The sequence below is a fragment of the Larimichthys crocea genome, chromosome XX, assembly GCF_000972845.2.
Source record: "Larimichthys crocea isolate SSNF chromosome XX, L_crocea_2.0, whole genome shotgun sequence".
In the NCBI taxonomy this organism is placed as follows: Eukaryota; Metazoa; Chordata; class Actinopteri; family Sciaenidae; genus Larimichthys; species Larimichthys crocea.
The window spans coordinates 11,963,520-12,251,877 of record NC_040030.1 but is presented as its reverse complement, the minus strand read 5'-3'; the positions used below and the strand labels follow the sequence as shown (position 1 = coordinate 12,251,877).

Below are 288,358 nucleotides of genomic sequence, written 5' to 3'. Positions count from 1 at the left end.
TACCCCGTTATAGTCCAAGTCCTTGTTCCATGTTTAAAGGAAAAGGGTATAAAGTAGGAAAGTATATGTTTCCCTACAAGTGGATGTTACGCATTCTGTGTATATAGTATGTAGTTGTCAAGTGGATGTTACGCATTCTGTGTATATAGTATGTAGTTGTCTGTTCTGAACAGTCAGTATCTATTGATTTTGGACTTCTTCAAGCTCGGAGAATGGTTGCTGTCTCCTGTAAAAATATATAAGTACCATCTGTAAAGTAATGTTCGAGGAGATTGCAACATACGTTGCGTTCTATACTGTTTTCTACACGTTTGTGGGCAGGAAGTAGAGCAGGTTGTCCACTAATCAGATCGATCTGTGGTTCAATCCCCGGCTCCTCCAGTCTGCACGTTGGAGTGTCCTTGAGCAAGATGCTGAACCCCAAATTGCTCTTGAAGGCCATCGGTGTTTGAACGTGTATGAATGGTTAGCTCTGATGAGCAGTTGGTACCCTGAGAGGCAGCCAACAAGTTAGCAGTACTAATTTGGTCATTGATATAACGCAGTATTGATTGAACCCACTAAAAGTTCATTAAAGCTTTGACATTTGCTGCTGTGAACATGCAGAGTGTGAAAGGTGTGCCTCTGGCCCAGAATAAACAATGTAAAAATACATTTTATTAGATTTTCATGAGACATAATGAACTTCAGGCATTCTTAGAAAATAATAAACCTTGATTTTATTCCAAATAAGTTTTCACAGAGCAGACATGCCCTTCAGAATTATGTACTATTTGATTCCCTCCACAATGTAACGCGATTATGCATTCACAAAGTGGGTAGTGAAGAAGAACCAAAGTGTCGGCTGTTTTTCACTCTGAAGTCAGAGAAAAGAACATGCCAGAGCTGTGAGACTGGAGGATATGAGCTCGGCATCAAATCCGCCATCTGACAGAAGACGCATGCCCGAGTCTGTTGTAGAGCCTCCACAACAGATGGACAGATGAATGGTGGTCAGGTGTCACACACACAAACGCAGACTTTCTCACATACAGACACACACTGCAGATCAGAAGTTTTAGGAAGTATTTAGACCGTTTGCTTAATTAAAGCAGTGTTAAAATATCACAAGTGAAAGTTCTGCATTCGCAAATTCACTGAACTTTCAGTGAACCTTAACAGTAATAAGTATGAAAATATGAAAAAACAAAAGTGCTTATTGTACAGAAATAATAATTATTACTGCTGTTAATGTTGTACTTGTTCCAGGTGGAGATAAAACTAGATTTTTCACACTGTTGGGTAATTTATTCTATAAAAAAGTATTGTATTTCATAAGACTGGCTTTGTGTGTAACATATTATTCAGCAAGAGAACTAGTTACTATTGCTACACATGAATATAGTGAATCAAAACTATAATATTTGACCTCAAAATTGTACAAAATTGAAATACTTTACTGTTGTATCACGCTGTACCGTATCAATCAATAATGTGTTCAATTGGATGCACACATTCACACAAACCCCATCTATGGAAACATAGGATTTTTTAGGAAAAAGCTGCCTAGCAACAAAAATGTTCAAACTGATTGTGTTGCAAAAGTTTAAGCCAATGTCATATTTCATCTGTGTTCTCTATATTGCGAGCACCTGGATAAGGTAAAGGATAGATAATGGTCAAAATATTAAAATCATAACCTTACCCTAACCTTAATCGAGTGTCTAAGCAGCCAAACCTTATCCACCCCTGGGACACTGGACAAACTCCAGTCCCCAGTGTATTAAGTATATGGTAACACTCCTGCCATTGCCCTTGACCGAGGCACTGGCCTCCCGAAAAGAGCTGATCCCTAAGCACTGCCACTGCTCCTATATATTTAGGATGGGTCAAATAAGCGGAGGACAGATTTCCTCATGAGAATTTATAAAGAATAACTTGACAAAAGACCTGAATTGCAATCATGCATGTAAACATAGTATACAAAAAAAGTTGTGCCCTATTAATAGGCACAAACACACAGATTCAAACAGAGACTGATGCTGCTTTGACTGATGGTGATGATGATGACATGGCATTTGGCAGGTCACGCACACAGATGGTGGACACCTAGCGATTTCACTGGCTCGCTGCAGCGTGTTAGATTTGGAGCCGAAGCTTGACATTCGTGCTGCGTCCTCAGGAATCGCAAGTTCAGAGGGAAAAGGAGAGAGAGGAAAATAACAACAACTCTGGCCTACAGATTAACGGAACAGATGTTCTCACCTCCTCCATCACTCACAGTCAAACACATGATCACCAAAAACTGGCCGCAGAGAAAAGTTGGTTTAAAGTTTGGACTTGACAGCCGGTCTACAGTGACTACAACTTGTCTAGGATTGCATGAATCAGATGAAGCCTTGATCTAGATGGAGCTCCTTTGAATTGTGGGTAAGTAGAGATCTTCCAGACTGGCAGAAACCAAGCTAATAAACGGCAAATCATTATGTAGCTCTCATACTTGCTCTATCATTTAATACATAAAATAAGATAAACAAATATGTGCATGGCATTAGCCACAACAGAACGGTGCCCTCATTTCATTGATATAATGCCACAGAGGGAGTGTTTATCATTTGTGCGTTTTCTCCAGACACAGTACAGTAAACAGAGAGAATAGGCCTGGCTATGATTGGAATAGCAATGACCTTTGCTGTATTGATTTTGGCTGGGGTTGCTCTAGGACAGGCTCAGGCACAGGCTTGGTGTGTATTCTTGTATGTGTCTCCGTGTGGCACCGAAATTTGTGGCTTGGCCTTTTCTCGAAATACAAACATTCCTTCAACAGAAATAGCCATAATGCCCCAATTAGGGTGTGCACTAGCAGACAATAACAGATGTTCAGGAGAAAGCCTTCTCCCATATTCCCTCCAACTGTACAGAACACTGATGGGAGGAGACAAATTGTGACAGTATATACAGTGTACAGTATATGTTGTTCAACACATTACAGCACAAGAAATACCCAGTCCTCTTGAAGCACTTTATACATACGTGTTACTACATACTTGTAGCTTTCTCTCTTTTTCCTTCATCTATCCATCCATCTGAGTATCCAGCCAGCCAGCCCTTCAATAATCTATCCATCCTTCCTTACTTCAATCATCCATCCATCAATCATCTAGCCACCTATCCAATCCGTACATACACCCAACTATCTATCAACCCTTCAAATATCGATCCAACCACCCATGCAACCCATCCAAAGTCTGTTTATCAAAGAATCCACCCATTCTTCCAACAGTCCTCCTAGGATCCTCCATCCATCCATCCATCCATCCATCAACTCTCCAAATTTCCATCCAAATATCTATCTAACCACCCATGCAACCCATCCAATGTCTGTTTATTCAAAAATCATTTCATTATATTTAATCTTCTAAGTATCCGTCCATCCATCCATCCATCCATTCATCTGGTATGTACCAAGTATCCTCCAAATACCCATCTAACCACTCATGCAACCCATACAATGTCTATCAAGGAATCCATTCTTTCTTCCAACAATCATCCATCCGTCCATCTATGCATCCAATATCAATTTATCCAAGAATCCATTTATTCATCCAACAGTCCTCCAAGTATCCTTCCTTTAATCCATCTATCCAAATGTCCATCGATGATCTATCCATCCAACCACCCATGCAACCCATCCATTAGAAAATCCATCCAAGAATCCAATCTGTACATACACCAAAGTATCTATCCATCCATCCATCCATCCATCCACCCATCCAAATATCTAGCAACACTCCAAATATCCATCAAACTATACAACCCATCCATTATAAATGTATTCAAGAATCCATTCAAGTATGAATCCATCTATCCATCCATCCATCTGTCCATCCATCCATTAATTATCAATCCAAATGGAAATCCTTCCATTCATCAATTTATCCCTCCATCTGTCTGCCCATCTACTCATCTCCCCATCAACTGGTCTATCTATCCATCTTACACACCAAAGACGGCTAAATGCAATGAGATACACAAGCCATTATGAGAATTTGAAGGAAAATGAAAGAGCCCCATGAGACAACCAAGAAACATTTCAGTGCAAATTAAGAGTCAATACAGCCCATTACACTGCTACTTCACTGTTCTGTGATTATGCTGTTAGTTTTCACGGTCAACGATGGTACTAAAGAGGACATTATCATTAAATGCTGAGACATACTGTACGACTGTGATTCAACATCCCAACAACCAAAATAGAGGATCTGTAAAAAATGGGGAGGCCAGAAAACCAGCTAAATGTGTAAAGACTGGAGAATATAACGTTTAAAGTGGTGTCTTTTGAAATACTGTGGGAGCAAGAAAGTAAGGAGGGCTTTAATGGGCTTCTCAGATGACTAACTAAAGCTCCCAGGCACTCTGCTGCTAATTAGTTTGATTCACCAGCCATGCTTAAAGCATTGTGGTTTGTTGTTTTGCTATTATTATTTCCTATCTTGTGTTGGCGTCCACTCTTTGAGGCTCTGCTTAGTGTGCCATCTGAGGCCCTATAGAGAGGAAAATCAGGGAGGGGCCCACCCTGAAGTCACAAGAAAACGTTGTTTTCTTTTCTCCGTGGTGTAAAAAGAGATTTCAGAAACCAGAGCAGCTTGAAATTAACTTTACTGTAAGATAGAAGAAAAAGTTAACAGCGATAAAGGGAGCAAACAGTGCAGGAATCACCAGTGGAAACTTTCCGAGTAGCAGGATGTTGCAGTACAATCTCCTCATAAAGGACATTTTCAAAGCAGAGACAGATTGTCCTCGAGGCTCGGTATGATGGCAGTGGTCAAACAGAAACAAAAAAACATAGGGGATGTGGGGAGGGGGCTGGAGAGAAGCAAAAGATTAAAACTATCAATTACTTTAAATGCTGGAAATTTTAAAGTTCCGTCGTGTGAACAAGTTCAATAGAATTCACCACCTTTGTCTAAAAGCGGCCTGGAAAATCAATGTAGTTTGGGCTCCATAAGACTGGCAGTGGTTAAACACTCGGGTGATCAATAATGTAATAACTTTCACAGTGGTATGTAACTACAATGAATCCTGAACACTCAAAGCTCTGCCTTTACATTTGTTTGGCATGCAATATTAAGGCTTTTGTACTAGGTGTCAGAAATAGATTTACCTTAAATATGAGAATATTTTCCGTAAGCGCTTTAGCTTTTTACATGCATGAAGATGAAAAGATTTGTGTGTTTTCTATTTATTGTGCCACTATGCACATATAATATATACAGCAAAAATAAACATGTTTACAGCCTGGTACAAAGAAATGTTTTGGTCTCTATAGCTAATTTTCCCATTCTGTACTGAGTCTACATTTTTTTTAACTCACCCATTCAAATTATATTAAGGCTTAAAATTATGCAGAATTAATAGCGTGATTGCTTTGATTGACAGGTAGGTGCCGTTACAGATGGTTTGTTTGAGCATTCAGCCTGCCTCAGGTCTACCCGTAATCCATGTTTTTGCAGATTCTTAGATTAGCCATTCGCCATGATGGCAATGGCAAGAGCCTCCACATCCTGACTTTTAAAAACAGTTCTTCATCAGACTTGTGGGTGATGTCACAGATAGAATGTTCATATCTTATACTGTCTACAGTGAATTCACATTCCTGGGTAGTGCCCCAAAGTGAGCCACGCAACCCAAGAGGAGGCATTCATGCTCCCAGGTTGTCAAATACCAGCACTTTGTGTGGGTGGCTCGTAGATAGCTCGTAGTAGGTGTGCTGAAACTCAATAATCTTGAGTCTCAGCACACCTACTGTATTGTGTGGCTCGCCCTAAGTCATTTTGTTTATTTCTCAAATTAAGCTGGTATTTAACAACCTGGAAATATGACTGTACAATCAATTATCTCTCTCTAGTTCGACTGACTCCACCTTTAAGTCAAATATTCACTCTCTCCTTAGCTCTGCTGTGGTCCTGTTGGAAATGTCTGGCCCTTTAGCTGCTAAATTCTCAGCTCAGTGCTGGTATAGATGCCCTTTTGGAACAGCCAAAGCACAAGTGGTTATATTGGAGTTGGAGTCTTACATGGACCGAGGACAGAACTTTCAGAAATGTACTTGTTTGGTTTGCATTTATTGATTTGATGATGTAGCACTTGATTGTCGACCTGCAGTTTGTATGTGTATGCATTTACCAAAGTTGACCTTTTACATTCACATTGCAGTTTCTTTTTGAACAGGTCTAAAAGCTGTACAGTAAACAGACTATATTCCACACATTTTTTTTACTGTTCTGCTGACTTTGGGATTTAACTTCTATTAGCAACTTACTTGCAGAGAGAAAAAAAAAAGCTTGCTTAGCTTCCCAGCACAATGACAACATCCTAACTGATGTCAGCCCCCGTGTTAGCTCAGAGCCCGTCTTTACCAACAAGAAAATATTAGAAATGAAATTCTGATGATTTGACAATCAGATAAAGAAAGCGCTGCACATGTCTCCGGCAATGATGAGTGCTTGCAAAATATACAGTGTATAGAGCCTCGCAGGTGGATGCACTGACTGCTGTGGTGCATTAAGGAACACATTCAGGAAATACCTGCTGCCTCTGCATATGTTTTCAGTATTCTGCAGGAGTGGATTTGGGTTAAAAACAGATGTGCCACCTGCCTGTGAAAAAGAAGTTTCAGTCAGTCAAAGTTGTGAGGGAGAGAGAGAGAGAGAGTGTGTGTGTTCTGGGTGCACAATCGTTTCACTGAACGGTGAACTCGGAGAGTCTGGAGGAAAAAAAAGCAGAATAATTCAAAGCCCCGCAGTTTGGCAGTCTTCGCAGAACAGCTTGTATGCATCCATTATATACTAAATTAAAGATTGGCGCCTTTTTTCTCCCTTCATCAGTTTTGACGAGAACACTATTACTGAGTGACAAGATGGCGAGTCATGGATGAAGTGAGTTTTATTGGGCGCCGTTTTGTTTCCCTGTGCGTTATTGACACAAAACCAGCGTAATGAAACATGCAGCGCAGTCACGGCAGATATTGCAGGTGACAGCACCGGGTTGGACAGGTTTTGATGGTGTAAATTGATGATAATTCGGAATAACTGTAATTAGTCTCGCAAATGTTCCTCATTCGTAGGAGCAGAGACGCTCAAGTTAATAAGCAAATCAGCTGTAAGCTAAAAAAAACAACCTGTTTTCTGCTATGAATTTACTTTCAAGGTTCCCCTACCTGCTCTCCTACCTTTTCCAGGCAGCCATTAACGAATGATATTTCACCACAGCCTCGTTTTTTTCCTTGCTCCCTTCCTTTTACCCTCTCCCCTCCCCGAGACCCCCGCTCATCAGTCGGCTGGTAGTGGGGAAGCTTGTCTGTCTCTCGCTTATCTTCCCTAACCACTCTGCAGTCATATCACCCTGACCCGACCATCCATCTTCCGCCATCTCCCCCCATCACCGCGCGTGCATTTGTTTGTGTGTGTGTGTGTGTGTGTGTGTGTTGGACCTTGAGCAGCCTGACCGCGCCGTATTTTCCAGCCCGAAACCTTTCCACGCTTTTCCCCGGCCCCCCTCCCTCCAACGGGCCCTGAAAACTCCTCTGCTACAGTAGCTGTCTGCGGCGGCTGAGATCTCTTGCTCCAAAATGTCTGTTTGGTCTTGTGTAAAAGAGAAACGGAGCAAGCGAAAGCGTCAAGAGGTCTGGCTCGCTTTCGGCTCACAGTTTACTGCGGGGTGATGTATCTGAAGACAACCGCTGACAGCTCTGCAGCCCTTTGAACCGCACATCAAAGGATGACAAAATGGTGGGTTCTGTGTGTGGCAATTTGATCGGTTGAAATGAGCTGCTGCCATCAGACATGGACATTCCAAAAAGTTAGCTGAAAGCCTGTTTACTCATCAGTCTCAGACAAAAATGAAATATTCCCATCCAGTGGACAGTGACCTGTCCTGATTTGAAATTTTAACTGGCACAAACTCTATCAGCCGCTCCACAAACTGCTGGATCTTAACTTGAATGGGTTTAAACCTGATGCACATACTCTATAAAATCTTTTTGGTTCCCACAATAAAATTGTGTGCCTAAACACTGCAGGGTAAATAAACAGGTGCCAGATATATGTCTTTCTGGCATTTGTCAGTTGCACAGCAATCTATTGCAAACATTTACAGAGCATAGTAGAGGTGACATCACCTACAGGTTTCCGAAGATGTGTTTTGAAGCTCAAAGCGCCGCCGCCATGTTGGCAGTTCTGCCTCTAATCTAAAAATCAGCAAAGACGTGCCTGTCAATCAAAGCGGCCACGCTGTTGATTATGCATAACTTTAAGCTGAAATATAAGTTGAACAGGTGAGTCGTATATAAATTCTCACTCAGTACAGTTGTCATGAACGGGGGAATTAGCTATAGAGACAAAAACATTTTTTTGTACCAGGCTGTTAACATGTTTATTTCTGTTGTGAAGTTGGACATTTTAACATGGGGACTTATGGAGATTGACTCACTTCTGTAGCCGGCCTCAAGTGGCCGTTTGAGGAAGTGCAGTTTTTGACACTTCTGCTTACAGTCACAGACAGATTGTCACTTTGAGTTTATCAGGGTTTCTTTCACTATCAGTATAAATATATATATATATTTGTATTGCATATAACATAATATAACCTTATGTTCTTATTAACTGAAATAATAAAACAAAACAACAGATTAAATAAATGGTGAAAATAATCATTGCCTTACACGTAACTGTCATGTTGAAAAGAGCCCAATGCTGTTTTTAGAGTTTTATTTTAGTACATCAGTAAAATTTCCATACTATTTTTAAATGTATACGGAGACCTTTCATATGTGTGAAAGCCAACCAGCCATCACTTTAACAAGACTTGTGTTTCTTTTTGTCTCTCTGTCCGTGAACTACATCACATTAATCGCATATGCTACCGTGAAGACAGCCTCCAAAGTGGTTTGAGATTCAATTTATGCAAATTGTGACAGAAAATTCTGCCCCACGCGGCGTCTGCTGAGCACGTTCGCATACTTAAAACGCAACATCACATATTGTTTCTTTGACGACAAATTTGAGATAAGCATGCCAACCAGTAAAGTAAGTGGTAATGCCTGCAGTGGGATGGCCGCCAGCTAAATCAATTCGTATTTTCCAACAGTACATACGATGCATCTGAAGAAGAGGTAATTAAGAGGATACACTGTCTGCATGTTCATAGACTCCTCTCTTTGTTATTTTTGTTTGTGTGCTGTATGTGTCTGTCCCAGGGGATATGTGCTGTCTCTTTCTTGTGGGTAATTATGGGTAATGTAGGATGACAGAGGAGCCCCGTCACATAGACAGTAAAGAGACTACACTGACTTACAGCACGGTGATAAATACAGATGTGCAAATGTGCTCTAGAAGAAGGCACACACTCTCACAAAAGCGACACACTGTATAAATACGAGGACACACACACACGCACGACTTACATGAATGCCAACACTCATGTAATAGAGGTGTGTGTAGCAGCAGCGGCAGCTTATTATGGTCCCTCAGTAAACACGCATTCTGCAAGTCAAGCATGTATGATAGCATAACATAGATCAGCTGTGATCTGTATGAGACCATTAGATTGTAAGAAGAAATTAGCGGGGAAGTGTTTAATTACATACTGCACAGCGTGTATGTTTACTCCTGTATGTCTGTATGTACGTTTGCATACATGTGTGTGTTGCCTCTCTGCATGGAGTACAAGTGCCATCTCAGTGTGACCATGTGTTTGTATTTCTATCCAGCTAAGCGAGGCAGTTCAGTCAGCTTGATGCATAACATTTATGCAACGGCAAATACACAGAGAAAAAACAACTAAAGGAACCACAACGGATGTCCTCTTTACTTTGCCGAAAATGGATCACCGGAGCTATTTTTTATTCTAACAAGGAAAGCAAGACCTCTATCCATCCATAACATGAGATATTACAACAACAACAAAAAATGTATTCGCCTGTTGTAGCGGTTCAGAGAGCTCTATGTCTAACTAATAGTATCTATTAAAAGAATACTTTGACACGAGAAGATCAATACCACTCTCGTATCTGTCAGTTAGATATGTACTGATATGTGCTGAGGTGCTAGTTTGGGAACAGAGCAAACAAATAAGCTATGACATGTTAATTAGTGATTTTTAGAGGCGCTAAGAGGTTGTTTAAACTCTGACAGGAGCCAGACCAGCTGTTATCCCCTCTTTTCCTGTCTTTATGCTAATCTCAGCTAACCAATAATGGCTGCCGCTCCATATTTACTGTGCAAAAAATGTGTTATCACTTCTCATTAGATCCCTGGAAAGAAAGCAAATAAGCATATTTTCCCCAAATGTGAAACCATTGCTTTAAGTCATTTTTTTAAATATTTAATGAAAGAGAAAATCTAATTATAGTTAACTGTCTTTGAGCTATACAATAAAATCCACAAAGAGGTAAAGATGGTTCAATAAAATAACTTTGCAGTGATAAATAATGGGGAATTAAGAAGAGACCATGTTATTTCCCTGGTGTGCAACATTCAGCCTTCATGATATTTCACTTCACAGGAACGTCAGGCTCAAAACATGACACGCAGTTTATCTGGTTATATTATGGTTAAAAGCAGTACTGTGGTGAGGATTTGTGGGAGCCATAAAATGCCAAAAAACAAACACAAAAAAACAGCCTTCTAATGTATTTTTCCACTGTGATTTCATCCTATAATTGTTTCTGTGCAAGTGATTTCGGGTTGTTTTCCATCGTCTTTTATTGACAAAACAGCAACAAAAATGTGGATTTGAGATGGAAAAAACAGGAAGTCTTTCACTCCTTTGGCACATTTTCACTTATTTTATCTGGATTTCAGCACTTTTTTTTTCCGGTCTCTAAGCCCTATATAGCTACCATACACAGGGTGATGATAATCCCCCCCCCCCCCCCCCCGGGGGGTGACAACCCCCCCCCCCCCCGCCTCTCAGGTTAGGGAATCAGTAGGCAGCCTCACCGGGAGACACAGCGCTCCCCAGGCATAAATCACACACCCACACTATTTTCCATCCTGTCTCCCCCCTCCTTTATCCTTTTTTCTACTTTCCCCCTGTTTTCCTCTCACCGTCCACCCCTTCCCCCCTTCTTCATCTTTGCACTTCTGGCTTCTTTATTCCTGTTTTCATCGCTGTTGCCACAAATCCCTCACTATTGCTCAATATGCCTCTTTCTCCTACTTAACATTTTCTCTATTTCCTTGTACTATTTTGTTTCAGCTGCCATCTCCTCCTCACTCTTTCCTTTCTTTGTCTCGGTCTCCCGCCTCCTCCTCCAAATTTACATCACACCATCCTTTGTCTCAAACTGCGAGAGGATGAGTAGCCACCTGCCGCGTACAGCATGGGTGTTAAAATTATACTCAAATTATTATTCACTGTTAATAAGACTTTGAGGCAGACAGGTCAAGAGGTGAGACAGAAGCAAAGAGACGACTTGGGAAAGGATGAATAACTAGGATGTGCTTTTTTATTGCAGCTTTTCATCATAGTCAGAGAAACTGGAATTATTTAGGAGAAATGACCACAAACTGTGTGTGCCTTCTTACTTTATCTATCAATGTGTATTTGCGCACAATCTAGTGCCGGGGGTGTATTTTTGTGTGCACATGTGGGGCCTTAATTCCAGCCTCACTATCTAATTGCTTAAATTGTGCTTACAGGTCTTATTGTACTGCACACTTTCCCTTAGAGAGCTATACCCTGTCTTCCTGCTTGCCTGCTGCATTAGCAGTAGAAATAAGCACATTAGGCAATTTTGTGCTCCATAATAAGTACTGCACCTGAGGGATGTTTTTGAGTAAAAAAAGTCTGGACAGAAAGAATAACAGCTTTCTAGCCCAACCGCACTCTTACCTTCTTTTCCTCTCCATCTATTTGTTTGCCTCTTCTCCCAGACTCCTCTTCCATCCCTCATCGCTCACACCGGGAGAGATGAGTTTCTCGACAGAGAGGGGTCTTGTTTTTTTTTTTTTGTGCCAGGCCACCCTTCAACCTGCTGATTGCTCTGTGATTTTACAATTATTAGTAGATGGGACAGTTCACCCCTCCGGGAAATCGTTTCTCGCAGCTTTTCTCGCCAATCACCAGGTCAGATTGCTTCATGTCACCTAAAACAACAGCACTTAAAAGAATACTATGGAATTTGGCAAGCACTTACACAGTTGTGTAAAGACGGGCTTTATTTTAATATATCTTTTTTTTTTTTTTTACATTGGACCCACAGCTCCAGCCTTCCATCCAGAACCAGTTAAAGGAAGTCTAACACCCCCGACAAACATTTCACGGTTCACCTAAAGCTACCATGCTACAGCAGTCCCTTATAGCAAACTAAATCAGATCTTTGCTGTTGTCACCTTCTAGGAAAGACTTGAGTTTGCTTCATAATATCATAAAATATTAAAAATAACCACTGAAATCTCTATATCATGTCCTCCACCCTGTATGGCACAGCAGACTGCTGTAGAAAATGATAAAGATGGACTGGGGTTGGGGTTCAAATGCTTCTTACTGAAACAAAATCCAGTGTAGAATCTGCTTATTGGATCTAAATCTGGTTAGGTGGTTAGTTGTCATGAACGAGAAAATAAACTATAGAGACCAAAACCGGCTGAAAACAGGTTTATTTCTGCTGTTAACTATGGCTGCTAGAGGGATTTGTTACGTGAACATAAACATGTCATTTTGGGGCATTTGCTTGAGGACAGTCTTGCTGATAATACTGATATGAAAGATTCTCCTCAAGTTTGACCCACCCAGCTGGGAGATTTCTCTGGGGAAGAGTTACCAATCTGTTTGTCTTGTTGAGCTTTCAAATCATACGGCCCATTCACAGTCATCACGCAGCGTTACAAAGTGTTTCATGACATTTAAATCTTTAGCTCGCAGAGAGCACACTAACCAGACAACAGTCAAAAGTCTCATTAAAGCTGTCGGAGTATTGATGTTAATTAGCCACAGCTGAGATAATTTAGATTTGAACCACTGAAAGCAAAGGCTAACTCCTGCAAACAATGAGTGGCCTCAAGGTTTTCTGCATGATTCTATTTCAAAAGGAAAAAACAGCAAGGAGAGATTAAATGTTAGGAAATGTGAGTAATTTGACAACAGGAAGCCATATCCAAAAAAGCTAAAAGAAAAATAGACATGAAAATACTAATATCACGCTCATATTTGTCAGTTACATAATGTAGCTGGCTAGCGTAGCTTAGCTGCTAGCCTGGCTCTTGTGTTTGGAGGTGCTAGTTTTGGTAAACAATAAGATATAACATGTTAATTAGTGAGCCTTGTTTTGTTTGTTTGTTTTTATCTTTGGACAGAAGCTATTAGTTTAACTTAGCATACAGACAAGAGCAAGGTAAAACAGCTAGCCTGGCTATCGTTTGTGAAGCAGATATAACATGTTTTTGAGGTGTTAGCCATATTCTTTAAATCTAACAGCAGCTGGACCAGCTGTTTTCCCCTCTTACCAGTCTTTATGCTAATCTAAGCTAACCAGCTAATGGCTGCAGCTCTGTATTTACTGTGCAAACATTACAGCGATATTTATCAAATCAATAGACCACTGGAAAGTAAAGAAATTAGCATATTTTCAAAGTATTTTTTCAATATAAATCTGAACATTTTCTATATGATTTTTATTTATTTATTTAAAAAACAAAACAAAACAAGGAGAGTTAAAATGTTTGGCAATGGTTTGTTACCAAATGTGAATATTTTGACCTAAAAAAATCGGACCTATTCTTTCCATTGGGTAGAAAGAATGCAATGGACACACAAAAACAACGCACGCATACACATTCCTCATTTTCTCAGGCTACATTTCCCTGCAAAATCGTTGCCAATGAGCTGAGTTACATGTGCAAAAAGGAAGGAAACAGCTGATGAAAGCAGCACACAGGGACTGTAGCTGTATTGCTGACCGGCAGTATCCTAAGTCATTTAGAAGAGAAATTCCTTCACTGATTACTTATAAATTAGCAGTTGTTGGCACTTTTTCTTTTATTTATTTATTTGACATAAAGCAGTATATTGCATTGCGTTGTCATTAAGTAGAATGAATATTGTCCTGGTGGTCACGCCTGAATAATAAGAGCATTTTGATGATTTTGAAATGCCACATTCACACCTCTTGTAAAAAAAGAGCACAGCAAACAATATAAAACAGCGGGACACCCTCAACCCCAGCTCAAGATACATGCAATATGTCAATATGTAGAGGCATGTTCAAGGGCCACACACTACCAGGGGACTTCCACTTCATTAGCTTTAGTAAGGGCCTCTGTTTGGGTTGGTTGTAGGAGGACGACGAGGCGTTCGAACATGTGCGCGCATCTAATGGGGCGAGTCGACAGGATAGAGAAAGTGTGAAGAGTGTGTGTGTTTGTTTGCAACATAATCACCGGTCCCCGGGTAATGACAAAAACACGAGGAAGAGAGAGAGAGAGAAAGAGAGAGAGAGCGACTGATGCCGATAAAGCAGTATGTGTGTTTAGTGTGCTACACGTCCTTACTGATATTTCTCTCAACATAAGTGTGAGTGTAGCTTCAGTGAATTGCCGGAGCAGGTAAGCGTGATTCTGTCAAGTGTTTTATCTATCTTCAAAGCTACTTAAGGGGAATTTAAGGGGAACAATGGGAAAATTAGGGCTCAAGTGGTTAAACTAACCTTCAGCTTTCATTTTCAGTTACAATCTTTTAGAATAATATCATCCTACTGAATATTAAACTGCGTTCAGCAGCTACAAGACTGAAATATAGGACAAAGATGCCTCGTTCATAAATCTGCAGTTTGTATGTGCACGCCTGTGTGTGTGTGGAGTACAAAATTTGGCGTCGCCTGAATAAAATATTTCCCAGGGGCCTCTCTGCTTGCCGCTTTTGCTGGGGGGAAAGACTGGAGCATCTTTTTAATATCACCTCGAGATAGAAGAGGAGCATCCACGAAAGGATTAAATGAATTGTCACCCTTCTTCTTAGCCACCAATAAGAAAGGAACTCGCGGGGGCTCTCTGGGTCTAATACAGAGTAGCGGCGGGGGCGAAGGTCTGGACGGGATCGTGTGAACAGATGTGTGCGAGTGTGTGAGTTATTGGCCAACGCCGGTTTGACTGAGTCTGGATTGTTGCCACAGGGCAAGATTTTACCAAACATGCTACAGTATACTGCTTTGATCACATCAGCCGGGATTCTGTACTAATCCTTCACCTCTGTCAGAAATATTTCCAAGCTGCCAGCATTTGACTAGTGTAACCGGCTTTATTGGCTCAGCAATCAAGGTGATGGATAAACCAAAATAGGTTTCCCTTATGCTCGTTTCTTCCAATGGAAAATCTGCACATAGTAACATAAAAACATTTTCTAATTTGTGGTTGAAAGGATTTCTTTCCCACTTCCTTTCCTCATCATCTCCCAGCTGTGTACATTAAAAACATCAAAAGGTATCATAGAAGAATGCCAAAAATCAAAAGGAAGAAATGTTACGGGCATGTTAAGTTGGTTTCCCCTTGATCTTCCAACTTTATCTGTGCTAAAATACCAAGAAATCAACATCAAGAAAAGGAGATAAAGGTGCTGCACTTCTCCTAGCGGGTTCACCCTATCGTGCACGACATGAAATACATTTTCTGTCCGCTAGTAAATCAATAAAACAAAAGCCACAGTCACTCTGTGAGGTTCAGTGTTGGGCACATTACTTTGAAAAAGTAATTAGTTACAGTTACCAGTTACTTACCCAAAAAAGTAACTGAGTTAGTAACTGAGTTACTACACTATAAAAGTAACTAGTTACCCAGGAAAGTAACTAATACGTTAAAAAATGCCAAATAATTTGGAGTAATTTGGAGTAAAGCAAACAACAGATACCCATACAGAGGTTTTAATTTATTGCACCTCAACGCAATTACAAGTTTTGACATAGACAAAGTCTTTGGTCTTAGACACAGTGTGCATGTAACATGTACATTTTTACCTTTTACCTCGACGAGGTTAAAATACTGCCTATACTTCCACACTGTCTTAGACTCAGCCTCGGGACTCGCCATCTCATCTGACATGCTGTGTGTGTGTGTGCGCGCGCTACGACTGTGTGTTGGTTTGTGTGTATACCCGCCCACCGGGTGTCTCTGGTTGGCTCAACATGAAATCTCTGCTTTAGCCAATCGTCATTACGTATCCCGCCCTTACCAAATTGAGAAAAAAATGCATGCCTGTATGCGAGTTGAGTGAGGTGCCATTTTCAAAACGAGTAGGTTGGTTCAGTAACGCGCAGTAACGGCGTGTTGGTACCGGTAACGGCGTTACAACGATAGATGAAGCAACTCGTTAGATTACCCGTTACTGAAAAAACTAACGCCGTGAGTAACGGCGTTTATTTCAACGCCGTTATTCCCATCACTGGTGAGGTTGTAGCTAAACGCTAACGCTAACATGAGCGCCAGCTCACAGTGTCAGCGTTAACATGATGGTTTTTAGCAGTTATGATGTTCACCATCTGAGGTTAGCATGTTAGAATGGTAATTGCTAATTACCACAAATTGTAATATTAATATTTTGACAAATCAAATCAATAATTTTGACCTGATTATGGCACCAGAGGAAAGGTTATGTGAGTTACAGTTAAGTCACTGAAGCCATTAAAACGTATCCTCTGGGGATCATGAATGTCTGTACCATAGAGCCATGTCACTAGCATTGCTAAAATCTGTTTGGTACATGTTTTACTGGAGTTATATGTGTTGTTATTAAGCCTCCATCTCAGGGAGTTCTTGTTTTGTCCCATGATCAATAAATTACAAAAAAAAACAAGTAATTTGCAGCGTTAGAAAGCATCAGTACAATCTGAAGAGCATCTGGAGCTGTTACAACAAAGTTAGAGTTAACATTATGTTTCAAATTACATGTAGTTTCTCCTTAAAAAACAAAAAAAATGGAGCAGATGGTTTTGGCTTGACGCTGGAGAGCCACTCTTTCGTATCAGAGCTGAAAGTTGGATGCTGAGCAACTCCCTGTTGCGTGGTTAATTACTCCATGATACAAAAGACTGAGACCTGCTGATGACATGAGGAGGAGAAGGAAGAGCAGGAGGAGGAGGAAGGGAGGCAGTAATAACATAGGCCGTAAAGCCATCAAAGCTCCAGTAAATGTTGACTGAGTGTCCTTGAGATCACGGTGGAAGGGAGAGGAGGGTGCCTTTTGTGTGCATCCATAAGTCAACATGTGCCTCTGCGGATTGGAAGAGCGTGTGAGGATCATTGGGTGGATGGATGTGTGAATGCATGTTGATTCAAATGTGAAAATGACGAGTCAAAATGGCCGAAGACAGAAAATGACATGTGCGATTTTCAGTAATGAGGCTCTGCTTTACAGACGACACATTTTTGTCTTGCGCTGTCATCATAAAAGGAACACGTCCATATGAGTGGACCAGTTATTGACGTTAGACCTTTTCTCGCGCTGTCTTCAAACATCTCAGCGATTTAATTAATCAAGCATCAACATGTCAGTCTACAGATAAAATAAAAGCATCTTTGTGCATCGAATGTCACTTCTCTCTCGGCTCAACATCACACGTTCAATTAACTTCCTCGCTGCGAGCTGAAGTAAATGATTGGCGTACAATACAGTTCAAATGTGAATAAAATGGCACACTCCTCGTGCTTTCCATCAGACACACACACACACACACACACTCCACCACAACAACGAGCCTGCGGGTTGTGAATACTGTAAGCAACTAACTAATCAGGCAGTCAGCACATGTGCAAATGCAGATAAATGAGCATCAGTGTAGGTGCGCAAATTCCACTGCTCACTCCCAGCAGATCATCACCTTGCATCTGTCCTGCAGGAGTACCTACAATATGTATGTATGTATGTGTGTGTGTGTGTGTGTGTGTGTGTGTGTGTGTGCGAGTTAATGTGTGGTGACAGGAGCCTGCCACTCTGTTTATCCCATAATCCGTCCTCTAAGGGGCAAGTGTGCTAAACACAGATTGCGCTCCCCATGTAATCTACAAGGGCATCGTCGCCAGCATACATGCAGGCACATATGCAAACACACACACACATACACACAGACGTTGGGTGGCCTTCAGCGACAGCTGACAGCACAAAAAACGACTGTATGTTCGTTTACACAAACATAGTCGTGAATTTTTGTGTAAAAAAAAAAACAGAAAAATTAAAAGAGGAAGAATAAACAGAAACACCTGTTTCTTTGTAAAGATGGAGAGCACTCGGTGGCCTTCAGCAGCATCTGATAAATTCATTCAGCCAATCAATGCTCATCAGCCCACCTGCTGAGGGTACATAGTAGAGGTTCTTTGAGAACATGTGCTCCTGACAAGCAGCACAGACACACACACACACACACACACACACCGAAAACTCTTGTGCGCTCACTAATTGCATTTCTCAGTCGCACTCATACATGCACACACACTCAGCTCACCTCAAAGAAGAGGAGTAATGATGGATTTATATGCAGCTTCCCGTCTGAACGATGCAGAGACACACAAAAACACAAGGACACGCAGCGAGCTCGGCTATAATGCTCCTTTTGCCACAATTTCAGCAGCTTTTTTTTCTCTTTTTTTTTTGGTTACTTGCATTTAGGGTCGCAAAATTTCAAGAATTTTCCAAGTTGGAAACTTTCCATGGGAATTAACGGGAATTCGTGGGAATAAATGTGAATTTTCAAAACTGGAGGTTTAAGGTCCCTTAAATATAGTTAAATATAGTTCTTATTTAGCATAATCTTGACTAAAATAACCAGAGTTCATGCAAGTTCACTTGAATAACTGCTATTCTTCAATCACATGCACATAGTGCTCTTCTTACTGCAGGGCTATTGAGGCCACACCGTCTACATCCACTGTGCATTCTTCCATCACATGCACAGATGATTTCTACAACCCTGGACCAGAGCACAAGACTATTGAAGCACACTGAGGCCGTGTCCATTCTTTATACTGTTATTGATTCATGCAGTGGATAGCTAGTTGATGAGTTAGAGGCTAAATTAGCTAAAGCTAGTATCACTTCATTGACCATTTATGAGGCTATCTTATCATGAAATTACCAGTTTCCAGTTAATTCCTCAGAAATTTCCACAATCCCCATGGAAGGTTTTCCAATTTGGAATGTTTCCCATTCCCATCTCCAAATCCCCAGCTTAAATTCCCGAGGGAAAGTTCCTGGAAATTTACTGGAAATCCCCTTTAGCAACCCTACTCACGTTTATTTGTCACGTGTTAGAACTTAAAAAGACAATTCCTCTGGGCGCAGCAGGCTGCACTGATAGTAATATCAGTGTAAATGGTGAAAGAAAATAACTGCCACACAATAAAAGTGTGTTCTCGCTGAAGCAAAACCGCATGGCGGGAGCGCTGCTATGCAGTACATGCATGTGGCACGTGACATCCTGAGAGATTAATGAAAGAACTTAACATCCCCGCTGCTCGCGGTATGAGCTGTATTCACTGAGAACAGCTCTATCCTCAGATTCTGCGACCACAGGAAAAAACGCGAGTGAAAGGAAATCATCTTTTTGACTCCTGTCTTAAAAGCTCTGCCCATCCATGTCTCCCTCCTTCTCCTTTGTTTGTTTTATCATCCTTCCTTCTGCCTCCATACATTAACTCTACCACACCAGTAGAGCTGCTTTTTCTTTGTCGGAAGCCTTTCATCTCCATCCTCACCTGCGGGCCTCCGCAATCGTACGATGACTCAAACATTTACAGACCCCAGCAGTACTAATTACGTTAAATAGAATATTGAGAGAACACAAAGGGGAATGCTTCTGCATCCACTGTCCATAAGGATGTTTTATGAGACACTTGGAATGTCACAGGCAATTTACCCGGGGGCTGGTGTCTTCAACAAAAAGCCCTTTTCAGCAGAGCAGGTCTACAGTGCTCAGAGTGAGCCATGCATCATCCCGCGACGTGGAGGGACTGCCGCAGAGCAGAGAGTGTTTCAGTTGCCAGGAGGCTAATGTTGTCTATCACATCACGTCTTTTTGTGTTTGTATTATTTAGGTGGGTGCTTCATATTCAGACCTTGAATGCCCTCCTGCGATAATGAACATGGTTTGCCAGTGAAAGCAAATATCAGCGCTGTCCTTTTCACCTGTGGACTGAAACTGAACTGTTGTAGCTGTTTGCTGTGCTAGCTTGTTGCACTACACAATGAGCTTCATGCAGCAACTTTTTTTTTTTCATTTCTCTCAATTCATGAAAAAATTAAATAAAAGTAGTCGACTCCAGATGCACCAGAGATTCTGAACAGTGAATCATAAATCTGGACGTGTGTGGTCACTTATTTGTGATTACCATAGGTATTGCCTCCTAAAGGCTAACTCACACCGGACGCGGAACGGAAGCGGAACGGCACCGTCGCGGTCACCGTAGCAAATAGAAGCCAGTCTAGTCAATGAGAGCACTCACACAGGGCGCGGCTCAGAAGCGTCCCAGAAGCGGCTCTCCGCGCCACGGCGCGAGCTTTCCGCGGGATTTCTATTTTTTCCGCGAGCCGCGGCTAAACCTCGTAAATTTCGACAGAGCACTGCGCACCAGACAGGAAATCCAACACAGAATCAACTTAATAAACTTCTGCCCCCTTTCAAAATAAAACACAATACGCAGTTCATGTAGCTTTTTACAACTTCACATCAACGTTACGTCATGACCGGTGGCACCAGGTGATCAAAGATCGATCAAAGGGTCTCAACGAGAGACTAATTGTTGAAGTGGAACAACACACAATCATTTATGACACAACAGATGCTTTTTATAATCTCCTCAACGTCGGAGAAGCAAAGTCAGCTGTTTGTTGTTGTTGTTTTCTTTATACACAGTTTATCGCGGGGTCTCGGGTCCAGGATTCTCGCGTGATCTCGCGTGAATACGGTCGGCTCGCTCCGCTGCCGTTCCGCGGCTGATACGCGTCCGGTGTGAGTTGACGCCGGGCAAAGGACCGTTCTGCCTCCTGTGTGAGTCCCGTGTAAGGGCATATGTGTACCTCACTTAAGCATTACAACACACACAACTACATATCTTCTCTGTATGTCACAGGATATAAAGAAAGGTAATCGTACTCTGAATGTGTCGGCTGAATGAGCTTCCTTACTGCCCATATTGTACTTTCCTCTGATTCTATTATCCGGCCCTCATTCTCAGCGGGGGAAGAGAGTGCCTTGCGTATTCGTTCACAGGGCAAGCTTTGAAGAATCCCCCTCTCTCTCTCTTCAGTAGCTGTCTCAAGGATAAGAATATTTATTGTGAGAAAGTGAAATGGCCCGATGAACCAACCCCAACCCGGCCCTGTTACGTCCTGTTCCACAGAACATAAAAGTCAACGTGGCCATGAAATGTGCATAAAAGCTGAGGCCTTCAGCAATGTACTGTACGGTACTTGACGATGCAGAAGAAGGTTAGTAAATTACCAGACTTTGTCGTTCTTCTAAAGTGGACGTGTTTCTATGATTTCACGGAAATCCAAGGTCAGAGATTTGGCTTGGAGATGATTCTTATAGAGCTTTAACATAATACATTATTTTTTTGAGCGCCTGCCTCTGCATGTTACAGATGTTTAATTGGTAGTAAGTCTAACTGAGTCAATGACAAAGTCCGTTTATTTGGAATGTTTAATTATCTCATGACAACAAGCTCTACTTCAGTGGTCAAATTAGGCTGATAGCTACACCTGCATGGCTGCAACTGCACCTGCTTCTTCCCTCAAAGTGTGTCAACGGCTTATAGCACGCTGCTTTTTTTGGGGGTATACTTTTATATATGAATAAATACATGAATAAAAATCTGAATAAAAAGACAAGGACACAAGAGATTTTGAATGCGTGTGGCACAATCGCTGTATGTCTCTAGATCATATAGCACTGACCGACACCAAAGCCAGAATCTAAATCCAGGTAAGGTAAAGTGAACTCAGTTACACCTCTGCGTGGGAGGTTATACAAGAACCTTATCGTACTTCCATTTCTATTATCCGGTAGAGAATGCAAGCAAGCTGGCAGCAGCTCCCACTCTTGTTTATTTGCCTTTATAGATTTTTTTCCCCCCTCTCTCTCTCTCTCTGCTTTTTTATTTATTTTTCTATTGGAAGCCGGCACTGTGCCACCTGCCAAATTGTGGCGGTAGAGCGAGCGAGAGAGAGAAGAGCAAAATAAATACATACGCCTCTATATATATGTGTGTGTGCAGGTGTGTTAAGGCTTGTGGGGAAACCAAAAGACAAGTGTGTGTGTGTGTGTGAATGTGGGGGAATGTTGTGGACTTTCACAACCTGTTATTTGTGTGAGTTCACTGTAAAAAAAAAAGAAAAAAAAAAAGCAATCAGCAGGCTGTGGCATTGAAGGCTGTCTGGCAAATCAAAACACAAACTAGAGTCTTATTGAATTGTCTTGTCATGTTGTGTCCAGTGTTTTTTTTTTTCTTTTTTTTAAGCGGCCCAGTGTGGCTGAAACGAGGCCAAATGGGCCATCACAATCAATTAAGTGCTTTCGGGTTTGTTTGCTTGTTTGCTAAGCCAAACGGCTACGACTGTGGTAATACAAAGAGAGGAAGGGGGGGGAATATATATTTGCAGAGAAAAAAAAGGAATACAAATGGAGAGAGATGTGCAGATTACTGTTTGAGAGACGACCGACGTGCAGAAAATCACAAGCCTGCTAAACAAATCTCTTCAGTTTGCTGCTTGAACTCGCTCTGATGGTGTGCTATTATAATGAGTGCTTCTAGGGCCATCACCTTTCAAAAGTGACTCACGTCCTGATGACCAACGCAGGCTGGATTGCCACTTTACTGAAGCAGGATAAATAGATGAGACAAGTTGTTTTATTTATTTATTTGTTTTGCGACAGAATAAAGCCCGTCATTGTGATAGTCTGACTCGCACTTTGAATAAATCATCTATTCATCAGTTGACAAAATATTGTCACTAGCAGGTCTGTGTTCGTGCCATATTTTTATTTCAGGGGCTTTGAGAGGAATTTGTTCGGATCCGGTTAACCATATAAGCATTGTTAAGCCCTAAATTACTTTAGTGAAGGTGTTTTTTGTGTCTAGCCCGTCAAGAAATCTCAAAATTTGCATTGTAAAATCAAATTACTGCACAGTTCCTCAGAGTTGAAAGTGAGCAGCCTACTTAGGGACATTTACAGGAGTAAACAGTGATTGTGCGGCACACCTAGGGCGAAGACGATGTGAGTACATAGTCATTTGCTGCGTCTATATGTGTGTTTTATTACAAGTGTGTGTGTGTGTTTGTGTAAATAGGAGGATGTGCATGGGATGATAAATTAGCGGCATCTGCCTTTTTCTTCCTGTAAATCTGTGTGGATTGAAATACATTTTGAAATATAAGTCAGGCCCATGCACACAAGAACCAACTTATCAATGCATTCAACATAAATCTACTCTTTGGTAACTGACATAATTCAATACCTTTTGTGATTTTCTGCACTATTTTTGTGTCCTGGTTTGTTTATTTAATGTCTTATAGACTTTTGTCTGTTAGATTTTCCCATTGGGTACAATTTACAGCAAGTATCTGCTTTGGGTATATCTAATTGCTTTATTTTATGATGATGTATGAACAAGAAAACATCTGAAAACAAGTATAGATTTCATCATACTAACAGAGCAAGTGTGAAGTAACTGCAGCCAGCCAGCCAAGAACAGAATCGAAGGAATAATCTGGCACATAAACTCCTTTAAAACCACGCTGGTCTCAGTTTTATGTTCTTGCATGACACATATACGGTTTAGAGAATAATGGCGGCAGGTTTAACGCTCAAAATTCATTGTCATTTTCGGAACAAAGAGCCCTTGATTTGCCTTGAACAGGCAAATTTCAGTTTTAGCCACCAACTATTCATTTCTCCAGTGCTGGTTTTTATCAGGTGTAGCTACCTTATTAAGCTCCATGCTTCAAGTTTCCGGATGACTTAAAAGTCTGTGTAAAGGCAATTCTGAGATTTCTTTCAAAACACATTAAATGTGTTGGAAAATAGTTGCTGAAAACATGTGAAAAGACCAGACAGAAAGTCAGCATCCTCACCAGCTGATAATCCATGTATGAGTCCGATCATTCATTTCTCCTTTGTTTCATTCTAACATGTAAGTCACAAACTGTACGTTTCACTTGTAACGTTACAGGAGGTGAACCTCTTTGTGCTTGCCGAACATAATGCCATTTCAGATGAGTTCAGCTGTGGCTGCTGGAGTGTAAACTTCTCCAAATCCAATAAATAGCAGGACAAAGCCTTGAGTATTTTCCTATGCTGTGATGTAGTAGGGCCTAGCTCCCATGTAGCGGGGAAATAATCCACAGTGAAAGTGCAATTGTGAAGGAGGAAGGTTTTTTTTTTTTCTTATCTAGCCTGTGTCCCACAAAAATCAATCTTTTCATCAAGCGTAAACCTACCATGGCGTTACCCACTGGTTTGTGGAAACCATTTTTAAGCCTGGATTTATGGCATTATGGCCATACTCAGACAACACTGTGCAAGCTGGCCGGTGACCTACTGAGGTTTGGGCTGTGCTTGATTTTGTCTTCATGTACAAACCGGCCCTCAAGGTGTGAGGAATAAATATGACTAATTAAAATGATACGATCTGCATAAAAACAAATAAAAGTGCATAAATATACAACTCACCATTATGTTGAATTAGTGGGAGCCCACTAGACAATGAGCCGGTCCCATCCAGGGGTAATTTGAGACCATGACACCCAGACAAGTGTCTTCCTTATGTCCAGTCTACTCTATGATTTGTTTAGTTTTTTCCAAAGAAGTTCTCCAAAGACGTTTTTTACTTGTTTTTTGCTAACTTGTGGGCTTAATTTTTGGGGTAACACATCACATGACCGACACAAGCATCTTGACATGTGTATCCTGTCATTTTTCAAAATAAAACATCTTTCAGTAATCATTAAATAATTTTTTATTCACTCTTTCTGTGAGGCCTGGTAGGAAATGACCTGCGGACAAGTACCGGTCTCGTTGGGTTGGGGACCACTGCCCTAACACATACCCTGCTTCAGCGTCTTTTTTACTCTAAATGGGAGCATAATTTACTAAATCAAGATCATGTTGTGTGGAAGAAGACTTGAAACTAACAGCTGAGACCATAAATGCATTAGGAGGTCATAAATCGATGGGGGAAGTAGAGTTGTTTCCCCATAAGGCTTAATACAAATCAGTCCTTACCATTGCAGCCAAGCGTGCTGTGTCCTGCTCGTCATTAGAAAGAATGCAGATTTAAGACATTTTGGCCACTAATTCTACTGTCAGTGCTTCTCAGTCAACTCTCTGCAAGAAAGACAATCAACTTTCCCAATCTATGTAACTTTAACTGCGTGATCTCTTTTGCACGTCATGCACACAAACACACATATCCACACATTCAAAATCCATAATGTTAACTAGCAGAAAGTAAAACACAGATAAAAAGAAGCAGATGGAGCGCTAAGTTTCCCTCAAGCCATCACAGGTGTTGACGGAGAGGAGGGAAAAAAAGCCAAGGTGGGTGGTTGGGGGTGGGGGTGGGAAGGAGGGGGGCAGAGTGGCATCTCCTTTACCAGGCAGACAGATCGTATCGGAGTGTTTGCTTGCTTCGGGCCCCGCAGTGCCATCAGATAGCATTTGATAAGAGCGTGACAAGCTAAGGCAGCGAAGGTCAGGACATGATGGCAACGAGGGCAACAACAGCCTCAGTCAGTGTGCCGAGAAGGGAGACTGTTGGGGGTCGGGGTCAAAGATGCAGTGATCGAAACAAAAGATGTAGCTGCTTTCTGGGATTTACCGCTTCTGAGGCAAACTGTACACATGTGCAGGGAATGGCAAAGTAAATGTGCACTTGAGAGACAAGTTTCGTAATGCAAATGGACTGCCTTGATTACCATTTAAGAGTTATGGATCCATTAAAATACTGGCACAGGATTTATGTAGGTTTGGGGCTCCAACAGTGACACTTGAGGGCACGTCTTTACAATTAAAGGTTGCGTATAATTTGTCTTCAATTGCTATTTTCATGTAATCTTAATGTTACACATTGCTGCAAGGTCATGGGAGTTGCACTTTTAAGCCAATCCAAACAGAGCCCGTGTCTTTGCCAAGCCGTTTCTAGCAATCCCCATTACGCACACATTGTCATGCGTCGCCGCTCAGCTCAAATGAGTTACAAAGGAAGCCGAGTGAGGAAACATTAGCAGCAGTTGGATGGACTGGATGCATAAAAATATTAGAGAGTGATTTATGGCCCATGTCGATTGCCAGTTCCAGGGAAACTGCACTGTGTAAGCAAAGGCCCTTCCGGCATCTCTATCTACCATTCTGGTACAATGGGTGACAGGCAAAGACTAGGAAGCCGTAATCTTTCAGCATCAATCAAAGAGAGACGTGTGAGATACTGCCACTCACGCTACCTCTAAACTTTAAACTGCAATCTAGTCCTTTCTGCATCCTAACCCCAAAAAGTTGGCCAATCAGCTAGAACACATAAACTATAAAACAGAATATCAGAACGTCCCTAAATGATGCACTGTTTTCAGCCTTTAATGACCCAACTATTAGGCAATATTTGCTGAAAACTGTTGCAAGAAAATCACTAACAGACATGTGAGTATAAGCAGGTGTTAAGCATTTTTTCTTATGTTAAAGGTCCAGTGCGTAAAATGTAAGTTTATGGACAGAAATGGAATATAATATAAGTAACTATGTTTTTATTAGTGTATAATCACCTGAAAATAAGGATTGTTATGTTTATGTTACCTTAGAAGCCTTTATATGAACCTTTATATCTACAGGGTATAGGGAGGGAGCGGGTCGTCTTTCATATGTTGAACCAATATATTTCTACAGCAGCCCAGAAAGGACAAACCAAATACTGACTCTACATAAGACCTTTCACGTTTTTCACAAACTTCACAGCCTCTCCTTCATGCTTGAACCAAGAAGGAGTTTTCAGTTGGTTGGAATCTAAAACTTCACCACTAGATGCCCCTAAATCCTACACACTGGACCGTTAATTGGTTAAATTTTTTGGCGCATTGATGACAAATAACCACCAAAGTAAAAGGTTTTACATTGAACCTAGCAGCTGCTGTAGCCGACTACTTAAAGTAAGGTAGATTATTGAACATAGCGGTGATTACATGTCCATTACTCATGTTGTTCAGGGTTTCAGCAAATTACTGTCAGCATGGCAGTCTATTACTGCGCCCCTATCAAAGAAGGTTTATTATTATGATGTCATGATTATGATGTTTGACCTATAGAGCAGTATATAGATTGATGTCAAGCAAATAAGTGTTATTAGGAGCTTGGGAAGTGTGGTGTGAGAGTGTTGGGTCACATGCACTTGCAATATACACTCCTTTTTAGGAATCAGAGAAAACTTGACGTTTGTGTACCCTACATCCACATTTAAAGGTGAAGCTGACTGATTTTCTGGAGTGGCTAAGTCAGTGCATAAATTATATATCTTGATGAGTGACATTCCCTATGCTACAACAGTACTTCGGTGGCGACAGGTGGACTAAGAACTGAGAAAACATTACACACATAACATAGAAACATTACTTCAAAGTAGTGATCTTCTCTTTTCTTGAGGTTCTACCAGACGGGAATGTTGCAGTTTCTCAAATTAAACGTTTAGGATTTGTATGAGGAGGAAAAATAAATTCATCTCCATATTTTTCATTTTCATTTTCATTGCTTGTTTTCATTGTCAACCTTTTCATGTTTGCAAATCCAGTCACAGCAGCCCGGCGTAGGTCAGAAATTAAGTGTCACCACTTCTGCGTCAAGGGACGTTATTGAACATTTACTAATTAGTATAAACAAACAAAAAATCCCCAACGTGAATCAATTTATTTTCATTGTGAATTATAAAATGGTTGGCGAGACACCCAGCACCTTTGAGTATCACTGTAATATTGCTGCGAGTGAGGCTATTCACACAGCAGGTATTGTACAGTTTGATGGCTGCTGGCACAACAGAGCGCCTAAAGCACTTCGTGCTGCACCTTGGGGGTAAAGCCAGAGGCTGCAGGTGCTCATTCAGTGACATCGACTCACCAGAGAAGGGGGGGTGGATGGTTTTGTGTAGGACGCATTTCGGTTTGGTCTGCGCTCTCCGCCCTGCTAGTGCCTTCAGGCTGTCGCAGCCAGCCTTTTGTTTATTCCAGCCCACCTCCTACTTCTCTGCACACCGCAGCTGATTTAATAGTGGCGTATGATTTTTTTTTTGGATGGTTTGTTGTTGTTGGCATGTACTTGTGAGACTGCACCATGTCTCCCTCTTCACCTCAATGCTGAGAGGTGTCTGTAGCTTCTTTGTGAAGTCATCTGCTAGTACACTCACCTCACTGACACTGAGCATCAAAAGATGAAGTGCACCGAGTACGATGTGAGAACACAAACTCAAAGATCCCTATCATACTCAAACACAACATTGTCTTCTCCTCACTTGACTGAATTTTGCAACTTTTGCTTCACAAACGTCGAATAAAAATGTTTTAAACGTGTGTCCGATGCACTTGTGACTCTCTGTACGTTAGCTCTGAAGCTACTTGAAATCCATGGAGAACACAAACTGCATGTTGCTTATCACCTCTTGTCATCGCCTTTGCGTTACTATGGCAACATTCTGTACTCATCATCCCTTACATACAGCACTGTATGTTCTTGCTCCTATCTCCTGGCAGATCCAGCGATGTAATTGTCCGTCCCCAGAAGCTGAGGATGTATCTCTGAGAGGATTTGCTGCAGGATCACCAGCCGCTCAGAACAATTGTCAGTCATTTCAATCCTCAGGCTTGAGCCTCAGATATCTGCGTACGCGCTTGCATGTTCCCACATCATACGATACATAGACGCACTTACCAATTGGAGGATATGTAGTCGAGATTAGAACTTGCATGTTCCAGGAAAGCAGCTGAGTTTAAAAGAGACACTCAAAGCTCAGTCTCACCACAAGGTCACAGCCTGCAGGCAGCAGCAGTAGCAGCAATAACGGCTCTCCATCTCCCAGCCCCATTTAACTGACTGATGCTTTTTGACATGTCAGAGCAATCAAGCCAGTTAGCCTCTGGGAGGCTTCAATTAGGACCAGGGCTTAATGCAGCAGAGAACTTTGCAAAGCCCTGATACGAGGTTACAGCCAGACTCAAATCAATAAGGAGAACATGGTTAAAGGCAACTGTACTGAACCCCCCCCTTCCCCTTTAGTGTGTGTTCAAAGAACTGCTGGAGGAACTCAGAGACAGGCGAACATAGATGTGAAGTAAGGGGTAATGCAGCAGAGTTTTCAGTTTGTAGCAGCAGATGTATATTTTAGTTAAGCTGAATAGTCCCCGGGTCGTCTTCTGAGAAAGAACCCTCACAGGCAATTAGATCATTCTCAGTGAAGTGGTTGCAAGAGGCGTGCAGGTGCGTGTTTTAAAGAAACTCACAAATTGGATATTGTTTCAGCTGCACCTGTTGCGTGTCTGGTAATTACGCACACACACTCACACACGTACACTTATTTGTTCCAGTATGATAATGAAACGAAGGGCGCAGAGCTGTGAGTGACGCCGTCGCCGCCGCACTATTTCACCGCCCTCCGGACAGATCCATTTACTTGCAGCGGAGCATGTGATTCAGCCCAGGCTCCTATATAACTGCCACCGCCACCTTTGCTTCAGCCTTACGTACCTGATTTATTGATAAGATGCATGCAGTTACACACTCCCTCGGGGACCGAGCGTATTTGATTTTGTCAGGGGTAATTAAACAGTCCACTATGGGGTTTGCAAACTGTGATATGATGAACTATGAAGAGATAGCAATGATGGTTTTTATTTTGTTTCGTGGAAAAAGTATTGCACTTATTCTACACATTTGCATCAGCTTCAGTGAACGCTTACATTTCCCCCTTAACGCTTGAGTACTTAGCACTTCATCTAAACTTTTTTGGTTTGTTTTGATCACAGCAGTGAGTGCTATTCTCTGCCAGCAAAAGGGCCGGTTTGATGGAGCAGTGGGAAAAACAACTTTGAGTCAGGCAGACCTTGAGGTTGGCTGTATATCATTTTCCTACCCACAGTGCGAGTGAATCATTGTCTGGGCTGTACCAGTCAGAAATGACAACAGAGGGTGACACTGAAAGGTCCCAGAGTTCAGCTGCCTGAAAATGTCACTGGGCTGGCTTAGACAGAACACCGCACAGGGAGATGGGAGGAGAATATTGTTATAAGAATTTTCAAATGACCCTTCAATAAGAAAGACTGGATTCGAAGTATCAAAGTTAAGTTGAATTTATTATTCTTGTACAATAAGGAGCGTTTAACAGTGCAACTAAAAGGGGTTGCAGAGAAAAAAGCTCCCTGTGGAGCTCTAACAGTTAGTTCTTATAGACTGTCTAATGGGCTGTCTCGGACCCCTCCCCATAGATACAGATAGCATCATAAGCTTTTTTAATTTGTCTGATAGTTAGCATTTCTGCAATTTAAATGTCACCTCTCTGACCTGTCCCTGACCCTTGTTCTGTTCTGGACTTCTTCTATTTATACATTAACCTGAACTTTACCTTACCCTGCCAGCTTTAGCAACAAAGTCATATAAGAGAAGTGAAAACAGAACATGTGAGGAGTAGGAACTCACGTACACATCGTATGATTTAAAACATCTGAAACACATAACAAATATGACCTATGCATATTCTCTCTTCCCTCCATCCATCACACACACTGTCTCCCCTTTTTGGTGTCATTTCATCTAAAGCTTCCAACAGAGAGTGCCTCATTGATTATGTTTTGTCATTATAATCACTGAGAGAATATCTGGGGCGTTCAGACTGTTTGGAAAAAACAATAATAAACAATAACAATTTTAAGATGTCCTCTGTTTTGGGGATTTTATATAATAAATAATTACCTGATTGATCAGAAAAATAGCCCCAGTTCTAAAAAGATCAGGATATATAAATATAGTGCAGATATAAATATGAACATGAACAATATATATAGGATTCTCAAACTGGAATATTTTACAGACGTTATAAAACTCAAAGATCTGGTTTCTTCGAATGTTTTTAAATCCACTCTGAAAGACCCGGAGAATCGTGGGGGTGTCATTGCATAAACTGATTTATTAAATATGATATTGCATTCACAGCTTGTACTACACTTTTTATTATTTAATTCTTTATATCTACTCTGTTTGTTTTGTATCTGCTTTAATTAACTTTTTCTTAGTTTGTGCTGCTTTTAATATCAGTGGGACGTTGGGTAAAGAAATAAAATAAATGTTATGTTTTATAGTTTCTAGTTGAAGTTATAGAACCTGAAAGTTTTTGTACTAGTTATGTTCAGCATTTTTAAGAAATTGCTATTCAATGTATTTATATTCCATAAATAGCTCGCTATGTAGCAGTTTCCATCTGTTAGTGGCACGGTCCGCCATTGGTTTCATAATTCCTACAGTATACACAGGGTATTCACAGGAAATGATACCCGTACATTTCCTTCTGTTGCTGCTTTACATTAAAAATATTCAACCAGTGGAACATGGGGTGGCTTTTATTTTGAAGCAGTAACAGGAAATGCAATGTACTTGTTGCACTTGACAGCAGCTGTCAAAAAGACAACGCCAGTTTGGGCAATTTTATTCGTCAGCTGTTGCACTTGCTGTTACCATGGTGTCACCAAAACAACCAGGGCTGAAATGGTAAGCATCAGAGCTTTAATCGAGTTGATTTACAGTCACCTATTCACACATCCAACATACTCTACTGCCGAATATATGTACTCTGAAAGCAAACAGCTTGTTGAGTGTGTGTCTTCTTGAGTGTGTGAGCTCAACTACACTTGCAGAAGTGTGTGTGTGTGTACTGTAAGGTGTGGATTCATCACAGCTTTCAGTCCTTTGATATGTGACTGAGGGGAGGAGAGGGTAAAACAGAAACGTCTCTCCTCATTAGACCCGACTCCCCCTGCTCTCCTCTGCCACTAACAGAAAGAAACTCAGATCTTACCTCCACCAGTCAGCTCTCTCTGTATGGCATCCGTCCATCCGCATGAGTAACTGTAGCTCTTCCCTCAAGTCAAAATCAGTGCCTCCGCTTGATCCGATTGGCCACGCACATCAGCATCACCTTGTGTGAACAGAGAAGATAAAGAAAAAGGGTTCACCGTCTGAAGTCTAGCCAAGTGCTGCAGCTTCGCCGTCATGAAATGAATGTAAAGTACATTTCCTCTGGGTGTCAGCGTATTGTTTCAGCTCCTGATCTTTCTACGCTGTTAACCTTGTTTGTCTTCTACTGAATTTGCTGTACCAGTCACTGTGAAGGACATAATGGATGGGAAATACCTGTTGAAAACATGGAAAATAATCTCCCTTTGTCAAACTGTTGGCTATTTAAAGAGCCAGTGTGTAGGATTCCGTGGCACCTAGCAGTTTAATTGCTGATTGCAATCCCCTCACCTCATTCTCTCCTTAGCATAAAGGATAAACTACCTAGAGCCAGTGTTTAGTATCCGTTCTGGGCTACTGTAGAAACATGGCAGTAAAGATATTAAAGGATTCAATTCTTATTTTTAGGTGATTATACATTAATGAAAACACAAACAGTACTTCTTGTTATAGGCCTATTTCCTAAACTGCCTCATTTATTCACTATTTGATCTGTTTGTGTCAATTAATTCTGGTCACTGGTTACCAGCTACACTGTTATTAATTAGTACTATTAAATAGTTATGTATCCACTAATTAGTTATATATTACTCTCACAAAGATTTCTCATTATCTAATGACAAATGTGTAACTCCTAATCTCATCTTAAATATTGCATCAATACTGGTATTAACAAATGGTTTATGACACCCTGTAAGCGTGGATACTTCTTCACAATCACAACTGAGAAACATCCATTTGCTGATGAAGTCCAGCTTTGAATTTATATAAAAAGTGAATAAATACTAACACACTGAAAGGATTTGTTCACGTGTGTAATCACATATCGTTAAATATAATCACAGCGATGTTGCTATACTCTTTCATTAGTTTTATTATCCATCACTGAATCTGATGAAGTGCTATTAAATGAGCTGTCTTATTTTTGAGGACATGGACTAAAATGAGTCAAATCTGCACTGAGGTCAGTGATCTGAATACGTTGTAAAATGTTTTAATATGTTAGGAGCTCCTTTTTAAATTATGTTATTATTATCATTTTATTATCATCGTTCAAAACTTCTACAGTAGAACAATATAATAGAGTACCAAACGTCTTACACACTGGATCTTTAAAATCAGAAACTATTATCAGAAATTATCCTTGACCCAAATAACTAATATTCGGACATGATTTATGCCAATAATCATGTCCTTGCAAGGTAAGGTAACGGAGGAGCTGCTAGATGTAACACACTGAATAAACTCCTTATATTGAGGAGTAGTGCATCACAGCAGGACAGAAAAAGAAAGCACAAGATGCGACCAGCCAAAGATGACTCAACCGTGCTGTCAGTGGAAGGACGGGGAGCGTTTCATCGTAATTGACGGCAGAAAAGAGAAACCGGCGTTGTACCTTTTTTCTCATTTCGAAAACATTTCATTTAAATGTTTGAACGCTGAATAAATAAATCCTGTCCCCTTCCTCTAATAGGCCCTTTTCACAGCAGACATTTTGAACTGTCATCGCAGGAAAAACAGAAGCGTAATAACATTAATGATGGCTCTGTTCTATTCAAATCCTGCACAATACCAAGCAGCTAAATGGATTTCAGTCAACATTCACTTGGTTATTTCTATCTGTTCTTTTCCCGTTGTGCCATGTCAAAATATCATCTCAGTCCTGATCTATTTACTTACATATTTAGTCCTCCTATGAGCATTTTTCTATTTTTCTACAGACAGAGGATAGCAGATTGTTTCCGTCCACTCCACATCGCCCCTGACCCTCACTCTGCTTTAACAAAAATTGGGTAGCAGGTGCATGAATACAGCAGTCACAGCCATACATCCGAGGCTGCATTAAAAATAACCCTCTCACACAGATGCTGCCAGCTGCATGTGTGTAATTACACAAGTTCAAATAGACATTCAAACACACACACACACACACACACACACACACACACACACACACACACACACACAGGCTGAGAGGTTTCCCTGGTAACCAGAGGCCAGGAAAGGACTTGCATCGAGCGACAGTGTTTTACTGCATATGACCATTTGACCACATATTGAATCATCCTGCTCTTGCTGGAATCAATCCAAAAATATTGTCATTTAACTAAAAGATGTAAAGACTAGAGGCAATAAAACAAAATACACAATCTGAAAAAAAACATAGAGATAGCGCATATCTCTTAAAACACTGATTTAATACCTAACAGCTTGGGTGGTTTCTATTATGGATGACTGAGTGTATGATAACAGCGCTTCCACAGATGTTGTCTTTGCGCTTCACGACTATGTAGATGACTTTTACAGCATGACTTTTCAGCTAACCATTTCCATAAAGACACATCATGGCGAAGTGATGAACAATCATTTGCACCCAAAAGCAGCGAAAATGTGCCAATACCATTAGCTTTCAGAAACCCGTGTATGATCATGTGATAAATTATTAGCTACGAGGCAAGAACGTGTGTCAAAGTGTGTGATTGCGAGAAAGAAAGAGAGAGAGAGGGTGAGGGTTATGGGGAATGAAAATAAGCATGAATCTAGCACAGGTTAATTTAAGACTATCAAGCCTGCTAATTGGTTTTAAATGAAGCCCTCTCTCTCATGCATGCATGTCCAATTATCGGAGCGCTAACTTAGAGAATGTCTTCCTCTCAGCGTTTGCAAAATACAGCAGCCGAGCACTAGTCATGAACTGTCAATTCGATCAGAAACTCTCTGTCAGTCTGTCTCGTTCTTGCAGTGAGGCAGCAGAAATATCCTCCCGGGGGGGATCTTATACCTTATGGTGATTTGTAGTTTTAGACTGCGTGGCAAGAAAGAAGGCTTAGAAAATGTAGAATGGAGGTATATAACTTCAGATAAAGTCAGCGTGAACATGTAAAGACAGCTTCACCCCAGAGGGCTGCAGAAAAGAAAGAAAAATCTGCAACAAGTTCAAAATCAGAATAATATGGCGGACGTCTCGTGTAAATGCTGCTCGTGCGTCATGCATTTCAGTATTTTCCGGGGTGCCTCCTCGTACTGTAGCTCATCACGGATGCTCTTTCATGCGCCTACTCTTCACAAACAAATGGAACATTCTATCACTTATGCATCTCAGCATCAAACACCCGGGCTTGCATGTTAGCTTTAACATGTTTCCATCAAAGGACGTGCACAAACAAAGGAAAAGTGCTTTTTTTATTTTCATAAAAATGCGATTGCGTCATCTCTTTTGAAGTAATAAAAAAAAAAAAAAAAAAAAGATCTGGTCGTAATTCTTTCGAGGGCCCGGGCTGGCATATTCCTTTTTTTTTTTTTTTTTTTTTTTCATAACCTCGGGACTGGTGAGCATAAAAATCAAAGCATACAGTCCCGATAAAGCTTATCACGTCTGTGGACATGAGGCACGCTTAGGGGTTGGACTGATAGTGTCATCATGTGAGGATGTTGCAAAAGCTCACATACTGTATCTGAAGATTAGGACTCCATGTGAGCAGGGAAAACAGCCACTTCTTCATCGGGTGCAGGGGGGGGGGAAAAAACAGCGTGGTTTTGACAGTGCATGAGTGCAGTGCTGGGGGTTGCAGTTTGCTCCAATAAGTGGGCTTCTCTTTGGGATGAATGTCTTGATCAGTGAGTGGGGAGGAACAGGAGGCTGGGAAAACAGCTTGTACAGCTGGTATAATCAGCCCCAGCTTTGGCAGAGAGTGGCAGTGCTTTATTACTTGTCTAAGTAAATGTATAATTGAGCGAGTCACTTCATCCACTGGTGCGCTAGACTGTACTGAGAACACTGGCAGGAAAAAGATGAATTTATTTAAACTGAAATCTCAAAAACAGTCGAGGAGCTTGATGTGCATCAGGAAGGACTTCTTATAATCTTAAGATGTGCGGGGTTTTTTTTGGGGGGGGTGAAATCGTCCAAAGCAGACCGTGTTAGATTTAAATAATTTTCACAAAAACCCTGGGAATGGTGGAGAACATCACGCTTGGCCTCCCCGGGGATGGTATTAAATAAAAACACAGAGATCAAAAACATCCCCTGCACTTTCAATTAGATGCCATCCCACTTGAGCCCACTTGATCTCTTATGTAAAAAGCCATGTGTTGCAATCAGCTCTGATTTAGTTTGTTTTATTAAAACATAGCCCGGAGGTTGTGAGGAACGTTAGCACGTTGATGTTCACTCTGTCTGGAAGTTAAATGTTAAACTCATTAATCTGAACCCTTAAGCTACAATTTGACGGAAAAGGGAGAGACCTCCAGTTCATTACGACTCAAAAGTATGAAAGTGGCGGCTAACTGGTGGCTACAGAAGTGACACCAGTGTGCACGGTTTCCTACTGAATTTACATCTAGTCATTGAGCTGACACATTTATCCAAAGTGGCTTACAAAAAGAGCCACAATCAAGGTAAAGTGCAACAAGGACATGTTAGTGCAGCAATAAGTACTACTCACATCGAATCAAGTGAAAGTTCTAGAGGAGGATAGATTTAGCATGTCCAGTTGTTGGTAGTGTTGGAGATGAGGTACTCTTTGAAGAGCTGGGTTTTCACAGAGGGACGCCCCTGCCCTAGTAGGAACTGGTAGGATGTTCCACCAACGGGGAACAACAGGCAAGAAAAGTTTGGATTGCCCTGAATGTACAGATGTCAGAGCCAGATGTTGTTCATTGGAGAAAGGCAACAGTCAGGAGGTAACATATGCCTGTATAAGGGCGTCCAAGTACTGTAGGTGGGTGCAATACTGGGGAATACTTCGTAGGCATCAGTAGCATCAGCTACAGGTAGCCAATGGAGTTCGATTAGAGCGGGGTAACGTGCCATTTTGGGTTGATTGAAGACCAGGTACACTGCCACGCTTTGGATCATCTGAAAGGGTTTCACTGTGTAGTCAGATGGGAGTTACAGTAATCGAGTCACGAGATGACCACAGCCTGTGTCAGGAGTTGAGTAGCATGTCGAGTCAGGTAAGGCCTGATCTTTCTTATGTTGTGAAATGTCAAGCGGACAACCGAGGCAACAAGATCAGAGAAGGTTTGTTGGCTATTGATCATGACTCATAGGTTTCTCACTGCCCTGGTAAGGGCAAGAGATAGGGAGTCAATTTTGATACAAATAAATGAAGAAAAAGAAGCAGAACGACAAGATATCTTACTCTACAGAGCCGCAGTCTTCATCATACCAGCTCAAACCACAGAGCACCTCAGCCTTATGGAAAGGGGAACAGAAGGGGTTTAATTTCCACAACGCTTTCTGCATCATTAACAATGGCTTTGATTAATGGTTTACATCCACCCAAAGCCCCCACCTGTGAGAATAAAGATGATCATTTGTCGGGGCTGCAGCAGTATTTGATTCGCACACAAAGACACGATGAAAAAAACGTAACAGGAATGTAAAAAAAAAAGTATAGGCACAGGGGGTTAATTTTCACTCACACCTGCACTAAAGTCACCACTGTTGTAAATATTGTGACTTTCTAATCAGCAATTCTGGCGCCAATGCAGAAGGGGCGCACAGTAGGCGTGTTCGATAGGGAAAATAGCCATGCATCAATTCTCCCGTTTTCTGCCGACCTCTTCGCTGTTTGCAACCCACCCATGTAATCCATCATGGAGACATTAATTATGTACTAGGCTCTTCCAGGACAAAGACTCTAATGAAGGGCCTGTCAACACAGGCCTTTCCTCAAAGCAGTGCAGTCATGGAGGTGGGAGGGATGCTTGTGCCGAGCCCCCCTACTTGGATCTGATTTTGAAGAGGAAAGTGAAAACAGTTCAAGTGCGTTTTCAGCACCTGTGCTGTGATAATGCTTGCTCAGTGCACACCTGGAAATGAAAACTCTAATAGATACACATGGGCCACTGGGGGTAGAGCTAACTTGCTAGCAATGATACCAGATTTGATTCATGGTCATTACTAGGAGGCTATTTTTCTATTTTTGTAACAAATCTATCACAATTTGTGACAATTAGTTATTTCTTCTCCCATAAAAAGGTTTAACAAAATCCTTTCATCATTTTTAGTTGGCACGCAAGCTGCAGAAGCAGTTGCTAGCAGCAATTAACATTTTTCACAACGACAAAGAAAACATTTGATTTAAGAGTTGTTATTTCTGTAAGTTCACTTACAGCTTATTGCCATTTTACTCTACTGTACCGAAGCAGCTAGCCGGTGTTGCGTTCAAGACCACCTAAACCAAAACTTTGAGAGGTTGAGATCAAGTCAAGACACATCCGAAGGCAGGGCGAGATCGAGTAAAGACCAGAACCAGAACAGTGAGTCCCACACTGTGTGACACACTTAAAAAAAATGTGGAACAAGAAAAGCAGAGGCACTCCTGAAACTGTTCTGAAAGATCCACACAAAAAAAGAGTCCCTGTTCAGAAGGTCGCCAACTTACGTAGATCATGCACCATTCAGTGTGCTGCCCATGACCGCCTGGACCAATGACAGTCCGGCAATTAAGTGCCTTAATTGAAGTGACCTTTTTCAGGCTCTTTTTTTTCCCCTTTCTTTTCAGTTGCGGTTACGGGAGACACTCTTTTTCATTCGAGTTTAGGATTTATCACTCATTTTCATATTTTTGATGGTGTTTTTTTCTTTTCATATTCTGTGTGCGTCCATAAGAAGTGAGTACTGTAATTTGTTTGTTCAATTTATCACGTGTGGTGTTTCTGTGTGTTTTATCACCTGTCTCACTTCATCATCATATACGTCATTATTCACACTGTTTATTCATATCATACTGTTTTATTCATTACTATTTCAGATGTTTCAAATTTCATATTTGTTCATATACTTTTCTTATTGTTTTTGCAGTTACCACACACACACATATAAAACTACTGTTCCATTTCTTGAATAAACAATTTAGAAGAACAGAGAGTGGTCACCATCATATTCATTGTTCTCACCGGACAAACTGTGGAGGTGTACAGCCAGATAATCCTTCATTTTAACAGAGGTCTCAAAGTTTGGGGATTATAAACCAGCACCTATTTTATAGTCCCTTTCATAAAAACACAGAAAACAGGTGAAGATTATTATCATATACTGTATACATCTGGATAAGTGTACCGTGAGAAATGTCACAAGCAATAACACAACTCAGGAACAACAATTTATCATCACATGCCCTGTCACCTCAGTCTTTCACAAAATGAACACTGCATTAGCAACGTCTCTCATTTTATGTTAACTATTTCAGGGAGTTTGGTGTTAAATAGCTTGCAAGAAATTCAAACTATAGTGCCCTGAAACATACAGTTTATACAGTGGAAGCTAATAGTATTGCTAATATTTGCTAAATATTTTTGGGTGAAGAGATTTACGAAGTGCCAAAAAAAGTGCAGATAAAAGTTCTCTCTCAAGATTTGTCTCCGAGACAGACACAATCCACAGCTTCTTCTCAGTCTCCTGCATTCAGTTTCTTGGAGTGTGTGGAGTAAAGTTATTGGAATTGGCAGGAGGTTTTATATCCAATCACAGCAATCATTTTAGCAAATAAATTAGACGATGCACAGGCAATTTGGTCTTGACCAGTCTTGAAATAAAATCCAGTGTCCTTTTGTTTGAAACGGACACTGGGGTGAGTAAAAATGCAATCCCTAGATGAGCTGGAGACCTTCAAAAGGTCCATGACAACACTGGAGCTAGGAAGCTATGTAGGAAGATGATTTCCCCATCCTTAATTGGCTATATGAAGAATAAAATTATTAAAACGTAAAAAAAATAAAAGTTACACAGCAAATATAAATATTATTTTCCACTGAGAGGTGGTTTAAATTTATTTATTGTTAAATCAAAGCCAGCGAAGCGGTTAAAGTACCGGCTTTCTACCTTAAGAGTACTTAACATCTTCAACTGAAGAAGCAACCTCAACATTAAAGCTGCAAGCAGCGATGGTCGGGCCCTCGCATATGCGCACGTCGAAATGTGCGCATGTGGAAATGGCCACACCGTTTCCCCAAAATTAATCATTTTGATAAAAGTTTTGGATTATAGCGCCCCCTAGAGACGAAATGACACCATATTTGTTTCCTGGACTGGGGACAGCGCTCGAAGCATGACATCAAATTTGGTTCCGTTTCGCTGAAGCGTTCCTGAGATATGAGCTCACATGCAATTTTGTTCATTACGCGCCTCCTCGTGGACAAATGAGTTGAAATTATTCTCAGATGTCAGTCCAGCCTTGACAACATCCATGCTTAGTTTTAGGTGGATATTGTCAATATTGTCCGAGCTGGACGTCATCTCGTAAAAAGTGGTCTTTTTTGTCTCCACTAGGAGGCGCTATGAAACATCACCGAATATTTTTGTGGAAATGTATTCTAGGCCAGATACCGTTGTATATGAGAAGTTTGTGAAGATTGGAGTATTTTTCACCAAGTTACAGCCCTTGCGAATGGGGAATTTCGTGGCCCCGCCCCGCTGACATGTAAATCAAAAAGTTTATGATTTTGATAACTTTTCATTGTCAAAGCCTCATAAACCATGCAGCAAGTTTCAAGAAGATCGGACGAAAGCCCTAGATGAGTTCATTCAAATACTACCCCTTCTCAACAGTTCGAAACACAGAAAATGGTGATTTTCATGCTTAATATGTCACTTCCTGGTTAATTTACAAATTGCTCCAAGAGACTTTTTTGTAGGTCTTGTGATGCCCCATAACTCAGACTGAGTTTCATAACTCTGTGTTCAAAACTGTGGCGGGGGGGGCTGCTTCAAAGAAAAAATTCAAGGGGCGCTATAGAGCAATTTGTGCCCCTCCCCCTCCTTAATTATGCAGCCGAATGTGCATAATACTGCTGTTAAAACATCACAACAAGTTTCAGACAGCTCTGACAAAGTATATGATAGCCGCACACTTTTGCCCGAAAATCAGCCCAAAAGTCAATGGAGTCTTGTTTTTCGGTGGAAAAATCGGCAGCGTCCACTTTGACGCACCGTCACGGCCACGCCCTTTTATGAAAAGTTGAAATTATTTCTCAGATGTCAAGTCCAAGGCCTTGACAACATCCACACCTAGTTTGAGGTGGATATGATCAATATTGTCCGAGCTGCACGCCATCTCGTAAAAGTGGTCTTTTTTGTCGTCACTAGGAGGCGCTCTAAGAAAATCACCGAATATTTTTGTGGAAATGTATTTTAGGCAGAATGCCATTATATTCAAAGTTTGGTGAAGATTGGAGAATTTTCACAAAGTTATAGCACTTGAAATTTTATGGCAAAATGGAGAATTTCGTGGCCCCGCCCTCCTGACATAGTACATCAAAAAGTTATGATTTTGATAACTTTTCATCGTCAAAGCCTCACTGAACCCTGTGCCAGTTTCAAAAGGATCGAACGAAGCCCTAGGGAGTTCGTTCAAATCGACCCCTGGAAATGACCAATATCACAAAAACGTGAACTTTGACCCAAAATGGCCGCCGTACCCTTTACCGAAACCCGGGTCACCAAGAGACTTTTTGGTGCGTCTGGGCATGTTACATACTCCCACCAAGTCCCGTACACGTGGGCGAAACCGTGGCGTGGGGCTCCTCCGACAACCGAAACCTAGGTGGCGCCGTAGAGCCATTTCTGTACGCGCGTGCGCGAGACCCCCAAATACGAAATTTTACGCCCGACTTGGGGGGGTACGCAAATTTTCATGAGTTTTTGGCGGATATTAAAGCCTTGAAAAAGGCAATTCATTTGGGGAATAATAAAAAAAAAAAAAAGTAAAAAAATTAAAGCTGCAAGCAGCGATGGTCGGGCCCTCGCATATGCGCGCACGTCGAAATGTGCGCACGTCGAAATGTGCATAACATAACCTTGATAACCGCAAGAAGTTTCAGACAGCTCTGAGAAGGTGCTTCCTGCCGTGCCTTCTTTGAATTTTTTTTATGATTGCCACGCCCACACGATTCCTTAAAATTCATAATTTTGATAACTTTTACTCAGAGTGTATTCGAAAAACCTACCAAGTTTGAAGTGAATTGGATACAATCCCTACGAGGGTTCGTTCAAACATGACCCCTTGTCAAACAGGCCGAAACACCGGAAATGGCGATTTTCATTATTAAATATCTCGCTTCCTGTTCATTGTGGCTTATTGCTCCAAGAGAGTTTTGTGTAGGTCCTGGCTGTTCTACAATTCGGCTGAGTTTAATTTTCTGTGACCAAAACTGTGGCGGGGCTGTTCAAAGAAAAATTCAAGGGGCGCTATAGAGCGCTTTTGCCCCGCCCCCTCATTAATTATGCAGCCGAATTGTGCATCATATTGCTCTTAACCACCCCCAACATTTCAGACAGCTCTGACAAAGTATATGATAGCCGCACATTTTGCCCGAAAATCAGCCAAAAGTCAATGGAGTCTGTTTTTCGGTGAAAAAAAGGCAGCGTCCACGTTGACGCTCCGTCACGGCCACGCGTCTGATAAAAAGTTGAAATTATTTCTCAGATATCAAGTCCAAGGCCTTGACAAACATCCACACCTAGTTTGAGGTGGATATGATGAATATTGTCCGAGCTGCACGCCATCTCGTAAAAGTGGTTTTTTGTCGTCACTAGGAGGCGCTATGAAAATCACCGAATATTTTTGTGGAAATGTTATTTTAGGCCAGACTGCCATTATATATTCAAAGTTTGGTGAAGATTGGAGAATTTTCACAAAGTTATACACTTTGAAATTTTATGGCAAAATGAGAATTTCGTGGCCCCGCCCCTCTGACATAGTACATCAAAAAGTTATGATTTTGATAACTTTTCATCGTCAAAGCCTCATGAACCCATGTGCCAAGTTTCAAAAGGATCGGACGAAAGCCCTAGGAGGAGTTCGTTCAAATGCGACCCCTGGAAATGAGCCAAAAAACCTGAAAAGTCCAAATGTGACCCAATGGACGCCTCTACGGTTCACTGTAGCCCGGTGCACCAAGAGACTTTTTTGGGCGTCTGGGCATGTTTACATACTCCCACCAAGTCCCGTACACGTGGGCGAAACCGTGGCGAGGGGCACCTCCAAAAACGCAGACGTAGGTGGCGCTGTGGAGGCATATGCGTACGTCCATGTGTGAGACCCCCAAAATACGTAATTTTACACCTGACATTGGGGGGGTAGGCAAATTTTCGTGAGTTTTCGGGGGGATATGGGCTGTCGAAAAGGCGATTCATTTAGGAAACTGAAGAATAAAAAAAAGAAAAAAAAAAATATTAAAGCTGCAAGCAGCGATGGTCGGGCCCTCGCATATGCGCGCACGTCGAAATGTGCGCACGTCGAAATGTGCATAACATAACCTTGATAACCGCAAGAAGTTTCAGACAGCTCTGAGAAGGTGCTTCCTGCGATGCCTTCTTTGAATTTTTTTTATATGATTGCCACGCCCACAGCGATTCCTTAAAATTCATAATTTGATAACTTTTACTCAGAAGTGTATTTGAACAGACCTACCAAGTTTGAAGTGAATTGGATACAATCCCTAGGAGGAGTTCGTTCAAACATGACCCCTTGTCAACCAGCCCAGAACAGCAAAAATGACGATTTTCATAGAGCGCCACGCCCACAGCGATTCCCCAAAATTCATCTTTTGATAACTTTTACTCAGGAAGTCTTGTGAACACAACTTACCAAGTTTGAAGTGAATTGGACACAATCCCTAGGAGGAGTTCGTTCAACATGACCCCTTGTCAACCAGCCCAGAACAGCAAAAATGACGATTTTCATAGAGCGCCACGCCCACACCATTTTCCCAAAATTCATCATTTTGATAACTTTTACTCAGGGAGTCTATGTGAATACTCCTACCAAGTTTGAAGTGAATTGGATACAATCCCTAGGAGGAGTTCGTTCAACATGACCCCTTGTCAAACAGGCCGAACACCGGAAATGGCGATTTTCATTATTAATATCTCGCTTCCTGTTCATTGTGGCTTATTGCTCCAAGAGAGTTTTGTGTAGGTCCTGGCATGTTCTACAATTCGGCTGAGTTTCTAATTCTGTGACCAAAACTTGGCGGGGCTGTTCGAAAGAAAAATTCAGGGGGCGTATAGAGCGCTTTTGCCCCGCCCCTCATTATTATGCAGCCGAATTGTGCATAATATTACCTTAACAATCACAACAAGGTTCAGACAGCTCTGACAAAGTATATGATAGCGCACAGTTTTGCCCGAAAATCAGCCAAAAAGTCAATGGGTCTGGTTTTTCGGTGAAAAAAAAGGCCGTCCATTTGACGCTCACGTCACGGCCACGCCCTGATAAAAAGTTGAAATTATTCTCAGATGTCAGTCCAAGGCCTTGACAACATACCAACCTAGTTTGAGGTGGATATGATGAAATTGTTTGAGCTGCCCGCCATCTCGTAAAAAGTGGTCTTTTTTGTCGTCACTAGGAGGCGCTATGAAAATCACCGAATATTTTTGTGGACATGATTTTGGCCAGACTGCCATTATATATTCAAAGTTGGTGAAGATTGGAGAATTTTTCACAAATTTATAGCACTTTGAAATTTTATGGAAAAATGGGAATTTCGTGGCCCCGCCCCTCTGACATGTACATCAAAAAGTTATGATTTTGATACTTTTCATCGTCAAGCCTCATGACCCATGTGCCACAGTTTCAAAAGGATCGGACGAAATCCCTAGGAGAGTTCGTTCAAATGCGACCCCTGAATGAGCCAAAAAACCTGCAAAGTCCAAATTGGGAAAAATTGGACGCCGTACGGTTCACTGTAGCCTGGAACACCAGAGACTTTTTTTGTGCGTCTGGGCATGTTACATACTCCCACCAAGTCCCGTACACGTGGGCGAAACGTGGCGAGGGGCACCTCCAAAAAGCGCACGTAGGGGGCGCTGTGGAGGCATGTGCGTACGTCCAGTGTGAGACCCCCAAAATACGTAATTTACACCTGACTTGGGGGGTGGCAAATTTCGTGAGTTTTCGGGGGGATATGGGCTGTCGAAAATGCGATTCATTTAGGAAACTGAAGAATAAAAAGAATAAAAAAAAAAAAAAAAAATATAACATTTGAAATACAATAGGGCTTCGCACGGTTTCGTGCTCGGGCCCTAATAAACATTTGAAATACAATAGGGCTTCGCACGGTTTCCGTGCTCGGGCCCTAATTAAAGCTGCAAGCAGCGATGGTCGGGCCCTCGCATATGCGCGCACGTCGAAATGTGCGCACGTCGAAATGTCCAAGGCCTTGACAACATCCATGCTTAGTTTGAGGTGGATATGGTCAATATTGTCCGAGCTGGACGTCATCTCGTAAAAGTGGTCTTTTTTGTCTCCACTAGGAGGCGCTATGAAAATCACAGAAATTTTTGTGGAAATGTATTCTAGGCCAGACTACCGTTGTATTGAGAAGTTTTGTGAACGACTGGAGCATTTTTCACAAAGTTACAGCACTTGCGAAATGGGGATTTCGTGGCCCCGCCCCTCTGACATTAGTAAATCAAAAAGTTATGATTTTGATAACTTTTCATTGTCAAGCCCTATAAGACCCAGCAGCAAGTTTCAAGAAGATCGGACGAAAAGCCCTAGGAGGAGTTCATTCAATACGACCCCTTCTCAACAGTTCGAAACACAGAAAATGGTGATTTTCATGCTTAAATATGTCACTTCCTGTTAATTTTACAAATTGCTCCAAGAGACTTTTTGTAGGTCTTGTGATGCCCCATAACTCAGCTGAGTTTCATAACTCTGTGTTCAAAACTGTGGCGGGGCTGCTTCAAAGAAAAATTCAAGGGGGCGCTATAGAGCGCCTTTTGCCCCGCCCCCTCATTAATTATGCAGCCGAATTGTGCATAATACTGCTGTTAATAAACACAACAAGTTTCAGACAGCTCTGACAAAGTATATGATAGCCGCACACTTTTGCCCGGAAATCAGCTAAAAAGTCAATGGAGTCTTGTTTTTTTGTGAAAAAAACGGCAGCGTCCACTTTGGACCACATCACGGCCACGCCCTTTTATGAAAAGTTGAAATTATTTCTCAGATGTCAGTCCAAGGCCTTGACAAACATCCACACCTAGTTTGAGGTGGATATGATCAATATTTCGAGCTGCACGCCATCTCGTAAAAGTGGTCTTTTTGTCGTCACTAGGAGGCGCTATGAAAATCACCCATATTTTTTGGAAATGTATTTTAGGCCAGACTGCCATTATATATTCAAAGTTTGGTGAAGATTGGAGATTCTTTCACAAAGTTATAGCACTTTGAAATTTTATGGCAAAATGGAGAATTTCGTGGCCCCGCCCCTCTGACATAGTAAATCAAAAAGTTATGATTTTGATAACTTTCCTCGTCAAAGCCTCATGAACCCATGTGCCAAGTTTCAAAAGGATCGGACGAAAGCCCTAGGAGGAGTTCGTTCAAATACGACCCCTGGAAATGACCAAAAAATCACAAAAACGTGAACTTTGACCCAAAATGGCCGCCGTACCCTTTACCAAAACCCGGGTCGCCAAGAGACTTTTTGGTGCGTCTCGGTATGTTTCATACACCCTCCAAATCCCATCCGCGTGGATGAAACCGTGTCCGGGGGCTCCTCCGACAACCGAAACCTAGTGGCGCCGTAGAGCCATTTCTTGTACGCGGTGCGTGAGACCCCCAGAATACGAAATTTTACGCCCGACTTTGGGGGGGTACGCAAATTTTCATGAGTTTTTGGGGATATTAAAGCCTTGAAAAAGGCAATTTATTTGGGGGAATAATAATAAAAAAAAAAATAATAAACATTTGAAATACAATAGGGCTTCGCACGGTTTCCGTGCTCGGGCCCTAACTAGACAATGCTTGTTTACCATAATGCCCCTCATTTAAACGTTATTACCTCTCAACAGCTTGCTGTCTGATGCCTGCAGTCAAAGCACAAAAATCACAAAAGCACAAACTGAGTCAATCTCCAACAGACTAAACAAAACAAAAACTATATCTTTTATTTCATTTTTTTCCCACTCTCCGCATGCTGGCATGCAATAATTACACAAAGAATGTTAATAATTTGCATAAAAAAATGTGTCACTATTCTCAAAATGCTATATTTACACCCCAATACTGTACAAATTATAGACAACTGTATTGCTACAGACAACTATAGAAACAAGACACATTAGCTACAGACATGTGAGTGGTGTCAAACTTCTCATCTCATTCTCAGTATGGAAGGGGAACTAATTAGAACTGATCATTTCACACAACTAATGAGCAAAATGAACAGAGCATGTCATGTTAGTGAAGTTATTTCACTTCTGAATTTGCCTCAACACACGTCTCTAGTGGGATCTGTAATAATGTGCCCCAGACAGACATGAGCCAGACAAAGCACCTCCCTGCCAGCCGGACAGAATGAGACAGAGGTGTGCAGACGGCTGTGATGGATTGAAGATGGAGCCAGGACAAGGCTGCTGCTGCTGCTGCTGCAGGTCTGCACTCTGCTTCAGCTCACAGTCAATCGCAGCCCTCGCTGTGCTCTAAACCTCGGAGGCACGGAAGATGGCCCAGGGTGTGAAACTCAAGCCATAACTGAGTCGACTGGGCTTTTGTTTCATGGCTAATTACCGCTGACTCCTGGCTCTCCTCCCCCCCCCTTTGCTTTGTCTTCCCTCCATCACCCCTCTGCCTGCTCCGTCTTGCTGTTCACCAGTGGAAAAGGTATTACTAATGACAGAAGAAGGTTACCCAATTTATCTTCGGGCAAAACCTTTCAGAGCCAGCTCTCGTTGTGTCCCTGCAGAGCGCAGATTGCCAGTGGAAAAAAGAAAACGCACATACATAACAAACAGCAACAGCTGCAACCGGAGACCTTCCAGTCTGACTATGATTTAAATTGAGAAAATCATATAGTTTTCAGTTTAAACCACTTTTTTCTCCACATTTTTTATTCTGTCTGCAAACAGCTGCACCCTGAAGACCATCAGGTATCACCTGAAACTTATTTTTAAATTCTATACTACAATTTTACATGCTATGGGCAAAGAAATTTCCATTTTCTGGAAAACCTTAACTTCTTTAAGGTGGCTCCCGCATCCAGGTGGTGTGCTTTTCAATCCAGATGGTGTGATTTATCACAGAGGATGAGAAGAAAGACCGGAGGGGAAACAGCAGCTTGAAGAGAGCTTTGTGGTTTTGACCCTCTGATGCAGTTTGATTTGTGAAAGTCTTTTTTGGCATTGTGAGTAATCGGCCCGTCGGATTACATCGAAAAGTCTCTGCGCTTGCAGCATTGGATGACACCAGACTCTCTTGCAGTCATAGCACGTCACCAAAGTGAAACCCGTTAAAGTGGCTCTTCCCTTTTTTCTCAGGGGGTACTTTTGTACCTTAAGTACTCTTGAGTACGTTGCTTAACGCCACCTAAGCTGTTTAATGGCCATTAGTAAAGTACTGACTGTAAAGTCACAGATGTGACTGCATATAAGCTTAGAAAGATTAGTCCTATGTTTACACACTACAGAGGAGGTGAATCAAGGTAAAAGCTATCACAAAGAAGATGTAGACAAAACAGAAGGGCCTTTAAGATTTTAGACAGGTGAAATAATTGTTGCCACTTTGCACATTATAGCAAGGAAGCAGCATGCAAGCCTTCCTTTAACATGCAGTATTTGATAGCTTTTTTCTTTTTTAAGATTATTTTTTTGGCCTTTTATGCCTTTAATGATAGGAAAGCTGAAGATAGACAGGAAGCAGGGGGCAGAGAGAGGGGGAGTGGCACGCAGTACTTGGCCATCCGATGCGGGATTCGAGCTGGAACCGGGGCCAGCTGCAGCGAGGACTGTGGCCTCCACACACGGGGCGGCCGCTTAACCCACTACTCCACCGACCGCCCCTATTTTATAGCTTTTGATAGAGCCAGAGTAGCTGTCCCCCCTGCTTCTAGTCTTGCTAAGGTAAGCAAAGCATGCTTTAGCTCCAGAATTAATGTACAAATATGAGAATGGTATCAATCTTCTCGTCTAATTCTCAACAAAAAAGAAGGGAGAAAGACAGAATCTGGCACTGCTGCAAATCGCAGCTTCCATTGATCTGTTTTGGCGGTGCAGCCCAACGTCACACTGTGGCCACCAATCAGACGATCAGATCGGTCCACATCAGCCTGCTGAAACTAAGACTATCCAGGTGGATTCATGGACTAAACTCGAAAAAAACTACCTGTGTGTTTGTTTATTTCATGAACCAGCTTCTAAATCTGAGCCGGGCTCACAATTTACTCTACAAAATAGTGACACGAAGAAGTTTAATTTAGTCTGCGGCCAGCAGGAGAGCGAGAAAGCGAGTGTCGGCCAAGAGACATAGACAGTGAATGAGAGTGAGTGAGTGCCGGAATCGATAAAGCCGGTTAATCTGCAAAATAAAAAGTTATTTCCTGATTGTTTCACAGCGGGTTATGTTCTGCACAAACAGACATGCCCCCCGGCAGCTCACCTCACATCCTCCACCCACACTGGAGCACAACCTTGCATTAATTCGCCGCAGCGCCTGATCCTGTCTGAATGTACCCTTGTAGCAGAGAGCATGCGTGGGGAAAAAAAGAGACTGTAAGACATAGAGGCTATAAAACAAGCGGTGAAATGCAAGGAGGAAGTGACTGACGTGTCTGTGCTAAATAAATGAGGAGCAGGATGTCCACAGCTGTTACCGACTAAACCCTGATTAAACAGTTATTAATCAGCTGAGGCTGAAGGAGTCACTCCAACATTCATCAGGTTTTATCTGCTCTGCAAAGGCCAAAGAACCACTAAGACAACCGGATTAGAAAAGATGGACCAAGAGGTAACGGTATTAGAGATTATTTTCAACAAGTATGTCCTGACGGTGATCAGGATTAAGTGAAGAAGAAACATTTCTGCTCCATGAGGATGTTACACAAAGAAGGGATATCAGATTTGTCAGCTGAGGGAGATTTTTACCGATCCCCCGCCGTCATCACCTCCTCCATCATCGCTGGGCTCCTGCCTCATAGCTGCCAGAAATGCCAAACTATTCAGTAACACAATTTATCATGATACTCTCCATGTTCTCCGTGGCGACTGCGCCTCTTCTGTCACCGCACCGGGGGCGAGCTGTCAGTTTGAAACCCACCCCCTGTTTTGACCTTTGTGATATTCATCTTATTAATTTCTCCACCCATTCCTTGTGAAGGTACACAAACAGCTGCCAGTTACCTCTGCGGCGTCCGCAAAAGACATAAAGAAAAATACAGAAGAAGATTTATGGCTGCGCGGACGTTTTAGCTGAAAACACTGACTGCTTGTAGCAGTTTGTCGTGATGCCACAGTAAAAATCATGAAAACCCTGTGACATATGGAAATAAACATCCGCCGCTTAGTGTTGCTGGTTTTACAAGGGTTTGAGGCTTGTGTGAAAGATCTATGAAATGTGACCGGGCCAATATGGATCTGTCCATAAAAAATATACTGAGTGAAATTAATTTATGTAAATGGTGGGTGAAGCTAAGGTTTAGGGTCCCTTGAGATGTGGCATTTCATTAATTTTTTCCCCAGTGCTTTGACATAATTGCGAGCTCTAAATCTAGGATCGGCTCGCGCCAGCCCAAAACCAACGTTGGCGTTTGACATTTATGGAGGGCCACCTTCTGAAGTGTGGAAAAAAAATGAAATCTAATTTTGACCTGCTCAAGAAAGCAGGTGAGGATTAGCCAGAGCGCGTGAAATGTACAGAAAATTACAGGTTGAAGTGTACGGTCATATGAAACTGAAGGAGCGTTTAATTAGAGGCTTTGCTATTGATTAAGCAGAGGTGGATTTTTCATGAGCTGCTTGAGCTTTTGTGGAGCAATTTATTTTCCAGCCGGCAGCAGGTAGAGTGGATCCATCCTGCAGAGAAATGAAGCTGTTGGATGAAGGAACTTTAGATAAGAGAGGGAGGAAGTGGAGGAGATGGGATTGAGACAGACATATACACATAGATTTTACACAAGCGGAGGGGTTAAAGGTCCAGTTCATCGGTTGGAAATGAACCCAGGCTGCTGTGGTAAGGAATCAACCTTTAGTACATGGAGTACGCATTGCACTAAGTGAACTCCTGGACCACCCCGTGGAGCTTTAATTTAAATTGACAGCCTGCAGAAGGGTTAAAGACATGCAATGGGAAACAGGAGAATCAATAGAACTCAACAGAGACGAGCAGAGAGCAGAATAATACGCTGAAATACGAGGGATGGTGCAAGAGATCAGCAAGGCAGACTATAAGGCAATGTATGTGTGTGTGTTTGCAAAGAGCGGAGGGTATGATCATCTTGGCAGAGCAGTCTTAACAGCTGCACTGTCTGTGAGCAGAAGCAGCAGCATCAGCAGCAGCAGCAGCGGCTGCAACATCTGTCTCTGCTGCTGTGCCCTTTAGTCGGCTGCAGATTTGCTCACCTCTCCACCACAAGTGTCCCTCTGACGAGCTCCAATCTGAGCTGTGTACAAAAACAAACACTGTGATTTAAAAAGAAAGAAGTGATGCTTGAATGACATGAATTTATTCTGATGTACTGTAGGGTTTTTCAGTAGTAAATTATATTTATTTTTCATAACAACATGTCTGATTTTTTAATTTGTGTGGACTTCCCTTCGTTGTGATCCCCTTTATAGAATTTGAGGTTATTCTATCTTTTGGGTGAAAGTCCCAAGGTGGCATTGTCAATTTTTCATTTAACATCTTAGCCGAGGCCTCTTTTGGAGCGGTTATACATATTTACATATTTAGAAGCCTACTTAGAAGCACATAAACCAAGGAAAAATGACCAAATCTAAGCAAGAAAAAAAAGTGTGGTGGGCAAAACATGAAGCTGCCATGTGGAGAATGATCCAATACAGCATTGCAGCTGCAACGTGACAAAGATGTGCCCAGTGGGGTTTTGGTGATTTGTGCCAGAGGGTTTGAATATTTTATTGTAATTGCGGTAGATTAAGATTCTGAATGGACGTTAATCAAGAAGGTACATGGTAATTAAGTTCTTAAGTTCTTATGAGTGAAAAGCAGAGCAGAGCATGTAGAAATAGCTAGTTTATTTGTTGCTTATTAAGATGTCAGTAGGAAAAAAAGCAGATGAAGAAAGAGAAACGATAGATATACAAAGACTGTGATAATCTTGTCATTTTTTTATATATGTGACATCATTGCGCAACCAAACTTTTCGAGAAAGTAGGAATAAAATGCAAAGAAAAAGTATAAACCTCGGTTATTCTTTGTTTCATTTTATCGATGTGGAAAATGTGTGTGTATTGTAAATATTGAGAAATCTGAGAAAGTATAGAAACCCTGTGCACAGACAGCACCCACGCGAAAAGAGAAACTCGGCGCGAGGAGAGAGAAACTTTGCACACAACTTGCACTTGCACATGCAGAACCTATAGAAGAGAGAAAAGTTTGGTGTTAGGCGTGCTGAATTCGGAGAACTCGCTGTAGTTTTGTCACCTTTTTGACAGCACGTTCGTATGAGTGGGAAAGAACAGGCAGCATCAGACTGTATAACACATTACTGTCGCCTTATAATGTGACTCTTCACAAGGTCACAGGTACTTGTCAACCTCCTAGACTATTAGCCAAGTTTCAAATGCTATTCTAATAATAGAAATATACTGATTTTTTAGAGTGTTAATGATGAGTGTTTTTTTTTTTTTTAGCAAAGCCAGCACATATAAGGAACGAGTGATTCTGTTAGATGGTGTCTCACTGGCACTACTTGGCCTTGGCCCTTGCTTGCTTTCTCAATTTGCATAAATATGAGGAGTGTGAAATGAAGCCACCTGATGAACTCATCCCGGTTTAGCTCAGAGTCCATTAAGTTTATTAGGCTGGCAGCGAGCACAGGCCACCGCTCGAGGTTAAGCACGTGAGAGCATGCCGTCTTGCATATGGCGGATAGCCGAACAAACAGGATCCACACAGTCATGTGGACACATACAAATGTGTAAATGTGCTTATTTGCAGACATAAATAGACCTGGTTGCATGTGTTAGTGTAAATACACAAAGGGTTTTGTCAGATTAGTGAATAAAAGTGGATTTTTTTTTAATGCTCTCATCCCATCGTATTAAAACCGGATATTCGTAATTAGCGCATCTGGCGAAATGGTTAATCTGCACATTCATGGATGTTCAGTGCAGAAACAGGAACTTGTACATTCCATTAGATGAAATTATTTATTATTTGGAGCATCTGGAACTTGCAAAGCGTCATTAAACTGCTTAACTTCCTTTGACTATTATATAATTATGTCATTTAAAACCCCCATGTGTTCATTCCTTTCTAAATAACTGCATGTAGACTGCAAGTTGAGCCAATGGCAAAATATTAGATTTTCTTTTTTCTCTACTGTCCTTTCTTCCGTTCTCCGTGCTTCCATTGTTTAAGTCCCTGTCTCCACGAGCAGGGGTGGAAATGGGTCGGGACTCACCCCAAAGGAGTTCCGGCAGTAAAATTCGAGCAGGAACAGTGCCCTGTTAAGGGACTAGCTCAGTAAAGGGGATTTGAGCCTCTCAGGCGGCGCTTACTCACAGGTTAGGATTATAGCCATTGTTGGGGCTTTTGGGTCTGCCAATCCTGGCAGGAGGCTGGGAGGAAGTGCTGCCTGGGAGGCTCAGCTCATGTCAGCAAGTTCCTTTAATACCAGCAAAGCTGAGTTAGCTTGCTTGGCACAATGAATGTGACTTGATTGAGGCACCTAACAAAAAAAATCTTTGTTTAGTGTATGATTTAAATGTTGAAAATCAAACTTGTCATTTAACTCAGATGTTAATTAGAAATGGGTAATGTCAGCTAAATGGTTTCTGACCAGGAGTAAACCTGTGGGTGACATCACAGATACAGTCGTCCCTCGCTATATCGCGCTATATTCACTTTTCGCGGACTCGCTGTTTCGCAGATTTTTTTAGTTTAATTTTGCATGCTTTATTTTTACAGCGTACTGTAACAGTATGAACGCGCATTGTGTTCTGCGTCCTGATTGGCTAAGTGAGAACCGCACGTGTGTTCTGCGTCCTGACTAATTAAGGGAGTACTGTACAAAATGCGTGTAAAAAGGTGTATAAAAGTGTGTGGTTAGGGGTTTTACGGCCTTAAAACATGTATAATAATTGTAAAACTTACTTTGCGGATTTCGTTTATTGCGGGTTATTTTTAGAACGTATCCCCCGCGATAAACGAGGGACCACTGTACTTCGTCTATGTTTTATACTGTCTATGTTTCTGATAAACTGCGCACTGACCTGTGTAAAACATTGGCAACTAGCACATTTTCTACAGAATAATACGGTGAAACTATATATCACTTCACTAATCTCTTCAAGTTTCAAGATCTTTCAAAAGTTTTGCTGCTCTGTGAGGTTGTACTGACTATTTGTTTTACAAGCATTTAATAATAATCCAAAGTATTTGAATTGAAATTTTGACCACAAAGTCGAGAAGGCCATCTGCAGAGCCGTGCAGCTAGTAATCTCTTAGGAATCTCTGTGTATTGAGACTTCATTTTGATCCAGAAAAGGAACGATCAAGTAGCAGAGCAAAGTACACACCAGAAATCAACTTCTGTTCCAGAAAAACATACAAAACACACTTGAACCAATTCCATTGGACTATATGAAAAATCATTGATCTACTACTAATCTACAGGGGGCTGTGCAGGGTGCACATTTTGCTTTTTGAAATGGTTAGTGAATGTTGAAATTTTTCCAGCCACTCAAAAGATTACCGTGGTTTTCTTTTGGCTGTTCCGTAAAGCAAATCTACCAGCCACTTGCATATTTTACCAGTATTTGGCTGATGGATAATGCTAACGACTGATCAAGATCTTTTATCTAGTGTACCAAACATGATTAATATTGCTTATACTATACATAAGCCTGGTTGAATCATTTTCTAGACAGTCTTAAATGTACACACATGCAAACATTGCATCCATAAAAAGAGGTTACTGCTTTAAAATAACTTAAGCCAGTAAAATATCTGCAAGGGTGCAGAGTTATCTTAGCAGAGTCTTGCCTTACTTGAAAAATTCTGATGGGATTAAGGAAAAACATGCACCCATGACATAATTGCTCTCATAACAGTCTCCAGCTAGACCTTTCTCCTGTGCTGGCACTGTGTGCAGACTTTTCTGCCAAAACATCCTGTTATATCTCCAAATATTTTGAATTATAGAAGCAAGACACTTTCAGACTATGATTTTCTTGCAACTTTAACCAACTCCAGAAATTGTCTGGAGCTGGACCTAGATCACAGCATCACTATTACAGGTGTGATGCAGACAGTCTATCTATAAGTTCCTCTCTGGAGTCTTGTTTTTTTTTTTTTACTGTTTCTCGCTGCCATGACAGACAGCTGTGCTGCAGACAAAATCAATTTGAAATTGTTGTGCTGACATGGATGAAGGGTAGAATTTCTTCTCATGTAACATTTTTTCAAAAGTTGCTCTATAGTTTCACACAGAAGACATCCAGCCACCCACTGATCGACAGGCACACACACACACAGACAATCTCTAGTTTGATGTGTGCGATGCAGTGTTGGAGGTAGTGTTGGAGTGAGTAAACATCACTACGCGTGAAGCCTGAAAAATACATCAAGACTGAGATACAATCCGGTCAACAAGGAGATAGAGAACACTCCTGTGACTCCCGAGTGAGAGTACAGTGCAACATCCACGAGATGTAGTCTACAAACAGCGGGAGAGGAGGTGTGGAACGTAGGAAAATGCTTGGTTGGTTTATGATGCCTGCTCGCCTGCTCTGAGGGACGGGGCGTTACGTTTGATCTCACGAGGAACTTCACACGGGAAAGATAACTCTACAACGCATCGCACTAGGGCTCTTCACTGTTCCACAACCGCCGTGCATCCCCCTCTCCTCTCAGCCGAGAGAGCTGATACAAACAAAGAGGGAGGGTGAAGATGGAAAGAGGGGATGAACAAACGGTGAAGTATGATTTATGAACGCTCTCTCGTGCTCCTGTTTTTCCCTGCTTCCCTGTTGCGGGGTAAACAATGCTGATTCCTCTGAGGGAATGTGTGTATAGTCCTTTCTGCCTATCTCACTCATGCACACAAACACAGTGGGAGACGAGAGCCCTCCTCTGTCTATACCTTACCCCTCCTTCCTCCTCCTCCTCCAGAGATCTATTTGTGCTGACTTCTTAAAAGGCCTTCAGGGGTGTCACTTGGACACACTGGATGGACCTAATTGCATTTAGCAAAGTGGAAGCAGATCTGTACGAGCGTAAATGGATTGAATGTTTTTTTTTGTTTTTTTTTACCCCCCCCTCTCTCTTCATTCATTCCCTTCGTTCCCTGTAATGCACCTCTGTCACTTTGTGTGCTTTCAACAGTTCGTTCCATTTAAGCCAGTAAAAACATGTATCACATCCACCAGCAAACGCTGACAGTCAAAACAATCCTCGCAGGCCATTTAGGGAGCGCCGCGAACTCCCCGAACTCGAGCATTTAGCAGTTAGCTAACAGCATTTTCACATTTTCTATTTAATGAGTAAGACCGTCATTCATTTCACAGCGAGTGGTAAATCATTATGCCTCATTATGACTTTACTTCCACAACCAGCAGTATGGGATTGTATGCAGAGCAGCACGTGAGTCTTGTTTAGTGCTTTTCATAAAGGAAATCGATGTGCTTGATGGTCATAAACTGTATTTGATGATCATATAATTTCATCTCGATAGCTGCTCAAATCTAATCAGCTCTCAAACTGGGGCTCTTTGTTCTAATAGTTCGATATCAAATGTATGGCTTGTGTGGCAGCTGTCCCGGGTGGTGCAGCTTATCCATCAGCTGGTTACACAGTATTGAGAGGTCGTGTGTCGAATATGGGCTTTGTGCCTCCTTGCCTACAGTCAATCTGAAATGGCAAGAGCTGCTAAATCTGTGGTGTGAGGGTGTAACACAAAGCTATTATCAATATCTGAATCCATATTAGGGACCGTATGGGGCCTACTGCTAATACAGTGTGTATATGTTTAAGTTCAGGTGCTAATAGATGATACAAAATAACAATATTTTAATCAATATGAGTCATATTGCATGGTTTTATTTCAAAAAGAAGTTGGTCTGAGCTCTGTATTATACAAAATTACTAAACTAATGAGAAAGACTATAACAGCTTATTTAGTGTAGTTGTTTTTGTTTTTTTTGTTTTACCGTAATAAAAGTACAAAATGATGTACTCGTGAGAAAAAAACAACAACAAATTAGTTTACGAAAAAATCTCACCAAAATAAATAATCCAAACACACATCTCACGTTAAAGTTTTTTGGGGGGTAATATTGCATTTTCTTTAATAAACAGAAGGTTGTGCATGCAATGAGAAGGTGAGGACGTGTCCTCTTTGAAGAAGAAAAAAATCAAACCTCCTTATAAGGTGCAGTGTGCAAATTTTAGGATGATGCATTAGCAGCAATGGAAAATAACAGCAGTCAAAGGGCTCTACAGAGTGCATGTCACTAATCTGAGCTTTTATTAGTATGCAGAACAGCTAGAGTCAACAAATACACCACACAATGTAGATAGATAGATAGATAGATAGATAGATAGATAGATAGATAATCATCAAGGGTTGAAAGAGCAGCTGGAACGGATGTGGAAGGTCAAGGGTAGCGTGGTCCCCGTGGTAGTGGGGTCACTTGGGACAGTAACACCCAAACTGGGAGAGTGGCTCCAGCAAATCCCAGGAACAACATCTGAAGCCTCAGTCCAGAAGAGTGCAGTCCTAGAAACATCAAAGATACTGCGCAGAACCCTCAAACTCCCAGGACCCGAGCTTGAAGATAACACGGATACCACCCCCTACCAGGGTGAGAAGGAGAGTTTTTTTTTTTTTTTATATACTATAGTTGAGTATCTAGCTAAATACATGCGTGACAATGACCTCTTTTTGCACTTGAAGGCCACCATAGCTTCTTCTAAGCAATTGGAATTGGAGAGGTAAGCGGGGGGACGGTTGAATCTGCAATCTTACCATTAGATGCCAAATTAGATACTAAATCTAAAACACACTGTACCTTTAAGTATTGTGCATGCACTTTTTAGACAGTTCCCAGCTTCAGCTCGTCTTTTCCCCCGCAACATGCCAGGGTTCAAATATCTCCACCTCTGTGTTGTAGCCCATTTGTTTACAGTTTTACAAATGTGCCTTTGCAGATGTGTTTGTTCCCATCCATTACTTCCCCACAGTAATGCTGCCATTCCTCACCTGTCCACCAGCCATCACTACTGAGTTTTCTATATCAGCCCCATCGCCTGCCTAACCACCTGCTCCTCATGTGCAGTCGCCCTCACTTTATCGAGGACAGATGTTTTGAGGACCATCTGCCACCCTTGGCCCTCTGGATTCATTCCCTGCTCCGGCTACTTTCTCATTTGCAACTGCAATCATGCCTCTCGACCTATAAAGACTGTTTTCACCTCACCTGCTTTGCCTCTCGAGTCTGAATCACAGAGCCGGTGCCCCAAAAAAGAAAGAGAGAGACAGTGTTACACTTCCTTGTCCTGTCTACCTCTCTCTATCTCCCCTCCTGTGTGACCTTTCAATAGCTTGCCTTGGCAGTTTCCTTCTTGGGGGGTGCCATACCCCCTTGTGAGGGTGATAATGACTGTTATCGTGAATGTGCGGAGGCAGAGGCAGACGGTGGGCATATATTACAGAGAGCGGTGCGAAAAGAGGAACAGCATACCTTCACAGCACACATACATAGAAAGGGAATGCTGGTTAAATATAACTGTCAGCATGTGGCATTTTAAAGGCTTCCTACCGCCTTGTCCAGCTTTACCAGTTATCGACAGAGTCCTTATACAATGGCTAACAGTGTGTGACAGGAAAGGTTTTACCCGATGTCTTGGATTTCATAGAACTGTCCTTTGAAAGCAGCAAAAATCTGATGTGTGCTTTAAAAAAAAGTTTCCTTTCATGCAAGTATCACGTATCAGCAGCAACAAAAACCGCCGAAGGAAGTTAAATGACGACTGTGTGAACAAAGTCTTAAATGAGGCTGTAATAGTGGTACAGAAACTCTTTGCAAATAGTCCATTATCCTGTTCGGTTCACTCCATGTGAACCGTCTGGATCCGCCCCGTCTCTCCTGCGACGTTTTCAATGTCAAACCCATTCATTGCTCTTAGATCATCAGAGCGCACCTGCGTGCTCATGTGACTGACAGTCTTGTGAGTATAATTATAACACAGAATTACTGCTCGCTCATCCTTGAATCAATACCCTTCCCCTCTTGAAACACATTCATCTCTGTAAAAAGCAATTAAACACTGACAGATCAAAGAGTACATTCCATGATACACCCTGCCTGAGAATCCTGCAGCGAGAGGTCAAACACCGAGCGACATGAAAGATTAAATGTATCAATAATACATTCAGGCAGAATGATTCAGTGGGGGGACATAAATGAGGCGTCACTGCCTTGTCACATTGGGGAACAGGTGTGCCGCTGCAGAAGCTCCTGTACCGCCGCATAAGGCGCGTATATTTGGCATGTCAAATGAGCAGGTGTTGTGTATAATTCATCTTTGTTCCATATTTCATGTAGATGAGCAGCAGAGTGGGTTTTGGAGTCTGCTGGGGGGCCTTTCTGGAAAAAAAAAAAAAAAAAAGGCTGCCAGCCTTCTGGCTCAGTGTGATGCACCTCCTCAGGAGGTCTCTCCAGTCTCTGGGAAATGTGTGTGTTTTCTGTGTATGTGAATATGTGCATGTATGTGTTATGTATTTCTGACTAATGTTTGGACCCAAGTTGTCTTGTCCAAGGACTTTTTTTTTTTTTTGTCAGAGCGATCCGCAAAGCCCCCCCAAACTGGAATCTGCTCGTAAATAAAAGACACGCTTCTCTATTAATCAACTGTCAAATGTATTTTTCATCCAATCTCAAAAGGAACCGCAAAAGCCAAAAAAGATGAACATGAAGTAGAATACTGGATTAATCCACAGAGGCGAGGGGAATGTCCGTGAATTCACTGCCAAACCCAGTTTTCAATTAGCTCTTTTCATCAAAATATTTCACTGTCAAATCACGACAAACCTGCACTTTCAAAAATGAGATGCTGTGTTAAAACATAAATTTGCTCGAGTGAGACAAAAAACATCCCTTTATTTGAATCAGATTAAGTACATAATCTTTTTGTTTTCATGTAATGGGCAATGTCTCCTTTAATGGCAATAAAGACTCATTGATCTGTCAGTCAGACGGCTGGAAGGAATTCTGAGCCATAATTGTTCCAACTTGGTTGTAATTTTTTTTCTGTAAAGCTAATGTCGGGTTTTTTCCATGGCTGTCAGTTGGTTTTCAGTCAAGGTCTGGCTTTGTGACAGACAGAATTCAGCAGCGTAAAAATGGTCAAATGTATTTTTCATTTGTGTGTCGGAGCAGCGCTAAAGCAGAAATCTTTGATGTTTAGTTCAGTGTGTTGGAATGTAGATTTTAAAATTTATGATTTTAAGCAGTCAAAACATCGACTATTGAACATATATGCTTCTAACAGCGTTTCAAAAATATCTATGGCTAGAATTACAACCACTAGATGGTATAAAAAATGGACAGCGTATGCCTGATGTCAGCCACAGGTTTCTGAATTGCCATTTTGAAGCTCCAGATCTGTGGCTCTGGCCACGGCCATGTTGGCTGTCCTGCCTCTTCCGCCTCCCGGCTAGTCTAAAAATCAACACGTGGCTCACTGGCAGAAATTATCTATAGGGACCAAAACTGTGTCACTTCACAGACACAAAGGTTGTTGCTTGATTACAACGCTGGAAATAGTTGAAGTGTCAGACATATCGATATAGATCTAACATATATGGAGAGAATCTGCTGAAGCTCTCTCTTCATCCGTTCATGACATATTCAAGTGGCTAAAAAAATGACTCCAATGAATGATGATGTTGTACTGTGTCTACCGGATGTGAAATAAACTGTTTGCCAACCTGTCCACCCGCCCATCCATTTTCCATAACCGCGTATCCTTATCACGGTCGTGGAACCATTGAAGCAGATGAAGTCGCCAGTTCATCACAGGGCTGACACATAGAGACTAACAACCATTCATCAGTCACCAATTAACCTGTTAACCTGCATGTCCTTTGACTGAGCAAGGATACAGGAAGATCAAACCAGAAAGTGCTAACCACTTTATAACGTGACATTGTGTGTCAGTGTTTACAGCACGATGGACTGCCTCGAATGGCCAAAAACACATCTCACGACAGATTTCAGTCAAATTCGGATTAGATGGAGAGTGAGTAAGTTGCTCGGTGAAGGGCTGATGGTACACATAATGACCAGCAGCTGTGGTAATTGGCTGAAATGCTAAAAATCCACATTTCAGGCATGTGTGTTTATTTCCTGGTGTCAAAGTAATTGATTGAAAAGCCTAACAAATGGAACTGGCATTTCTTAACACTGGCTGAGTTAGCGAGTGTCATCATTACCCACATTGCTTTGTCCAAAATTTGCACTCTCTATAAACCACTACACTCAGAAACACTTGGAGCAGCTTATTGTGAATTGTGGTTGGTTTTGTGGAAAAAGAAAAACAAATTTGTGCTGTAAATTTGCTCTGCAAAATGTCTTGCTCGCTCAACAAACCCAAATTTACAGAGAGTTTATAATCATTATGTCTTTATGTTAACTCTATTCGTACAGAAACCTGCAATTCCATTTCGAGAGGATATACTTTGAAAATCCCTTATTATGCCACTTAAACGCCTTTATGTTGTGCAGATCGCACAGTGTGATTTAAATGGGATCCGACAGTTACACAAACAACAATTAAAAGCTTGGTTAAGTTTGTTCTTCTTGATTACCAGTGACGTTGTATCCTGCATACAAAGCAGCGTCTCCGCAACAAAGGTCTGTTGATATGAATTTGTGATGATCAAGGTTTCACTTAAAAGCTGCCTCCGTCCCTCCCACAACACAAGACACTCTTAACCAAGGCATTTATGAATAAGGCATGTCTGTCTTTACAAAGACAGATGACAATAGTCTAGTCTGTCAGGGAGAGGCAGAACCATGTCTTTTTAGCTCTCTGTTGCTCAGTCAACAATATACAGTCAAATGAGGTGATGCATTTTGATTGGTAGACATAAGGAACATCAAAGGCCTGCCAGGGATGTAACACATCATCTGTACAGGAAGACAAACATGAGGCCTTCGACAGTCACCGTCATCTTTCATGGTTCTGGGTGAGCTGGGGCATTGTGATTGCCTTGCGAGGTGGTGGTGATGAAGACAAATGGAAAACCACAATATGTTGTGGTTAGCGCAGAGCAACACCCTGACTGTAACAGGCAGAAGTCAGTATAAATGTCAAGCAAGATGGAAGGTCTTCTGAACGACATATTTCCCCACGGCTGCTGGTAAAACTGTCAACACAACTTACAAATAGTTTGTTTCTCATGGGATTCTACTGTTAAATGAATGATTTAAAATGGAAGGTATATTTAAAAGGTATTTTGGAACCATTGACAGTATAAAGAATGGACGTTATATCCATGATGTCAACCAAAAGTTTCTAATGAGCTTTTTTGAAGCTCAAAATCTGTGGTGATGGCCACTGTCATGTTGCCAGTCCTGGCTCTTATGCTTCCCGGCTAATCTAAAAATTGGCAAAGACGTGGATCATCAGTAGACCTGAGCTCAACAAGCCACCTGTAATGGCACCCACCTGTGAATCAAAGCAGCCACGCTGTTAATTATGCATAACTTTAAGCCATATTATCATTTGAAAATGTGAGTTTAAAAAAAATCTGACTAAGTACAGTTGTCATAAACAGGGAAATTAGCTATAGAGACCAAAACTGTTTTTTTGTACCAGGCTGTAAACATGTTTATTTCTGCTGTGAAGTTAGACATTTTCCCATGGAGACTGACTCGTTCTGTAGCCAGTCTCAAGTGGTCGTTTGAGGAACTACTCGTTCTGTAGCCAGTCTCAAGTGGTCGTTTGAGGAACTGCATTGAATGAACTTGATTAAAAGCCTGGGAATAGTTAAAATGTCAGACAGGATACATTTTTAAGAGCGGATGTGTTGTCGCTCTCTGTTGATCTGGAAAATGTTGATTTCTTTTTCTTGTGTCCGTACTTCCTGCTGTTATCTAATGTCATTAATATTTCATCATATATCTCATCATTCATGACTTAAAGTCACATGACATGATATCAGAACATTGATCGATCAATTTATTGATCCTCAGTATTTCACTATATATCTATACCACTAACTGAGAAGTTATACAATTAGTTTTCTTTATAGCTGTGTGTGTCCACAATTGTATATTCCGTGTTGAATTGTCCCGGAGACACTGAGCCCCTTCTTGCTTACTCATTATAACCAATGCTGGGTAAAAATGTCAGCTTACTATCTAAAATGTAAATATGCAGTGGGAGATAAAAAATGCCGCAATAATCCAATAAAGGTAATATCAATGGTTGTCATAACAACCTACACACTACCTTTAATGCAATGCCAAAACACAGAAGCATTTATAAGATCCTGTTTCAGCTAATATCAAGTATGCAGTGTTTTGTTACGTTCGAGTGTGGGATGTTTTGCACTGATTTGTTTTAAACAATGAGATGTAGTCCGCTCTGTTGCCTGTAAACTGTTCATTAGCTCAGGCAGTGACCCTGGGCCCGGTTTTGCCTGTGACTCATCTATCTGAAATCATAAACAGTGCACAACACCATTCCCACAGGGAAGAGAATAAAAAAAAAACAACAACTTGTGAATCCTAATAAATGCCTCTTCGCCAAGCTTTTCAATCTCCCTCAGATATTGTCCTGAATGTGCATTGTTCGGCTGTTATGTGGAAATATTGCTGACATATCACTGGAAGGCTTGGGATACTATATTAAACAAACAATGCTATCCAATTTCTCGAAATGGTACACTGATCACTCTGTGCGTGGTCAGAATTGAATTTTTCTGAAATGTGATATTTGAACTGACTACATCTCAGTGAAGAGAGAGTGAAGGAAAGAGCCGTTCATAAATCATTCCTTGACATTGCTGCTTCATTACCCCAAACTCACTTTCTCCCAGCCTCTCTCTGTCTCTCATCAAAACTCCATAATCCCTGTCAAAGCTGTTTGGATTGTAGGTTAAAAGTGATCCACAAACAGGGGGAGAGAGAATGAGAGAGGATGGAGGGGAGACGGAGGGATGGAGAGGACTATAATCTCCTCTACATGAAGCTCTGTTCCACACAGTCTTATGATAATTACCTCTTGCTAGCTTTCATTGGCTCCATACATTTTTTTTTATAGGTGCTGAGAGCGTGCAAATGGATCTAGCTTGTAATTATAATGCTCCGAGTGCAGAGAATCGTGCCCTCTGTGAGCACACGGGAGAGCTGATCATTGGGTTTTTGAAGCTGCCACCGGGCCTCTGTTTTTGCCAGAAATGTCCGCTTGATGGATTTAAGTCAAGGTTAAATTTGAAAGCTCTGATTAAAAACTGAGCGGCGTTATGGATCAAATGTTCGGAGAGCAAAAGCAAAACAGAGTGCAGCAGAGGAGAGTACAGCACCACTTCCAAGCACGGCAGCCTAAGACCATGTAAAATGGTTTTTGGTCAGCAGTAAACTATGTCAAGCACAGGGGTTTTGGATCCAGTGGGTGGTGGACATGAACAGATATTACCTGAAGCTGATCAACCCTCATTGCATCAGATGAATAAAATACCAAGCTAAGCAACAAGGAAGTATTAGTTATTACAAATATGCAAAAACTGAGACACAGATGACAGAATTTAGAAGTCGGAACGTAAAAAATACTGGGGCTGCAGATAGTTCACTAATATTCATTTGCCTACATCAGTATTGTTCAGGACTGGATTAACCCACTAGAGAGTACTGTAGCAAATATGAGCTGTGGGCTAGAGACACTTGTTTGCTGCAAGTTTATGATAACTTGATATATAATATATAATTTGGGTATGTGGTATCTTTCTTCTCATTTAACTCTTGATAAGAAAGCTAATAGGCCTGTTTACAGATTTTGCTTGCTATGCTGGTCACAGTGACATAATAGTAGAAGGGTGCTAATTCAATACAAACAGAGTTCCAGTTTTCAAGCCTCATCTCTAATCAAGTGTTGTGCACCTCCTATATGTAGGAGTCAAAAAGCATTAATCTACTTATATCCTACACTAATCTTGACTTGATATAGGGGAATTTGCATCAACTCACATCTGGCTGGTTCACCAAAACTAAGCAGTATCTGCTTTACGTCCAATCAGCTGTAGGGATTTGTTAGTAGTAGTAATGGGGTAAAAGAAATGAGTCGAGTGAGTTTTTAAGGTCATGGTAAGCTCCAAGGGGCAAACATGTATCACCGCCCATACTATTAAAAGCTACTTTGTCACAGCGTAGAGTGAGTTTGTAACACTTAATTAAGATTGCAGTGCTTCCATTGCAATGTAGTGGATGCTATAAATAGGCGGTAGGATGCATGTTGCTGTCAGACTCAGGATGACAAGCTGTATCTAATAAAAACAACACCACTGCAGATCTGGTAAGGCACATAAAGAGGTCAAGAATGAATCAATACAAATGAGTTATTCACTCATTTTGCAGGGTACTACTGATAAATGGAGAAAAGTTTGAGAAAAGTAGTTAAAAAAGAAACACAGAATGGAGAACTTGTGAAAGAATTTCCTATTATAGTGACATCTCAAACCAGTGTGCTTATCCAGTACTGGCTTTGCCGGATATAAGTGATTCATCTCCTGGAGATAAAAGCAAACAAATGTTGCCTGGAGAGATGTCTGATGGTAGCTGTCCATGATGCTGAATTTACCCTTGGCTGCTTTCTCCCTCTCTCTTTTCCCCTCACCCTCTGTCGCTCTTTCAGCCTGTCTGTGTCCATCTGCCCTGGGCTTGTGTGTAAGCACGCATTGCCAATGTCACACGAGACCGTCAAAGCAAGGCTGCGGCAGCCACCTCCGCCACACAGCGGCTATAATGTCTCAGACAGGTGAAATATAGGCAATCACTGTGTGCATAGTGTCAGCGGTTGCAGTCAATATGTCCTTTTTACTGTTTCAATATAAGCCCTAAATGTCTCCTGGCAGAAGACCTACAACAACATAGCCATGACCCATTCAGAGAGGTGTCAACTCCATTCACACTAACACTGGCCTTTCCTATCAAAGACACAAATCAAGCCTTTGAACATCTTCATAGGAGCGGAGGAGCTGATGTGATTGTGTGTGTGTGAAAGCTGCAGATTCTGCTGTTGTGCAGTTAAAGACACAAGCTGATTGACAGCCTGGCACTGTAGCAATCTGGGAGATATACTGTTTCCAGAAAAGACTTCCATCTCTTTCAACAAGGGAAACATTCCCTTCTCTTCCTCCAGTCAAACCGAAGACTGAGCAAAAGACTCACGTGTACCGACACAGAAACATTTCTCATCATGTACGCACACTCGCAGACATGTACATTTCATAAACAGAAATAATGTGCTTGCGCAGACATTTATAACGAGACTAAGAGTCTACAACCATGCTCTCAGCTCTGGAAGGGTACATTCAGACAGAATCAGGCGCTACAATGAATCACAGCAGGGTTGTGCGGAGGGTGAAGGATGAAGGAGGGTCTATATGTGGTGAATGTAACCGCTGTGAAACAATCAGGAAATAACTTTTTATTTTGCTGATTAACTGGCTTTATCGATGCCGGTGCTCACTCACTCTCATTCACTGTCTATGTCGCTCAACCAATCCTCGATTTCTCCCTCTCTCTCTCGCTCTCAAATCATCGAACAAAAACCAATCCCTCTCTCTCTCGCTCTCAAATCATCGAACAAAAACCAAATTAAACTTTTTCGTGTCACTATTTTGCAGTGTAAATTGTGAGCCAGACACAGATTTAGAAGCAGGATACATGAAATAAACATAAGTCGGAACACAACAGGTAGAGTTCAGTCCATGAATCCACCTGGATAGTCTCAGTTTAAGAGACATTTCAGGCTGACTGTCGAGGGGATCTGATTGGCAGTCGCAGCGTAACTTTTCCAGAAGTTGGATTCGGCCTTTTGTCTGCCTTGCACTACCCCCAACAAAAAAAGAAATAGAGGCTGCTTGCAAACAAATTAACGGATCGAGGCAACAATAGATCAACAACTGCCATGTTCTGAGGTAAAATTATTGTTTTTGTCAATGGAGTTTGGTGGCTTTAAACACAGTGTTAAAGCAGCTGTTTTTGGAAAGATGATCTTCCTCTTCTAACGCAGTCTAACACAGTGAGGTTCTTTCCATCATGGTGTCAGACACTCATAATAACAATCTGGCAAAAACAAGAACTTTTAGTGGATTTATTTTTACGGTGCACAGTTGCCCTTAAGGTATATTGTGTTCCCTTCTGTCAGCGCTTTCATTCAATACACGACCAATTTCGAAAAAATTGTTGTCCCCATTAGTTACTTAGACACAAAAACGTGAAAATAGCATCCAGGTTAAAATACTTCATTCCTTTTCTTTTCTTCATAACACTGTAAAATTGATGGAATCTTTTTAAAATATCTACCACACTATAATGCATTTTTCCATGATTGCATATTGTCTTTTTTTCCCTCCCCTTTTCATAATTGAATTTTACGTACTCGGTGAGTACACATCCAGTGTTGATTTTATCCATACTAGTTCATTAATTCGTCAAAAGCTCTACTCTTTCATCTTCCGCGGTTCTGAAGCAAAAGTGGTCCTTTGTTATTTCTCAGAAAATAATCCTTTGTATTCATGGCATGGATGAACAATCATAACTAATGAAGTATTACTTCACAAGAAAGAAAAGAGGGGGATGATTTTAATTTAGGACATGTCAACAGTTTTTGAGAAGCATGTCAAAATGCTGTAGCGGTTTAGAAATTAACTCTTTTGGAGAGCTTTGCCGTTTTCTTATGAAAGAAGAAGCTGTCACCTTATTATTAAATACTTCTGATCCATGTTCAGCGTCATAGAAAACATTGATCTCTCCTTGAATATGATGATTTTTAAATCCATTACTGTTTCTACTAGTAATTCAATTTCATATTGCTCTAATAAGGACATTTTCTGCCTTTATATAATATTCATTTCACACATTTAAGAGAGGCCCAAGGCTCACGTCTGTTTCGCTGATTCCTAACGTGAGTTTCACAGTTTAGAATTCTAATTCTAGTTTTCAGTCGGGTAATTTAATCCTAAAATGTCCCTCTGGTATATCAACCAACATCAATTAAAGATGGCTGAAAGTTCTGCACTCTCTGTGTTGGGTTATATGAGCCAGGATTGTCCGGGAGGGGGTTAAATGGGCCCAGTAGTGCTTTTCTATAGGGGGCTCACAGATTTCTTGATAACACAAGCAATTAAAATTATGAAGCTGTAAAAATGTCAAGGATAAAAACAGGATGAGAGAGTTCTCTTCTGTTATATTAAATTTACCCATAACCTTTATTACTTATAGAAAACAAGACCAATGCTAATACTTACTTGATTGGCATACCCAATATTACTTTTTATTATTAGATTTCAGTGGCATTATACTTTCTTGTGGTAATGTTGTCATTAATAAAATAAAGTCACGTCAGACAGATAAAGCTGAACATATCAGCTGCCATCTTCCTTTTTGCTGCTGAGTTAAAGTTAGCTAACGTTATCTAAAATTTTCCCGTTTACGGTGCCCAATCTTTCTTTTTTTCGCTGCTAAGCTAACGTTAACTGATGTCATTTCACAGACAAACAGAACAAACTGCTCTTTATCTCTGCATGTCCAGAAAACCGATAATGATCATTTAAATATCAATGTGATCTACTAAAAGTAGAACGGAGTAGAACCAGCTAGCTGGTTAACAAGTGCTATCTAGCTAACGGGACTGGAAAATTACATTACACAAATTAATTATTGCTAGTTATGCTAACTCTGGACGGTTTCTTGACGGTTTCTTGACCAACAATCATTGGTATATAGCCAAATGACACATAGTTCATTTTACTCCATCTTTGGCTAAGCTTATAGGACATTGCCCTACAATATGCTCAATTTTATGGTATAGCTAGCTTAAAAGACAAAACAAATATTGATACAACTAATAACGCAAGAAGGTTGTAGTGATGGAAATTTTTATTGCGCTGTGGTTCAAACACACGCCCAACAGGATAACTGACAGTATTATCTACTTATTCTATTATTAAATTATTCACTAATCTTACTTTTTGCTATCATATTCTTTTAAGGTAACATTTCCTCATTGAATAATTTAATAAACTTTAATGCTTGTACTGTGAGGAAACATTTTTTCAGAGAAGCAGCATGAAATTCATCAACAGCCTCATAGTACAAGTCTCTCACAAACAATAAGCTTGGAGTGCCGTCTCTTTCTCTCGCTTTCCTTTTTCATTCTTCCCTCTCTCTCATACGACTTTCATATTCCCTTTCATGAATAGCCTTTGCAATAAATTGGAAAAAAAGGGCTTTTTTTCTGAGAATGCTTTTCTTCCCTAAGTCCCTTTAGGTAATATGAGAAATCAGCAAGAAGAATGAGCTCAATTCAATTATCTTCCTCTGTACTCTGGGGTGCCAAAGAGCCTTTAACAAATTGAAGATGGCTAGAGTTGATTCAGGTAAATGGACTGAATCTCACTCAAGTATTTAGAGGGCAGGGAATAGTAGGAGGAAGACCATGTATTGGTGTTGAAAAGATGAAGATATAATTTACCACTGAAGAGAATAAAGCTTGAAAGGCCACAACAGCTTTGAAGCACCCTTCCACCTAACGTTGGGAGCAAGAACGAGTCCAGCGTTCGAATTTGTTCCACTCACCTGGCTTTGCCTTCTTTGTTCACAATGCAAGACGACAGCTTTGATGTTGGGCTTGTCTTCTTCCGATATACTACCTCTGCCTTTAATGTAGAACCAATGCTTTTGTCACGGTGAATCACAAACATTTTGTAATGGTTGGCTTTCCTGTTGCCTCTGAACCTTAAGCAAAGGAGCCTATGATTTTTCATGCAACCCCCCCATCCCCCCTCACTAGTTGGGCTAGATCATTTAGCATGTGGCTGGGACCCTATTCATTCTAGTCAGTGTTGTGACCTCAATAAAATGAGTGGGCGCTGAGCTACAATATATTTTGTAGGTGACAATATATCTTTTTGTGTTGTACTCCAGTTGCACATCTATGTTTTATTTTAAGGACGCATTTGTTTGTGTGTTTGTTTGTGCGGATGGACATGTAAGGGAAGACTAGAATAAATAGATAATAAGATTAAATTAACATTTCATATGTGCAAAGATGAATTAAAACAACAGAAAGGCACTAAAGCAGGTAACACTATATCATGTCAGATCCAGTTTGGTGTCCCGGTGCCCTGGTCCTGTGGGGAGCAATTTGCTTGTTTTCCTCCAGGTTCCAGCAGCAGTGGCAATACCGACACCTCCTCCACCCCCAAAATGAAGAGGCCTCTACTAGGGAAATCACCTCTCAGTTTGGCCTCTCCACTCCTAGATCCCTCATCTCCTGTGCCGCAACCTCTGAAAGCACCTGCCGTGCGGCCATTACCCAGGCACTGGGGCTTTAAGCAGGGGAAGATGGATCTAGAGGGTGTCCCCAGCCAAAGCTCCACACATCCCTCCTCTGTATTCCACACCATTACTTGTCTAGGCGCCTGCCGAGTTTTCCTGTCTCCCCTTTCTCCCTCACTGCTTTATTTTTTTTTTTCCTGCTTCTTTTTTTTGCTTTTGTTTTGTTAGCCACTACAGTACATGGCTGTAAAAAGATATAAATATCTGCAGGCATGAGCCACATCCAATAAAACAAACTGATGTGAAGGGCTGTGACAGGCGATCACACCATTTGAGAAGTGTGACGGCGATTTATTTGCTCAGTGAATGCTGGTAAGGCCTTAAAGCAGTCCACTGGAACCAGAAGACAAATGGACATACATCTTGGTGAACCATTGTACTGGGGGTAAAAGATTGCCCTGTGACCGATATTCAAGGACGACAATCAGTCGAATGTATAGACCAAGGTTGTGCCAGAAGAGATGGTTTACTTACCCAGGTGTGACATACAGAATAACTTCTGTCACTGGCTCAAGTCAGTCAGCATCTAATTCCATGAAATCTGTCGCCTGCACATAAATTAACTGCTAATTATATGAAACCTCAGCAACACAAAGCGTTGATGCCGTGCTTTGATCTGCCATGTAGGGCTCTGTTTGGAGGACCCAGCAGGTGGCCCGAAACAAACCTGAAAGGAAATCGCTGCACTAGCTGCTCCCCATCGTGCATTCAAAACCCTCTCTGCCTCCTCTTATCTCCTGGACCTCACAAAACAGCCACTTTTTTTTCTATGTGTGCGACACATCAAAACGGCATGTTTAAAAAGGCGGTGTCGTTTAAAGAGCTCAAACGACTGAGAATTTCATGCTGCGAAGTTGTGCTTCTCATGTATTTTTTGAGTCAGAACACAGTGTAAGATGCTGCAACTTGGGGATAACAAGAGTTGTACTCCTTGAATGTCAACACATCAATTATTATGGCTTAACAGGATTATTCATTTGTTTGGGGATGGATGTTTGAGTGTAATCGCTTATACCGCGCCCATAATTGACGCTGACTGGCAACTATTTCAAATGCACATATCTCAGCTCATATTGGCTTCTTTCCCATCACAACGACAGGACACGTCATTGTCGGACGTTGCTAGAATTTGAATCAAGCATAAGTGGACCATTGGGAATGATCATAATTGCTGCAATCCAGGATCATTCAGCAACTCACACAAAGGATCAATAGAAATACAGACTATAAACGAGCAGGCACAGAGTCCTGCTGTTGATTGTATAGATTTATATTGAGTTTACTCAGTGATGCAGCATTTCTGTAATTTAAACTTTTTCCCCTCATGCACTGCTATTTATCGGTGATTACAAAGATGTCCTGTTCTTTTTCTTAAATGGTGTTGCCGATATTCCAGAACGTAAACGTTAATGTGCTGTCGAGACTCAGGGTGCTCACAGCACAGTGGCACAAAGAAGCTTAAGACAAAGAGATGGAGCTGACTAAATAGTTAAGTGGTTCTCACAAGGCTCAAACAAAGTGAAGGAATCGATTAAAAATTATACTTTGTTCGCAAAAAAATTATAGGCATCATTCTGGATGAGTGTGCTACAGTAACACACAGGCAATGTGAACAATCAGACAGGATCGGTCGCTAACATAACATACGTTTTTATTACAAATATTTACTGATTAACCAACTAAATTGATGCCGGCGCTCGCTCACTATCATTCACTGTCTATGTCGCTCAACGCCCGGTTTCTACCTCGCTCTCTCTGAAACCATCTTTGTGTCACTATTTTGCAGTGTAAATTGTGAGCGAGTATCAGAGTTTAGTCCATGAATGCACCTGGATAATCTCAGTTTCAGAGACATTTCAGGTTTGACCAATCTGGTGGCTGCAACTTGACATCGGGGTGCGTTTTTTTTCCAAAAGTTGGAGTTGGCTCAACTTCTCCTCTACAGGAAGCTGCGTTTTTTTGGCGGACACCCCTGCAGCCTTCACCCACCACTGCAGCCAAAACACACTACTCTCACTGATGCACCATTTGCCTGTATTATCATTAATTTTGGGTTTAGTAAAAGGTATTTGTAGCACTGTATGTGTGTAGCTATGTTTAACAGCTCAACATAATATGACCTTTCAAAGGGTTTTGTATTCTCAGCAATGTTTTTTTCCCCAAAGTCAAATGTTCAGTGTATGACTTTAGACCTTCTCCACAGGAGCTAAATGAATTTTTACCATTCCATCTACATTTGAGATGTCCATCTCACTTAGTTCTTTTCTTATTTGAACTGCAAAAATAGCCCATACCAGCCTCTTAAAATGTTTATTGGTCATATGTAGGTTAACTCAGGTACACAGTCCACGGTACAATGAAATGTGTTGGACGAGAAAAACAGGTCAGCTCTGCATTAGGAGCGCTAGTATGCAATAGCAGTGCTAGACACAGAAGATGAGATAAAGAAAAGAAAATTTCAGCAAGAGACACACATGCCTGGAAACTTAGGATCCTGGGAACATAGGGCTGAGCCTGTCATCTCCCACTCTGTCTCTTTTATTCTCTTCTCTACTGGAAGATGGATGAAATAAAGAACCTATCATTAATCAAAACTAACTAAAGAGCCACAGTATTTAGTCTTTGGAGAAATCTAAATGACTTCAATAAAAAGACAAAGAGTCTATGGCCATGCCTGCAGCTCTGTGAGGCTGCACAACAGTGCTTTGAGTTACATGCTATCATCGGCATGCTAACTTGCAGATACTGTTTTCCATGGTGAGGCAGCACAGCAGTGCACAGTGGGTTCGGCTTCTTCCCACAGTCCAAGGACATGCAGGTCAATTAGTGAAGCTAAACTGCCCGTAGGTGTGAATATGAATATGGTTGTTTGTCAGCTTTATGATTAACTGGCAACTTGTCCTGAGAGTACCCGCCTCTTACTCATGCCCAGAAGTCAGCAGATGCATCGGATGCATCGTCTTGGCAACATTCCGGTAATCCATTGAGTAGTTGTTGGGGTTGCAAAAGAGTGGAAAAGTTCCGGTAACTTTCCAGAATTCAGATGGGGAATTTTGGAAATATTCCAAATCAGAAACTGCCTATGGGGGTTTATGGGAGTTTGGGGGTAATTTAGTAATTGGGTTAAGCTAGTATCATGGTAAGATAGCATCTTCATTTCAGCCATCAATCTACAGTATGAATACATTTTCATGAGCTATTTGCAAGTTAAACATTAAACCCATGCATCAAATATTTTTACCCCATATCATCATCATATCATATCATCAAAACTTACTTCACTTTACGTACTATTTTGTAAATTCCCGGTTTATTCCCGTTAATTTCAAATTGGCAGGCCGACATCCCTAGAAATAAGAAGCCAGCATGGCTAAGAGCCCACAATATTAGATCTGTGACTTCCTCTAGGTCAGGTGCTTGGCAACCTTACGGTCCTTTCATGAGCTGAGGTTCACACCAAGAGTGTATGGGAAAGACGCAGACGCGTTGAGGAGCCTCAAAGCTGCAGACAAAAACACTAATGAAAGAAGTCAGGTGGAAAATGTAAGCACAGTACTACTAATTGACCTGACAGACACCTCCAGTGTGAGAGAAGTGGTGGCAGGCCCCCACATGGCAGTGTGTGGCACTCCTTTTGTCTCTTGCCTGTTTCATAGTCTAAAGCCCACATGTATATATTTTCCCATTCCCTCTGTTTCGCACCCTTGCACTCTCTAAATATTGCCTCACCCCCTTTGTGTCCTTTGCCTGTCCATTCATCTGTCATTCAGTGCAGCCCCACTTTCTTTTTTAAACATACTCTGCCGCCGCTGCTACTCACACACATACATACACTCGTACATCGTTCCATTTCAGAGGTTACCACTCAGACCCAATCCCAGTAGTGCTGTCCCCAAAAAGCCTCCTCCATCAGCGTAACACAGTGCATCTAAGTGCTGGAGCGGATATCACAGCGTGTTGGTTGACCCTCTAAAGTGACAAAAAGCACAGTGGCAGCACATAAAAACAACATCAGCAGTCTGGGCAACACTAAAGCAATTCGTTCACGAACCTGAAAGCAAAAAGCACTGAGAGGCTGTGACACAGCAGCGCCTGTTGAAGATATCTTAATTGAACAAGATTAAAGTTTGTGTCACGTCCATGCATTTTGAAATACGCAATCTGTCCCCTCCATTTTTACTTTGCATATTAGAAGATTTCTCCTCTCAACACAGAAACACTGAGGGATTACATACTTATGCGTTTGCGTCAGACACATCTTGGGGCACGAGGGCAAGAAGCTGGCAGTAATTGGGTTTGATTTAATGCAGCAATGTATCCAACGCAGCTGTCATGCTAAACAAGCTTGCGCATACCATCTATTTACCTCTGGCGTGAATGCATTACCTCAAACACACTGCCTCGTGCTCTCAATTAAAAGCTCCAGAGTGCAGGAGTCATTTGTTTTATTTAATTCTATATCATTAACATCCAACCTATTCATAAATTAAGTTTTTGCAAGTGTAGCCTCTTAGTCAGGACATGCTATGTAATGTAAAAGATGCTGCACGGGAGCGAATGTAGGTTTCTGTTTGGTTAAGCTGAAGTGTCCTTGATGTATCTAACAAGACACTAAAAGAGTCTTAATACCTTGTGGATCACAGGGGAGTATATGGTAAATAAAACACATCTCATATTTTATTAAAGTTTTCAAAGTGTACTCATCTGCTGTTTTGTTCCAGACTGTTGTAAGTTTCACGAGGAAACACACAAACTCATTTGGGAATCCCACCAACTTCTCGCTTTTTCTAAAAATGTAGGCCACCGCTGAAATAATTGTTTAATTAATCATTGACTAGAAAATTCAAATTTTTATGAAAAAGAGCATGCAGGTGGTATGTGATTATAGCAGATATGGAGCAGCTTGTCAACTAGAATAACATCATCCATGGCCATCCAGAACCATTAGGAAGTCAAAACCCATCTGTGCCTCTCCCCTGTGAGCTGCCATGTTAAAGAATACATGTCTCCGACACAGCGCACTGTCATGTCAGAGCAGATTTTGGCATCAGAGGGCGAAATGGAGTAAAGTGGGAGTACACAGCCACACAAATAGATACAAAATAAATACATGCAGTTTTCTTGTGTAGTAGTGACCACAAAATGCTATATATGCAAATGTTACTAATCTTACCTTACTTAAAGTTTGTGTAAAGTAAGAATAAACATGTGTTCTGAGTTTCTCAGACCGAAGAAGAAAGTGTTATTAACCATGCAGCCAAATTTGAATGATTAAAAATATCAAGTTTATGAAATTAGGTTTCAAAATTGGGTAAAAATGAAGCCACGCCCACTCGTGGGAGCAGTCAAGCAGCAATTTTGAAGCAACTGAAAATGACATGAATAACTTTGAAACACTCTGAGCAAGATTAATTAATCTCTATCTCTCTGTTAGGGGTGCAGGTGTATGCTCAGGGTGGCCTCAGCGTGTCATCAAACCACCCTTTAGGACCGCCCACAAAATCCTGGAGTAATATATCGTTCAAAGTCATTTCACATGTTTTCAGCAACTATTTTCCAACATATTTTAAGTATTTTCAAAGAAATCTCAGAATTACCTTTACAAAGACTTTAACATGATGCAGGATCAAACATGCTACAAGCAGCCGAGATGCATGTTACTACACACAAACTCAAAGTATGTACTTATCCAGCAACTCCCCGACCGGGCAGCTCAATACCTGCTCAACCTTGTAAATCAATTCATGAACAGAATTTCATTTTCATATTTCACGTTTCGATCGGCTAGGTGCCCCAAAGCACAAACAGTTCTCATCTAACTCACAAAACAGGTGCATAAATCAAGCAGTGACCTTTTTTTTTTTTTTGTTTGTAGTGGAACAAGCAGAGGACAGGCAGTAGCTTTGGTTTTCCCCAGGCGAACGTGTGGTTGATGTGTGTTAATCTGACCACACACTATGGGGGGGCTCTATGAAGTTTGATCAATGTAGATGACTGTGTTTTTATATCAACATTTTATTGCACATATATAAATATATATATATTATATTCTCTTATATTTATATTATCTTATTTATATTATATTCTATATATATATATAAAAGAAAGAAAAAAGAAAAATAAATACAGTTCTGACCTTGCCCGTATTAATGGTATCCATCTGTGGGTTATGACTTCAACCAGGGAGCTGTAATTGTTTTGTTTGTTTGTTTTTTGCTATTAAAAGTAGTAAGGTAAGCAGTTCTCAGTAAGGAAATCGAGTTCTTGTCTACTATAATGTCAGGAGCTAAACTCAATATGTACAGTGCTGGATCTAAAGTAAAGTCAACACCCAAAACATGTTTAATTTCCTTTTGAATATTCATCCAGAAATCGAAAATCTTTGGGCAATCCCAAAATATGTCCCCCACCAACCCACTACCCCTCCACCACATCTCAGAAGTATTACTATAGTTTGAGGTGATAGATGGAATATTAAAATACCTTGTTTTGATCTGCCAATCAAATCCCCTCCATGTTGGAATGCTAATTAACTTATGTATTCTGCTCTTCCCATTGTTCATCTGTTATTATGATTATATAACTCCCATTTTTCTTTGAGATTCAAATTGTTATTGTTAGATTCGTGTTGTACCGCTTTATACAATTTAAATATAACTCCTTTCTTTGTCTCTCCCTCTGTAAATGCCATTAATAATTCTTGTAGTTGAGATGAACACTATATGCAAAATGTGACATTACTTTACTTACTAACACATTTTTGTTTGAGTTCTCTGCGTAAACATCCAGACTTCACTCTAGAGTTATAATAAATGCCTTTATTGACTAAAAGAATCCAGAAATGCCGCTGGCCAAGCAAAATCTATGCTGCAATGACACTATACAAACAGTAAGCCATAGCTACAATTTGCCCTTTAAATCCAGGCTGACATTTTAAAAAAGAAGAAAATTGAACACTTTCCCTCTTTCACACGGACAGTTGAATTCATTAGCAGTAAAGCTTTTGGGGCTTTTGTTGCTGAAGCCTTACTTGGCCTGAGCAGCTCATGGTGGCTAATGTTAGCAGAATTTAAATAAGATAAATTGAGATAAATTGACTGACATAGACTGACATTGCTAAGTCAGAGCTGAATTCATGAATATTCTCTAGCTGATGTAATGTTACTGTCGGTTTTAGCTCACCATTAACCCATTATTACCAGTCATTGCTGGTTTAAGTGACAGAGCCCTAATTATAATTCCTGTTTGACGAGAGCAAAGGATGAAGTAGATGATGTTATCATAGTGTGACAAAGTCATGGACATTATCACAAGGGAGGAGGTTAGGTTGGATGGATGGATCAACGAATAGTTGGACCCTGAGACTGGTCGTTTCCTGTTTGTCTGTTTCGCTCTGATATTATTTTTCCTTTCCTGCACACTTTAATCTGTTTAATCTATCATTTTGTATTTAGCATGTTAAAAAACATGCAATAACCTCTCTGAAATCAACAACACACTGAAATCACCATCCAACATACACAGGACAAATCATTTCATCCAGGCCTCTCACACTACACTACAGTAGAAAATTAGAAACACCATAAATTTGACTCTTTACACAAGTCGCACCCAAATATCAATAACCTTGAGACAGTATTAAAACGTCCTCTGGGTATGATTTAGAGGATCTAGTGGCAAGGCTGCAGATTGCAATCCCCTCGTCTCACCTTGCTCTTTCAAATCGCTCAGGAGACAGTAAAAAAAAAAAGACCCTATCTACTGCAGAAACCTGGTGGATTTCGTAGAAGAGGAGCCTCTTACTATAAACACAAAATGATCTGGCATAGAGCGAGTAGAGTTTTGGTTATATAAAATGGGATTCTTTTATTTGTCTTCATCTGTACTGAATCAGATGAGAAGAAGGTGAGGTGAAGGTTACATATTTCTGCGTACCAATCAGAATTCAGCAATGTTGTAGCTGGGTCACTGAGTGTTTAACTGAATAAACAAACAAGCTTCAACTTTAAATGTCGTTTATTTTTTTAGTTTAAAACTACATTTTCAGGGATTATATGAACTCTGATTTTTTTATGAATGTCTTGAGAGTGTTATCTAATGTTATTCTCTCTCTTCTTATCTCCACGTCATGGCATTAGTTCAAAGATGCATATTTGCTTGTGTTCAAAGAGAGAAACTACAAAACTTCCCCTTTGTGTTCACAGAAAGTATAAAGTTAAGATTGCATCTATACATATTAATTATGGTTATTCATGTTTTCCTCCGAGTCATTTTCGCTTTGATGCACATTCACTGCAGATTCATTATCTGTCCCGATCATCAATCATCATCATCAAAGCCTTTGATAAATCAAGAGTTTAAGACAATGCAGCACAATCAGGCTGACGTAAGCGCCGGGCTGCTGTTCACTCACAACACGGCAATGGAAATAGCTAATTCTCCCCTGCTGATTATGTAAATACCACTAGATCCTAATCCCAAAACACCATTAATCATGTCCGTATGGTTTGACTGTGTGTTACTTCAATTGCCTTGTGAAGGGCTCATTGGAGAAGCAAAGCTAATCAATTGTGTCTCATTATCACTGCATAGATCTATGTCTGTGACACTGCACTCAACGCTGATATTGACAAAAGACTGATACTTAAATAGTTCGGTGCTAAGGGAAAACATCAGCGGTTTGGAATACTGCTGCGCTTATGTGACTTTGATGACAATGAATATTAAGGTTTTCTCCAGCTAAAGCTAATTATTAATGGAAAACCAAGCAGCAACCTCCGTGGCTGTGAAGTAAAGTCTATGCAGAAGTGCCAAAAACTGCATTCCATTCTTTATACTGCCATTGTGGCCATCTAGCCTCAACAGGTTATATTAACATGCTCACAAAGACAGTGCCACCATGCTGTTGTTAACAGGTGTTGTTTATCTTGTTCACAGTATTGGTAAGTGTGCCAATAATACTGTTTTGCTAAGAGTCAGATTTTAAATTCAAAATATTGGAGCCTCGGAAAACAGCTATACAGTGCCACATTAACGTACTATAATAAACATGCACATTTTATTGACCATGATGTAATTGCAGTTATTTGTAATTAAAGAAATACATTTTTGAGAGTACTGTCACTGTCTCTAAACACTCAACCTTGAGCACACGCACACAATATGCAGGCCTACATAAATACACAAGTACATAAATCATAAAGTGGCTGTTCAAATTAGTGGAGGAAATAAACAGCACGCGACACCAATACTAATGAGACTTTCACCTCTCACTCGCGCTGGTGTTTTAATTATAAATTGTTGTGCAGCATGCTTTTAATGACTCGGTTTTAATAGAAAGCACAAATTAATTGTGTACATCTTGATGCCGCGCCACATTGAAATGGTCCCGGGAATTGAAATAATGAAGAATCAATGGAGCAACATATTGGATGTAGATGTTCATCAATATGGTTGTAACCAAGGAATGACCTTGCTGCTTGTGGATTCATGTCATGGCTAAGGAGTTAAGGGCCAATGTGTGTGTGTGTGAGTGTACAGTATATATGTGTATCCTCCTTAGAAGTGTGTGTATGTGAGCCCTTTCCAAATTCATTATATCAGAAGTTTTTTACTTTTTCGGATGCATAATAAACAAGACCCCTTCTGAAGTTAGTGACCTATGGACATATTCAAAACAAACCAGAGGCTCAGCACAGATATACTGTTATTAAAAAGTGTACTGCAGCTTAAAAGTCAAGAACAGCGAAGCGTCTATACTCTCACTAAGTGAAACTCTGAGATTATTTGCATTTTTCTGTCACCGGGCCCCGGCAGCAGACACATTTGGGGCTTCTCTGCCAGACGTGTCTACCCCGTTCCTTGGCTCCAATTGCTTTCCATCCACTATCTCTCATGAGGGACAGTGATTCCACATTTGAATTAACATGCATTCCACTTCCTTCTATGAAAATAACACGAGAGGCGAAGATGGGGGAGACAGACTAATTTAAAAGCAGAAGAAAAAAAAAGCAATTGGTGACACTGATGGAGGAAGCGGGAGTTTGAGTGGAGGGCGGGGAAGAAAAGAAAGGGAGAAGGGGGCCCTTTGAAAAACATGTAGCGGGTGGGAGTGGATCCGGTCTTTGTAGTGTGCATCCATATGAGTCATGTAAAAACAGGAAAGGCTCCTCTGCTTATCAAGGTGTGCCATCCTCCTGGTCCCTATTTCTCCCTTCCAACAGACTGTGAAAGATCATATTAGTGGACGTCTGCTGCCTCTCATTTCACACCACAACCTGTGCAGCGATTGGATTTTGTGGTACTTAAGAGTGAGGAAGTGGTCAGATGGTGAGACAGTAGGGGAGTCTGCAACAGTGTAGTTGGTGCTATTTGGATATGTGATCTGACAGGCGTAAAAGGTTATAAAAATAAATAAATAAATAAAAAAGCGTGCTTGTGTTTCTACGTGTGTTCAGGATGCGACAGCCTGTGCGCTTAACTCGTGGGCATATGATCATGCTCCCGCTGTTGACAAGGTGTGTGTTGCCAACAGCTACACAGCTGCAGAGGCGTGTGGCGTGATGGGAGCTGGCTTACAAGCCGTGGGTGACCAAGCATCAAGAGAGAAACCTTGCAGCAGGCAGACATTATCAGCGTGCAGGCAAAAAGCAAAGATCCAATTGGATTCCTGAAGTTTGTGGTTGAGCATGTGCTGAAAGTGGAAAGCTGTCAATTATGTCAGTGTGGCACTGATCCTGGCTTTGACAGGAAGTTTATTTTTTATTTTTTTAGGAGAAAGCACTATATCAAGCAAAATAAATCACATAAAAAGTCAGCATGACTATAAGTAGTTGTCCTGAAATAAAGGTTGTGGTTTGCATGTTTGCTGATGTGCTCTTAATCCTGTTTCATGCTCTCCTGGAGAGGAGTCGCACCATCATCCCCAGGCATGACAATCCCACCTACAGGAGTGTATCAGCAACCACCGCGAAACACCAGTATGACTGATGTGCTTACGCATTCTCTTATCATATTTACCCCTCGGTATCCTCACTATAGACTAGTCGACATGATTCGAAAAACCATCAAGAACAGTGGTGCATTATTTGAAAACGTGGGGGCAGCTGCTGCTGCAACATTATTCTTCATATAGCAGCATATTGACTCTAAAGCTCCATCCAGGCTGTGAGGAAATGACAATAATCTAATTTGAGGAATGCATGGTGCAATTTTGAAGAGTCAACTTACTTCTCCCACAGAGGGCCTAAATACCCCAATAAGGAGACGGTGAAATCGAGAAATAAATGGCAGTGTGGTAGTCATCCCTTACCCCCGTGATAAGTGTGACTTTCAGTCCTACTCGATAGCCCAAAAAAATGTACAGCGGAGAGGTCAGCCTTCAGAAAGAGACAAAATGATTCAGGAGATATCAGTGACAGTCGAGGTGATGCTCTCGCTCTCTTTCTCGGTGCTGATGTATGCCGTTGCCGTGGAAGAAAGATAGAAAGAAGACGAGATGGAAGGAGGGTGAGATAAAAAAAAAAAGAAAAAAGAAAAAGCTGTCTATTGATACTGCTGCAAATTTTTCCCCCAGCCAGCTCTGACAAAAATGGATGATTTTTATTAAGAGCCTTGGCTTTGTATCTTCCATCTCATATATCTCTCCTAACAGAGGAAGGCCATCTTTGTACCGGTCATGCAGAGAGAGTGTTGCATTGCTCTTATTTTCAGGAGGTTATCTGCGGTTTGAAATTTGGGGAACTGAACTAAAATTTGAATCTTTTATCTTTTTATAGGAAATATAATGACACTGAAACTATAGGATAAAAGCATATTTGGATATATTAGGAAACATCTTAGCTTTTTACCATCTGTAATAGTATTAAGGACTGTTTTTTTCTAGGAGACATGCCTTCAACTTTTACAGTGTGGTACTGAATATAGTACGTTATAACCATTTAGCACTCATTCCTGCTACTTTTAGTTCCTGTTATTTCATCAACCGCTGAGTTGCTGTCACTCTCCTAAACATTTAGTTTTGCGTTTGTCCCATATTACACAAAATGTAGCAAGATGCACAAAATGCTCAAATCACAAATGGGAATAATAACAGCTATCCGTCCTTGTGGCTACTAGAACTGAAGTGATATTATTAGAAATTATTTCACCCTGATCAAAATAATATACAGAAATTCTCGGCCAGTACCACAAATCTATGCCCACAGCTGAAAATATCTAAAATACATAATGATAAGCATATTTTTATTTATATAGCATCTCTACAAATAAAGTGCTTTTACAGACTAGCACAAACGGGATACAAAATAACAGAGAGCCAGACACTGAGGCCAAACAAAAGCAAGACTAAATTAAAATCTAAAAACGGTAAGGGGATACAATGAAAGAAGGACGATGAGAGCAATAGCTAATTACGAAACACACGACAATATAAGAAACATGTGACAGTGGAGGGCATAAATAAAGCAAAATAAAGGAATGAATAAATGAGACAAAAATAAAAGAATATAAAAAGTGCTATGTATGTTTGTTTCAAAGCCCAAGGTAACCTGATGGCAAAAGCACATAAAAAGAGCATCTAGATATACTTATTATTAATACACAAATCAAAACACAAAACATTTCTAAGAATTAATATTCCCAGTAATTATATTTTGAGTTGATAAGTACGTCAAAACAAACGCACAAAAAATACATATTGATGGAAAAAAACAATCGATTTTATTTGAACTTATTATAAAACAATTTCAGCAGAACACTATATAACATGATATGGACCTGAGCTAATACTGCATGTGCATGTGCTGTTTTGTACTTTTGAATGTACTCATGAGTATTTTTGGCAGCAGGTTAGACTGAGTTCAAAGAAACTACAGTGCCCATGTGTTCGTCATAATGCAGGAACATGTCTCCTTGAGTTTTCGGATAACAATGAAGGTTCATGGCCCAGATAAATACCCGTTTTTCTTTTTATCCTCTGCTCAACCCATTAGTATGTGGAAGTATCGACTCCCACAACCAGCACGACTCGCACAAACTCCACTCCACTCTCTTTCTTTCACCCTTGAATCCAAGCCCTAGATTGTTGTACTCACAGCCTGCGACCTCTGACCTCCGCCCCCCACACACACCCACACACCGCCGCATCCCCTCCATCCCTGGGGAGTCTCTTGGCATGGCTTTTCTTTGTGGTACACGCTCCTCCACATCCCAATGACAGGCCCCATAAACCACCGTCGAACAAGATAGCCCAGCGCTGTGCTCCCTGGAAGGCCTGTGGGATTGCCATCAGAGAACTTACAAGGGGACAAGTCGGGTCTTGTGTTGATCAATAATGTACTCTCTCTGCCATCACGCTATCTGTCACCTCCATTTCTGAGAAAACAACAGAATAAATAGCAGAGCCTGGATTTGTTGCTTCCAATGATGGATAATGGGTGATAACGTTGCCTTGGCAACTGTTCTGCGGCGTACACACACCATAAGGGTCTCCAGCACTAGCCATTCTTACTCTAAGCCCGACTGTCTATTCCCTTATTGGCAGACTGTCACTGTAAACATCCTCCTATAGCTCAAACTGACAATGAAATGAAATGAAATGCCTCATTTCTCCAAACACAACAAATGCCATGTACAGCTGCCACTGTCAACATAAGTGATCATCCGCAAATAGAAAAATAAATAAATTAATGTCTGAGGCTTTGATTGGATGAATGTACATAAGTACTTTTCCTACATTCGGGCTGATTTGTGCAGCTGTTTGCCGCGTGAACCATTGTGCCCCTCTGGCCACCATCTGCTAAACAGATGACACCTGCATAAACCAAACATATCATCTGTATTTTAAAAGTTTTGAGTAACTGCATGGATTTTCAGGCAGTATTATCAGTATCAGTTTTTCAAGACAGAAAATGTACTTTACTGTAGTGAAACAAGCCAGGAGAAAGGTCATCTAAAAATAAGTTCTATCCCCATCACCTGTGCTGCTTCCTCTGTCCTTTAGTGGCGTTTATTGAGTGTAAACAACTGCGGCTAACAGCGAATACAAAGACAGCAAAAGACAAAATGTCAAACAGCCGTACATCTAGAGCAAATCAAAACGGACGAGCCAAAGCAGAACATTTAGCCTCCCATGGCTCTGCCTGCCTCCGAGAAATCAGTCACGGCCAACTACGGTAATGCTTGAGGGACTGCCTGCTGTCAGCCCGAGATGAGCACTCAGAGAGTTTGGACCGAGGGTTTCCATGTGTTCTGACTTGCTGTACCTAAAATGAGCTTTTAGCCGACTGCCTGCCTGTCGGACGGAAAAGAGGAGACCAGAACACCCTGTTTGGAGCTGACAAAAAAAAAAAACAGGCCCGTTGAGCAGGAGAGGAGAGTGCTGGAATAGAAATCTGGACAGTAATGATCCTGATACAGATGAATCCTTCAAAGGGTACCGGAAAGAACATTGTGTTATAACCCCATATATATAAAAAAAACATTTTATATGTGAGTCATATATCATGGTAAATGTCCGATATGACTGCTACAAAAATGATCTGCCACATGTGTTGTTGTAGTTTGGTTATTTTTAGGTAACTGAGTGCTTGGTTACGGTTATGGAAAGATCGTGGTCATAGTCACAAAGTTTTAACGTCAGTATACCAACATTTCTGATGTTCAGCAGGTATGTCATTGGTTTTGCAGGTACATAGAAATTAAGGGATTACCAAAGTTGTTACAGTTAATCTTAATAAGACTGTCAAAACCTAATTTCATGACAATTATTGTAAAAATGCGCAGAATTTGTCGCCTCCAGGTTCAACCCCATAATAAGTTGGGGCCTTTCTGTGTGTCTGCGTTGGTTCTCTCTCGGTGCTCCGGCTTCCTCCCACAGTCCAAACACATGCAGGTTAATTGATGACTCCAAATTGCCTGTAGGTGTGAATGTGAGAATAAATGGTAGTCTGTCTGAACTGTGACAGAACTGTGATGAACTGGTGACATCTCCAGAGGTGTGCCCCATCTCTCACTGTTATTGGCTCGAACCCCCTGTAACCCCAATACGAATAAACTGCTATGGAAGATGGATGGATGCATGGCTGTCTCTCTGAACCTGAAAAAAAAAAAATCAGGCAATTTACAAATTCTTCCGATTCATCCTCTGGGGATCATGAACGCATGTAAAAATGTGATAGCAAATTGGTGCATAGTTGTTTTTGTATTTCAGCCAGTACTTTGTGACCTCCTTCACCACGCTGTATTTGCTTTAGCTTCTGAAAGAGGTCAGGATTTGTTTCATCTATGCAACTATGATGAAGTATGATGATAATGCATATTGTCTTTTATTATTCTACATCTGTGTACTGAAGTTGCCTTTGTTGTTTTTTAACATTAACAAAGATAGCACTGCTGTGAGTGTGATGTGAATGTATTAATAGTGACTTCTGTGTTGCATATTGCGACTGTAAAGCACTTTGTGACTTATGTCTGAAAAGCACAATTCAAATAAGTTTTACTTCCTGTTAAACATTAAACCATTAAATATCATGCACTCCAGTACAACATCACCACCCAGTATGACCCCAATAATAAACATAAAGTAGAGTTATTCTGGTCAACACTGAAACATTACTTACCAGTATAAAGCAGGTAAAAACAATACATTTTCAGACTAACTCACTCCAACACACCTTAATGAGAAAAGCGGATTCAACTGTGCTGAACATTTTACAAAACATGCGCTCTGGAACAAGACATTCTCAGAGTGACTCATAAAAGTATTTAATTATTGAATATCCCTCATATGTATTCTTCAAACAGCTGCACTGAATTCACACAAGCTTAAGACAATGTCTTTGCCGACAATTTCATTATTTTAATCAGGACCTCTTCAAATTAATTAGCAAGGATTAAAAACAATGACGGCAGAAGCAGAGACTGGAACCCCTGTTGTTTTTAATAAAAGCCAAGTTGTACTGAATTCATTCTAATGAAGGCAAAAAAAAGAACAAGCGTCTGTTCTCTTTGTGATGTGCATGAAAATAGCTTGCACACTTCCACTAACAAAAGTCTGGCGTATAATTAATGACAAAAAAAAAAAAGTGCTCCCTTTTTTTCTTTTTCTGCCTTTCATGACAGTTGAAATGGTTTTTAAAAGTACTGGTAATGAGCTCTAAATGGCCAATGAGGCCATTCGGAGAAGAGGAAAAAGAAATAATTAAAAAAAAAAAGTCACTGACATGGCCGGTCAACGCCGCCAGGTAAAAGCCTCTAGGACCAATTACTGAGCAGGTCACCTCACAGCAAGACACACATGGAGGAAAAAAATAAGTCACACACACATACACACACAAGTATGAGCACATCCTGCCTTTAGCTTAGGGGGCCCTTTAGTGTTTTTTTTTTTGGTTTTTGTTTTTGTGCTGCTGTGTGGCCAAAGTGCCAGAAGCACTGTTTCTGCAGGCGATAATGTGCAGCGCTCAGATCTGGTGCGAGCAGGAATTATGGAGCCAAATGGCCACCAAAAATATCTTCAAAACTAGATGATAAGGAGGCTTCGGGTCACAGCGTGGAGAGAGAGAATATTTATGCTCCCTAATTGGGCTGCGGTGGTTGAATTCGCAATGTGCGGATTGCTTTTAATATAATCTATTCCTGCTTTACAGTTTTAGCAGTGTTTTGTAAACAACTCTTTTTTTTTTTTTTAATGGTGCATTTCTTCCGAGGCTTATGTGACAACACCCAGCACCACCAACCCCTCTGCCTTCGTTTTGCTCAAGGACAACAGGGAATAAGATAAAGCGGGACACAAAAAAAGGACAGAAACAATGATGGCTTGAAAACCAAAAGGGTAGAAGGGGGCTCAGAAGAGGGAATGAAAAATGTAGAGAGTTAATAGAGGTTGAGAGGAGGGATTAGGCGAGAACAGAGGAGAACAAATGAATTCCACACTGTCCATTATACTAGCCGCTATGTGGTGTAGTGCCACAAGCCAAGTGCCCTATTTATTCCAGGCATAATTACACAGCAATGAGGCCTTGCTGATGCCCAATGTGAGGTTAAGTCGATAGGTGACCCAGATTTAAAGCAGCCGTGTCCTGTAATGGCATCTACAGTCAAAGAGGCTTGCCTGGATTCCAATAACCCATCTCATCTGTCATAATAAAAATTTAGCTTTAGCAATTTTCTGCTGCCCACACTGTCCTTCGCTTCCCGCCTCCCATGTTTCCTCTCTCCCTGATTCTCACTTTGTCCCCTACACACTGTATGGACACACACACACACACACAGAGTGGTAATACTCCGTTCACTGGGTGTCGATCGATTACAGTATCCACCGATTTAATTACCCATGCTGCATATAAAATACCCCCACCAACCAATCATTATGCTCTATGCAACATGAGCCAGTGAGGCTTGAGGTTTCTTGCCTAACAATCCTGTTAAAGCATAAAGCTTTTAGTGCTCTTGACCACACTCCAGAACGGCTGAATCCTTGACCCCTTGTCTTTTTTTTTATTATTATTTTAGTATTTTTTTTACTCTTGGTCCACTCTTCCTTTTAACTGGACACCCTTCTGTGCTCGCACCCAACTTTCTGTCCACCCAACCATTTGTTTTATTTATTTTTTAAATCTTAAAAGGTGCACCGATTCTGGCTGTGAACATCATTTGTCAACAGTTGTATATGTGCTCTACAGATGGCTTTCTAAAGTCTGCGTTAAATACTCTGATGATATAATAACAAAACACACATTGGAGTTGCATTGTGGGAATTGTAGGATCTAGTGTTAGTGATATTTTTGTCTCTGATAATCAATTTTCTAGGCACTCGGGGTAAAAATCTACACTTACAGAGTTATAAGGTGTTACAACAGAAATGTTTTGTTTTCTTCATGTTTCAAATGTTGCTTTAAATACTTAAAAATGCTTTTTTAGCTTTTTAAATGGGCACTCCACTAATTTTACATATGAATATTAGTTCAATTGTCCCAAATATTGCCATTCCACCTATGAAGACAGTTGTGTATGTTCTCTGTGGCTCTAAAGAGAGCTTTCTGAAGTCTGAAATGTCATCAGGGTCACCTCAGATTGGACTTCAATTTCTTTACCAAAAAAAATTGTGTTAGAACTTGGAGTGTGAAGGTTGAAAGACATTGACACTTAAAAAAAGATAAAGAGGGTATAACAAAAGATGCCTTGCATTATGGGAATTGTATTGCTCTTTAAAGCTTTATCCATATTAGAGACTTCAGGTCAGAATATCTCAGCCACTGCTGCTTTGATTTGAACCATTCCTTTTTAAATCTGTCACTTTTGAGTCCCCTAACTCAATTATAGTGCAATGCTAAATTGCTGAAGTGTCCCTTTAAAAGTTCACAAAACTCCAACACAGCGTAGACATAAAATCCATTTATTCAGTCTTTTGACACTTTATACTCAAAAAAAGTAATTTTGGGTGGAGTATCATTTCAAACTGTGACAAATGGGAATCATAGTCTTGAGTTATTTCTGTCATTTTGACTTGATTTTTTAAGATCTATTTCAGAGTTCAGATTTTTAGTTGATCAAATTGCATTAATGATGGGCACTTTTCTGCTGTCACTCTTTTGTGGCTGGATGGTTTAAAAAAAAGATCACGGAACAAAGCTCTGAGAAAATTATGTAAGAAAACAAACTCCTTATGCAACTGGGAGGAGACTCTAGCCTACAGTAGTTGGTACAAAGAACAACAAATCCTAAACATTACCTGAAACAAACCACTTATTTTTTGTTCTTGTATATTTTCCCTGACACTGTGACTTCATCCCTGAGGTGATGGCTGTGCAGTCTGTCAGCGTGTTTGAGATGAAATATAACAAAGTGACATTTGCGCTGGTGTTTTTCATTTTTGTTTAATGAGTTGACCCCTCTGTCTCCATTTGAATATTATGTGAAGGCAGACCGCCTCCAGGGCCAGACAAAATGAAAGTAATCAAAGTTATTTATGTTACTTTCCATCAGTTATAACCTGCCACGCCTTCTGTGATATGAAACTGGATATCATCTGGGTCTTTTGGTTGTGTTATTGTAATTGAAAAAATGTAATATAATAATTGAAATATAATTAGTGGTTATATTACTATCATCACACTGATTGATGATTTAAACATACACAAATTAGGTCTCTTGAAGGGTTGAGGCTCATCTTTCCACCTGACTCACCTAATATGAAATAATTATATTACCTCAGATGTTACTACCACAATTTGTAATTGAAATACTCAAGCTACTGCAGCAAATCACATAATGATCACTCAGTTTTACCTTTAATCCCATTTTTTTCAGGTAGCTATGATCATTAAAAGATGCAGTGATGCTTACTGTATTAAGGAATGTCTGAACTAACAAGTTCATTTAAAATGGGAATGCTAGATATTCTAAATTGAGATAAAACACTGTCCCTCGTCAGAGCCAGCACTTTATCCTGAATTTTGGAGCTTCGTGGCAACTGTTTTGGTTCAGTCTCACTGTTTCCAGAACCGGGCAGCCTAAAAAAGTTCTGATAAACCCACAGTACACTAGATACCCATCACCTAATGGCGCACAGACAAAGTTAGCAACTAGTTGGTGTACATAGCTGGGCAGCTATCGGGCCAGATATATCTCTAGGAGTAATTATGAAGTGAAGATAAGACTAACATCCATCTGGTGGCCAGACAAGACTCCAACTGAATGATTATGAGTCTTGCTCTTGGTCTGCTGGATGTGTAAATTCACAAATATTTGCTAGCAAGTTCCCCGTATCAAATTAAAATGTGATAATATGTCATTGTTGTGTTTACAACTTGTTTCCAGAGTTGCAAACAGAATCGGTTACTGCAGACTTAATGCTGCTGTTAAATGGTCAGAAGCAAAGCATGGTATTTTTAAATGCAGGCCGGTTACTCACAAGAATTACTGTGGTTCTGTAAACTGTACAAAACACAGAGTTTCATATAATAGTCTAACAGGTACCAGGTCCAGGAACACTTAGCTTCAGTCAGCCATTTATTGTCATTTGACATCTGACAACCTTGTTCGTCTCAGTCAGGGTAAGATGCGAAGTCATCACTGGCTAATGGTGCAAATACTGCAAATTGTTAGAAAGCCCATTATGATCAGGTGAAGAATGTGGACAGCGAGCATTCACAGAGTTAGCCAAGCTGTGTTTGCGAAAATCATCCACATCCATCTCTCCTCAAACTCTACAGTACGTGGTAACGATTGCAGCGGCGGCTCGAGCGAAAGAGAAAGAGAGAGAGAGAGCGAGAGAAAGAAAATGAGAAGTGCAACCATTAGGAGAAAGGAGGTCTGGGATTTTGTCCAATTAACATTTAACCTGGGTGCGATCAACTGGAGGTGGAGAACCTCCAAGAAGGGAGGAGGAATGTGAAGTGGATTAGCCTCACTCAACCTTCAGAGGCTGGTACTTGGAAGTGATTTAACTGACACATTTCTGATGTCCAACACAGCTTTTCTGGCCTCTACTACAGTCTGTACATGTAGGTATGTCATATATGCATAGGTTTACAATACAACAGGTATATATGCTGTAATTTTGCACAACACAGGCCTGTAGGTTCAAGCAAACAATCGAGGAATGCATTCTGAGGTACAACCCAGACTTAAGACAGGATGTCAGCAACACAGAGAGCTAACCTGACAATCAAAAGTGAAGAATAATTTCCCTCCCTCTGTCTCTCTCTCAGCAGTAAGCTGTCTCCATCAGTACCCATGCGGCGCAAGAGAAGTCGTTGTTTGTACCCATTATAAAAGTTCAGGGCCTCGCTAAAGGAGTCAGGGAAACAAGGCTCTTCAAGCTTGACAGAAAATCTTTACTAAAAGCATATAATAGGAAACTTTCTTCCCCCCCCCTGCACAAATGCCAACATTATGCCGTACGCATGAGTAATGAAGGCAGGCCCATGCCACTCGATGCTTTGATCAAATAAATATTAAAAACGGTTGCCAAAGTAACAGAATGCTTAATTGCGTCATGTTGAATGATAAATAGGGCGGTGTGTTCTCTTTAAAACATGGGTTAATTGGCCTGTCAGACCCCGGTGTTGACTTTGCTCTAAAGCAAAGTTTCTGCTGAGTAACGCCAGGCTGAAAAGGGAATATTCGCTTTACTCCCCATTGAATCTTTAACCTTTAAATCTGCACACAAACTACGATTACAAATTGGCATCGTAGCGTGATTCTTTTAATCTAAAACAAACACTCCCTCAGTCAGTCGTTCTTGACAAAGCAAGCCATTTCACCTCGCACATCCTTCTCTGCCTGTTCAGCATGTGAGGAGGGGGGGACGGCGATAAATCAAATACCCCATTCTTGCTGTAGTGCTCCACAGGTCCGGGAGGACAGTGTCCACTTCCTTACATTAATCTTTTAATGGACTCTCCTCCCTTCTCTTTGGCAGCTGCACTTCCCCCGACAGGTCAGCAACGATTGGCGGGGTCATTAGTCCTCCGATAGGCTGAAGGATAAGATCAGCAACAATAGGGACAAGGTGTGAGAATAGACGGAGCTGAGCAAGCGACACGGCTCTGGGTTAAAGAGGAGAGTCGTCTTTGCAAGGTCATTCTGAGAGGGGGAGAGAGGGAGAGAAAGCTGGAGTCAATTTAGCTCTGAAGAGCAGTGGTTAGGGTTGTGATGCAGTGCTGATACTTCACTGTAGAGAGACTGAACTGCAGGTAGTCTTTTTATAACAGTTGTGTCACCAGTATTAAATGCATTAAATTAGACCGAACTCTTCTTCGCAGAGAACCTAAAGCCTTGTTTCAATGTAGTGACTTTTTGCTCTTTATAAATATTAAAGTTCTGAAAGCAGAGTGGGCTTAAGGCCCTTCGGCGTGCTGCAGAATGCTTAATTTTGGGCCAAACTTCTCAAATGTTTTTTTTTTTTTTAACGCAGAGCTAGCCTGGAGATCAAGGTTGACTTTGAATTGTATGACTGAATTCTCTGGTTGAGATCACAGCGGATAAGGCTCTGAAAAAAAGAAGCATTCTCTCTTAATGAGCCCATAGGCGAGGATGTCATAAAACAAAAAAAGGATGAGATAAGAGGGATGATGTGTGTTCTCCAGGAAAAGCTTTTGGCCACCGTCCTCTGATGCAGTTTTCACAGCCGGCCGCATCCCGATTAAAATTAACTACAGACAAAAACAGTTCAATCAGTGTTGTCCGAGGGGAACAAATGGGTTGGAGTTGATGGGTTGATAGTGGGTAAATGTATTTCTTAATCTACATTGGGGTGTAAGGGTAACTGGGTAAATGTGGCCAACTACTCACAACAAGTCCCTTGAGAGATTATACCAATTGCCATTTCAGAAATGAATTCAGTGACCTACAGTAATGTGAATTTCATTTGCACACTATTTGCCACCAGACAATTGTGTGTGTGTGTGTGTGTGTTTCCACCTTTCACCACAATAGCAGTTTAAATATAAGCATGATAAAATATTCAAAACGGACACATGACAGCCAACCAGAGTCTCAGCATGATCTATGACTCCCTGAAGTCCCAGAAGAGAAGTTTTGTGGTGGAATGTAACGAACCTCTATGAACAGATATCTGCATATTAACCTGTAGTCAAGGGACCAAGATTGTGGCATTGGAAGTATTGACTAATCATGTCTGAGTGTGCTTTGGTTGCAACAGTCTATGTGGGGAGCAAAAGAGCATGTGGCAACCTCTGAGGCTGTGAAATGAAACCAAAAACCAAAAACTGCAGTTCCTTAAATGGCCACTTGAGGCTGGTTACAGAACAAGTCAGTCTCCATAAGCCCCCATGTTAAAATGTCCAACTTCACAGCAGAAATAAACATGTTTACAGCCTGGTACAAAAAGCAGGTGTTTATAGCTAATTTCCCCGTTCATGACAACTGCACTGAGTCTGAATTTATGTTTAACTCATCAGTTCAAATTATTAATGCAGTGCAGCCACTCTGATTGACAGTTGGGTGATGTTACCGATGGCTTGTCTGAGCACCCAGGCGTCATTCGGCCTATCTTAGTCTGCTGATTGCCCATTTTTAGATTAGCCGGGAGGTGGAAAGGGCAGCACTACCAGCATGGTGGTAGCCAGAGCCTCAGACTCTTTAGAAACCTGTGGGTGATGTCACACACACACCATCCATTCTTTATACTGTCAGTGGACAGAACACAATACCTGTGAAGCAATCTTGGAACCCATCGGCTATCGTCCAATGATCATTTCAATTATTATTTGCGTTTTTAAAGTTATCTGCGATCATATGCAGATAAAGAGATTAGTAGATGTGATGGTAGATGTGTCTTTCTCGTCATTCTGGCGTATCAGTTGCTAATCGGACTGCAGAGGAAGTCTTGATTCAGATATCTGTTATCCGTTTTCCCAGATATCCGCTGGCTACACCGTCAGACAATAGCGTCATCTAAGATTACATCAGGTGCAATTCAGACTTCTTTCTTTCCTCTTTAAAAACCTCCTATTGTATTTCCACCTGGACCAACTATTTATTTACAGAGTTTCTTTCAGGGTTAGAAAAAAATGATTGTGTTTTATTATTTGATTAATTTCAATACACGGTCAAAATGTGTTGTTGTGATTTTAGTAAACAGCTAAATATATCACATAAAGAATATGAATGGCAGAAGAAAACAATTTAACACAGGAAATGAAGCAATCTAGAGAATTTTAAAGCCCCTGCACACTTCCAGTGTGTGAATGCAGATATTTTTGTAGTTAGAGATCATAGTTTTGTGTTACCCCCCTACTTGCAACATGAATATTCACTTCAGATTGATTTGTTAACGCTTATTAAAACTCTAAATTCTGAAATCAGCTAGCTCGCCTCCAATTCCTGACTGTATCCAATCAAGACTGTGCAGGATTTAACTATATTAAGTAATTTCTTGCTCCCAGATTGGGAGAGAAGCAAAACGCTACCTAAACAATCTGTGTCTCTTTTTAACACGAAATAACATTTATTAAGATATATCATCAGAGGAGTCCTACAATGTGCTTTCTTTTGCTAAGTAATTATATTCTAGCCGCTAATCAAATTAGGCCACGGTTTGCATAACAGCAACCCCACACACAAAACGCAACATGGAAGTCAAAATTAGTGAGCAGCGTGGGCTGTTGAACCCACACTTAGCGCAACAGCCTTCTCTCATGTTATTATTTTAGAAGACACAAAAACACTTGGACTGATTAGTTCTGGGAATAAATGATCTCTAATTAGGCTAAGTGCTTCAGAGGGAATATTTTAGAAGAGTCGCCCTGAATGGCTACACAGAAAAAAATAGGAAAACGCAGAAGTACGTTCTGCTTCTTCTGATAGCGAGAGGCAGAGAGAGAGGCTGGGTGTGTGATGTGACTTGTGTAGTACCCAAATTAGCAGCATTGCTCTTCTCTCATAATTTAATTAATAAACCATGAACCACTATGCTTAAAAACACATTTTAAAAGTGTGGGATCAGAGAGAGGAAAGTGTTTGAGAATGTGAACATCAGAAATTATGTTATCTGACGTCAGTCAACTGCACCAAGCTCACATGTTCACTAGAATATTAAAAGTTTTACAAGGCAAGTTGATAACCCACGAGGGAGACCGGCTTTCTCTAGACAGAGCGATTAGTCATTTGAGTTTATGAGACAGATTGTATTTCATTCACACAATAATGATCTCTGATGTAATCATAGAAATCAATGGCCAGGAAGAGTGGTCTAACATATATTGAGTTTATTACAGCTTTTACATTGACTGTATTGGTGAAAACTCCTCTGGTACACTGGAAGTGGTGTGTTTAACAAGCAAGAACACTGGTGTAGAGGTACTGCTTGTGGTTATTGGCGGTAATGAAAGAACAGAAAACAAATGCTGTTTTGCCTCCTGCAGTTTCTTTTGGTTCGACATTACATACTTTAACCGTACAGCTGAGACTGATCCTCTCTCAGCAACTCTCTTAAACAGCTGCTTCCTGAACACGAGCGCTAATTAATCCACTGCACACTATTTATCTAGAAAACAAAAACGGCAGACAAGCTAGCGACTAGGTAGCATCTGTTTAATTTCGGATATTTCTACACTGTGTACATCCTGGCATAGTGCGCTAATTTCGTCTGGGTAGTATTGTCTCAGTTCTATTACTGCCAATGTGCACTCACCGTAAATGTTGATTGCAACATTTTCTACTTCTGGGAATTTCAACCATGCGGAGCATTAGGGCCAACATTTGACTGCCAAAATATAAATATATACAACATATGTACAGCTCATATTTACATGTTGTTGTATTCACTGCAACCATTTCAGCTGCCATTTTCACAATGGCAACCACTGAGGACGTCCAGTCCTGAAGTGTCGTGTCCACACTCATTCAACATTATATTTTGCCGTAATAGACCTTTTTCATGGCAGCCATTTTGACAGAAAATAGTAGGTAAACACAGGTGTTGCCATTGGAAACAAAGTAACAAAGTACTGAGGCTGACTGGAATGTGATGTGTTTTGTGGGTATTAGCCAAGTGTTGGACAAACTGAATCAAGGAATCAATCAAATATCTAGCGAGCTAAAGATGCAGAGATTTTTTTCAGGACTTGATGGCCAAACCTGAGCTAAAATTTGATTAATATATTAACAACAGCAACAGCAAACATTCTGACCAGTCACGGCAGAAAAAGCACAGGTGTAGCTGATTTCCCCTGGCTTTGCTGTCTCAATGATGCTGCTGCTCCTTCACGAGACTTTACACCTGTGCTTTTCCTGCCAGTCTGAATGTCTGCAGTGAGAAAGCTTGTGGGGCCTACCTTTCTGTTACCTTGTTTTTAAAGTTTCTCTGTCTTAAACTACCAATAATTTGATTACTGTAGCTTTATATATCTATACTATCTGTATCTACCTATACTAACAGGTTTAAATATTCACAGCAACCAGGAATTTGTTGCACAGTTACAAAGAAAGTTATTGATTGAGTTTATTGGTTAATGTTGGTCAAACTACTACACTATAGGGACCAACGTTTTGTGAGGCAATCTCACTTTGTGATTTAGGCTGATGAGAACGGCGTCACAACTCCTGTCTGATGGAGCTTCATGACAAGGAAGGTCTAGACTAATACAAGGTCAATATTATCATAATTATAATCTTAAACTCAAGATGTGCTTAATAAAATCTGTCTCTATAATCACTCATCGAAATGACTTCACTGACAGGTCGTGTGCAGCAGCTGAAAAAATTAAAAACATATTTTTTGTAACATCTCATAGTCTGTATTATCTTCCACCGGTGTAATCAATGTGTTTGACCTCTATGAGAAAAGTACAACTTCTGATAACACAAGGAAGATGAGTTATTAAAGAGGGACACTTCAGCGCAAAATTCATATTTCTCTCTCTTAACAGTTTTAAAAATAACAACTGAGATGTCTGCCTTCTCACGACTGTAATGGCAGTACAAGGCACTCATCTCGTGGTGCTCAAAGCACCAAAAATATATCCCGAAATCATGACCCGCTTACTCAGAATAATCCACAGACCTTGTTGTGAGCAGTTTTCTTTCTACCAAACTACATCTGCCAAACATACAAACGTATTTAAAGTGTCCGTAAAGGCAATTCTGAGATTAATTTAAAATACATTAAATATGTTGGAAAATAGACTCTGAAAACATGTTAAAAAAACGATAAAAAGGTGGCTCGATGACACGCTGAGGTCACCCTGAGCATACCCCTGCACCCCTAGCAGAGAGATAGAGATCAATTCATCTCGCTTAGAGTGTTTCAAAGTTAGTCATGTCATTTTCGGAACTTATCTGACACATTTCAGTCACTTCAAAATTGCTGCTCGACTGCTCCCACGAGTGGGAGTGTGTCTTCAGCACTTTCAGCAGACACGCCCCCACAGTCCTGGAGCTGAGAGTACTGCACATTTTTACCTGATTTTGACACCTAATAAATAAACTTGATATTTTTAATCATTTAAATTAGGCTGGGTGGTTAATAACAGGGAAATTTACATTACAGGGTATTTAAAATATTTGTACAGTAATGTCATGCAGTTGGTTTTTGGAACTTTGAGCACCACAAGAGTGCATTTCTAGTTCCAGTAGATTTGAGAGAAGGCAGACATCTCTATGACAACTTACACCAAACCAGTCTAGCTGGATAAGAAGCATGACAGGTAAGAGGAAAAAATATGTATTTCTTGGAAAGTCTCCTTTGAATGTTAATGCTATGAACTAAAGTTTTCTAAGCTACTTTATTAACTAAGCCGCATTATTACGACGGTTGTCAGTAATGCAAATTACACGCTGAATAGAAATGCAGCTGGTAAAGACTTGAATGCCTTACCAAGAGTTTTCATTTTGTGTGCAATGCGATTGCTTCTCTCAAGGACAAGTGCTAGAAGCTGTTGCTGACAGAAAAGGACATGTCATATAATCATATAATCAGCTCATTCTGTGCTGAAAGGTCAGGGTCTGCCGTAGCACAAGACGTGGACATTGTAGTGAGCAAGAATCTGAAATCCGACAGAGTGAGTGCTTGCTGTCACAGCCTTCAAACCCAGGCCTCTCGGTAGAAGTACCGTCCCCCTCAATTACAACGGCAGCATGCTGCAGTTAAGTGCCATACATCAACGAACCTCTGTCGAATGCAGCAAGAGTCAATAAATGACATGTACGAAGGCTCAGTCCTTACCGCAGCAGCCCAGGGTTCGAACCCAACCCACTTTGCTGCATGTCATTCCCCATCTCTCTCTCTCCATATTCCTGTCACTCTACAGCTGTCTCTATGCAATAAAGCTTGAAAAGGCCAAAAAATATAAATAAATAAATGAATGAATGACCTCCAGTGTTTTTATCTGTATAAAAAAAACCTGCCTAAGACTCCTTTTACATTGATTGGGTCATACAAGAGTCTAAAAACACAGATTGCATCCCACTCTGCTGGAGCAACACTAAAAGCTTTTCCTGCCAGGCTCTTACAGGACATGTTGAAAATAGCTGTCTCAGCGAACCGTGTCTGTGATTTCTAAGGATGGTTCCACAACACATCAAAGCAAGCGAGGGCGGTTTATTTATCTTGTAAACACATGCGCATTACTAATTACGCCACATATCACCTTAAAAGAATTCCACCTCCATCAAAGTCACGACTGTTCGATAGAGAACGATTTTTCCTCTTTTCTTCTATTCTCTCGCCAGGACGGGATTAAAAGCTGGTTATCGTTCAATTCCTTTAATGTCGCCTCTCTTCCCCCCGCCGTTTCAAGCTAATTAAATTTCTTCCGGGGCGATGCTGTATTGGCTGGCTGACAGGTAACATTATAAAGCGTGACCTTCCTCGCGCTGTTATCCTTCTGACAGCTCAGAGATCCTGCTTGGTGGGGAAGCTGTGGGGTGAAGGCAAGACAGTCCCCCAACTTTTCATGCGGCAAGACACACTTGTCAAGACGTGTCAGTGCAAACCCATTTGTTAAGCAAAATTCAGGCAAATGAATAAATTCACTGTGCGAAATATATTTTTGGATGCATTCTCTCAAGTATCACATAAACACTAACATAGGAGAAAATCCCATCAGCAATGAGGTATTTCTAGACTGCAGAACACAAATCTATGGTTGACTCATCTTGTTGAGTAGGAGGAGAGAGGAGCTGCTGTAACCAGCCAGGTGTGTGTGTGTATATATTGTTGGTCCATGATGAGGTTCCGGTGAGGCATTCAAAATTGTGAATATACCTAAAGCGTATGTACTTTTAACCCTCTAAAAACAGATTAAGAGAAGTTTATAATGAAACCTTTGATGCATCCATGCCACTTGCCTCTGGGTTTGTACAGCAATCTTTTTCCTGCCTAGTCTGTGAGTGTATGTGCGTGTGTGTTTATGTGTGAGTATAAAGTGTGAGGACAAGCAAGCACTATGTTCAATTGTCCGTTCACTGAGCTCAGCAGGGTGTGAGGACCCTCTGGCCAGACAGCCCAACACTCTGACTGGTTGTCAGGTTTCATTTCAGATCCTCGAATAATGTCTTCTTGTGCTGCTGTGGCACAAAAAAAAAAAAAAAAAAAAAAAAAAAAAAGCAGCATTTGTAGAATCACTTTTTAGGTGCAATATTTGAACACGAATACAACAAAAGACTGCTGACATGAGGTAGAGTTTGTTAGAATAGCATTTAGTAGTTAGAGCTTTTCTTAACTTTTACCCTAAAGTATCACAGAAATCCAAGATTTTAGTGGTCCGGTGTGTCTGGGTCTGTGATTTAGGGAGCTCTATATTCAGATTATGGCAGAAATGGAATATGATATGCCTAGGTATGTTTTGATTAGTGCATAATCACATAAAAATAAGAATTGTTATGTTTTTGTTATCTTAGAATGAGACTTTTATATCTACAGACACCATCTATAGTAGTCAAGAAGCTAAACACTGGCTCTGCATAGGGCCTTTTATAGGGAGGAGAGGGTGAGGGAATTGCAATCAACAACTACAATGGTAGATGGCACCAAAGTCTACACACTGCTTCTTTAATATAAGATCTTATATTTCCCACAATACATATAAAAGCTTCTGAGCATGTCTTATTGGTTGAACTGGGCAAGCATTATGTAGTTGGTTTAAAGAGCAACAGCTGAAAATCTTGTTTTTGTGATGTAGATCTGTACTCTAGGGTGCCACGGTACACTGTGACATCACGGATGGGTGTGGCTATAGCTGTAACAGAGCACTTCCACATCAAGAGGTGAAACTTTAAAACAAGACTGTATCAAACACGCTTTTACAATCAAGGTTAGCCTTTAGCTGCTTTTAATACTAAGAACTATAAACATATAAACAAACTGAATGCCAGTTAGCAGCATCATAGGCTACAGGGTAAAAGAGCTGTAGCAATTAGTGTTCAGATGTGTTGGTTAACAGGTCTTTTAAAAAGGTCAAGCATCCAACAACAAGAAGTGCAGAATTATTTGATATATCAAGAGGAAATAAAGTCACATCTGTTGCACACAAAGTTATTCACAAAATGCCCAAGCAACTGAGCAAGAATTGGGTAGTTGGCATGAGCGACAACAGGCACCGCTGTGACTGAAACAGACAGTCAGACACAAATTCAAATTTCTCAAAATGCTGGGGAAAAAGATGGCTTATTCTTGGCCACGCAGTTTGATTGCTTGATTGATCTCTGGGAAATGCAATTACCAAAGATGTCAGAAACATTTAAAAGCTGTTAGAACTAAGTGATTTATTCATACCAATGTGTTGCCTCTTTGAAAGAAGGTTCAAGATATATTTCAGAGATATATGCAGATTCGTGAAGGAATATAAGTGTGCTGCCCTCAATAAGTAACTCCTTTTGATGGTTTTGAACTCTGAAAAACTGTAAAACGAGGTGAATGCTTCAGTGGAGCTTGTTAAAGGAGCTCGCATACCTGATAACGGCATGAAATGTGACTGCAGGATGGAGAAATGTATGAAGAGAGAAGGAAAAGGACAGAAAAATTCACAATGACGCAAATACATGGTGGAAAAATAGAAAAAAGGGAGGATGACAAGCAATCTGACAGATAAGTTTGCCAGGATTGTTTTCCCACTAACCATTTGTGCCTGTGAACACATTAGAAACAGAATGTGCCAAAAGCTTTTCAGCCAACCTCTCTAGGCTGGCAAAGAGAAATGTAGATGGAAGTATGAAATTGTCTTCATGCTAAATTGCACATGGTTTCTCAAACCTCACAGCCCATACTGCCTTTGAAAATGACATTCTCAGGGCTTAGCCAGGCATATTTTAATCTTTTCTCAGCTGTTGTGAGTTCATATTTAAAAGACTTTTGGTCCATAATGAGATTTAGAAAAGATGATACCATGATCAACAGACCAAAATTTAAACAAATCATGATTTCCCAAGAATAGGAAGCAATTTAAACCCTTGGGTGATGACACAACACCATTAATTCACCTTTATCTCTGTGCTTTATGAAAATAGGAAATCTTCCAAATATTTTGTACAGTTCAGCATCTAAGCGGCGTTGAAGGAGCTCCTGTCCTACTGCAGCCAATAAAGCACTCAACCGATTTATGGGATCATTCTCCGTGACCTCTGGTGGCAAAATACAAAACATGGAATAACTGACCTTGACACTGACCTTTTTGAGCTACTGATTTTTAGATGTACCCATAACATTTCAGTGCTACACACCAATGGTGTTACGTTATTGGCTGCTGATAATGATTTCCCGGCCAACTTTACTCAATCAAAAAAGAAACAAGGTGACTTTGGCCAGCAGAGACACATGTTTATTCAGATGTAGAAAATTAGCACCCCAAGAAACTAATATTTTTTGGGTTTGTGGTGCCCCTTAAAGCTGCACTAATCAATATTTTCTTTTTCCTATTAACGATAGCTTGCAATGGAAAAGGGCTGCTTGTAGTGATGAATCCACAGAGATGTAGCCTGACTCTGCAGTTGGCCTCAGCTCTATCCAAAGCTTTTTATGCCTTTATTTTTCAGAAGTGACAGCAAAAGGCTGGAACTGAACCCAGACGGCTGTGGCAGGGACTCAGACCTTAGTACAATATGTGCACACTCTATCAGGTGAGCTACTATGGCACCTCTCTATGTAACGCTTTTGCATCTTTAAGCTCATTGTTTTGGTTTTCATGTTCTGTAACTATAATGTTTGTGTATACAGTACAGTAGCTATGTTAGCATCTACCTGGTGAATATTGTGGAGCATTTAGCAGGAAGAGAGAAAGATATTTCCTCCGAGGTTGGTACAGAAAAGAACAGTACATTCACCAGGTTACTCAAAACAAGTAGCTAACACGCTTATATTGGCACTTGTTGCACTGCTGCCAAGTGTACAAAAAAAAGAGAGAAATGAATTAATGCAGATTCAAAGGCACGGGCCGGCACGTACTCTGTATGTACACTGCCTCCTAAATGAAGAATTAATTGTGCTGAGTATTCACACTGAAGTATATTCAAGCCATACATCTTCTTATGCTGACACAGTGCTGTAGAGATACATTAGGTCTGACTATGCAAGACCAATCACAACGTTACATCCGAGCTAATTAATTAGAATTTATGATTACAAATGTGAAACCTTACCTCTTCCACTCAATGCATTATTCTAAGACAAAATAAAGAAAAAGGAGGAGGTGCTTTTGAAAAAGCACAAAGAATTAAGGTAACAATGTTAGCAGCTACCATCTATATATTTCACTAAGACAGTGCTGAGCTGAGGAGGTGACTACCAGTGAGTAAAGTCAGGAGGAGGAAAACTTCTTCTCTTCTTAGGTTTACCTAAAGCAGCACTTAGCTTAACAGAATAAATATAATACAGTATTAAGTAAGAAGTAAGTTTAGTGATGAAATAGCATACGAAACTTGAAATCTAGTAGCCTAAATATCCAGTTCTTTGTGTACACAAAATTCACATGATATACAGTTGAAAGTCACTACATATAAAATCTGACGTCATACTTCATTTAGATCAGGGGTGTCAAACTCATTTTGGTCCAGGGGCCGCATACAACTATATATGAGCTCAAGGGGGCCGGAGCACAAACATCACTGCATAAATTTGAAAATCTAAAAAAAAAAATATAGATTTAAAAAAGTGCTAAAAACAAGTGCAATACAAAATCTTTTTTATTTAAAGATTTTTTCTTCAATAAAATAAAAAGTAACAACCTGAGGCTTTAAAAGTAAGTGCAATTTCAAGTTGTGCAGTAACACATCACAATAGTTCACAAAACATGTGCAAAAAAGCTCAAACAGTGTTTGTCATATCTCACAGCAGAGCTCATAGCAGAGCAAGCTGATGACATGGAAGACATGAGCTTGGATTATTTTAACAAGATAGCTTTGAACAATTAAAAAAAAAAAAATGTAAGAAATGTTCCAAGTTACATCAGTGACAGAAATCAAAGCCAAGTTAGACCTCCAGTTTAACCAGGAAAACATGGCCACTCCCATGACAACTTGCTGAATAAAGTCAACACCTTAATAAATTCAACTCTTGTGTAAACTTATGAACATAATGTGAAATTAAATTGAAAAATAATAACAAAACATACACATGTGATGTGTACTTTTCCTGATTTAGATATTTCGTTGGTATACAAAAAAATTAATATCTGTCAACTATGTCAAAAGATGGGGGCTTATGGGGATTGACTCGTTCTGTAACCAGCCTCAAGTGGCCGTCCGAGGAACTGCAGTTTTTGGCACTTCCACATTGGCAGTTCAGACACAAAGGTTACCGCTTGGTTGAAACCCAGATCAAAAAATGTTGTAATTTATGTTTAGATTATATAAACTAAAATGTATAAAATAATTTGAATTTTTCATCAAACCTTCATACCCTAGAGTAGTACCAAGAGTAGTATTCTATTTTTGTCTCCCGGTGCTGGAAAAACAAGAGTTAGCTCCAGTTTACTTTGTTGTTTCCATGTTTGTTACATCATGCTGATTTCTCAGACATCAAAACATAATACACCAGGAATGTATTCTGTTTTTCTCAGGAATATGTCATTATAGAAGCTAAAGTTGCTAAAGTTTTAGAAAATATTATGACAAATACTAAATTGCATTCCAAATGAGTCAGAGTTTAGCTGCTGTTAAATTGAAAAAGCATGTGGTAGACTCAAATATGAATAATCTTTCCTTGAAGTGAGAGAACTGTGAGTAGAAACACTTAAATCTTATTTGTCATAGTCTTGCTTTGTTGAAGCATAATATGACTATTGGCAAAATATCAGCATGGGTGGGAAGAACATATTGTAATGCTGTGTACTCACAGCTCACCCACTCTGGAGATTTGTTCATTTAAAAAAGGAGGAGAGGGCCGAGGCTGTGTTTTTGTTGCCGTTTTTGATCTTGCTTGCTGTGTTCGCCTGGTACCCCCAACAGATTTGGCTTTCACTTGCAGTCCTCTGTATATTTCTCAAGTTGGCATGATGTTTGCTAATTAAACAGATAGGTAACACTGGCTTGAAAACCGATGCTAAAAAGGAGTCCTCGGCACAGGAGTGGCCCCCCGATGCTCGCTGCAGTCTGTCCCTCTGAGAGCTGCACGAGGAAGCAATAACAGCTAAGTAAACAATGTTGGGATTCATTAAAATAAAAATAAAAAAAAGAGTCGAGAGATAGACTTTGTAAGTGTGTGACACAGAGATATGGCTTATACTACATCCCACTACTTTTCAAGATATGGTTCCTGTGTCTGCCCCTTTGAAATCAAAGCCTGAATGAGATTTTCAGTACCATATAATGTCAGCGCCTGCACACATTCTAAGGAAACACATTCAGCAGTACATGGTTTGCTGTAGATAACTGTACAAAAATAATGCCAGAGACACCGTGCTGTGCTTGTTTCTCTTTTATTTGACCGTCATATTCGGAGGCACTTCGGCTGACCTCACACACAAACTCACACACCGGCCTCCCTGTTTTGCACGTAATGCTGTGCACTAAAACCCACAGAAAATCATTACCTTGGGGGTCTTACTATTTATAGTTGACTCTCTAACCCTTTCCTAACCCTCCTGCTAGTCTTGCAATACATAGCACCATGCTGCTCGCCTCTCCCTCTCCGTCTCTTTCTTCCACTCTACCTATCTGCACGATGGAAACATATTTCTGGCAGTGAGCTCCTGAAACACAATTCCTCCCGTGTCGATCTCCTGCCGCCTCCCTCACACCTCGATCCATCTGTCTCTCTCCTTCTCCCATGTCTCTCTCTTCCGGGCCAAGACTCCCCTTGCATTGTGCAGCCACAGTCAGCACCTTACCCATTCCTCCTCCCCGGGTCCATCTTCATTCTGGGCAATTTCCTTCGCTCTCTGCAGGGAGGGTCTCTAATGTCGTTTGTAGTGTGAATCGTTCTCACCTTGCAGCCCTCCCTCCCTGTCCTCCCCTTCCTCCTTACCCATGTCATTGTGTTACCGCCTGTCCCTTCCTTTCCTGCACTCCTTTTCTCTCTGTTTTTCACACCATCTCATCCTGTCAGGTGGAGACGGCGCCTTCAAATCTCTTACAAGGATGTTTTTTTTTCCGTTAAGTGTTAACATGGAAGGCTAAACACTTATTCGCTCACTCACACACACTTTGTACACTCTTGGGTGACACCACACAACACGCACCAAAAAGCTATTGACTGGTGACAATGGCAATAATCACCTACACTAATCCATTTAGAGCCTTTGTCATTGGTGCTAGCATGGAAGAGGGATTGAGTGGGATTGCAGTGGCTCTTCTCAATGTGATAAATTCTCGGCGGAGCAGACAAGATGTGTCAAAGTCAGCCTCAGAAACCTTGTTAAACAAAGCTAATCTGACTGCGGATTGATCCGAGGCAAGGAAACACAAACAACCTCTAAAGACACTGACCTGGTGTGACCTGACCTTCTACTGCCAGAAGCAGTGTGATGTCAAGTCTGACCTTCAAGATTTAAAAATGATGTAAGGGTACAAAAACACACACACAAAAAAAAAAAACGATGTTGTGAAAATGGTACGACTACAAACATGAACATATCCAATAAAACCTGGCTGCTCTAACATGCACCTGCTGCTCTGGCAGTGTTACAATAAGGCTTTCTCCCAGATCATTTTTTAATGAGGCAGTTTCCAAACAATGCCGACAATCTTTGTTAGATTTAGGCAATCTGAGCAGAATTGACCGAGCAAAAATCAATTGGATTTATTTTTGATAAGCAGCTATTTTATGCAGACATGTTCTCACGCATGAACATGCATCTGCGTGCTTTTTAGGGCCTGGACTCAGCAGGGACTCTCTGGCATGTACTCACAGTCCGGTGTTAACCCATGTAACAAAACATAAAGCTAGTTTCTTTAGCCTCCTAGCTGCCACATAAATATCCCTATGTAAATGGTAACAATAGATAATTCAGCCTAACTGTGATAAATGAATGTTATGGCACAAGGCGCCACAAGACGGGTCGAGACGAGAGCCTTTAATGATAAGAACTGATTCATAAATAAGAACTATACAGAAAGTCATGAAGTCATGCTGGTGTTAGAGAGTCTGACAGCTGTTGGAATGAAGGACCTTTAGTAGCGCTCCTTCCTACATGGTAGGAGTAGCAGCAGTAGCATGAAATGTAGGTGTGTTTGGAAAGTTCTACGAAGATGTATAATGATTTGTCCGAGTCACACTTCCTGAGACGAGAGTAGCTAGGAAATGAAGCCAATGCAGAAGTGCGAAAAACTGTAATTCCTTGAGTGGCCACTTGAGACGGTCTACAGAAGTGAATCAATCTCCATAAACCCCTATGTAAAAATGTCCAACTTCACAGCAGAAATAAACATGTTTACAGCCTGGTACAAAAATCAGGTTTGGTTTCTAAAACTAATTTACTGTTGATGACAACTGTACTCAGGGTGAATGTCTATTTAACTCACTCAAATTATAATAAGGCTTAAAGTTTGCCGATATCTAGATTAGTGGGAGGCAGTAGCAGTACATCCAACATAGTGGCAGCCAGTGCTTCAGAAACCTACAGATGACATCAATATACTCAGTCTTTTATACTGTCATTGGTTGAATGTTTTCATTAATCTTCCATATGCTACATACATTGAACAGTAGACTAGATACAACGCGGTGACACTCGGCTTCACTTGGGGTATTATAATATTGGTCTTCAGTTTCTAAATCAATTACCTCACTCTCCTTCCTGCCCCGTCTCTTTTCAATGCTGCCTCTGTACGTTTGATCAATGGACTGCCACGGGCTTTGTATTCATCAACAAATAACCATGCAAATAAAAATCAATGGCCCAACAACAGGAAATCACTGGCTCACCAATTAAAGCCTGGCACCTTTAAAGCCTGCCTGTATGGACCACAGGCACTTTCGGAAAAGGTGCTAGGACTACAATAAAAAACGGAGACAAGTCTTGCCACTGGCAAATGGTAGGCTGTGTCTTATTGCCAAGCATATTTGAATCCCGATCATAACATTTCAAGAATTAGAATATGATTGAAGGAATCAGAGCATAAAAACATGCAAATGATTGTTTGGCTGCAGGTGAAATATGAGGCACTTCTCTGTGCAGACAGGCTGTTGTTTTTTTTTTTGGAAGCCCTTATCTGTCAGCATAATCATTATCCTCATAATCCAAACACACTCAGTCATTGACCTTCTTTCAATTGGTTTACTGTTTGAACAAATTATACAGCTCATACCCTTTCAAGAGGTTTTGAGCCATCGGGGAAACCCTCAAACAATCCGACAGTTACAGTCATGCAGACAAATGGTGGACAGCGCGCACACACACACCTATACACGCATACATATAGGCGGTTGTGAGCACCTCTTTGATTCAACCTGTTACCCTGGCAACCACATGAAAAATTGCCACTGAGGCCTGTCATTTACGAAGCTCTGTGAAAGGTGATGACTGAAAGGCGGTGGTGACAAAGAGTTAAAACACAACACAGAGCATGTATATGAGCTCATATTTCAACAACAGAGAATATATCTTTCTTTAGAAATGTTAAAACGGATTGCATGGACCATTTTATTCCATTGACAAGCGGCAAGAAAATACAGTATTTTACAAGCAAAATTAGGTAAATGGAGCAGCAGACTTTCTAAATGTGACATACTATGTGAGAATTTACACCCAGCAATTTATTCACATATCCCACAATGCTTCTACGACCAATGAAAACACGCAAAAGATGTGGCGCCATGTAAGGTGTTTTCCCATAATTCAGTGAACTGATTGTGACATGCTTTCAGCTCCAAAAGATGCAAAAACAGCAAAAAAAAGAGATTAAAATAGCACTTCCTCCCCCGTCAGCGTGTACCCCCAGCCGGCTGGAGATTTGAGATGGGTCTCAGAGATGGACTAGCTGCGGGGTCTTCACCTCCCTCTTGCATTAATCACTGTAAAGATCCTCTCAGATAGGAGACCGCAGGTCGAGGCTGGGGAAAGGGGGGAAGTGAAGGTGAAGGCTATAGGGCCAAGATGATGGAACTTAGGAAGGACGATGCTAAAAGGAAAGAGAAAAGGAGGGGGAAAGGTGGGCTTTGCTACTGAATTACATGATAAGTAATGAGGACTGGATGGCAAGATGGTTTAGAGGGTTGGGGCCCATGGTGCTTGAATGCCCAGGGGTCCTTGACCTATTTTTAATAAGACGTGGGAGCAGGTCAGAGGCGTGAACGGAAAATGAAGTATAGATTTCTCTCTGTCCACTTTATCAAACATTCTCTCTGTGACCTACACACTGCTTTGTTATGTTACAGCTCAGCTCTTTGTGCTTGATGTTCACAATTAACTTTTTTTTAAAGAAATTAGAGAACAAATCTCTTCACCACTTTGAAAGAAGGTCAACTTAAAAGGTGATGTCATAGGTCCTAGGTCCAGCTTTGCCCTAAGTAGGTGTAAGAGTTTAAATGTCACGTAGATGACGATTACATGTGAATATTAGATGCTCTAATCAATATTAGAACCTACTTGCAGTGCATTTAAAATATATTGCTAACTGGTCAGTCTATAATGCCCCATACATTACCATACATAAACAAGACCATCAGCGAGAAGATTGGCTATTTCTTTATTGTTATTCTCAAGTGCCTTTAGTTCAGACTACCCTCAGAATCAGCTGAAACAAGGCATTGGAAGCAACACCACTTTAACAATGAATCACATAAATATTTTGATGTGAAAGAGGTTGGCTGCAGTGACGAAATCCACAGACTTTTACGGCGAAACCCATTTCCATCACGTCACAGTTGCAACGCTGTTTTGGTCCATTCTCCATGCAAGTGTTTTGCCAGCCAGATTTGGTCATTTTTTTCCTGGTTTATGTGCTTCTAAATGTGTAAACATGCTACATAGTTAAACTGTTTCCCTTTTGGCCTTTTTTTTAACAATTGAAAATTTGTTTTATTTTGAAAATCAACTGGATTCTCTATGCCATTTCTGTGTCTTGACTTCTGGCCAGCTCAAGTTGCATTGCAGATTGACAAGGGCTGCTCGCAACGTTTGGCTTAAATACAGGTAGAAGAGCTTGGCTGAGCCCCGCTTCTGTGACACTTTTGAAACAGACCTCAGTTATTCCGGTGGGGTTTGAGACATTGGCTAAAACATGGCCAATGGTTACCTCCAGTGGCCGCGGTGCACAGAAAGCGTCACATCCATGTGCCGTAGAATTTAGCCTTTAGGTTCCCTTCGGCTCTACAGAGCTCTATAGTGACTCTAAGTTTCATTCTTTTGGATTTACATTCATCTGGAGGCCCATATCAACTTAAAGGTGACAATATATCAATGTTGTGTTCACAGCTTTGTTTGTGCTGCCCCCAACTGGTAAAAAATAATAATAAATCAATTATTGTAGGTTTAATGACTTTAGTTGTAGACAAAACAATTAAACAGCTGGTAACTTTGAACTTTTATTAAGGTGTGTCTGTGGCATCAGGTCCACTGATAAATGTGCTGTATGGGATAATGAGTATTTAATGCAACAATGCATTACAGTGGCCATAGGGGTATTTGTCTGCTTGTAGTTTATTTAATGCTTTCTAAAAAATGATGTGTTTAGGGAATGGAAGTATTCTATTTCAGTTTTCCCATTATGACCATTAAAAAGTAATAACTGTATTGCAAATTTAACAGTTTCTTGAACTCTTTCTTCTGGTGTGTCTAGTGAAAAACAGGCAACGTTGACAAGCAGTACAAAGAACCAAAAGTGAATATGTCCAGTAAGTCTTAAAAGTGGATATGAGTTCTAGTTACTGAAAAAGCTCCGGAGTAGATCTGTTTTCTTGGCCTCTGGGCAAACACACACACACACACACACACCAACGGCTGGGTCATATTTCATAGCTTTAATGAATAGCTGCGGCCGCTACTGACAATCCCCCCAGTGCAGAGAGAGAATAATAAGCTCTGCATAATAACTGTCCCTCATCAGCGTTCACTCATCATGGCACTGCATAGCGCACTCATTCCCTTCCTTCCCTCCTCATCTCCCCCTTCACACTTCTGTGAAGGAGGGGGTTAGTAAAGCAGAGCGAGGCGAGCAACGAGGCTCCCATGGGAGCTGGCTACACGATAGAGCCATTATGGGGAAATAGGCTCGCGCATTTCAGGGGCCAAAAGGGGGCATGCTTAAGTAAAGAATCCCCACTATTCACTTTCATAGCGGAGCTGCAGCCACGGAGCACTGAGAAGTCTTTAACAATGTCTCATGCACACAAAAACACACATAAGCACAGACTGTATGCATTCAAACGGCACACTGAAAGCATTGAAATTGCACCCTGCACGAACATGCAAATTCGTATGAAGGTTTGCAGACATACAATCTATGGAGGACAAAACAGACCCTAAATACATGCCAAGGTGTTTCACAATCAGTAACTTGCTTTATTCAGTGGCAAATTACCATCTACTTCCACTGCACATTCCGCTCCTGTTTCAGGAGTGAATGGATCTGTTGGGTAAAGGCATTTTCATTATTCAATTCTGTTACAGATTCCGAAAATGCTCCTGTGAGAATATTATAATGACATTGCTGCTCCATTCTTGCTCTCAAACTGCATCGCTCTCAAGACCTATTGCCAACATGGAAGGTTTGTTGTATTTCAAAATGAGGATTAAGATTGAATAATTTATACAAATGTCTCAACAGCTCTTTACAACAAAACAAATCCACCCACACACAACTCACTTCACCACAGTTCCTCTTTTTTCCCCCCTTTACCGTTCCGCTCACTGGCTGCAATCTCTGACACAAAATGAACCAAATTATTGCTACTTTACAGTTCACTATGTTATATTGGAACCACATATATCATACATTTACTCTGACATGATGGGCAATAATAAAGTCGTGATCTACTGGGAGTAATGAGGCACTCTGAGGGTAGCCACAGTTGGCTGGGTTCATTACTAAATAACCTGATGATATTCCGGCTACATTCTCGATGAAAACATATGGTGTATTTACTGTGACTCTGTACCCAAATACAGTCGATATACTGTTGGCTCTGATCATTTGAATATGAGAGTATGTAATGTCCCCGATAACATGCAGGGTCCGAATCTTGGCCACACGTTATTAAAAGACACAAATGCAGCCTGAAATTATTATTACTAGTCTGCTCTCATTTATCTGCATATGTTGTTTATTGTGGTTTAGTTTTCTCATGTGTCAGACATGATTTATATATTCTATATAAATGTGCTTGCTTTCTATGTCCATGCCTCCACTTTGCATGTGTTAGTTAGCATCTTATTTAGTCCATATTAACATTAATATCCCTCATTTTATAGTTTTGTATGCACATTAGCACGATGAGCTTCTGTGTTGAATGTTTTCATGAATTATGTTTCTACTCACATTGTGTTATTTTCTTTTTTATTAATGGATATGTTTATATGTGAGCTCAATAACTCTAATTTCAATCATGTGTTCTATTTTTAGGGTCAATTTGTGAAACTGTCCACAGGCTACTGATGAAAAATAGCCTCTTGGCTAACTCTGCCACCTTTACAGATTTTTTTTTTTATTAATGTGCACTGTCCCTGTGAAATAAACCAGAAATAAAATTGCACCTCTTGGTAGTTGTCTAAAAAATGCCAGTTGTAAAAAAAAATAAAAAATAGTAACAGAATACAGTAAACATTATTTGTAATGCACAACATGTTCAACAAGGGATATCCAATCTGCCAGCAACCGTTCCACACTGAAATTCATCAGCACACAGAGTGAATGCTCCATATAAAATATCACATGAAGCCATTAAAGGAAAGCTGTGATACAAAATTATCTTGTGAGGGCAAAGCTATTCACTGTTCACACTCATTTAAAAGCAGTATTTGCAGTTTTTATTGTTGTTTTGTCCTTAGCCAAATGGGGGCAGTGAGACAAGATATAAACACAATATTGAGATAGTATCATCTTTTAAAAGGTGTTGCTCTTGCTAACATATTAGCAAACAGTTGCCTATTTACACATCAAGCAGACATGGAGCAATGGTAGCATTATTTGTAGCAAGTGTAAACCTATCGTGATGTCACCCATTGGTTTGTGGACGACCGTTGTGAAGCCTCAAGTGTGGTATCACAGATTACAGATGTTGCCATTTTGGATTGTCTTAGATTGTCTCCTCCTTCTCTACGTCACATCTGTGAGTTATGTATATTATATTCCATTTCTGCCAATAAACCACCCTAAATGTTACACACTGTACCTTTAAGAAAGAACAGATACTGGATCAGGTTGAGTATCAACAGATTATCAAAGAATCGCAGTGGGATTGCAGGAGGCAAAAAAGGCATCAGGACATACAGTGTATACCATATGCTGTTTGTAAAGAGCTATATTCAGACATCAAATGACCCAAAGACTATTTCCTTTTCCCAAGAAAGAAGGACCGGGAAAGAGTATGCAAAGAGTCAAGGACATGGTTTTTAGCCTGAAAGTTTTCCTACCACATCTCAGGCAAATTCGCCTGGAGCGAGGACTTTTCAGTGGAGGTTCATTTGAACCCAGGACATTTTTCCTTGTCAGAAGACAGGAGGCCTATTTTTATCTTCCCTTCTTGTTCTATGAACCCACAGGGAGTTTAGCTGTTCTTCCTTGATCCAGGCGGGATGCTGGGTTTAAAGGAATTCCTGTCCCTTTTCCGCCAAAGCCTGCTACCAACATCAGGGTAACGTTGCAGTTGTCCTTTATGTCTTCTTTAAATACTAGTCTCTTAGATGCTTTGGCCAGTCTTTCTTGTACTGTAAGCTCGGTCCCTTTAAGCTAGTCTCTCTATTTTGTTAAAGAAGAACTGCATTTAGCAGATGATGGTGCTTACTGACATCCACTTCAGATATACTGGAAGAAATGAAAGAAGAAATGAAAAAGAAAGATGCAATTCAGCATCAATAGAATGAAAAAAAATACTTTTGAACAGGAATTACAATATAAAAATACTGCTTCTGGGAGAAAAAGCCCATCTACTGAACCTTAATATGCCATCTCTCACTGTATTTTTTATTCACAAAGGATTTAGTTCACTTTCTCAACTCCCTTCAGTAGTCCTCTATTCCCATTCCTCTTGTCCCCCGTCTCTCTACATTTCTTTTAGTTCTCCCCAAGCTCCAGGGTGTATTGTTCTTCGAGACTGGAATCATACTGGAGATTTAGAAGTTGGTGGATTAGAGGAGGCACTGTTGTCCCTGGTGGCTATTCCCTTTTGTAGACCAGACCCAAAAATAAAGGTCCAAAACTGCCCGAGGATAAAAGAAACAATCCATCATACAGGTTGAAAAACCCCACTTGCGGTCAGTTAAGATGATCGTGTATCTGTATGTGTACTGCGTGTTGGTGTTCACGTGTGCAAGCATGCATCCGTGGACTCAGCCGATACAAAATACAACTTCTGGTATTTTGCGCAATATGCTATATGCATCTCAGAGGACTTACAGGAGCACAGCTCTGGATCCTCCGAGAATTAGAGGGAAATTCTGTCTTATGAATCAATAAGATCCACACCACAGGGATCATGGTAACACAAGCTGTTTTCGTTTCTTGCTGTGATCTTCATTCAGCTAAAAGAGTTGTGCAGAATACATTTTTATAGTAAAAAGAAAACAATGCAGTTCAAGAGACTCACAAGAATGCTGCATTTCTTATTTAAAAAACACTTTTTAATATTTCAACAAAGCTATCAGTTTGCATTCTGTACACTTTTTTTTGTTTTGTTAAACATCCATATATCCCAAACCTAGATGTGAAGAATTTATTACTTTTACATTTTTAAAAAAAAGAGGCATTCATAAATAACAGCTACTTTTGGTCAAAAGACACACTGTCTATTTTCAAAAAATAATGTTTTATTCACTAAGCCATACAAATGCGTATTATAAAAAAAGGTTTTGTTAAGACAAGTCAAGGCCAGAGTTCATAAATACTACTGCTTCTTCAGTCGTAAAACACAAGGACACTCACTCACCTTGCAGGAGTCTATCAGTACACAGTAAAGAAATATGATGCTTCACGGATTTGAAGTGGATGTCAAAGAAGACGTTTGTTTCCATTTTTATGGACTCGAGGGGAGGTAGACTCTGTGTGCTTGGTGCTAAAACAAAGTCAACGTTGATGGACAATGTTTCCCAGATGATGAGTTTTTAACGTTAAGATGTCGACCATCAACGCTGTCTTTTCACATTCCCCCAGGAGCAAACAGAACTATTACTTTCTGGGTGTATTTGTGTATATGTATTTACATTTAGTCATTTAGCTGATGCTTTTACCAAAATGACTGAAAAAAAAAAATCAGTAAGTACATCAGTACAGTGCAACAAGGACATCTTAGTGCAGCAAAAAGTACTACCCACATCGAATCAAGTGACAGTTCTAGAGGAAGATAGATCTAGCATGTACAGTTGTTGGTAGTTTTGGAGAGGAGGCACTCTCTGAAGAGCTGGATCTTCAGGAGTTTTGATCTCGCCCCTGATCTAAAGGGAACTTTTAGTATGTCCCCCAATGGGGAACAACAGACAAGAAAAGTTTGGAATGCCCTGGAATGCAACGGTTGGAAAGTACCATATGACTGTATAAGGGTGTTCAAGTAGGTGGGTGCAGAACCAGAGACTTCTTTGTGTTCAGGAGTCTCTGATGTCTTATGCTGTAATATTTATTGACGCTTGGCCAAAGAGAATTAGAGACACTCTCAAAAGTACATCAGAAGTGCCTGAATCAGTCTCACATTCTGACGACCTCGTGATGGTGGATAGACTTTAAACCCCAAGATAACACCATAAATATTATACACCAGAGTTAGTCAAAGAGAATGTATTTACCTATGGAGGTGTTATTGTCAACGTACTCTAGTCTGAAGACACAGATGTCTGTTTACGCAGATTGGAACGTCAACGGCAAGCTATGTATTATGTCTAGGAAGGCAGCAATAGGTCTCTTTGACCCTGGCCACCACAATGTTGAGACAGACTGACACCTACTGTTCTCAACCAAAGCAAAACAATTAATACTGCCAAGGAACTCAAGGCCCACACGTGACCTCATGTAAGGATAGAAAATTCCATAACACTTTGTAGTCAGCATTAGTGATTTGAATTTAGTGCATGTGGCTACAGGTAGCCAGTGGTGCTCGATAAGCTCAATGTAATGTGCCTTTTTTGGGTTGTTGAAGACCAGGCGCACCGCTGCATTCTTGATCTGAAAAGGGTTTCACTGTGCAGGCTGGGAGGCCCGCCAGGAAGGTATTACAGTAATCGAGTCGCGGGATGACCTGATTTTTCTTATGTTGTAAAATGCAAAGTGGCACGGCAAACAAGGCAGCTATTCAGAGAAGGTTAGTTGGTCATTGATCATGACTCCTTTATACAGTATGTAAAGCAATAACTGTATATGTTGTTTTATTTTATTCTATTCTAAATGTAAACATTTGTATGTGTGTTTTATGTGTGTGTAGCATGCTGGAGCTACAGCTTTCATTTCATTGTGCAACCGTGTGTTGTAAAATAAATAAATTACCTTGATATTTTCGAATGCGTCACATGGGATGTACAGTCTAAAATAAGCTTCTCACCATTCCATCTGCTCACCCATCACAACATCACATGGAAAATATCACAGCACCCACATGCAACTACTGAGACATTTATGTGTTTGTCTCCAAACATATACAGTGCTATATTAGACCTTTATTTACTTAACATAACTACAATAGATATTAGGCATCTCATTTTTGATGGGGGATTTCTGCCTCCTCAGCTGCCTGCAACTATTTCAACACACATCACACCCAACGGCTGCCTCAAGTAACCAGAGTCATCTCCTGTCTCCTGCGACTAAGCAGCTTTTCTGTAGCAGTCAGGGATTAAGCACCTTGCTTAAGGCCACTTCAACATATGATGTCTATGGTTGTTACTCAGAAAGCAGAGAGCATTACTCATTTACTTTTCTGACTGGTCTGAAGATTCACACTGGCAACCATCCAGCATCCTGCCAACTTCTTTGGACTACTACTATTCAACAGTCACTGGGCGAGAAGAGGCTGAAACGTCAGGTGTGAAAACTAATTTTTAGACACACTAGCAGAAGTCCAATATTGGACAAATTGAAATGGTGTCTCACAGTTTGTTAAATATCATGGCTGACTCATTGGTGGTGTAATTGCATTTTAAAGCAGCACTTTTACAAACCGCACGTTTGGTGTCGTGCAGTATGAAGTTGAAGTTTTGAGAGGAAGGAATGGACATTTAAATAAACACCATCAGATTTCTGATTATGTGTGATTTCTCACAGCAGGGTGACCTCTGCAGAGGAAATTGTGTCTAAAATGGAATGTCTGGGAAGAACGGGTATATAATGTGCAGCACTGTTTCAGGGAACATGCACGACTTAGATAAACAGACAGACTGTAAACTGACAGATGCATTATGAAGTTAGAGTACAAAAATAGTATAAAAATAATCTCTATAGCTAATTAACAGCGTGGCCGCTTTGATTGACAGGTAAATGCCGTTATAGATGGTTGTTTTAAGCACCCAGGCATCATTGAGCCTGCCTCAGGTCCACCGATGATCCAAGTCGCTGGGAAGAGGCAGGACTACAAACATGACGATGGCCAGAACCACAGATTTTGAACTTCACCTGTGGGTGATGTCACGCATATACTTTCCGTTCTTTGCGCCGCCAGTGCTCATATCAGGTCCAGTCTAGTGCAATATGATTTAAACGTGCACCAAGTACTTGGGCTGTTGAATGATGTGGACAAAGGAGCATAAAAGTCACTCAATCACAATCTTTTTGTCGAGCCAACATTAAGCGGTTTAACATTTCAAAAGATACACAAAAGACACACACAAAAAGACTTACTTAGCAGCCCTTTATGCAAATCAGATGATCTGCAGCTGGGCTTATTTACTGCTATATTCTGAGTAAACACCTAGATAAATAAAAAAATAAAAAATTGCGTTGCCGCAAAATTTTGTCCCCCTATGGTAATTATGCAGCAGGCTTAGTAAATATCCCCCTTCATCTTATTTAGACATACTGTACAGAATGTATCTAGTACAACAATCTGATGCCACACCAGGAAAATATATAAATAAAACAGGCCTACTGACCCACTTAGAGTACTCCATTTCCTAATTTCAATATCAGATCAAAATGTTTTTTTTATACGTTTCTGTTACTGTACAGCAAATCTAGTTCCAACACAAATCCCTGAAGGACTATTTTTCACCCCCGAATACCTGGCACATCCGAGAGACAGACAGAGAGAGAGGTGTACACAAATATGCAAACAAACACAGGCGAAACCAACTTGAGGTGGCAGACAGTGCACCACAGGAAATGTAAGCACTGTACGCAGGGGACAGTGTCATTCAAAAAAAGGCATGAGGGGAAAGCATGAATTTAAAGAGAACATAGTTGTACCTCTGAAAATACAGGCAACCCTGCAGACATCACCACACCCACACACGCTTCCCGCTGACACATGCACACCCACAACGCGCGAGGATAAACCAATGGAAACCAGCCGAAAACGCGGTTTGTAGCAGCGTGGCAATGAGTAATGCATGTTGAAGGCTGTCTTTTGGAAGCCCTTGGTAGGATGGATGGGCGGCAGCTTGAGGACTGGTGATCAGTCTTCCACTGTCGAGACTTATAAATACCTGAGATCTGACAGGGAGGACAGCTCCTGGATACAGACAATGGCCATGTACGACAAAAACGCGCATGTGCGTGCGCGACGCAAAAAAGAACACACCTGTGCTCACACACAAACAGGGCAAAAGAAGTGTAAATACATACAAGAAACACCTGCGCACAAATGCCGCAGAGACGTTCGGCTCAGAGGCAATTTTTATTTTAAGACCACATGCTTTGAGACAATTTTTCAGAGGAGATAGAGTTCAGTCATTGCAAATTGACTGATCAATCTTCATAACTGCCCTTGGTACAAAAACAGATGGGTTTTTTTCACCCCTCCTCCTCTCCACACATTAAAACCAGTCCATCCTTATTCTGCAGCAGCTGTACTCGGAGTCATTTGTTCTTTTTTTAAAGTATAAGTTTGGGTCAGAACAGTCAAAGTCGACAGTCTTTTTCCAACGGCGCTGATCGCCGGTTGATCTAAACTAATGATGTGGCACAAATTAAGAGAAATAACCACCTCCCCTCCTCCCCCTCCTCCTCCTACTCTGCCCAGTTTTTGCTCTCAATGTGTCAAAGCGGTGGCCTAGTTGTCTCATCAGTGCCAACGTCAGTGTGTGATGGAGGTTGTTCTTAAGTGTTTAAAGTACGAGGGAGGGATATTTGGAGAGGGCTGAAGTAAGCTGACCAAAATGTGGTGCTTGAATCAAATCCATAGCATACCATCAAACTGCTCTCAGGCTTCCAGCCATGTAGGGACTGATCCACATAATTGGCAGGCAACAACACACTGTGGGCTGACAGTTTGAGTGGTCGGATGCATGTGAAAGCAGATTAAACTGCTATATATTTTTTTTAAATGTAGGCTTAAATCATCCTTGATCCTCTCCGATTTAAAAAATATCTGCACTGAAATAGATGACAAGCCTAAATTAAAAAAACGCATAGAAGAAGAAGAAGACAGAGGCAACACAGCAGGCAGGCAGGCAGCCTAAACACACCTGACATTTCAAAGAGCCGCCTTCTTCGTTTTGTCCCACATAGCATATGCTTCCTCATTTAGAGCGTGTGTGGTATTTCTGCTGTTCGAATTCAAGCCATCATGCCAGCACTGCTGTGTTCCTGTTCGTGCCTGTGTTCCCAGCTGGCCTATACTTGTACTAAAAGAGTTTCATTTAAAAATAAAAAAAATACAGGTCTGTGTGTGTGCTGACTCGGCATTTTCATGCAATTACAAGAACTGTAGCCTTGAAATACATCAAGGTCAAGCTTGATCTTTATCCAGAAGAGAGGCTGCAGTAATTTGGTGTTCTCTCACTGTAGGTTATCATCAAAATGTGTGACCACAGAGAGACAGAAGAAGACCATACATATCACTGCCCATTTCAGCGGTCACAAAAATGTTATAAAGATGACTTATAGCAGGCTTTCTAAAGGAAAGTTAGATGACAAAATCAATACCACTCCCATATATGATTGTGTTTAATATAAAGCTACAGCCAACAGCTTTATTCAAGTCATCTTCACAAAGCCGAGAAGCAGTCCGGCATCTATCAGTCACCATAAAATGTGAGCGTTACTGGGAAACCCACACCTGCATGTTTTGGCAGCGATGCTGTTTTGGTCTGTTCTCCACGCAACTTCAAACCCCACCAGGAGCGTTTCACCCTGTTTACGGTCTTTATGCCAAGCTAATATAACCAGCTGGCTGTAGCCTTATATTTACCCTACAGACATAAGAGTGGTACTAATCTTCTCGTTTTACTTTCCGCAAAAAGCTTATTTCCAAAAAAAAGTCTCACTATAGACTTAACTTCAAAACTTCAGATGCCATTCATCTCCTGGCTAATGGCTCCAAACTTAAACATACAGATATGTGAATAGTATTCTCATATAACACACAGTAAAGTGTATTTTCATAAGTGTATTTTTCAAAATGTCAAATTATTTTAGGCGATCAGATTCATTTATGCATTTCATTTTTCAGCAGTTGGATTCATTAGGGTCAAATATTCTTTGACCTACAGACAAGAGAGAGCCATGGATCAAACCACAAACCCTGCACCCATAAGAGTCAACATCACTTTAAGCTGAACTTACTAACAATGTAATTAGCTGTGTTCTGTGCTGCATGTTGTCCTAGAGCCAATGCACCCTGCTCAAATTTGAGAAAGTGCTCCCAAATTCTCCTGCAAATGTGTTGTGTCTGCAACAAATTGCCAGAGGTCTACAGTTTACAGCAATACTCCCTTAAAGAGCGAATGTGGGCAGTTTGAGTGCCATTAAAGGGTGGCAGTAGTGGCCTGCTGAGCTGTGCAGTGGAGTATATGGCCTGGGGGCTTGTGTCAAACCTGTTTAAAAACGGTTTGTTTTATTCACCCTGTCCCCTCCACCATTTGGCCTGGTTGCTTAGAAGCCAAGTGATCTTTCCCCTTTCACTCCACATCTTTCCGTATCACTCTGTCCCCTGCAGTTTATTTTCAATTTCAACCCAGTAGGTGTTCTCTCTCATCTATTATCATTTACTCTTCTTGTGTGGCAAGCTATGAATGCCCTGTTTTCTGTTCAGGAAGCATTAAAAACCCGTTTATTAGGAAACCTGAACAATTTACAGGAGAACTGAAGTGTCCAAACTCCAAGTTTATTCGGGAAAAAAATGCAATAGGAGTGTCTTCACCAGGTCTGCTCAGACTCCATGGCATTTGAAACCTAACAAGACACTTCATGTAGATGTAAACCAGCAGCCAGTGGATTCATATCCAGACTGCATTCACTGATCCACTGCCTTTTAAAGATGGCAAGAACTGCTTTCTTTTTATCTTTGAGCTCGACTATCCAGCAGCACCAACTGTAGCAGTGTTAAAGGATAGAGGATAAAGCATTTAGAAAAGGTCCAGTGTTTCAGATATATTCACAGAATACACCCGAAATGTTGTAGTAGTAGTAGTAGTAGTAGTAGTAGTAGTAGTAGTAGTAGTAGTAATAATAATAATAATAATAAAATAATAACAATAACAACAACAACAACAACAACAACAACAACAACAACAACAACGTTTTCATTAGTGTATAATCCCCTGAAAATAAGAATTGCTATGTTTCTTTTACCTTAGATTGAGCCGGAGCTATACATGGTCGTTCTAGTCAATGTTTCCGTCCTCAAATTTGAGTCTGTCGTTCATTTGTCACATGACAGGCAGCTCAGCCACAGGCCTGTGTGACGAGCAGTACTCACAGCGGTTCATTGATACGGATCGGCCTTTCGTTCATTTGTCACGTGACCGGCCGCTCAGGCTGTGTGACGAGCAGTAAGCACAGTGGTTCGGTCATACGAAACGGTGCTGCACTAGTGAATGAAATAATAGCTCAAAAAAAGATTAGTTCAATTTACCATCAGAGAGTAAGTCATAAAAACTCAAACTTCACAACACTAGCACAGAGCAGCTATTTTGCTGACATTTGCAGAGTATAAACATACAAGTTACATATATGCACACACACATTGATTCATAAAGTTCTCTCCTCGCACCCGCTTCATTTAGCCTCTTTAACTTGCATAGTGCAGTGCAATGTATCCACGGCATCGCGTTAATTAAACTTGGCTACTAAATTGCCTGCCATCTCCCAAGCCATGTGTTCTCGTTACCAGTTGAATACGCTCCAATTTTTAATATGGGGCCCTGGTTCCTCCCAAAATATCAAATATTGACATCTTGCATGAATGCCCAGTTTTTCCCTAGCCTTTATAAATGGTTTTGACACATTCACTACAATGTAGTTGTAAGATCTGACATTTCTTAAGTGTTTATTATATCGGTCAAAGTTATAATTCCTTATTATGAAGTATAAAGCCTAAAATACTTCATAAGACACTGTAGGTTTTCTCATGTTCGTGTATGGAGTCATACATCGAGGAGTGTTAAAGCCATTTAATGAATTATACATTGTGTGCGCTTCATAAAAAGGAGTTCTTAAATTAATAAACACTTCACAATGTGCAGAACAAAACAACCTAGCCTTATCTGATTACAGCTGGCTTTTCATTAAGTTTTTATACACTCATTGTAAATGCTAAATGAAGAGGTTAAAATAAAGAGTTATGGGAAAATCATAAGCAAGGCAAATTAGGCCAAGTGAGAAATTTCACTTGTGATGACAGGTTTGCAAATTGTGCCTGTTTTGTACCATAACTAACACACTTACACCTCCAGGCATCTTATTTACACGTTGACAGCCATCTCAGATGAGCACCATGTGAACCTGTGATATCCTTTCCCAATCACGGAAATTACAGCATACAAACGGATCAAGATTTTCAGCATCAAGTTCATCTAAATCAGTCAACACACACGCGCACACCTATTGTTTCAGGGTGAGATGAGATCTGCAATGTGTGCACACAGGCCCCTCTCATACTAAATATTTCATTGACAATAAACAGTGCTGTGATTGATGTGAGGCTGAGTCAGTCAGGGAGGAGGGAGAAAAGAGAGGAAGATAAAGAGGGAAGGAGAAAGGTCGGGGAATAGAAAAAAAAAAAAAGACGGCGCAGACACAAAGCAACACAACAACATATCTGGATTCAGCTCATCCTGTTGCTACAGTAATAGAGGTTTAGAGATCAATGTATGCTCCAAGTAAGAACACTTCTTTAATTTTACACATTAGGCCCAAGCCTTGTTCGTAATGAGGCCCTATGACTCATAACGCATGCTATGTTAAAGAGGGGCGGACATTGGAGAGCTGGAAATGAAGGCCAAGCTCTCCTCCATTGGGCAATTTAATTACTGCAATCAAAAGATCAGGAGTTACCGAAAACGACTCCAATTACTTCATGATCCCTTCACATATATTAAGAAACATGTCTGATAGCTCTAAAGGGCTCCTTTTCTCAAGGATCATCTTAATAAAGTGCTTCTACCCCCTCCTCTTCTTGCTGTAAACGGGCCAAGAGATTACAGCTCCTCAGACAAAATGAGAGCTTCATGATTTATACCTCTCCTGTTGTCATGGTCAGTCTTCAAATCAAAGCTGAAATTCCCGACAACGAATAGGAATAATAACACGGGAGCCACAACATATTAAACAGAAGCTTCGCGTTCATCTGTGACTCGGAGTCATTCTCCTAAGGCAGGCTTGACGATTAAAGTTTAAATGAATTCTTTCAGGAATAAGCACTTTTAGAACAGCCTGAGGGAGGAACAAACACTGAAAGAAACACGTAGCATGAAGAATGAATGTTTATTATGTGTGAAGAGAGGCTTGCACTGACTCCTGAGAGGAAAGGCACCAGCTAAGGTGTTTGCAATTGACACTTTGCTAAATAAATGTCTCCAGCTAGTTCGTTTAATAAGAAGACTCTAAAAAAACGTTTTAAATATCATAAATGTGGCTACATACCTAAAGAATGCATCACTCACCAGCTAATAAGTAGCATATATCTCATAGAACTATTTAGGATTACAGTACTGTAATATAAATACAAATGTAATAGACATGTTCTAGCATAACTCGTGGATGGTTTGTGGGATTACTACAAAACTCACATTAATTATTCAACATTGACAGCCCATTCAAAGCTGTGCCACCCGATAATGGTGTTATTCAGCATCTCTGCATCCATGTCCTATTCAAAGGCCAGATAGCTCTGTCTGTGGATCAAACATCCATTTAACCTTTTATTGACCTAGCACAGCATGGGAACTTACATCCAATGAGTGCAGCATATTGACTCTTTAAATGGTCCGTAATGACTCGCACGGTATGAAACATACAGCTCAAACTTTGAACAAATATTTCAGCAGCCATGTCATTAATATTATATTTTCTGATTACGAATATTTAAATCAACATTAGTTATTCATAAACTCATGTTGACCAGTGAAATCATATTTTTAAATTTGAATCTAGAGCATATTTTAATTAAGGCTTGTCTATTAATACTGATGGATTAGCATTAAACGAACTATTCCAGGCTCAGCATGTACTCGTGGTCATTAAACACAGGTTTTTAGACATTGCATGCACAAATGAATGAGGTAAGAGCCAGGAATATGATCCGAGTTTAGGTCTGAACCTCGGATCTAATAGCCAATCCTGTGTACCATCATCTATCTCCATCTGCAGCAAACAAGACGAGTATAAGGGCACCGTAATTGAATGTGAAGATGCGCTGGACATCCCCCGGTGTGAAGACACAAGGGGATGAAAGGGGACCACCTCGTCGTAGAGCGAGGCTTTTTTACAGTACGACTGAGTGTATTTCAGCACGCGTGCAGGCAATCTTCACTCGTGTGTGTCCACAGGTATGTGTGTGTTTCCATGTGTGGCGAACACCCCTGACAGATGAGAAAGAGAAGGCTCCAAGACCCACTGGGGACCAATTTCCCCAGTCTGTTCTGAGGGCCTGTTCATTACTGCGAGCAGGAGGGAACAATACTCCACAGCCGGCCAACTTCATTTGCTGCCATATACTCTTATTCTCTGTCTCTCTCTCTCTCTCCTCCTGAAACACAACACTGTGCCACCCTGACTTCCCACAGTGCACCACTGCACGCCTGTGAAGCCGAGATTGGTTGCAGTGGGCTCTCCAAGGTTTCAAAGCTGTCGCCGCCGCCTAGAATGTTTTCTTTCGCTCCCCTCTATTTTTCCATCTGTCATGTTCTGAGAGTGAAAATACACCAGACATCTTGGTTTTAGTTTTTTTTTTTTCCCCCGGTGTTGCATGTGGGGCTCCGACAGTTTCAAGTTGGCACTGAAGAGGCGAGGAGAGACTGAGCGAGACAAAAGACAAAAGCAGAGATGCAGACTGCAATTGAAGGATGCTAATACACCGGGATGGGAGCAAATGGAACTTGAATTAAATATCCAGTCTTGGATTTGTCTTTTAAAGTTTGTTTGCCTGGTTTTGGTACTCATGCATAAATATCTGCACACACAACACGGCATTTCATTTGAAGACACTAAACAAAAGATAAATGATAAACTAAAATAGAGACACAGCAGGGGATGCTATTTGTATATTAGGCGACAGACGTAGCTAAAATTAGACGGGTGATGTACAATAATGATACTATATCATGCCAACGCATGCAGCATATGATGGATCCATGCGGAAAATGAGATCTCATTTCACATTTCTTGCAACACTTATTCTTAGCGCACAGGAATACAGACAAATGCAACCGTCAGATGGAAATTGATCCTTTGCACGAATCAGTTTTACAGGCAGCTCACAGATGGGTATGCTCACAGCGGCATGCTGAATAAATCAGGATTGTAATGGTCTCTACTGCAGGCATGACAAAAATAAAAAATAAAAAAAACTCAGAGGGGCTCTGAGTCCCCCATATGGATTTATGAAGGAACCAGTGACAGGGGCATGTAACTGAGTCTGATGCCGCCTCTTGAAAATGAAGGGCATTTGGTAAGTGAGGCATTTCTCTGCGGAGACAAAATGTTTCCTTCAACTATTTGCTTTCGAGAGTGAATATCAATGACGCGTGGGAATTAGAATTGGCACTAGAAACAAACACGTGTGAAATTGAAATGTTGAATTAAACACTTGTTCACACAGAGGCTGGGGGAAGAAAAAAAAAAAGTTTCTCTTGTCTCAAACATTTTTCATCGGCTTTTCTGACAACGAGATCAAAGCTCCTGAGCTCTCCTCGCTTATTACAAATTGTGTTGCGGATTTAATGTAATATAATTTTAGGAAGTGTTCACCCTGCATGAAATAGACTTGTAAATGTCTGACAGCCCAAAATAGAGCTCAAAGGAGGTTGCACGTCAGCAAAAACATCCGTTTCCAACCCTTTAAATGAGTCAAATTTCAGCAGATATGTAGAATAATCAAGTCTGTGTGCTCACACATGTCAACTGTCCACAATAGTATTTTTGGTCTTGTCCTTCGTCTGCCACAAGCAAGGGTTCTTGAGTTAAATATCTTCTGTGCTGACTGGACGTCTACGATTGGGTCTAGACTTGTTTTTACCTTCCTGCCAAATTACTGTCATTGTGTTGAATGGCAGATATGGGGGAGCTAATACACATCAGGCGAATTAGTATGCCCCCGAAGCGCTCGCTGCACTTTGTCAGGATGAGAGGTGATGTAAGTGGGGATAAATGTTGCAGTTTCCCCCTAACCTGGGGCTCAATACACCCCTACCCCCACCCACTTCACAGTGACATACTGCCCCCTCTGGGCTGGTAATGGAGATTATATACTTTCAACAATTTAAACAGCGCTTTCTTAAAGCGATTAAGACTGGCAGTGATCTGTTATGTTATGAACAGAACACGATGAAACATTAGGTCACATCCCATCACTTATCAGCCAAATTATACCCTGCATGATGTTTAATCTGGGTTTAAATACCAGATGATGATAAAAAAAAATAACTGAAATTTGATTGTCAGCTACTTTTTGCTGCCGTTCGAATTCTCTGTAAATTGAATATTTATGGAATGATTATGGAGCACAACAATTTGAAGAGGTCATCTTTGAATAAATTCTGGCACTTCAACAAAATTCAGGTTTTTCCATTCATTTAAGTAGGGTTAGTGAGTTTTGGCTGTGGCATTGAGGGACGCAGGGGTGTCTGCCAAAAAAAAAAAAAACACAGCAACCCTGCTTGATGCAACTTTTTGAAAAAATGCAACCAACGTCACACTGCAGCTGCCAATGAGATTGGTCCACAGTCAGCCTAAAATGTCTCTGAAACTGTCCAGGTGGATTCATGGACATTCATGTTGTGTTCTGGCTTTGTTTATTTCATGAACCAGATTCTAAATCTGTGTCTGGCTTGCAATTTATGCTGCAAAATAGAGACACAGAAGTTTCCTTTGGTTTGTGTCCGATGGTTTGAGAGAGCGAAAGCAAACATTGGTTGAGAGACATAGACAGTGAATGAGAGTGAGGGAGCAGCGACATTGAGAAAGCCAGTTAATCATTGAAATAAAAAGGTTATTTCCTGATTGTTTCACAGCGAGTGTTCAATGTCATTGCTTAGCTATTCTTGAAACTCCACCTCTTTTAGTCCAACACAACGGCGCTTGTAGCACACTTGTTTTCTCAAAGTTGACGTGTGTCAGGAGGCAGCCGGTGTGAGAGATTTTAAGTAGAAAACGATCAGCATGGGAAAACAAACAGGTTAATTCGCTTCATGCTGACCAAAAAAAAGCTTAGGATGACTCACTTTAGAGATGGCAGCCTGTTAAACAGCCACATTTTAAGTTGCAGCAGCCAAAAACAGAAAGCTCACACCAGTTTGCATTACTACTGCAGTACATCCAGGCGTCCACCCTCTCAAAGTCTCTTTGATCTGTACTCTTCATTTGAAACAGCATGTCTCACTGAGACGTTGGGGTTTTCATAATGGCGAAAAGTAATCTCCATCATTTTGTTTTTTGCTTCTAAATGCTGTTGCAAAAGCCAAATTTTGACTCTAGCTATTCTGTGATCCAATCTGTCATCCAACAGACATATTTTAGGTATTTAGTGATGTTATAATGGAGCCTACATGTGATTATTGTATATGGTAACATCCCAAATCTAATGCTCTGCTTTCATCCTGACAATAAAACATCCAAATATAATCTTCCAGCTCCAGCTGAGTCTCACCTTTCTAAAAAGAAAGAGGGAAAAATGGGATCGCTGCAGAAAAGAGGATCAGCAATGAGGGTAACCAGGGCGATGTCTCCCTCGTATTACACCTGGACCCTTGCCGCAACCTTTCTAGAAGGTGTGTATGGAGAGAGAGAAGAGAGAGACGAAAGGTTAGTGCAGTTCTGAGGAGCGGATGTGCTTGTTAACTAGAGTTAAATTTATTCATAAAGTGCTCTTAACACGCAGGTTTTTCCACTAAGTGCCTCACAAAGAACGTGGGTCATGAATAAAGATGAAACGAGGACCAAAAACAAGAGAGAACATGCTTTTCACAAATGCTGTGATATGTGTTTGGGGTGTGTGTTGCTCTATTTTTGTAGCATAACCTAATGTTAATATGTTTCTTAACTTGGCAGCTTATTACAGAGATGGAACAATGATGCCCTGGAAACTTTTGTGAATGTGATTTTATATAAAGGAGAATTCAGGGTCAAAGTCATGCAAACTAGCTGCTGGAATGAAATTGAGCATGCATTAAGCTGTTCAGAGCAGTTTCAGGGGGTTTTGAATAGTCCAATAATACACCATTTCATTCACCATCCATCATTTCACTGCAAGTTAGAGAAACACAGCAGAGGATCATCAGTCGGATGAGAAAAACGGAGTTTAATGCATTCTTACAGCTTCACGGCAGCAAGCATAGAGCCTAAAAGGTGACAATATTACTGTCTGAGCCCTGAGGGACTTGTTGGAGGGAAATGATTCATTGTTCTAAGTGGACAAATTATAATCCCTTGGAGGCAGTGTGCTATAGTTAGTCAGGATGGGCAGGAGTCTTGTTTTATGGCAGTTAATATAAAAAAAGAAAGAGTGCAAATCTCTGTGTGAAGCCCAAGAAGCTAATAACCACTTACTCTCTCAGCCAGGTTCTTTTTTTAACAAGGTCAACATCATGAAGCAGTCAACATGTGACTCATGTCACTTCAGACCACAGACTTTACCTTCAAACATTTTCTTCATTATCCTAAGTAAGGAGGGTGAGGTGATGCAAGGTGGTTGCAACTACACCACCAAATCTTACACACATAGATTTGGACCATTAACACCCAATATAATGGAGGACAATATCAAGAGTATTAATATTAGTATTTTAGTACTATGTTCATAGTATAAAAGTCATTTTTTGACTCCTTGGACAGCATTTCCTGCCTGAACTAAAAAGGTATATATCACGTTAATGTGACCAAGTGATACCAACTGCACAAGACCCAGAATAAACTGGAACCAGAGACTGTTATACAAAAAATATTAATTTTATGAATATGTTTGATAAAATACTGGTCTCCAGAGGGAGTAAATTATAAAAAGTAGAGTAATACAAATCAAACCAACCATGAAATGGTTAAAAAAACAAACAAACCTAGGACTAGACTGCATGACCGGGGGGAAAGCCTTGTGGAGTTATGCACACCAAAAAAAAAATCATCACAAACACATAGGCAAAGCACCACTACACAAAGACCAATTGGAATGAGATCAAACACTCAGTTTGCCTATTCACAGCAATCTTAAGGTGACTTAAACCACACAAAGCACACATGCAAAATGGCTGCACTAAGTACTACTGATGTCTGGCTGTCAATCAATCAGTCCCTCACCGACATGGAATATCTACAAACAATTTATACAACAAATAAGGAGCTAAATAATTATTTCATAGTTCTATAGTTTCTTCTAGTAATATTAAAATCATGCTTTCAAACAAGAAATGGAGCCTACCCAGTCAACTCCAAACAAGGCCTTGGCTCAGCTGCTCTCCCAGGTGTGTCAGTGCAGGAGGAAAGGCCCAGGTGAGCTTCCCGCCCTTTTTATAGACTCCACCCCATTTGTCTGCTCTTAGGACTAGACTTCCTGTTACCTTCCCGTCCACATTAGTTTTAATCACAGGGACACGAACAACCAGGACAAAGTGACCAACGTGATTTGGCGAATTCTGATTGCATTAGATTTATATTTACTTTAGCAGTCATACATTCATACATTTCATTTGTTTTCTTAATATCTCAAATTTATTATGTCAAAGTCTCGATATCTCAAGAAAATGATCCAGTTATCTCAGGATAAGAAACATTTGTTATTTCGAGAAAAAAAATGAAATGAACTCTTTATCATGAGAAAAATGTATGACTGTATGACCACTTAGGGCTTCCGAGGTCACATTAAGGATTTTTTTGTTTCTTCAGTTTTGCTTGCAGATATGAGTAATTGTGAACACTTTTATACAACTTATTACAATTTATTTACGCAACCAGATGGTCAAACAGCATTCTCTAGCTTAGAGAGCCCCCTTTTACCATTTCTGTCGGTGTCTTTTGGTTCCTGTGGAGTGTGTACTATTTATTGTGTCTCCTGTTTTCTGCTTCTTTGTAGACAGTCTCACTAAAGAAAGATGTTTTCCACTCTAATAATGTCCACAGATTAGGAGTCAACTGTCTGTAAATGTAGTGGCAGGTCAGGTTGGCCTGACTGTGGATTGTTGATTTCGGCAATTGTGGAAAAAGAGCTGCAAAAATAGAGCGAGAGTCCAATTTTTCGAAGCAGGCAAAACATCACTTTCCCTGTCTGCTGATGCATGAGATGGTTAGGACAGTTAGATTGAGAGCACTGAAGGTAATTCAATACTTGCTTGTTTGCTTGCTGGCATCATGCTATGTTAGGAACGAGTACTGGGTGCTAAGAGATGTGCCCTACATGAGTGAGTCCTGAGTTAACCTCATCTATAAATATGGGAATTCTGAGAGCAGAGGAGTGTGAGGATGTTTTTTTTTTTTCTGTTTGGAACAGGAAGAAAAGGGTCCAGTGGATAGATGCTCCTGGGAACAGATCAAGCCTATTGGATATCTTTCATTTGAACTAGGAAGAAAGGGAAACCGCTGGCTCCATCTTGTTTGGATAAAGATGACAGAGGTCCACTGGATATCTGGACAGACAAAACATCAAACAGCTTTGATCCAATATTTAAATCCATTTAGAAATTTTGATCCTTTGCTATGGATGCAAATCAAATTTTGATTAGTATAAGATAAGATAAGATAATAAATTCATGCCAGTTTAAAACTGTATAATTGTTATTAGGCACATCACGTTGTTAAAGGGTGCAGTGGTTAGTACTGTCGCTTCACAGCAAGAAGGTTCTTGGTTCAAACCTTGGCTGGCTGCTTGGGCCGTCTGTTATGAATAGAACTTTAGCAGAATTTTCGACAACCGCTTCTGTAACGGACCCTGGTGCTTCCGGTGGGCTTTGAAACACTCACTAGAATGGCTGCGATCTGCTCCGGCGGCCGTGGTGCATGTGGAACGTATTCTATCAATGCCAATGACTGAGTATAAAGCCTGAGTGACGTCATCCGTAACTTTCCGAAACGCTGTTTTGAAGCCAAAAATATGCAACGCCGGCCGCCGCCATGGATGTACTGCTTCTTCCGCAACTTTGAGCCTTAATATCATCTGAATGGGGTGAGTTAAAAAAAAAAAATCACTTTGCCTGAACCAGGCTGTAAACATGTTTATATCTGCTGTGAAATTGGGCATTTTAATATGAGGGCGTATGGAGATGGACACTTCTGCAGCCTGTCTCAAGTGGCCACTCGAGGAATTACAGTTTTTAGCACTTCCACATTGGCTTCATTTCCTAGCACTGGATTGATCGCTTGATCAGTGCCCAGTGGAATTTGGTCTTTACACATAATACCCCTGTGAGCCTGAATAGCAACAACCAGGTATAAAAAAATTAATTGAATTAACGGATGAGTGGACACTGTATGATTCTAATCAAATATATGCATCCACGCATGTGGGTCTCATGTAGATGAATCAACCACACCTTGGCTGATTATCATATTTAACATCATGCTTCCTTTACATGTCTTTAGATTAGTTTGCCTGCATACTGTCTGTCTGTCTGTCTGTCTGCCTGTTCTTGTATTTATTTGCCAATCTCAGTCTGCACTCATCCACAGCTGAACTGGCTCTATGCACGTCAGCCTAAGGGGGCCTGTTTGTGGATATGTGTACACGAGTGCGCATGCACACATGAATTGTGTGTTTGTCCTACCTGGCACAGTGCACACGATCCCTAAAGACCCCTATATGTGTGTGTGTGTGTGCAACTGTGTGTGTGTGCTTGCATCACTCCAGCTGTCTCCTCGTATCCATCTATTCTCTGAAGACTGAACTTCACAGTGAGTCTCTCCGAGCTGCTACCTTTAGGGCTCCACCCAAACAGACTCATATTTCAAAACAATGCTTCTCGGGAGCCAAATTATGCAGTGAAAAGTGGAATTTACACAATCGGTGTGTGCGGAGAATCCATCTCACTTCAGACAAGCTGAGCACTGGATGGGCAGCCAGTTTCTCTGAGATCAAGCAGGTTCTACACCTCTGATGTAGACAAGAGAAGGCATGCAGTGGAAGCTAACAACCTCTGACTTTTCTGCTCGTGCAATAAAGGCAGAACAAATTGTTCGTCCGCATTTGTGCAATTTCATATAAGCTACCTTTATATGTTTCAGGCTTGCTAGAGGAGGTCATTCATGGAGCACTACATCCAGAGCAAAGGTACTAAGAAACAATCCTCTATGGCCACTATTAAATCTACAATAGAAGCACAACACAGCAACACACACTCTTGCCCTACTGAGCACACACACGTATTCCAACCATACCAAAAAGATAAAAAAAAACACGAGTGAAGAATTTAACTGAACAAATAATCACTAAAGCATGTCAACTTAGCTCATGCAACTGGAATCAAAATCCACAGAAGAGGTGTTTCAGTGCAACACACAATAAAAGCAGCACTTTCACATGCCAGTAAAGTTAAGACAACCTTTTTTCGCCTCCAACTTCACTTTAAATGTTAACGCAGCTCAATACGCAGCAGAGCTGATGTCATTAACCTGGTTTTACGCTGATTTTGTCAGATGACAGAGCGATTATAAAATAAGGATTTTATCACCCGAGCGCAGCAGCAGCAACTTGGGAATGACTGCTGGTTAACATCAAGTGTTTATGAACCGCGATTAAATAACTATTTCATACTCGCAACCGTGAAATATTGATTTGGTCAGCTGGGCTCACTCCCACTCTGCACCAGATGTTAGCTGTGATGCTTTGTTGTTTGAAAAAAGGTCTTTATGAAAATAGAAACCTGGAAACTTCGAAAATCATTTTCACGCGAACACGCGTGGTTTAAAGTTTAGATGCCGTGGTTTAGACGTAGCGTGTTTCACACGCACCCGAGCACACAGCTGCTCGCATATGCACACAGAAGTGTGAACCCGCGACTTCCCAGACCATTTAGATTATTCCTGCAAAGGAAGTGTTGACAGAGAGCCGCCAGTGTGGGATCAGCAGCCAGTTAATTAACAGCCACGTTTTCAGCTCCCCAAAGGGAAACAACACCTGTAGGGGGAAGGAGACGGGTTGTGTGAATTCAACCTAACACATACAGACCTGGAGAAATCTTACCGATAATGAACACAGTGTAAATAACACAGCGAGTGTTATCGCTGTAGAGCTAATTCCCTGTGTGTTCCCTCCATTCTCTTCTTTGTCTCTTAAATTACTGAGTCACATTGTTTATAAAAAGCCGTTGATTTTTTGGTATCTGCATCATCGATCTTTGCTGCAAGCAAAAGTTTCTGTTGTGTTTCCCCAGTATGGGTTTTGTTGCTCATGTTAATTTCCTAGAGGTCAACCTATTCTTGCAGGTTTAACATATTACAGTGAAGGTAACAAGCTCCAAAACAAACTGCTCCATTGGCAGCATACTTGCCCACAGCCACAAACTACATTAATTGGTCATCCATGACTAGAAACCAATGGAAAGTCCTTGAGGATTTGCTCAGTTATACAAATAAAACTCATTCTTACATTAGGCAGGTCTGTTTGCCCTCATAAATTAGAATTGTTTTTTTTTTTTCTCTGACTATTACTAGTGATTAACATGAGATGAAAGTTTTACTGCAGTTGACTCCGTGTCCTCAATGTCTTTAATTAGAACAAACAAGTGTTTTCTCTGAAGGGGTCAGCGTGCTTTGGTTCCACTCCATCCTGATGTGCGAGCCAAGAAAACAACACGTCTCCAGATCTCTGTTATGAAGATGAACCTATTCCGTTTAATTGTGTTGCTCCTCTGGATGTTAAATCACTTTAATGTTGAATAATTGTGAATATTCCCTGACTCTGCTTTGTTCTCTGTCTGAATGTGAAGCATTAGTTATTGCTTTGAGGTTCACAAGTTAATCATCGGTCTGTTATTAGTTACAGTTCATTTTAAGGAATGTTATGGGGTGTCACAAAGGCCGTACAAAAGTCTCCTCTTAAAAGTAGATAAGCTAGCACTAGATATGACTAACAGTGCCAACAGTGTGGGTGCAAATTGATTCACTAATTTACACTATTCATGCAACATTGACACAGTACAAGCAACTTTAAAGATGTTGATGCAAAGCACCAATAACATTTTTTATTTTTTAAAAGGACTGAGAGGATGTCAGTAACCACGTATAAGAACCTGTAGTAGACACCCTGTCTAGTTGGTTGGTGAGTGTGCATTAATTAGTTATTGTCTAGCTTTAGCCATCATGTTGGTGGGCTATATCACTACATAGCTGAGTTATCGCATAATATCACAGCAACTGAGTGTCCAAAATGTTCCTAGAAAGCACAATAATTGTGATGTGGTTGATGAACAAGTTGAAAAAAGGGGGATGGAGGATAAAGGACACGCAACCTACTACTGAGAATCAGCATTAGCCATTAGAACATAATGGCAGCAAGAAGGTAACACACAGTCTCATCCTTCCTCTCCATGTCCTTTTAAATGCATAATATATCATTTCTGTATATTAAATGTTATTGTGGTCATTTTGTTTTTGACTTTTAAATTGGCTCTATGTCCCTACGAGCAACCCCTTTTTGACATTACACACTGACTGGTTGATTAGTGCAGTTTTAATTAGTGCAAAATCGGCTTATCCAATAATTATAATAATATTGCAGTCTGTTTCCAATTTACTCAGCCTTGGTCCCTGGAAGGACCTTCAGATTATTCCACAAAAATATCCAATGCCAATGTTGGAAATAGTGTGTGCTTTTTTTAGCAAGATGGTATGTAAGGGGGCAGAGGTCAGTGTCCGGGATGGAGTGCAGTGCATCCGACCTTCACGCAGGCGAGTCAAGTTCACCTCCGATTACAAACAAACACTTAACAGAAACATTTTTTAAACCCTAACAATGATCATTCCCTAACCTTAAAAAGGTGCCCCGAGGGGATATCTTGTAAACAAATAAAAGTTCTGTTTACATTCACCACAACACTGGGTGTATCCTTTAGTTGGAACAAACTCACTGCATGTATTCCTGTCCTCATGAAACAATAATGATGCATTGTTTACATCCCTGTTTGCTACTTTGCCACAAGGGTTGGAAGAAACCCCGAAAATTAAAATTGACAAAAAACGGGAGGTGATGTGAATAAAAAAATGGATTGATGAATTATCAAGAAATTTGATTAATTTGAATTGAATTAAAATCGTTTTATCATTCTCTTATATTCATCATTCACACCACAAAATTGCCATTTATTATTTGAGGAAAGTAGCCTCAAGGCTGGGAGTAACAGAAAATAATTGAAAAAATGAAAGCAACGAAAGTGCTTACAAATTAATGGAAATGTCAATTGTGCATGTGAAGTGAAAAATAGTCTGATAAATTGACTGACATTTTATTTTAAAATGTTACTCTGATCGTCAGCTGGGTGTGTCTCTACCCTCTAACACCCAACTGACGTTTTGCCTTTACACCAAGCAATTTTTGTTACTTCTGGACAAAATGTTTATTAGAATTTATATAATAATAACATCAGACAAAAAGATCATACTTAACAGTTACCTAGTGATTTTGTAGTGCTGACAAAATGTTAAAGTCCGTGTAAAGTAAGAATAAATGAGTTTGTCAGACCAAAGAAGACAGTGTTTTTAACCCACCCAGCCAAATTTGATTAATAAAAATATTGACAAGTTTATGAAATCAGGTGTGTGTGCAGTATTCTCAGCTCCAGGACTGTGGGGGCGTGTCCGCTGAATGTGCTGAAGCCACGCCCACTCGTTGGAGCAGTCAAGCAGCAATTTTGACAGAAACGTTTCAGGTGAGTATAGAAAATTACATGACTAACTTTGAAACACTGAGCATGATGAATTAATCTCTATCTCTCTCTGTTAGGGGTGCAGGGGTATGTTCAGGGTGGCCTCAGCGTGTCATCGAGCCACCCTTTAGGACCGCCCACAAAATCCTGAAAACTGGTGAAAAACAGTTTTAACCTCCAACTCGACATTTCAGTCTTTTCACATGTTTTCAGCAGCAATATTTAATGTATTTTGAAATAAATCTCAGAATTGATTTTACACATACTTTAAAAAATAAATATATTGGCAGTTTGAATTAAACTAAAGCTCCCAGCGCTGTCTGGGAAAATATGACACCAAACCATCTTTAAGAAATCTGATATTTAACAATTCATTTCGTGTCTGTAAAAACACATAAGACTAGAAACACAAGACAAAAGATGTTCTGTGTTGACAGTTTTATTGTTAATTCCAGTATAATCCATAAAGATAAACTGTATAACTGGTTTCCTGCTTCCTGTTTGGTAGTGAAGAGAGCACAGCTATCTTATAATTGTATTAAACATTTTATCAGAACGTCAAGACGAGAAACAGACTGATATTTCCATCAAAGCGACTGTTAGTATACAAGTTACCAAAGGTATGCTGAGGTACTATTCTGACAATGTTGATATGTTCGTCATTTGCTATGACCACAATATTCCCCAATATTTTTAACCATCCCACAGTTGCCATGCACAGATATTATAAAATTTGTCTGACAATAATGTTATATTTCCTTATTCTAGAGTAGCATCCTGCCTTATTCTTGTTTTAAGATACATACACTATTCTTAAGTTAAGTTCAAATAGGTTAAAGTAATCCTTATACCTTAAGAGCCTTTAGTAAAGCATTTAGGACTCAATTATAGACAAAACCAATTTGATAACAGTAATTTTGTGCAGTGAATAGAACAGAATAGACTCATACTTGGAATCTTGTTTATCTGTCCCTTTGCCAACAAAGGGAGGCTTATGAATGGGAAGCATTATGAGACGCAACATTCATAGTCATCAGGCCCTTTTGATGCAGACGCCATGCCAAATGATTAAGTTTGATTGTTTAAAAGATTTCTGCTCCTCTGCCCAGATAATGAGGCCGGGGCCACGCACTGTAAAATTCACTTTAACATCAAGAACTGCAAAAGCTGCACACTCATTTATTTCCAATTTCTTAGTGATTTTTTCATTCATTCAAATCAAATAGAACATAAAAAAAACCCAAAATATCACAATTTATCACACATCAGTGGTGTTTAAGTGGCGCGCACTGGTAACTGTGCAGTTTTAAGAAATGACTCATTGCCTAGAGAAATGTGACGCACTGTGAAATCAGTGTCATTGACGGTAACTGCTCGCAGCGTGACCCGGACACAAAGACAAATTCTATCCGATATTACCTCGAGATTAAAGTTCACCAGTCTTTAAATAAGGGAAGATGAGCAAGGCTGTGAATAAAAGAAAGGAAATATTCATTTCTGTACCCCACGTGGGGTGTGTGTGGTATGATATGGCTTTCATTTCTCTGCAGCAATCAAATTCGAGAGTGGAAATGGCAACAAGCATCCAAAAAGGACCTGCTGGTAGCAGCGTGCCTCGCAGACAAAGGCGCCGCTGGTGCCCTGCAAACAGTGTGCTGCTTCCAGCGGCACGTATGATGCCTTCACTGAATAACAGGCATAATAAATCAACTGCTGGAAGAGAGATGGAGGGAGAGAACAGGTTGGAGGGGGTACATGTGAGGTTTTTGAACAAGATGGAAGCTGGATTGAGAAGTGGAGGTGTAGAAATACAGACATTTGGAAGAAAAAGACAGCTCCGTTTTAGATGTGACTTTATTCTCTCTGCGTTTTCTTTCCACGCAACACAACACTCAAACAGCTTTTAGCTCAACACTGGCGTGAAAATGTGAATAGATTCCTGTGGGAAGCTGTCTTTAATGTCATCCCTATGCAATATAAATCAGCCTTGTTCTATTTGAGTGAGCACGGACAGGAAGCACGCTATATTTAGGTGGTGGGTTATCTCCCGTGATTAAGTACGGAGCACAACAATTAACATTTTAGAGGTTGGTGTCTCTGTAGAGGAACATGCATGTTGTCCTGAGCACAGCACATATGGCGTTTGCTTTATTCTACTCTGCTTTTTGCGACGCCAGCGTTGTTTCCTGCATATCTTAAGAGTTTGACACAGTTAGGATGGAACATGAGCATTAAGGTTCAGGGATAATCCTTCAGAGACAGAGAGAGAGAGAGAGAGACAGAAAAAGAGTAAGATTATGAGAAAATGATGAAAAACTGAGTAACAGGCTGCAGGTAGGCAGTGTTTTGACTGTGTTTCAACATAGGTAAGAAGCAAAAAAAAAAAAAAACAGACTTCAATCAAGCGATGACTAGAGTCGGTCCAATAATGGAAAAGATCAGCAGTACATGATTGCATGCCCTCAAACAACTTTAAAAAAAAATTAGAGCTATGCCAAAAAGGCAGACAAATGAAAGCCTGTGCAAATTCTCTGTCTGGCTAGATCCAACACAATTAGCCTCTGTTGCTTGCTGTCACAGTACCACAACCCCAGAGAAACTCGGGGATGATGGGGGGGGCTGATGTGCCATCTCATATCTAATGTGTGAGATAGAGACCTGAGGTAGCACCTGTCTTTTGTTCTCTTCCAGGCAGGCAGAGAGCTGACTATTCCCACGTGGTACCACCTCTCCCCTGCTGTATATCTTGCAGAACCCTCTCAGATGGTTGCAGAGGCCGCAATTCCCTCTGCGATATGTCTTTGATTCACGCCCGAGTCTGTATCGACAGTTGCACGCGCACAAAGAAAATCCATAAAAACAAAATATATATACAGTACATATATACTGTATATATATAACATGTCCGCAACAGTCAGAATAAATTATAGTTAAATAGGCACCTTACAAAGAAATGCAACTATTTACAACTCACACTAGAGTTTGGTTGATGTGCATGAAACATAAACAGAGAGTTAGCTATGAGATACCATAAGTGCCTCATGGGCACCATAAGGTGGCACTTCCTCCACACTATATGGCTGGCAATACTGGTAATTAGTTGACACGCTGCAACATTTCAAGAAAAAACACACACACACACGGACACACGTTATGAAATCACCTGCAGTGACATCATACCGTACCACATACATAAGCCTCGGCTCACAGTCACAGTCGCGTGGCTTCCCTACAGGATGAGAAGGTGGGCAAGACGTTTTCTTTTATTGGTCTGCCAAGGGATGTCATTGTGCTATCAGTATCAATTGGACCGCTGTTGTCGCACATTGTGGTTTACTGTAGCGTGACTGCCAACGCTAGAGTGCATTACCTTCATCCCTTGCTGTTGAAAACATCAAGACCCAGGCCGGCGCATGAAAGAATGCCAGCAGGTATATTTCATTATTCCCCGGAGCATCAAGTGCACACGCTACAGGAGAGGTATGCAGCTGATGGCTTTTACTGCAGCCACAAAGGAAATACTGTCTCCATCTTTGTGGTAAGTGCACAGTTAGTTACAGTAAGTATCACGTGTGTGGTGATATACTGTGGTACAATACAGTACGTCTCAGGAAGATTTTACTGTAGCGACGAGGTAAATACTGTTGCTGTCACGCACATGAAATGAGGTAGCTTTAATGTCTCCTATATCTAGTTTGGAGTTGGACATGTTTCTGTTATATCATTCCTTAAACAGGCAATAATATTTTACCAGTTATTGCGCTTCATGTTTCTGTTTATTTTGTGATAAATATCACAGTTACAGAATTTTAGCAAGACCAGCCAAGGCAGTGGCTCAGTGCGAGGTGGCTCACCACAGTTATTACAATTCAACTGGAAGGCAACGGGAACGTCAGCACCAGATTTTTTGGTTGTATTGAAGACAGTGCAGTCTGGACCGAAGCGGCAACCTTTGTGGCTGTGAAGTAAAGCCAATGTGGAAGCGCCAAAAAACTGCAGTTCCTCAAACGTCCACTTGAGGCTGGCAACAGAACAAGGCAATCTCCAAAAATGTTAAAATGTCCAACTTAACAGTAGAAATAAACAGGTTACAGTCTTGGTCTGTGGTCTGGGCCAGCTCACAGTGCAGTGAGTGAACATGCCTTACAGTTTGTTGCTGCAAAGGCTCAGCTACGGTGAGTATTTCTGTCACGGAACAAAGTAGCAGTGAGTTAAGAGTTTCAGTGCAACGTAACTCATGTGATTTTATACATCTGTAGTGATGCGAAATAAATGAATGCAATCTATGATCGTTGCATCTCGAAGACCCACTGAGTGACAGAACTATGCCGCTAGCGTCGCTTTAAAAAAATCTCCAAAAACCCAAACAAACAGCTGTATGATGAAAACACACTCCATAATCTGCATTTGCTCAGCTGACAATACTCCAGGGCAGATGAAATAGGAACGGGGAGTGTGTCAAAGGATCAGATCGGTACTGTGATAATCTCATTGCCATTTAGACCAATATTGATTTCCATAGGAAGGACCCCCCGGTCTCGTCAGCCCAGTCTCATCGTTCATAGCCTATGGCCTTATTCAATAGGAGCTAAAGGTTAGTGTTTATAAGGGAGGTAATTACCTTAATGTCTCAACATGCTAAATATCAGCCCCTCCAAAATCAATCCAGTCACTGTGACCCACTTTACAGGGTCGCCTGTCTCTGTTAGTGACCGAGCTGAGGAAGTAGCAGGTAGTATTTTGTGTCATTTCTACGAGCAAATGGTTGCACTCAAGAGATATTCTTTGTTGTTTGAACTGGTGAGTTTTTCATCCGGAGGAGACGTCGTCAAAAACTTTTTTGGACACGCTGAAGCTGTTGACCCAAGTGCTGAGTTTGTGTGATTATAGTGAAAGTGTGACAGAACACGGATAGATGGATGGACAAGTGGATGGACAATAACCAAAGAGCGCCATGGGCAGACAGAGAATGCGATAAAAAGAAGAGTAGAGCCGCTCTATCATACACTGAAGCCGTGGCAACGCCGATAATGGTTGGGATAACAAAGAAAAAGTATTTTATATCTATAGATTGTTCTGAACTTTCTGTTTGCGTGAGCAGAGGCCAGCCGAGAGAAAAATCTTTGACAGACTAAGTAAATAAAAAGCGTCATTAAATCCACAACTATGTTCCTTTCATCGCAAACTGTCAAAAGCCCTTTCTAGTGTCAAGGACCAAACAACAAACTGTGGCGCTCACCCTTTACACACTCATGTTAACCTCTGTACCCTTAAACAGAGATGCTGAGCCACATAGATTGATAAATAGGCACATAAAACACAGGCTATTGAAGGTGTTGAACGGTCTAAGACAGAACAAAACCACCGGAGAGAAAAGAAAAAGCTCAGGCACCAAGAGCTGAAAGGTCCTCCAATCTTACCGGGCTGCTTGCTGTACTGTAAATATGTCCCACTTGGTGGGAATCAGTGTAAAAGGCAGCAAGCAGCTGGTGCTTAGCGGGGTCCTGCTGGCCCAAGCTCACAGCCGCCCCGGCTCACTGATGAAGACAGATGGATTGGGCCACAGCCCCGACGCAGGAAACACACCCCCGAGCCGGCAGATTAGAGCCAAGCCTCCAATGGAGCCCTGATAGCCCACTGTGGGAGAGAGAGCAGACTGGGCAGAGAGCTAATGCTCAGTGCACAGGCGCCTCTTTATGAACTTTTGAACCAAGAGATGATATGGAATGAGGTCAGCTGAATGTCAGTGCTTGAGTGGAACGGTGCACAGGAGGTACGTCAGAAATGTTTCAGAGAGAGATGGTGAAAGTTGCCGGGCAGCAGGTGAACGAACTGCATCCCGTGTAGTCGACTCGTTTTATGTGGAGAACCACGGCGAGTGAATCAACAAATGAAAAAGGTTAATGTCAAGGGCGCGTCGCAGCCTGCAGGAAACGAACTGGCAGATGTATGTTTACACTGATGTGGTAACAGAACCTCCAGGTAGCATCGTGCAGGTGTGTTGGGCATGATGTTTTTGGTTCTCTGATAACCTCCTCTTGGATGGATGCTGTCCAAAACAATGCAGAGCTGGCTACGAAGAAACAAACAGAGAGACATTATATTTCTGATGCGTTCCTGCTGGGTTACAGAATGCGTCCTCTGCTGCCCAACACAGAAAAGTCAAGCTCTTTGAAAGAAGTAGGACTTTATTTATTGCAGAAAAGAACTCTAAATAATGAAATAAGACAGTAAATAAATGTAAATACAGATTGGAAAGTGTTGGCAACATCTAAAACATGCTGTATGACCCTACGTCTCCCATTGGGGGAGCTGTATGGAGAAATGCAATTTGTTTTGTCCGTAGGCTGACGGATTTTAATGTCAAACTAAAATAGCACGTTTTAGAGATAACCTTATGTTAATCTGTGCTGAGGTTCATGATCTAAGCAGCTTATTTTGCTGCCACCGTGACAACCCACGCAGCTCATTATTTTTAAATACTTTTGTTGGTTAACTTCAGTACTCTGCTTCAAACAACCTTTTGCACTTCCTGCAGACTATGTGTAATGCTACCATTGTCAATTAGGAGGTCACATGTGGCCGTAAAGAAAAATCACACAAGCCAGCCGGCTGATATAATACATCACTTCATCAAGCTGTACAAACAGTGGAGGAGCCAGCGCTGGATCACTGACCATGACACATCCATTCTGAGATAAAAATGCATGAAAAATTAACTTTAAGAAATAAACACAATTCAGATGCAATATGCACAAACACCTGTTCCTGACCAAGCAGCGCTGGAGACTAAGTGACTGAGAGGGCTGATAGCTACAATAGCCCTGGGAGGAGTTTATTGATCGGTAAAGCTCCCTGCTAGGTGTGTTACAGTTGGCTCAGGCGCATCTCTGATTGACTTAGTGCGATGTGAGCATAATTAAGACTGCAGCACATTAACAGATGGCCACAGTATCACACTGAGAGCGAGGCGAAGAGAAGGCGAGCATATCATAGTGTACTGGGCGACCTTACTAAAAAGCGTACACTACTTATACATGCAAGCTGAAGATGCTGTGACGAGTGTTAGAACATACATTTCTGATAATAGAGACTTAAGACACTGAGGTAAAGTACACACTGACCATGTTGTGTAGCTTTTCTGATGAGCTTACACAGATTAAAGCGTTTCCTGTAATTGTGTTATTACAGGATGATGGCACATCGAGCTTCCCCTGATGTCTTCAATGTTTACTGAGTCATTTGCTTTAAAGATATCTTAATATGGTAACAACAACTACTGTAACACAGGAACAAACATTTGTCCTGATCAGGAACCGTGCATTTACTGGAATGTTTTGTCAGACAATTAGAAAACCAGACCACTGTGCAGTATCACATAAAAAGGTCTTATGTCGAAGCTTGACCACTATAATGTGTCTTTACATGACTTTAAATCGCTGATCAAACAGCTGCAGCTTATTGAATTCAAAGAAAGTAGAAATCCATTATAGCTCATTTTATATCTTCAATGTACTCAATTAACTTGTCTTCTTATATTACCTTGTACTTTTTATATATTGACTTGCTTTTTTATGTCTTATACAAAGCATTACCTTGAATTACCTTGTTTAAAAAAAAGGTGCTATCCAAGTGAGCTTGCCTTGCCATTTACTTTTATAATGAAGCAGTTGAGGTCTATCTATGATCCGCTGAAATGTACTGTATTATAACAGTACTAGGAGAAAAGAGCGACAAAGTCAGGAAATTAGCAGTAATGTCAGTCACATAACAATGTTTTTTATAGTTTTCTCTAAAGCTGGGAAATTAAGCCCATGTGGAAGTGCTAAAAACTGCAGTTCCTCGAGCGGCCACTTGAGACAGGCTGCAGAACTGAGTCATTCCCCATAAGTCCCCATGTTAAATGTGCAACTTTACAGCAGAAATAACATGTTTACAGTCTGGTACAGACAACAGTTTGGGTCTTTCTTGGGTTCTGTTATACGGACTACTTCATGATACTTCATGTTAGTGGAAACACAGGTGATCCGTGATAAATTGAGGAGAAGCAGCTGTGGATGCAGAACTGGATCCAAGACGGTACAAACCATTCCTACCGTCTGTTATCATGGGGATCATGTAAGATCTCTTCCAAATAACATGGAGATGCTAACCAGGCTACAGAGTGAGTACTGAGAGTGTAACATGACAGAGATGTGGCTAAATGAACTCACTTCAGACTCGCGGGTCACTGCAGGAAGAATTCAATCTTTCCTATGTGGGAAGGCCACTCTACCAGTTGAGCCACCAGGGAGTATTTTTCTTATCCACCTTGTATATTGTGAGCTGCTGTAACAACTGAATTTACCCAGTATGGGATCAATAAAGTCTATTTTATGTTACTTTTTTATTTTAAGAGGTTTATTGTGTTGTTTCCTTGGTGAGGAGTGACGTAGTTTCGCTTTAATATCAAGTCAGGAACTAGCTAAATCTTGTACGGGCGGTAGAAATGTGTAATCAGCTACGTTAAAACTCCATCATCGTATGATTTGCAGTCAAATGCTGACAATGAGAAGAAAAAGAATGGATGGAGATTAACATTCAACAAATGTGCTGGAACGAGTGACTCACGCGGCAGGTTGTCTCATTGCGTTTACTTCTATTTTCCGGTTTCATCCCAGGTTTCATTCTCCCTGTCTTTTGTTTAGTTTTTGCCCCATCCAAATAGGATAAAAAAAAAAAGTTATTAGAGGAAAGGAACCTCAGGGAACAGATGAGAAAACAGTAGTCACGATTCAAGCCACATACAATTTGATGACATGACCAGAAAAATCAATAGGAATTCATTGTGAGAAACCCCCTCAGAGCTCCACTGCCAGAACAAAAGAACAATTCAGTGCTGTCTAGCTTGAAACGGTAATAGCCCAGTAAAGTCATTCTCCTGCAGGAATCAAACCTTGCGTGCTCAAGCAGTGCGTTATCCTTCCCATGGCTTTACCCCCTGCTGCCAGCCCCCCTTCCCATCTTTTTCACATTCCCGGGCACCAAATTCTGACAGGGATTTCTTTTGAAACACCATTTACAATTTGAGGGCAGCAGAAAACAAACACTGAAATAAAAAAGTTTGCAGTAAAGCGGAGAAACAAAAGCGTTTCTGCTGCCGGTTAGCTACTTTTGTTGAATTCTGCAGAGAAGTCATAACCGCTTTGTAAATTCCAGGGAGTTACGAGCAGCTCCTGCTGGCATTTCTTCTGTTAGCTCTGATGTCAAGCTCTGATTTAAGGGTCTGTATGCTATCATTGTTGGATCCTAGTGTATATGTCTTACTCACTATTGGCTGAGAATATGCAGTTTTTTCCATCTACAGGTGATTTCAACAGTTCCTAAGTTTGTATTCTGAAATCTGACCCCTCTAGACTGCGATGCCACTCAGCCCATTTTTATCATTCAACTTCGAAAATGATTTTGTATTCCCCTGCGGCGCCCGTACTTTATCTTGTCTGCCTTAACGCTGCTCATCTCAATTCTTCAGTTTCCATCTCCAGCAGCTTCTTTTCACTGTTCTCTGCCTCAAATATTGATGGATTTCTGAACTGTTCAGCATTTAGTTATTCCCTAAAGGTTTTTCTTGTTGATTGTTTGTTTCATTCTGGGTTTGGAAAATGTTCTCTAAAGTTTTTTTTTTTTTTTTTAAGTTGCATGAACTAGCATTGGCTAGCAATGACATCAGGCCCATAATGCTTTCTGCTCTTTCAAACAAAAAGTCCATCACAGTGTGCAGTTTCAGATGGTAAAGAACAATGTGAAATTATGCCACGAAAACAAAACGATGTTATCAGACTGAATCTGGCAGTTATTTAGACCTTTAGATATAACGTAACCCAAAGTAAAGGCACTGTTACCATCACTGTGAGCATAAGTAGTTATGAACTAGTTGTATTCTACTTATAATTATCAATTGTTGTCAAACCCAAGCGGCAACCTCTGTGGCTGTGAAGTGAAGCCAAAGCGGAATGTTGGGTCTCTGTAAATAATATTAATAATAATAAAAATAAAGAATCTGCTCTGTATGCAAAGTGTCATGAAATAACTTTTGTTAAGATACGGCGTTATATAAATAAAATTGAATTGAATTTAAATTGAATTGAAAGTGGAAGTGACAAAAACTGCAGTTCCTTAAACGTCCTCTTTAATCTGGCTTCAGAACGAGTCAGTCTCCATAAGCCCCCATGTCCAACAGCAGAAATAAACATCTGCAACAGCCTGGTACAAAAACTGTTGGTCTCTGTAGTAGTACACTTGTCTCTATTTTCTATCAACTGTTCATCATTCTCACGTCATCTTGTTCACCACATAGCATTTCATTCAATTAAAAAAAAGTTATTAAAGAGAGAGTTGTCTGAACTAACCATTAGCAAGCCTGTGAGCACATTTGCAATAACAAACTTTACACATTTGTAAGTCCTTCTGTCTCATTACTGCATTTTTTATTTAACTTTGGACTCTCTGGCTATCGTCCACTCAAAGGTCATGCTGTCAAGACGGCTCACTGTAAGTCAAAGTTGAACTCTTACACAAATATTCTGTTTGATAACTCTATTGTGTGTATTTTATTAGCTGCAGGAAACACTTGTTCAGTCTGCTTCTGAATACACACATCAGTTTTTAATTAACTGAAGACAGAATGAACCGATACATTGTGTGAGAACACCACCCAGATCAATATTAGATGTTTTATATTGTACAATAAATTGACTGACTGTTAATGTTGTTTGAAAATGTCGAATTCTTAGATCATGTGCCAGATATTTAATTACAGCAGAATGAGGAACAGCCACACAGGTGAAACCACGTCTTTCAAACTTCAGAGGAATGTTGGTCTGTTCATTTTAAACTTCAATCCAATATTGTCCCAGTTATGTCACTCTCCAGTCATGGCAGCTCCCCTTTAAGCTTATTCATTTGTATTCTTAGTCAAGCCACTTCAGCCTCAAGTACTGACAGAGGTTTACTTCCTCACTACACTCACTTCCTGCCCTAATGTAACCTTTTTTTTTTTTTTTTAACTCAGCAGGAAACGCTTATAGCGACGACGCTTCAAAATCTCACCTGACCTTATGTTTATTCATGTGTGTACTGTAGGAGAAACAAGAAAGAGCTCTTCACAGCTGAGCTAGCCATCCAGAACTAAGGCGATCGCCCAAGAGAGCAAATACAGAGAGAGCCTAACATTTAATTTAATATACACCCCACAGAGAACGAGAGCGGGTGACAGCGAGAGGTTATATAAGGGCAAAAGAGTCCCTTTTAGCATGGCCGGCCTGATGCAAGCCTTGATGTAGCTGCCCTCTGGTCCTACAATGCAGACTACTGAACCACAGGGGCCGGAGTGGAAGCCGCGATTGAGCACCTTTGCTGGGCACAAGTGTTCAGTAAACAGGGTCACCATTCGCTGACCTCCAGAGGATGACTCACTGGAAAGGATAGGGGCATATGATAATGAGGGAACTGCTGTTGTATGGTTAAAATTCTGGGTAAAAGAGTCACAAGGGCAGGAGCTTTCAGAGGAAAGTTGATTATTCCGGGGTGAAATATTGTGACAGGTAGTATTTTATGTATTTTTCAGAAGTTCCGCAACTTGACCCCTTAACATCCAGCTTCCATAATTTCCCCTGGCTTACCATATTTTATCAGCTTGTTCCACTAATGTATACAAGCTGTAAAAATATGATTTACTAATATTTTGTGTACAGCTACCTGCCTACCCACAGTAAGGACCATATTTCCTGTGCTTTAACTGTCAATTTGCTGCTACATTAAAATGGACAAAGGTACTCACAGGGTTCAGTACAAACCTTTAGAAATCCCAGTTATTGAGAAACTCCTAACCTTTAAGTTTGGAAGCACGTAAGCTCATATAGTTCTGTGGCCAGTGCCTGGTTTTATGTGTACGTATGTCGAGGCAACAGCAGTGCTGCCAATTAGCAAGATTGTTTTAAAGGTTTCTTCTACAATTGGCTTGACTCCAGATTCATTAGACAATGTTGTGGAGGAAAGAAATAGGAATAGAGTTAAAGCCATGCCTCGGTTTTAAGGTCACCATCTGTTGGGTGTTTTTAGTAGTTTAAAAAGTGGGTTAAGTAAGTCCAAAAAAAGAATTCAGAAGGTGAAACTTATGCGTGACATTGGATATTTTCTTGTTTTCTGTGGTGGGTTGTGCTTGACATATTTTTAGGGATTTGTTTTTACATGTATTGTTACAATTTTTACTTTCATTTCATGCCAACAAAGTCAGCAGCAAAGCACCTACACACCATGGGAACCACACATGCAGATATCATCCTTTCACCTTCTCTGCCTCAGAGGAAGACACAGAAGTCTGAATCAAAAATCTCCAAAGTACAGATTTCCACTGGTGTATTGTCTATTCCTTGTGTTTCTTGGCCTAGCAGTTCTCTTCTTAGTGTTGGTCTTCCTCAGTCGTGGTTTCTTTGCAGTAATTTGACCATGAAAGCCTGATTCTGGCAGAATTATTCAAATAATTGATGTAGAGCTATGTCTGCTATTTGAACATGTATGTGGGCTCTAATCTAAGGTGTCATTAATTGTTAATTTCTGAGGCTGGTAACTGTAATGAACTTCTCCTGTGCTGCAGAGCTAACTCTTGGTCTTCCAGCCAGTTTCATCTTATGATTTTATGGTTTTTGTGACACATTCAAAGTTTTTGAAATTTTCTGGACTTACTAAAAGTAAAAATGGACTGCTGATTCTCTTTACTTAGTTGAGTAGTTCATGCCATGATATGAATTACTGCTATCAAAGTGAAAGGACATATCCTGGTTTGTTTAACACTTTTTTGTTTACATCATTTATTTCATACTTGTATGATGTATTCAGTGTTAATCTACAATGTAGAAAATAATCAAAATAAAGACAAAAAAAATAACACTGAATGAGAAACTTTTTAGGTGCATCACTTATTGTCTTTTGCGTTTCTTTTTACTGTTGTTCTGCGACCAAATGTCAAAATCCCTCCATGGACTTCTAAATGTGTCAAATCTAACTGAATTATTTTATTTAACACAATATAGTACAATATAGTAGTTCTCAAAACTTTGCAGTCAAACTAAATGTGCCATGTTTTAAACAGTGAAGTAATTTCCATCGACACTGTTAGCACAAAGGTTGAATCCTGCATTACACCTTTCCTGCAGTGGTTTTAGAAAAAATACTGCAAGAATCTTTTCCAAGAATGCACACACGCACACACGCACACACACACACACACACACACACACACACACACACACACACACCCAGCTTCATTTCCCTGATCTCCTTTTGTCTTGTACTCCTCTTCAGCATCCAAAGCGTGTGAAACCAGCAGTCAACTCCCATTTCAGCTGAAGCAACAGTCCTCCTCTGAGGACAGCGCGAGAGTCAAAAAATTAAACTTCACTCATCGTGCCATTAAAAACAACCTGGAGTATTTGAAGCTGTCAGGTGAAAATCCCCCGTAAGCTGCTGAACACAACAGAGCAGATATAGCAGTGGAGCACAAAAGATAAAACGCGCCATCTATTCTTGCGAGTTTCTCTTTGAAAGTTCTCTTCAGTGCGCCGCTGAGATGGAGGTTCTTTGCTCCCTGCAGAGCTGCTCCAGCTTCTCTTCTCCCTGGAGAGATTTGCAGAGCGAGACAAACACCTTGGGTTTCTCTGCGGCTGTGTGTTCTCCAAAATTCGCCCCAGGCAACTTTAAATTAATACCTAGCACTGCCTTTCCCCTGATAATTATGTATCATCACCCATGAATGCTATAAACGAAGGATGTTTAGTGCTTTTATAATAGGGCTAAACTGTTATGCAAAAACCTCGTGCTGGAAATAATGAATGCTGCATCTTTCAGAAATGTGCTGAACGTGTCTGCAATTACAGCGAGCTCTCCAGGTTCATAATATTTACATGTTATTACAGCTCTGTGGCTTCCAGCTGTGGTTCCCTTTTGTTGTAAAGAAGCTATCTGTGCCCCGCAAATGCAAAATGTCAACGTCTGGGATCAGCAGAAATTTGTCGCCTGCTGTCCTTTAAAAGCAGGACAGGCTTTGTTTGCTGCCACTAGAGTAGTACAATACCACAAGCAGCTCGTCTCCCAATAACGGGCAGACTGACAAGCCCGTGGAGGTTAGTAACCGACGGCAAATCTCTCAGGCTTGTCTCTTCAGTCGTTGCAGCAAGCGCCCTCTGTTGCAAGGAGACTCCACGATTAGCTGGGAATTCATTCCTGACGTGATAATTGCTGTCAAATTACAGCCAACCACCAACTATTATGATGAGCTCTGACAGGTGAAGTGTGCTCGCCTCCCAATCGCCGCTTCTTGCACACACACACACACGGTATGTTTATTGGCGAGAGAGAACACCATTTACACTCATAAATACAACTGGAAGCAAAAGGGTCCCTCAGTCAAGCAGCACACAACTGTTGTGCTGACTACAGAGAGAGGGTAGTCTTCAATTCGAGCGTGGTGGTGGTGGTGGTGGGGTAATTAGATGCTTTGTAATGAACAGGGAACCTGCTCCCTTGTGTGAATGTGTCTTCTGTTATCACACACCAGTAACTCATCTACAGCCTCTGAGCCACATCGGCCTGAGGGAGATTTCCACGGGCTTTTAATGCCTTGCATGGCCGAGGATTCCCGGGCATGAGATTTATGGAGAGGAGCAGATTAACAATTGAGGCAATTACAGCTTTATGTAAAAGGGAATTTAGTGTCTGCGTGAATGCCACTGCTTTGAAAAGTAGCGACACGAAACCTACAACTCGCCGGGTTGTGGTTGTTTACGAGATGCAAACCACTATATTCACATTTTATATATGGATAGTGCTGACTTTGGCGCAGCAAAACAGTGACTACACAAATGTATAAGTTGTCCTACATACTGTATATATAGGCACATATCGCAAAATACTATTCTTTTTGACCTGAAAGAAGAATCCCTGTAGACCAATGGGTTTATTCCTAAAAATATTCCATAAAAAGCAGGGTAGCATTGTACATGACAGTGATTTTTAGAGGGAAATTGGTCATGAACACCATATGAAGGCTAACATTAATTACTAATTATTTATTTGATTTATTATTGGTACCTTCATACTCTAGCTATGGACCTCTGTTTTTCCTTGAACACGACTATGGTCTTGTTAGCTGCTCTGCAAGGCTGTATCGAGTGGTAACGTCAGCATACTCATGTCCAGCAGGTTAGTTTAGCATGTTAGTATGGTAATTTGCAAATTAATATTAGCACTAAACACAAAGTACATCAGAGGCTGATGGGAATAACATTAGCGTTGTCAGTTTTAAGTGTAAATCAAAATATTAGACCAAAAAAAGAATGATAAATCGACATTGCCATCCCTAGAGACACGCCAAGCAGTTCCTCATTGAATTATCATATCTTATTTAAATAAACCACTCTTGATATGTTGAGACTCCATTGACCTCTATGTAATTTCTAGGTAACATTGGCTTGTAGTCCAGCAGTTTCCACTCTTGGTGTTCACAACGTTAAGAAAGGTATGGGTATGTTAAACCTCCATTTTAAACCATAAAACCATTTAAAACAGTGTGAAGTGGTGAGTGAAATACAAACTGTGATTCCACATGAAAAACTTTGGTCTTGCTTCATCAAGTAAAGAGCATTGAGCTAGTTTCACCACAAAGATCAATGTCATCATTCAAAAGGTCCCAAAGGCAAAGTGGGATAACCACTTTTCATGGATCACAGAGAAAATAATTGATCTCACCTGATCACTGGGTCAATCATTTAGTGTGTCCCAAGGAAATCCATAGAAACAGTCAAGTCAGCAATACTCCCGTCAGTGCTCAATCTGAACATTTGAAAACATTATTTGTATCCCAAATATATAATGTTTAATTCTATTTGAATGTAATAATGTTTATTGGATACACCACATGTAGAAGTATGGGTGTAAGGAAGAACTTCCTCACCTTTTTGGCAGGCATCATTCATCTGGGATTCCCGTGTTGATCAGAAGAAAGATGGCGTCTGTAAGCAGACGTTTTTCAAAGTACTGAATGCAGTTCCTAAGTGATGCATTTACTACCCCAAATCTGTTGTACATGTAGTTGTGTGCAGTTTTTTCTGTGCTCCATGCTTCCTGTTGCTGCCTACACATCATGTTAGCCTCAGGAAATTGTGTACTACATAGTGGCTCATGAAGTTATTTCATTTGTGTTAACATGTACCAATCTTTACAGACCCCAACAGAAGCTGTGTCCACCGGGAAGAGTTTACTAATTCACTGGCAATCATAGGATCCTCCTATAAAACACTGAGAAGCCAATGAGGTTTGTTGGAGGCAAGTACATTGCCGAATGCTCAAGCAACTCTGATCTCTGCAGTGCTGGGTGGATGTTTTCCCTCCATATAACCTGAAAACTAACCTTGGACTCGCAAGATCAGAACATCAAACAAGAATCCATCTTACCAGGCTTCAATCTACGTGCTAATGTCCAAACTATGTCCGAGTCCGTGGCTTTGAAGTGAAGTGTCAAAATCTGCAGTTTCTTAAACGGCCACTTGAGGCTTGCTACAGAACGAATCAGTCTCCATAAGACCCTATGTTGAAATGTCCAACTTCACAGCAGAAATAAACATGTTTACAGCCTGGTACAAAAACAGTTTTGTCTCTAAAGCAATTTTCCCCATTCAAGACAACTATACTCAGTCTGAATTTTTATAAAACTCACCTGTTCAAATTATTGTAATGCTTAAAGTTTTGCATAATTAACAGCATGCTGCTTTGACTGACAGGTGGGTGCTGTTATAGATGGCTTGTTTGAGCACCCAAGCTTTATTCAGTCCACCGATGATCCACCGATGATTTACGTCTTTGCAGATTTTTAGATTAGCTGGAAGGCGGAAGAGGCAGGACCACCAACATGGCAGTGCCTAGATCCACAGATTTAGAGCTTCAAAACAGTTCTTCAGAAACCTGTGGGTGATGTCACGCATAATCTATTGCTTATACTGTCAGTAATGATGCTGATGGACAGGTTCATCTAATCACCTGGCCTGTATTATTTTGTGCCTGCCATTTTTCAAACAGTTTATATTGACGACTTCCCAAATGTTAGCCAAATACCACATAGAAAATTACTAATCAAGGCTCATAATGTAGAAATCTGTCAATCAATTTGTATTACATAGGGCAGTTTATTGAACTTGTAAATGTGTTAGGTGTCATTATGCATGACCTTAGTTTTTCTACACTCACAAAACCATAAAAGTTTGAACATTTATAATAATAATTTGCTGCTTCAACATTACATTCAAAGCTGTAAATTGTTATAGCTACATTTTGTTAAAAACACCATATTTACATTAATTGTAATACACAAATTTTATATTTGGCATACTTACATTAATCTCATCATATAATTTACAGGTTCTCAAGTACTGATTAATGTGAATATTTAATCTCAAAAATTCACAACAAATCAAAAAGTAAATTAACCATACAAAAATGAAGCATACAAACAATACTAAAGCTAATCCCCCACCCCCTTACCCAAAAAATGTTGCACGGATTTAAGATTGATGAATATTTGATGCCAAAATGTTCTCTATTTTACAAAACAAGGTGAAATCTGCCCGCCACAGAACACTTACTTCACTGCAGCGATGCAATGTGGTTGAACTTCTAGTAGTCAACTCACGTCCGTCTTTTTTAATCAAACACAAAGTAAATCTCAACTGTACAAATATTTGACAATGATTAGTTTGTAAATATTTCTTCAATAGAGTGTCTGTCCTCGTGTGTTTTAAGGTGACTGCTGACAGTGAAACTCTGTTCCAATTATCGCTTTGTCAAATAGAGAATTCATAATAACAGTACTGGTCATAATAGAGACGTTAAAGTCTTGTTTGTGCTTGTCTTGAGTTACAGCTGATCAGTAGATTACAGTTTAATTAGGATATTTTGGATAAAATCACTCTAAAAATCTTAAAAATGTATTTTCAGCTGGGCATTTCTAAGCTTCTTGATTCCAGGTCCCAGTTTAAAAAAAGAAAGAAAAAGAAATCTTTACAGCACATTGTACATTTTCCTTTGGCACATTACTTGGTACCCTAACCCCCTAAAGATCTGTTGTCATGTACATCATGCAGGAGGGATGAGGGTGTGTTCACATAAATGTTCACATCAATGGCAATGGTCAATGTCCAGCTTCTAGGGCAAGCAAACAGTTGCCCGTGTGTTTGGTCCAGGCTCATGATTTCATTGTTAATGTTTGTTTTTTTTGGTAAGTGTGAAGGTAAGAGGCTGATTTTAAGATTCTAGAGAGAGACGGGCAGTAGAGTGGTTTGTTAAGATGTCAACTCCCCACAGAAAACCTCAAGTTTTTATGATTTACATAAAACAATGTGGAGGTAAACAAGCCTCAAAACTGCTGCCATTACCGCAAAGTCAAAGCCGAAGTTACCTTTACTAAACCTCTGCATAAAAAATAAGACAAAACCACTTTAAAACTTTCATTAGAATTTAAAAAGCTGTCAAAAAATTGCAGCATTTTCCCAATAAATCGAAACACATTTTTGCTAGCAGAACTTTTTTTTTTGTGCCATTGCTTGTGTGGATATGACTATGGGAACACAACCTTGTCTACTACACTTCACTGAAATGCATACTCGAGGCCTCTAGCACCTTTTTTGCCATACAGTTTACAAATGTACACAGTTGTTGTATTTTTTTTTTTAAAGAAAGAACGTGCAAGACTCACGGATAAAAGACTCTGTTTCCAATACTTAAGGCAAAAACAATTCTCATATATACCAATATACATATATTTCAGATTATTACATCTATCAAAACTGTGTTTTTCTAGACTGTTCTGGTAAACATATGTTGTGACTGACCGTGGTGACCTACTGTACGTACTAGAGCTAAAAGTGCGGAATGGCCGAGTCAAAGTCGATGCAATGCCCTCTAGCAAATACAAAAAAAAAAACGTTCGTTACTCAACAGTTTCTTCAGTTCGTTTTTATGACTGCCTGTTAATCTATAGGCCTGTGTCTTTTATTGGAGTGTAGGTCAGGAATGAAGATCACAAAAAAACAAAAAAACAAGTGAGTGCCCAGTAGAAAAGTGCAAAATACGCCAGTGTGTTTCTTCAAGCTCCAGACCTGGACCCGAACCAGCACCTATAGCTGGGACACCTTCCTGGGCAGAGGCCTTGGTCTGGGGACTCGAGGGTCGGAGGTTCCGTCCAGCTTCATGCTGCCTGTGCGGAGCTGGTGAGGCTTGGGCGGCAGGGCCGGGGGGTCCGTCTGTGGGGGGATGGAGAGACTGTGGGGCAGCGGCACGGGCCGGCGGGGGTTGTTCCTCTCGTATACGCTGTAAGGGGGCGGTGTCTTGTTCTCTCTGCGGATCGGCTCGTCTGAGCTGCTGGAGACAGAGTTTGGCAAGGTGGTGGGGGGAGGCAGCGGGTGAGGCGGGTGCTCGCCTGTGGGCAGCTCGGTGCCCGAGGCTTCCGACACGCTGCAGCGGCTGAGGGAGGAGATGCCGCTGCTGTAGCTGCCGGAGAGGACGGGGGAGTTGGAGACCAGGCTTGTAGACTGGCACTCAGTGGGCGAAGGGGTGAAAGGTGGCACTGTGGTCTAGAGGGAGAGAAAGAACGCCAGAAAATCAAATACTTTTCTTTTCTTGTCTAATATATTTCTGAGCAGCACTGAAGTGACAACAAAAAACTGGCAGCTATTCTGATGATCAGTCGTTTCAAGAGTAACTTAAGAGCTCTTGCTTTTGCTGACCTCTAGTGGTTTAACTTTTCACCTTGCTGCAGTGATGTAGAAGTGTACTGTCAGTGCACTGTGACATCACACATCTTCACACTATGGATGTGGTTACTTTTTAAAGTAAATCTTTCTTTGAAGCATAAATACCAGCTTCTCAATTGGAACATTTTACTGGATTTATTTTATAACTAGCAATTATTTTAATTATTGAAAACTTGGTGATGACTTTTTGGTAAATTGAGAAAATGTTTAATTTATGGTAGTGAATAAAACCCATCACACAATCTGAGATAATTTGTTCTATTTTTGTTTTGACTGTCCAAAACCAAATTATTCAGAAAAGCAGAAAAAGTTTCAGAAACTGAAACTCGAGAGTATTTATATAATCATTTATGCCAACTGTGATGCCAGAATAGTTGATCAGCTAATCAGCTAATCAACAAACTGCTTTAGTACTACAGTAAATATCTCGATTTATGGACTGTTGGTCAGATAAAGCAAGCAATTCCAAAAGGTCACCTTAGGCTCTAGAAAACTGTCATTGTCAATGATTTTCTAACATTGTTTAGACAATTAAAATGAATGTACAGCTTAATTGATAATAAAAAATAACGGCCTGTTCCAGTTTCTAAAAAGTTTTGTTCTTTTTATTTCACTGAAAACTTTTTTTTAGAGGCTTGAAGTTACAGTATCCAGTGTTAGACACTGTTAATTAGAGTGATGTCAGAAAAAGGATTCATGTGACAGAACTTTTTTAATTAAAGCAACGCTATATAACTTTTCTATCATAAAATAGCTGATTTTAAATCATGTTGATGCTACACTGACTTGTAATTAAATGAATGGTGTTTCTGTATTCTGTTTCTGTACTATGTAACTTTGTGCTTTGGTTACAATATCCCGTGAGAGGTACGTAATGCTTTACGGCACTAAGCCGCACACCATCAACTATTTGACTGATTTTAGTGAAACTCGATCATATTTTTGGAAAAGATATCTTCTGGTTTTCCTCTGATGTCCTCCGACTGCTCCACCTCAACTGATTTACAGAGTTTCCTGATGGACGCAAAAAAGAAACCTCTGCGAACCCATGCTTTAATCTTGATCCATTGATACACGACATCCTTGAGTGCCACTTATTGTAATCATGCACAACACTGAACACATACTCTATTCTGCTGTGTCCAACACATGTGCTGACACAGCCATCCAGCAAACAATAAAGTCAGGGAACAGATTGAGAGAGTTTCCACTCCATCAACCGACCCTGTGCGCAGAGTCGAAAACAAACACAATATGCCGCACTTCCTTCCTCAAAAATCCGATCACTCAACAACGTGTTTTTCTAAGCAATTACACCATGCTGCCATTATATCTGCTAAACCTTAATCGGATCTCAGTCAGGTTGTATTGTGCAATGCAGAAAGAGAGGTATACGTTTGACATGCACGACTAGACAAACATCACATCGGGGCTAAGTGTGATGAAAACCTGTATGTTTAACACACCGCTGACAAACAGTTTAAACTCCTTGACCCAGTTTTCCATGAAGAGGCGCCCATTAAATATCATTTCTACCTCTGGAGATGAGTAAGTGCAGCCCCGTCAGACTGGCACCATGTGTTTTTTTCTGCAGGTTCACTACTGTCCTGGGGTTTGTGGTCTGGTAATGGGCCCCTGGCTGCACTGACTGATGTGTGTGTTCGGCATGTGTGTGTGTGTGTGCCAGATAATGGGGTCTGCTGGAGGTCCGCGGAGGAGCCGTGTCTGACTGTGCTGTGATGGGCAGCTTGGTACTTTCGCTCCAGGCCTCTACTATTGCCACAGCACACTCTCGCAAAAAACACACAAACGTGGCAACTAACCACACACACGCACACAAATCTGATTGACAGAGCATGCTGAGCGCCCAGCTGTCACTCACACTTTGGTTTCCTAGAGTTGTTCTCCCTTCCTTTTTCCGCCTCACACACACACACACACACACACACAGGCCACACTAACACGCACAAACAATTCCTGTTAGTTGTCACATGTAAGAAGACATCACGCCCCGCAACAAAGCCGCGAGCTTAGTGCTTCTACTTGTGACGAGCACACACAAACAAGATAACAGTTAGCGGGAGACGAGCTTCAGTTCACCGGAGTTGCAAAACAACTTTTCACCCTCATTAAGAGCTCACTCGACGCTGAGCCAACCTTTCCTGGACCTCTCCCGCTTCTGCAGACTGCTATTAACTACTAAGAGGCTCATTAGCAACAAATGAGAGCTGAGAGACAAAGCAAGAGTAATCAGTTTAAACTGTAGACAAACAGGAAAACACTTGAGGTCAGAGATGTAGGGGAAAAAAAATATAAGCGTTTCAACACATTTCAGTCGAGAGATGGTAACATTCAGCTCACGTCTCACAGCATCGACGATAAAAACAAAAACATCCTAACAAACAGTGTTCAATGTTTGAAATTTACAATTAACAGACAAGTACATGTAGTCAAGTTGATGAATCCATCTGGTTGTGCATATTTCTGGCAAGCAGGCAAGCTTGAATTAAACACCAGTTGGCGTCTACCAGGTGTACATTTGAGATAATACGATGAATGTCCTCCAGCCAGTCCTGTTTTGGGTCCTCGTTTGGACAGTATCAGTGTCATAAAAAAGCTTCAGTGAACAATAATGCAAAGCTCCCAAGTCCTTGGATTGACATAGAGTAGGATAAAGACCCTGAAGCTGGCCACTAATCAAGGTCAAGCTGTCAAAGAAAAAGAAAACCCGCCCGCCCCCCACCAAAAAAAGGGAGTGACAGAGGAAGTGGCAGCAACAGAACGAACCTTTTGTGGCGATCTTGACGTAGAGACGGGGGACTGCGACCTCATGTTTTTAGCCGAGGAGCCTGCTGACAACAGGGTGAGAGAGACAGAAGAGAAGAGAAATTCAAATTAGGATTTTTTTTCTTTTCCTTTTTCTTGCATTCGCCGCGATGACACAGCGTGAGTCATGCAAACATACACACACGGAGCTGAAGAGGGGCCAGTGGCTTAAAGCATCAATGAGTCAAATAAGCGCTGATGTTTTTGCAGGTCCTTTAGGCTGCCTTAAGCTGTTTCTACATCCAACAGCTGTTGCTGCTTAATGCAATGAGGGCAGAAGTAGTGAGAGGAAGAGGGAAAAAAATAAATAATAAAAAAACACTCCATCTGCTTATTACGCTGCTGGGCAGTACAATATATCAGAAAACACTGGGGAATAAGTCAAGTCTGTTTCATCTGTAAATAAGTAAATACGGAAAACGCAGTTTGAGTTAATGGTGGAGAAATAGTAATGACATGCATTTCTCAGGAGGCCTGGAAGGAAACACAAATTCAGAAATTGACTGGAATTTCAATCGGCATTGACTTCAGCCCTCTCAAAGTCCACAGAGATTTTCAGACTTGTTCTTACGCATCACATACCAGCAAAGATTTCAGCATGTCAAGACGGTTAATAACGAAAAACGACAACGTCACACGCCTGTGGATGGAGTCAAGCAGCACCGAGACAAGAAAACAGTCAGCTGGAGAGCCTCAGATGGAAAATGTCATAGTAGTAGTAAGTAGGAGGTGCAGAAAACAGCAGGTGTCAAAAGTCAGAGTGGAAGATTAGTGCCATTCTTTTTTGACGATTGGCCGTGATCGGCTAGTTTACCTGAGTACGGTGGCCTAGGAGGTACAGGAGGGCATAGCAATTTGCCAAAAGAGTCAGAGAAGGATGGAGCGCCCTCTTTGACACTGTCAAGGCTCCAGCTACTGGGTGTGGGTCTCACTTACAGTACACAGAAACATCACAAGTCACTTTACAGGTTATGGACACAAGACAACATGGAGAACACGGTGGAATCATGCACATTTCACATGGATGGGATGATGACTGAGAACTAATTAGGAATGATCAACAGGGAAGAGGTGCATTAAAGACCCCAAAAAACAAATTTCTCAGTCAGCGTCACAAGATATCTCTTGATGATTTTCATATAGAGCAGGTCTAGAGCACAATAATATTTTACAGAGACTCAACAATTCCCACCATGAGCAAACGTTCGGCGACAGTGACAAGGAAAAAGTTCCTTATAAGAGGCAGAAACCTCGAGCAGAACCCAGCTACACATCTTAAAAACTGTTTTGGTAATGACATGACTGCATTTTCTTTTTTTCTAAGAGTTGGAAAAATGTGATGTCACAATTATATTTGAATCTAATGACAGTTTGGTGGATTTATTTGGTCACTTTCAGATCAAAACAAACCCAAATAGTTCTGATTAGGCAGATCGAATGAGTTGTTTAGCGTTGAACATTTTTTATGATATTATATTTAATGTACCATACTTCAAGTGTAGTTTTAAGCATTACTTCTTCTCTTCTTAGTCTAATTTTTTGCATTTTTAATTATTATGTCTTCCTGGAGTTCTTCTGGTGTCTCAATCTGCGATGTCTCTTTCTGTCTCACTTCTTGTCCTGTCTCTCTCTTGCCAATTTCAAAGCAGCTGCAGATGATTTTATTCCAGGACTGTTTTTTTTATCTCTTCCCAGAAACACTAACATTAGCTCACATTACTGGCAGAGACATGAGATTAAGGTCAATCAGCTCAACAATCCTCTGAAGAAGAGATATTTGTGGGCAGCGGAGGATATTTTTTTACCGATCAGGAGCATACAGATATTTGTCTGTTTGTCTGGGCTGTATATTCGCTGACAAATACGGAAATGTATTTCATCATCGTTTTGCTACTTTTTTATTTAGTTTGTGTTGTTTTCGTTCATCATTCACAGACAGCAAAAGGAAAAAATATTATTATTGAAAGAAACATGTTTGACACTTAAATATAGCTTTCATAGGAACAGAATTAAAATATAAAGTCTCAGACTGCCTTCAGGTTTATTCATAGGTCACATCCAATCAAACTTTAAGCTCTTAAGTAGCTACAGACATATCGACACTTGAAGTAAATAGAAAGTAGTTTACTGAATTTTCCAAGTGAGGGATTAATGAAGTACTTTCCAGCTACTTCAAGTGCAGACATTTATGTAAAAATAAAATGTAATCAGACATTATAATTGATATCACAGCTGGGTCACAGTAAAGTCTATTGCCTCTGGAAAACCGCTGCTGAACAGCCTTCAGTTTAATTTCACAGGACGACGCTCTATATTTGGTATCTGGAGTTATAATTTAAGGTTTGAGGCGAAAGATGCGACAAACAACACTTTTATGCAGTCGCGGGTTTTGTGTAAATCTTGGCACCTTCTCATTGTCATTGTCATATGCATAAAAAGGTGTCATGTCACCATATTGCGGCGGTTCATCTATCTCTCGCTGCATTATTTACGGATCACGCTTGTGAATCACGTGCGTGAGTCACAAAGGAAGCCATCACATCCTCACTCTTTATTTTTAAAAAGGTGTCTCTTCCGCAATCCTCCTTAATTATTTCACAAAGTGCTCTGAAAGCGGCTGCTGATGGAAGGAAATGCATTCCCACGTGTTCAGTTTCCACTCAGTTTTGCAGAAGTTCAGAGAAAAGCAATTGAACTCTTCAGGTTTTTTAAATTACACATAGTGAGGGGGGTCGGCTTTCAGTCTCAATTCACAGGGACATTTCTCCCTGGAAAAATGCAAGAAATATTCATCTCCCCTCAACTATGCCGAGCAAAATGCCAACCGGGGGGGCTTAACTAATAGATACGCATTCATACATATGAATGTCACACACGTCCGTCAGCATCGCAGGGATAGTACCTACCATTTCATTACTCCTTCAAGATGAAACGCTGTAATCAAGACGGTGTGTCTGGTTAGGACTCGTGAGCGAATTGGAGCCCAGCGTTTTATGTGTGTGTGTTTTTAATTGTGTGTGTGTCTCCCGAGGAGCTCCCTGAAGCAGCTGCGTCAAGACAGATGCCTCCAGTCACTCTGTGGTCAAACTGTCACACACACTGCACACACCGTGGACGGCAGCGTAAGCATCGGTGAGTAATAGAGGCAGATGATTCTGCCGCGGCATTATTGTTGCCTCTCCACCAAAGAGAGCTTTTGTTCAGAAACACATACCAGGCTCTTTGAAACAACAATAAGGAGCACACTAAACGCAATGTTTTACCTTTGTCTGGTGCCGAGAGGTTGGGATCGCTCCGTGGTAAAGTGGTGTCACCTATCTGGTGAGGAGGAGCTCTCTGCAAACAGAATCCAAAAGTCACTAAAGTTAAACACAATGCAGCATAAAATAAAATAAAAAAAACAACTTGGCTTGGGCTAACACGGGTAAATGCCAGCTTTAACATGAGAGGAATAATTGGATATTGGACGGTAAAACAAATATCAAGGTGTGAAATGTTTCCCGAGCAAAAAAAATTCAATAGAAGAGACAGAGGGAGACGCGAGAGAGCAGCGGAGTCAGACAGACACAGGCGGAGAGAAAGAGTGTTGAATATGTAATGACCTTTATGTCTGGTGTGGTATTTGTAGAAGTGTGTGAGCGCTCAGAAAATATCGGAATAAGATACAGTGTTGTTTTAATTAAATGATACAGTGATCATTGTTTCTAATAATCAATAATCCATTAGCAAATAGCGAGTCCTTTGCTCCTGTCAGGTTGGAAGTAATTGTCAGGCCTTCTCCCAACATCTGTTCATCGACAGACTTTGAAACGTTTCTTTTGATTCGACACAAACAGGGCGAGTCGTGCCAGTAGCGTCAGCGCTGACTGTACGAGATGAAAGTGCCCCGAAGAGCAAACACATTATTTTTCTGTTACAGTAGCTTTGTCACCGAGGATGGAGTGTGTGATTGCGTTACGTGCTGCCCTTCGGCTAGAGAGGAAACCGCAATATCATGTTGTTCTTGTTCTCGTGGTAACATTAGCTTGCAGTACCGGGATGTCAGTACCGATGATTTTTCTTTTACAAAAAAAAAAAGAAAAGAAAAAAAAAAGAGGCAAAGCTCCACCGTCTGGCTTTAAATAAATATCAGTATCAGCTGCTCTTGAAAAAAAAAACAAAAAAAAACTGCATTTCTCAGCTACAAAGAGGCCTCGTGGCACGTGGCCTCATCCAGGACAGAAGTCAGCCTCTGAAAGGTGCTGTACAATCCGGAGGTGACCTTGTTTTCTGCTCCAGCATGCACCTTATGATGCAGTATTGGACAAACGTGCCCATAAAGAGCAACGTGTCAGGCCTATATAATATCTATATATATATTATGGCATGCCGTTCAGAAATTAAACCTTTGAATATATTGAATGAAGTCTGAATATATTGAAGAAACCTTGATTATTTGAATGAAACTTTGATATATATGAATGAGTCTGAATAATATGGAATGAAACTTTGAATATATTGAATGGAAACCTTGGATATATGGAATGAAGTCTGAATATATTGAACGAAACCTTGAATATATGGATGATGAAACTTTGAATATATGGAATGAAACTTTGAATATTGAATGAAGTCTGAATATATTGAACGAAACCTTGAATACATTGAATTGAAAACTTGACTGACGTCAGACTTCCCGGCATCTTGTGTAACGTGTGGATGCTATAGCTAAAGTGAGAGTGACAACGAGTCAGTCCGCTCACAATCCTGTTGCAGCAATATTAAACTATGAGGACATAATTAACACTGCGTGTACGGGCCAAAATCCCACCGATAACCCCTGATCAATTACCGTTTTCCTGACAAGGAAGTTCGCTCCCTTTTTAATCGTGGCAGAATAAAACAGGCCAGACAGCTGTATCAAGGCCAACCTCAGCATGCCTTCAACCCACAGGAGTGCCCACAAACACCCAGTGGCGGCTCGGACTGGCAGTCTGTGATACGGGCAAAATGCCAGAGGGCCGGTCCATCTCCCACATTTGGGCCGGTGGGCTCTGATGTTTTTTTGTATGTATGTATTTGTTTTTTGTAGCCTTTGCAACATTTGCCCAGCAGCCCAAAATGACTTGCGGCCCATTTTGCATCAATTTGGAATAGGCTTGGGTTGCACTGGCTATATCGGATTAATATTTGCCTCTTCATGACGGGTTCAGAAGTTACGATTTACACCCCCCCCTCCCCTGGCAATCAAATGGATGCGTCCATGCAGCCGCAGGTTTATGTGAAACCGAAGCAGGGATGAGACTCATATACAGTCTATAGATAAACTTCATACTTATGTTGCCACGAATTTATTTCAATAAATTATGGACGACAGAGGTTCTAAAAAGAGGAAAAGGAGGAGCAGAGAAAATCCGAGTTAAGATGCGAAAAAGGGCCGCATAATCGGGAGTCGAACCTGCGCCCCCGCAGCGGCCTTCACATATGGAGCGGTTTGCTTAAGCTACCGAAACTAAACACCCAAACGGCTCCAATGATGGGCCGGTCCCGAGAAAAAAATGCCAGGGCCGGACTTTGTTCCTACGCCGACCCTGACTCAGTGCACAATCTCCACCCATACCAAAAAGAGGGTCCAAGACACTGTATGGAGCTTTATATAGTTTTCAGGTGATTTAATGAGGTAACACAGTGAATTGCCGTGCGTAATGGCACTGCTCTCTGACGCGGCACTCTCCGGGACTGGAGGAGCTGCTGCGGCTACAGGGATTTCATGAACTGAAAGAGAAGCTCTTCATAAATTGTTTAGAATACATACGCATCGCGCCAACATTCATAGATCCAATGCAGGGTGAAATATTTGTTTATTATTGACGTATTATTTATGATCCGCGACACATTGTCAGCTTTGGGCAGCTACTCACACAGCGGACTGCGGACAGGACCGACAAATGCCTAATGAGATTATTGGCGAAACTTTATGCCTGTTGTAGGCCTACACCCGGTTAGAAATTGAGCTTTTTCGGGAGGATTTCGGCACGCATTCGCAGTGTATTTATCATGTCTCATTGTTTAATATCGCTGCTCACTAGATTTCGGGCGGCCTGACTCATTGTCTTTCGCTTTTACAGACTGTTACAACAGATGGCTGCAGGCACTCCGCGAAGTCTGACGTCAGTGAAGTTCTTTATATTCAAGGTTTCACTCAATATATTCAGAGTTTCATTCAATATATCAAAGGTTCACTCCATATATTCAAGTTTCATTCCATATATTCAGACTTCACTTCAATATATTCAAGGTTTCGTTCCAATATATTCAGACTTCATTCATATATTCAAGTTTCATTCCAATATTCACGGTTTCGTTCAATATATCAGACTTCATTCCATATATTCAAGGTTTCATTCAATATATTCAAAGTTTCATTCCATATATTCAGACTTCATCAATATATTCAAGGTTTCGTTCAATATATTCAGACTTCATTCAATATATTCAAGGTTTCATTCATATATTCAGACTTCTTCAATATATTCAAGGTTAATTTCCTGAACGGCATGCCCATATATATATATATATATATATCTTATATATATATTATATATATATTAATATATTATATATAGGCGGGCTGACCATCTGTAAGGGCCACAAATGAGAGAAAGATGAGTTTTCCTTTTCCCCCCCGTTTCAAAATGTTCTTTTGATGATATCCTCAGTGTTACTTTGGATCTTCTGGATAATGTTTTGATCTTAGTGGTTTATGTTTTTTGTTTTTCAGACTGGCGTGACAAACTGATGACAGCTTTAATTACTACAAAACCCATGAGCCCTGGCAACTGTTGCTACGGAGAAGGAGAGCTGTCGTGAATTCAAAACGCTTTCTTTGTTGTAGTTGTGATCATAATTGTGTTGAGACAAGAATGTAACAGATTTTAAAGCTCTGGGCTTGGATGTTGGAAGAAAAATGCACCTTGGGAGTTATAGTTTTTTTTTTGTGTAGTTTCTTAAATTTTTCAAGAATCAGATATTTTCTAACTGACGGTTCAACTGGGAGAGTTCGAGAGCCTACGTGACGGCACAAGTGGAACATTAACATTTTATTTCAGCTAGAAAATTTGAATTTTTTCCCCAGTATCCCATCTTACAAAAAGGTAAAAATGCAGTTACAGTGTGTTTCTATTCAACATCCTCTGGACTAATATGTTTTGTTAGATATATTGCATATTAAAAATATTCTTCATACTGTGAACTTTTGCACGTTATCTGGCTTGCAGACTTGCACATTCTTGCAATAACTGTAGGGCTCTTTTCATCCTAAAAACACATTTTACATATATTTATATCGTTTATATTTTTTAGTACTTGATTTTTCATCTTCCTTTTAGTGTTATATTTATTACCTAATGTTTGTTATGCGCCAATAACACCATGACAAATTCCAAATACTGTATGTGAAAGGCTACTTGCTAATAAACCTGATTCTGATTCAACATTATACTGTGCCATAATGTTTATAATCATACTGCCTACCTCTTAGTGCGTGTGTGTGTGTGTGTTTTAACCTGTGCAGGGTCCAGGGGGTTGGGGAAGATGGCGCTGACCGGCCTCTCTCTTGGAGACAGACAGGCATTTTCTCTGGAATGCTTGTGTTTCTCTGCCATCTGTGGTGAACCTGTTATGAACGGTATGAGATATTAGAGTGGTAACAAACACACACACACACACACACACACACACACACACACAGGACAGCATGCGCAACACATAAAGGACCAAATAGCAGCAAGGTGTTAGACTATTACCCACAAATACTGGCAATCAGGAAAGGCCAATCTCTGCTTCTCCCTCCAAGCCTCTCCACCATTCTTTCAGCCTCACTGGCTCCACCACATGATAAATGGCCTGCACCCACTCCCCCCCTACACACACACACACACTCCTCAGATAGTCCGGACAATCACACCAGACAGGGACACATGCTACACCCTGTCACAGAAACATATGTAGCACACACACACACACAGATCAAACACAAAAGACCACACACGCACCCGCTCACGCAAATACTCCCTCACACCATTTTCCCCTCGCACTTCCCCTCATCTGGTGTTAGCCACTGTGCAGATCTTGATCCATTAGCGAATGTGAGACCACTTGGAAGGCTATCATATGAGTATGAGATAGCCATCGCTGGCTCTCATTCAGATAACACACTAGCAATAATTCTCTCCAGGCTTTATGGGTAGACAGAGGCCACTTTTATAAGGGCGCCGCCCGCTGCCAGCAGCTTGCCGATGAGGAGTGTATACGCTTCTATAAATGTCTTCATATATTCCCAGTTTTTATGATGTGGATCAGGCGGGAACACTCTTGCACGGTTGAACACAGCGAGATAAGAGGGGCCAGACGGAGAAGGCATTAGATATTCACACTACACTGTAGGAGGCTTGGCCCAGGCTGGACTGGAGATTGTACTGAGGTCCAAGAGGGACACTCCACAGAGCCGTAATCATCTCTTACTCTTTCTTGCCCTGTCTTGCATTTTCACTGGCTCCATGTTTCTTTCAGCAGCGTTTGTCTCCACGTCTCAGCCCATTTCATTTTTCATCTCGGCTCATTCTCTATTCTCTCTATTTTTCCAGTCTCCTCACTTTTTTCTCTCTCTCTCTCTCTCTCTCACGTGTAGCCGTCGTCTAACCTGGCTAACCTCACCCCAACATGACGTCGCGGTGCTTTGAGAGAACATAGTGTCACCGAAAGGTCAAAAGGTGCGGTCCCCGTGTTCTGTGTGTCCAGCTGAACCTCTGCCTGCTTCCTCGGCGTGAGTCACTCTGCATTTAAACATCAGCTAAAGGCTTACAGTGTACAGCATTTTTTTAAAAATGAGCGCCGGTCTCACCTCTGGCACTGGAGGGGGCTGAGCTGGTGACATTGGGCGAGGCAGAATGGTTGGAGCTGAGGCTTGAGGTAGACGGACTGGGCTGCAGGCGGGATGACAAGAAGAACAATTGCATCATTATCATGAACCAGAAGCATAATTTTGAATGTTATTCATTTATTTCACAACTTCACTTAAAAGCTGCTATGTGTTTTTTGTGTTTTGCATTTCTTTTTAGGTCATTAAAATAAAAGGGACAATCTGGGTGTAATTTGGTGATGGTGCCTTTTTATTCCTCTGCTGGAGGGCATCAAAGAAGAAAGAAATGTGTAACTGAGTTGGCTTTAACCAACCACAGAACTGCAGTTTTGCTTTTTCTTTGCTCCAGAGAAGAGCTTTTATTTTGGAATTTAAACCTTTATTCGATGGAGACAGCTGACAGGAGTGACAGGAAAGTAGGGAGAAAGAGAGGAGGGAATGACATCCAGCAAATGGACACAGGTCAGAATCAAACCCTGGGCAAGGGCCAAGCCTTTGAACATGGGGCGTAAGCTCTTCATTCATACTTTTTAAAATATTCATACTTTTTCCACGTCCAAATTTTACATTAAAATGAATGGCACAACCTTCAAATCTTTCCGCTACGTCGACATACTTTCAGCTACAGACTTAATTTAGAAAACTTTAATCTGTACACAAGACTTTTTTTACGACTGTTTTTCAGTTCATTTCACATTTTTGCATCAGGCATTTCAGCAGAAGGCATCCACACCGCGTTTTCCACAGGAAATACAGTTTTCTAGTTAAAGTTCAGTTCCATTTATTGTAGCAGAGCCTTAAAGAGTGTCATTGGAAACACCTGCGTTTACTATTTCATGTCAAAATGGCTGCCGTGGAAAAAGACCTACTAACTTTACGTAGTAATTTATTTATTTAGTCTGTATAAAACAAAGTGTAAAAATAACATGTTGTTGTTGTATGGAGGTTATGTGGTGGACTTTTCTTGGCCGTGGGCAGTGATTTCCTTGGAGTCTGTGGCTGTTGCCTGGCAACCTCACAGTGACGAAAAGACGAAGCCAGGGGTGTCAAACATCCAATGGATGACTTTGCAAAGTTCAAATGTTAAATAAAATACACTGCTGCTCCTCATAGACAAAGAAATGAGTGAAATATTATGTTGTTGTTCATTTCCAAAACACATTACTTGTTACTGGTTACTTGTTAATGTTTTCATCATGTAGTTCTTCACACTCAAAGAAAGGGAATGATTTGAAGTTTTACTGGTTCTGCCTACGTGAGATCAAAGGTGGCTGTATGTTTGAGTTGGAAACCAGCTGCTGCTGATTTTCATCTTTCCATTTCATATTTACTGTACAGAGGTGTGTGTGTGTGTGTGTGTGTGTGTGTGTGTGTGTGTGTGTGTGTGTGTGTGTGATATTGATGTTATCATACAACTCAGTGAGCTTATTTCCCAAAATGTCAAAGTATTTTTTTTTTTTTTCAGATTTAAAGTACAAAAATTTTAACACTCACTAGAAATGTCATCAGGATAATATTATAATAATATTATATTATGTATATTATCATTATTGCATTGCCATATTACTATAACAAGCAATGAAATCTATTATCTTTATTAAATTCTATTAAAAATAGATTTTTTTTTTTTTTACAATTTAGGCAAATACTGTGCATACATCTATGATTTTACATAATGGATCTTTGTAGTCTAGAAGGTTTTTGTATGTATCTTTATACTATATCTTAATATACACACACACAGACGGTTGACAGATGAGACTAGATTTGTCACAATGACTTTGGCCACTGTGGTCAGAAAACAAACAACAAAAAAAACCCACCCTGTGTCTGAAACAAATTCATGTACAATCCATCACAAAGTCTGTCTGAAACATTAAAAGCCTCCGTCTACAAAAGGAGTACAGGTTTAAAGGATTAATGTTTGTCATTAGGATCACTGTTCAGTGAATTGTACTTGATCTGTAGAATAAAAGCTATGATTTTCAAAAACAATATTGAAATAGGTTCAGTCAGATCCATGACAACATCCCTTCTCTCTCTGCTTCCTGTTGTTGCAGGCCTGCCAGGTGCAGCAGAGAGCTTGCCAGGAGTTGTCGGCAGCTTCTGCATTGGCCAAATCTAGTTTAGATTACTGCCCAACTCCAGCAAGCGGCCTGGACGGACCACACAAAGCACCGTGTCTTTATTTGATATAATCATGACAGTTTTCTTGGCCCGGACAAAGCTCCAAACAAGCGGAGAGGGGTCAGAGGAGAAGAGAATTGAGTGTGGATCAGAGTGAGAGGGATTAAAAAATATTGCAAGTGAAATGTGTACAGAGCGGGAGGCCAATTATGGGATGTGGACATTGTGTGTTTGTGTGTATGAGGGAGAAGGAGAGATTACCTGCATGTTGAAGACTTCATCCGAACTCTCGGACTGTCCTGTGATGTTACTGACTTCGTTGGACGCTTGAGATGACAGAGAGGACGAGGAGTAGCGGTTCACCGCAGGGTAACTGAGAGGGCTGTGGGCGAGAGAGCGACAGACAGACGGAGAGAGAGAGATGGTCACGGTGGCTTCTGGTAAAAGGGAGATAGGTCGTGGTATTTTGTTTCATTAGGTTTCACTCACCGAAGATTCAGCACGAGGCAGACAAAAGGCAGACGGGGGAGGGAGAAAGACAAACAGAGACAGAAAATGTCAGATTATAAGAAGATAATCGATACAGCAATCACAGCATTTCGTCAAGCACTTGTCAGCCAAAAGGCGAGTTTGAAAAAAAAAAAAGGTTACAGAACAAACACAATGGGGCTTTTGAAGGGAGGGTAAAGCAGAAGACTTTATCAAAATAAATAACATAAAAAAAGTCGTTATAACCAGGATTTCTGTTGCCAAACAGAGTCCAAATAAAAAAAATAGAAGAAATAAAAACTTGAGTAAAAAGCAAAATGTCACTAGGAGATGGAGAAGATGTATGTGTCGGTGTCTTTCTGTGTGGCTGTGCCCCCTGGGATCAGACTGTGGAGGCAGAATGTCGCAGGTAGACAGAGTGGCAGGGTCACTGAACACATCAAAACACACACACACACACACACACACACACACACACACACACACACACACTTATGCACAGTCTGCCTGCTGGCCCTGGCAGCAGCCACTGTCCCTGTGGGTGCCAGTCAGTTGTCCTTAACCCACCCCCCCCAACATAATGTATGCCCAGATGGAGCCACACTGGTAAAGAACGGAAGAAGAAGAAGAAGAGAGCAAAGGCACAGAGCATGGTGTTGGGAGGTGAGCTGGGTACACACGAAAAAATAGGAGATAAGATAAAGAGAGAGAGGGGGCACATCAAGAGTCAACAAAAAGGAAGGCGAGACAATACGAGCAGCTTTTGTTCCAAGTGTTCTAAAACAATACAAATAAAAAAGTTAAAAGAAAGAAAGACACACTGTAGACAGAACTGAAAAAAGACTGAAATTAAAAGAAAATTTGACAAAAGAGGTTGTCACCTCCGCCTGGCAACCCCTCTGCCACCGTCAGGGCTAATGATGTTGGGCACAGAGTTCCTGCATGTTCGCGGGCTCCCGTTGGTGAAGTGCACTGGGCTCGCGCGCACATAAGCTGGAAACTCCTGCGGCGTTGAAATCAGGGGGAGAGAAGAAAGTGCACATCATTTTTTATTTTTTTATTGTGCATTGAGCATAAGGTATGTAAAGCAAAATACACACAAATGCAAATAAAGGAAGTGTGCTCAACGAGAGCTGGATTTCTCCGAAGGAGGACTAACGGGTTGATTCACGTGGAAGTCTGAACACAGCGGCCGCTCTCTGTTGTCACAGCCAGAGCGTGTAAAAGACTCGAGCAGACTTAATGAGGAAAATCATTAACACAAGTTGGACTGTTTTTAAACGTCCTAATACAAGACTGATTGTCATTAACTAAAATAAATTACTGCTACTGCTAGTGATAAAATGATTAACTGATGACTGACTACTGCTGCTGCTGCTACCACTTGCAGCTTTTAAAAATTCATTCTTTAAAAATGTATTACCATGTCTGGTCTTCTGGCTTACCTGTATGCCCAGACTGGATTTCATCAGGTGAAACTGGTCCACTAACTTCTTGTGGAGAGGTCTCATGTCCTGGGGAACAAATTTCTCATGCACAGCGAGGCCGTACTCCAGAATGTGTGCCTGCAAAACGAGAGCTGGTTAGCATCTCTGGATATCGTAAATAACTAAATCTGAAGAGGTTCCACACGTGTATAGTTAGATTAAGTTGATACATTTACATGTGATTGTGAATTGGGTTTCGTTTTGCTGTATTTTTAACAATATTTTATGAGTAAATGCAGCGAGATATCTGATAAATATCTGGAAATAATGTGAGTTATATCAACAAAATCAAGTTGATATCACCTGAAATAATGTGAGTTATATCAACAAAATCAAGTTGATATCACCTGACATCCCTAAAAAAAGCTACAAAAAAGACTCAAACTAGCCAAGAGGTCCAGCTCTGACCTGGACTCCATAGAGGAAGTTGGGGAGAGGAGGATGTTAGCAAAGCTGACATCCATAATGAACAACTCCAACTGTGGGGTCCTTAAACACCTCCTTCAGCAACAAGTCTTTATCTTTTATCCACTTTTTTTTAAAAGAAAAACAGGATTTTAACACTTGGTACTTAACTAAATGATGCTATGAATACACACTGCAAACTGACAAAAACAACTCAAGGTCCACTTACTCAAATGTTCTTCAGAGTGTTTTGTCTGTTTCCAAAGTTTAAGGTCTTTAAATCTCTCATTACAAACCTGTTCAAACATGAGTTCTCTCAGTCGCCCAATCTTGTCGCCATCCTCGGGGTGATTCATAATGTAGTCCTTCACGAAAAAGGCCTGAGTGGAGACAAAATGCAGAACATCTGTTATGCGCACACCGGGAGATGAAGCAGTAGGCTTTCTGCACCACAGAGTTACCTGAATCCCTGCTGGGCTGACACAGTGAATTAGCGTCCACATGTTTTTTTTTTTTGTCCTTAAAAAACATTCAGGAACAAACTGAGTAAATAACCAACACAGAGTAAACTAACATCCGGTTCAAATAGTGTGTTATACACCTGTCTGAATTTTTGTGTTGTGATATTTATATCAAGTTCAGGGACGAGAATAAAACAGACTAAAAATAAAAGAAGAGAAACACACTTTTTCTTTGATTTACAGGTTTTTTTTCTTGAATTCTTGTTCATGTGCTTCCTGTTATAGATCATGCCTCTTCAGAAATCTCACACTTCTTAATTATGTCTCACGGACTGAGCTTTCTATTCCCTTTCCAGACATTTCCACTGACTCAGGGGAGAAACAGATAAGATGACAAAATTTCTCGGCCCACTTTGAATGACGTAACCTTTTTTTTTTTTCTTCACTTCCATACATTCAAAAAAAAAAATGCCAGTTTGTCACTGTTTACAATGACATCAACACTTGTGATGTGTCTACAGATTATGCTAAGCCCTTTTTCAACGTGCACAAAGAGAGGAGAGAGGACGAGCCGATGAAAGGCTCGCCTCGTAATCAGCTTTCGAAATCTGCCACAGAGGCAGACGCACGCATGCACAAAAAGAGGGAGTGAAAGGTAAAGATCAGCGAGGTTTCTCTCCCAAGGACACAGCTGTTTATCTCCAAAGAGACAGAGCCAGATGACGGATAGAGAGAAAAGATGCAGCTTCAAACATGACTCTCTCTCACACACACACACACACACACACACACACACACACACACACGAACATCCTGAGTGAAAAAACAAATATTATTTCTTCAGACAAACATCCTCAGATAGAAATCTCTACAGTATAAAGATAGCGTATATTAGTATGCATTGGGCATGATATCATGTTCCACAGATGAAACACAGAAATGAATGAAATGGAAAAATATTTCATTGCATAAACATTTCGCTCTTTATAGCCGATGTACGATAAAGTACATATGCAACAGTACCAAGGTAGTAATTCTAAAGAGAGAAGTGCTGCTTTCAGCAGGAAACTCCAAACCGAGGACCTCCGGAAAAGGCGGCGAAAATAATCAATAATCTTCTGCGAATGATGGAAGTTCCTCGTCGGGCTTTGGGGAGTGAGGCCTCGCCGTGGAGCGGCTCAGTTAATCATTAGAAAAGTCCAATTAGAGATGGAAACGCTGAGGGGAGGGGGGAATAAATCAGACAGCATTCCCCCCCCTCTTGGGCTTTGACTCAAACTAAAGCAATAAATCTGAATATTAATAATGACAATTTCTCCTTCATTTGGAGCAGAGCAAACCTCCACAGCTGTCAATCGGCATTACGACGGAAAAATTAATAGATTTACGGCGCGTTTGGCGGGTCGCCTCGCGCGGTATGAAATAAGCGTAGACACCGGCGGCGTGTTGGCCTGCAGAAGGAGAAGCCCCGTCTCAAAATAATTGAAATATGTGTCAGTTTCAATTGTGCATGATGTGAAAATTAAAATTAGAAGCAGCTGCAGGATGTTTGTTGTCAATCTTTACACAGAGAAACGCCTTTTTTCATATTCGTATCCATAGAAACACACACACATGACCTTGCCCTGGCGTGCGTAGAAAAGTAAAGAGCTGCTCTGTACATTAGAAGCTGAAAATCATTTTCATGCGCTGCCGGGTTTTTGTTTTTTTTCCCCAGACAAAATAATGGCAGTGGGAAGCACTTCAGTGACCCTTGCCTTTGTGGCTCTATCAAGTATCCTACAAACCTTAATGGGCTTCTTCTAACATGGAGGCACGCTCTTCTGCGCAAACCTAATATACTTTCGCATCAATGGTATACACACACATGAACACGGACACCCACATATACACTCCCGGTGGAAAAGCGTGGTTGCTATGCGACGCAGAGCAAGTCCTCTCGGTTTGTTAAGAGGGTTTTCTTCAGTAGACTTGTGTCTTTTTCTTCAATTATGCTCCTACTGGTTGAGAAATTGTCACCATCCTGCAATTTTGTGCTATCGAGGAGCTTTTGGAGAAGCATTAGATGCAAATGTTTGTCACGTGACTGACCATATTTCAGTTTCTTTCTCCACCAAGCTGTGTGTCTGTCTGTTACAACTTTGGTGTATGATGTAGCAGCTGCATAAACACTCCCATCTCATTCATTCAGCCATTAGCCATCTATCTCTCTGTGCTGCTTCCTCACACTCTTCTTTCCATCTGCCATTTTTTGACCTGACCCCTCTTTCTCCCCACATCCATCCATCCACATCGACCGAACCCCCCCATCCATCCATCCATCCATCCATCCACCCTTCCATCTCATTTCCCCGCTTTCATCTTCCCCCCCTCCTGCTCTCCGCTCATCTATCCATCCCCATCGCTCCATATCAGTCAAACCTACACCCAGCCATTCGTGCATCCATCCATCTGTTCATCCACTCCTCCCTCCGCAAAACGCTCTCTCTGTCCATACATCTCTCTGCTAAAACCCACCTTCATGCATCATTAGGCGATCCATATGTCATTGCTCCTCACCACTGCCTCAGTCTCTAAAACCCTCCAACCATATCCTCCATCTATCCATCCATACCTCTTGGTAGCGGGCCAGCCCCCCATTGACAGCGGCGTCGATGACCCCGTTGAGGCACATGGTGAGGGGGTTGATGTTCTGCATCTGGCGGCTCTGACACTGGGTGATCAATGTTCGCAGTTGTAAGTTCTTGTTCTCGATAACCTCGATGGCATTCTCCAGCGGGCTCACCTCCACCTGTGAAGGGGGGAGATTGTAGATATAAAACAAGAGTCTTAAGGGGCCACTTATTCTGTAGCACCAAAGGGAGCATCTAAAGTCTGAAGGCTAGAAGAAAAGAACCCTGATGATATCGTCAAGGTTATTTCCATCTTAGTTTGGGCTGCCTGTGAAGTCTGAAAGTAGTGGTTGTCTGGGCTCATAGCGGTGCATTCTGGGAGGTGTAGGAGCCAGCCTTTTTTGGAGGTTGATCTCAGATATGCTTTGATTTGAAGTTCAATATTACATGAATGTTGTGCCCCTTCAATTCTTAAATAAGCGGATTGATTCTGAGTATTTTTCCCACAGAATTTTTTTCTGAAAAGTTCAGAGAAATTTTACATGCTCAATAAATATTTGCATTTGTGTGCAGAGTGCAAAAAGTTCGATTTTTAACCTCCAGATCTGGCAAAAGCCGGTTAAAAAGAACGGACCTTAAGACCTGAATTTTTCAAATGGTAGCTGTGATTATGGAACAAATTTTGGCCATGTCAAGGAGGTAGAATAATTTGCTGCCAACAGTGGCTTATTTACACATTCAGCAGCCAGATTTACCAAAACAGAAACACTGCGTGGACGTAAAACCAAAACAAGGAGCCAAAAGATGCTAAAATGCCCAGCAGAGCTGATTGGAGCTGTGTAGTTGGGGTATTTATACTACCAGCGGCATATTTCACACAAACACAACAGTCTGTTGATATAAAACTAATTATGACAGCTGCTTCAGGTATAAGGTATGCACTGCATGCAAGTATTTAGTATATGGTCACTTTTTCATTATTCGTGGATGCATAAAATAGTTCTTCATCCTGTGTTTCTTCTTTTTCTCTTCCTCCGTCTCACACAAAGCTTAATCCTCCTACTAATAGAGCTTTTGCCAGTTCTGTATTTTACATGCTACTGCACAGCATAACCATCTTAGAACAACAGAGGGTTCACAATCCACAATTTCACACCACGCTCAGCAGATATGCGCTTAAGTATACACACACCATGTTATGTTTTGCATACGCTTTAAAAAGCATTTAAAAGAAATCCTCCCACTCCTTCGAGATCTGAGGGAGAAGATCCAAGACAGGAAGCTTTTGAGGGGATTTACGTGTAACAGTGTAGCAAAGGACTTTAGGCTTAAAAAACACAATAAGTATTGGTAGAATATTCCCAGTACAACAATCAGTTCTGGGAATTGGACTTGTTGGTAATCAAAGCAAAGCTATTGGATATTTAGTATGAAATCCAATCTATCCAACGGAGGCAACGAAACGTGTCCAGTATCTCCAAACTCATGACCTCGGCTATTACTGTTGTTCAGCGTAATGACTCGGATCAATACTTTGGTATTAGTTGGCATTACTCTAAACTGCAACCTGCAAAAATAAAACAGCGTCTCTCGTGTGACTGTGTGTATGGGAATTCTGTCTTCATCTTTATTTCATCAGACACACTCACCAGCTCTCTCTTGTCCACTTCAAACCAGCGGGAGATGCCTGGAAGACTCTGGACCAGGGTCAGGGTCGTCCTCTCCACCCAAAGGCTCTGCATTAACACACGATACACTCCCAAGTATGAGCTGATTGCTAAACACACTTAAGAAAAAAAATCCATAGCTGCTTTTTGCCTGATGCGCACATGCACTTTATCTCTGGCAGCCAGCACAGGATGTAATTATAGACACATAGTTAGAAGGAAACATGTCGACTACAACTACTGCCAAACGCTGCCTTGTAGGTGGAGGTCAGATGTCATATCTTATATCTCGCATCGTCATTCATGTTCCACCACTTACCCTGTCAGCCAGCATGCTTGTCAATATGCCAACATCGAGCAAGGTCATTTTGAGAGCACGTAAACTATGGAAATTCGAGCATTGACTGCAGGCAATTAACATAATAGATTCACAACTTAAGGAAGCATCCGCAGTGATGTTTGTTGTCAAGAATCATAAAGAAAGGAAAGTAGAAAATTGTTGTACTTTCTGTGTACTATATTTTATAAACAAACTCATCATTTTGTAAATATTTGGGACTGTTGGACAAAACAGGTAATTTAAAAAAGATGTCACCTTGAGCTCTAGAAACTTGTAATCGACATTTTCTGACATTTCATAGATAAACTCATCCATCAACTCATTTAAAAATATAGTTTGATACTAAAATCTTAACTTAATGTCCATTTAGTTCATTCTGGACTTTTTTTTGTCTCAAATTTTGTTTCCAAGGTCCAGAATGTTACAGAAAGTTCTAAAACTCCATGATCTGATATTTTTAAATGCTTTTAAATCTGCCCGTATCTGCCTGTTTTGGCCAGGACTCCCTTGAAAAAGAGAAATCTCAGCGGGACCTGGTTAAATAAAGGTCAAAATAAGAAGTAGCTTTCACTTTGAATCTAAACAAAACTAAAAGAGTCGCTATGAGGCATGCTGACACGCTCACAGGGTCAGTGCTAATATGCTGATGTTAAGCAGGTATAATGTTTGCCATGTCCACATGAGGACATTTTGTGCTTCTGCTGTGATCTCTCTAAGGCCAGGTGCGGATCAAGGTGCTGATAAAGTACATCGTCATTTATTTTCAGCTTAGTTTTAGTTTAGCGTTTTGCTCAAGGACACTTCAGCAGAGCAGATGAGTGCTGACATGCGGTATCGATCCGATGTCCACAGGTTGAAGAAGGGTCTTCCGACTCACTACACAACCCAGCTGCCCTTTATTGATTTTCTGCTTTTTAAGTCCAAGAAACCCACCTGAACAACTCTTGAAAAAAAGAAACATATTACAGTTTAAGAGCAGGAAGTTGAAGGGAAAATCTGGCAAAAATAAAAGTCTTGACCTTTCTGTAACCTTTTTTTTTTTTTACGTCTTTATCTGATCACACCATATCCCGGCTGCCATGTACTCTCGTCTTGCATAGCGACGAGAGTACACGGTTTTACCCTCAGTTTGAGGGTACTCTCAAACTGAGGGTAAAGAGAGCCCTGATGGAAATGTGATATCATGATTAAATTTAGCCAAATAGCTTTGATGGAACTGAGATGAAATGACTGCATAGAGCGTGTGTGTGTGTGTATGTATGTGTAATTATTGAATATTTATGAACCTAATATTAGGCTTTGTGTGTGTGTGTATGTGTTTAGAGCCTGTGAAGCGTGGATATAATTAGCGATAAAGAAGTCATGATGAATAAAACATGCGCTACACGCAGACTAATACCTGCACGCAGGAAAAAAATGAAGAGTTTCATGTCGGTCAGCAGTGAAAAAAATGCTAATGTTTATGAATGCATTTTAAATTCTGAAATATGCAAAGAGTTTTTCAGAGTTTTTTCATATCTCTTACAAATTATTCATTATTTAAAGGCTTATTTTCACATGTCAGTGCTTAATGTGTCACGGATTGTCGATTTTCATCATCTGCCTTTCTTGTGAATCTATTTTTTTCCCCCCTCCCCGTACCTTGAACTCATTCTCCTTGTCTTTGGTGCCCTTGTGAAAGGGCCGGTCATATCTGAACCTCCAGATGTGATTGAACTTGTAGAAGCTTTTGATGTTGTCAGGCACTCCATCTCTCTGCAGCACATCCTGACTCTCCGGGATGGGGGTTACGGCGTAGATCTGCAGGTCTGGAAGCAATCGGAAGTTAAGGAGAAAGGGAAAGAGCGAGAGTGAGAGTGACAAGAGAAAGCACTGCAGATTCAAATGGACAGGAATTGTTGAGTGACCTGAAAGAACATCGACGGGAAGACAAGGACACACACAGGCAAGTTTTATTTCCATCCACTGAAACCATAACATGCAGAGGATATACTAAAACAAAACAGTAAACCAATAATCGCTAATGGAGAATGCTTTCTTCCAGCAACTTGACCAGAGAAATATGAGTTTGGACAGCCACAGTAAATAGATTCATATGCATGAGTGTTTGCAACAAGGATGTACACATGGGCGAGAGAGATTCTATCGATTAGCGTTATTGTGAGAATAACACAGCAGTGTGCTAATTTATTCAGACAATGCCTGTCCTGTTCAGCAGTAGAAGCACATACGAGCGAACGCATCACATGAAAACGACAACTTGTCTCTCTGTCCTCCGTCTGGCTTTCTTTTAGTGCCGTCGTGTTGTTATGTCTTTGTTTTTCCCTCCTTCTCTCCCGCTATATAGGCCAACAGTTGTTCCATACATTTGTGTGAATAATTAAAAAGGCTGCCATGTCGTACAGCTTAATCTGAACACGCAGCATTACGACGAGTATAGTCTGTGACTCCAAAGTCATTTAATAGTCCAACTCCAGTCTCATCTCTCGCAAAAGGCGGTATAAACATTCGGCGCTCTTTCTTTCTGCTGTCTGTTTGAGTATTTTGTATTTTTGTATTGTTTCTTTAATATGTTCAAATATTTAAATGTTGCAGATGACGAGCCACAAAGCTAAAACATGTACTGTATTGTTCTAATGAATAGTTCAAACCTTGACCGAACTGCGTTCAACAGAAAGCAAATCATTGTATCGTTTAATGTCATAACACTTCTTAAAGTCATGTTTAGCGTCGTAAGATCGATGATTTACTAAAAAAGAGAATATCTCTTGTTGATGTTTGACTTCAGCATCTGCTGTTTTACTGCCGCCACAATTCAGACGCTCGGGTAGCCAGGATGAATCCTGACAGCCGAAACCTGGGATAATTAAAAGTCTGACTGCTGCTTGCAAAGCTTATTGAAATAACTAAGAAAATCCAGAAGACTGTAGTACCAACAATTTTTTTTAGCATTTTTAGAGCTTTAGACGATGCCGCTTAGAGATTTCGAATCCATTGAAACTTGTGAGCATGATTGTGTGCCTGTAAACATTCTGTGTGTGTATGTGCATACATATGTATGTATACTGTGCTTCTGCCATGTATTAATGCATTTTCACACATGTGGCTGTGTCTGCTCAGCATGGATGCCGCGTGTCCACGCTCCCGTGTGAATGAATTTTGCATGCGCCTCTCTGCTATAGCCAAGGATACACTGCGCATCCGCCTGGTATATGGTCTGGTCTGGCTGGTTGACGTGCTGCATGGCGATGGCGTGGGGGAACTCGTTGAGCATCCGCTGCTGGAAAGCCTCCAGCCTCTCGTAGTCATGGCCGCGGCACACAAACTCCTTATTCTGCAGAGGGAGGCGGGAGCAGAGGAGAGCGTGGGGTTAGCTTGACATCTAGTGGATGAACGCTGCAACTGCAGCCTTGACGAGCAAACTCAAACTCAAGGACGGAGGCCTGTTACATCATTAAATGGCATTGAATAAGAAGTGCTGAATGTCACCTCACAGTGGAGGAGTCTTACATAAGAAAAGCTAATTTCTTCCTGCGGGTCTTCTTTGGAGATGGTAAAAGTATTATTCTTTTTGACTTTAATATTCAAGACACAGTGAGAAATTTCATTACCCGTAAGAAGAAAGGGAACTTCTTTCCGTAGAAACCAACTCGGAAGAATTCAGGTTCTAGTCTTTGCTGGTCCATGATCTTGTCGTAGAGAGAGGCTTCCATCATCTGGAAAATCAAGGACAAGGCAAAATAAAACCATCATCACTTGACAAAACCTCAACGAACACACACTTGCTCAGCGTCGACGACTCACCCTCATCTTGCTCAGGTTCCTGTAGTCGTAGTAAGACTCATACTGGTCGGCGAGCTCTCTGCACAGGATGATGCCGTTCTCCCAACACTGAACACATAAAACAAACACTCCTCATCTTCATGCTTGCTGTCTCAAAACACAAAATCCCATTTAAACTAGCACACCAGGAATGAATGGTCTGCAGTGGTGCTGCTAAGCTGCGTGTTATCCACTGGGTGGCACTGGTGAGTCAACAATATCCAGAGTCAAACATAACCTCTTCATGCAGGTACATGCAGCACCCAGCCATCTTGCTAATTAAATGAAAAGCTTTCCTTTCCTGCTGCCTGCTAATCCCTGTGCGGCAGCGCTGGCAGATGGCATAGCTCGTGAATGTGAAGGAAAATTGGACTATGAGTAACGAGGGGAGCAGTTTTAATGATTCCGTAGAGCTGTGTTATTTCATCAGGGATGCTGCTTAAGTTTCTTTTCTTTTTTTTTGGCATGTGTAATTTTGGAGGGTTTCCATAATGCCACTTTTCCCTAAGAGTGTACAGAGTGATGGCACAGGTAGTTAGGTTTAGAGGTAAAATTAGGAGAGAAAAGTGGGAGGAAGATGGAAACTTCCCAAGTTAACAGACACAAAGAAAAGCCCGGAAGCTACTTCTCAAATGCTGCTGCGTCCTGAATCAGCTGTTTAAGCTGCCAATCCTCACTTTTCATTCTAAGCAGAGGCCTAAAAAACTCAACACAGAAATGCAAGTCACGCCTCACCCGTCATCATCCCTCCCTCATATTTCCTTAAGGAATGGCGGTAGGATATTGTGGGATGATACGGATCCTGCTTTAATCACAGCCGCCAGCGAGTCATCTGATTAAACCGAGCCGTTCACAACAGGTAGAAATTAAAGCTCCAGACAGCTCCGCTCTTTCATTTCATGTGAGCGACGTCTCCACTGAACAAGTGCTGAACTCATCTTTCATGCTGCTGCTGCTGCTGCCGCGTTTCCACCGAGTATTTATGTTGTTTTAAAGCTTATTAGGTTAGAACCCATGTAATTATTCAGTCTAAAGGAAGCATTTATTATGTGGCCGTGCCGAGTATAAATTAGAGTAACATTATAGAATATGCATGAGAAGCTGGCATGCTGGTGGGTGTAAGAAAGTACCCTCGATAAGACTGGAACATGCTGCTGCCTCCACAGTGACATGACACATTCGCTGGCATTTAGCAGCGTTAAGAAGACACTTCTTCTGGTTTTATGTTGGTTTTATTTTAATGTTTTTGTCTCTATTACAGGTTTTTGTTACTTGTTGTTTCATGTGAGAGTCTTCTTGTCTTTATTTTAAATTGTTGTTGCTTTTTGTGTGGACCGCAGAAAAACTAGTTACCGCCAAAGGGGATCTAAATAAAGAATAAAAGCTCATATGTATCATTTCTCTGAGTTGGTATCACTAAAAACAGACAAAATCAGTATTGTGGTGCAGTGTTTCTCAAATTTTCTGCACTGTGTACCACGTCAGAATATATTCGGCTCTCCAAGGACCTCCAGAATAACAGATAGCAGGCCGACCCAATTCAGCTACAAACACTTCACAGGCAGGTTTACTCACTAATACTCATTGTTGAATCCTGAACAGAACCAGTTCAAGAACCTGATCTACTCAGGTGGAAAAGAATTACTCCTGATCCACACTTTGCTTCTTTATAGTTCCTGTTTGGAGTCACGTTTGCAGTGTTTCTGAAATATTCATTTTACTTCCACTCACTATCTCCGGAGAATAAGGAGCAGGGTGGCATTGAAACAAAATATTACAGGACCTCATAGTTTAAGTATTTCCATTCAAATGGTATTTAATGTTTCTGAATTAATTTATTTAAAAAGGTGGAGTGTATAAGATTTGGGGCCTTTCTTTTCAGACCTTTAATTAAAAAATACTACATTTCGGAGATTCCTCTGTGTACCACTCAAGGCAGCTCACGTACCACCAGTGGTATTTGTACCACAGTTTGAGAACCAGCGATGTAGAGGCAGGAAGGCTGTGGAGGGGGAAAAAAGTGTGTGTTTTTTGAAGCTCACCTTGCCCCTGTCGAAGTTCTGGACGATGGTGAGGTGCAGATATTCCTTTCGTTGCCACTCGCTCTGCATTGGGTAGTTGAGGAATTCTCTGAGCGGCCTGTCCGACCATTCCAGCAGCTCATCATACAGCAGCAGTGTGTACGACGCCTCTGTGACACACAGGCAGGAGATAACACTTACACATGCTCACGTCCACGCTCACACATACTGTATAGTATGGTGCTATATATACATATATATAGTAGTATAGTATATATATATAAGGGTTGCTGCTTTAGGCGTACCTGTGTAGTTTTGTGCTTTCAGGTGCAGGTCGTACAGTTTGTGAATGTAGCGGATGTACATCTCCTCTTTGTTCAGCTCCGTTTTATAGAAGTTCTGACAGGAGGAGTGGGCGGTTTGGTGATGAGTGAGGACAAAAAGAACCATGAGAGAGAGAGAGAGGGAGGGAGGAGTTATGAAAATTATAGAGAGAGTCGGAGATGCATATGAGGGCAATTTTTTCGAAAGTGGCAGATTGTTCTGTGGTAGAAGTGCAACGATATATTTCAGCAGTGACTTTTGATCCGTCTGCCTACACACCCAGGTGCTCTTACAGATGGCTGCAGTTACATAAGGAAAACCTAGTAGGCAGAAGAACTGACAACAGAGACAACAGAGGAAAAAAATGTAATAAAACACATTTTGTGTTGTGTTTGAGGGAAGGAGATGAATAACACTATTTTGTACCTGATCAGGTATGCCACAAAAAAAAGCAATTCAATTCTGTCTAATAGCCTGAACTGAAGAAATGACATCGCATACATATAAAATATTTAAATTTTTGGATGAAAACTTTGCTGCCTTTATCTTGTAAAGGCAGCGGAAGATTAAAAAAATAATCGTGGTTACTACACTGTGAATCATTTATCTTTATCACACATGGAGATTGCTCCAACACTTTAAGAACTGTAAAAACTTAAAGCTGCTACTGTACAAGGAACTTTTTTTTGTTGATTCTGGCATCCCCTGTGTGGTACTGCTGGAGCCATATTGCGTTTTTGAGTCTAGGATAATCTGTAAATAATGTTTTGATAATGGTATTTTGATTTATGAAGTGATATATTAATATGAAAGAAGACACATGAATGTAAAAGGAGTTAAAACATTTATTTAATTTAGACTGTGTGGTCTTCAGGAGCCTGATATTTAGCTGATAATTGTGTGACATATCTGACTCCGGCTGTCGGGTGGTTTTAAGGTAATGAATGAAATGTTTACAGGCCCTACTTTTAATTTTGTTTTATTTTTGGAAACCAGAGTTTACGGCTTAATAAATTACAAAACGGTGCGCGTTTTATTGAATAATGTGTCCTAACCTCAGCTGGTTAAATGGACACTGTTTGATAAGGATTAGCCACTTCGGGTAGTGTTTCCACTGCCTTGTTTCATTGATTTTGACCTGATGGGAACCATTAAGAACAACTACACAGAGATAGTCATCTGCCACTTCACTGATGGTCTTGTTTGTTTAAGCAAAGACATACAGAGGTATACCTATTAAAGTGAGACTGCTTCATAACCAATTAACTCCTTTTTAGTACACGTGAGCAAATATTAAAAGGAGTTTATGTCATTTACTTTCCAATACTTCACTCTCATTTCTGCCTGCTTAATATAAAGTCACATTAGATCTAATTAATTTTCTTATAAATGACAAATTATTGCTTTTACAAGAGGTTATTTGCGTTTCGATTCTATTAAATAACAAACATCATATAAAATTCTATCAAGTGAGTGATGGAGGTGATGATAGATTGATTTATTTGTCTTTGGATGGAGCCAAGATAGCTCTCGGGCTAACAAGCGGTTGGTTGTAGCTTTGATGAGCCATGAGAGTGGAATAAAAGAGAATAAAGTGTATTTCCCAAAATGTTAAACTACTCCCAGGACTCTAACTGCTACTCACCAGTAAACTGACAGTACATCCGATCTTTTTTCCATCCACTTCTCCCAGTTTCATACAATCCCTGCGACAGAAGCGTCATTAGACTCAGTGGTGATTCAAAGATTTCCAAACTGAATGTATGCAAGTACGTATGTGCGAACTCTCACCTATAGTCGAGCAATCTCTCCATAAGGCGAGTGACGGTAGCGATCAGAGAGATCCCGCTCTCCCTCCAGGTCTCTCTCTCAATCTTCTTCAGTAAGCTGGAGGACAAGATGGAGAGATGTGAAGACCAAAAGAGACAAATGGTAAAAGAGAGTAAATGGGGGAGGAAAGGTGACGGGGGAGTGGGAGGAGGAGGGTGGGGAAGGGGAAAAAGAAAGAAGAAATTACTGCAAAAGAAAAAGGAGGGCGAAGCAGCAAAGAGGAAATCAATCGCAGTCACACCAGTGTCACCTATGCTTGTTGGCCTGCCTGTGAGAGTTAACAAAGTAAAATACCCAAGGCGGCTAAAAATAAAATCACAATAGCTGACCCAGACAGAATTGATTAGTTATTTCAAGAAGACAAACACATCGCAGCCAAAATATTGCAGCTATCCTGTGGCTGAAGTTATTTTTTTACCCGCCCGCCCCTCCCCTCCACAAACGTCAACCCTTGCCGACGTTCCCCCTCACACAGACGACACAGAGAGAACAAAGAGGAGAGCGTCTTACCTAGGGTACGGACCAAACAGAGGAATTCTACTCCAGGCGGGAAGCATAGGCGGAATAAATTAATATTAATACGATTAATATCAGCACACACGCACACAGGTTAGTTTAGGGGTTAGTGGAGTTAGTAGGAGGAAAATAAATTAAGAAACTAAATCAAAACAATAAATTAATTCAGCAAGAAAAGATAAAATCATAATTATAAGCATAACTGCAATTAGATAGTGGCTAATATGCCTGATGCATAATTATAGTATACTGCACAATGCATATAGATATATAGTTTTAATCATACGCAGTGATATTACACTGTTTTGTTATGTTTCACATATAAAAATGGTGGGTAAGAGAATGGTTCACTATGAAAGACAAAGGGGAGCAATTACAGTAGATGCATATTGATAAAATATTTATCAAGTTCACACTCTGATTTACATCTATGTGATAATTAAAACAGACGTACGGTATGTGTGTGAATCAGATTAATGCGATGTTTTGAGATACAGTAGCCCTTTGTGAGGTGGGACGTAAAATATGAGCAGGCGCAGAAACACACACACACACACACACACACACACACATTACCGTGAGCATGTGCACTAAAGCATGCGAGGGGGGGGCACAAACCCGAAGATGCAAGGACAGAGTTGGACGAGGACGTGGCCACAAAGGAGGCGTGAGTGAAGATGAAGGTGACTGAATACTGATCACTTACCTCCCGTCATGGTACTCAATATAAACAGTTTAAAATATAGAACCACCCGCTGCCTCTCCTTTTATACTAACTAAATGTGCAACTTTGAAAAAGACGTTCTTAATAGCTATTTTTATTCAGCTAAACGACCTGCTAGTTGCATTTACCTGCAATCATTTAAGGTCATTAAACTCCATAAAAGGCTATTTTGTCTGCCAGTGTAAGTGTCCTAGTGTCCTGAACCGGCCTCTTCATTTAGGCCTTTATATCGATTTTGCTGTTAAACTAGTCGAGCTCCCTTTTCCTTTAAAATCCGAGCTAATTAGACAAACTTAAGTCCCTTGTCCCCATATTTACGGCTGCTACCGCCGTTTCTTCCTCTAACTCACATGCTGTTGAAGAGCTCCCTGTACGTCTCGTCTCCTTTGCCCTCGGACATCAGGCTGTCCAGCTTGTCGATCAGCTTGGCCTCGACCTGGGACAAAAAAAAGAGAAAACATTTAAATGGCAAAACAAGCTACAAACAGACGATTGTGAAAATGATTGTGAAAAGGAGCCACATGGATGGTTTAGAGCTTGAAACTGAACGGTGTGTTTGATCAAATCATCTCAGACGTGTCAAAGTCAGTCATGTTTCTGTCTGATGAGTTTTTGTTTATGATTTATTCTAGCATTTGTAAAAAAAGGTCAAAAGAGAAGTTCAGATAGGTAACTTAGGTACATTGTGAGATAAACAAACTTAAAAAGATATATTCTAATATCTGTAGTTAGCTGATGATGAAAACAAGTTCCATATTTCTGAGGTTTTTTAAAATTTCGGAGTCCCTTTTGTATCTTTAACAGCCGTGCACCTGTTTGAAATTGCCACTGCGTCTCTGCTCCCAGTCCATCATGTCGTGGAAGATGGGGATCATGACATTCCTCAGATCTGGCTGTGGCACCAGCGTCACCTCCAAGAATGGACCAATCATCGCTGGAATGAAGTTCAGCTTGTGCTCCCCTGGAGGAGAGACAGAGGTCAACGCAGAGGTTAGGCTCTCACTTTAGCCTCGGCAACAGAGTGTTGTTTGTGTCGGAGACAATTTGGACAACTCTGGAAGGCAGTTTTAAAAAAAAATAATAATTCAGCTACAGCCCAGGCTGCTTGGATTATTTGGTTTAAGTGCACTGCACTCTCTCCAAAGTGAAACAGTGTTTTAATATACTAAATAAAAAAGGCTGTCACTTATATTGACGTCAAATAAAACAAAAGTAAAGTGACTTTAAAAATGCACTTCAATCCACATAAATTATCATAAAAACTGCAAAACTGCATCGGCTCATCAGAGATCTCAGAAGAACAAAAGCGACCACACAAAGCTTTGAGTGAGGCATTCAGCTCGTTGCCATGGTGACAAAGAGTTTTTTTGTCAGTTTCCCATCAGCTCAAAGTACAAAGAAAAAACACCAGCTTTGAATCAGACGGGGGAATAAATGTGGAGCTGGAACAGAAACACAGTCCTTTATGTGCAGCACCACTCGGAATAAGTTAGACATTACTGTAAAGTCTCTTTTAAAAGGATCTCTTCTATAGATTTAGAAATAAAACACCATGTGAAGCCATGTACATTGAGATTTATCATCTTACCTAAATTCTGCCACATGCTGAAGATCTCACAGCCCATCATCACCCTCATGTCTCCATACCTGCATGACAAAATATCACGGTTAGACGTGTGTTTGCTGCAGGCAAATACTGAGAGTACAGCATGTTAAGTACTCATTATACGGTATGTGGCCTGCAGTATACTTTCTCTATGTGTGTGTGTGTGTGAGAGGTTTGACAGACAACGTGAGCAGGGTAGGATGGCTTGCTGAGTGAGCACCCGTCTCATTACAGGCCATCCGAAGACACACTCGGCGAAGCCGGGGCGAGTGAGTGGATTCGCAAACAAACACGACTTACTTCTCCAGTATCTTCTTCCTCTTGGAGGGAGAGAAGGACTCCAGCTGAAGACAGGGCTGATTGATAAATATTACAGACAGATAGAAGTACGAGTCCCACACCTGGAAATGACAGCGAAAAAACAGCAACGTGTCACCGCTGTGCAAAAAGTTCCTCCAACAACTTTTAGGCAAAAATAAATAAATAAAAAAAATAGATGATTTGCTACTGGTGTCCATGGATTCTTCATATTTGAGATTTCAGTGTGCTACTGTAATTACAGTTAGTTCAAGTAAACTGAGACATTTAGCATCATTTAAACACACAGTAATATCTCCAAAAACTAAATATTGAAACCAGGAAGAAGTGTCTTTACAAATGAATGACCTCTCTTCTCTCTTGTGGTGTTTTTATTTTTTTGCTTTCGGCTAATTTCATTATCTGTCTTCAGCTTCTGACTGATGTCATTAGCTCTGATTTTATTTATTTGATCTTTGATTTTATGCCTGTGTCTGCATGAAGGCTTTTGTTTTGATTAGTGCCATGCACAAAAATAAATAAATTCATGACTTTTGTTTTTGAGTCTGAGTGTGTGTGTCTGTATTTTTAGAAGTGAAGCTCTGTATAGCACTGTTCGGATCCACACACGCGCACATTTCTCCTACCTTGTAGTCAAACTTGTCATTGAGGAAGTTTTTCCTCAGAGCGTCAGAAAGGTAGAGGACAGTCGTGATGATGACACTTAAAGAGAAAGAGAGGAAGGAGGGTGGAGAGGTTTATTCACGAGGCGTTACCTTGGAAAGGGGGGGGGAATGCATCACCATAAACGGTTTACTTTCTAATCAAATGGGCCATTTGTGGCGTAATAGTGCAGATGTGAAGTGATGAAACGCAATGACAAAATACAGAGAGAAACATTTGCAGCATTCCATACCGATGAAGGTCAAACCCAAATGATTAGGGTTTTTTTCCACAAACTTTCAAGGACTTGTAAGAACCATGGATAGCGTCCTCCAAAGTGACACAGTGCATTAACCTTGGATTCACTCTCATTTTAATCGAGAGCACTACATCAACATTCATCTATGTTTTTTGGTTTTTTTTTGTTGGCCTGTAAGTGCAACTTAAAATTTTTGGGATGTCAGTTTGTTTAAATATTTTATCCCCTCGGATTAAAAAGAGACAGAAAGGTGGAGCGCAGAGAAACTCTCTGATTGAACAGATGTTTAAATTTGCATATCTTCAGTGTCCTCGTGACCTGGCGCACTAACTAACTAACATGCACGCCATATATCTGACTAAAACCCTCTGCTGCACGTCATCCCCCCCGACCGACTGTATCTCCACCTTTTACTGTCTTTTTATTTTCATTTTTATGCATGCCGTCTTACTTGTTGGTGACCAACCGCATGACGGTCCAGTCTTTAGGAAACATTTCTGGTCGGATCAGGATCCTGAAGACTGTGAAGATCTGAAGAAGAAAGTCCTGGAACACACAAACACACACACACGCATGAGTCGTGTTAATCATTGAAAACTCCACTCGTCTCCCACAGCTCTGCTGAATATTTCTGTATTTTTCTCGCTATTTGTTCACGATTAACACTCTATACCTCATTCTGACTATTTGATTACGATTTAAGGCACTTATTGATCAGGTGTTTTGTCGTGTATATGTGATTTACATGCCAGTAGAGTTGAAGAACAGCATTTGTTCATACTACACTGCATTTTTAAACCCACTGGAAGAAACCTGAGGTTGCTTCTTCATCAAAGTATCTCTTCAACTTAAATCAAACGCAGTCTCTTTATGTCTCTCTCCATGGTGCTGAAACAATAGCTTCAAGCTCGGTAGTCGTAGACACTTACTTTAGATACTTGTGATAAAAGTGCTACAACTATAGTCTTTTTTTTTTTTTAAACAAGAGCAGATTACATTATTTTCGTGGCATGCAGTACATTGATATTCTCTCTCAATGAAATGACCTCATTATCTTTCTCTGTCTCTCTTCTTCTTCTTCTTCATTATGTAACCTACCGCCGACTACTGACCTTGCAGTACAGCTACACGTACGCTGTATAAAACATCTGTATGCGTGCATGCACGTCAGAAATGTCTGAAAGTGCGTCACTTTGAAATTCAAAAGTTTCTGAGGAACATTAAGAACGAGAGGCAGAGCCATGACTCAAAGAGAATTCAAAGAGTGCACTTCTTCTTCATCTTCTCTCAGACACAGGCCATGGAATGAGTAAATATAAAGTGGTGTGAGAGCTAGAAAATAAAATATAATATCATAAATATATGACAGAAGTTTTTATATATTCTCAGAGGTTTCAACATAGACTGTAATTGCCTGCTGGGCATTTTAATAAACAACACTCATTCCAGTTATAGCACTCCTATCTCATTACTATAAGTATAATTCTGTCTCTTTTACACATGTAAGCTTGCTACCGAGCAACTTTCACTTACTGGACAACACAAACTAACCAGGCTCGTTGGTTTTTACTGCTGGAAGATAACTTATTCAAATCAGCTCGCTTTCAATAGTTTATTTGGTACGCTAATCAATCAATTCTGTATTCAGTATTCTGTTTAAATTCTGTGTTTATGGGTGATTTGTCACGGCAGTTAAATGCACGTAACACAGGATGTGTTGTTTTGCAATGTTTGTATGTATTCAGAAGGTTTGGTCATCTTCTGTCCGTCTGGCCTAAAAGTTACTGAAGCTTTGCTCACAATATGGAATTAACTTTGACATCAAATATAATGCAAAGAAGAGAAATATTGTGGTATGACGGTATGAAGTCTCATAAGTGTTTTTTATACAGACATATGTGCAGGCTGTCTGCTGAGTTTGTATGTGGATACAGTTAGCTGATTTCTGTTTTTTAAGTTGCATGTGTTGATCTGTACTTAGTGTTTTAATTTATTGTGTATTTTGTCTCTTTTTTTTTCTAGGTGTAACCTTTTATCTTTTTAGTCCTTAATAAAGAATATTTCACGTTCAAGCAATGACAGAGGTTACTTTATTAGCAACTTGGCATCAAGCAAAGCAGATGGGAGTTAAACATCCATCCATTGCTATTAATCTCATTATTTGTTCACAGAATCACATATGGACACAATCGGGGGGGGTGGAGAGGAAGAGAAGCCCTGCCACGGACAGACAGATGTGGGGGGAGAGAGAGAGAGAGAGAGAGAAAGATGGATGGATGTGGTGGTCTTACCCTCAGGTTGTCTTTGCTGCTGAACGCCTGCAGCAGCTGCTGGTAGTGTCTGTCGCTCATCTGTCGCAAAAGGGCCAACAAGCACGCCACAAACTCTCCCTGAGAGGATAAAACACAACAAAAGAGAGAGAGGAAAAGAAGTTTTTATAAAGAAATCAATCCGAAAAGCAAAGAAATCCAAATCGTTTCCTCTTTTATTCTAACAAACTTAACTCTCCTAAACATGTTGAGGAGAAATTAGGAAACACTGAACTGCTTTCTGCAAACGATGCCCCTTTGCTACGGGAAATAAGAAAGGAAGCACTTTGTTCTATCGAATTTAGAGTACGCCCTTTATTAACCTCTATTGGCAACCGGTAAGAATTGTAGCTCTATTACAAGTGGAACAACCCTCCACCCTTCCTTGGGTCACCACAGATGATGGTGATGATGATGATGATTATGATGATCTCATTTCTACCCACGTCACCGCTCCTTTTGTGCTGGGTTGCATTGTACATCTTAATTATTGCCATTTAAGTTAATAATGTTAGTAGAATTATAGTCGCCACAGCGGCAACTCAATTTAGAGGTCTATAATTACTCTTGTACAAAGTCCCAAAACAATTTATAGTAGCAGGCACACACACACACACACACTGACAAGGTAAAACACACATACAGTGACATCCTGGAACTGTAGTCTCATGGCAGGTCCAGCAGACTGGGGCCGGTTGCTAATTTCCAGGATGGTCCTCAGTAAAACTCCCAGCAGGCTTTCTACGATTAGCTCCACCTCCTCTGAGACCACCGGCTCCTACACAAAAGGACAAAACACTCAGCACATTTACAGGTAACCACACATATAACACACAAGAAAAGAACAGATTTTTTTTGTCACTTTGCATTCTACTTGGCTTTTTCTGCCTTGCACAACCTTGAACCGTCAACGTTCGCTGACGTAATTCTGCCTCAGAGCCTGGAGTCTGCACTCCTTAGCCTATAATCTCGCTCTCATCGCGGTTTTAATGAGTCTTGAACCAGTAAGCGCGGGGACGAAGAAGAAGTTTCGAGGCTAAGGGCAACATTTTGAAAGTCTAAATTCACAGAGAGGGAGGAGAATGGGAAACAAAATAAGAGACGCTGCAATTCAAAAAGGAGAAAGAGACAGTTAAAGATTAAAAGCAACTCGAAGAAAGTGGAGGATGAACTGGTGTGTGTGTGTGTGTGTGTGTGTGTGTGTGTGTGTGTGTGGGTGTGGATCTCCCTCCAGTCTCTGCCCCTGACAAAGACAGACAGGTCTTGGACAGAGCGATAATGAGAAGGAGCTTCAGACTGGCACATTGGCTGCCACTGCTGTCACTTCCCTTTAGATGTGGTGCCAGTCTGTGTGTGTATGTGTGTGTGTGTGTGTGTGTGTGTGTTTGTGTGTGTGTCCTACTGGGCGCCTTTACTACTAGCTGTCCCCCTGGCAGCGAACAGTTCAAGCCAGGCAACCCGAGCCGCTACCGGGCTGCTGCACACAAGCGCACAAATCAGGCAAACACACACACACGGCTCGTGGAGTGACTGCCACTTCGACAGTGGCCATTGCTAAATTGATGGGCCTCATTATTTGACTGCACGGCTGCCAATGCCCTTGTTACCAAGACTAATTGAGCGTACACACACAACAAAGTAATCTGCTATTGCAATGCATTGGCGAGGAAATTGCTGTAAGGCTCATTCCTCTAGCTTTGACTCCCTTTAAAATTATTTTCCAGTTATTGCGGTGGTAATTCCCTCGTTCGGTGTTGTCTCGGTATAAAGTCACTTCATCCATAATAAAATGTAAAAGTTCTGATCTTTAACTTGGAAATCTGATTTTTTTTTTTTACAGCTGTTACTGCTGTGAGAACGCAGCAAAGCTTAAAGGAATAGTTCGAAATATTGTTTTTTTGCCAAGAAAAATATGGATTTATAAACAGAAAATAACTGATTCAGATTTTATGTATATTTCTGGAAGCATTCGCTCTGTCTTGACTGCAAAGAGAGGGAAACTGCTGGCCCTGGCTCTGTCAAACGGTAGCAGACGATGATCTAAAGGCTGAATTAACAGCTGGCTACGAAACTGTCTGGCATTTGTGCTGCGTTCAGGTCATATCTGACAAATCATGTTTACGACTAGGAAGACTGTCGCATCACACATTTGGTTGTGGGAGGATTAAAATACTTTGAACTGAACTGACTAAATTTGGGTTTGAAGGACTTTGGCTGATGTGAGGAACTCATTTTTTTCTTTTTGTTTCCAGCCACTTCATTATCACTCAGTGCCTATCTGGAGCTGGAAGTCAGAGCTTTCAGAAAAATGACCTCCAATATTTGGTTTGGATTTTGTCACCTTTGACCGATCCAGGCTAAACACATCCCCCTGTTTCCAGCCTTTGTGCTAAGCTAAGATAACTGGCTCACAGCAAGAGCTTTGATCCATCGTGCAGACATGAGAGTGGTTTCAATCATCTCGTCTAACTCTCAGCAACAAAAAGCAAATTATTACCAAAAATGTCGAACGATCACTCACCGCGGTGCTGTTCTCCTCCTTCTTGATGAGCGTCAGCATGCTGGTGAGGATGCGGGCACACATGACCAGGTCTCTCTGCTCTTGCATGTGTGCCTGGAGGACCCGGAGCACCACGGGCAACAGGATGCACCGTGACTCTGCAACATACATCAACGATATAATGATATATAAAGTTCAAACACACTAATCTCCTGTGTCTGTATTAGTGTTAAAAGTAATAACTCTAAATGTGATTCTTGGGTAACATTAATGTGATTTTTATGAGGGATGGTTTTCTTGCTGCGTGTAGCCGTTGGGAGCACGCTGGAAATAAACCACTGAGTAATTTGTTTCGGTGTACAGCCTTTATTAAGAACAAGTTAATGAAATGGAGTTAGGTGCGCTGTAGGTGTTCTCAAATGACTGCACTGCAGGAGTGCACAACTGAGCAGTATAATATGGATTAATGGCCTGTTTGTACATGACGCACGACAAACAGACAGTACAACTGATCATTTCTGGCGTTTTGCGGATGAATCTAGTTGTTTCCCACCGTTTGTTTTTCTTCTGTATGCGAGGCTTTTTTGGGCTTGTTTCCGTGTTGGGTGTTTGCAGGCTTTAATTGTGTGTTCGTACCAAAGTGTACATAAACTGTGCATCCAGTTTGTGTGAACAAGCCTTTACCTGGGTTTATGTAAAGCTGGCTTTCCACAGTCTTGGCGATGCACTGCAGTTTGACGGCCTCCAGGGGGCAGTCGGCGTGGATGGTTGTGGGAAGGCTGCCCAGCGTCTCCCTGACAAAGCCGGCCACCTCCCGCACTGTGAAGATCTTCAGCAGCTCGCCGTAAATGGCTGGGAACGTCCGCAGGAACACCGCCTAGGCAGAATGAGGCAATGTTTAATCACTTGATGTTGAGAGGTGGCAACCAAAAGCATTCGAGCTGCAAATTAGACTGCAGAGAGGATTTCAAGATGTGATCGTGCATCTTTTATATAACATACGCTGTCTTAATCTTAAGAGGGGTGATGTGAAGTTCCTGTGAGTTCCCATGAGCAGTTCTGTTCAAGGTTTCTGCCTCCTAAAAGGAACTTTTTCCCTGTCATCATCACCGGGGGCTTAGTCACGATGAGAATTTGCTTAATCTCTATTAGGATTCATTTGCGTTTAGATATACAGTATGTGGTAAAAGTTTTATGTCCTGTGTAAAAGCACGATTGCACACATCCAGAAGAACTCCTGGCGGAGGCCTGAGGCAGGTATATTGGTGTCGTTCCTTAAACCCGAGGATAAGTGAAGGACCGGGTTGAGAAGTGTGACCGGATGCTGATTTGAGCGACAGCAGAGGAGATCCAGAGTGATGTGAAGAGTTTCCTGTGTGGAGTTTGCTAGACATATATTAGGTATCCTTTCATGGTTGATGACATTGTCTCAGTGCTGATATTAAACCACGAACTGAAGATCAACTTGTTGTATGTTGCGTGTATTTAACTGCTTGCTGTTAGTCCTAAAGATTCAACCTATCAGTCCCAGTAAATAATATCATAAAGAGTACAGTCTAGACCTGCTCAATATGGAAAATGTCATAAGATAACTGCTGTTAATATCTGTTAAGATCTGTCAGATTTTCGGCCACGAGACTGAAAAATGAAGATTACTAAAATCTACAGAGGTGTGTCACCTGTCGGTCATTTTTCCCGGAAAGTTAGACTCAGAGGGGAGTCACAGATATATACACGACTCGTATTTTTCTTTTAAATGATCATAAATGCATTAAATATTTAGTAATTACTTTTCTTTGTAATCCATTTAGTGCTCCACACATTAGAAGTTCTGTCATCCGGTGATAAAGACTACAGCAGGTAACATCAGACGCTAAACAATGTGTACAATTCTTTGTCATTTGTGTGTGTTGGCCGGTGTGTGTGTGTGTGTGTGTGTGTGTGCCCACATGTCACAGATGAACTTGGATTAGCATTAGCCTGGCGCACATCTCCCCACAGCTATTGTTGTGTGTGAGAACACAGATTAGTTCGGATCAGAAGTCGCAGGGCGGAGATGTGAAGTGGAGCTTTTCAGGTGGCATGGAAAGGGGCACAACGGGGGGCAGCTGATGCTACCGCTGAGGTGAAATTATTACAAAGTGAGTGGAGGGTTTAAAACGACGCTGCTGATTTTGATAACGCGACGCTTTCTGTCGCTCGCTCTCGAGCGGATTGTTATAATTGTCCTGCTGAGCCGTGAAAAAGGAACCTGATTTGAACTCAGTTTTCCCCCGAATGCAGGAACAAAACGTGTGTTCAGGGTTCACTTGGGTGAGAGAAACAAAGCAACGAAGGAAAGAAATGATTAACATACTTTAGGGAATGGACACACACACAGTTATAAGCAGGATTTGTCCGACTTGAGTGCTGAGAGCGACCTGGGATTTAAGCGATTATAAGTGTGTGTGTGTGAGATCCTAATGGACTAAACAGAAGAAGCAAATGAGAACACAAAAGAAGAAGAACAACAGACTCACACACACACACAGAGGTAAAAATGAAGACACAACCACACAAGCAGCTATTATGTTTTCTGGTGTGTAATTAGGATTATCTTTGCCGTCTTTAGCTTATTTATTTTGGTCCTGTTTCAAAATCAGTAAAGGCGGCTCCTTCTGCTGCGCAGACCTCCCAGAGGAAAAGGAAAAGCTGCCACAGACATTCCTGCTCTGACTCCAGACCCCCTCTGGCAGCATGAAATTCGATTACAGACAATTTCTCACCACTCACGACTGCATTAACAGCGGTCCCCGAGAAAGAAACCCTAATGCGATGCACAAGTACTGACAGGCACAGATTTGTACGTTCACACATACACACACCTGCGTTTGCGCGACGGGGCTGGTGCCTTTGTTTTCCTGCGAGAGGAAGAAGCGGATGGACATGAAGAGCTCGTGGATGCACACTCGGAACTCCTCCTCGTTCTGGCCCCGCGTGGCCAATGAGAAGAGGCGACGCGACTGGATGATGTACTTGAAGATGTACTCGCTGGCCTGGAGGATGGAAAGAACAATCAGTGTTTATCATCTGTGATTGGTGATGAAACAAAAGTCATCAAAGAAATAAAAGAATGAGGTGATATTGAATTTTATGACTTCATATGAAAGCTAATATTGGTGTAGACGTTTGTTGAAATGACAGAAAATGAGTTTAAAGTCATTTCTTAAGCAGAAATACCAAATATTTGCCTGCTCTAGCATCTCAAGGTCTGATTATTATCATGTTGTAAGACGCCTTCAGTTTCCCGAAACTTGAAATATTCATTATCTTCTTACATTTTATAGACAATGCAACCAGCTAATGAAAGACATGTAGACAGGTATTTTAATTGAATAGGTAAAATACTTAGTTTTTCAGTTTGACGATGATCAAGATCATATTACTGAAATATTGTCTATCTACTCTACATTTTTTCTTTATTGGAAAAGTCATACGTATTTGTCTAAAGAGAATGTGATATTATGAAAAGTAACTGAGGGTTGTGTGTAGTTGCACGATGTCGCGCGGTTACTTCGCCTTAGTGATGCGGAGCAGGGTTGTGTAAGATAAACAGGCTGACAATGGGAGTGATCTTCTCCTGTCTGTGCACCTGGTCACTGACTGGTCATTTCAGACAGTCCTATGGGGTAGGGGGGTGGGCTAGAGGGTGAATGCTGGACATCAACTGCTGCTTGATATGAGTGTGTGATGTCATTTTAGAAATACACGATGCTCGACAGAGAATCTTTGGATGCTTTGCAAACCACCTCAGGCTTTTGTTTTCTCTAGCAATAAATAAAAGTCTGTATTTGCTTTAGCGAATTTGCCTCTGTGAGTTGCGACTTTGGATCCACAGAATCAGAAAACATAACTTTATTTGGAGGTTTGCCCGCTTCACATTTTTTCATATAAACCTAAACCTGTGGTAAAAAAATCAATTTATATATCACTCAGACGGGGAGACCCTGCAGACATCAACTGCGGCCTTTCACTTATTTATTATTTACTGCATTACAGAGCAACATTTACTTCAGCTGCAGAATGTAGCCCCGTGAATGATAGATGGGGAAACCACACTACAGAAGCTGCAATGTGCTCCTCTGACGGCGTATCCACATGAGTCATTAGAATAATGTGATGTGGATTCCCAATACCAGAGGCGGTGCATTTCTGCTGATTAAAATTGCATGCAGAGTAATAGATTGAGGAGGGGGTGGGGGGGGAATGAAGAAATGGTGTGATGTTTTTGTTGCTGATAGGGGGATAAATTAGCAGGAGTGGCAGCGAGATTGGAGCAACTTTGTTTGTTTGCATCTCTGGATGCATCTGTGATCTGTGCCCTCACCTTGAGCACCTGCTGGATGTGATCCTGATGTTCTGCGTCAACAATGCGGTCCACGTACCACTTCAGTACTTTGATCAGGTCCCTGGAGAACACACACACACACACACACATACACACACAGCATCAGCACTCACCTCTAACTACATCGCATGCAGTTTCTCCCAGTGGACTTAGCAAACATAGATGAGGCAATGCAGTGTTTTATTATGAAACACAAAGTTAAAAAATCAATTTCAGAGAAGGTGCTAACACTCTTTTGCTCGTCTTTATGTTACCGCTCAGAGGAATGAGCTCGGGATCGAACGTTTCAATTTTTAAATTGGTGGATTTTAGAATAAAACCTCCTTAAATCTGTACAGACATTTCTCTCTTTCATGCAGCAATACGCTGGTGATAAAGAAGGCACACACTTTCTTATTCTAGTCAGGACTGGATGACATCTTAGTTCCCCATTAATGATGTACTTGTAAATGTAAATGTACTTTATATATACAGCCCTTTACAACATTCCTTTCGGTGTACCAAAGTGCTTTACAGCAGGTAATAAATAACGAGAACAATAAGTAAAAACAAACAAAATCGAGATAGATAAAAGTGTCATCATACTACTGGGTATTAAAAGCCATCCTGAATAGGTGGGTTTTTAGCCTGGATTTAAAGAGGCCCAGGTCAGAAACAAGACGCATCTCGACGGGGAGCTTATTCCAGAGCCTGGGGGCAGCAACGAAAAATGCTCGGTCACCCCCAGTGTTTATATTTTGACCTGGGCACTTCCAGCAAAAGTTGATCTTTAGACCTCAGAGCCGTTAAGAGCTTTAAAAACAAACATTAAAAGTTTTAAATCAATTCTATAAAGGACAGGAAGCCAATGAATGGAGTTAATAACAGGAGTGATATGCACACGTCTGTTGGGGTTGGTTAAAAGACGGGCAGCAGCGTTTGGCACAAGTTGAAGGCGACTGAGAGAAGACTGGGAGACGCCGACATAAAGTGCATTGCAGTAGTCTAACCTTGAGCTTATTAAGGCATGGATGGCTTTCTCAAGGTCGTGACGGCTTAAAAACATTTGAACTTGATATGATATGCACGCATGGTGTTACATTATTAACAGAATTTTACAGGTATAAGGAGTTTAAAGCAGATGGACCTGGTAGCAGGAATGTGTGTGTGTGTGTGTGTGTGTGTGTGTGTCAGGAGGTGCATGCAAAAAGACTAAAAAAAAAAAGAAAAGAAGACAGCACCCACCAGCACGGTATCTTAGCAGGTACAGAGAGTGTGAAGAAGACAGCCGGTGAGAACAGCAGGTTGCGAATATGTGTGTGAATGCCTGTGTTTGTGTGTGTGCGTGTGATAGAGAGGAGAAAGAAAAGAGGAGGTAGGAACGCGAGCACGATTTTCACTTTTCATCAGCCAGGGGGCACCATAAGCATTTCTTTCACACGCCTGCTGACTAAATCACAGCACAGAGCTGAGAGGAGAGCTGCCTCTCAGCACTGACGCAGGTTCTCTCACCGCCTGCCTGCCCATGTGATACAGTATGTCATCAGAATACAATATATGTGTAAGGCCGTTGCTGTGCGAACAGCCACATCCAGAGAAGGCTGAAACGTAACGTACCTGTAGGACAAAGCTCCGGCGAAGTGGCTCTCGATGTAGGTGTCCATGACGGGTTTGAAGTGCTGGAATTTGCTGTCCTGGAGGAGGTTGATGATATGGACCTGGAAATAAACAGAGAAGACATATTAAAACATTCAGTGTCATAAGTGTTTCTTAACATAAAAGATTCATTTTTGTGCTTTTTCCCTTTGAGAAGCTTTACGATTGAATCTATGTTTGATTGATCTTATTTCACACATTTCTCTGGAATTCAGTGACATGTTTGAGATCTGTTGAGTAAAATAAAGTTGAAGTTGTGAGGAGGCACCGACTCCCACTCATTGTTTGCTCGGCTACTTTTGAGAAGAAAGACGGCCACTCACTCACAGCTTTCTTTGTTTAACCTAGTTACAAATCAGATAAGACTAGTGGATGTTAGAATTAAGTTTATTTCTTAAAAACATATTTAAAAAAACATGATTTGATGCAGTGAAAATTGAGTTAAATACTGCATGTTGTACAAATAATTGCTTTATTTTGAATGAACACTATTTTTGTTTATGCATTGAAGAATCCAATAAAACTTTGTTGGTCCAAGCAATTGAAAGAAAATTGTGTTTTTTTAATTTAATTTAATTTTATTGTTAACCTTGTTGACTCTCCTTTCCAGAGTTTCATGCCTGTTCGAACTAGAGATTTGGACTCTCAGAGTATATACGTGATGGAAATGGGAGAGAATTGAAGAGCAGCGCCCTAACTGAGGGAGCAAGCAATTCCCTCCATTTTTCTTTCTTTATGTTTGGAGACTGAAAATAAAAGTCAACCTGTTTTTTTCCTGCACACCTCTCTTCCATGCTACCCTGCACCTCACCTTGCAAGAGAAGTTCTGTGGGTTTTACCGAAGTGCGGGTGCACAGTTCGAGTTCAGCTAACGTAACACGTAAAGTTTCATTTTAAGTGAGTGAGAGATTTTAAAAAAAAGAGAGATAAAAAGGGGGATAAAAGATTAAAAGAAAATGGCTAAAAATAGTTCTGAAAATATGCAGGTGTCTAAAAATGTAACCAAACAACCGAGTAATCTCTGACAGCAGATCTACGCATTACTCCGTGGAGGTTTGTTGTGAAATTTGTCCACTTGTCAGACTTGTCGGATTGATCTCAAAACCACAAAAAAGAAACATGATGACTGCACCGACTCGCTAGACCTTTTCATCACTGATAACGGCAAGCTGAGTGGAGAGAGCCCGCTCATGTCAGCGCGAGACTGATGTGGAGAGAGAGAGAGAGAAACGCATAGAGATCGATCTATCAGTGCAGTGCAGCAGAACCAGGGTGAGATTGGTTCAGAGGTCTCTGTGGCGTTACACCACTAGATCTGTCTCTGATGGTTTCTGTTGTCTGACTCAAACCCGATGAGATTCTGCTTGATGTACAAGGAGAAGGAGGAAACAGAAAATAGAAATCCATCCATGGAAATCATCATAACGTCACTTACCAGTGAATCAAACACCTTGAGTCCATATCTCTGAGAGCTTTCATCCAGAATACCAAAAAGAGTGTCCAGGGTGTCCTGTAGAAACTGGGAGCAGAACAAATTTTTTATGTGAGACGTGAATTTAAAAAAATCAAATCAGAAAACAATCAATAGTCCGAATGCCGGGATAGTGGGAGCAATTCACAGCTGAGAATCGGGTCCTACTTTGACAATCTCCGAGCCATCGATCTCCTTCAGCTTCGAGAGGCTGTCGTTGATCCTTTCGGGGTGGGCTCGCCACTTCAACAGGTCCAGCATATCACCTGGAGACAACGAGAGGCACAGAGAGATAGAACAGCAAATGAGGAGGAGAACGACAGGGGGAAAGCACAGTCTCGTGTTTGTTTATAAAAAAAACACAAGATTATGAGAGCGGTGTGCAGCACAGATCACAGAGCATCACCACACCCTTCAATTATAGCCCCCAAAACTCGTCTGAATCCAAACAAATGATGACATTTTCAAGTGCAGCGGGATAAAGAAGATAAAAAGTCATTTTCCTGAGACGGAGTCCCCAGACATACGCATGAATAAAACATAAGCCCCGAGAAGAAAGTCTGTATTTTTTGGATTGTGTTCAACCTGAAGCGTGTCTTTTTGCAACTTTATGTGCCAATCTGTGTCTTATGTGTTTTTACAGGTCTGTCACATATATTTTGTAATCATTAACTGCAATACTTTATAATCAGTTCACAGACAACGTCAAAAGTAGTTGTTTTTATGTTGAGATATTCTACCATCTACTTAATGAGGGAGAAATACTGACAGTGTCTGGCGAAGACTGAGTCAAGAAAAACAAATGTCTCCTTTGCTGCATTATTTATTCATTTGTTTACTTTCATGCTTCATTCTCGGATTTTTGCTGCTCTTGTTTACAGAATAAATGAGGGCAAGCTAGCCCTGCTGTAATAAAACTACAAATCCCACTCTGCAAGCAGTTTTCTGAAAGCATACAGATTTATTAGCTCATTAGTTAGCACTGTAAACTGGAGGCTATTCCCACCATCTTGCATATTCACTGTTTTTTTCACACACTTGGTTGGAAAAGTCACTTTCTTACTTGTGCACAACTTTCCCCTCCCTCAAACATTTTATCCTGTTGTGATCACTATTTTTGGGCAGTTATCTCTCCGAGCTGCACAGAAGCACCGGATCAGTGTAGTGTATTAAGGTACAAGCTGACTCTAATTTAAAATGTGACAAGAGTTCAAACGTAGCAGCCAAACAAAACCTCGCCAGTCGAGCGGCGGCCCAAAATGTCAATCCCTGAGTCCAGTTTACCGTTCTGTGTGAGCTTGGTGGAGCACAGGAAGCTGGTGATCCAGAAAGACTCTTTGGTGCCTTTCAGAGTCTGGTTGTTGGACGGGAGGTTGGCCTTGGAGAATGGCTGTTTGAGGTAACGCGAACAGTCTGCCAAGCTGGTATTCTCCTCACACTGAGGGGTGGAAAAAAAAAAAGAGAAGCGCAGCATATTGTTAATGTCAAAACATTTCAGTGGCTGGAAGATGTATATCAGTCATGACTGAGACATGCAAAGCTATCCCACGTAATCAATCACAGAACTCTTGTTGTTATTTCGAGGATTTCATGTGAAGCCTTAACGCGCAGCCTCAGCTGTGCGAGCTCCAAAGCTACCACACAGTTTGGACTGATTCTACTGTGTCTATTTTAGGTCTGAGGAGAAACTAGGCCATGCCAGCTTCATTGAGCTTTTCAGCAACTTCCATCTGGCATTAGAGGAGGCCTTTCCCCCCCCCAACTCTCAACAGTGGGAACACAAACAAGGCTACCATGGAGTTGTCCACCCAAATTGGCAGGCTCAGGTTAAGACGGGAAAAGAAAACAATAAAAAGAGGAGGTTTTTTTTTTGTTTTTTAAGACAATACAGCTAACAGGAAAAATAAATAATCAGCCTTTTTGGTCACTGTTCAGCCTCGTTTACAATAAAACGTATGAATGGACTCTGTGCTTTTCCATCTTCCACAAAAGGCTGAGGTTTATGCACACACCCTTCGTCTGCAGCTGAGGAAAAGCACGCAGTCTGCAATTATTCTGAATTACACCCAAGACAGTCTCGCAGTCGCTTTTGATGCTGACCGTTTTATTCGCTTTAGTCTTTTGATGTGTCAAAAACCAAAAAATGTGTGAAAAGATGAGTCTATAACTATCTAAGGTCTATAACACGGACATAAAGGCCACGCTAAACACAGAGATAGAGAGCAGACTCAAGGGAAATGTCCTTTTTGCACAAACATACATACATAAAACTTGCTCACAGTTAAATTCAACCCCGCAGCTTGACAATGTTACGTAAGTGGACATTACTCATTGGCCCGTCAGCTTGTAATGGGAGCGATGCGAGCTGTTTGTCAGCCCTTGGCGCCAAACTGTGTTATAACCTGATGATTGATCATTTTGCTGTTGAATGATTCACATAATCTAATACAGTATGTAACCCCCAATCTGACGTAACCTCGGGGACACCTGTGAGTTATGCAACAAGTAGTTCCGACCAAGCAATCTGATTGGTCAACTAGACATTTAGAGTGTGTGTTTAAATCAGCATGAGAGCACACCTGACTCATCACTACAAATGTTACTCCGCCATCTCCACATCCTGAAGATATTCATGTTTATTTACATGTTATATAAGTACACATAAAGTCAACTTTAAATAAAGTAATACATCTGAATTTCAAATTTCAACTTCTTTAATTAATTTATTGTAATTTTTGGTGCTGTTAGACCAACCCATTAATACAGGTGTGTACCTCCCTCGTGTGACAAACATATTTTTAAAGAGCGACAAATATGCACTGAAGCAGATTAGCTGGCTGGGACCGAACATTATCTCAGTTGCTAGGTCATTACTAAGGCTCTGACTACTTGCTGAAGTAGTAAACTGGGTTCCATTACATATAGGAGTCTATTGACATGAGTGTTTACCAGGTATTAGAGTAAGACCCAATGTACCTCCATGGTAACTGAGATAACGCAAGCCAGAAAATGCTCATTTTGAAAGTGAATTGCCCCAAAATGTTAATATATGTTGTTTTTAAGTTGGTTATTGTTGTATAATCACAAAATTACATGAGAAGGTGTGCTTTAATGTCATTATTGGCACTGCAGCGACACTTACTAAGCGCCTTAGTCCTGACCGCATCACTGTTGTGCCAATATTGGTAGTAAAACACACCCTCTCGTGTCTTATTGCTTAAACGAAGAGTATGTACCTTTTATGAAATCTTTTGTCTTTTCTTTTAAATCTCACGTCAAAAATGTGTCAAGCAGGGACTTAAGAGTGGACAAGGTGGCACACTGATAAAAAGCCAAATAGCTTGTCATGAGGCAGATCAGCCCTCTGTATTGGCATGATAAGACTTTAAATAAATGAAAATACAATGATCGAATCTCGCTGATTCAAAATAAGACTCGCTGGACGGAATTACACATCGAGGTGAAACACATTCAGTCTGATTCCATGTGGTTCAGTCCAGATCTTGGTGGTGAGGGTCTGCGGTTATTACCTTATGGATAATGAGCTCATGGGTGCCATCTGGCAGAGTCCTGCCATCCTCTTGCATCAGCGGAACAAAGGAGTAGCCAAACAGTTTCTTCTCTCCCTTGTCTTTAGCTGTCAAACAACAACAACACATGGACATGACACTGAGTCCAAAATACACCAGCACGGGCTGTGCGAAAATCAACAAAACAACATTCATTATGAAACCAGTTATGCAAGTCAAATTAATAAGGCGAACGAGTGCAACGGTGCTCAGACTTCAGTGCATTTGTTCTGTTTAAACTGTAAACACAAAGCTTGAAAACATTGTTGACCTTCAGTGTTGATGGATTTACATTACAGTAATAGAGTACCAAGACATGTAGAACACATCAGCAAAGGGCAGAGAAGAGGTTGTGGATGCAAATAATTTAGATTTTCAAAAGTTATATCAGGAAATGACACCTATAATTCAAACACTGTATCACACATTGGTGATAGGAAAGACTTTTAGATGCTGTTAAATTACTCTTGGAGTGCTTGAAAAAAATGGGCTGTTGTGGTTTTAAGAAGTTCTCTGAAAAGCTTTGGGTATAATTTACATTATGAGCATGCCTAATCTGATTTATCTGCTGCTTTAGCAATAAAGTGCTAATGTGTGCACAGCAGGGAAGTGAGAAGTGTAGTGTTTCCATTCCCTTTCATTGCAACACCAGTGAGTGATTTAGGCAGCGTCTACCAGTCCTCTGTGATGTGTGTGTTTGAATGTGTTTGTTTGTGTGAGGAGAAACACAAGTTGCACTGTATTAAACTTTCAAAAGTGGCACTGCACCATGGTCGTTTTACTTATTTTTTGCTGTGATTACACCAGGAAAGTTATTGCTTACAAGACTCAAGCCTGTAAACTTTTGCTTTTTGTTGCATGTGGTTCTTTTCGGACAGGATTTCCTAATCTGTACAGTGCTTGGTGTATCAGTGCTCGGAGATTAAGGGTACATTCAACTGCTTTCTCGATGCCTGCGCTGTCTCTCAACTAAGTCGGAACACAACAGGTTTAGTGCATGAATCCACCTGGGTAGTTTCAGTTTCAGAGACATTTCAGGCTGACTGTGGAGGTTTGACCGATCCAAGCATCTAGATGTGACATCAGGCTGCGTTGGATGAGGCTTAACTTCTCCAGCAGCTTCTCTTTTTTGGTGGACATCCCTGCGGCCAAATGTAAAAAACTAAATTGTCACCACAGAGCCGAATTCTCTCCGAATGTACCCCAAGAAAGATTAAACGGTACTGTGTGAAACTGAGGCTTAGCTGAGCTCAGCAGACCAGGTGGCGATTGATCTATGTTATATATTGGAACCACTCTACCAAACACACTGTGCCATTACAGTAGAATTTTAAAGTCTTGGCCTTGTTAGGAATTTAGGAAAGACTTTGTCTCTTCAAGCTGTCTCGTAAGAGAAAAAACTAGAGCAGGAATAGGATTTCCAATAATAAAACACTCATTCTACTGCAAATCATTTCAATTGCATGAAATATTCAATAAACAATTAGCAATAATAAAACAAAGTATTGCACTGCTGACGCTGACAGGTCCTTACAGTCTTCTTTAGCACCATTTAGGAACAAGACTGGACTCCCCGCAAACAAATTAACTATTACCGCTGCTGCATAATGAGCGCAAAAACAAGATAGCATTTAAAAGCATATTCATAAAAACAAAAAAAGAGCTTTCTGTTTTGTATTAATTGAAAATGAGAGTGTCTGCTAATCATATTTCTTCAGGCACTTTGTCCCAGAGTTTCGGGGAGTCCTAATAGTGTGTGTAATATGGTCCCCTCAGTTTGGTGTCACCACAGGCTTAAATTGGGCTCTTAATAGGCAGCCCTTGGGTAGCAGTGCTAGCACCGCCAGCAGTAATAAGGCGACTATATCTACTGCGCACAGACACACAGCCTCCCAGCCTGGCTGCAAAAGGCATAATAATATCGGCTTGTTATGAGAGAGGAGACTCGGACTTCTCCCCGCAGCCCAGAAAGAGGGTGAGCGAGAGAGCGAGAGCAATATTGTGGTCATAATTAAAGTTTTGTCTCATTAGGAGGTGGGAAGTTGGACAAACTAGTCTCATTATGAAAAAGCTCAAACGAGCGCACACTTGGACATTGTCTATTTGGGGGTAGCAGCAGCAGCAGCCTCGGGGCTTGAAGCTGGAGGGCTGGAAGGTGAATGTCTACTGAGCTCTTCTCCCTCCACAACAACGCCTCTTTAGCTCCAACTCCTCTGGATAACCAATTGAAAAGAGAGCTGCGCCTGAGGCGTCCTCATCTCAACAGCAAACGCCTGAAAATGTGTGATAGCTCGGAAAAATGTGTTCACTTAATCTTCGTTAGGTGAATAGTGTATGCACGATCTTGATCCCACTTACTGGAGCAGTGGCGGAACTCAAACCGGACGTGGGACCCCCGAAACATGTCGACCGGGATGGGCAGCTTGATCTGCTCCGCCCAGCGGGGGCTGTTGTTGTGGTACAGCACTAAGGAGTGGTACTCATCTCCACCTGGTTCACCGGAGCCGGCAGCCACGTGACTCTGAAAGACAGAGAGAGGAGATTGAGTAAAGACGGAGGTGGAAGGGGAAGAAGGAAAGAAAGAACAGGAAGTGAAAACAGGATATGAGAGGCCGAGCTTGGGGATGACGTAAGAGACAGATTTGAAGGACACAATGAATTAATGAGTCAGAGAAAGATTGGGGTATTTTGAAAACTGCCTGTGCACCACGGATCGCAATAAAATGAGAACGACGTGGTTTACATGTGTGTGTTTATGTGTGTTAGAGGGCCGCGTGCCATGCGGCGGGCAGCGGCAGCAGCAGCAGGGTTATATTTGAGTCTATTTTCTGTTCAAGGCCGAGGCAGCGCAGGAAACCACAGAGGCAGACTGTCACAGCACTGCACCAGAAATGGGCAACACACTGGAGAGACACTTAGCTCTCATCTGGGTCAGCGATATTTAAGTGAAGAGTTTTTTTGCTCCAAAATAAGACACCCCCTGCTAAGAAAAAAACGGATTATAAATAAGGCATTTAGTGTTTAGTCCTTAAAAAATGACAGATTGTTGCAGTGAGAGCTATAATTTATTGCAAAATTGGAGAAGGTGTTTTTACCTTGAGGACCTGTCCGTCGATATCCAGCACATAAACGGTGATCTCGACGTTTCGGGCTACGCTCTTCCCACCCTTTTCAAACTCGCCTTTCTCCAGCGTGATGTAAAGGTCATTCCTCATCTCTCCTGCAGGAACAGGGAAGTAAAAAGAGGCAACAAGGCATTGATTATGCATACAGGCAAGCATTATTAATGACCTCTCAGCAGCTTGATGGCAATTTTTAGTGTAATGCTTCATGACAGGGGTGGACAGCGTTTACATTAGCAGCATGTAATGATATTTTTTTCTGCTGACGGGAGAATTGAGCCCGAGTTACGACCTTTGACCACCAGAGAATACGAAGATTTATTTCTTATCCGCCGTAAGCAGATGGTGTAGCCCGTATCCATTTTCTCATCCATATATTATTACCATGCTCAAAAAAAGTTTCATTCAATTTCAGCGAACAAGAAAAAAGGCAGCTGGCTGTAACATTTGCACGTCACATCAAACTGTCAAGCGAGGTTGGCTTCGCCCTGTCGGTGAGCACACAGTGATGAGGAGTGACAATGTCAAAACAGGTCGCAGAGGGGAGGTGACACTGAGTGCATTTAAACAACACACTTGTATGAGAAAATAAGGAGAGCCTGGAGTCATCGCAGCCGTACGTGTCAACTCTTGACCCTCATTACTGTACAGTATGTGTTCAGTTCATGACCACTTCAGTCTAAGAGTTATTTTTTTTTTTACTCTTAGAGGCTTGAAGAGGTGGAAGTTATTCAAGGAAAGTCTGTTTTAATGGTTTTAATGCTATATTCTGCAACCCCTGTGGGGGTCCTGACTCCAAGACTATCAGCCTCTGACCGAGAGTTGCAGTTGATTTCCACTTGCATCCACACATTTTCTGTTGGGAGACTTGTTATCGAGCAAACACATACTGGGCACAGACTGCCAGGTGATTCCTGCTCATAATGTGGTGATTTACTGCAAGAGGCCATATAACAAGGCTGAACCAGCAGCAACCTTTGCAGCTGTGAAGTGAAACTAATGTGAAAGTGACCAAAACTGCAGTTCCTCAAACGGCCACATGAGGCTGGCTACAGAACAAGTCAATCTCCATAAGTCCCCATGTTCAAATGTCCAACTGCACAGCAGAAATAAACATGTTTACAGCCTGGTACAAAAAACTGTTTTGGTCTTTATACCTAATGACAACTGTACTGAAGCTGAATTTTTATGGAACTCACCTGCTCAAATTATATTAAGGCTTAAAGTTATGCATAACAGTAACAGCATGGCTGCTGCTGGGTGCTACTTGGTTGCCAAGACTACCAACATGGTGGCAACCAGAGCCACCACAAAACGGCTCTTCAGAAATCTATGGGTGACGTCATGGATATGACGTCCATTCTTTATACTGTCTATGGTCTTAACACACACAGGGATACTACCACATGCACATCGCACTATTTTATCTTTCATATTTTAGCGAGCAGCACTGATTGCTCTACATTCATACATAAAGATGTAAGTGCAAATCTTACCCACGGCACTGTGTAAGAAGATAACATACTGTAATGTATTCTATACAACAAAGTTCATCCTCTTGCCACAAGGTTGCAAGCCTGATCCCACAACCAGTCACAACAAACATTAACCATGTATCTTAAAATGAATTAAATACAATTCCATTCCTGGCACAACATTGTGAATTTAAGCATGTAAGCTTGTTAAAGTAATAAACGGAGTGTCTGAGATTCATAAAAACAACAGTCTAATCTATAAACACTGCTGTAACACACCCTTTTATTGAAACTGGTGCTGCCAGCTGCCAAAACACTAAAAGAAAATAATCCCAGGAAGTAATATTCTACATCTTTTTGTTATTATTGCAGCTGAATGCACAATGACTGAGCCCGGGCACACATATATTTCCTCCTGCAGGGGAAGTCAAAATGGTGCAAAGCGCTCTGGGTAAGAAAGAGGATAGGCCTGTTTCCTCTGCAACCGAGCAGTGGTCAGACACATTGTAAAACAGGTTCCCTATATTACCTCTGAGAGTGTGTGTGTGTGTGTGTGTGTGTGTGTGTGTGTGTGTGTGTGTGTGTGTGTGCTCTCATCGTATCTCTATCTCTAGGGTCAACATTGATTTTCTGCTCTTAACAACAGTAACCATGGCAATATGAGGCATTCTATATACAACCTTACTGTACACTCGTACACAAAGAGCACAGGGAGGCAGACACAGACACAGACACACACACACACACACAGGGGCAGTTTCTTAATGTACAATAGGAAAAAGGGAAGTGGAGAGGGTGGGGCAAGAGCAGCTGAAGAAAGAAAAGGAGGAGAAAAGACAGACAGAAAGGGAGAGAGGCAGACAGTTTCCTTAGCCAAAGGGCAGACTTACACAGGCAGAAGGGGTGAGAGCAGTCAGCGTTAAGGGTTTGTAGTCAGACAAAGACAAAGAAAGAGACAGTGAACATAAATCTGTGTTAGTGAGGCGCTGGGGGACCCACAGTCTGCGGTTCCTCTTTATCTGTGTGACCAAACAGCACACCTCACTTATTTAAAAGAACGACTCTTCTGTGGGGAGACAAAGTCCCCCGACGTCCACCGCTCATAAACGAATGAACAGACAAGGAGTCAGAAAGACAATTCAGGCAGAACTTTCCCTTACAAACTATTTCCTAATGCACATTCTTACATTCAAGTACATTTGTTACCATGGCAACAAGATCCCATACAGCGAGGCCTAAGGGTCTCTGCAGGGGTCTGTGTCATTTAGTGAAGTGGCTATCTGAGTGATGCCTATCTACCTGATACAGCCTGAATATTAAATCTTTCTGAGGGCACCCTTAGGTGATATTCAAATATCTCTCTACAAACAATAGGTAGGGATGTCAGGTGTTACCAAGGCAACTGCAGTAAATAATATAAGGCAGATCAAAGTACACACAAAATATATTATTAGGTTTATAGTCTCAGAAGGTGTCATTGGCGTTCTACATAGAAATCAATGTCTTATATCAAGTTTATGAACACGTCTCAACACCTGCTGCTTGACGCATGTCTCCCGGGTACACCCATCTGATATGTAGGAAATTATATATTTTATGGAGTAGCAGTTTATAGAGAATAAATAGGTGAAGGACTAAGTAAGGGCAGTGCAGTATAAGCGCTTCCTCCGTGGAGCTAAGATTTTCTGTGAAAGTCCGTTTTTCTTGCAGGTGGTTCTGTTACCTCTCAAAGTCTAAAGATATGCAGGTTAGGTGAGTTGGAAACAAAATTTTCCATGTGTGGGCCAGTAATAGCAGTAGTAGTAGCCTGAAGGTGCCTGTCTACAGGTGATTAGCTGTTTGATCTCCAGCTCCTGCAGCAGGAGCAGCAGTAGCAGCAATAGTAGTAGTAAAAGCTATAGCAGTAGTAATAACATTAGCTCAGGAGACGGACACATTTGTTACCAGTGCACAGCTGGATCACCATTCAAGATAATCTGTTTTCCAGAAAGTTCAAGTTTCTCTGTATGGGCTTAATCTTCTAATCATAACATATAGAGAATGAAAAACTAGTGTCTTATGTTAGTAGTTGTTTCTGTTGAGCAAAAGGAAAATCAGGTGACATCCATGATGCTTACAAACCCACAAGACTGGGGAAAAAAATCAACCTGGTATCTTGTTATTTGTGCGAGTGAGCTTGTTTGTGTTGTCCTACCTGGCATGATGACATCAGAGAAGCCAAGTTTCCTGGTGATGGACACTCCCCGGGTGAAGAGGACCATGTACTCTCGTCTCAGCTGCTCTATGTCCCCGTGGAGGAGCTGGAGAGCCACTGCCAAACCTTAGAAAAAAAAAAAAAGCAATAAAACTCAAAATCTGAAATATCATATTCCCGTGTAACAGCCGCAACATGGCCTTGATTTTTTCCTCCGTTATCCCCGACTGAAAAACTCAATAAACGCTTAAAATATATCACAACCCTGTTCCTAACGCTATAAACAATCTTGTACTGGTGAGCTCAGAAAACAGTATTCACAAGGGCATATTTTCAGTTTTATTACAGCCGCACGGACTCGCGAAGCAGACAACTACAGTTATACCTGCCAACAGCAACACTTGTGTGTATGGAAAGAAAGCAGACACCCCCGCATACATAAACAAAATGGAAACATCTTGTGAGTCATCCCCAGCACTTTTTTTATTAACAGGAAATCCTACATGAAGGCTGCCATCTCAAATCAATATCCTTATGCAATAACTCTCAAATGTCAGCACAGCTAAATTAAAGCACCGACTTTATATTTAGAGCTCAAAATGCAACCCTCTGATGTCTCTGCATGTGTGCCTGTCCACGCTCATGACGACGAGAGGCAGAAACACAAACAGCTTAACAGCGAGGGTGTGTGCAAGAGACAAGACGATGATGATTATTATTATTGTAGATGTTTTCAGGAAAAAGTTGGGAGGCCGTGGTGAAATGGTTCATTAGCTGCGAGAGGTTTCAATCACAGGGAGTCAACAAAGCGACGTGACTTGTTTGCAAACCTGCAAGCAATATGCCAAAATATCCTGCACTGTGAAGGCGTACGGCTGCAAAAGGCAGTGAAGATGAAAAAAAAAGGTGTTACAAGGTTATCAGATTTAAAGGTTGTGCTTTTTTATGATAATTATTCAGCATAAATAAAACAAAAACAAATAAAAAAAAACAATTGTAGATAACCATAGAATTTGCATAATTCCTAAATATGTAGATACAAGGCTCAGCGGGGAAAATGCAGAATCTACAAACAAAATGTGCTATTTTTAGCTTACTTCTATTTCTATTTGAACTATTTTATTTAAAGGCGCAGTGTAAAATTTAGTGTGATGTAGTGCTGAGGTTTCAAAATCGCAACCAAGTGAAAACCTGTCAACTCTCCCTCTCGGTTCAAGCGTGAAAGAGAAACTACTGTGGCTGTGAAACTTGTGAAAAACACAAAAAGGTCCTATGTAGAGCCAGTGTTTGCTTTGTCTCTACTGGGCTGCTGTAGTAACATTGAGGTTCAACATGGAAGACTCCATAGAGGAGAACCTGCTCACTCTGTAGATATAAAAGGTTAATTCTAAGGTAACATGAACATAACAATTCTTTTTTAAAGGTTATTATTCACTAATGAAAACATAGTTTTGAATATGATATTCCATTTCTGTCAATAGATGCCCTTAAATGTGAAACACTGGACCTTGAAGAAAATTATTCATATCACATAGTTCACAGAACTAAATTACGGTCAAAAAGTCTGATATTGGTCTTAACTGGATTGTGACCAAGTACACAGTAACTGTGTTTTGGCTTAGAGGGCATGAGAGGTGACACTGCAGAGGAGTCATCTGGTCTAAATAATTCAAAAGTAGCACACACACAGTCCATCAGCAGTGTGTTCAACCTGGCACAAAGGCCTGCTGGGAAATGGAAGGAGAGTCCCATTAGATTCAGGGAAGATCTTTTTTTCTACCCAAGCCTAATCTTCCTGCCCCTTAATGTGGAGCCTTTGGCATTTATACACACATAAACGAACACACACACACACACACACACAGGCTCTAAAAGCTACTGCGGGGCTACAATTAGGCAAACCAGCTTCATTACTATTCTGCCTGGTAGATGGAGCTGACGCTGACAAAAACACCCTCAACCTCTGCTTCCCTCAGCCCACCCGGGCCTGCCTCTTCACAAACTCAACAAAACAAGAGGAAAATAAAAACTCAAAAACAAAACAGTGGAGTTGTCGCAGCCTCTTCTGTCACTGCCTACGCTTGCATGGAGGTGGGAGCTGAATTATATACCTGACCTGACTCATACAGAGCCCGATTCTTATGAAAAAAGATTACTGGGCTACATGTAAACACAATCACTGCCTCTTCTCATCAGGTCCCTCTCTCATCCTTCCAGTTTGATTACCCCAAAAGAGCCTCTGTGACCCTGACGCAGGTGAAGAAAAATGAGATTGTCATTAGGCTACATGTGAACAAAATAACAGTCTCCTCACATGTATGAGGGGCCGTTATGGACACTATTCAGAATTTACCTCTCACATACACATGAAACAAAATGCATTCACATACTATACTGAAAACCTCTCACAAAACATACTGAAACGCAGTATTCAGTATGGTATGTGAATGTATTCGGTATGTGAGAAGGAAAATTCTGAATAATGTCCCGAATGGCCCCTCATACACATGACCTGTCTCTCTGCCTCTTTATTACCCAAACAGCCCACTCTTCTTTATACTTTAAGGCCAGTGCATTCGTCTCTCCCCTGCTAATTGGCTGCTAATAAGAGACTTCTGGCACACCGCCAGCTCTGTTTAAAAGGAGAACCACACAGCGAGACTACTTCAGACACACACAAAGAGTACACACATATATATATATATATACACACGTACACAAAATACACACATTATCTCACTCCGCTGCACACTTGTTTTAATTGCCCTCCCGACACTAAGTGAAATAAATTGCGGTGCGTAAATTATGCATGGTGTTCCATAACTCCTGCACGGACGTTTTTACTGAGACAAACCGGAGAGGAGACACTGACCTGTTTGCTGAGGATGAAATATTCTCTCTAGTTTTGCACATTTGGTGTCAAGGCCAGACAAGAGACTCAGGTGTTATCTGCTCTGTAATGTTGCTTTGCAGCAGAATCATTTCCATTTGGGAGGAATTGACTTTTTCAGATGAGGACGTACTCGGTAAAAATGCGCTGCAAGTGATTCTGTGCATTGCTGTTCTGAATATGGAGTGAGCAGGGAAGGTAGAGGGGGAAGGTACAGGGCTCAAACTTGTGAATAGAGATCTCTATAAATGTGGACATGATGATCAGGCGACTTGTGTCGAGACATGTAATTAAGAGAGAAAGAAAAAGACAATAGGGTCCCTGCAAAGTCAAACTGTCAAAGCGAATAAAATGATAATGAATTAATTTAGCTGAGACAGATGAGTAGTGCTCAAAAATACATAAATGAAACCTAATATTCAGCGCTCATTATCTTACAAATTGAAATTATTACCTCTACTTTTGTGATTAAATGTCTAAGATCAATGTCGAATTCAGTTAAGTGGTTGAAATGTAATTTTGCAGCGACCCACGCTCGGATTATGCATGCGAGGCTATCGTGACAAAACACCCAAAGCTCTCGTCTAATGCACTTTGAAAGAGAGAGCGCTGAGGCAAATCAGGCATTCAGGCTGGATCAGTGTCTTTAGCTGACAGCCGTCCCAATAGCAAACATCCAAGTGTTTGTGATAAACTGCACGCGGCAGCCAAAGACGCCAGTGACTCTTTCGAATAACTCACTTACATGTATTTGATGTGCCAAACAAAAGCCTGAAGCAAACAGTTGTGTCAACTAAGGCAACATGCTGTCTTCTCCCGGTGATGTCGCTAACCAAATCAGTGTAGTTAATTGTCTTTGATAACAGAATTAGCTCGTCTCAAATCATCGCGTCGCTGTCATCTGTCTGACAGATAGGGCTGCGGCGAAAACGCAGGTTTCTCCATTCATTTGAATGGGGGTGGTGCGTTTTGGAGTGTGGTGGTGCAGGCGGCAGCAGGTGTCCACCAAAGAGCATTGGTCGAGAGACAAAGAGAGTGAATGAGAGTGAGCGAGCGCCTTCACCGATAAAGAGAAGTTATTTTCTGACTGTCTCACAGCTGTTACGTTCAGCACAAACTGACACAGCCTAGCAGCCTTTCTCTGCAGCGCCTCATCCTGTCTGAATGTGCTCTAACTGATGTCTGCAGAGTCATCTGCCAAGGGTCTAGGACGTTTAACATCAACAATGCATCACATTATCTGTACACCTGATCTGTAATTAAATCTGATAACGCATGCAAAGTCGTGTGTTATCTGATAATCCAGCTCGTCAACAGTTTAGGTAGTAAATAAAGCTGATAGGAGAACTTGACTTTTGTCAGTATGAGATAAGGAAACAGCAGAGTAAGTGGTTGCGTAATATTCCTATTTTGGTGCCTTCCCTCTGCTCTATCAGAAATGAAATTCGACTTTTGTGGCACTTATCAGCTCAGCTGTGCAAAGCCCCTTACATATCCATCTATTCCTCAGCAGCGCAGTCGCACTGAAGTCTAGCTGGATTCTGCAGTTTTGTCATCAAACGACGGGGGCGCGAAGATGCTGCTCAGATAACGCGGTGCCAACCATGGCTTTGTGTCATCGGTTTAATTACTGCTACTCCTTTACGCTTGTGCGCAATTATTCGCCATAATTTCAGATGACTTCTCCTCAAGTAATTATTGGCCTTCTGAGGGAAGGTGGAAAGAGGAGCTGAGTCAGCAGATTGGTCTCACAGATTCTTGACGTCCCTGTAATCTCTTCTCTCGTTTCGCCAGTTTGCGTTCTGTCTGATAGTCTTCAAACAATTATGAACCTTTTCTATGCAGCAGGCCATGGAGTCGCTCTAAGAATACACAAGGGAGGTGTAAGAAGACAATGAACTCTGTTAACATGCAAGATAATGTTTTCATTACGGAAATTAACAGCGTGCAGCGGTTTTCACATTTATGTAATCAGCTTTAACACAAACTTCTGATGACTGTTGCTGATTGCTTACTGTTAACTTGCATTTTCCTCTTGATGAAAACATCTGCAAACTAGCCAATGCTGTTTAATTCATGATTACATCTTCCTTCACCGTAGAATATATTTAAAACCATAATCAGAGGTTCATCTGACAGCTGTAAGTTTCTTTGTGTAATCACTCTACAGTCCAAAAACACGAAGTTTGAATCGCAATGAAAACTTCTTCAAGTGTCACGCCTCTGACGTTTGAAGAACTGAATGTTCAGATTCTCCACTGACCTGTTGCTACGGGAAACTGCTGATGCTGTTGTTCAGCATGATGCGAACGCAGCTATTTATAAAAACCATCTGAATGCATTTGCAACAAAGAGCTTCCTGCAGACACCAACCATACGCAGACTGATCTGCTCGCCCCTATAAAGAGGAACTTCACTCGCACACAAACGCCACTTCTCAGACTGACCGGAAACACTGCAAGAGACGGATGATGCAAGTTTGCCAACGCTGCAAAATGAAGGTTTTGTTAAATAAGTAAGCCTCATGAAAGTACATCCGCTTAAAAACCAAATCACCACTAAAGAAGCCAACTAGTAAAATTACTAAATCCCCTTGTTTGCGAGGTGTAGATGTGAGGGAGCAAAATGAATGATGTGGTTCTTACCGGTGTTGGAGCCTGACAGGTTGTACCTGGAATTCGCCTTTTTGATGATGTTCTCGTGGATCTGGAACCACTCACTCTCAGTGTTACACCTGAGACAGAAAGATGAGACAGAGCCACCGAAAATAAATAGATTTTATAGATTACAAATTTCTACTTAAAGGGGCACACCACTAATGTAGTATTTTATTTTGATAAAGTAGGGAACTCACAAGGATAAACTACCGGAAGAATAGTCAAAATCACTGTACATTTTAGGCCCTATATATAGATTAAAGCCTGAAAATGCTGGATCCTACGTATCCCATAATGCAACAAAAACATATTTCTAGGGTAGATACCAACATTTTTAAATTAGAGTGTTTCCAGACTTGACAACGCTCCTCCATTTACTGTATGATTCACTCTAACATGGACCACACATTTAATGATATGAATCACAGGTACACAAAAAAAAAAATACTGTATAACTTTGACTACAATCAGCACCTGCTATTTATTGTTAGTTGTTAAATTTAACTAGGGCAGGTTGGGTAAAAACAATTCCTTACAGTATTTCCAATGACGTCTTGTTTGGAGTCTTAATTCCAATAAACATTCAGCTCAGAACTTTACTGCTAATCTGACTAAAACCTTGCTGGCGGTAACTGCAGGTATACAGACAGTGGCTGTATTTTCTGAGCTAAGTGTATCTGGCCAGTCTGTCTGATCCAGCTATAATTTAGGTCAGACTACTGTGTCAATGGTAGCTTTTTCTATCCCTCAGGGCAACATGTAGACAAGGCTGGACCACAACTACACTGCCAGTGTTTGTGAAAAAAAAGCACAGAGCCCCTGAAGCACAACAGGAAAAGGTGTTTTGTTTTTTGTAAAGTGTCTGTATTAATACTGTTAGACCGCCAGCTGACTTGAATTGTTTTGCAGCTTCAAAAAAGGGAATTCTAGCACTGGTTAAAGGACAAGTGTTAGTGGTATCTAATGGTAACTGATTGCAACCCCTTTGTTTCACAATTTCCTTCCTAGTGTTAAGGAGAAACTACAGTGGCTCTGTCTACAGCCAGTGTTTAGTTTGTCTGTTCTGGGCTAGAAAAATAGCAGTTCAACATGGCTGACTCCTGCCCTGAATCTTACACTGTAAATCACTGTAAAGTCTGTGTAAAGGCAATTCAGAGATTTCTTTCAAAATACATTAAATATGTTGGAGAATAGTTGCTGAAAACATGTGAAAAGATTTTGAACGATACATTATTGAAATCTGGCATTAGAGGTTGAAACAGTTTTTCACCAGGATGTTTTGGGCGGTCCTAAAGGGTGGCTCGATGACACGCTGAGGCCACCCTGAGCTTAATCATTCAAATTTAGCTGGGTGGTTAATAACACTCTGTAAAAGTTGAACTTTTCGTGTTAACACTTTGGTTTTTGTATGAATTAAACTAACAAGAATATGTGTTTGTGAGTTTTAGAAGTGTTGGTAGGCAAATTATTTTACACAAATTTACCAAAATGTAGTAATAGCATGGCAACGGAGGGACTTAGTATTGAAATACTGGTTGTTTGCAGTGACTTACGCATAAACCTTGAGCAGGTGGTCATCCTTGGAGTCAGCAGTGAGGAGATCAGCGATGCTGACGACAGCACAGCCGAACGGCCGCCTGTACTGCACGCTGCACAGATTCTTCTTCTCGCCCGCTCCCATCCTCCCTGCACACGCACACACACACAGCATCCACAGTCATAACAGCACTATTAAGGCCCTAGAGACTTAAAATACATGCAGTGCTCAGTAGAATAAAAGAAGCAGCATCATAACTCCCACCTATTCTTATGATGTGCACAACGATGTAGACATCTTTTCGTAGATCGCTGCTTCCCAAATCCTTACAAAACAGGAAAACATACATTCATCACATTCAATTATTGTAAACAAGCAGCAGAGCACTGACTTTTAGTTTTCAGGGTAGTGTCATATGACTTAGGTCGGCTTTACACAGGTTTAAATGACTTCAAATCAATCTTTGAAAGCACACAGTCATGTTTACTACTTACCACAAATAACGTGCATTGTCTTTCTGTCTTCTCGGGCGACTTGGGCAACCCGCTCTTATTCAGCTTGACAAAGAACCTTTCGCTGTAAGAGAGGAGAGACAGAGGGAGGGTACAAACATTGAGATGAATGAGGTAAAGAGTGATGGCTGGGTGTCATCGTAAACAACTGCATCCAAGCCACTGCTAACGGGAACAGAGTGAAGATTAGAAACGGTGTCAAAAGCGTCAAGCGCTTGAACGGAGGGCACTGGAGAGAACGCTTCAAAGTTCGGATCTTCAAACCGCAGCTGTCTGAAAGAGAAGAGGAGGCAGGGGAAAGACAGACAGGCGAAGCGGGAGCAGACACAGATGGATCGAGGGAGAGGAAAACATATACAAAGCTTGAATCACTGAACCAAATCCCCAACAGCGAACGTCTGTAACATATCCGACAAGTACATCCACACGCAACTCCTCCGCGGCTGAACAAAATATTCAGCGTGTTGTTTCTCTCTGACACGTTTAGCCAAGATACCGCACCGTCAGCTAAAACAGTGATGGGCTATAGCAATAAATGTAGATCCTCAGTCTTATAACTGCCAGGCTGGCTGTCATAAATCTTCTGGCTGTGACACGGACAGACTGAGACTATTATTAGCAAGGTGAATACAGACAGAAAATGACAAAATGAACCCGCTAAGTGGTGGAAAATGTCAAAGATAATGTGCTGTGGGTGTCATTTAAAGGATAAAATATACATAAATAGCAATTATAGGAGTCACATGTGTAACTGCTCGGTTGTTGCTGCATTTAATGTATATTACACAGGACATTTAGTTAGTTAGTTACACTCAAGTGTGGAGCAAGAAACTTGAAAAACAAAGAACAGACACAACAGACTGTATTTTGTCTGCCTGTCGAAATCCTGTCAACAAAACTATGTGTCACTAACCATGCTAGAGGTTGTGTGAGGCTGTTTTTGAGCTGAATTCTACCATATACGAGGTCTGAAAGTCATTAGGACTCATCCTCTGGGGACCATGAATGCCACTCAAATACTTGTTGAGATACGCTCACAACTTTTGACAATTGCATTTAAGCAGATGTTCCGAGCTAGAACAGACAAACAGTCTGTAGTTTGCATTTTTGTGTCAGTTTCTCTAAATACTTCTGTCGACAAAACTGAGTCAACAACCGCAAAATGTTCACATGCTGATGTTTAGCAGGTATGTTTACGGTTTTAGTGTCCTTTTTTTAAGCTTTGTTTTTGACAGAGACAGCTGAAGAGTGACAGGAATGTGGCGGGAGAGAGATGGAGAAAGACATGCAGCAAAGGGCCGCAGGTTGGATTCGAACCCTGGCTGATGCTGAGCCTTCGTACATGGGGTGTCGAATATGGTCATCAACCAAAGTATAGGGCACATTAAACCATGACTTGATTAGTGTAGTTAAACGTTAATGTAATTAATGTCTAGTTGGGATTTTTTTAGTGTAATTTTGCAGACTTTTTTTTACAGCGTACTGTACAGTATGAATGCGCATTGTGTTCGGCGTTCTGATTGGCTGAGGTAGTACTGTACAAAATGCATTCGGAAATACTAGTTATGTGTCAAACCTCGTAGATTGATCATAAAAATTAAATTTGTTAAAAATGTTTGGGCTTGAAAACAGGTTTTGATCTTTGGTTTTTTATTTACTAATACAGTATTATACTTATTTTTGTTAAATCTGCGAAAGTTTGAACTTTGAGAGTGTTTATATAAGAGAGAAAAGTGTATAAAAGTGTCTGGTTAGGGGTTTTACGGCATTAAAACATGTATAATAATTGTAAAAAATAAAGCTGATTACTTCGCGGGTTTCGTCTATTGCGGGTTATTTTTAGAACGTATCCCCCGCGATAAACAAGGGACCACTGTATTTAAATCTAAACCAAAGTGGTGGACTAGCCACCAGACAGACCAAACTTTTGCCATCCGTGGAGCTATGATGCTAATGTGGTTAAAAATAAAGCTACAAGCAGCTACACCGAGACCATTGGAAAAGGAAATTATCTGATTTCCTGTCCAAACAACACTGAATCATACTTTGGATAGTGTGCACATACTCTATGGCACAACTTTCGAATATGAAATTCAAGAACTTCGCCAAGCAAGTCCTGAAATAACAACTCTGCCCTCGAATGCCCCGCACCCTCCTCTTCTTGCAGGCGGGGAAATGAAGTGCATGTCGGGCAAAAACAGAAAGGACGGACACGGATCGCTTTTTCATTCTCTTTGCACTCCCGTCCTCTCTCTCTCTCTATCTCGCACACAAGCTCAGAGAGAGTCAGCGGAGGCATCCTGCTGGGCCCCGTCTCATCCTGGCTGGTGAACTGCGGGCTAATCCAGTTAGGTGACTTTCACAGTCCACCGATAAGCAGAGAGAAAAACCTTGTAATGCACCAGCGCCTGACAATGAGCCAAGTCTCTGGCACGGGTAGCTACAAAACAGCCCATTCACACAGGAGCAGCATATACCCCAACAGATCCTATATAACTAGACTTCATGCTACATACAACTACGATGGATTAGGATGTTTCTACATAGTCTGAGCTATTAAAAGCTCTTCTTACAAGCTGAAAACTAACCATGATGTAAATAAAAGGCTACCTCCTGCACTGTGTCAAAGTGTTTTGTGTATTTAGGGCAGTGGGCGCCCATGGTTGAATTAATTAAGCTGCTGATTATTAATTATGCGAAAGCTTATGATTTTTAATACATGTATTCCTTCAGTAAAGTTCTCCTTTTTTTTGCATTCGAATGAACCAATCGAGAGCCAGTTTGATTTAGACACTGTTGTTCCTCATTAGCCGCTCTCTGTAACTTTCCAGGCCATTTATCCGGCCATATGGAGACGGATTCCTATGCATTAGACATGAGACTTGTGCACGTTTTTTCCCGAACCCTAATTAGCCCTCTATTGTTGAAACCCCAACTGCCAATTAAGAGCCACTCCTGCGAACACACACACACACACACACACACACACACAAGTCACTTACACCCTCCCATTGCCGCCGACTCTTCTCCCTCACAGCTGCAGCGTGTTGATCGCCCGAGCTAAGAGGACTAGTGTCCCCCAGCGGGACCTTATCTCCCTCTATCACCGCTCGCATTAACATAACATGAATGGCCGATTTCCCTCCCCTCTGGGCCCACGCGGCGCTCGCAATTCCCTCTCCTGATATCGATGATTGCATTCGGAGCCGTGTGCTAACCCGATGAGGGGGATGGGACAGTGAGTGTGTAAAATACTGGATAAATTAACAGCCGCTGTTGCTTCCCACCCCCTTGACGAAAAGCCTAAATGTACCCTCATGAGGCCACGTGGAAAGATGAAGAAAAGTGACTCAACAAGACAGCGAGGTGAATAAGTAGAGGATTTCCAAACTACATCCCTACATCCCTACATCCCTTTGTCCAAAAAACACATAGCGGAACCTCTGAAATTCACACACAATGAACAGAAAAACATGTAGACACACATGTCCAGTCATCTGTGGGTGACCTTCAGAGAGATGAGAGGTCACAGTTAGCAGGAGGAGGGAAGTGTGAGGAAGGCAGGCCGAATGGTCTTCACATCATTGTCATAAACGTTTGATCAGGAGCAAAACAAGCAACAGGATCATGTGTGAGCATGGTACGGTATGTCACAATGTGTGTGTGTGTGTGTGTGTGTGTGTGTGTTGCTGAAAAACCAAACAAGGAGCCAGTATTTAACACAAAGAAGCTGCCATGATGCACAGGGGCTGCTGGTGTTGGCATGGTACTGAGACAACGGGTCGGACCCCCATCTGGTCTCTGACACACACACACACACACACACACACACACACACACACACACACACAGAAAACCACCAGCACAGAGGGAAGCGTCAAAATGGCTCCATGCCAGGCATCTTGCATAAATGTGTGTGTGTGTGTATGTGTTTATGTGTGTGACCAGACAGTGAGAGACAACATTGGCGGGCTGCCAGTATGAGATTTTCCTCGAAGACAGAACCACGAAGGCACGATGGTTACGGCCTACGACTGTCTTTCCACCCATAGAAGTGATAGAAAAATGTTATTAGGTGATTCAGGAAACAAGATAAACTAAGAAAAACAGATCTTTCTCATCATCATCATCATTTGCTGTTTGCTATTTTCACAATACACATTTGCGACAGATGTTCTAGCGTAAAAAAAAAAAACTAAAGCCGACTCAGAGGATGAGCTGTAAATCTACTTCAAATGCACGACAGGACCCAAGGAGTCTCATTACTCTTACCTGACTAAGGTACTCAATCTGTCAACGCTGGAGAAAAACAGGAATGACAGACAGCGGGACAGAAATACAGACGGATAATGACAGCGAGAGAGCTTCAAGTGGATCTTAATATGATACCACTGGACGCTAATTATCCACTTCAAGACAAAGTGCAGGTTGGGAACAATCGCAAAGATGAAATATATCGTGCATCAAGAATTTGGAGTTAAAAGAGAGAGCAAATCTTAAAAGTGCTTCTGATCCACTGATGTTGCATGTGTGTGTGTACACATGCAGATCATATTTGTTCTCTCAGATGAACCACATCATGAAAACTAAAAAAAAAAACAACATTTGCACACTTTTTGGAAATCCCTTTTTGTGTGCCATTATTCACGCAATGGTGGAGAAAACCACAGATTTGTACGTCAACCCAAGTATGCACAATAACAGTTTAGTGATTACGTGCCCGAGATTTGTTGAATAATGAAGCGCATTTCAATAGAAAACAGAAGTGCTCAAACTAAATCCCGTCACTGTCACCCTTGTTCCTCTGATGTGACCCTGAGGGGAGGAGAGGAGCGTCAGACGCAAAAAGCACGACTTATCAAAAGAAGTTTCACTGTTGCCGTGCTCATTTTTCAACCCACTCATTTTCCTTGCCTGACGAATCCCCTTGTTTGTGACATAAAATAGAATTTCGTCGCTTTGAACTATGAAACCAGGGACTTTAAACACAGTCTTGTATTTGGCCGACGCCCCATCAGGAGTATGTGGTGTTATGTGTATATGTGTGTGTGTGTGCATGCAAATGAGGTGCCTAGACTCCCAGGATGATAGGTCCTTTTATGTGGACGGCACTGACACTTTTTATATGAGAAAAATAGCATGGCCTTGCCCACTTTTATACGTCCACGTGCACTTTAACAACCTGCTTCATTTAATAAATGTTCGTGAATATAATTAGAGCGCTCTTCTTGACATCAGAAGGGGAGCCGTTCACCCTGCAGTCACCAGTGCACCTCAGTTGCATTAGTATGGACCGAGCATCCAACAAACTTTAGCAAACATGAGAGCATAAGCATAATAATGATTTTTTTCTTTTAAATTGATTTTCTCCTGAGTTTCTACCTGAGTGGTCGGTTCTCCCGTCCGTCATAAATGTGGAAGAAGACTTCTAGCTCCTCCCCCAGATTGGCGCTCATCAGACTCTTCATGTGGACGAACAGGTGATGGGTGCTGGCGGGCGTCGGGGTCTCCTTCTTACGATGCCGATGTTCCATCTGCAGAGGAGAGGAGAGAACGGTATGAAAAAAATACCAGCCAATCACATTCAAGAGCTGCTGTATTTAGTGTTGAGTTTCCTGGTCAAAGATAAACAACGGCCTTACTGCTGGGAGGGGCTCTTTTTGGCTGATTTTCATATATATTTGAAGACAGTAAAAGATATAGATTTTGTTGATATAGATGGAGTTAATATAGGGTGTAATATTGCCAGCACCAGAGGCTGAAGTGTGAGACTTGGAGTTGTGTTGTCTGACTCAAACAACAAATGGAACAGCCCGTATTGCTGCGCATACAGTGCAGATATGCACGTAAACAAACCCTTCAAAAAGCACTTGAGCAAAAATGAGCCTATAAATAAATTTAAAAAACCCGCACTCTCTTATTTATTTAGCTAAAGCATTTATCTTCAAATAGGCTAATTATTTTCTTGACTCAAAGAAATAATGGTGTTGTTATTTGCATTCCTCTCTCTTCAACTGGCTGCTTAATCTTAGAGAAACAGGATTTGAAATGCCGCAAAATCACGATGGATACAAATGCAGGCAAAGCAGCCCTCAAACAAAGCAGCACAGAGTCACATCTCAAATGTCTTATATTATTACAAGCGATATTCAATCAATCTATATGAAAAAAGATCAATGAAGCCTTGTGGTGCGGACGTGTAAATGCCTTCCAGATCAACATGCACAATACAGATCTGTTTATGAGAGGTTCATCCTAATCTGCTGTCAACATCCAAAAATACAAGGACAAACACACACACACACATACACACACACAGAGCAGATGGCCAGTAGTGCCACTGCCAAGTTGTGCTCCACATTCGCTTCTATAGTTGGATGTAAAGAGATGGGGAGTGGGGAGGAAACAGTGTGATGAGGAGAGAAGAAAGGGAAAAGAAATGCGAGGACAAAGTGCAGCAAAGCGCCACAACAGAAGAGAATCACTGGCAATCAAGGGTCACACACACAAAAGGAGAAATTGCTACCAATCATCTCTGACGCTATATTATTAGAGCAGGATTCTTCTTTCCCGTATAGGTTTTATTTTCTGCACTTTGTCGTCAAGGTTGCACATTGTTTTTGGGGGTAGATCTACAGAAGGAGCCCTCTAGTTGGTGTGTTTAAACGAATAGGTCAGCATTTTGGGAAATACGCTTAGTCCAGTTATATGAGACGTTAGATAACGCCCCCATGTCTGTACAGTTAATATATGCCAGTGTGTTACGTTAATTATATGTGTTACATATCTCAATTTCTTGCCCAGGAACAGTAACCTCCTGGTGTCTCTTCTTTTTAGTCGGGACATGCGAGCTGTTTTCCCCTGTTTCTAGTCTTTATCCTAACCAGCTGCTGGCTACAGCTACAAATTTACGGTACCGTCAAAATGTTGAACTATTCCCTTTGAGAAACATCTGAGATTTGACAGTTGGCTGCTAAAATCAGTACATCTGTGTGGTACCTTAAAAGTATATCAGCATGAACAAGAGATTTGTGATTTTTGTGGACAGAAATCAGTGAATTTATAGCAGTTTTTCTGAAAAACTGTAATACATTTTCTGAATTTTTAACCTGCCGTATCTGTAAAAATACAAGAGACACTGTGATCCTGTAATCTTTTGTGTGCGTTAAACACACAGTCTAGAAATTAGCACTGCCCAGGCTGATTTTTGCTTTGAGATTATATTCCTGTTTCTAAATCAGATTATCCAGTGCAGAAAATTGCAGTCATTGGAAGAAAAGGGGCATGCATTCATCCAATATGCCCCTTTGTTTTGCAGAAACAGTGAAATATATTACTGCAATCACACGATCACTCATTTGTGGAGAGACTGTATAATGTTTGAATGTCAAACCCAGAAAATAAATAATACACAAACATGGATAATGTTTGAAAATGGGTCTTCTTTACATCATATATAAGCTTATTTTCATGCCATAGTGAAATGTGGGATAAACAGTGACTGTCTAGAGGGTAAGAAATCTGAAACACATACAATCTAAAATGTATGATGTGCTTTGTAAAAACAGTTGGCTGTGCTATAAATATAAACATCTAAAAAAAAAAAAAACACTACCATGGTCCTCGAAGACTTAAACATGCTTGAAAATTATACCACAAATCTTTCTACAATTGCAATTTCTGTCAGAATGATGTATATGTTTTGTTTTGTCGTGACTGCTCTGCCCTATCTGAGATCCCAGAAGAATACAAGCAGCGGAATGATCTAAGAACAAGTCACAAACACTGTTTTTACCAGATAAGTTATTCTCTTCCTTAGCAGGGCTGAGCTCCTGTGGGGGTTTTTTTTGACGCAGAATGACTAGGTCTGGGGAAGTCTAATTTATGCTGTGGGATTTTATTACGAGGTTATTTTCAGTGTGTCATTTAAGCTGCCCGGGACTGAGCGGTGTGTGGTTATATGACAGCTTCAGCATGACTAGACACAAAGGGTAGACTTGACAGCCTGGCAGCCGCGCTGGCAACATGAAATGCTGCGAGCAACAAGAAGAGGACGAGAGAGAGAGATATAGCTTAATGGAGAGACAAAGACCATGCGTGCTTGCCCGACCGTCTTATTATTGTTCACTTGTAGTCTTTGCCTAAACAGCATGAAGCAGCACCAAGTGGAGTTATAGTTGAACTATATGGAGCTGTTCAAAAAAAAAAAAGAGAGAGAAAGGTCACGCTGAAGCCACAGAGAAACTTCCAGTCTCTTCTACATCCCTCCATCAGAGCTGCCTTTCATCACTCACTTCTACATCACTCTTTAAGCCTCTTTTTTTTTCCCCCACTCCTCTTTTAAGCTTATGGGAGGGAGACCTGTGTGACACGAGCAGGGAGCGAGAGATGTACGTCTGTGTAGCTTTTAAGTGTGTTTAGTGATAACTGAAGTCGCAGAGGAAATTATTATTACCACATGTCCAAGGCCAAACCTGAGCTATCCATCACTGGCGTCTGATCTGCCACCGTTAATGAATTCATCGCTCTGGGATCTAAACTCTGGTCTGCTCCGCTAGCACGCAGCACTGAACTCACTCTCAGAGGAAAGGAAACGGAAAGTTTGAAGCTGTTTTGCCTTTGCACTACGCACAGCTTTGGATATAACTGAGCAGGAACTAGGGAGCCAATTAAGAATTTGATGAAGGTCCTTTCACTTTAAAGCAACTTCCTAATAAAATGCTTCAAAGGGTGTTTTCAAAAATCACTCCACAGACAAAAGGAATATGTCGTCTCAGCCTTTGGCCCCGATGCTATGACCGAGCTTTACAGTTGGCCATTTTTGAGATTACCAAAACTCAAAACTAATACCTAAAAGCTACAGTAAGCATTTGGGTTTATAAAGCTTGTTGGCAGTGCTGTACAGCATGGGAGGAAGCACGACAGTAACCTTTCAGACTAAACCCAGAGGGAAGAACTTACAAGCTGTCTACTGGAGCTTACTGCAGTGCACAGGCTCGCAGCTACAAGAACTACAAGAAATGTCCACTGAGATCCTAAAAGATTTTTTTTCTCAGTGGATTCATTCAGCAGACATGCAGCTACGATAACATTCATTTAGTATTGTCTTACCGCCACCTAACAAAAGTCAAATATTCGCCTAAAGGACATATCTGACACTTTAGACCCTCTAGTTGTGGGAAACACGTCAAAAGACTTTGAACGATATATTACTGAAATGTGGAAGTAGAGTTTAAAACAGTTTTCAGTCCAGGATTTTGTGGGCGGTCCTAAAGGGTGGCTCGATGACACGCTGAGGCCAACATGAGCGTGGCTGCAACCCTAACAGAGAAACAGAGATTTATTCATGTCGCTCAGAGTGTTTCAAAGTTTGTCATGCCATTTTCTGAACTCATCTGACACGTTTCAGTTGCTTCAAAATTGCTGCTTGACTGCTCAAGTGGGAGCACATTCAGCGGACACGCCCCCACAGTCCTGGAGCTGAGAACACTGCTCATCTGACACCTAATTTCATAAACTTGTTTATATTATTCAATTTTGCCTGGGTGTTAAATAACACTTTATTCTTTGGTCTGACAAACTCAGAACACACATTTATTCTTACTTTACACAGACTTTAAGCTTAAACAACTACCTGCTACAGCTGCAAAAAGAAAAGTTTCGGCAGTGAAACCAAAACAATGAGCTAAAAGACACAAAAATTCCACTATGGGTTTGACAAATCATCCCTTTCACATAATAATCAGTCAATATAAAATACTAATTATTGAAGCTTTAAATATGATAATTTATTGCAAAATAATAAAATTGGGCAGGTCTTTAGAAAAAGTCTAATATCACAAAAAATGAGACAAATTTATATATTTTTTTCTTTTTGATCCAACATTATGTCTTTTTTTTAATATATAAAATGTTTTTTATTTCAGAATGAAACTCATCATATATAGTGTATGTCATGAAATCTCTATTATATTCAACAGGCACTGAATGCCTTTTCTTTATCCTTCTCAGTATCCTCATTATTTCTCACTGGGCAGATATCATAATTCCTCGACACAGTGTAGCATTTTCCCACAGTAACATCCCCACTGGCATTTCAGCACACACAGAGAGAAACACACACACACACACACACGCACACACACACACACACACGCACACACACACACACACACACCACCAGGTAATCCCCATCTCAATTTAATTAAGCCACACCACAGCAGCACACAGAAGAAACAAAGAAGCTGTTCTAGTACACAAAGATCTCACAGAAAAATATGGATGTAATTTGGAGCTTGATGTGACGGTGCACTGTGTGTGTGTGTGTGTGTGTGTGTGTGTGTGTGTGTGTGTGTGTGTGTGTGTGCGTGTGTGTGTGTGTGTGTGTGTGTGTGTGTTTACGTATGTGGATGACGGCAGTGACTGCCGGTCCCTTTATCTTGTCTCAGTATATGGGGATTGCAGTCATTTGCTCATTTTAATCGAGGTGTATTAAGCTTTCATCTCGCAATGCCTCCTTTTGTTTTGACTAACAACAACAACAACAAAAAAAGAAACAGATGGATTAAGAGCTTCAATTACCCCCGTGAAAGGAAAACCATCATTGTGTGTGTGCGTGTATGCGTGTGTGATACAATCCTCCCTGCGCTGTATCAGGGCAGAGAAGTGGTTGCCACGGTAACAGCGGTTGGGGCTTGGAGAAAATGGGAAGGGGGAAGCAGGGAGCAAACAGTAGGGGAAAGGAAGGAGAGCACGAGCGAGATGGAAGAGATTCAGACGTTCAACTGCACTTTATATGATTCCTACATGATGTCAGGAGCACATCGAGTTCAATCTTTTAGTGTAAACTCTGGAGCCGACGTGGGTTAGAAGTGAAAAAAGGGAAGGGGGAAAAAAAACAAAAAACAGATGGAGATTGTGTCATTTGATCGAAAGCACCAGAGCAGCTGCTGAATGCTGCTTGCGGTGCGATTGTTTGGCCAACTGCTGTTTCCAAGGTCGAGTATTAAACTTTCATTCCAAACTTTTAAACATGTAGAAGAAATCCTGTGGACGTGGAAATTTGAACATCTACAAAAAGGTCCCCGAGGTTAAAAGGTGAGATTGTCCAGGTGGGGTTGGGGGGATTGGTCGGTGGGGTTACATGTGATCTGCCGGTTCACACAACTACCTCTTCCACCACCTACAGGCTCTGTGGAAGAGCTTTCGAAGAGTGCTGTGAGTGATGGACAGCTTCTCACATCACCTTAGAGGTTAGCTGCGTCAGACAAAGTACTGAAAGTGGTAAAACATCCTGTCAACTGTCTGGTGCGATCAGTTGGAGAGTGTGTTGTTTGAAGCGGTTTGCTTCAAGCAGTAAGCAGCTGACTGACACCCCGTCATTTTTGTCAAGGGAAACACTGATTATTGACCAAAGACAAAACAAGGGGGCCATTAGAGAGGCCATGAAGCATAGTGCATAAGTTATATTATAATTGTTGGACATTTCCAAAGAGCAGACACTTGTCGAACTCACCTGCATCTCGCCACCCTGCTGCCTAAACGAGGAGTTACTTTGAGAGGAAAGGAACACTCACCAGTCTGTAAAGCTCTGTGACGCTGATCTCATCTGGGTCCACCATGCTGAACTCTCGCCTGGGGACCAGGTCCAAGCCGAGCTGCCTGCGACACAAAGATTCACACAGATCGGACTTATCATACACATATTGATAGTTGGCTCATATCCTCTTCCATGACGGGAGCATCAAACACACCACATAACACACACAGATCGCTGTCAGATCACCCGTGTCAGTCATCTAAATAAACTTGACAGATCGTCCTCTGCTCTAAAGAGCAGATGAAAGAAAAATGTCCTCTGCCTTTAGTCCGCTGCTATGCCCGCTGTCTTCTTTATCCCTTCAGCTCTTCCATCCTTTAACCCTGTCTATTCCTTAAAGTCCTCATCTGTTTCCACGGACACCACAACCTCTCACTTCCTCCCCTTCTTTTCTTTTTTGGCCCCTGTTCGGTGGACCAAAACGGCACGCTACAGTGTGCCTTCTTGTCAGCAATAAAAAGAGACAGGCTTGGAGGCATACAGAGGCCGACAGCGAGGGACTGTCCACCCATGTCCTAACTAAGGAGGGGTGTGTGTGTGTGTGTTTGAGGAGAGCCCTCAGCAGGGATATGAAGGAGAGTGAAGGGTAAGGGCGGATATAAAGAGAGGTTTTTTTTATTTTTATTTTTACTTCACCCCCTCATGGCATGCAGAGAGAAGAGGCTGGAGAGAGTACTGTCTGTGTGAGGAGGGGAAAGTGACTTGATTGAGTCAGGAGGAGTGTGCCCGCAGGGATGGAAGGTGACAACAAAAGACAGAGGAGCAGGCAGAGGAGAGTCGGAGAGAGAAGCAAAGATGAGTTACATAGTTACAGAAAGCTCTTGGAAGTACCTCAATTGACAGTCTGTGTTATTACAGTTTCTTACTGTGTCAAGAAATGTGAAATGAGAGTAAGACCAAATCCAATTAGGAGTTTTGTTTGCTTTAAGTGTTAAATGTGTTAAATGAAATTAATGTCTTATTAGACCTGACTGAGCTGTTTCTCGTTAGCTACAAATGTGCTTTATGTTATCAATAACCAGTTCCCAAACTTTCTCTCAGTTTTTTTAAACACGCCGTCACAGTGAACATAAAGTTTGATTTATTTTGTTTGTCTATTTTGAATAGGCTGTCATAATGCGGTGATGCAGATGTGAGCAGGGGCGGGGATTGTCGACTCAGTTTATAGCGCCAGAACAATCGCTGCCTGAAATACGAGATTTGAAATTTAGGGAAAAGATGTCATGGCAGATTTTTCAGGAGAGAAAAGGTTTATCAGCGAAAAAAATGACAGCTCAAATGTTTCCAAAACTGTAACTTGTTCTCAATATGCTGTTGATTCCTGTTTTAATGAGTGGATGCAAAGTAGACAGGCAGGGTTCAATTCCAGAGCACGTGTCTCTAACATATGGTATGACTTTTATGATCATGTTTCTGCTTCTAGTATCCAACCACATTGAAACAAGTTGCAATCTCCATAAAAAAAAACGAGCAGCTGTAAGGTCTGTTGACAAGTGATGTGTGTTCAGTACTGCAATCACTTCCTCAATAGTTCCTGGGGTCATCAGACAGTATCACCACCTAGACAGGAACTACTGGTTTCAGGAACTACGGCATTAAAACTAAGTTTTAGTCTTTAGTTTCACCAGTCCAAGTTCCATGGTTCCTAAAATGGTTCCAGGGCTCTTTAAAAAGTTCATGATGCTATGAATTTGTTAGTGCCTTGCATTAAATCGACCAAGTTTCAAATCCCTGATGTCTGATGTTTTTGTTTTGTTTTTTATTATTGACTGCACCAACAAGCTAAACTTCAAATTGTTCTGGTTCACAACTGCATTACTGTACAAAAAAGAAAAAACATAACTTTTATGAAAAAAATAAAATAAAATAAGGCTGACTGAGTTTTCCCTTGATGGATTTCTGCTCTGCAGCGAGCCTCTAGTATCTGATTTTCATACAACACTATAGAGTGAATGAAATCCAATGGCTGGGCAGAGGGCAGAAAATCAATCTTAAAACTAGTAGCAAAGTTTAACCGATGAATAATTAATGACCTGAAACACAGAAAAATAAAAATAACAACATAGATATGGTCCTTTCAGATGGAACAATACAAACAACTGCCTCTGCCCAACACATTTGGACAGACAGATCATCCTTTTTTCTACTCTACTTCTACTCACTCGTTGCCCCAGTCCAATCTGGCTGTGATGTGCTGCTTGACGTCCCTCATGCGGTCATGGGTGAGGTGGCCCACCAGCACCTGCCTCCTCAGGTCCAGGATTTCATTCATCACGTGCCAAAGCCTGTGGAACAAATCCCCCTCATTCTTCTGTGGAGGCAGGAAAACAGTGGAAAGGGGGGCGGAGAAGGAAAAGAGTCAATTGGGATGAATGAAAGGGAAATCGACAAGAAGGGAAGGCAGAATGATGACACAGATAAGGAGATGAAAACACACACGGTCGCCAGCCAAAGGTGAAAACGAAGTACCAGAGCACACATGAGAGAACCAAATCGACACTGTGAGGGAAGAGGGCGACCCAGACAGAAGCCTTTAAAATGGATTTGTGCAAATTAGCTTCAGTGTCCTGCTGCTTTTTGCCGCAAATGTATGCACTTTGATCTGCGAGTATTCATCAGCTCAATTTAATCAGTACCCCAGATAGCTTAATAGGCCACAAACACAATCAGTTCGACTAATGAATGAACAGTTTGCAGCTTTTGAATTACCCTGGGCAAAACAAATTATTTTCAAAACAAAAAAGGCAGCCGTGATATTTAAAATCGATGTAAACAGTGTGTGTGTGTGTGTGTGTGGCTTCTTACCACATAGAGTTGCTTCCACATGGCACCCCAGTCTCGCAACGTCGATGTCATCTCCGTGATGACAGAGTCTTCAACAGGGATGACCGTTTCAAATTGCCTACAAACACACACACACACACACACACACACGTAAGAATAAAATGGAAACCTGTGAAAGAGCAGGATTAGAGCCAAAATGCGGCATTACTTACCCTTTATTCTTGACGTGGGCGCTCTTCAAGTGGATGTAGCTGGATGGGAAGATCCCCTTTGTGCAGAAGATAAACAGGTTAATGAGAAGCCCTTTTAGTTCCATTCGCAATTAACTGTTAGCATGTGGCATTGATGCAAACACTCGATGCAGTGCCAAGTGTGTTTGTGGGCAGAGCGCAGGGAGAGACGGACAGAAAAAGAGATAAAAGCAACGAGCGATGGGATTTAGAAAGAAAAAAAAGTGTGTTTGTGTGCACGCGCGCATCCTGTTTGGTGCTAATAAACTGCAAGTTGCTCCCTATTGACTCGAGGAGATCAAAGAAGTATAAGTATCTGAGGATAAATGCACATAGACTCTGAACACACCTATCACTTTACTCCCAACTTGGTTTATATTAGCACATTTTCTTTTAGCAGGATGTGAAGGTTAATTAACAGTAATGATTCAGTTTGGTTTAATTGGTCGGTCTTGTACGAGGACCAGAATTATAATCAGACGAAAAACTTACTGCTGTCAAATGGTCTTAGATTTTGGTTGTAAGATTATTTGAAATCTTAATAGATGAAAATTGGAAATGTCTTGTTACATCATGTATGTATTATAGACAGGATGATGCACACCTGTCACTGTCAGATGGCTATTAGCCTGGAATATGCTGATTTTAATCTAAAATATTAGATTAGGCCAATGTGCGCTGTGGAAACATGTAGCACAGCCTTGATATTGACAGCTGACCAGCTGAGGTGTACATAAACAGGGGAAACACATGCACATCATCAGAACCATTTATTCATACGATGCACGGAAATTTATTTAAAATATTAAATGTTCACTGATCACTGTGTGAACTTCTGCTACTGCTGGAGGTTCCTGGAATCGAACCAACGATCATCTTATTACTACTGCTACTACTGCTTCCATCGCTATTACTACTGCAGCTCGACTACTACTTCTACTGCTACTACTATTTCGATCGCTGCTACTACTACTACTGCTGCTGCTTGACTACTACTACTTCTACTGCTGCTACTACTACTTCTACTGCTGCTGCTACTACTTCTATTGCTGCTACTACTACTGCTGCTGCTACTACTACTTCTATCGCTGCTACTACTACTGCTGCTGCTGCTACTACTACTTCTACTGCTGCTGCTACTACTTCTATCGCTGCTACTACTACTGCTGCTGCTTGTAGCACAGCCTTGATATTGACAGCTGACCAACTGAGGTGGACATAAACAGGAGAAACACCTGCACATCATCAGAACCATTTATTCATTCGATGTACGGAAATTTATTTAAAATATTAAAGGTTCACTGATCACTGTGTGAACTTCTGCTACTGCTGGAGGTTCCCGATCATCTTATTACTACTGCTACTACTACTTCTATCGCTGCTACTACTACTGCTGCTGCTACTACTACTTCTACTGCTACTACTGCTGCTGCTGCTACTACTACTTCTACTGCTACTACTACTGCTGCTGCTACTACTACTATCGCTGCTACTACTACTACTTCTATCGCTGCTACTACTACTGCTGCTGCTGCTACTACTACTATCGCTGCTACTACTACTACTGCTGCTACTAATACTACTTCTACTGCTGCTGCTACTACTACTTCTATCGCTGCTACTACTACTGCTGCTGCTACTAATACTTCTACTGCTACTACTACTTCTATCGCTACTGCTACTACTACTTCTATCGCTGCTACTACTACTACTTCTATCGCTGCTACTACTACTTCTACTGCTGCTACTACTACTTCTACTGCTGCTACTACTACTACTACTATCGCTGCTACTACTACTATCGCTGCTACTACTACTTCTATCGCTGCTACTACTACTGCGGCTGCTGCTACTACTTCTATCGCTGCTACTACTACTGCTGCTGCTGCTACTACTACTTCTATCGCTGCTACTACTACTACTACTACTACTACTACTACTACTATCGCTGCTACTACTACTACTGCTGCTACTACTACTACTACTTCTATCGCTGCTACTACTTCTACTGCTGCTGCTACTATCGCTGCTACTACTACTGCTGCTACTACTACTACTACTTCTACTGCTTCTACTGCTACTACTACTTCTATCGCTGCTACTACTACTACTGCTGCTACTACTACTTCTATCGCTGCTACTACTACTTCTATCACTGCTACTACTGCTGCTACTACTACTGCTGCTGCTACTAATACTTCTACTGCTGCTACTACTACTACTGCTGCTACTACTACTTCTACTGCTGCTACTACTACTTCTATCGCTGCTACTACTACTTCTACTGCTGCTCCTACTACTGCTGCTGCTACTACTACTACTTCAATCACTGATACTACTACTTCTATCGCTGCTACTACTACTTCTACTGCTGCTACTACTACTTCTATCACTGCTACTACTACTACTGCTGCTGCTACTACTACTTCTATCGCTGCTACTACTACTGCTGCTACTGTTACTTCTACAACTACTGCTGCTATTACTACTGTTCTGTAGTATTTCTGGTGCTAAATATGTGTCATTACAGTATTTTAGGTTTATTTTGTGAAACGTTTTTTCATCCTGACATGCATGGCTTTCTTTAGACAGTGACGACATTCGTCATCTATGTTTCTACTTTATTTACCAGCTATTGTAGTTTTTGAGGAGTTTAACCTCTCTCAAAATTGACAGTACACACAATATCAGGACCGTGAAACTGGAGCACCTAAATAGAATTCAGCCTTTGTTCATTTTATTAGTTCTTCTGTGGAAAAAACAAAACAAAAAACAATCAAACAAGCTGCTTTTGTGACTCCTGCACACCCACACTTTGTATTCTGGCTGATTTGACCTCTGCTCAAGTCCAAGTTGGACAGAGCTTCGCAGGAAATGATGTGATGTCACTTAACCTCTTCCATTGGAGACATTTTGAGTAGCCGGAAAAACACAATGACACTTAATTCAATATAGCAGAAGGTCCTGAAGGTGATGAACCTGAATGAAAGGCAGCCATTACTCCATCTCCTGCAATGTCACAATAACCGTGATGAAAAAGGTCTAACAGGTTAACAGGTGCAACGAGACTGGAAGGAGTGTGAGAGCAGAGTCTGCACGTGACCAGAGTCCTGAGAAGAGCTGCCATCGGGTTAAATGATGCAAAACACCTGCGCGGCGGTGTGAGGGGAATTTAACACTTAATGATGGGGTGGTGGTTAACCACATGCAGCTTGTTACCAACTTTACCACACGAGAACAACTGCAGCTAACAATGATACATTTAATTTGGGTTGAATGAGTTATTAGCAAATCATGTGCTCGGAAAAAAAGTTCGCTCACCTTGATGTTTGGGTTCTTCAGGATGAATCCTCGGTACCAGCCTGCAGAGACAAAGCACCATTTTAATATCCAGCATGTCACTAAGAATATTACCCTTTATATCTGGCTTGGTGGAGAGATTCAGCATGCTATACATTTAATAAGGATAAGGAGGATATAGAAGGAGATGCATGAGTGTGTGTGTGTGTGTCATTTAATGAAAATGGTCCAAACCTTCTGACAGCTGTATGTACAAAAAATGCATAAGCCCACCAGACGTTTATTTTTATTCCAATTCAGTGGGGACAGGGGACTGAGACATTAATGAAACGCTGACTTGGCATCTCACCGCCAACCTTCCGCTGCCAATAAAAATGTCAGCACCATTTTAGATTTTCGTATATGTCATGGTAGCCTGTCAAGAGCACTGCAGTTCAAAAGGTACTGCCTTTTTTTTCTAAACTAAGCTGTTGTTACTGTTGCTGCAGTCGTTGTTGTCGCAACGACCACCGTCTAATGCACAGCAGACTGAAACCCGTGACATATAAAGCCGACCTCAACGTGAATTCAAGTCCAAGCAGGTGCAAAATAAAGCAGAGCGAGGGAAAAAAAAAAAAAAAGGTGACAAAGCTGTGGCTCGCACGCAACGCTCTTCTCACACCATTACACCCTCCAATCTGAGCTGGAGCCAAATTAGTAACGTGCCTGATGCTTCTGCAAATCTAAAAAATGAACAATTTAAGCTCATTCCCACTGTCGCAGTCATTGTAAGTCCCTCCAGATAAGAGCATTAACTTGAATAGCTCAAATGTAAATGTATTAGATTATTCCAATCACTGTTGGGTTTCGCCAAAATCCATCTGTATATTTTCTAGCTGATTTGTTTCATGCTTGCATGGGCAGAAGAGGATTGAGTAATCCGTCTCGGTCCGCACTGTGGAAACGCACACTCAGTGCTTCCAAGATGAGTAATTTCTTCGATAGAAGAGATCAAGTACTGTGACAGCTTTGTGCAAAGTGAACGACGGCAACACAGCTGCAAAAGATTAGCAGGATGTGATAATCTGTGTTTTCATTCAGTGATTCTCAACCAGGGGTACGTTTACGCAAGGGAGGTACTACTGTATTTGCCAGTGGGTACATAAATATTAGAGATGTTGACTAATTTTTTAAATTGTATACATATATTTGTGTTAAAGGGAAAAAATATATCACATTACAGATGGGTGTGATGCTGATCTTGATTAAAATTACTGTCACTTCTCCCACCAACTTGAACCAGTTGTAACATCTGGACATGTTGTGATTGAAAATGTGCAAAACCTAGTTAACAAGTGAGCAAAGAAGTTCAAATAGTAAGCTAAAAGTAATGGATAAACAGGTAAACAGAATAAACAGGTAAACAGCTAAAAGTAATGGATAAACAGGTAAACCGCTAAAAGTAATGATAAATAGGTAAATAGTAAGCTAAAAGTAATGTATAAACAGGTAAACAACTAAAAGTAATGGATAAACAGGTAAATAGTAAGCTAAAAGTAATGGATAAACAGGTAAACAACTAAAAGTAATGGATAAACAGGTAAACAACTAAAAGTAATAGATGAACAGGTAAATAGTAAGCTAAAAGTAATGGATAAACAGGTAAACAACTAAAAGTAATGGATAAACAGGTAAACAGTTAGCTAAAAGTAATGGATAACTAGGTGAAATAGGTAAAAGATTAAAAGGTTGAGAAAGTTAACTAAAAGTAACAGACAGTTTAATTAGCTCACTATTTGACCTTAAATTTACTATTTCAACTGTTTATCCATTGCTTTTAGCTGACGGTAATGGACAGTTCTTCTGCTGCTTTTGTTGTAGCATACATGTAAACTTGACCGAACTGGCGAAAACACAGACGACTCATAATGTATATACACTTTTATGTGAGTGTACCTAACGTACACTTTAAACTCATTTGAAACAAGATACATTAGGTGGTGTCTGTGAAGGGCTACTTGAGCTCATCTGATAGGGCCGCAGGGGGGTACGTTAGATAAAACAGGTCAAGAGCCACTGTTTCACGTCACAGTTTAACTTCGCACTAATGTATTCACTGCTGTCAGGAACTCGACGTACTCAGCCAAAACTCAATTACTAAGGCGGTTCTTTTACAGACAGGAGGCCCATGTCAGTAAAGACACTTCCACACTGTAAGCTCCTGCGCTTTGAAGTGTCAACAGTATCAACATGAGGCAGACGCATTAGTCGGTCTCCTTTGCTGTCAGCAGCCCATCCTCTGAGCCTCCTCGCTGCTGGCAAGATCTTGATTTTTCCTTGCACCCTACTGGACCAAGCTGGCTGTGCTGTTGCCTACTTCCTCTGGGCGTTCTACTGCAATATCACATCCCTCTAACTTGCTGGCTGGCTGCACGACTGGCTTGCCTCCCTCACTTCGATTGTGCGTTTCTGTCTCCCAACAGGAAGTGTGTGACAAACACAGTGTGTGTCAAGACCTCCGGAAGAGGAAGGCGTGCACGCGTTTGGCGCACGGCTGGTTATCCGTGTCGAGGTGTGCATGCATGTGTGGCTTTGCTGCGGTTAGATGAGTTCAATTATTGTGAGAATTTAACAAAAAAAAATTTACATTAACATAGAGTGTGAGAGACGGACATGAAAAGAGTGCAAGTAGAGGGGGAAAAACAGGCTCATCGCGTACAGGAAGGTGGGAAAAGGAGCTGGTCTGTGGCGCAGGAAACGGTAGCAGACATGAATTTCCAGCAGACATTAATCACAGACATGATGCTGCTCATTTAGTGCACACGCTGCACTATGATAGCCTTCAAGAAGACGTACGAGAGGTGTGATATCCGGCAGGTGAACACTGTACTTTGCAAGTGTCGTTGCATGTGTTTGTTTGTGCCAAGTAATGTCTCAGTTTGTGGGCACATGCATAGATCTGTGGATCAATGAGTGTGTGTATTTGTGTACATTTAAGATTGATTTAATGAATGAATGAATGAATGAATGAATGAGTAAAATCTCTATATTGAATAAAAAGAGGAAGCGTTCCTATTATTTAGTAAATGTTCACTTCACTACTCAAGCATAATCAATTGTTTTCATTGCACGTACTGTTCCGTTTCAAAAATCAGTGTGTACCATGTGTGCATAGTACCTTCACATTTCTCCAGGATCTGCACCGTGTCTCCGATTTCCAGCGGGAGGCCATGCTGGACAGTCCCTCGGAAACTGGCCAGCACTGCAACAACAAAAAGACACAAAACGCCGCCCACATGAGTTGTGTGTTTTTTTTCTCCTTTGTAGTTATGCAGAGTTAGAAAACGGTCACAGAGCGATACAAAGCAAAACGAGAGGAGGTGCAATCAATAATCTGTGGAGGTGAAAGAAAAATATCTCTGTGTTTCTGCACAAACTCAAAATAGTGACACACAAAACAAGCTTACATAAATGCAATCTGCGTAATACAGAATATATAAACGGTCTAAACATGGGGGCATCTGCTGAAAGACGAACCAGCGGACACCTACAGGTGGTAAAATAGCATCTCCGCCATGTTCTACAGACCTGAAGCAACCCTCAATGAAACCAGGTTTATATAATGAAAGCTTTGAGAGCGGACATGGAAAAGCAAAGGCTATGTGGGTCATCCTGTGGGGTCAAATATCCAGAAACACTGGGTTTTTACATGTTCTGTTTCCTAAATCAAGAGAAAACAGACTAAAAAGGAGCACTCTGCTGAAGTGAATGCATGAAAATCAGCTTACTAGTCGTAAAGAAATGACATATTACTCCAACCGTAGGAGGGAGCTTTTTAAAATCTGGATAAATCTCCTTTTGGACTGCGCTTGAAGACTAAACAGAAGGCCTGTGTTACAAAACTGTGCGTGTGAGTTTAAAAGATATTCACCAGGTGTGGCAGATCTCATAAAGGTAACTAGCAGTGATACATTATGGGAAGTTTGACCTTTACTAGGATCTAAAATGCTGAGATCGCAGCCTCGGAAACGGCATTAGTAAAGAGTAAATTCTCTGAGTAAGAGCATTTAGACAGGATCCGGCGCTCCAAGGTTTTTCCATTCATTTGAGTGGGGGTCAACCATTTCGGTCAGCCAAGGGAAACTTCTTTGTGTCACTATTTTGCAGCATAAATTGTGAGTCAGACTCAGACTTAGAAGTTGGGTGCATGAAATAAACAAAGCCAGAACACAACAGGTAGAGTATCAGAGTTTAGTCCATGAATCCACCTGGATAATCGCAGTTTCAGAGACATTTCAGGTTGACTATGCAGGCTTGACGGGTCTGAGCATCTGATTTTTCCAAAAGTCTCCACCACCTTTACAGCCAAAACGCACTACTTCCACTCAAATGAATTTAAAAAAAACTGCATTTTCTCCACGTTTTATTCAGATTCTGTCTAAGGAAGCACAGTAGTAAATTCTCAGAGTAAGTAAGGAGGCAGAGCGAGAACGTAACAGATGGAGGTGTGCAGAAAGTGGCCAAGTTTGAAACACTATAATGAAATGTAGTTAAATTCTTAACCAAATAAGTTTGGATACTGTTTTTGGGGTTATGTAATCAACATACTGTGTTGAGATTTTGGCTTGTACATGTTTTGAAACAATATAAAAAATTAAATAAAAAAGCAGGATAAGTACGGAGGAGGCAGGGACAGAGCGATGCTGCTGGTCCATTAGAAGTGAATGCTACTTTGAGAGTGTAAGAGTGTAACAGCCATTAGCAGAGTGTCAGTTGACAGCTCTTCAACCGGCTCTTTAAAAAAAAGAGAGCTGTGTCGCACTGACTCACACACACAAAAATTAACCCACACACTTAAACCTGCATGCACAGATATGTCAAACACCACACACACACACTGATGTTCATAAAAACGCTGGCAGATCCATGCGCACACAAACTACACAACAAATTCACACAAGTAGCCTTTTCAAACAGTGCTGTGTGATGTATGACACACACACACACACACACTGACATGCATTCACACATGGACACACACACGCAAAAGAAAAAGAAAAAAAAAAAGAAGGCTTCAGTGGGATTTGGAGTGGAAACATATAACAAGAGTCCCTGCCATGCAGAACTGAGAGGGATCCCGCTGCAGCTAAAGTGTTTAGAGGGAATTTCATTTTCTTCTGCCTGTAGGGCTCGTCCAGTGTACCTGAATGCATCGTCCGAACAGCACTGAGAGAATTTGTCCTACGCTGGAGAGGGATTTCTATCTAATCCGGCCCAATTTAAAAGACACAAAGAGTCGTACCCAGAGATCTAGAGTACAAACACCGTTGACACACAGGTGATTTTTTCACAGAAGCTGTGTTACCGACCAAAAAGTCAGATTTATTTGACTTGATAACAAAATTGGGGTAATAATCAGATTTTAGTTGGTAATCTTGGTGGCACAGTGGTTCAGTGGTTAGCACTGTTCTTGAACATTTTCTGTATGCAGTTTGCATGTTCTGCACGAGTTCTCTGCGGGTACTCCAACTTCCTCCCACAGCCGATAAGACGCACTTACCAGGTTAACTGGTGGCTCTAAATTGTCCGTAGGTGTGAACGTGCCCTGCGATAAGCTGTCTAAATTCTGTCTCTCTCTCTCTTAAACCATGGGACACCAATTAAATTTAACTTCTTCGTGTCACTATTTTGCAGCGTAAATTGCGAGCCACACTCAGATTTAGACGCTGGTACATGAAATAAACAAAGCCAGAACACAACAGGTAGAGTCATTTCAGGCTGACTTATTGAGGACGGAAGAAGTTGTTCCTTGCCACCGTCGCCCAGTGCTTGCTCATGGTGGGAATTGTTGAGTCTGCGGTGGGAATTAAAGTGGGTGAAAATCAGTTAGTGTTTGTTTTTTTAGGAAAACTGGCAAAAACTAAAAACAATTAAACTTTACTATTAGACTAAGCTGAAGTCAAAGTGAAATATACCAGCAGCAAATCAGAGGTTGACTGCCGGAGGTGTTTAAGTTTTTATTTTTTGGGATTTTATGTTTTTTTTTTTTGTCTGACATAGTAACCCACAACCCAAGAGAGGATTCAGTTAAATTACATCCACCCACTCTCTCATGTTGACATTGAGATCAAGTCTGCTGATAAAATCAAACAGCAGCTAAACACTGCACTGTCTGTAGCTCTGTGTGTGTGTGTGTGTTAAATCTGCGTCCTTGTGCATTTTATGCTGAAACTTCGCCGGCTCCTTGTTATCCCTCGAGCTGCAGAAACACTATCTTTACATGGATTTGTCACAACTGCACATCTGACTTTGTGATTCACACACATGTGCAGAGGGGAAAAACACTAAACTTGCCTACATTTCAGGATGCATTCGAAGCCCAATTACTCACACACACACACACACGCAATCACAGCAAACACACTCTCACTCACAAAGTGTGCCCAATGCATGAATTATCTAAGTGACTTTTCCAGCTGCAGTCAACTAAATTATTCAGTTTCAAGTCGCCTTTTTTTCTATCTGCTGTGAAATCAAAGCTACCTGCCCGTCAATACAAAAGCTAGCTGCCGTCTGTCTGTCTGTCTCTAACTGCCTGACATCCGTCTATCTGTCTGTCAACCGTCTGAGCTGGCTAACCGCCAAATGATGCGCCGAGGAGAGACAGGCAAAGGTGTTTACACTCGAGGGAATTGATCTGTTGATGTTGGTTTTGTCCCCATTTGCCGGGATTGGGGAATGTGTCCTATTATGCCAGAAAAAAAGAGAACAGCAAGCACAAATGGACGGAAAGATGCCATTCATGGCTGTTCGACCACACAGCTGCCGCAGAGTACAAGAACAGGCATAGCAGGGGGAAAATCCTATAAACGGACCAAAGCGTGTACACACACACACACACACACACAGCACGTTTAAGTGGATGCCACTGGTGCATAAATATCCTCTTGCATAAAGTGAACAAAAGCAGACCTGCTGATGCTCAGATATGACATGAACACACATTGTCTGTCTGTTGAACCTGTTAGACCCAGTTTCCAGATGGCCTGCAATGACCAGCATTTCATTTGCAGCCAAAAGGCAAACTCCGATCCTTTCCGACACACCCAAACACACACGGTCTGATTCCATGTGACACTGGGCCCACTTGGGTCATAGCGAGGAAGCTGCTATTTTTAACCTAACTATCACCCCCGAACTAGACATTACACAAAGATGGCGGTCTGCAAGAGCACATGTGCACACTGATAAACAAACTGAAACACAACAACAATGACGGAGAGAAAAACTACGTAAGAGAGGGGAGGGAACAGAGAATGGCAGATGCATCAATGGAGGAACGGGGAGCGAATATGGGAGCTAAAATAAAATTCAGACAGTCCCTGGTGGAGAGATGGTGGTTTAACATTGATGCAGTGTGTCACCGTGTCTTCGGGGGGCTCTCTATCCCGACACTTGAGAGCGTTACTTTGGGATCCAGCATATGTGAAGGTCATAAAGAGAGAGATGCTGAGGAAACATAAACAGATTTGAAGCGCAAACCTCCATGTCTGTGAAGTGAAGCCGACGCACAAGTGCCAAAAACTGCACTTCCTCAAACGGCCACTTGAGGCTGTCTACAGAACAACGTCAGTCTCCATAAGACCCCATGTTAAAATGTCCAACTTCACAGCAGAGATAAACATGTTTACAGACTGGTACTATCGGAGTTCTGGGCAGCAATTTTTTAAGCAATTAGTAAAGTAACAGGCCAAACTATAGTGCTCGAGCCCCTCACTGCCCTCTTGTATCTTCAATGTGTCCATGCCCACATGAAAAATCATTACATTTTCCACCTTACTTGCTCAAAAACTCATACTTCTAGAGCTGGAGAAGATTATGTCCCCCTTGAAAGGTTCGTTAAACACCTACAAGATATGGCAACCCTTCCTAACATATATTGACTCTGACTATTGTTGCAGAAAGTACATTGAAACGTTCTTCAGTGCTTTGTTTCCCGACCAACTACCTGCCAAACTAATGACATTAGTTAGTAAATGTTTGCAGGCTAAAGCACTAAACAAACATGGTAAACATTATACCAGCGGCCGCCCCGTGTGTGGAGGCTATAGTCCTCGCTGCAGCTGGCCCCGGTTCGAATCCCACATTGGACGGCCATTTACTGCGTGTCACTCCCCCTCTCTCTGTCCACTGCTTCCTGTCTATCTTCAGCTGTACCATCATTAAAGGCATAAAAAGGCCAAAAAAATAATAAAAAAACAAAAAACATTATACCAGCTAAACGTCAACATCATCAGCATATTTAGGTCAAAGCACACCGTTGTGCAAAAACATGTGAGGCTTTTCAGACTGCTGGTCAGACAAAATGTCACCTTGGCCTTTTGGGAACTTCTTTGCTAATGAATTATTCAGGATTAAGAATTGATAGCTTCATCAATAATGAAAATAATCATTATCTGTAGCCCCACCTCACATATCTGACCAAACAATGTTGCACCGAAAGCAAATGATCTATTCATTAACCGACAGCGGCCGCGTCCGTACGGGATCTCGAAGTCAGAGGTGGAGCTTCGATCTCTTTAATGCGCTTTCACCTCGCCTTAATCCATCAGAACTTAATCTGCGTCTGCTAGTTTGCAAGTGCATTCTGCTGAGTAAGTAGAGATCCTCCGAAAGCCTACTGGCTCGGATTAAGCTTACATGTGTTTTTAAGGCTGCCACTTGGAGTCAAGGCCTGTCAAACCACGTTACGTTTGGTTTGCTCGTTGCTCTGTCTAAGCCCCTTAGCGGAACAAACACAGCCACAGAGGAAGAAGAACAGCAGCACTCCTCCTTCAGAAACAGCTTTTGGCCCTTTCACTGAATCAGGCAGGTATACTGTCAGTGATCAAAGCTCGATATTATGTTGATGCTAAACTCAATTATGCAGAGATTTCACTATTAAAGCGTTAAAGAAGCCACAGACTTCTGTCAGAGCCCACAGCATTTACCAGCTCTTATTTGCACCAATGACATGCCAAATTTCACTCAAAGCGCTTGTTAATGTGCTTTTTAACCTCATTAGCCCGACCCTTTCTTCTCTCTGACTGATCTGACAATGATTCACGTGCATAATCCACTCCCACATGTTAATTATACCGCATTTATATCATTAATATGCTAATTTGCCAACACAGCAACTGGTAGTGCTCCACTGGTCTCCCATTGCTGCCAAATGTAAGGATCATGAATATTTAATTGGTGTGTGTGGGAATATAAGCGTGAATATTATGAAACACACGCAAACACAGATTTGTCAGGACGCATTAAGATTTAAATAATAATAAAACAGTATCATGAGTTGATTCTGGGGAAGTAATTTCCAAAGAAAAGGGGAAGCGGTGCTCATTTTATATCCTATCACACATTTAGAAAGATGAACTCCGACGGTGACAGAAGTGAAATTTATTTACATCAATAAACGTGTTCACTTCCTTCGAGCTGCATGCTCTGTGTTCTGCATGTCCGCTGTCCAGAAAACACTGTCAGAGGCGCGTTTGCCAAACCAAAAGTGCCTTTTATTGCAGCAATGTGACTGAAACATTCCTACTCAGACCAAAACTAGCTCAGCTATGCTTCATTTTAGCCAACTTCATGCACTCTACGTTCCTTACCGAAGGCTTCGAGCGTTTATCTTTCCATGCGGTGAGGTAAAAAGGGGCTAAGATGCCTCCATGTCATGTCAAAATACTGTAAAGTGTCCTACATGCCTCATGGTTTCAAGGCAGTGATATTGCGAGTGTGGTTAACAACACACAAGGATTTGCTCGGGGATCTTGTGAGTAAGAAAATCCGAGCCCACAAAGACGTGTTTATGCATTTATAAAAACACACTTACAGGGACAGATACATAAACTCACATGGGTGTGACAGAGCAGGAGAGGTATCTGACAGCTTGAGTGTGAGCTAGAGGCAGATTAAGTCAGCGTGTGTGCGCTCCTGTGCGTCTGCAGAAAGAAAAATTTCTCCGGGTTGAGTTTGGAATGCTGGGAAGCCGTACCGTGCATTTTAAAGCAGAGGGGGGGAACAACAGGGGTCGGAGAGCAGCAGGCTGACGTCTGAAAGTCGTTGCGAAGGTCTTGAACTAAATTTAAAGTTCGTGCGCGCAGGAACAGACAAAACACACACATGTGTGCAAGACATAGAGGACTGATAGGCGGCGCAGACAAAAGCCGGGCCCCGGCAGAATCACCCAGGAGGAACGGCTTTCATTTCGCCTCCTCCATTGACGGACCGCCAGGTTCCTTTCAGTGCCTTTGTGCGTCCGGAGATAGCAACCTAAAAACGGCCTCACGAGCAACAATAACCCTTCGCTCAAATCACACTGCAGGAGGAGAAGCTTTGGAGGCAGTGTGAGGGAATGTTATTACTTTTTTTTTTTGTAATAGTTGCATGAAAAAGAAAAAAAAAAGGGGGCTCAGTATCATTTCAGCACTGCCGCAGAGTCAGAATCCAAATGTGAAATCTTGTACCCACAGTACCTGATGCATGAAAGAGGCTAAAAATAAACACAAAGCGTGCAAGTGACTCACACGCAGCCACTTGATAAAAAGAGAAAGTGTCTATGAACTACTGCTTTCCTCCCTACATCCCCTCTAACATGATTAGCACCCAAGAACCTGCTGGAAACACACAGATACACACCGAGTTGATCAATTTACACTTTCCAAATAAAGCGCAAGAAGTCATTAAACATGCAAATGAAGTTAAAAAAAAAACAACACTTGTTTTTGCTGCTTTCATTAGCGTGATTACTCGCTATGGCAACATCTGAGTGGTAAAGATCATGACAGCAGAGAGCAACAAAGGCGACATTCACTCTGTCCTACTGGCCTGAGCAGGAGAAATCATTAATGACTCAGATTAAATAGAAATATAGGTCAGTGCGCTAAAACCTCACCTCATTCCCAGGCATTAATCTGACTGTGTGTGTGTTGTCTTAAAGCTAGCTAAGTGCATGCATTAGACAGCCAACTGATGCCAAAGTTGAGATGAGACGATTGTTATAATCCTCTTGGGAGGATTATCTCACCTGCATGAATTTATCATTTTCTTCCCTCTTCTGTTGTAATTATGATGACATCATCCCAGTTTTTGTCATTGTGATGTCATAATCAAGAGTATTTTAAAGGGTTAAAAAAAAAAAAGACTTCTCTCTAATCCCATCTCACTCTTCATCTCTTCAGTACCTCAGGATAGCCCGTCACAGCCAACGAGGTGCATGACAACATAAGGGATGCTTCCTGTGACTGGGCTGAGTGGCGTTCTCGCCAATAACAAAACCAGCTTGGATTTCATTAGGAAGAGATCCGGCGCCAGCTCTCCCCGGAGGACACAAAGACGCCTGTTGAGGTGCCACCAAAAAATCCAACCGCAGTGTTTCTATGTCTGTAAATAAACACTTCAGAGGGAACCAAACAAGTCAACTGTGAAAGAGAATTCATTATCTTTATCAGGGATGTTGCATATTTAAAGCTGCATTAATTGACTTTTAGGCCACTTGAGGGAGGCGCCAACAAATTATAAACTCCAAATGAACATATTATCTAATAAAGTTCACTTTAAATTTATACACAAGCAGATACAGAGCAACATTAGCATTCATTTGGAGTCATGTGCCTGCCCAAAAGGCAAATGTAAACATTTCTCTTGTAGCTCTGTTTTGTTCTCCACCAACTCCTGAGTTAAATATCTGACTATTTAGCTGCTTTCACCAGCTAGCTGTTAAACTTTGGGGGAAAAACTGTAATATTCTAGCAGCTATGGTGCAAAAAAAAAGCAAAATAACAGAAAATAACTTCAATTCTAATTCTAGAATTAAATTACATTTTGTAGCTTTAATTTTACATTAAATCGTGTCTATTTTTTGGGGTTTTGTATCACTGATACTCCTGTAAAAACAATGAAATGACCTATAAATATGGTTAAAGCCTGCTTAAATACAAATTTTCAAATCAGTTTTCATATACAATTAAATGCAAAATGTGTTTATTTAATCAGTAGTTAATGTAATAAAATGATATACAGCCCATAAATTTGATTTACCTTTTAAAAAATGTCAAATTACTGTTGTAAAGCTAGTAATCAGCTCTATGCTGACAACAGTCTCCTGTTAATGCTAGATCATTTCAAGTGCTATACAAGTTTTTAACATGTAACTTTAAACATAAACCTTGTAAATCTAAGAGATATTTAATGTTAAAAAAGCATCAAAACAAAAATCAACCCATAAAAAATGTCCAAACACTGTTATTAAACTTTAAACTTTTATGATTACATTACAAGAATCTATTAATCGCCACAGCAGCAAAAGATGTGTAATCTACACTACAGAAAAATAAAATGAGCAAACACAACAAACAGACAGAAACATCCTAAAGCCTTAATGATTAATACCAGTTGTTTCCACCGTTTGTATGAGTTACGATAACAAGTTGGGCAAACATATGTAAATCACTATAACTGAAAGAAATACTGAATGTGGCACACCCAACATGTCAGTAATAATCGTTCATTACACAGGAAAACTGTGGGCGCATAGCACTCAGGCATGTAAGTTAGGTAAAAAGTAAAGCAGGATGTCGGTCTGCAAACTGTTTACAACAGAGAGTTTTGGGTGTAATTTCACAGTCCGCCTTAAAAACTCTCTGAGCCTCGTCCTTTCTATTTCTAACCTTTCTCACTCTGTGAGCACAAATGTTAACACGGAACTACAAATAATTCAATAAATTTAAATCACATTGTGGTTAGCTGAGGTTTTTTTTTTTGCAAACCACATGACACCATACTCAAACCTAGTCCCTCTCTCTCTCTCATACTCTTAACACTCCAGATGCAAATGCTGGGAGGTGCAACTCTAGCGAGCGCTGATTTTTCAGCTACAGTTACACCGACACTGGTGCCTACACATCCTCCCACTCCACAGAAAGATAGATGGAGAGTGGAGGAAGAAATCCTAAAATACATAGAGAGGAGGGAAATGAAGGGTGTGGGTGTGGCTGGTGATGAAGCAGAACAGGACAAATACTGAGGGAGACAAAAAGAGATTGCAGAGGGTGATCGAGGGAAGAATCGGAGGTAGATAAGTGGAGAGTAGGCTGCATCTCCTACTGATACATGAAGCAAAAAAGATAGACGAGCACGGTTAAAAGTGGGAGTGTCAAATGAAACTGACTGCATCAGTCTGTTTCTCCTGTTCTGACTCACTGAAACCTCTCCACTTCCTTTCCACTTCCTCTACCCAACCCATGCGCTCTCTTTCAGGGAAAGAGGAGGTGCGACTGACCTCCATCCGCACTTCAAGCTCTCTTAAATCAAATTATGACAAATCACGCGCTTGTGCTGCACGGACACATGCAGACGTAAACACACTCGCGTTCCCGAAGATGACAGGAAATCAACAGCGGCGAACAGGTGACTTTGCAACGGTGTACCTGAGCGTACGTGACCTTTGCGAGTGCACGCGTACATGACGCGTGTCGGCATCGCTATTAAACAGTGCCTGACATCACATCTTACTGACATGACATCAGCAATAGATTCTCACCCACGGCTGGAAAACAAACAAAAAAACACACACATATATATACTTGTTTTTATTGCTGCAGGCTACAGCAGTCAGGTCCACATTGAAGATGATGAAACTGTGATGAAGAAGTGATGAAACACAATCCACCAAAAACAGCATCTGTGGTTTTATCTGGCAGCTCCAGTTGGCCAACAATCAAACCAGTGATGTGAAGGTGTGGCGTTTATAAAAAGAACGAAATAAAAAGGGAGTACGGTGCCCCGAGGTGAAGCTAAATCAATTGGATTTTTTTTTATAAACGGAGCAGGTGAAAGCGCTGCAGTGGCTTGGTTTAAATTTTTTATTTGTGTTGTGCGTCTGTCAAGAGACTTAAAATGGGAGAGACATCGCCGTGTTAGCCTACAGCCACAGCCTGAAGCTTGTTGATGTACAGACAGAAGTGGGATTTGTGCTGACTGGGGAGCAAGAAGAGAGAGCGTCTGAGTGAAGACAGACAAACAGACAGACAGACAGAGAGACAGACAGACAGACAGAGAGGGAGGAGGTGAGATGAAGACAGCAGAACAGCGAGACTGACAAACAATGCGGCGCAGAGAGAGACAGACAAAAAAGGGTGAATCAAAGAGGGAGGGAGTTGAGATAAGTAGTTGTCAGCTCCTGTGTGTCACACTTCACTTTGTTTGCCCCTGTGCTGTATGTCAGCTCGAGGGGGAAAGGAGACACTCCCTGTCGGCTCTCGAACACGAACACACCAACGGAGAGAGAGGCGTGGACGAGAGCTGGACACGTCGACGTACGTCAAATCAATCGTGGAGACGAAAGAGAACGACAGAGGGCTCAATACCTATAACTGTAAAAGAAGCGACACAGTTGGTGAAATAAATAGTAGTTTACAGTGATAACAGTGGCAGGACCTCGATTTCAGACTAAACATAAGCAGGCCTCTCATTTCTGGCCAGAGAGTGTACATTTTGGCAGTGGAAATGCCAACCCTCAACCCGACTGAACACTATGGGAGTCTACCATCAAAAAACACCAAAGGAGGGAGTTTTTTTTTGGAAGAACGTTGCTCGTCTCTTCAGCAGATTTATGAAGACTTGGGAGAATCAATGAGTTTTCGAAGCTGTCGTGGAGGTTCATGGTCACCAAACACCTTTCTGTTATCACGACCCCCCCACTAAGTCAACCTATCATCGCTTACACAAGATTTTCTGTCCTCTAGAAGGACGATTTATGGACCGGTGGTCCTTTGGGTGATTTTATACACCCCGTATTCCCTGGAAGCAATAAATAAGACGCCATCATTCTCTCTGATATGGACACCTTGTTGGCGGATTGTCAGGTTAGCTTCTGCTTCGAGGTAATGATTAAGAAGCTGGTATACCGTCTAATGATTTTTTGTACATCTTTAATCCCCCGGGAACTAAAACAAAACATTTGTATTTAGGAAATAATTCCTTCTTTCTTCTAGCTCCTCTATAATTTTAGGTTTTGATCTTTTTTTTGTTCATATTTTTTTTCAAATCGCAGTTGGTTTATGAGTGCAGGAGAACTGTAATTTCCATGCTTTCTTGAATTAATTGGACCTCGAACCTTGAAGCTGAGGACAATGTAGCTCAGTGTTTGAAGGATGCTTCTCATTTAAAAAACACCCAGCGTGTGTTACAGTGTTAATATGCTTGTATCATACCACTTGATTCTGCCGTATCATACCGGACAGCTGGCGCTTATCACCTCATTAAAACAATATCTCCCCACCCCGCTCTGATGAAAAGCATGTTGTCCTGCACACATGCAGTAAACTCAGCATGCACACATACATGACACACACATACACCCACGTGCATGTTGTTAACGTGGTGAGCCGGGTTAGCCCGGCATCTCTGAATCTGCGCTGAGGCATGAACAACCATATGGAAGTTTTTTCTCATTTAAACCCCACTCCTAGATTGTTGCACGACAGTAGCCTGGGAACAAGTTACGCGTTTTATTATTACACACAGATGCGGGGTTGTTTTAAACACTGATTTGTTGTTAAGGCAACATGCCGCCGCAACATCACCGCCACGTTCTCAATTGCAGGGTGCGAGCCGTGACACACACACAGACACACAAAAAGGCCCACAGATGTTGAATCAACTTCCAGCAACTCAACTAGTGCACACAAACACCTCCTCTGAGCTAAAATTAAAGCTATTGTTCAACATTCCTCACTGCAGAATGAGATCTATCCCAGTTTCCATGAAATCGGAGGGCACAAACACATATATGTGCTTTATTCTATCATGCGTGCGTGGTAATAAAAGGGCAGAGCGCTCTGTAGCTCTCCGGGGTAAAGGGGTTATGGTGCTGAGGGCAGTGAGGAAACGAGAAGCGATTTCACAGCTGCATTTCTGTGAAAAACCACAGCCCACCCCTCGCTATAAAACACACACATATGTTGGTATCTATGCGGTTTGTGAATGCACGGACGATATGTATTTGTGTGCATGAGCTGAAACATGAGGCCTCGTCTAATTAGCAACGCTCAGCTCAAAGGCGTGTTAGAGTTGGGTCGTCGAACAAAAGAGGAATGAAGTTGGGTAAAGATGGCAGCGCAAGAAGAAGAGGGTTAATACTGACTTCAACCCCGGCAGCCATTTCCATGTAACCCCCTGCCGATCATAAGTCTCCCATTAGCAATGAGGCTGACCAAAGTCCCTTTGAAGCTCGATATCAGCGAGTCACAAAGTAATGACCCCATGCTGCTACACCTAAATGTTAATCCTGCTGCAACTAGAGTGCAAAGAAAAAGAGACAAAGGCAAAGAAAGTGAGGAGGAGAGGGAGATGACGATGTTGATGATAGAGCTGGAGCTTATTATACAGTTGAAGACAATTCCATTACCTTGTCTACTCAAAGTTAACAATTCTGCCAAGAGTTGAGACACCAGGAGTATAAAACCAGATAAAACAAACAAATAAGAGAGAAAACCCCACTGCACGAGTATCCCAAATGCTGTGTAGTCATTATTCTATATGTTCAACTTCACATCCTGGCCTAGTTCTCTCCTCCAGAGGAGATAAAACAAAGGGCTCAGTGACAAGCAGAGACAGAGAGACTGTATGAGAGAGAGAGAGAGGAGAGCGAGCACTGAAGCATCAGTGAGTGATTCGAGTCGCTGGGGAGTGTATGAAAAGCACGAGAGTGAATGAAAAGACCACAGTGTGGGTCATCGCCTGCCGCTGAGCCCAGAAGGGCCGCTGGGCGCAGGTCGGGGATGTTAGATGTGCGCTCGGATTCAACCGCGAGAGACGCGAAACAGCACACGGCGACAGACGGTGTTGGCCTCAGAGCACAGCCAGGGCGACTGAAGATACTTCACAGGAAGTGGCAGCGTGGAGCAACTCACACACACACACACACACACACACACATGCACACACACATGCACACACACATGCATGCACACTTGTACACACATAGAGGCTCCACTCAAGGACACACAGATGGCAGGTGCTACACAAATACAAGCCACTGGAGCATATCTTATTATCAGCTAAGCCAGCCAGCTAGATAGTCACAATAGGAACATTTGCAGCTTTGTCCCTTAAAAAAATGGAAAAGAGCAGCTCAGCTAACAACGTTAATCTGTGAAGCAGTGTAGAAACTTGAATGACAGGATGGATGGTGTTCAATGACGAGCAGTAAGATGTTTGCCGGACAGACTGGACACTCAACAAGCGCATGTTGGACTTAAAAATAACATTTTGACACCTACAGTATAAGGCTATCAAACACAATACTATACATGTATATATTTCATAGATTCTCTCCATCAGCCTTTAATAATGACCATCCTCCCCCTCCCACACCTATTCAGATAAGATAAAATAGACCAAACCAGGGAAATTCACTTGACTAAAATGATCCAAAATAATAAAACAAAGTCGATTTTCCACAGAGTCACACCCCCAAAGAGTCAATAAAAGTTGAGAGAGGTAACTGTAGACAAGGCAGAATTACTGCAGGGAGTCAAAATTTGGAAAATGACGGATATTTGAAGTCACCAAAGCAAGTTATTAGAACATAAACAACACAAACCACAGAGCAACACAGCACATTCTGGTAAATACTGACAGCGATGTCTGAGCACCATTATGGTTTTTGTATTTATTGCACATTACGTGATACAGAGGGAAATATGAGATAACATGATTGCTCATAGTACCCTAATACCCCACTAGAACACTGTGTGGGATTCCTTGTGGTTTCTGTCGTCTCCAAAAGTAAAATGGGAGCCAGAGCTATTCAGCTATCAAGCTCCTCTATTGAGGAATCCTGGATTCCAACACCCTTTCTACATTTAAGAGTCGTCTTAATACATTCCTTTTTTGATAGAGTTTATAGTTGAACCTGAACTATCCCTTAGTGATGCTGCTACAGGCCGAGACATCTCATAGACTTTCCATGATGCACTGAGCTCCTCTCTTCCTCTCTCTCTCTCCATCTGTACACACTCGTATCCTGCCAAAGCATGTTACTAACTTAGCTACTTCCCCACTGCTTTCTCATCTTGCAGGTTCTCATAAGATCGTGGCTACACCTAGATCAGCAATTGGTCAAGCCGGCTACTGTGGTCCTGCTCGACGTCCACTACAAATACTGCCCCACCAATGGGCTTGGTTCTGCTCCAGCTTTCTGTTTGTTAAAAGGAAGTTTTTCCTTGCCACTGTCGCCAAGTGCTTGCTCATGGTGGGAATTGTTGGGTCTCATTATCTTATAAAGAGTGCGGCCTAAACCTAGGCCTGAAAAAAACTAAATGATTGTCAGTACAATCAGCAGAATCATAAACACTGTTAAGCCCCTTAATGACATTTACTCTTGTGTTTCTGACTGAGCAATGTCTTTCATTGACAAACTTTACAGAGTGTTCCAAAGTTTGCAGTCTGACTTCCAATGCAATCTGTTACCAATACAGTTTCGTCTAACGGCCTCTAAACAATGAGGCATTCAGCGGTCACATTTCCAAGTATGGTGTGTACCACCGGGTATCGGGCAATTGTAAGCAAAGTTTGTAACCTCTGCCACAAGCTCAGTCAGAGTAGAAAGAGCAGAAGAGGCCACTTAACCACAACAGAGTCCCACTGACAATGACAAGATAGTGACAGCGCTGAGGGGCAGACGAACCGAGAAATATGACAAGCAGTCTGTCATCCAACCCAAAGCTTGGAATAAAAATAAAATGTTTTCATGTGATATGCATTCCGCTTTCCACAAGATATGGAGAATAAGCGAGTGTGTGTGTCTTTATTGGCACTTCTTCTCATTCTTTCCAATGAAGAGAGCCTAGCACACTGAAAACTGAAACAGAAAAATGAGGGTTGGATTCCGTGGCTTGTTGGCATGCCGGCCTTTCTGACATCTGCTACAACTTAGACAGATCAATAATGGATGTCACACACGCACACACACAAACTGGAAGTAATGGGACAAGTCGTGGAGAAAGTTTTGACAAAAGTATTTCGCCGATTCACTGGAACCTCGCTGTACACAAACTGTATCATGGAAATCATTTGTGTTACAACGCCTAATGGTTTTCTGTAGGAAATGAGTTTCCTTCCTTCCTTCTACGTGCTTCGGTCACCTCCCATCGCGCGTTCTGTCAGGAAATGTAGGCCTCATGAAAGAAAAAAAGATGCGACTCGCTTTTGCTTTCATGTTCATCCGGAGTCGACGTACACAAGAGTGGGATCGCGAATGTAAACAAGGGCGGTCCAGCTGGTCGCAAGTGACTCCAAAACAGCCATCTTTAGAATGAAGCGCTCTGTTGGTCGCTGCACTGTGCTGCACTGTGTGTTTGAATGTATAGCCTCTGTGTGTGTGTGCACATGGTCAAACATTCCTGCGGGGCTAAGGGGTTCAGCTGTCGTCGGGGCTATTTTGCTGTGCGCTGCATGCCATTGGTGGATCAAGGAGGATTACTCCTGGGGTCGGAGAACTTTTAGGCTCAAAGAGATGGAGAAAAAAAAATAAAGAGAGAAAGAGAACCACCGTGGTTTGGAACTCTTTCTTCCAGGAATCAAAACTCGGGTAAAAAGGGGGCGTGCGAATCGAAGCTGTGTTTGTCAAAGCAAACCACGTAGGAAATGAGACAGCCAAGAGCTACACTGAGCGAGACACAGAGAGACAGAGAGAGAGTAGCCGCTCAAGCCATCGCGCCATAAAAATAATTAACCGATACTCAACTGTCACACAAGAAGGCCCCTGGTGCCTGCTTTGAATTTGGCTTCAAGCTCGAGGAGCCGCTTCACACGTCGCCTTAATCTTGTCCATTACTGCGGCGACATCACTGCGAACAAAGAGGCTGCTCTCCAATTTGCTCTATAACAGCTCTCGTCCTGTCAGGGAATGAATGAGATTCCCCAATTCCCCTACATATCCGCCGGATTAAATTGGGAGGAGAGGGAGCTGTGTGGCTCGGGCCGAGCAGCAGCCAGGCCGGCTGAGAGAGCTGAGTCGGTGTCAAACTGGTGGCGGCGCTCAGATAATTTGCTTGTGCTTCTTGTCCGCACAGACAAAATCAATAGAGTAAGAAGTCGGAGGGGGGCAAAAAAAAAAAAAAAAACGCCCCAGTTTCCTGATTTAGGTCAACGGGAGTTGTGTGCACCCTAATGCTGTCTGTAATTAAATTAAACTAGTAAAAAAAAAAGTCTGCAGGAGCTCTGAACTTGAAGGGGGGGAAAGAGCGATGAGAGAAGGGGGAGGGACGAGGCTCGAGTGATTAATTTCATCTTTGTTTTTCTCCTCCCACCGTTGTGAGTGAACAAAGTAGAAAGGTAGCCTCATTTGTGTGCCCGTTCAACGGCTGGCGCTCCCTCGGGGGGGAGGGAGAAAGCATAAAGATTCTAATGAGCTACAGAGAGAGTTCTTGCAACGCCAAAACCTGCAGATAGAGACACACTGGGACGGTGCTCCGCCAGCCTTGGCAGCTCAACTCCGACGAGGAAGTCCGTGTGGATCTTCCATTGACAGCCCATCAAACCATCACGTCCTCTCCGCCTCGCTCTATCTCCTCATCCATCTCACCCATATCCACATCTCTCTTTTTCCTTTCCATCCCTCTCCTTCCCTTCATACTCTCGTCACTTGCTTTTGTGTGGGAGCCCGGCAGATCATGCTCGAAGCAGCTACCGCATAACACAGTGTCGGGGGATGCAGCAAACTATCACAATCAGCCATTATCAGCTTTAAAAAGGTGAGATGACAGTAATTTTAAGCAGTCAATCATCCTCTCGTTCATTTTATGTTGTGCGCGAAATGTCATAATATTGCGATATCCCAAATGTATGACAAACTAAAATCAATTAATTAGCCGAATGACAGAAAATGAACTGGCAGCTATTTAGATAAAATAAACGACATATCAAATTTGTCTGTTTCTGCCAAATATTCCCCAATTCTGGCTCCATAATTATGAGAATTTGCTCGTTTTATATCATTGTAAACTGAATATCTTTGACTTTTGGACTGTTGGTTGGTCAAAAACAACAATAAATTAATCAATGAACAAAATAATCTCCACAAAGCTCAGTAATAGAAACAATTAAACATATAAATATAACTTCTGTTTAATATTTATGCAAGGAACTGCTTCACTCATGTACAAAAACCTCAAGACCTCACTGAGCAGTATTTTATAACAACTTGGTTGACCACTGGGAGGGGAAGGGAACCTCCTCTCAGGCTTCAACCCTCCCCAAGCATCTCCACCAATCAACTGATTATGTTTAGGTTTCATTTATATATGGTTGAGAATGAGGTTAGAGGTTATGGGATGCAAATCCAAGCAAAGGAGGAAGGATTTGTACAGCTTGGCCTGATGGTGAGCATCAAAACAGAGCGACTGGCTGTTTTTTTTAGTCACATAGTGTACAGTATATTATTTTTTGTGCACTTGCATGCCTGCATGTTGGTGTATAAGCTTGTCCATTCCCAGCAATATACTTTAAACAAGCTCAGACACTGTGACCCAGTCTGTTCCTATAGGTTGTGGCGGTGATGGCGAGGTTACTGGTGCATTAGGGCAGCCTGTGAAAAGAGGATTATGGCTGTAGTCCAGATGAGGATCCGGTGGGATGGGTGAAGGGGTGTTTACAGGGTGACGCATCATCACTGATGATGCCTGGAAACATTCCCTTACAAATCAATGGTCTGGTTCCAAGCGTCCATTCAATCACTACTATTACCACACTAACCTATGAACTGGATACAAGCTGGAGGAAATGCAGCTGCTGAATGTTACAAACTGTCATATTGGGTGCGTCCTTGTACTCTGTATCTTGTAGATATCTGAAATATGTGTCATCGAACAAACATAAAACAGCTGGACCTCTTGACCAGACGAACAAGCAAAGAAGCTCTTCCTTTTTTCTGCTCCAGGAGACAACAGCAGCATCAGCAGCTAAGCTAAAACATATGTCACAAACGCGTGCCGTGCAGCATGCTCCATTTGTGCATCAGTATTTTTAGCATCACCATACTCATTATGTCAGCACGGCACAGCAGAATGGCCCGTGCTGGTCTGAGTGAACTGAGAGCGAGACAGGAAGGAAGACGATGCACAGTTCTGCTTCGACACTGCATCCTGAATGTGAAGAACGTGTTTTGTTTTTCACTACTCCAATTAAGTTAATTTTCGGGGGCGATGGTTAACTAATATGCTTCGTTTCACTGATGCAGCACCGGGCCGGCTCTCGAGTTGTTGCGTAAAAAGAGTGAAGAGGATGGGATTGATGACGAGACACAAATCACTGATGTTACACTACCCTTCTCGCCACACTTTCAAGTTAAACTACTGAAACAACATGAAAGCATCTTTCTTCAAAAAGCTCAAAGTGCTCAAAGAGTGAAAGATGATACTGGTCTTTGTAATGACCATCAAGGTCAAAATGGAGCCCATGGCAGGTCATTAGCCTGTAGATAAATAGTTGGGCGGATACATGATCCAGAAAGAGATTTCCATTATTGATCCATTAACAGCAGAGATTACTCGATGGGAAAGTACTTGTAGTTGGGCTGTGATGCTATTTTTGAAGCTCAGACGCCCTTGGGAACGAAACAGTAACTACCACAATCTCAGTGTATTATTCTATCACTTGACAAGCAAAACCATCTGCAGGGATCTCTTGAAATGAATACCAGTAAATGTGGGCATTTTTCTCACTGGCATCGAAGCTTCTGTACTATATCTCCATGCCAGCGTCTGTATATTTTATCTGAGGCCAGCTCTCTACACAAATTGCTTGTTAGCAAGAATAGCCAGGGGCCTCAAAAGGTATGAGAACCATCCGCTGGGAGGGGAGCCGCTATAGGATCACGGATTATGCTCATGTTGTGCAGTAAGCATACATGCAAACAATAACTCATCTCTCCCGTCGTCTCCTCTGCTGGACTGAACCAACTGCCTGAGGTGTCCATCAGCCGCACAAAGGCTCCCACAGTTGGGGGTTTTCCTTCGCATTTCCCCTCTTGCCCCCACACAAAGGGGATCCATTTCAACCGCTTTTAGCAGCGCCACTTTCCGCTTTTAGCTCTCCGGACTCCCTCCCCTGAGGGTGCGACTGGTGGAAGGAGGAAAATAAAGACACCAGGTGGATGCTTGGAGAGGGGTTAGGCTTGTGGCAAACAGGGCCACTTCAAATCAATCCCGCCGCGGTTGGACGTTGTCTTTTTTTTGGTAATGCCTGGTGGGAGGAAAAGAAACTGATACCAATGCCTGAAGTGACCCCGATGACCAGTTTAGTGCTGCTTCATGCTGTTTAAAAGTTGGCGCAACAGCAGCACACGTCTTGATTTGGACACCATGTGCCTTTTTCACTTTCTTAAAGACAGTTGGATGAGAAGGCACAAAGGCTAGAAACGCCAAGCTTTTTATGTTCACTGAACCCATGATTAGACAAACAAGATATAATGTCAGCTTTTGAAGTGCTGGACAGAGCCAGGTTAGCTATTTTACCTAATTTATGCTATGATAAGCTACCCATCTGGAGGGAGGCAAGAAAGAATTCCTGAGAGGTCAACGTATTTCTTTCGCAACATGGAAACACATTAAATGTTTTTGTAGTTCTCTCTTAAATGACAGGAGAATAAATACCCACTCTACTCAGGAATCTTATGTGCAACTTCCAGAAAAGGAGTGCAAACAAAGAAAACCGTACAATGTGCTGCGATGCCAACCTTTGGAGTTGCTAGAAGGCTTACAAGGCCCCATTCAATCAACGATGAGAGGCAGGAAACGGGAAGACACTTTGTCTTCTCCCCTCAGACAAACAGAAATTCAAATGATCAAGTGGCTCAGATGTTTTTGTTGGGTTTTTTTTTGGGAGAGGGGGGCTTATTAATCAAGGCAAGTATTTAACTAAGAAATCTGTTTCTGTCTCTGCAAGGCTTTCCTCTTAGCTGGATAAACACTCCAAACAGGAACAGTCCCCAAAGAGGGGCTGGGTTGAAAAGGGAAGACGTAAGAAGTGAACTGGGTCGCAGTTGGAGGTTTAGTCAACCTGATGAATTAAACAGACTCTCTCAGGCAATAACACTCTACAACTCCTACACAATTAATTTTGGAATTCAGAGGAATCGTTCAGCTGGGGGAGAACCAGTCAAGTTTCCAAGTAATCATATTTTAGAGCTTTGTCACCGAGATTGGCGTTAATCTAATTTGCAAAGTTGTAACTCCTTTTAACTTTCTTTGCCCCATAAATTTAACGAAGAAAGTCTCACATGCAGAACACTATACATCCAATACGTTCTACCCCAATAGAATGAGGCTATTTCAATCAGCGGTGCAGTCTTGCGTGCCAAAAATCAATTGCAATCGGCCTCAACACTTCAGCCTCAAATTCACTGGGAAAAAAAAGAAGCTGTGACGAAAGCGAGCGGCAGTGGGCTTGCAATGAAAAGCTCTTTTGAAAGACGACCTGACATTAAACTGGCTTTTTCTGTGCGCGGGCAAGAGAGAGGAAGTGTGGGGAGCTGACAGAGGAGAGGTGAGGTGTGGAGGACGGGCGGCAAGCCAGCAACTCACATGCTGCAGGTTGACATGCAGAGAGAGAGGTAGAGGCCAGGCCATCATCTCGATGGCAGGGTGAGAACAGGAAACAGATCGCTTGCACACACACGTGCGTCAAAGAGAACAAAGATCAAATGTAGAGATTGTACATACACAGAATCAACCGCAGAAGAGGTGTGCACACACGCACAGGCAGCAGGTAATAAGTCAAGCTAACGGCAGCCAAGGTTGGGGAGGCTGCTGCCCAGAAATCAACCAGGCGGCAGCTGATCCTCCCATTGTGATCTTTACAGAGAGAGGGAGAGTGAAGGAGACTGGAAAACAGTTCAATCCAGGAGAAGACTGATTTAAACCGATCAATGTCAGTGCCACAGCTCTTGAGCCCACAGTCAATATACACTACTAATATGTCCCACCTGTGGTGTATGTGTGCAAGCATCTCTGTTTGCCCCGGAGATTTTCGCAGGTTCTGAAATGATCGTCGCTAAAATCCACTCTGATTTTTCAAATGTGTGAACAGGAACCAAAAAAAGAGAGACACAAGAGAAGATTCACACCAGCGCTTTTTATAGAGACAGAAGTAATCAGCAGCAGACAGGGTGATTCTTAGGGCAGCTCGGGACAGTATAGCCGGCGCCATAACAGCTGCCTCCTTCATTAGGAAAGCACTGATAAAAAACAGGTACCGTGGCCATAAAGAGAACAGACACAATGAGACAGAAAACAAACCCAGGGAAACGTGAACGTACCATCTGTCTGCCTGCTTCAAAGCAACGGACCTGTGACAGGTAGATCCATCAGTTGACCATTCGCTGAACGCTGCCTCCCTAGTTACCGTTGCTGCGCCTGGTCAGGTGGCAGATTTACCAATCGAAATATTACATTTTCCAGACATCGGGTCTCTGGCTAAACTAAAGGCTTCTCATTTCTAGGCACTGAGCCTTGATTTCGCTGACAACTTTATTAACAGATTCAGATCAGCTGTAGCTAGCTGCTTGCTGCCAACTCCATGAGGTGGAAAACAGAACCATGAAAAGGGGATTACAATATGCTATAGATGGAAAGATATCGTGCCACAAGACTAAGACTAAAGTCGGCCTCCACAAAGTGGAAATAAAGGAGCAGCTTCATGGTAGAGCTAGTCAGCTCTAATATCTCTAAGTATGATAAGGTAAATGTAAGCTTAGCATGTGAATTTGTTCTTGCATCTCCCCGTTTGGATGCTTAGCTAAGCGTACAAGAGACAAAAATACTTGGACAAGCAACAGAGGTTAGAATTAAAGACGTAATAAACACAAAAATAAAAGGTTCATATTTCCACTTTTACAAAATTACAAATTTGGGAAACTTAACACCATTTCTGGTAACATATTTTGTGTCAACCTATCTCTGGTTTTGGCTAGGTTTGCTAGGTTAAACATCCTTGAATACAATAAACAAAAAACATATCTAACATACATAACTATCAGTCCTGATTGGGTCACCTCCTCGCGTAAACCACAAAATAATGTCCCGTTAGCTAACAGTGTGCTTCTTGGGCTTGGCAACAACCCTACATTTGCTAGTCATGTTTAATTTGCAAAAAAAGGGTCAGGGCCAGGGTCAGTTAAATCTTTTTTTTTTTTTGTATTTTGCTTGTGTTTCTGATTTTAGAAAGGCGCCCATGCTCCAAACTCTTTATAGTTGTTAAGCTACAATTGGGCAAGGTATTGGTCAATGACAAGCGAATGGTCAATTGATATTGCTAGCTGCTAGCCTTGTAGTAAGAATCTAATTAATCAATTTTGGTTAAAAAATAAAATAATTAAAAAAATAGCAAAAAGTCCCTTTGATATGTTCAAAACAGTGCACACGCGATGTTAGATTTTGCACAAGCAACAACTTCAAATCTCATTTTAGAATGACATGCTTCCATTAAAAGGACATATGTAGCACAACAAAGATGTATAATGTGTAGCAGCTACAGCTCTACTCCAAACCCCGTGGGGCATCAGTAATAGTTTATCATCCTCTGACATGCAGTCCACTGAGGCTGCTGCAAACAAACACACAGGAAAACATACAAACATCCATGTGCACGTCTGCAACATTAGATGCATGCAGAAAAGCAGAGGCACAGATATGCATGCATCCTCGAATACACCGAGGCAAACACACACAAGGAGTGTCTGGGGATATCTAGGACAGGTGAGTATGGATCGAGAGGAGGGAGGATGGGGGACAAAAAGAGGAGACATGTGGGAGAGAGATAAAGTTGGAACAGACTGCAGCACAGATAGAGGGAAGTGGGCTACCAAAGGAAAGGGATCAAGGGGGAAAAAAAGCCAGGCAGAAAAAGAAATGAGTGAGCGAGAGATGAGAAGAAAGAAGCAGAAAGTGAGATAAGGGTCATCACAGTGTGACCTGCTGTCTCTGGAAACAGTTCACTCTGCGGGAATGAGACGGAGAGCGGAGGTGGGGACGCATGAGAGAAAAGGAAACAAAGAGTGGAAACAGGAAGCAAAAGGAACCAATTCAATACAACCGAAACACAAAAGCAGTTCCATTTAATTCAGCCGCCACGTCACAAAAGTAGAGGAGAGAAGGAACAGATGAGGCCAGCATGGTGTAGACAGGACTGCGGGTCAACGCCCAGTCAAAGTCGAGCAATGGCGTCCACCAGCTTTCTGTCTGCAGACCTTTCACCCTCTTCCTTTGTCCCTGTCTCCATCGCTGACATTAATCACCCTGCTGACAAACTCCTGCCACTGTCCTCTGTGACCTGAACTGGAGGAACTGAGTTGTACTTTTTTTTAAGTATCTTGGCACTTGAAGGAATGTAGGCCATGTCCACAAATACATCTTATTGTATTATTAGTATATTATGTATCATAGATCTGCCCTGCACGATGCCCATGTATCCACGACAACAAACCATGATTCTACCACCATTACTCCAGCAACACAATCACATCACACTCCGAATAACTGCTGCTCAATACAATGTCGCCAGCTCATTGGGAAGATTGTTGTGTGCAGAGGAGGACCGGATGAAGTAGAGTTCCAAGGTCACTGCTCGCCAACAGATAGCTGCTGAGCGTGGGGGTGTTTTGGAGAAGAGAGACGGGGGCAGAGCCGAAGTTTCTGGATGAATAAGGACTCGGTGTCATTTTGGATTTTGCTCTGATCTGGCAGGAGGTGTCTCTTATCTTAACTTTTGGGATCAGAACTAAGTAGAAGATGAGTCAATTTATTTTCGCCCTTGCCTTTTAACCTGTCTGCAGCGATGCACACACACACACACTTGCTTGCTAGCTGTATTCTGGCTGCGAATTAACACAAATTAACTCATGGTTAAACCCACAGGAGAAATGTCACGCGAGGCTTGTTTTCTGTGCGAACATACCATTATTGACAACTGTAATATTGAACTGTTTGGAACAAAAAGGTGGTGGAGGGGGGGTGCTGGGGGGTGTGTCTATTTGTGCTGAATGCAACCACTGTGAAACAATCAGGAAATAACTTTTTAATTCGCTGAATCAATGGCTTTATCGAGGCTGGCGCTCACTCACTCTCATTCACTATCTATGTCTGTTGACCAATGCTTGCTCTATTACTCTTTCTTGGTCTCAAACCATCGGACACAAGCCAAATTCAACTTCTTTGTGTGACTGTTTTGTAGCATAAATTTGGAGTCAGACACAGATTTAGAGGCTGGGAATATGAAATAAACAAAGTCAGAACACAACGGGTAGAGTATTCCATGAATTCACATAACCTCGCTTCAGTGATATTTCAGGCTGACTGTGGAGGGATTGGTCGGTTTGAACGTCTTGATTGGCAGTCATAGCATGTCGTTGGGCTGCGTTTTTCCAAAAGTTGGATCCAGCTCAACTTCTCTGCCGTTTTCTTTGGCGGACACCATTGCGGCCCACACCAGCGCTGCCAAAACGGACTACCCCAACTCAAATGAATAGAAAAACCTGCGCTTTCACCACAGAGTTGGATTCTTTTAGAAGTCGGCCCCAGTCTGAAGTGAATATACTTTTTTAAATCTTGTTTTTCGGCCTTGTAGCGTGGATGGAGCCTCAATGAAAGATCACAAGGTCAGATCTAAAATGGGGCTAGGTATGTATCGGCCTGAAGAATCCTGTATGAGTCAGGCAACGCTCAAAAAATGCTAAGGTTTTATACTCAGCCTTTCTCACAAATGTGGAAAAAAACACTATACATCTATTAATAACAGCACCTACATGCTGATAAATAATATTTATAATTAGCATAAGACTGTGCCGAGTACAGTCAAGTATGTTAACGAAACAGTTTCCAGCTCAGAAAACTAAAAGATGAGAAAAGGTACAGGCGTGGTACAGCTTCCAAATGGATCTGCACTGATGTGGACACGTCTTTAGTGTCATCCTAAGAGGACAAACTGCCCCAATGAGGGTCGACCAATCCCACAGAGAAACAGATTAGACTGCAGAGTCTCCTCTGGTTGCACATCCCCCGCTGTGACTGTGTGAATGAGCTTGTTAGAGACCGATTCTATTTCCAAGAATCAACGTTGTAATCGAAGAAAGAGACAACCACGGCCATTAGCTCTTCACATCCTTAAAATATGCATGTGTCCTTTAAGCAAGGGTTGACGCATTATTAGCCATCAACAATACATTAATGTTATAAGATTTAGCCTGAACACACCATAACTATCCCTTTTCATTAGAACGTTAATAATTAATTAAGCACACTGGTTTTAGTAACTTGTGAGTAGAGGTAGCTATTACTAAAGTGGGAAAATGGAAGCCTTGAGGTCATTGTGATGCACTGGGTCATCCACATATGCGTTCAACACCAATCAATGTACACTTCCTTTATGGTCAATACATGCCAGCCTGGATTACGGCTGTGGCATATACAGATAACTGATGCTGGACCAGTGCTGGGGATCATTTTTTCTGCCGCAAACAAGCACAAAAAACAAGTGTCTCTTGACGCATAAACAGCTCTCTTCACCCGCCAATCACAGTGATTGTCACCGGCAGACGCCCTTCGTTTATGAAAATGGCATGTCAGTCATTTTTTTTTCCCTCTTACCCGACCCACACAGATGACAAAAAAAACACACACACATATATATACACACACTCTACCTCGCCTCCGCTACAGCAGCGCTACTGATCAGTTAAGCTGCTGAATTCCTAATAGGACATATCCCATTAACCTCTCTCACGCTGGGATCAAGGATTGATATCGAGGAAGGGAAATCAGACACCACAACAGGCCTACAAAGGCAGAGTGTTTTGTAACAGTGACGGCGGACAAAAAGGGAGAATTATTTGAGCAGAAGCCACAGATTTCCTTTGAGATTTTGAACAGAGAGAAGACCTCATCACCCAAACTCTGAAATCATCACAGTTCTTTCTAAATTCTTGCTTTTTCCAACCAAAAATCCAAACAGCACTTCATTAGAAAAGCTACAAATCCTCATTCTGCATCAAAATAGTGGCCGATTTGTTTACTCGACTGATCAATATATCGATTTTAGATCTGAATGTGCGGCTGAAATGAGCTTCTAAGAAAGATGTTAGCAATTAGCAGACAGACAAGCTTTTGAAACCAATAATTCACGTTGAGCCAGTGTGAAATAAAAGGTCATTAGAATGCAGTGTGGTGAAAATCACTGGGCCATCTCGGGGGTAGAAGCATCATCTCGCTGCAGCATGCATGCTAGACACTGGCACTGGGGTGGAAATGCAGGAAAGCTCCCCCCTCCCTCAACTGTCTGTCTCAACATTAAACATGGATGTAGAGACAATTACAGCATATTGGTTTATTTGTGACTCCAAATGGGATTCACGAAGATACAGAGTGTGTGGTGACGAAAAGCTGGAAGACGGTGAAAAGAAAAAGGTATTTTTATTTCTACAAACATAACCCGAGATGATGCAATCCTTTCCTTGTTGTTGACTATAAACAAACAGAGCGTGTTTGCGTGGCTTAGGTGTTTTCTTTCATAATTGAGGGCTCCATAATAAATAGAGCATGATTTAACTGAACACACTGACACAAACAAAATCAGCAGTGGCATTTCTCCAACTACTGTCCTCATGTCCCGGGCCATGTTTGTGCCACAAAAGGCTATTATTGTCAGGGTGAATCAGCAATGAATAAAACAACTCGCTGAGCCCCGTCATATGTCACATGTCTATGTAGATTTATTTAACCCTTAAATGCGCACACCGGGGCACAGGAGACGCGTATAGACGTGGGCTGGGTGGTTAACTCTTCTCTCTATACTTTATTTTTTATTTTCTGCATCTGTTCGATTCACAGGGGAGCCTCCTACAGTCTTCTTCTGCGTTGAATGATTGCATCGGGCGAGAAGGGGCTCTATCTCTGCAGATGGAGACGAGGCAGCGGATGAGGAAGCAATTACAAGCTGGTAGGCTTCACCTCACCACGCCTCCTCCTCCTCCCCCAACGCTCTTCCATACATGGCCCCGAGGGCGTCTGTATTAGAGAATCATGGGTATAATGGTGGAATGGACCCCACCCCTCCACCAAAACAACCTGCTAATCCCCTGTGGAGTGAGAGAGAGAGAGAGAGGGGAGGGGGGTGGTTGAATTTGGGGGTAACAGGGCAAGGAGGACGCCCCCGACAATGAGTCCACCTCTGACACGCGCCAGCACCCTCCACCCCCCATCAACCACGGCGACATCCCCCCAAGGGAGGGAACCAGTGATGTCAGCCATGGGAGAGCAGGAAAACCCCCCGCCCCCCCGACACAGTCCTCGAATCGCAGCCTGGCCTCGAGCGGGAACATTCAATCAGGCCGCTGCTCCACTCTGTCTTCATCTGATGCTACGATTAGCTTCGTCCGCCGCAAGCTCAAGCTTCTGGAGAGCTCCAACTTGCGCGGATGCAAACCGGCTCGTTAAAATGGTTTAATTATGTGTCGAAATTATGATGAGCAATGACACGCTTGATTGGTTGTATCAGAGGGCTTTAATGAGGAGAAAGGCCTCGCTATCTGTCTGTCTGCAGCATTAACTCAACGTCTACTCTGACAAAACCCAGCCTGGAGTACGTCAAAGCCTGTTTGTCCTCGGTGACATTTGTGACAGATTACCCATCATGCATTTATGGAGAATTGGAAAGACATTCTTGGGTTTGTCTGTCACCCAAGATTCAGCTATCTCACATCCGTTGCCTGATCTCATCTTTGTGTTCAAAAACATGACTCTGATATTCTCCCTCTCGACTCGGTCTAATGTCTCCAAATCCCAGGTCCATTTAAGACCCAGATATTAACGTCGTCTCATCAATCTTCCAACCTTCGTGCTTCAGGTTAAGAACCAGTAATCACTCCACCGGTGGGCTAATGGGCGCCTTTACATCAACTCTCCGAGAGTCCATTCATATTTCATCAATGGCAGTGCCCCCCCCTCCTCCTCCTCCCCTCCATCCTCCCATCCACCCAGGCCTCTGCTTCGCTAGTAAGAAAAATCAACATCAAACGCCGCAACCTCCCAATTAGACAGCGAGACGTTCTGATCTCGACTCGATTTGGCCCGAGATCAAATGTTCCTGCAAGGATCCAAGGATTTCCATGCCCTTTTAGTTAGCCAGCCTCCCCCTGTCAAAACGGGGGGATAAAATGTTCGCTGAAAGCACCTGAAGGAGATCACATTTAAAATGGCTGAGGTAGGGGGCTTAATTGTACCAATATTTAGATATCACAGCGATTCTACAGTGTGGATATTCATGAAAGACTCGACGGTACTGAGCCGGTAAAGTCAAAACAGATGTGGGTACCATTTCAGGTAGTGTTTTGCTAGAGGCTGTGGAGACCTGTGGAAAGGTGGCAACAGCTGTTCCTCTGGGCATGAATAATTTAAGATGGGATTCCATCTGGGGATCAATGGTCATCACTGGTGTGAGGTTATTTTGAAACAAGGATAAACATTTGGGTATCGCTTTCCCCTTCCAAAATAGGTGAACAGCTGATGGAATATTTTGCCATTTCATTCACAATAACCATGAGAATCCCCAAACATTTAAACAACGTTAAGTCTTCAATTTCACTGGGATTATTTAATGAATATTACATTTGAATGCAGGGGCTACTTGAGAGGTGTTCTTTGAGATTTAAGCTTCTATACTTTATCAGAAGTGTTTGTCAGAAGGTTGAACATCTTTTGAAACCCGCTAACCTCACATCTTCCAGACAGAGGAAGTCCATATTATCATCTCGGCCTATGTCGGACCCCAACTTCCAGTGTGGCAAACTCTAAACACTTTTGCTTCACCAAATAATCCTTTGGTAACATTACCCGTCCATTATGACACCCCTTAAAGTACTCAATAGTACCTCTAAAGTCTCCACTTAAACAGAAAGATACCTATAAGGAATGTAAAGTCCAAACAAAAACCATAAGCACTTAACCTGCTGCTGAAGCTGACACATTAAAGTTGTGTGTGTGTGTGTGTGTGTGTATCATGTAACCTGAATTTCACAACAGGAAAATGTCCTAGTTCCTTCCTCAAAAAAAGGACTCTCAGACCACAAAAGAAATGTGCTAAAATATAGCTTAAAAAAAATAAATCACAGCCTATTAAATGAGTCATATTGCTGTTATTGAGAACAAAACTGGCATCGGGAAGCCTTTAATCCAATTAACTGGGCTCCCTCTAGCAGTTTGGGGACAATGATGAGTATTTAGCCTTCAAAATAAATGTCTTCATGTGATCTTTGACAAGAGGGAGTGGGTTTAAGAAGTTAATCTATTCTACCTTATCATAATATGGAAGCTGTGAGCTCTGAGAAGTGCACAGAAGTAACACATGCACAGTGACTAAGGTTCAATGACGGTATAAAGAACGGACAGAGCCTGAGTGATGTCAGCCGTAGGTTTCCAAAGCACTGATTTAAAGCCGGAAATATGCGACCCTGGACGCTGTCATATTGGATGTACTGCTTCTTCCGCCTCCCGGCTCATTTAAATATCAGCAAAGACATGGCTGGATCACCGGCAGACCTGAGGCGGACCGAATGACGCCTGGGTGCTCGAATAAGCCAACTGTAACGACACTTACCTGTCAATCAAGCAGTCACGCTGTTAATTATGCACGACTTTAAGCCTTAATATCATCTGAACTGGTGAGTTTAACAATTCACCCCCCTCATATTGTCATGGACGGGGGAAATTAGCTATAAAGACCAAAAGCATTGCCTGAACCAGGCTGTAAACATTTTTAAATTCTGCTGTGGAGTTGTACATTTTAACATAGGCGCTTATGGAGATTGACTCACTTCTGCAGCCTAAATTTCCCAGCACTGGAGGTTGCCCCTTGCTAAGGTCAGGTCTTTAACACTTCCACAGATAGAGAAGGAAAACAAATGTATACCAAGGGGAAAATGTAGTCAGGTGACCAGGCTGCAGGAGTGTGACACAGAGAGGCCAAAGGCTAGTCTCTGGTTCACCGGGCTTCACTGATCTCAGGTCATGGTGGCACCTTTTATTTTGGACAGTAAGCAATATTTACACAAGCCTATAGGAGCCAAACTAAGAATAAGGAATAAGGGGACCATGTGTAGGTGTTATCACTGTTACAGTAGCTCCAAGAGGCGGCCACTTTTCTTTTTTTTTTCCTGGCATCCTCGCACAGATTACAAAATGATTATTGGCTCGCTTTCATTGAGGCTGTGGGATCATGTAGAGAGCATCACACACACACACACACACACACACAGAGCAGACCAATATCTCTGGGGAATATAATTATGAGACATTTAAACCGCCTCTCAGCGGCCGCATCTCAATGAGACCCCGAAGAAGAAATTCCTACCACACCAACAAGACAAAGTCTGTGTGGGATTTTTTCTTTTTTTCCTCCTCTCTACATTTGGCATCGGTTACGTTGTTGTCGCTTGTTTGTCTCACTTCAGTGTTTGATCCAGAGAGAGCACCCCCCTCCTCTCTCTCTCTCTCTCTCTGCCTCTCTCTCTCTCTCTCTCTCACCGACAGCCTGGAACAATGCAATGAAGGATACACACATTTCCAGGACCTTGCAAGGTCCACTGCAATGTGAAATCCCAGATCCACTGAAACAAATCCCTCTTTTGTTTTTTGTTGTGTTTTTTTTTAAGTCACATCTTTCGAAGAATTGCCAGTGAAATACACACACACACACACACACACACACACACTGAGACACACTGACAGACTGACTGACTGACTATGGCAGGCACCCTCATTTAAACAGATGCAGTATAAACAAATACTAGTTTATTCCAGGACAATGCAAGAGGAGGACAACAACAACAACAACAACAACAAAAAGATAAATGTGTCTGCTCATTTGGCAAACCATAGGGGGTCACAGCGACAAACCCTATGCTTTGCAATGTGGCAGTCAAGATGAAGAGAGCCGATGCCTGGCTGGCCCCCTTACATTTTAAATAAAACATACACATTCGCAGTGCTTGAAGGCATCATGCCCCCTGCTCCTCCTGCAGCTTGAATGTAAGTGAACGCAGCAGAGGACAGCAGGTATTTCAATATAGGAACATAAAGGTTAAAAAAAACAACAAATAAATGAACTTACCGACGCCGTATTTTTCATGTTCCGTAGGTATCCACATGTTTACGGTCGGTACATTTAAGTGAGTAGTCGGAATAGCAGCGAAACGCAGGTTTTAGGTGCTGTGTAACGCATTCTACTGGCGTGCTTTCCTCCGGTCTGTAGTAGGAGTCATTGTTTAGGTTACAGGGAGAGAGACAGAGAGAAAGCGCCGCCGCCGCCGCCGATGATACCGCCGCTGCTGCTGCTGCTGCTGCTGCTCGTAGTGGTACGGAGACGTGCTGCCTTCCAGTGCTGTCGGAAATGTGGCTATCACAGAGGTCAGCGCACTTTGTGAGGGAGATTACAGGAGATTGTCATGTAATTTCCTGAGTGGGTGGAGCTGTACCAGTATATCTGGTGTGTAAATTCTATATAATTTTTAGTTAATTTATCCTTTAGTTTTTTTGTGCACTTACTTTAAAAAAAACACTGTCACTTTAATCTTTCTGCAAATGTGTGACTTTACTCTTACCACAACCAGTATTTCAGTAGTTGTACAGTAATCAGGGGCGCTGCCAGGAATTTTGGGCCCCATGACAAAAACAAAAAAAAATCAAATTGGGCCCCCTCTCCACATCTATTTTTTGGGGCCCCTGTCAGTCGTGGGCCCTTGGACTTGTCCTAACTTGTCCCCCCTATACGACGCCCCTGGTTGTAATACTGTATATCCTATTTATATAGTATGTTCATATCTGTTTATACAGCAATACTTAAACATCACAACCTTGTATTTTTCATATTCTATTTCAGTATATTTCATATTCTGTTTTTGTATATTTTGTATTATACGAATACATACACTCACACACACACACACACATAATTTTCTATAGTAGCACATTTTATATTCTGTATTTTATAACATGCATATGATAAATAAACCTGAAAACATGAATCTTAAAAACTTTAAACTTGTTTTAGCACCCGCATGCTCCAATGTTAAAGTGTGAGGAGCTCTGAAAATATTGGCCTTTTGTTTAAGTCTATATTTACATTCTGTAATGTTGCGTCTCAGTCGCTCAATGGCTTTCTTGAGCACATAAGTGCATTCACGGCACAGCTGTCACTTATGGCTCTGTTGCGGAAGGGGAGGGACCACCGCCATGTAAAAATGGCGTCAGAGGAAGATATAAGAGCAGTATACAAATGTAAATTGTATATATGTTTTATATTCATATTTTGGCAGTCAAATGTTGGTGCTAATGCTCCACACAGTTACAATTCAACACAGAAGAAGAAGAGATAAAATGACTGTCATTTCAAGTCAGTGCACAACGGCTGTAGCCGAACTGAGACAACACTGCCGTGTCGAAATTAGCACACTGCACATAGAAGTGACCTAACAGACCTGTCAGAATTGACACACTGATTTTAAAGCAGCCTCATCAATGCACAGGTCAAGCACTTAAATACTGTATAAAGATGTCACATAAAGCTTTAGCTTTACGTGACATTGTTATATGTTACTGACATAAAGTTGCTTCGCAATAAAAACACTTAAAACAAGAAATAGACTAAATATGGCTCAGTGAAGTGCTGTCACCAGCTAAGTTAAGGCTAAAATGCTAGTAACATGAAAGGCTGGTGCCATTAGTATTAGCCTGTTAATGTTACTGATAGAAAAAGATGTAAAAATCTGTAGTTTATGTTTGAAGTAACTGAGATAAACATGTAGCCTAGTCTATTAACAAAACACACTTGATGAAATGATGTAAAATAAGATATGAAATGATGAAAACGTACATTAGATCTCTTCATCTAGTCATGGCACTGCAAAGTATTGAAGTATTTTATCACTCCAACCTGACTATTATTATTAAATACCACCGACGCTTAAGTTTGCAAGTGGCAGCTGAGATTTACAAAATGGGAAGTATGAAATCCCGAGGAGTACTTGAACGCAACGGCATCGCCAGCGCAGCGAGAAGTGAGAGTAATGCATTCTGGGACTTGTAGTAGAACTCAGTGACGTCAATGAAGATTGTGAATATATACAGCATAGGATCTTTACAGCCATCACAGATTTTTCTGAGAAAGAAAGAAAGAAAGAAAGAAAGAAAGAAAGAAAGAAACACCACGAGGAACATGACCTTGTAACAGTGGAGTGTCCTCTCATGGACACACTGGCCTTCTACTGGGACAACTAGTGCATGAAATATATATAAGATTACAACATGAGAGGAAAACTGGAGCCAAAAATGAAAGAGAAGTGTGTGTGTGTGTGTGTGTGTGTGTGTGTGTGTGTGTGTGCATAAGAGACAGAGTTTGTACATGCCTGTGTTGCATGTGGGGTGAGTGCATGCACACCCAATGTCACACATTTTTTATGAGCCGGCTGTCCTCACCATCTAATACATCCATATCACCCATACACCCCCCACGTCCCCTCTTTTCTTCCATTCCATACTAACTCCCATCATCTGTCTGGGTGTAGCTGGTGTTGTGTTTGAGTACAAAGGATTTCTGTTAAAAAAGAAAACCCCATCCTAATACATGTTCGTTCCCCATGCTGCAAATGGTGCATTAAAATGCTTTGAAGTGTCAAATGTGCCTCTCTTTTCTCTCTGTCTCATCGCTACTTCGCATGTCCACTTACCCATCCACCTTTGTAGTTTACATGGTGAATTATGAATGGATGTGCCATGAAAAAGCAAGCAACCCGAGGCTCGCTGCTGGCTTTGTAGGTTAAAATACATACAGTGTGCTGAGGGCATCATGGGTTGCGTGTCATCGCCTTTTCTTATCTGTCGTGTCTCTCTCACTGTACACAATAATATAAAATGTAGAGTAAATAACGTGGAAAAAAGAACATTTTAATTAAAAAGCGGACAAGCTGATTCATTTTACAGTGTGCTTTCACATTGCACCGATTCCTCCCTGTGAAGCCTCCTTCGATATTTCTGATTAGAGAGGTGGGGGGGTTGTGGGTATAGGGTGTGGCGTGGGGGAATGTTCTACTCTGCATATGAATAAATCATAACACGGGGAGAAACGTAAGACAGAAACCCAATGGATTCATCCCTGCGAGGACGGGAGACTGGAGCCAGCGTACTCTTAGAAAGTGGAAACAAGCCTAACATCGCTCTAACGTCAGTGAATCACAGCGTAAACTTGGGCTGCCGTAGCCGTTTGGTCGTGATAGAGGAAAACAGGAATGGGACAGATAAGACAGACAGAGCTTCTGTCTGCCTACAGCTAAATGTGACCTGACTGAAATGATGTAGTGTTTTATTGTCAGACCTTTGTCTCAAAGTGCTTCACACAAAATGGCAATATATATTTTCCTACCAACGCTACTGTCAGAATCAGAATCAGAAGTACCTTATTAATCCCCGTAGGGAAATTGTTTAAGCTTACAATTCCAGGTTTCAGAAGAAACAGTTCATTTACAGAATGCAATAAACAACTTTTTATGAGTGCCTCAAAACATACATATAAATACATTTAAACTGTTCTTGTGTTGTCAACCAGTAGCATAATAAAGCTGAATCAAAACATTTGACTTGATGATGGTGCTAGATCATAAGTAGGATTCATCCTTTAAAGACAACAACGCACTAGTTGCTGAGATATGTCAGTCTGGACCAAACTTTTGGACTGACCAACAGATCGACTGATGCCGCTGGTGCCAGTGTGGGTTAAAACACTAATCTTCAGGATATTTAGCGACAAATTTACCATCCTTTTTGAAGTCTGTGATGTGAAACCATGTGATACTGTAAGCTTCAGACTGACAGAGAGTAATGACGTGGCAGCTGAGGGGCTGAAGATGGGGGGGAAAAGGTAAGGAGAGGGATCAGAGGTGGCATATCTGTTCAGTGACCACACTGTGAAAGGATTATCAAGGTGGACGGGAAACAGGTCGAGCATTCTTCACTTCATCTCTCCTTCTCTTTCCTCTTATCCCCTTGTCAATTCCTTCTAATGTTTGCTTTGAGTTTCATCACTGGGACCCATATGTTGTCTGCAGGGCGTCATGGTTGGGGAGTAGCCTACGACTGAAGATGATGGAGGGAAGATGGAGATAGTCATTGCCACAGACAGTTCCACTGTCTAGCCCAGATGGGCTCTGAAGATTGCTCAGCATTTCCGCTGCTCAACCACCAACAGTCTCTTTTCATTGATGGCCCATAGCCACAAATAAAGGCAACATCTGTGACACATAAATCAAAATTGGCTCGGGTGAAGAGAAGAGATTTGTACTTTGCTTAAGCATCAGCCAGGACTTTATTGCTTTTGTAACATACACAAGTTGCATCTAACAAACGAGATGTGAGACAACAAGGGCAGCGATGCGTTTTAGAGTCATAGTAGAGCTTTCAGGTTTCATTTAGGGACAATCCTGGGTTCTTTTTCATGTCCTCTCATTTCCCCCTTAGTTCCAGACCCCCTTTGGGCTTCATCCGACTGTAATTACAATCAGTTTACTTGTCAAAAAGTCAAACTGCACAAGGCTGATTTACTTTACTGTCCAGTTGGAACAAAAATGGCACTGGCTTATCTCAAGAGACCACTGCCTATCAACTCCTCTCAGCACTTCTCATCTTTGATTTAATTCACACCAGGAAGTGTAGGTCAGATGGGGGGGAAAACATATGCCTCCCTCAGCTCACGCGCAGCAGGCAATATCCTCACCTCCAGTGGAAACAGGCCTCTAAATATAGCCATGAAAATAGGCTGTGTCTTACAAGAAAAACGCTCCTCTCTGTATATTCTACCATACGAAGACTGAATTTTACAATACCTTTGATGACGGCTCTTCTTATAGAAATGGTGGCCCTAATTACTTTTGCTTTTCCTAGACATATTTACAGTATTGGCACGTTTACTGTAGATTCGAAAGGGATTTGCTTTTCCAGTATCGCGTGTAATGCCTTCTTAGGGTATAATCCACCCATAAAAGCACAATCACATGCACACAAACATGTGAATCTATACACACATGCATGAATACACACACATAGATGCATGGTTTACATTTAAAACAAATGAAAATGGGGAAGAAAAGGAAGTGAATCCTGACCTTAAATGTTAAAATGAGCACAAAGGAACAGAAATGGGAAGCAGCGATAGTGGCAGTTAGGATTCCTGGTTTTCACCCGGATGGCCGGGTTCAACTCCCGGTATGGGAACTGTAGTTTACTGTGCGCTGTTGGTGAACCACATTACAGTTTCCTTCTCAAGTCAGCTAGATGTAAATGGAAGAAATAAGGGTTATCAGCCATGCCAGCATGTTAGAGCTACATGCATACATCAGTATGTTAACACATGGCATGAAAGAAAATGCTAACATGCTGATGGTTTTATGGTATTACCATGATAATTAGCACTAAACACAAAGTACAGGTTAACTGGAATGTTATAAGTTGAGGTATTTTGTCCTCAACATGCAACATTTCTGCATTAAAATAATACATCAGAATGACTGGATATGTTACATACTTATTCAAGGTAATGGTGTGTTTCGTGTGGTCGCCTCTCATTGCTATAACTTCCGGGGGAAACATGGGATGCTTCAGAGAGTGAGGACGGAAGTTAGTGAACGTGACTACATGTAACATGAATGAAACTATAATACATATTAGCTCGTCTGTGAACATGATTTCCGAGTCACGTCAGACAGATTTTCATCAGCAATGTTGGTTGTTTAACAAAGAAGACAACAACTTCCATGATCCCACGTAACTTTCTTCATATTATGTCTTTTGTTACTGTTTTGAGGTGCGAGACTCCTAGTGGCAGAAATTACACACTGTACCTTTAAGGGATGACAAAAGTTATAATAAATTATCCCCAGGGAAACATTAACGTGTCTACAAAAGTGAATGGCAATCCATGCAATAGTTATTGAGACATTTCACTCAACACCACAAATGTCAGTCTCATGGTGACGATAGAGGAAAAAGTCAGCAGGGACCATGAATGTCTGCACAACCCAACGAATCCACATTTCCATCCTTTGAGCCACACTGTTACGGCTGCTACAAGTCCCCCAAAACCAATAAAAAGCTATGCCAGATATCTGAGCATTATTCTTGATAGTCTCCATCTGAACAACATGAATGATACAGCAGCATCTGCAGATCTTATAGACTCGGGATGAGAGCAGCAAATCAGCTCAACTTTTTTCCTCCTCTCTGGGCCTTTACTTCAAACCTTGTTTTGGCTGGATATAAAAATAGACCTCCTTCGTCTGCCTCCTCAGCATCAACAAGCAATGCGCTATGGATGGTTTTTCATTGGTTTGATATGCAAAATGGCATTCAGAAGCATTGAAATATGATTTGCACTACAGGAAGAGATGCTGTCACTTGTAAGTGTTTACCATGGGAATCAAAGACTGAAAAGTAAAGAGTTTCCCCCTACCAGTTTTCTCTTATCTAGTTCAACTGCTTCTCCGAAACACCTAAAACGTTTACTACGAACAAGATACAAGATACCGTTATTTTTTATATGCAGCTAATTCTAGTTTCCACCTCCTTTTTACCTTTGAAAAGAAATCCTTCCTCCTTTAGGCACAAAGTGGTTTAGTTTTCAACATGATCTTTGATGCCCATGGGATCTGAACCCCTGATCTTGTTTCAAGATATCAACAAGTGGACTTAAAAGGAGCCGCTCGGTCATTTGTTAACTGCTTTAGCCTATGAAGTGGTCTTTTTCATCTGCTTTGCCTCCAGGACGTCTTTGAACACTTTCCAGCCACACACAAAATTTATTATGTGGTCATCTCCCACCGTGGTCAACAATCAAGACATTTTTACTTAAACACTTGTCCCATTACGCTGTATGATTGTGAGTGGTCCTTTAGTTCGTGACCATCTTGGGGTTTCTGTTTGGGGTGAACACTAACAAGTGAAGATCTAGTCCCAGTGTGTAGTTCTTTTAAATAGGAACACAAGAGGTCATGTAAAATGCACACAAGTGTTTTCTTGTGCCGACCTACTACAGTATTTTACAAATCATGCCATAGTTTTTGAGATTCTTTAAGGGTTTTCACACCTTCCTTTATTTGTTTTGCAGATTTAAAATCCATACAAGATGAGTACCAGTCCAGGTTCCATTGACTGTCAGGAGAAACTGTATCGGATGCGGTCAGCTAAAACATTTTATCTTGACTCATGTTACCGAGATGGGTTGTAATCTTAAAAGCCACATTTTTCTCAGGTTTCAGTTTGTGGTTCATGGTGAGTGCAGGCCCCTGACTGGGCATCTATGAATGCATTTTTATGACTAACATGCTCTGCTGGGCACCCACGTCCCCCCGTGCTGTTGCACACCGTGGGTGCAATATTACAGGATCCAGCCACCTGGACCCAACACCCACCAGCAAAAACATAATTGTGCCTGCGAGTGTATGTACACACACACACACATGCACACACACACACACACACACATACATGGACAGATGGCTGTCATAAATGGCTGTATCTGTTAGCAAGTTGAAAGCAATCCCTGGCAATGTGTCCCCTCCCCACACCTACCCACGACCCACATACATGTTTCATTTCATCAGCTGACAGCACACACACACACACACACACAAAATATCTTTAATTGAAAGTTTCTCTTTCAGTTAGCCTTTCAAAAAAAAAAAACATGAGGAAAAGCATAAGAAATGGTTTGAAGTGTATATCTGTATGTACAGGTTAGCATTTATCTACTGTAGTACCTGATTATGTTTTACAATGGAGGAGCAAACATGGAAAGATACATAACAAGCTACACATCTAACCTCTTGGATTAAGTTAAGAAACAGTTTCCTGCAGTGTGTTTACACTCTGTTATAGCACAAATAATAAAATCAACACTGCTAATGCAAAATATTAATAGCCCGATACAAATTAAAAGAGCCAACTCAAACTCTCAAACCATGACCCCCAGACCCTCCTGGTGGTACGGGGAAAATCTATGTACATTTTTAAGTTAAATGCATTAAATAACATTAGCCAAGGCTCTGTGGGGTTATTTTAGAGTGAAGAAGCATTCTGGTCTGATAGTTTTCCTTATCATACTTTATTACTAAGACTAAGTAGCTCTACACTGCCAAACAAGAGCAGTTTCTCTATTTCCGATGTCTTCTACACTGATCATCAGCTGGCAAGGATGCTGACTTTTTGCCTGGGCCATGTAACCTTTGACTATTTTTACCACAATATCATGTGTAGCCATCAATGACACATTTAGGATCCCTTTAAATGGTTTCTGTTTTAAAATCTTTGAACATGAGTCAACGTTTTCAACCAACAATTACAGAATCCCAGAGGCAGTTGTCGTTGCAAATCAACTGTTGGCAGCTAGAAAAGAGAAGCAGCTTTTGTCAGCCAGTTTATGACATCAAGGATGTATTGTTTCGATTATAAATTTAAAAAATCAAGCTGTAAATGTGCCACTGTAAATTGCATAAGTTTGACAGACACTGGAAACGGTCTAGCAAACAATCAGTTACGGCATTCATTGCATGTACCGTAAACATATTTTGGTGATTCAGCAAAAGCAGTCCCTTTCCCAGGATGTATGAGTAAAAAATAGTTATTAGGAATACAGAAGTAGAACTGGATATTTACCAGCACAAGCACATAAGCTCTAAGAGAACAGTAGCATTTATATAGAATTGAAACAGAAAGAAAACCCAACTAAAAGAAACTTTATAAAAGGAAGAATAATTAACAGTAAGGTTCAGCTAAAAGTAGAGCTGTGGACCACACGGCTTCCTGATCTGATTCACTTGTTTAGACTGTTATTCAAATTAAAGATTCATCACTAGATTAAATAACATGTAAAGAGTCCAAATTTAGCAGTGTGCAAACATGCCATCTTTTGTTGCGATGCTTAGTCATCCCGACTTACTCATATCTGCAAAACAACAGACTGGCACTAGCCTGACCAGCTCCCGGCTAAGTGCTGTTTGCTCTTTTCTGGTTGATGTTTAGCTGTTCTACCAGCCTGTTGGTCTGTGGGTGTTGGTGTGAGGAGCAGTCTGTGCTGCGATGAGTGTAACCGCCCCACCTACACCCTGTAATCCACATAAAGAGGTGGTGTATAAGATTCACTGGCGGGTGAGCTGATAATTTCTGCTTTTCTGATGCATTAGGGTCCTCGGTGCATAAAAATGCCACGAAGGGTGTGATTACCACAGCTGCGTGTTTGCATGGTCTAATAACATAAAAACATGCTGGCATATTTAAATGTAGCCTGCGACACCTGCGATGACTTGCAGGCGCGATCAACCTGAGGGGCTGAGATTACACACTGTAAATGCGAATGCTTTGATTTAGTTTCAAGTCAGCAGGTTATCTCTTGTGAGAGCATTTCTGCAGAAAGTGGCGCTACCCAGGGAAAAATTTCCATATTTCTCGGCTCATATTATATCACATATATTATCACAGCAAATGTGGCGTGCGAAAAGCGATGTGAGAACATGTTTATGTGCTTACTGTATGTGTGAGTGTCTGCATCACATTTATGTTATTGTGATTGGCAATCAGGGCTCTTAAACTTGGTCAGATGGCTACTTATTAATACATTTTTTTTCATAAACTTGTCTTACATTGTTCATCTTTTATTGAACTGAAATTTGCTGGACCGATAACCGGTCAGGTCAGCGGATCAGTTAATTACATTTTGCCGATGATTAGGATCCGAGATTTCCGACGTTATGTGATTATCTTAGTCGTTATTATTATGGTGAGCTCATATGCTGGTGGGAAGATCTGACAGCCTCCAGTTCTTCTAAATCAGCTGTTAAAGAAAGAAGAAAAAACACTTCTTCTTCTGTTTTACACTTGCTCCACATTAGCAGTGACTAGTAGAATTTCTTCTGCTTTTTCTTTGCGCCCATGCTTCAAGCTATTTAAAAAAGACACTGTACAAATAGAGGCTATTCTTATCGCTATTCTTATACGTGTATGCGAGGGTGCACGTGTGAACTATAGAGTGGCTTAGGCCTGTCAGCAAAACCAGAAACAGGAAAGACTGATCTGGACAGATAAGTCAACAGAATTACAAATCACAGCAGGATATGAAGCAGCCTGGATTTACTGCCTTGGGAAGCTCAATCAGGAATCCTGTCTCACATGTTGTATACGTATATATCATTTACAGGTCTTTGTGCTGCACAGCTGTAAACAATAAGGCAACGTAATGTGAATGGAAATCATGTATTTTAACATGAAGCATCAGTTTTTCAACGCCCTGTCAGGAGCACTCTGTGTTTTTCTCCTGTTTTAATCCGGTGAAATAATCAATCCTAATTGAACTAAGAATGTAAATTCAGCACTATGTTTGATCACTAGCGTCAAGTGAACACTTTTCTGGTCATTTTCGAACACTAAACCCCAGAGACGTATCAGTTCTCAGCGAGCAAACAACACTCCAATCAACACTCGTCAATACCAAATAATTGTCACTGAAAAATCAACATTCATTAACACCGGGAGGGATTTGCATCTTGCACAAGGCTAAATGTTCCTGAAAGGAGATTATTCAAGTTAGAAATCGGCGGGGGGGTTACAAGTAGGAGAAAGGAGGTAGAAAATGAATGTGACATACTGGGAAAGCATTTCAAATGAATATCTGTGTGTATGTCCTTTTAGTGCTGGTGCATTAAGGCGCAGATAAAAGGCGGTGGAGGGAAGCTCAGTGGCTCAGTGGGAGACACATCATGCTTTATTCTGATAACCCTCTGACAGTGAGGTGGGGGGGGGGGGGTCTGTGAATTGCTGCTCCACTCACTCACAGACAGGAGTGCAACACAGAGATATCCACACAGCAACACTCACAACGCAGGGCCTATTTCAAATATATATATATATATAGATGTATATTTAAAAAAAAAAAAACACCAAGAAAGAGAGAGAGAATATGAAACGACAGAAACGAAGACAGACGTGCAGGGAGGGCGGAGAGAGAGAAAGACAGCTCTGGACAGATTTGCAGAAGCATAGAGAGACAGAAAAAAACAAACACAGCTCCATTCTGCCTCCCACATCAAAAAGCCTTCTCTTCCAAATGTCGGGCAGCTGATATCAGGCCTGTGCCTTTGCTTTGCGGAGTCGAGCTCATCTGTGCTCCTCATGATTTGATTTGCTGCCCTTAAAACCTCGACTGTCATGTGTCCTCTGCAGCCGGAACATGCACTGTCTGTCATTTTTATGGTTAATATTGAGATGCAGCCGCTGCTACACACGTCGGGGGGGCGGGGGGATGACCATTTCTAGTAGGTAGGTGTGTGACACATAGACAGACACACTGGCACCTGCAGAAATATACATGGGACACGGCTTTGTTCCCATGATTGTGATTTATCACCTCAAGTGTGTATGTTTAATCCCGACAGACCAATCTCTGTCTCACATCCCATTGAAAGGGGAAGTAAATAGATTGTGTTCAACATGCCTGTTATTGGTTGAGCAGAGTTTCAATTTATTTCTGTGTTTCTGTGGTTTGTTTATATATATTAATATATATATATAATATATATATATATATATATATATATATATATATATTAATAAATAAACACAGTGTGTGCCCTGGAGGGATATTAAAACTTCAACAAAACATAATGCTACAGCTTCAACTCTGCAGACTGTGGATGACAGCCCACCTTTAATCCAGGAGATAAAAAGCAACATTCGAGTTCTTTTATTGTTGAGATCATTGCCTTTATTAGACCATCTTATTTCACTCAGACACATTTGCTTCGCTTTCTCCGTGTCTCTCTATCTCCCGCCATCATCTTCTCGTCGACAGGCAGATCCCCAGTCCCAGTGGATATTCTTTTCTCCCCCAACTGTCACAAACGATGACATAACCTTAAAAAGCCCTTGGGCTCGGTTCTTACATCAGTCTGCTTATTTCCGAACAGCACCCCCGCCATGATGCTGCATTTTTCATGGAACGCTCAGCCACACTCTATATTAACTGAACATGACATATGGCACTCTAAAATGAAGACCAATCAATAAAATGAGTGCAGCGCTGTGCGGTGCCAGGAAGTGGTACAACACAATCTCAATAAACTCTGGTAATAAACTGATAAAGCAGTGAAGATTGATTTACACATATCAGTTTTTTTTTCTAGTAACATGCATTGGCATAAATACAGACGTTACAGTGTTAAAGCAATAGTTCAATATTTGGGAAATACATATTTGCGTAGTTTCTATAGATATCTTATAGTATCCTTATATATTATATTAGATATTATATTATATATATTATATATATTGATATATATATTATATTATATTATATTTCTCTATTCTATAGTTTTCATAAAAAGTGTGAAGAGGGTGGAAACTGCTAGTCTGGTTCTGTCCATAGGTAACAACATGCTTACCAGCACTTATTATTAACTGTCTGTCTTATTAATACTCTACATATTTGGTTTATCTATGCAGAGAGTAGTGTTCGCAGAGGGGCCAAAACTTAGGAACACGTTTTGTGGACCTTTGCTGATACAACATCCTGTCGGAAAGTTTTCTCTGTCACAGTCTGAGCATACGTTTTAGTATAGAAGTTATCTTCTAGCAGATCTTGGGAAGCTAAATTCCTCTTCACTGTACATAATAATGCATAATTATAGAAGCATAATCCCAAACAAAAAGTTGCAGGTTTACGAGGGCCAGGCTAGTTCCTGCCCGGGGAGCAGTGAACTTCCTGGAGTCTTTGCTGCTGATGGTGATGGCAAAAATCCAAGAAACAGTCCTGCACATGACCCCCCCGCATAAAACCACAAACTGTAGTTTCACACTCTGTCTTTTATGCAGATTAAAACAAAGGAGCTGTGTTAATTAGTGTGTGTTAGAAGTTCTAGTGAGAGGTGGGGCAGCTGTTTTCCTTTGTTTCCACTCTTTATGCTAATCCAGAGTATTTTTTTGAAATACACATGTACGCTGTATGTCATAAAGGCACAAACTGGCAGGGTTTTGAGGCATCACTTGGTTCTTTCACCTTCAGCCGCATAATGCAAATGCATGAAGGCTGCACGAACTATAGGGGAATCTGACATGAAACCCCGGATTCCTTGCCCTCTTGCCTCGGGCCTAGTCACGGTGCTTTTGAAGATACGCATACATGCCTGTTAGCAGCTCACATACATGTTCGAATGCACACACCAAAATATGATGTATGTATCTTTGATCTCTGTGTTGGCTGCATATATTACCAGGGTGGATCTGTGGTAAGAGCACCTTGCAGGAGGAGAAAGCTGGAAAATTATGAATTCCCTGGCAAATCTCTGGAGAGAGTTAAGGCTTTATTATACATGAGGCAGGTTGGGGGTTGGATTGGAGCCATGCTTGTCTTTTTTTTTTCCAGAAAGATGTATTTTAACAACATGTTAACAAGTTAGATCCAGTCAAATCCCAGTGCCAATGCCAAAATGATATTAATAGCTTAAAAAGGCAGCCATGTGTTTTATCTACAACTACACAGATCAGTGTCAACAAGCTACAAGTAGTGATGTCTTGTCTATTTCTAATGCCTAACCAGGGCCAGAGGGGGGGTCCACAAACATATAGTGTAAAACACACGCACACAAACAAACAGCCAGCTGCCTCAGTAGGAAGTAACACTCCCTTAAACATTGTGTTAGTGCGAAATCAGAATCAATAAGTGGAGGAAGGAAAACAGACTCATGGGGAGAGACAGACAGTGTGAGAGCGAGACAGAAAGGCAGTATAGATTTAACACGGTGGAGATAAAAGCAGATAGAGAGTACACATGCAGACACAGACGAAGACAAGAACAAAATAAAAATAAAGTTATGTACACATAACTAAGCTTTTTCACAGGGAAGCCGTGCTGACTCCATGCCAGGGCTGTTTTATGGAGTTTCCTTTAGCTGGTAGCGGCCAGGCAGCCAACAAAGTATCCAGGTGGGAAAAGAGAAAGCTTCCTCAGCCAGCTGTTTACTCCCCAACAAAAATAAAAGCTTCTATTATTCTGCTGAAACAAACCAAACACACCAGGAAGATGAGCTATCTGCTCTTTGGAGGACTTTTATTTCCTCTGATATAATTTACTGGACATACAGCCCATTTCAGAATTGCGGGTACATTTCAAGTTTAGACAAAGTAAGAAAAAATATATATATATTTTTTTCTGTCCCAGAATACTTCAAATTTCCAGCATTTGCCAAGCTTAAACATGTAAGATTTAAAATATTTAATCTAAAAAGCATCGTACTAACAGTTAAATCAGTCAACTCTGTTGCAGACAAATTAGAGTAAATATTTATAGTACTCAAATGTAATACATTTTGAAACCATGTCTTTCCTATGAGAACTTTTGTCTTTACATCCACTAATTCAACTTTAAGTTTTCTAAGATGAAGACTCTTTTTTCAGGAGTAAAAACAATGACACATTTAATTGGAAAGTTGGCAGTTCGGTTTGCATTTTCTCTAAATATGGCTCCAAAAATGAATGAAACGCTTTGAAATTTCATGTAGTGAGAATGTTAGTTATGACACAGCTTCTGGTTAATTTGTTAGAAATAAAACATATTTCATTGTGGCTTTTTAGAAACAAAACTTGGTGAAAGAGTTGACAAACCATGCATAAGAGGCCAAAAACAGTAACATTCAAACTTTTTAAATGTAGAACTATTTCACAGAACATCTGAAAATCTATAAATTCATTAATTTGAGCAATGACAACACAACAAAATAACAAATGTCACTCCCCTCACTACTCCAGCTTCCTCCCACAGTCCAAAAATATGCACTTAATAGGTTCATTTGTGACTCGAAAATGGCTGTAGGTGTGAATGTCCGTGTGAATAGTTGTTGGTCTCTATGTGCCCCCGGTGTATCTCGCCTCTTGCCCAAAATCAGCTGGAATAGGCTCCAGCCCCACCGTGACCCTGATGAGGATAAGTGGTTACAGATAATGGATGGATGGATATAAAAGTGTTGTTTTAGGACATTTGGGATGAATTTATGGTGGTGGAATTAAAGAAACTGTGGAGATATGATTAGAAAGAGTCCAGAGCTGCCTCTTGAGCAAGAAATCCAATCCCTGAACCCAAACCTCTGACCTTGACCTCTAACTCAACTGTGGAAGGAGGAAATGTGACAATATAATTACCCTGAAATTGTTTAATCACTATTACTGACATTTTTTAAATAATAAATGTTTCATTCAGCATGCAGTAGTCACAGCACCAGCTGTAATTAACCAGTGTTTTTATTTCAAAATATAAACAGCAGCTCGTTAATGTGCCAAAAGGTCACAATTTTCAGATATTAACAAGTAAACAGAAACACCAAAGACACACAGATATGTGTGCTGATGAGTTCCCATGTGTGTGTGTGTGTGTGTGTGTGTGTGTGTGTCTAGCTGAGGGCAGCAGTAGGTGATGGTTTTGGGACTCAGGGGCTGAGTGCCCTGCTTCTGCCCACGGCCTTACTGAACTGCTCTGCTACAAATCTAAGCTCTTTTTTCACGCACACACACACACACACACACACACACACACACACACACACACACACACACACACACACACACACACACACACACACACACAC

At 41.3% G+C, this 288,358-nt stretch overlaps 1 protein-coding gene across 6 annotated transcripts; it reads right to left on the bottom strand.

Moving 5' to 3' along the window:
- Window positions 1-153,430: 153,430 nt before the first annotated feature.
- Window positions 153,431-273,097, bottom strand: dock4b (dedicator of cytokinesis 4b). 6 transcript variants are annotated; one of them, XM_019271522.2, is made up of 53 exons: window positions 272,803-273,097; window positions 240,776-240,859; window positions 237,640-237,680; window positions 234,301-234,356; window positions 234,110-234,206; window positions 233,467-233,615; window positions 231,282-231,366; window positions 225,088-225,239; window positions 219,688-219,769; window positions 219,458-219,518; window positions 219,210-219,342; window positions 217,645-217,733; window positions 212,110-212,235; window positions 208,414-208,538; window positions 207,677-207,839; window positions 205,280-205,386; window positions 203,034-203,187; window positions 201,918-202,015; window positions 201,714-201,797; window positions 200,240-200,340; window positions 198,623-198,704; window positions 197,121-197,291; window positions 194,941-195,133; window positions 194,278-194,414; window positions 192,400-192,534; window positions 191,739-191,837; window positions 189,899-189,993; window positions 189,173-189,248; window positions 188,529-188,629; window positions 188,211-188,269; window positions 187,435-187,583; window positions 186,973-187,058; window positions 185,893-185,919; window positions 185,344-185,439; window positions 185,198-185,258; window positions 183,534-183,627; window positions 183,250-183,398; window positions 181,190-181,276; window positions 180,997-181,101; window positions 180,578-180,719; window positions 179,027-179,193; window positions 177,028-177,114; window positions 175,381-175,557; window positions 172,602-172,685; window positions 171,859-171,978; window positions 171,295-171,416; window positions 170,186-170,297; window positions 167,780-167,861; window positions 166,443-166,552; window positions 162,162-162,234; window positions 159,713-159,829; window positions 158,860-158,924; window positions 153,431-155,892 (listed from the first exon to the last, which is right to left on the bottom strand). In XM_019271522.2, the coding sequence occupies exons 1-53, from the start codon at window positions 272,837-272,839 to the stop codon at window positions 155,437-155,439; spliced, it is 5,940 nt and encodes a 1,979-aa protein (XP_019127067.2). In that variant the 5' UTR covers window positions 272,840-273,097; the 3' UTR covers window positions 153,431-155,436. The 6 variants fall into 6 exon arrangements, with proteins under 6 accessions (XP_019127067.2, XP_019127068.2, XP_019127070.2 ...); XM_019271523.2 differs by having other exon boundaries at window positions 158,860-158,921; XM_019271525.2 differs by lacking the exon at window positions 159,713-159,829.
- Between the last annotated feature and the right edge of the window lie 15,261 nt (window positions 273,098-288,358).

Bases quoted from the DNA above. Each gene is read 5' to 3' on its own strand.
- dock4b (XM_019271522.2), bottom strand. From the start codon at position 272,839: ATGTGGATACCTACGGAACATGAAAAATACGGCGTCG. The intron at 188,270-188,528 runs GTAAGTCGTGTT...TTTGTCATGCAG, and splicing joins AGGAAGAAGATACTGGAGAA to GTATGGAGACATGAGGGTGA. The intron at 181,102-181,189 runs GTGAGTCGTCGA...TTGATTTTCCAG, and splicing joins GGAACCTGAGCAAGATGAGG to ATGATGGAAGCCTCTCTCTA.